The 288358-nt window shown below is 41.3% G+C and overlaps 7 protein-coding genes and 1 long non-coding RNA gene across 10 annotated transcripts in view; 6 read left to right on the top strand and 2 right to left on the bottom strand.

The window, feature by feature from the left end:
- The window catches only part of LOC111221594, a 153626-nt gene extending 71105 nt beyond the window's left edge, over nt 1–82521 (top strand). The window contains exon 3 of the long non-coding RNA XR_002665097.1: nt 82478–82521. This is a non-coding gene — a long non-coding RNA (uncharacterized LOC111221594). The remainder of the gene's footprint in view (nt 1–82477) is intronic.
- An 11426-nt stretch (nt 82522–93947) lies between these two features.
- chst8 (carbohydrate sulfotransferase 8) lies at nt 93948–99754 on the top strand. Its single transcript, XM_022745041.1, has 2 exons — nt 93948–93974; nt 95450–99754. Exon 2 carries the CDS (start codon nt 95543–95545, stop codon nt 96599–96601), a length of 1059 nt encoding a protein of 352 aa, XP_022600762.1. The 5' UTR covers nt 93948–93974; nt 95450–95542; the 3' UTR covers nt 96602–99754.
- A 15837-nt stretch (nt 99755–115591) lies between these two features.
- Nucleotides 115592–140721, top strand: kctd15 (potassium channel tetramerization domain containing 15). Of its 2 annotated transcripts, XM_022742405.1 has the most exons (5): nt 115592–115664; nt 118521–118696; nt 125440–125584; nt 130387–130692; nt 140162–140721. In XM_022742405.1, the coding sequence occupies exons 1-5, from the start codon at nt 115656–115658 to the stop codon at nt 140318–140320; spliced, it is 795 nt and encodes a 264-aa protein (XP_022598126.1). In that variant the 5' UTR covers nt 115592–115655; the 3' UTR covers nt 140321–140721. The 2 variants fall into 2 exon arrangements, with proteins under 2 accessions (XP_022598126.1, XP_022598119.1); XM_022742398.1 differs by lacking the exon at nt 115592–115664 and having other exon boundaries at nt 118494–118696.
- Nucleotides 140722–146418: 5697 nt separating this feature from the next.
- LOC111219206 (transcription initiation factor TFIID subunit 4-like) lies at nt 146419–228043 on the bottom strand. The gene is made up of 17 exons (XM_022741822.1): nt 226678–228043; nt 224257–224496; nt 215310–215459; nt 214034–214047; nt 213755–213916; nt 212973–213095; nt 212390–212479; nt 211211–211420; nt 207173–207248; nt 205929–206043; nt 198941–199110; nt 192320–192450; nt 188369–188494; nt 183670–183726; nt 168512–168634; nt 150279–150285; nt 146419–146710 (listed from the first exon to the last, which is right to left on the bottom strand). Exons 1-17 carry the CDS (start codon nt 228041–228043, stop codon nt 146565–146567), a joined length of 3306 nt encoding a protein of 1101 aa, XP_022597543.1. The 3' UTR covers nt 146419–146564.
- Nucleotides 228044–228688: 645 nt separating this feature from the next.
- lsm14a (LSM14A, mRNA processing body assembly factor) lies at nt 228689–237313 on the top strand. 2 transcript variants are annotated; one of them, XM_022744765.1, is made up of 10 exons: nt 228689–229005; nt 229668–229831; nt 230832–230982; nt 232319–232513; nt 232862–232942; nt 233404–233580; nt 233978–234134; nt 234372–234398; nt 234912–235152; nt 235276–237313. In XM_022744765.1, the coding sequence occupies exons 1-10, from the start codon at nt 228882–228884 to the stop codon at nt 235294–235296; spliced, it is 1338 nt and encodes a 445-aa protein (XP_022600486.1). In that variant the 5' UTR covers nt 228689–228881; the 3' UTR covers nt 235297–237313. The 2 variants fall into 2 exon arrangements, with proteins under 2 accessions (XP_022600486.1, XP_022600485.1); XM_022744764.1 differs by having other exon boundaries at nt 235273–237313.
- Nucleotides 237314–238323: 1010 nt separating this feature from the next.
- On the top strand, nt 238324–239537 carry ss18l2 (SS18 like 2). Its single transcript, XM_022746311.1, has 4 exons — nt 238324–238479; nt 238809–238885; nt 239062–239146; nt 239260–239537. Exons 1-4 carry the CDS (start codon nt 238411–238413, stop codon nt 239317–239319), a joined length of 291 nt encoding a protein of 96 aa, XP_022602032.1. The 5' UTR covers nt 238324–238410; the 3' UTR covers nt 239320–239537.
- A 156-nt stretch (nt 239538–239693) lies between these two features.
- kiaa0355 (KIAA0355 ortholog) lies at nt 239694–262586 on the bottom strand. The gene is made up of 13 exons (XM_022746298.1): nt 261615–262586; nt 252868–253080; nt 252013–252153; nt 251668–251763; nt 251204–251365; nt 250789–250947; nt 248550–248647; nt 246319–246444; nt 245017–246116; nt 243548–243713; nt 242745–242882; nt 242520–242595; nt 239694–241734 (listed from the first exon to the last, which is right to left on the bottom strand). The coding sequence occupies exons 1-13, from the start codon at nt 262116–262118 to the stop codon at nt 241393–241395; spliced, it is 3321 nt and encodes a 1106-aa protein (XP_022602019.1). The 5' UTR covers nt 262119–262586; the 3' UTR covers nt 239694–241392.
- A 14606-nt stretch (nt 262587–277192) lies between these two features.
- Nucleotides 277193–284717, top strand: gpi (glucose-6-phosphate isomerase). Its single transcript, XM_022746288.1, has 18 exons — nt 277193–277420; nt 277717–277807; nt 278073–278141; nt 278433–278552; nt 278708–278791; nt 278956–279102; nt 279239–279310; nt 279388–279432; nt 279527–279580; nt 280237–280297; nt 280885–280928; nt 281051–281203; nt 281439–281568; nt 281758–281834; nt 282808–282936; nt 283274–283349; nt 283677–283743; nt 284285–284717. Exons 1-18 carry the CDS (start codon nt 277302–277304, stop codon nt 284406–284408), a joined length of 1662 nt encoding a protein of 553 aa, XP_022602009.1. The 5' UTR covers nt 277193–277301; the 3' UTR covers nt 284409–284717.
- The last annotated feature ends 3641 nt before the right edge of the window (nt 284718–288358 follow it).

Here is a 288358-nt window from a genome sequence, read left to right as displayed (position 1 = left end):
ACAACATTTGTTACTAATACGGTTATAGTTTTATATCTGGTTTGGACAAATATAATGCAATACAATGCATTATCAGTCTGAAGGAATGATGTGACCTGACGTTTTGCAGATTCTTCTCATGTGAAATGAAATATTGAAATGGAAGATAATTCATGGTTTCATCGGTATCTCCACCTGTTTCCTTCAGCACAAAGCGGTCAAACTTAGTGGAAAGCAGGAAGCACATTTGTAGTAAGCCTTTGGAAAAAAACCAAGCCCCCACCCCCGACACCCCCCCCACCCCCACCCCCCAGCTCCACCCCACCCCTGTAATTCCTGATGTGGCAGATTAAAAAAAGTTTTGAATAATGCATAAACGCAAACCTCTTTCAGGGATCGGTAGCCTCTCTGCTGACCAGTGATAAATCACGGCCCGCGTTATCAGTCCTGCTGAAGTTAAGAGGACGATAAGTAAGGTGCCACTGAGACAATGATAAATACTCATCCTTTCTTTGGGAGATGGAGGGGATTTTTGGATCCACTTTGGGTCTGTCTTGACATTTGTGTTATTGATTCCCATTCTTTTTGTGCCACATGGGCTTAGGTTTCTAATTGGATCCTTTCTTTGCCTGATTTGCGCCTGATGGCTGCTTCAAACTACACTTGTCATCAGTGAAGTTTTTATCTTGTGCTGGAATAGACTGCATTTTAATTTAGTTTATTCCAAAGGATCCTGTTTCTTTCTTTAAAGGTTCTTTAATTTGTGTCTAATCTTTGTTGAGGAAGCAGACTCTGGCTTACAAACACAGCACAAGACAACTTGAACTTGAAGGAATTAAGTGTATTGTGTCAAAGGCATATAAATAGCAGCTGTTTGGAGGTTTTCCCAGCAGAGGAAAATCAAAGGACTGCTTGTGCTTCCTTTAAAATAATGTTTTTCCTTTGAAATCCTCCAGAAAACTATTGTAAGTTGTGCACCATTTTATATTATTACAGTTTGTTTGTACACATTATAGAAATAAATACACTCAACACCACTAAATCTTCATCTTCTTCTGGTTCATGTGTCTCCTAAAAACAGTATCTCAACATGACGTAGAGTCGTAGTTAACCCCATCACTGTCCAAATCGGACCCAGAGGCTATAGTGGGGATAGTAGCATCTATTTGGCACAGAAGCATCTAATATAGTGACATATCACTTCCAGCCAGTTTGTTCCATTTATTTGATTCCTCACTCTGGAAAGAACCTATTGTGTTTGAGGCCTGGAGTTATAGCAGCCATTTGTTTGCTGGAGAGCGGCTTTATCGAAGAGCAGCTACAGTAGAATATGTTTTCTGAATACGACAGGCTGCTTCAATCCTCTCCTCCACTCCATTGGAGGTTTGACTTGATTAATATTGTCATGGCCAGTATTAATGAAAGTCTATTTTTAAACCCCAGACAAAAGCAGAGCTTTCGCTTGTGCAAAAATAAATTGAAAGCTTCAGCTTTGTGGGATCAAATAAGACAATTCCTCAGCACATGCTTGGCTGTTTTTGTCTGTCTATTTTTAAATGCTGCAGGCGTGAGATAGTATATTCTGCCTGCGTGTCACTGTATTAATCTGATTCTCAGTTGTATATGCTGTGCATATGTACCGATACAGGCCATCTGTCAGCATTATCTGTTAATGCCGATACATATACATGTTGCAATATTTCTTGGACAAGTGTCATTAAAATTTCTGTACATTTACTGTATATTTCTTGGCACATAGTTTTTATAGTCATGCTGTCTGCTGTGATACTGCAGTGTGCAGTGTGTCTTCTGAGTCTTCACAAGACAGAAATACATTTATTAATTACCATCCTGCTGTCTCTGCTGACTGTCCAACAGTTGAAAAAGTAGTCATCATTATGTGTGATCCCTGAACAGTAAAACCGTGTGTGTGTGTGTGCGTGTGTGTGTGTGTGTGTGTGTGTGTGTGTGAGTGACTGTGGTTGTATATGCTGTGCCAGCCCAACGCATTTAAAAAAAAAAAAAAATTCTACAATAGAAATTTCAGAAATTTGAGGAAAAAGTGCTTTTTTCTCACAGTCAGGGAACGACAGACATTGTCAGATGAGATCTACAGTTTGAGAGTATAACCGACATTTGTTGCACAGTGTGAACTCTCTTTGCCCAGGGCAAAATTTTGAACATATGTGTGCTTTTGCACTGCACTACCAAAGATCACACAAAATACAATACAAAACCATTGACCACGTAGCTGAAGCACCACAGCTGTTTGCTAGTATAGTAGGAATAGTAATGACAGTTTATAAAAGCGGATATACAGAGTTGTGTATTAAGTAATACTAACAGTTTTAAGCTATGCATTATGTTGCACTTCGCTTAAATAGCTTACAGAGATGTAATGCAACCTATAATTACAGCTACATGAAAATAGCAGAAATGTAAAAAACAGAATTCCATTTGGAAACATTAACTTTTAACATTTACAAACATATTTGAGGGTGAAGTTTTACAGTGTGAATGAAACTGGGCACATTATTCAACGTGACATGACATAAACAGACCGTTTATCAGTTCCCTTAACCAGAGTCATCAGTGTTACCCATCATTACGGTGTCTGTCACTCAATTTTACACATCATCATATTCATCACTGTCATGGGTTGTCACCATGTCCTTGGTATCTTGGTATCTGAGTCTGACAGGCGATGCATTTTATAATGCAAGTTGGCCTTTTACTTTTACACTATGAAGTGCTGAAATTTAAGACAGTGTGTAGAATCAGTATCTTTATACATCACAGACAGTATAGCAGTGGAAATCAGAAAGTGGCTGAGAGCAACAGGAAAACATGAATGATTATGTATTACATTAGTGGGAATATTGTGACTGTAACAGGAATTATGTATCCCTGTGTGTGTTAGCAAATCAGTTAGAATCCAGGGCTTTAGCCTTAAAGGAACAGTCTGACATTTTGGGAAACTCACTAACTACAATGAGTTATATTAAAAGTTTGAGACCACTCTCATGTGTTGTATGTCTGTAAAATATAAGCTAAGGCTAGACTAAAGCCAGCTGCCAGTTAGCTTAGCTTTGCACTGGAAACTGGAAATTGGGGGAAAGAGTTAAAAGGTAACAATGGTAACAAAATCCACCTACCAACACTTCTAAAGCTCACTTATTAACCAGTCATATCTCATATGTTTAATTCATATGAAAAGCCAAGGTGTAGAAACAACAGTTATGAGTTTTATGGGAGGTTACATGCCAGAGTACTTCTTGTCTCCCAGCCAAGCACTTGCAAATTGTTGTTTTTACACTTCGGTTTTCATATGGATCAAACAAATAAGATATAACACATTAAGTTGGTGAGTTTTAACGGAGCTGGAAGGCAAACGTTGTTTCCTCTGGACAGAGCCAGGAAAGCTGTTTACCCATGTTTCCAATCTGTGTGCTAAACCTAGCTAACCGAGGCTGTGGACCGATAAGAGAGATGTATCAATCGTCCCAAACTATCCACCAGAAAGCCAATAAGCATATTTCCTAAAATGTCCAACTATCCCTTTAAGAGGCTCCCTAAGTATGATTTAACACAGTTTGATATTTGTCTGAGTGCATGTTTCAGATACTTTCAAACCAACAAATCCAGCAACATGGTGTTAATTAATTAGTGTATGATTTATGTATTCATGTTAAAACGCTACAAACATTTAAATATATTAAAATTTTCATTTGAAAAAGCATCATATTGGGGCTCCCAGTTCACTATTATGCATTGAACTGTGAGAGTGTGTGTGCATATTTTTAGTCTATATAGCTGTGTCTACACCAGTCAACACAGGCCTTCCTCTGGCTTGTGATGTCAGCATGCATGGTTTGCTGTGCAGCCGCCCATTCATGTGTGCTCTTATATGCCCTGTTTACCGACAGTGCTTAGTCAAAATAACCGCTCCATTATCACAGTGCACTTTCTTATCCATCAGCTAGGAAAAGTGTTTCATAGTCATTATACACTGGCAGTTAACAGGCTGAAACACTTCAAGGTATCTACATGTCAAATGGGAAACCATTTACACACAGAAGGAACTGAAATGTGAAAAGTGAAATATTGTATACAACTTATTATCACAGTGCTTGGAAGTATAAGCTGTCATAAGCTTGTTCATTGTTGGCTGGACTGAGGTCTGCACCACAATTAACACAAACGCAGGACTTTGACATGAGAGACCGCTGTTCCTTTCCCATGTGAGACCGATCATTCTTTTATCCATGGCCATTCCACAACCTTGACTTCTTGTTACCATGACGATGAAGGTCCAGTATGCCTGCATGGACATATTCGTTTCTATGGGTCACCTCCAAGGGTAGGGACAAACTCCCCATATGGTCGTTGAGGCTGAAGGACTCGTTGCCTTTTTCATTTTGAACACGTGACGGGGTTAATTCGACAGAACATCTGTGCTGTGACGTGCTGACTTGCTATCACCTGCTCCTCAACCTGCTGTTCAGCCTGTTTCTACAAAGGTGCTCATGCCAACATTACTGTGCCACACATCCCATGTCTTCTAACAGTTCCCGCCAGTGTTAGAGTTTAAACAACTATGTGTTGGTGAAATCACTTAATCATCACATTATCTTTGGGAGGCCGAGCGGATCCTTGCTTTGTGATCATCGTCTCCTCTGCTCACATCCCTGCCTGTTATTGTACTTTGACAGACAGCTGAGTCTTCAGCCATCCGTAATCTCTTAGGATACACCTTCTCAATGAATATCAGTCACCTATGGTGTATAGTATATAAACTGGGTGAAGCGAGGGGAAATAGCTATTTTAAAAATCACATTTGGTTAATGAGCCCTGCGTTTCCACAGCGGCATCGGGGAGCACAGCGGAATAAATGAATATCTACGTACTTGAAGTGCTCCTGTTCCGTGGGAAAGTTCCCTGTTTTCGGCCCATGGCACCTCCTGTTATGGAGGTCTTAGGGGGGGCACGAAGAGGCCAAGAGATAGAGAGACATTATGAGGAGTCTTCCTCAGCAGAAGGGTGGGTCAGCAGTTTAGATTAGCATTTTAATGAGACGAGTGGTGGGAAAGCACAGCAGGATGACCTATCAGGTGACACCCGAAGTATGTAAATGATTAATTACAGTATCTAGAATGCAATGGGATCATCCGCTTGTTAAGTGAATGAGGTGCCTGTCAGAAAGCAATTCCAGTATTGATACTATCGTCCTGTATCACAGCTTTCCTCCAGTCATCCACCAAATGGAATGTGATGATAATTAAGGGTGAATTAATGAGATTTCTCAAGGTAATATTTAAGAACATTGTCAAATGAAAGCTGCTATTAAAGAACGCTATAAAGCCATAGGCGCCTGTTAGGCTCAAAGAAGACAGATTTTCATTGTTTTATCACTTTATAATGAAATCCTCATTATATGTAACTTGGCAACATCTTCTAATCAGAGGTTTGTTTTGCAAAAAAAAAAACACATTGCCAACGCTGTGAAGTTATGCACAAATTAATCAGACATTGATCAAGAGCAAGCTGAAATACACATTACATACTCTCAAAATAGTCTCTCAGCATCTCATGTTCTTCCTCCTTCTCCAAAAGCGTAAAGCAAACATGACATGACAGCAGTCTTCAAACTTGTGGGCCATGAGCATGAAGAATATTACCCAGTGTGTGCTTTTAATACACCATTTAATTATATCAATTTAGAAATTAGTGCCACCTCTCAAGTAACCCTTTCCTGTGTGGATTGAGATTTGCATAAGCATTTGACTGAACAGTACATTTCACTTGTGGCACTCACAAATCATATGAAATGACTTACTGTCTGAAACAGGTGAATACAGGATTAAAAAAAAAAAAACTTATATAACACATAACCACATTATGTGGTTGTGCCTCAGTGGAATAAAAAGTGTAACATGACTCTGTTGGCAAGGCAATAAAAAGTAATTTGTGAGAAAGAGTAGGCATGTATGTTATGAAATTGGCCCACCACTGCTTGTATTCAGCATTTACTGTGGCATTGCAGTGTTAAAAGTCAGTGTGTGACCTGCATTAAGGAACATTAAACTAGAACTGACGTTTAACCCTTCTCCCTCAAAACCTTTTAAAAGAGACTGTTTGTAATATTTAATGTCAGCCATGACTGGTGTTAAGTTTGTGAAAGCTGCACTTCGAGTTTGAAGTGTCAGCAGGTCTGACTCACAGAGCCACGGTAAGCCATTCTAATTGACATTGAGGGAATGGATGGCTCCTTATCCAATATGTGATTTTAGGTCCGTCCCTGGAGATGATCTATGGCACAATGAGACACAATGTGAGTGATTTTGTAATAGCGTGTCAGTGTGTCCCTTCAACTAGACATAACTGCATCAGTGGTGCAGAGGTCTGGAAAACATATCTTATCGGTATCGCGCCAGGTCTGCTCACCAGGTGTACCCCTGATAGAGTGTGTCCCCAGTGGAGAGGTTCACAGTGGGGGTAGAAACAGGGAGTTCTCACACAAGCTCTGACTGAAAGGTGTTTAGTGTAGGAAAGAGAGTGGGACAGGAACATTCAGGCCAGACAGGAGGAGCATCACTGATGTAACCAAGCAGCAAGGTCATTTTGATGAAGTCTACTCCATGCGGTGAAATATGAACCTTTAAAATGTCACATACAGTAGGCACAAGGATATCTTCATTCACCTCTTACGTACGGTCAAAAATCCATTTCTAAACTCATTTACAGCCCAAACATCTATAAATCTTACTTTTCTCCAGTAGCAAACAAAATCACATCCTCAACAGCAATACAGGTAAAACAACCCTCTGCACTGGTTAACCCCTGTTGTCACTCCATTTTGGGCTTGCAGTAATTGCAATTTGAAGTTTGAACAAAAACAACTACATACCTGTTTATTTCCCAAGATGCTAAATTACAAGACAATCTCAGTTTGAGATCATGTTTTTGTTTCTACAGCCAATTACGTCTCCCTGCGTGCTCAAACCGCTCGTATACATTTCAAGGCCAGTGTAGCAAAACCTTGAACAAAGCTCAGGCTGGTAGTGTATACATGTAATTACCACCCAGGGACTGTGCTTAGTGGTTCATGGCATCCAAAACACCCTGTGCTTTCTTAATTACTCTAATTATACTGCTGATTTTTTTTTTTTTTTTTTGCCGCTTTACTTCTGATTACTTCCTGAGAAAAAAGACAGTAGGAAACTAATACACACACAAGATTTAACCAAAGTACTGAAAACAAAACATATGCAGCTCTCATGTAACTTTGTAAGATTTGAACCATGCACCTGTTGTGTACTGATGCTTTGTGAGGCTTGCTTGTTTTTTTGAGGCTTGAATCCAGATGGAAATTCATATATGGTGCCTTTATGAAACATAAGCGGCATGTTGATTGACGGGTTGATTGTATGTTTAAGCCAGAAACAGCTGGTTTGTAAAGTTAATTGTATATCAAGTTACAAAACCAGTGCTTTTTATTCTGTATAATCTTTTCTCTTTGACTGGTTAATGCAACAACAAATCCGCGTTTGCCCGTCAGAACAGGTACCGCAAAAGGTGAAGTGTTCCAGGTGTAACCATTGATGTGCTCAGGGTTAGTCTGATTTTATTTTCCTCAAATGACAGAAAGTTCTGAATTTCCTTCACTGTAAACCCAAGCAGTGAGTTAAGTCGTTATCTCCACTTTTATTGCCAGAAGCGCTGCATTGTCAGATGTACGAGTCTTAACATCAGCATTCTCTTCATGATGCACGCCAGCACATGAATAATGGATGAGAAAATTAATATTCCAAGTCACCATGTGTTTTATTTCTATAACATACAACAAACCACGTTTCATTTATTCTATGATCGCCCCCCTCACAGTGCCTGATACATTCTCATTCTGCACCCCACTGCAGAGGTAGATGTGGAGGTAATTCATGACAATATTGACGCCAATCTTGAATGCATCTCACCACCAACAACTGCTAATGTAAAACTTCTATTTCTATAATGGATCGTGTGGTGTGCAGATATCCATGCAGTATTGACCTTGAGCTGAATAAAGTGAAGACAATACCAACTCCAGGGGCCCTGCCCTGTAGTTGACCCCCTGCTCTGACTTCATTGGCAGCGGAAGTGATCAATAAAGTATTGCAAAAAAAAAAAAAAAAAAAAAAATTAAATATCTCTCACCTTTAAATAATGATTTCGACATTCCTCCAATAACAGAAATGTCATTTTGTAAAGAATATAGATGACAGAGCATCTGTCTCCTTGCATTTTCACATGATAATAAACTCATAGCTTGAGATAACAGGACATCTGGCAAAGTGGGGAATTATTTTGTGCATCACTGTAACAAGAGAGCACATTGCACACTAGGGAAACAAGACTGGTGGGTGCCAAATCTTCTAATTAATTCAGAGATTCCCATCATGCCATGAAAGTGCTCTGCAGATTAGCAGATTGGACCACAAACAACAAAAACTGTGTTTTTTTAATGAAAGCGCGCACCGTGGTCATATTTCACTTAACGCTGATGTCAACAGATGTTATGTTATGGGCTTGTGCTGGCTCTTTTATTTCCTCTGGCTTTGTTTCCTGTTTAGCGCTCTGAGCTACACAAATCCCCAGATAAGTAGCAATGGAAGCTGCTTCATTTCTCAGCAGAGATTTATTTACCAAGTCATTTGGAAAATTAAGTAAAAGAAAAAAAGACAGTTTTTGTTTGTTATGAAGCTGAAGACTTTCTATGGAGAGAGGATTTCTGCGCCGCAGATAATGGTTTCCTCCTTGGAGACAACACACAGCATAATGCCAAACCCAGCTCAGTAAATGGAAGGTTTCATACACTGAAGTGTTATCCCTCTGTAATAGCAACAGAACCACTCTACCAGCCAGTAATGAATGAAAAAGATAATAATGTAACCAACTACATTATTCAAATGATCCCTCAGCAGTCTGAGCTGTGTGTAATCATGCTCTCTATTTGACAGTCTGTGAAACTGCAGCCCTTCATTCACAAGGCACAAAAAATCCAGAAGTACATGACATGATTATGCATGCTTCTCATGTCATTGGGAGAGGACAAGGCCATGCTCTCTCCATGGCTCATAAAAAAGACATTTTTTCGCCTGAAAATCCTCATTCAGAATGTGAATCAGTTCATTCACCAACAGTTCATGCAATAACACGAGAGAACAATGTGAGGAACTATTTTCAGAGCATGTGGTTAGAGCAACTAATGGCAGAAAGTGGAGTGTGTATGCACATACAAAGATTATGAGAGCCACTGAACAGATAACAGGTCACCCCAGGAAAGTACATGAAATTTTTCAGCCTCTGTAAGTAAAACAGTTATACTGTATATATTTTTTTATAAGAATTCTTTGTGCATCAAAAACCATTTGATGAGACTGCACCAGTGGCCCAGTTAGATATATATGGCTTGTCGTACTGTTTGTACTATGTGTTTTATACAGCTAGTATGTTAAAGCAGATAAACAGCCAGCGAGCGTCTTGCTCCTTTATTGACAATCTTCGTGCATGACAGGTGAAAATTCATGAGTGAAACCGTAATGAACAGAAAAGACTTAAAATGTCTCTTAACTAGTATAGTACATAGCGTTGTACAATTACTGTATGATTACAACACAGCCGGTCAAGTGCTAACACGAGCCATCAGCAGAATTACAAGTAAATGATATGCTAACACTGTCATACATTAGCATGTAATGTTTTTGTAAATTACCATCACTGCAACACCAGAATGATTTACTGTAGGCTATTCTCACTGTGCCAATTTGCACTTCAACAAGCTAACACTGTGCATAGAAAGTACATCCAACTCAATTATACATGTTAACTAAAGTATTACACAACCAAAACTTACAGCCATTGTTCTTCACCATGCATGCATCTGTGCTTCACTCTACTTGTTTACTACTGAGGGGCCCCAATCCCACAATGGGCAGCATGTTTCTTGCAATGTTTTCAAAATAAAAGTCTATCCTGAGTTCAGTGCAAATCAATGTAATACTGTGCAACTATTTTGATGATATATTTCAGCATGAATTATAGTAAATTACAACAAATAATGTGCATTAACCTTTTGCTGACTTAAAAAAAGATCACAAAACACTTGTTGATTGTACTTGTTAATTTTTAATCAGGTGGTATGACTGACACAACTCTGCTTTCAGCAAGGTCACGATCTCATAGCTGCTCCACAGGCCATCTCTCCACTAGTGTAGCTGTTGAAATATACAGTACATCAGTGTGAAGGGCATATAAGACACAGATTCCTGATAACACTCTTTGCAATATATCAGCTGAAGTGCCCCAATTAAAATTATCCTACCTGTGGCTGTGAGGCCTGCATGTTGCTGAGACCATGGCTCTGGCACAGGTGAGTGGGCTGCTTAGTGGCAAGACAGATGACACAGCAGAAGCCAGTCTGCATCTCCCAGGCTGACTGCATTATCCAGTCTGCCCACCCACTTGCAGGGAAGAGTGAAAGAACCAGCAGGGCAGATGGGACCAGAATCTGACTCATTTTAATAGGCCTTGGAGTTGCCAGTTGGCGTTTAGCCTGGGAAGTGAGGCAGAAAATAACACCTTCTAAATAATGAAATAAGCCTTCATTTAATGAAAGATTCAGGCTCCATGTCCTTTTAGTAAATCCAAAGGCCTTGGATGAGGATTATGTTACTATGGCAGAGGTTTCCCACATGCTAGTGAGTGATGTTGTGTACTATGAATATTACTCAATCTCTCATCTCTCTCTGCCTTTGTCTTTCCTTTTAGTCATAGGTCTCTGACTCTCTTCTCCCAGCAGGATCAGATTGTTTCAATTAGTTGCGGAAAAGAAAGATAATATTTGTTGCTGACACGTTACAAGGGAGCTAACAATGGAGAAGTGACAATTTTGTAAGACACAACATAACAGGACCTAACGTATGTAACAGATGGGATGTGTAATAGCAGATTAAACATACTGCAGCCAGGAAATATAGAGTCAAAGCCAAAGATGTGCGTGCATCTGGAGATGACTGGTAAATAAGATTTATACTGCGAGCACTGTGGGGGCTGAAAACCCATCAAACCATAACTTATCATGTTCTTCTAATTAGCCTTTTCTACTGTGCGTACCAGTGTCCTCACCAGCAGTCAAAAATAAAACCTCATTAATATTCTGCCATTACTTGAACTACTTGCATAATTTTTCATAAGCATAATGTGACTTAACAACAAAAGACATCAATTCACAGCAGTACTGCCTGCAAGAGTCCTTGTTATTGCTAATAAACAGTCCCCTAAATAACGTTTCACAAGCATAATGTGATGTAACAATCAAAGACACTGCACCACAGCCGCAGAACCTCTATGTTTCCACGTTAGACGGTTGCAAACTCTGTCTCATTTTAAAGTACCACCTCAGGCAGAGGTAACTGCTTATAGCTACTCAAGAGTATAACCTTAGATAAAGTAGAGGCCGCACTTTCAGCTTATCAAGAGTCAGGTAGCACCCTTTTGTCTGTCTTCACTTGATTCTACTCACGGCATCTGTCATTTGTGTGGGAGTTCCCCTAGTACCCAAGTACCCAGTGTCCCAGGGTGCCTGTCTTTATATATACTCCATTGATTTACACTATTGCATAACTGCTCCTGCATCATATACTCTCCCTGAGATGTTTCAAAAGGAATTACATAGAATTAAGAAGATTAGTTTTTGTTTCAAGGGGCTTTTAAGGTCCCCAGAATCAGTGCCATACAACAGTCAACCAAGTGTTATGTTATGTTTGATTGCACATAATCAGATCAAAAATCAATGGTGCGTTACTGCAGGCCTTTGCCTTTTGGAAAAGGGGAGACTCTGTAGGAGGCACAGAGTGGCTGTCAGAGCAATGTTGGAGGGCATGCCACATACTTCCTCTGTCGACAGGTTAGGTGATTGGTCTCACAGCAGAGGACTGGAAGACAGCAGCAAGGCAAACAAAAGTAGACAGCTGTTGGCTAGTCTGTCAAGGGAGCCAAACTACTTTTCAAGGCAGAGGGTTCTCTGAGATTACATCTCTGAGCCTCAAGTTGTCACATGATGCAATACGGACAGCGCTGTCTCCAACTGTCTCTAGCTGGTATTACTGCCAGCTCTGGGCTCTCAGCAACTGACCTTGTAGCTGTCTTTCAAATGTGTAGAAGGTGGCGACAAGGCAGTGGCATGCCGTCAGGACAAGCAAGGCAGGCAGTGCTTGACCAGTTAAAGCTAAAAATAGACACCAATTAGAGCGACACCAGTGTTCTGGTGGATCTGATATCGCCTGTTTGCATTCATCTTAACTTACTGACCTCCTGTGGTCACAGTAGGCTATTTTCTCTGTAAGCTAGGTTGACTACCAGTCGATGTTAATGACAGAAATTATTCATTCAGTCATTTTAATGGGTGTGGCCATGTCCTGATGAAAAAGGCTGGGGCTACCACGCAGAGGGGGGCAGCAGCATTAGTGGATGTTTGCGTGTGCGTGTCAAGCTGCTCTTGACTCAGTTTCCACTGTTCTAAGATCAGTTATGATATTGCACACATTATTATACACATGCGCAGATGCATGTGGAAACTGCACTTACGTAAAAGTCCTTTCTTCCTAAGTGTTAGGGTTAAGAGGTAGCATTAGCAAGTAAACGTTCAAATTACACTATGATTTATCATTTGGTACAAGTTGTCTTACAGCTCACCTTGGTCAACATGTGTGTTGATGAGAGGTTAGGGTGTATTGTGGAGCAGCTTTTAGTAACTCAAGCAAGGAAAGCTTTCACAGACATTTACTCAGTTTACATATTTACAGCTAACCATGCAACATAGTACCTAAGCCTTTTAATTCTGTTCTGCTTTGTATTTCTCATACTGATATATTTTCCTTTCTGTTTCTCAAGGTGGGTTCTCTGTAAAAAAAAAAATCTGCAGAAAGTCTGAAAAGATTTAGAAGGTATACTGAGGCAGGATTCTGAATTGTCATTATGTCCTTGTCAGGTAATGGTAAATATTTTGAAGATTATCATAGAAGTGTTTTTTTCTTATATATTTTCCCTCTATACTGCACATTTAATATGTTTACTGTCAGTTCTTCAGCCAGGAAGGAGAGCAGAAAGGTGAAGCTATCCAGGCAGAGTGCAGCAAGAGAGACTTTCATCACAAGAAAGACAGGCAGCACAAAATCATGAGACAAGACAGACCCTGAATTTAAGAGAGATTTGCTGATACTACTGTCATGAAAAGGTTTTGATCTGGTCAATTTTTGTCGTCGGTGTGGTGAACAGCTGAATCACACATTGAGATGGTGGTTTTTGGGTGGGGGTGGGGGGTAGATTGTTCTTCAGATCTGTCTACCTGCAAAAGTCACTGCACATCACTGTGACAAGGTAATTAGATTCTTTAACACCTGTTCCTTTGAGCTCCATTTGTTTCATCCCATGCTCCTTCCACTGGCTTTATTGTATTTGTTTTATATACACTACCGGTCAAATGTTTAGAAGAGCATTGCATAGTGTAATGTCTCAGTGATTTTGAAATGAATTCAATGCATTAAATCCTAAATTTAATCTAAAATTTTGACTTATCAGCAGCCGACACACACACACACACACACACACACATTATTTCTACAATGTAAGTCAAATATTGTTCAGACATTTGGTCCCAACACTGCTGCAGAATTTCCCAAAAATTTCCGCAGGTTGCTTTGCTTTCACCTTCTGTCCTGTTCATCCCAGACCAGCTCCATCTGGTTTAGGTCTGGAGATTGTGCTAGTCTGCCATTGTGTGAAGCCAGCGTCTGGTTCTTCTCTTCTAATATTTATCTTGATGTAGGATGAAGTTCTGACCAACCAGCCTGCCTTAACTTTGTTACTTGCCTTTTTCCTGCCATTCTGATAGGAATATACAGTAAATACTTCCTGCAGTACAGTATTGCCCTAATAATATCACATTGATAGCGCCGTTTGTTCCAACACAGCCGTTGTACAGACTGAAGGGTTGTAAGTAATCAACAGAAAAGAGTTGAGGCAGCTGAAAGAATGATTTGCACTAACTTTCAAGGCTTCATTTACTTTGATTGCTGCAGGAAAGCTGCAGTTTACTGCTTACATTTGTACCATTGCAGGTTAAATTTCATTAAAAATATCAACAGACTAAGCTCATACTGATTGTGATGATAACTTTTTGTATATACAGTCTTTGGTATGGACTAAAGGGACATTTTTCTGCTGAGCATTGGACTTTATTTTTGGACTCCTTGGACTGAGCAAAGGATTCATTATGGTAATCTGGTAAATGAACTGTGGGGAACTCAATTTGCATGACATCTAGATAAAGAACAGTTTCTGTGTTGTAATGCAGTTGAAGTCATTGTGCGTTTGCTGCTTGTTAGATGATTCTTTTCATGGTTGATGAACCTGATTAGTATTTCTGTGGTCCTGTCTTTGCATCTGATTACCTTAAAACTGGTCAAACCTCATTCTGACTGGCATCCTGACAAAAACTGTGCTGTGACAAAAACCACTGCAAATTAAGATTTAATGTAGTTTTCTATTAACAGCCACATTAATGATTGATTGGATATTAAACACCTATAAAAAGCAAATGCAAGGTTTTCTATGATGAAAACTGTTACAGTATGACTGTAAAAGGCAATGACTGAATGATTGCCTTTTTTTATGGATTGGTCAAATCTGCATTCACCACATGCAGATCCAAACACACGCCTTGCATCATTCTCATTCTCCTCCAGATATTTATTTAATATTATCAAAGGTCCCTCTTTGAATGAATATTCCATGAAATTTCCCCAATGTCTCATACATTGCTACCAAAAAAATTAGTTTGTAGCACACAGCTGAAATGAGGATTTACAAACAAAGCAGGAGAATTATTATCTGAAATAAGAGGCTCTCTGACAAGATCCCGTCCTCAGTAGAGGTCAGATGTCTTGGGTCTGAGGCGCTTCCTGCTGATTGGATTATTCTGCTATTCAAGCAGAAGTGCTGCTTGGCACACAAATGTAAAGTGAGAAAATTCAATGTGTAAGGCCAGATGAGATGTTAATAGAAAAGAGGAATTGCCCTCGGAAGAAATTCAAAGGGGAGGCAACACATATAATATATTTTAAAACTGAGGCCAAGGCTGATGTGTAATGCCATCTCAGATCTGCTGCCGCAAGAGAAGGATGAGACTCAGAGTGAGATAATCACACAGCACAATCAGCTTCTATGTCTGCAATCATAACAGTAATCATCCCTTCCTATCCAAACAATTCCAATGTTGGCATGCTCGTTGCTAGCCAGCTGGACTGCACCAGCCACTAACCACATCTCTGGAAAGCCTCTGCCTGTGCAGCAGCCATCACCTCCTTCCCCTTTGTCTCTACACAACCACACAAACTTGATCCTAACACAACAATTCAAACCAACCAAAACTCATCATACCGCGCAAACCTGTGGTAAAGTCTCCTTCTCCCCCGCTCAGCGCGGCCATCTTTAATTAGCCGATGTTAGCGGAGCCATATTCATTGCAAGAAAAGCTGTTCCTCTCACTAAATTAGCCTGTCAATCACAGCACATTCCCAAGACTCTCCCATTTCCCTCTGCTGCTGATTAATGGCATGAAGTGAGTTTATCAATGTGCCATATGTGGAACGCAATTCATTACCCTCATCTCCAGGATTCAGCAAAAAGCATGTCCTGCCTCGCTATTTGCGACTGTCCGCAGGCAGAGAAGATATAGCATACACACAGTAATGGTGCTTGTTAGTATGCTAATGTAAATATCAGTTTTGCACACAACTACAATTTTCCTGAGCAACACGTGACGAGACAAGCAAGTATCCCCTCCAGGTTGACATGCATCATGGGAGTGGCATTCCAGGAGGGGTGGCCATTAATCAAGTCATCCACAACTAACAAGACAAACTTATTTTCCTTTGTCGATTAGCAAATATGAGCCTGGGGATTCACAGCTGGTTACATATGCAGTAACCCTGAGGTGAATTCACACAAAACTGGTTTGAATACACTGATCAGGCTGCACTTATTTGCTAATCCGTTGATTATTTCACAGGCGAAGAGACTTTCCCACTGATGATTTATGACACAGCCCAGTACTACTGGCTGAATGCATTTAGCTTTAAATCGTTGCAATAAAGCAGATTCTCACTAGGTAAGCTGTCAAGGTTGAGCCTCCATTTTAAAATACATTTTTTACAAATTGGAAAACATGCATTTCCAAATTGTGTCAGTTTATGATCGACTCACCCAAACATTCTAATTAAGCTAAAATACTCCATTAATTTAGTGAGGAAATACTTTCCTCAATCACTTAACTCAGCACTGCACAAATGATTCATAGCTTTGGATTTGCAGATTGATAACTTAGGAGGAGCAACACTTTTTTCATGTTAACTCCAGCTGTCAGAGTGCTGTTTGAATTTCATTCTCCTCCATTCATTTCATTTTATGACATGGAAGTTTGATGAATCTGGCGAACCATGCACTGCTCTCTGCACAAAGGGTAGTGACACCGGAGTGCCCTTGCATCGTATCATCCAGTGTTGCTATAAGCGACGTCACTTTATCTGGTGAACCAAGGTTTCAGTGACTCTTGGAGATAGGCTCTAAATAGCTTGTGCTGCTTTTTATCCTTGTGTCTCTGACTTTATCTTGGCAGCTGTATGATGTCGTCTGAGGGAAAGCTCGCCAGTGAGCACGAACTGAGAAACACTCCATGGTAAAGAGCTTCAACAAGCCCCAAGGAGAATCCAGTATTAGAGAGGGGGAGTCAAGTGGTGGCCCAAGGGTGCTGGAAAATTTCAGACCATTTGTGGCACATATTCTTAGCATTAGCTGGTATGGCTGCAGGAGAGAACTCAACACTGGATTTTGTAAATGACATTATGTGTCCTTTACAGTACATACATAAATAGTATACAGTCTAGTCACTCTATAGTCTGATTATGCAAATTGCAGCTGCAGTTGGGTATTAGCGCAGATGCTGATGTTCCTTACGCTATAGGTCACCTATGGCTGCTAAATGGTGGCAGAGCACTTCCAACTTCACAGTGAGAATTATTGCAGCTGATGTGAGTTATAGCAGCTATTTTAGTTCCTTTAAAAAGATATTGAGACTTCAGGAATAGGTTTACAGGGATGACTGACTGGTGTCTCAGGTTGTCACTCAGTCATAGTGGTTGCATCTTGCTCATCTCTCCCTCAACCACATCCAGACTCTCTGCCGTTTGCCCAAATTTGGATTTTCTCATTCTAAAAGCTGCCAAGACAGCACGGAGGAATAATTATGAGCCAGGCTACAAATATTACAAAAACTACAGAATCACCAAAGGCCACAATTTGTCTGCAACAGTCCTGCTTTTTGACTATTCGCCCTGTACGGAATAAAAGATAAGTGTTCCACATTGTAATAAACAGATGCTTTATGAATAAAAATTGTGTGATTTTTTTGTCCATGAATCATTAATTCCTAATATGCTGTGCAAACATCAGCCCGTAGTCCTTTCTGCTCTAAATTTCTCCTCTGCCAGCCTGTCAGCAGTGAGGGAGTTTCCATGGTTACAGGGACTCTCTTATGGTCACATGTGCGCCTGCACCTGTGTAGAATTGTCTGGGCTTGTGAAATTGAGGTGTGAGTACAAACTGCTTTTTGTAAACGGTCGCATTTTTGGAAATAGGCTTCAGATGTGCACTCGTGTAATGCAAGGTCAGGATGGGTCTGAAACAGCCTCATCTTTATCATTTGTGTCATGCTGACCTATGGCTGTGGTCCAGGGCCTCACTCATTCACATCCTCCACAGGGCTTTCATTCCACAGCTCACGTCGCCTTGGTTTGATTTGAACCAAATGACTGACAGACATGATTAAAATATGGTTAGGACATGTAGTCTGGAAACTGCTGGAATTGATATAACGATGCATGTTTTATGCATTATGCATCATGCAGACGTTGAATAACGTTGGATAATGTGGTGTAGGCTAAATTTTTACATTTGCAAAGGGTCTGGTGTTTGTAGTGAAATGAGAGAGGGACTCTGTGTCATGGGTTTCCATGATGGACAATTTATGTTTGAGTCATTCCTGTTTTATTTTGTAGTTTCCTTGTGTGTCTCTTGATGTTTTACCTCCTTGTTGATTGTCTGCCCCGCCCTAATGTGTTTCACCTGTAATGGGTGAGGTTTGGACCCAAAAGCAGCACCGACTAGGACCGATGATTGGTAATGACTTTTATTATTAGATGCAGGTAAATAAACACAGTTCAATTCAAAAGGGGAATGGCAGTCTTTGAGGGGCTTGGGGAAAATCCGAGGGCCCAGAATAAAGCTGTGGATGAGGCAGCCGTACCTGGCAGAGGGTAGGTCGGAACCAGGCAGAGGACCGAAAAACCAGCAGGTGAGTAACCCAGGAACACTCACGATGGTCGAGATGAGGACTCTGTCCCAGCGATGATCAATGGGGAAACGAGGAGAACTCACACGCTGCAGCAGCGGAGGTGGAGGACTCAGAGCAGCCCCGAGAACAGGCAGACGAAGACCAGGAAGAGGCAAGGCAGAATCGTGGTCAAAAACAGAAGGGCTGAAGTAATTACCAGGGCAGAGACGAGGCGGGTAGGTCGGGAGCAGGCAGGGTCGGAACCGGGAGATCAGATGAAAAGTAAACGCTGGAAAGTCTTTCATGGGAACAAAGAACAATCTGGCAGTGAGTGTGAAGGAGAGTGGAGCTTTTAACCAGGCTTGATTGCTGAAGAGCTGCAGCTGAGTGAACAGGTGAATGAAGTGACTGACGAGGTGGGTGTGGCTGGCAGATGGGGTGAGCAAGGGAGTGGTGAGTGGAAAACAACTGAAGGCAGGTATGTATGGAGGACAAACCATGACATCACCTGTGTTCTATCACCCTTGCCTCCCTTGTGTCTATATAGTCTCTGTCCTCCCCTTTGTCCGTGTAAGTTCCCCTGTGTCACCTAGTGCTTTGGCGTCCTATTGTGTTTCCTTTGTTGTATCCTGTATCCTTCACTTTTGATTTTGAGTTTTCACCTAGTTTCTAAGGTCTTTTGTTAATTAAACAGTTTTGCACTCACCCCCATGTGTTGGCTGCATTTGGGTCCAGCCCTATGTTAAACTGTGACACTGTTTCACAGCATGCGGTTTTTGCAACACTCATAAGCTTGATTTTCTTTTTTTTGTCTAACATTTCATCAATTACAGGACACATACTGGGAAAATAGCTCATTATTTAAGGGGAAAAAAAAGTTAAATGTAAAAACATAAAATTGATGTGTTTGTTGCTAGGCATCATAAACTGGAGTCACAGACTGACAGGGAATGTTTTGAATGCCAAAGACAGAAAACACATGATTATACTGTGATTCATTTTCTGTTATAGTCACTAAATGGAATTAACAGATATGTTGACCTTGTGTTTAATATCAGTTTCAGTCTAGCAAATCTACACAATTTCCTGCATTGGTATTAATTTGGTGAGCTGAATTGTGATATCACAGATGTTAGGAAAATGTACATAAATTATGTTGTATTTACACATACATATTCTTTTAGGATTGAAAAACCACTTTTTTTTTTTTTTTTATAATCATGAACCAGGAGAATTCATACAAGCACAATTGCAGCCAAATACACAACATCAAGGAGTCATGCCACCCCATACATAAGCCGTATCAGTGAATCCGATATATTTCCTTCAGTGAGAGATACAAGTGGAAGAACCATGTGGGAAATCTCATCAAATTATAGTTTCATCTACAGACTAATAGCAGTGTATGTTCAGATATTGGTTCTATTACCATCTTGGAATTGGAGATTGTGATCTCTTGTGAATTCAGTGTCAGCAGCTATTACTTCTTATTTAATTTGCATGTCAAATGACTCAGGAGCCGCCCCCCACCCCGTTTCTCTTTATTTACCAGTCTATTACTGTAACAGCTATTGAGTGGATTGACACCCATCTACGCTCTGTCTCACTATGATGCAGCGATGTCTGATGAAACACTCTCACTATACAATAATTAGAAGCCTTTTGTTGCTGTACAGTGACGCACAAAAATGATTGAATTTCATGTCATTCACGCCATAACAGGAGGGGAAGATGTTATCTGTGGATGGGAGACTGAAGGCAGCCATCGCTTTCTTTAGATGTTTTGTGTATACGTGTACTATGTCTGTGCTTGTGGCTATACATTTGAGTTCATGTTTTTGTTCTCGATGAGATGTTTGATGAGTTATGTCTGTAGGTGTGTGTCATTATTGACAGGCTATCTGTGTTTTCTGTTAAAGTTGCAAACTGATTCACTGCTGCTTTTAGGACGATGAAACGAGGGCCCTGAAGGAAGCAGTGTGAGAACATGATGGTGATAAATTCATTATCAAACGGGGTTTAGCGCTGGGCGGAATAAACATGAAGCACATTATCTCATGATGAAGATGCTGGGTCGACTGTCCGTGAATACTGAAAGCTTTTTTCTCAACAGAGGTTTTTGAGCACTGGCCGGTGATTAAGTTGTAAATCGAGAGGAAGCAGCATGGGTGTAAATGCGGGGAGGATAATAGCCTGTTGTTTCAGGGGTCAGAGAAAACTAATTATAGAAACTCCACTTCTATATTACTACTCACTCCTTTTCAATTCCACTCAAGAGTAAAAAAAAAAAAAAAAAAAAATTGTTAACTTCCAAAATGTTGGGCAGGGTGCCATCTGGAGAGAAATTGTATGGGGAGAAGTGTCAAGTATAATACATCGCAGCATGTTGTGGGTGTGAGAGGAGCGTGGGGGGAAAGGGAGTAGATTCATCAAACTCCAAATGATGAGCCTTTCTCTTCACAGCAAAATGGCAGAACAGTTTTGTAATGCGCCTTGCTCCCGCTGCCCTTGGGACACGCAAAGGTTTTTCATATCTGCTGTCAGTGGAGTCCAAAAGAAGCTGCACTCACTACGTTGAGGTACAGAATGTATGTAAACCATAATTTTGCACTATTATTTTAAAGCCGCCACAGAAAATGATCTGCCAGTCCGTTTGCCTCGCTAACAGACCTTGAAGTCATTATCCAGCTTCAGTATTAAAAAGTCCTCTGGGTGGGGACACTATGTTACAGAGATAGCCCCCATGCCACAGAGCTTATATATGGCTTTTATCAACTAAGAGATACACATGAATGGTGCCTGCAGAGCCAACAAGCTGCAAAAGGTTTTACAGCCACTGCTTGGAGCCCCATTAAAATAACACTCTGAACTCTGCTATAATTCACACTCCTGGAACATCTCCACGTTGACCCATTGCTGCTTTGATTGGACATTTCTGTCAAAAGGTCTGCCGTCACCATGGGGGAGGTTTATGAGGCACAGCCAGAAGCTGTGTTTATTTTATGACAGGCATCTCAAATAAAAAGAAGAAAACACAAGCAATATCATTAATTCCACCACATGGCCATGAAACGCCGTCTTGTTTATCGGCTGTGGTCATTTTTTTCCTGGCATGTTTTTTGAATCGCCTTTATTGTGGAGAATTGCTTTTTCAATGCATCTCAATTAATTCAGGCAAACTTCCTCATGCTCTGCTGGACCTTATTGCACCTCTGGCCACTCGCTATACACGTCCACCGCAGCAGCATCTGTGCCATATGCTGTGCTGGAAAAATAAAGCTGTTGAGCGCATTATTGGAGCCAGTGCAGTCTTGTGTCTGTGTGCGCTGAACTGACTCATCGGTCAATGCTCTGTCATTATGCCTCAGCATCGATGTCACCAAGATAAATTACTGTACATTTATTATTATCTGAAAAAGAGAGAAATTATAATTACACTGACTCTAGTTGTAAACTGTGTGTATTTTGAATAGTTGAATTATACAGTATGTGTTACTGCCAACTCATGAAGTCTTTATATGCTGTTTTTTAATCTGTATATTTCATTATTTCCCCACCCTGCCTCCTGTGATGTGCAGCCTGCCAGCAGTCTGTAAGCTATACTACCTTGCTGGACCAAAACTGAAAGCACGAGGCAAATTATATGACTACCGCTCACAAGAGTGGCAATGTTTTCCTTTATTCTTTCGCTTGTAGTTACTCTTTTTTTTCTGTTTTCCCTGCTACAAAAGCTGTCAAAACGTCTTTCATGGTGCTTTATTAATGAGTACATTCATGCAGTGTCTCCCGAGAGAAAATCAGATAATATTCTGCATGAGCAACGTTGGAGATTAACTCCTGCAGCAAATCTGCATAATTCCACATCACCTGTGTTATATAGGCTACGTATGTTTTATGCTTGCAATAGGCCTTCATACTGATTGTCTGAATAGGTGCGCTTTCAAGACAACAAATGTGCAGTTGTGACAGTGTCCGCTAGGTAAAGTAGCAGTTTAATCAAGATGTATGTAAAATGCAGTGACGTACAGCATCAGTCAACCTGTTCAGCAGCAGCACAGAGGTGACGGCGTCTTATTTGCTTGCACCAACAAAGACTTGATTCAGTGCCAGAGTAGATCTCAAGGTTTCTCTCAGTGTCACGTCTGTTACAACACAACTATTGGCTTCCTTTTTAAACTGATCACCAGCCTGATCCTTATCTGGGGAAGGCTTCGGACCATACAATTCAAAATAAATAAACTATTCTGAGTAATCTGATTACTCTGATAATTAAAGTAATCTTCCAGTAACTGCAATGGATTGTGGTTAGCGTGATTTGCAGCGTTCTTATTATGAACCCATTTGATATTTAGTTATTGTCGAGCCCCGTCTGTTACAGGCACCTAATCTATAATCACACAAGTTTTTTATGTAGCACAGTGGAAAAAGAAGACATTAGAAGCCTGGCAGTTGTATTAAAGTCCATTAGGAAGATTTATTGTTCTCTATAAGAACGCTTATTTGAACCAAACATCCATTTCACATTTCCAATGAGTCATGCTCGATTAAATTCAATGTGTTGAAGATGGAAGAGAGTATTATTAAGCTGAGCGGGGTATGTGAATTAATTAAAGTCCCACTTTTTAATTCAATATAAATGTCAAGCTCTGTGTGTGGCAGGATATTGAAATCAATCAGGCTTTAATATAACGGGATCCTCTGCCTGTGACAGGGATCAACACTTGTGCATCACATGTTGGCTGCTCGTGCATGGGAGTGGGAGGAGGTCTGAAGGCTCAGACCGTCTGTCCTCTGATCTAGAGCCGCGTTTCCATGTGTTTGACACCAGAGCAGAAGCGTGGCATTGAAAGATTGGCTCCCAATCGTTCTTAAGAACAGTGAATCACCACTGGAAAACTGGATTTGTTGTGGCTACTTAACACTCTGTTGTCATTGTTGATAGGAATATATTTGCTTTAGCATTCTGCCACATCTAACAGAAATTCAGATATTCATTGGACAGCTAATCCTGGGTTTTATATCCCTTTGTGGCACCTTTATGGGATCTATCACACACAGAGGGGTTCACTGGGGTTTCTCGTTTTTCGTGAACATAACTTTGAATTACAGTCTCCTCGTGTTGCCGACCAGCAGGTGCAGTTTATTTCAGTGCAGATGAAGAAAAAAATCGCAGTGCAGCAACAAATGTGAGTGAGTACAGTATATCACCCAACAAACCACATGAAATTGCATCCATCTGCTGAAGCTGAATCCAAACATCAAGCCTGTCATGATGTTAGCAATGTCAGCATTGAGAAATGTGGCTGCCTGCAATGACCCAGAGAGGAGAAAAAAAAAAAATCATGTCTTTCTAATGGTAATGGAAATGAACAGAGATTGGCAGATCTAACACTAAGCTCAGTATCTGGTCCTGGTGTCTCAACAGGCAGCCTCAGTAGGTAGGAGTAAGAGAGAGATGCAGAGATTTGATTTTGTTCATTCATTTTCATTAGAGCGCTTATTACAATCACATTGTTGTCTGAGCGGTTAACGGTGACAGTATGACTGTAATGTGTACATGGTGATAACTAACTACTCTGTCTTTCATTCCTCTCTGCCTCTGGCCAAATCATTATCAGTTGGACCAGTTGCAAAGTTGCAGGTACTAATCATAAACCAATTTATATTTTAATGAGCATGACATTAGATGGAAGAGTTGAATAGGTCATGTTCAGTGATGCTAAGCAGAGGCAGGAAGGGAAGTTTTGAGTCCCATTAAAGGAGGTAGGAAACTAGCTGACTATGATTTGTGGTAATTGGCAAGGTGTTCCGCTTGAGCGCACATACACAGCCCGTTCAGTCACACTGTGTGGCTTCGATTCAAAAAGCTGCAAAAAGCATAATTATGTTTATTACTTTTCCTCACACAAAGTGAGCGCAATCGATCCCTACTGGGTGGCTTTAGTTTCTCACAAGATATGACACTCTGTAATATAACACCTAATTATTTTTGCTGACTGATCTCGAGCCCGGCAACATTCACATAATGAGCTGCACCTCCGCCCTCCTCAGCTGAAATGTTGTGTATCTTTGCAGTTACAGTAGAGTGGTAAAAAAAAAAAAACAAACAAACAAAAAAAAAGAACCTGATAGCCTATGTAAAAGTTGTGATTCACTGACCAAAAAGGTGCAGCTACTGGAAACAATAGCACCAAAAGCTACAGTATGACCAGCTAAACTTGACACTTGGGCCATGTTGACATATCTGCCTAAGACTGAGAGGACATGGTGTCTCACAGCACCAGTAATAAAGAACCAATAGTGTTATGAAACTATTGTCTACCACTTCTCCAGAAGTTATAGAAAAAGCTCCTGCGCTCCCACACAGGTGTTTTAAATCATTTATCTGATTAGACCTGTTGTCAAGACGACACACTGCACTTGACTGGCATATAAGTCTGATAATTCATACTAAAAGACACAAAATCTTTAAGCTCAATCAGCAGTGGATGAAGTATTGAAATCTTTTACATAAGTCATTTTAGAGTAAGTTTTACTACTATCAAAAGTTAAAGCGCTCCTCAAGGACAGAATAGTTGCTGTCAGATAGTTAGATTATACTTATTGTATGATTACTAAAACTGAATATTGTGTATTCAACATCTTAGTAATTGGGTGAGGTGGTGATAATTGTAACTATTAGTTATGAACTGAACAGATAATGGCCATGATATTGACCTAATTAAGCAGATCTGAAGTGACCTATCCACATTAAATACAGTTTCTGTGTCTTTTTTTTTGTTATAGGATATACAATAATGTAGTATTATTTATCCCAATGAGGTTAGATCATTGCATCCCTATTTTTTCTATTGTTGGGTGGTTTAGTAACGGTGTTTCATATTTTGTAAGATGCTCATATGTTGTAGTATGTACCATCAAATGGAAATAAAGTTCCGCAAAGGTGCACTTAAGGACAGCACATGAGGAAATGTACTTAGTTAGTTAATTGATACCTGCATAAATATCAAACAACAAGAGAAAGTAAACAAAATAACATAGCAATTATTAGTTAATTACTGCCTGGAGTTTGATGGACTTAATTATATATAATTTGTCATTTCATTCAAACATTTTACAGGACAAGCACAGCAGCCAGGTTTCAGAGCCCTGGTGAAACTGTCACTGCACAGAGGGACATTTAAATGGAACAGAGGCGTCATTAATGCAATCAGTTACATGATTTTCCTTCTACAACAAGTCAAAACGTCTGCTGTGAGAAAGATCTGTTCAACCTGAGCAGAGGTCTGATCAGCCAGAGCAGCTGAAAACACCTGTGTTAAACATCAGGTTGTAGCTTCCCTCACCAGCGGGTGCAACTAGAGTTTTAGGCCTTTCAGCCTGTGGGACCCGCAGTGAGTCCAGCACTGACACAACAAAACAAACCGGAATCTCCAGCTGTACATTAGATGAGCCAGGTGTGTGTTTGTTTGTGTGTGTGTGTGTGTGTGTGTGTGTGTTTGTGTCAAGTTCATCACATCTTAAAGTTCATTACATGAACCCACTTCCTCCCTCAGCCAATTTTACCTTTCACACACGAAGCTGAGAGTGGCAGACTAATTGTGTTGAGCATAAACTGCAACTGAGTCGGCCCCAGTACAGTCTATGGTTGGCCCTAATTAATTAACGCTGCGCTGCCTCCAGTACCTGTGAGAAATATCAGAATAGGTTCAAATTACTTAGTAAAGGTAGTGAGAATTAGTGCGCGTGTGTGTGTGTGTGTGTGTGTGTGTGTGTGTGTGTGTGTGTGCGTGTGTGTGTGCGTGTGTGTGTGTGTGTGTGTGTGTGTGTGTGTGTTTGTGTGTGTGTGTGTGTGTGTGTGTGTGTCAACAATGTAAACAATGGGAAACAGCGACGCATTTTCTGAGACGAGCTATTAATAGTCAGAAAGTGTGTAAACTTTATAAAAATGATGGTAAATGAAAAAGGACATGCTCAAACACAACAATGCCCAGTTTTTCTCTTTCTAACACAGAATAGTCATGATGAATGCACTTTTTACATTATAAAAAATTATATATTCCACAGACGGACTCTGTTTTTATTTACTCCTGCACTTCAGAGGAAAGTGTCAGTGCTACAAACAGGCACTATAGCTCACTGGCAGAATTGCAGCTATCTTGAACAACGCTTGACGCAGCACTGTTAATGATCCTCACCAAAAAAAGTAAGAGTGTCGATTTTTTGCAGAGTAGTTGTGTCTGCAGGATCAATGGCAGCTTCAGCCTTCATGCATTTACATTGTTGAACCCAGGCATTACATTACTAGTCTTGCTTGCTTGTTAAAATGAAACACACAAAACCTCAAGCATGTGGATTTTTGCATTTAAGTAATTATAGAGTATGATGCTTCTATTAAACCTGAATACATTATTATAGGCTATTATGCTAATAGTCTACAGGTGGGAATTTCTCTACTGTAGCATTTGTAGTTTGATGATCACTTTTATTCCATATGCCTGGCAGTAGCATTACTGCAGACTCCTCTGCCGCACAGGTTTTCTTTCCAATTTAGTCCCCCACCCTGTGATCGACAGCTTATCTGACACCATCTGAATTGTCAGTCCCACCTCTGCCGCTCCCAGTTCGCAGAAAACATTAATAAGTATTTGCAAATAGTATTTGAGCCAGCTCCAATCTGTTTATATAAGACAGGAAATCCATTACTACAATGCATATATCTATGATATTAAATATTTAAGACAAACCCAATTAATTGAGGGTAATTATAAAAGATAGATGGTCTGCTTTGCTTCATTACCAATTAAAAAGAAAATTATATTTACCAGCAGATCGCTGCCATACCATGATTTACAGTGGGAAGTTTTGTCAGTTAAGGTCACTATGCTTGGAGAACTTCTGAGAAAATTTAATAAAGTACATTCTTTGCAGGAGGAAACCAAATTAAATATTTTTTCTATAACATTTGGTGTTAGTGTTATGTTATGGTTTGTTTTTGACCATTTCTTAGTTTTGTGTGGCCACACAACCAGAACCAAAGTTTTTAACCTTAGAGACACGAACCACATGCAGAGAAATAATAGTGACAGACTAGTTTGTAATGACTCTGACATTTGACATCGGAATAACAGTGTTGATACTTGACGGTTATAAATACATACAACAGGTTATTAAAGGCAACTCTAATGAGAAGCAGCAGCCAAGGTTATTTTAATAGCATATGACAACGTTTTTGCCTGAAAACATTCTTAGTATAGTTTTATACCCTTCAGCTTTGCTTCTTTTTGCTGAAAGCCTTGACTGCGTGTCCTTTCCAAAACATTAAGTGATAGCTCTGTTTCAAAGAGACTAATAGAAGAAATTGATTATAGAAACATCCATTGTCATCTGCATAGTGTTTCAGGGAAAGATAGCTTATGTGTGTGGAAGAGGTTTAAGTGCAGCCACCACCAGTGATTTTCATAATTTAAACAGGCCGGGCCATATTAAATTTAGATTAATTGTCGAGGTGAAAACTTAATTCAATAAAATATAATTTCCCTAATGTTTTATTTAACACCACTGTATAATTAATTAAATCACCAGCAATTTATTATAAAGCAGCAACACAGGCTGCTGAGACTAAATAGGATAATGACATGAAAGCTGTGCTAAAACAATGTCATATGATCATTTCTTTCTTACTGAACCAGCAGTCAGTCCACTCTATGTTTTCATCATTCTGCACGGATGAGAATTGACATTTGGATAAATTTAATTGACCTCTCAACCATTTGTATTTTTTCTCTCACCTCATCTGATAATTTCAGCGCTCCCTCACTGTTCCCACATTGATTTTGGTCTGTGTTGCCTTGGGCAAGGCCTCGTAGCCAAGTTGTGTAGTCATGCTGGAGGATGCTGGGGGCCAAGGGCCAAGGGCAGTCCTCGCTGAGGACCTGGGGCTGATGGCTGTGGGCAAGAACAGAGAGGCGCAGGCCAATAGAAGTCCACATTTGGTGTGTTGCATTAATTAGCAAGAAGAGGAGGCTGAGCAATTGCTTTTAGGGAAGAAAAAGAGTCTGTAGGGATTGTCTTCAGATTGTCATGAACGGGCCTCAGAGATTACTCTGTTTCATGGTGAGTGAGGTTAAGTTGCTCTTCGGCTTCTGCTGTGTCCAGCTGCCTGTCACTGAGAGAACTGTGCATATTGTATGTCCTGTGTACAGTGTTTTTAATGCATTTTCCTTGTTTCTCTGAAAGTTGTCTTTCTCAAGTCACATAAGCATGCATTTGCACACACACACACACACAGAGAGAGAGAGAGAGAGAGAGAGAGAGAGAGAGAGAAACATTCCCATCTATGCACAAACACAACACGCACAGACACATAAACATACAAGTGTAGGCAGAATAATGCAGTACAGCATATAGTGATGCAGCACTGAACAGCACTGTCTGTTGTGTTATTGGTATTACTGTATGTATCTTTGCAAAATGAAGGCATAAGATTTCCCAGCATTCCTTATGTCTATATAAAACAATCAACCTCATGAGTCAAAGTCAGAATGTGAACCACATGAGCAAAATCAATTATTAAAATACTTCATGAATATTAAGATTTAGTGAATACACAATGTAAATGTGTATCTATAATGAAAATACCCTACAATCTGCTAATGAGCATGTGTGGCTATTTAATACACATTTACTTCCTAAGCTTAGCACAATGACTAGAAACAGGGGGAAACAGCCAGACTGGCTCTGTCCAAAGGTAACTGCCTGCCAGCACCACTAAAGCTCACTAATTAACAGGAGAGGTGCTGCTAAGTGGACTTTGATATCTGTTTCCTTGTTTTACAGTCTTTGTGCAAAAATAAGCTAAAACCCTCTGCTGGCTCCAGCCACTGATAAGAGGATGATAGCATGTGTATCTCCCCCCATATGAATAAAGTAAATATAAAGCCATTGCTGTTATCAATAACTCTAATTGTTTACCCGGTCGGTATATGTAATGCAAAACTTGTGACTAACTTTGTTTCCTCTTTGTTCCCTTCTCTCTTCCTCCGCTGCCATTCACTCATCTGTTTATGCTGACACCTGACAGGTAAGCACAATCCCTATTCCTACTATTACCTTCAACTGAACACACCAGTAATGAAGTCAGAAATAGGGTATAGCTTTACAAGCATTAAAAGGCTCATGTTACATCCAACACCTAATTAGACCAGCAGTTGAACTCATCTTTTGAAATTTTCCCACGCAGCCGCACAGGCATTACTTGAAAGCAGTGCAGAACTAAATTGGCCAAGAGTACATACAGTATAAGTCCTTATTGTTTCTTCCTAGAGTTAAGTAACGCAAGTATTAGTGACACTCTCCCTTGCAGTATGATTCGGGTGCCTGTAGGCAGTTGTCAGTGGCAGACTTGAAACCGGCAATGAGCTGAATATTGATTTCAAAAGAAATATAAAGCAGATTTTGGAGTTCCACAAGGTTGCTTGTTCACAGAGAAAGCGCATAATAGATATGCAAAGTACATCCCTATGCACAGTGCAGCATGGCAGAAAACATTTCAGCAGAGCTTGCATACTTGCATTTGTTTGAAGATATCAAGGCTATTGTTTTCCCCCTAGAGGAATTTGGCTTGCTGGAGGAGCATATTTTTGTGAATTGTTTTCTATTTTGAGGCGGTTGAACGAGACGTGTAATGAATCTGTTTATGAGCAGCTACATAAAAGTAACTTTAGAAAATGGATATTGTTGATAGGAATTTAAAGACTGTTTAGAAACTGTCGGCTGAAGGCTCTTGATGTAAAGTAAATCATTCACTCTCGTGGAATCAAACCAAAGCAGCATGTGACAAACTGCTTTGCAGGGTTTCATCTTTGGGAATAGGGGCAGTGATCAGGTCGTTCCTTTAATTATGACACTATGAAGGTCAGTAGTTTTTTTTTTTTCTCTATTGACTGTATTGATCTGGATTTGCAGAGAGTAATCAGATCCACTTTGCGTACCAACAAGTCTGCAGCAGTCTACTACCTGGAATCACTTATGTTATCAGTCCTTTTCAAGCTAAGCATAACTGACTGAAATCTTTCCGAAAGCCAAATATTGACTGCCTAAACCACACCCTCAGAGGGTAGTTTGAACTGAGACCTTTTGACGGCTGCTTCAAGGTCCCTGGACTCAGCTGTGAAAATACTGTTTGCTCTGTATTGACTCACATCCCGTGTATGAAAACCATATTTCTTTTCTTACACCACAATTCACAGCAAAGGTTTTAAATGATTGGTGACATATGTGAGAATGTTATGATTTACCAGTAAACAGCGTTGTGATATAGGCTAACCACTTTGGGTAGGCATCTATAGAAGAACCTGGCTTGGATATTGGAGTAAAGGGGGAGCTGGGTAAGAGTGAGTATGTCACTGGGGTGTTGAGTTGCGCTCCTCCTATCACAGATGTTTCATTAATTTAGACACACAATGCCTCCAGAGGCCTCAAAGCTAAATTCTGGATTCGCACAACCAACCTCTACAACTAATCAGCAGTACTCTGCACTACACTAGCATTGGATTGTACATGGTGTAGCTCCCATCGTTACACCCAATAATCTTCCTTTACCAGCAAGACTTGTCAACAGTAGACTGAGACAGCTGATTCTTCCAGATACAGATGATTTGCTCAATGTGTCAGAAAACGCAACTATATTGACATTTAAATGCTAAGAGGAGAGCGCACGTAGCTACGGTGCTGCACCCAAAACATGTCATCCTAAACTGAAATAACAAATTTCTTTCCAAACAAAACAAAAACAAACAAACAAAAACATTATGTGCGGAGGAAAATGTATAAAAGTGATTTGTCATGCACAGAGCAGCTACAACAGTAATTCAGTAGGTGGTGGCGTAGTTTGGACACCGTCATGCTGTGGAGAATGACAGCCAGCAGAAACAGTCCCCAGTTTTTTTTTTTGTTAGTTTTTTTTTTTTTGCTGCTTTACTTCAGATCAGAAGATTATCAGGAACTCAGCAGGGACAGGTCCTCCTCCGATCTGTGTCCAGCCACAGTAACGTTCTTTTGAATTCCCTCCCAACCCGTTGCTGCTCGCCCCCACCCACAGCTTGTTTATTGCATTCATAGCACCGTCTTTGATTTTCGCCGGGCAGCAGCATGACACATCAGCTGCCAGTGTATTGTCGAGATGTGTATTGTCACATGAGAGGCGTCCGGCTTGTTTGTTGCCGCTGATCTGCTGAGACAGGCGGGCGGTGTGGTCCGCCTGTTTGGCTCCCATCTCACACTCCCAACTAGAGCGGTCCTCCCACATAAATTGAACCCCATATTCCATGAGCTTGTCGCTACAAACTGCAGCCACGCTGCCTCACAGTCAGTGGAGATTTATTAGGGTCAGGCTCCCACAGCTCAAAGCCACACCGCCAGATCTGAATATAATCCTGCTCTTACCCACCCCACCTCATTGATGAACCAAGCTCATACAATGATTCAGTCATGCTGGTATGTGTGTGTGTGTGTATGTGTGTGTGTGTGTGTGTGTGTGTGTGTGTGTGTGTGTGTTTTGCTGCATATGCATAAACACGCACGCATGCACACACACACCCTGCATTTGTGGGCATGAATGGAGCAGAGTACAGACCGCTGATATGGAACTGAAATGAAGTACAGTGGCTCTTTGTGTTGATGGATCGATGGCTGGTGACAGACTAGTGTCTTCATAAGGTTTTTAATGAAAGCCAATCTTTGGAATTGATTTATGTGCAGTAAGGAGGAGTCCTGATGGATGGATTTGATGAGGACAGACAATAAGATATAGCATTAAACTTTAATGTGCTACAGTATCATTTTTGTACTTAGAGGCTTATTTTTTTTGTCATTGTTGGGGAATTGGGGAAGCAGGTGTATTTTCAATTTATAGCAGTTTGCACAGGGCATAAAAGGAGCAAGGTTCAGAGCCAATGATGTAACTATCCACGGTGAACAGTAAGTCATAGTTTTTATACTTTTATTTCGCTTATTGACATTTTTCCAAAACTGCATGTTTTATTATAAAATGAATATTATTTCTACCCACTATTTATTTAATTTGGTTAGGTTCTTCCCAAAAATGACAAAGTAAGATCCTAATCTAACCAATGAGCTTGCTCCCTGTCATTTGTGATAACCTGCGTCATTTACGTCAGTTTTTTTCTCAAACTTTTAGCAAGAAGCGAGTGTTCTCTGTACCACGTGGATGATTCACTTAGCAACATAATGTTTAGCAAGTCCAAACAAAAGAAGAGGATGGATAAAAGAGATCCGCAGGACTTTACTGCTGAACTGATGACATAAAATAAGTTTTTACTCACTATGCTTCAATTTCATTGAATGCTAGTATTGTTGACGTTCAGCCGAAAGCTAGCATTAGCTGGATTGGCTACACTCTCAATAGAGAATAGCAGAGGCAGGAGTTTGGACCTGAGCAGTGCTGTTAATGACTCTGCTGAGCGCCAGGCCCGGGGGGGGTGAACTCATAATGGGTGAGTAGGTGTCTCTCTTTTATGGATGGATTTAAATCGACAGCAGTGTAGTTGTTACCTCTCACATGTTGGAAAATGCGCAGTTACTGTGATCTGTGTATGTGTGTGTGGATAACACATCTATATGCAAGTGATTGTGTGATCAGATGCCGTCATCCATTCATTCATACTGGGTACATATACTGGATACATATACCTATAATAAGTTGACTTGCTTTTTCTTGATGGCTGTTCATTCTATGCGTACTGAAACACTGTAAGTTAGCTTTGTTTTGAATTGTTAGTGTTGGCTGGTTAAAGCTATTTCAGATTTTTGATAGTTGCTGTGGTGGTTTGAGTCCAGGCTGTTAGAGTACAGTTGATAAATGTGACACCAAGCCTGCTGTCCAATGTGCTGATTAAAGGCTGATCCACTGATGGAAAAAAAGGTGAAAATAACCACTGTCCAGTTTTGCTCATGCATCTTTGACAGCTGATTACATTCAGCACTCAGTGACCAACAAATTGAGTTTTCTGTGGTTTCTTCACAATAAAAGCCACCCAATGTTTCATCAGCTGAACACATATATTGTGAAGCATAAGGATATTAAAGTTATGCATGCCTCATTTCCTGTGAATTCTCCTGCTTATAAATGCAATCTTGGAATGACAGACTCTGACACTACCAATAAAAACTACTATGTAGAAAGATTATTACTGAATGGAAATATATCAGATGGTTTGCTGTTCTTGTAAAACATTATTTGTCTTTTAATATTTTTGCGCTGGAAATAATAATTATTATTAATTATTTGGTAAAAAAAAAAGAAAAAAAGAAGCCAGATATGCCTAAATTTTTGCTCACTGGCTGATGTGTTCACCAGTCTGCTTGCAGTTGCAATACCTCAATGACCCCATCAGCATGGAGCTAAATCTAAGGCCTGACTGTGACCTTATAAAACAATTCAAGTCTGGGATAAATTGCTTCAGGCTACCAGGCTTTTCAAACTGTATTTAAAGTTTTTGGATCTCAGGCCTCCAGTCGTTCCTTGAGGAGGGGTGACGGCACTGGCTGAGGCAGTGGCTCTATAAAGCCATGTTCCATGTGTAAGGCCATTGGATTAGAAGCTACGAGTCTGGCTTGGCCTCCGATCTGTTCATCGTTTTGTCAGTTGCACAGAGAAGGCCCCCTTTGCTTTGCTCTCTGTATCTCTCATTGTTGCCAAATGCAGTGCAGTATTTACTGACAAATGCATGAGCCACTGCACATACGAAAGCCAAGTGATCATTGACTGAGTGATTTGCTAAACTTTACTACTTATGTCTTTATGCTACTCAAAAAAGTTGTGATGCCAACAGCAGGAATGACACTGATTTGTTTTCCATTATTTATCTGGCCCTCTGGCAGACCCTTCCACAAATCTCAGAAATTCAGGCGTTTCTCCATCCTCGTAATTATTTGTTTATAGCCTTGTGGCATTGATTATTTCTCCTGCTCTGCCTCAGCGCTGTCCTCCTACAGTGATCAAATAGCTAGAGGATAGACAACCACACAGGCCTTACTCACCAGCCCACTGGCCCATCGTGATTATCCACAAACCCGGGTAAGGCAGCACAAAGCAGCCTGATTACCACCTGACCGTGGGCTGCTTCCACACAATATGGATGGCTCTGATGGAACCGTCAGCTTTGAAGTCACTGAAAATCCCACGCTGTACCATCCTACCCAATGCTTATTTTCTTTTTTTTTTTTTAAACATCCTCCCTCCATCAAATATTTGTATTCTTGGATATAGCTCGTTAAATGAGGTTTCCAGACCTTTAGTCTCATTAAAAAGAAAAGTCAAGCTACTTTCTATTAGGGAATGTTATCTTGTTTCAGCCAGATGCTTAAAAGTGACTTAATACTTGAGCTCATTAAAAAGAAAAAAAAATTCAATTAATTAGCCATTTTTCCCGTCAGCTTCAGTTACACTGATAATAGTATTAGTTTTCTAGAATGAGGGTTCTGGGCTTTGATTTGCGCCTTTAGCAGGCTGCTGCACTGTGTTAGAAGTCCAGAAAGACTCACTCTGTGGAAACGACTGAGACCTTTAAGACTTGCAGTATCTGACACTTTCTGTTCAGACTTACACCTGACTCTAACGGTCACTGTATCACATCAAAGGCTGATAACTCTGAGGAGACAAATCCTGTATTTCAGGACAACTGTACCAGAGCAGCAGCAGAGGTCAGACATCTTTTTGTCAGTGTTTTTTGATTTTTGAAAGACATACCTATGTCTGCTGGTTGCCGCCTGAGCAACACAATACTTGATTTGTCTGTAGAGCTGCTAAAATGTTCCCATATATTGGTTACATTGGTAAGATTTATGTTTGCTAATATATCATGCATTATGTACATAAATCCTAGACTGTCTTCAAACAATCAATGCAATAACTTGTGCAAGCAAGGATTTTGAATAACTCTGAAATTCAGCACAATGCAGTCTATTGGCTGTATTACATTATCTGACAAGATTGTCAGTAAGCTGCTGGATGAAACAGGTTGGAGTGGGTTTCTTGGTGGCAGCTGTTTTGATGTTAAGATAGCATGATCCACGTAGGATTCAGAACACACCGTCCTTGTTTTCATCCATTTAAATGGTCATTGCCTTATTCATGACTGCATGTGGTGCTGAGCTAGCAGGCAGACAGTAGCACACAGTGGTCAACAGAAAACACAAGCTGTGGATGTTGGCTTCTTTATCTTTGTCAGAAACTGTTAGTAAAATTTGAGAAGCTAAGATTTTTTCATATATATATTCCAAAAGACCACACGTCCTTTTTTTAAGACAACCACCTGAACATTTTGAATCAATACTTCACCACAGATACCTTCAAATCATGAGGTGGCACATGGCGTGCATTTTCATTCAGACATTCAGTCTTGTCAGGATATCTATCTGATATTTTCAAGCCATAGATATCTGGTGTTGGTTTGATCTTTTAGATTTCTGGTGATAAAAAAGGATGTTATAATCTTTTGACAGCTGTTTGAATCCAATTCTAGCAGACTGTAAGACACAGGACGGAAAATATGCTTTAAAGGTTGATTTTGATCAAAAGTTGCAATATGTCACTGAGCCTTTACTAGTGAAGCTTTTGCATTAGAAGAGTGTAAAACGCTTCTAACACATGTTTTTTTCATACGTTTTTCAACTTTTATTGTCCTTTGCAAGATATATGGGGACTTGAAATTAATTGTCTGCTGTTTTATAAAAGGGAAACACCATGAGAGAAAGTGATGTCATGTGCATAAGCTGGTCTTGACTGCTTGTTGTTTTGTTAACCCAAAACAAAATGATGTGCCAAATGTTATATTTCATACCATACTATCACTTTAAAGTCCCATTTCACAAAGGCAGTGACAGTAAACAAACCTTTTTAAAGCACAGCTGTAGCTAACATCATTTCACAGAGCTTGTCTAAAGCTTTTGCAGGCTGTAGGGAGAAGTTCTAAGACTAGAATTGGCCCATCACAGCGCCTGGCAGGGCAAGGTCACCTCCTCTCTGCCCTGTATCGAATGCCAGTTGACAAGAGAAAAACATGCCTTCCATTCTCAGACACTTAAAAGAGTAACCATTCCAGGATTTAGTAGGCTGCAGCTCCTTACTGATGACGCAACACTGAGTAAATACTTTTGCACCCTCGAAAACTTTGTCACTGGAACATTGCTTTAGCCTGCTTGTGTAAGGCTTGGTATACACTCCATCTTTATACACTTGAAGGATTGGACTGGCCATTGGGCATAAAATGACAAATCCCAGTGGGTCACCGCATCAGTGGGCCATCAGGAAAATCCATAACACCCTCTCTGTGTACCTGTCATTCAGGGTGCGCATGAGAGCATTCTGCATGGATGTTGTTTGTGTCCAATAAAGGAGAATCCAAACTAATCTTTATTGTTTGCTTAAATAAATTCAAATTAATTAAATGTGAAACCTTAAACTTCCCTTTATGGAAATGTTGCTGTACAGTTAAGTCTAAAATCTGAGATCCTGCTGTCTTATCCTAATATGCTCCATAATACATCTGTGGATGGATTGTATTTGTATGGGAGACAGCGACAGTGACATTTCCAGGTGGCTTCACTGATGGAGGAAAGACAGCGAAGCAAAAGGATTTAAAAACGTATGAGAATCAGTCCAATTCATATTCAAAGGAAAGCTTTAAATGGCCTAAAAAGGGACACAGATTTTACCTATAAATTCTTCAGTTTTAGTTTTTCTTTTATGCATTTTCAGGACAGTGGTGGTTCATCTATATATTGAGTTATTCTTCCATTGTTTCTCACTGTGCTGACTTTACCGTGTTAGCTTCAGTAAGCTATTTCTGAACCACCCAAGTGCCCAGAGAGCTGTAATGGGCGACTTTTTGCAACATTAACTATTTATTTGAATTCTGTGCTGCACCTTCGAAATCGCCCCCATGCCATCCATTATCCTCGAGGAGGAACAATGCATGGATGTGAACACAAATTCCAGGAGAGGATGAATTTGAGTCCATTTTTCTAACCTGGCAATTCATTTGTCATCCTCACAGCCTGAGGAGCGGCTGCTACCTCCCTGGTCTCTGATTAAACAGGAGAGAATTAATAACAGGTGTCTGAGGAAGGGAAGGCTCTGCCTATTGGAAAAAAAAGCTTCCTTGGGAAGAAAGGCCAAGCACAAAGCCACAATCTGCAATTAGAGCACAAGAGCAGCAGGTACACTGAGCACTGAGAGTGCATCTACTGTGTCACATCAACCCCACCCAATAAGTTGTAGAGAAGCTTGTTGAGAACAAGATGAAATTTCTCTAAACTTATTAAGCAGTTGCTATTAATGAATGTAATTCTTGATGCCGTCACAGTCATAGACCTCTCACTGTCATTTGCCACAAAGGAAAGACACTGCGCAGGTTAGATGTCTTACACAATAAATCAACTTTAAATGATTTATGCCTGTACATAACGTGCCCTTTAAATGCATCGGAGAAGGAAAAAAAAAATAGAACACTCAAGGTGCTCGCTGGAAGCCAAGGTAACGAATTCAGGAGAATCTTTGATTACCTCTAATGTGGTTACAGGTAATGGTGACCTGTCTCTAAGGAGCCAAGCCAGAGCTAAATTATATTTCAAATCCATTAAACCTTACCTCAGATCCATGATTTGCTTCCAGCAAGCAGCTACCCAGGGCAGCAGGTAATTGAATTTCAAACCTGAAGCCAGGAAGCAGATAGGCCCCAGAGCTAAGTCCTCTGCATGAGGTGGAATACTGTTATGCATAAAGCCATGATTTATTTGTGCCTATCAAATCTTGTAATGGGCTGCTCTCTGCCATGGAGATGAATAAGCCCATTTGTTGAAACAACACTTCTGTGGAAAAAATTAGATCACTATGACCAACAGACATACCCAGTTATTAAATTTACACGTTTAGCCTGAGTCCAGCTGCAGAGGAAACTTTAAGGAGATGGAGGGACATGCTTAATTACATAAAAACCTGAACGAGGCACTGTTATGCTACGCTTTGATAGATCTGATTCATTTGCACTCTGCCACGCAGGTGAGGATCATTAGGCCCTGAGGCTGCTCACTTTATACATTTTTGAGTGTAGATTGAAGCTGCTCCATCCCATCAGTACACATTACTTTTTAAAACAGCCTGAGATCAAGTTATCGGATCAGGTAATGGATCAAAAACAGAGGTAACAAAAAAACATCAAATAAAAATTTAAAATCCTGTTCAGCTGGTGTTCAAACAGAAACCCTCGGTCAGAAGAAGGGTTTAATTCAGCCGGGTGACAGCCAGACTGAGCCATAACCTTGATGTCTAATTGCTTACAGTGGGCTGAACTCTAAGGGAGAGTCTGGGTTGTTAATGGGAGGATCATGCACTTAGGGAAAAGTATTGGCTCCGCTTTCTCCTTGCTGTCATCCCTGCTATTTCGAGACATCCCTCACTTCGGAGCCAAGACAGACGACACCAAACTCAATAGTGAATCAATCATAAGACCAATTTACCAATTAGGCTCATTGTACTCTATAAATAAACACATCACAGCCCTCCTGTGCTCTGCCTCATGCGATACCATCTCAAAATGCAGTCCAGTAATCAGGGCACACAGGCAAACATGTCGCATCGATCTGGGACCTTTGTTATACTGTTGTCATGATTGTCATGATACAAACAGACTAAGTATACCTTACTCTTACCTCTGCTTCACATAGCATGCATGCATCATACATACAGTATTTGGACTTGGTTTTTATTACTTACTATTACATGCATAATCTGTGGCTAATGAATGTTTAACACCCTCCTGTACAAAGAATTATCCAAGCATACACCGTCATTAATAATGCAAGGAGTCCCCGGGGTTTCCTGTTAGTTTCATCTTAGCAAATTACAACATCATACAAAAATATTCTGCTCTAAATGGAGCAGTATATGTCCACTACAGTGAGCGCGGAAGTTCACTCAGGTGACATCTAAAACGTTTGGAAACACCAGAGTTAAGATTTCAAGACGTACTGTATAATTTATAGTGGAAAGAGAGGCTTTGTAATGATACAATAGCTCTTGGCATCATCACCTCCCCTGGCAGGCCGTCTCCTGCTCTCAGCCTCAATGTTGGAGCTGCCACTGCTGCTACTGCTGCTGTTGCTGCTGTGGCTGCTGCTGCTGTGGCTGGTGCACAGCCTGCCAGAGCTCCAGCATGCTCTACCCACCTGTCACCATGCAGCGAAAAACATTTCTTTCACACCGAAGATACATGTCACTAGCTCTCACAGAGAACCACAAGCATTTAGAAAAACTGTCAAATCACTGAGTTTTTTTTTTTTTTTTGGGGGAGGGAGAAATATCTACAGCTTTTTTTCTGATATGTGTATCTGTCTTTCAAGACATGAGAATACACAGGCAGCGAATGTCAGAGCCGGGAACATTTCATTTAGCAAGTACAGTAACATATAGAGGGATTGTCCTGGTGGCATATAGGAACATGACACATTGAGAAAAAAAAACATTAGCTGAAGTACAAGGTATGGGGATGACAGCAGCAAGTGTCGAATAAAAAAGACAGTGCAGGACTTTACGCTGTATATATTTTGCAGAGTATATGTACATTTAACTCTGAATGGACAGAACACATATCATCAGCACCTATTCTGGAGAAGAAACTGCTTTAGAAGTTAACAGTCAGGCTATAGGCAAGACTATCAAGTAAACCCTGTACACCACAGTACACATTGCACCACAGAGTAGAAGTGCTCTGAGAGTCACTGAGTCTTTCAACACCAGTGTTGCTTCAGTGGACGACCTCCCAGAAACTGAGTGCATTCCCAGAATAGAAAAAGAACTGGTTATTGACTCCACAGTACGCCCAAGTGGGCTTTATGATTTAGTGCAGTGAGCCGTCAACTCTCAGAGCAATGTGCAGCAAACAAAAAACATTTTATCAATATTCCATCAGGCAGGAGCCCTCTCCCTGTTAATATAGTGCCCAGACGCATCTTAGCACCCCAGAAGATCGTGCATTCAGGCGGCAGCTGCCTGCAGCTCATGGGGCAGTGCTGAATTAAATGGAACGCCACTGGCCATGTCACTATGTTGACAAGCATTTTTTTTTTTTTTTGTGATATGTTGATGCACTGTGCATTTTCTTTTATCTCAGAAGAGTCACATCACTGGCAGTTAGCTGCTTGATATCAAAGAACCTCATAGATGCGTGAAATATGCAGAGCATGTGATTAGTGCAAACATGATCACTTTCAAACCACTAGATTGTACATCCATTTAAATTAATAAATAATCAAAGTTTTATTATTCAATATGTCAATGAATTCTAAGGAAACAGATTTAAAAGACACTGTCCTCCTGTAAAAAAAAACAAAAAAAAACAAGCCCATAGGTTTGTGCAGCTGGGTATTATGACCCATAGTTACGTTTTGATGTTAGACGACATCTAGTGACCGTAGTAATTACGTCAGGAACAAAGGGAAAAGTGCGGTGACGTAGTATATTGAGCGAGAAACTCTGTGTTGTAAATGAGTTGGGGTGGATGGTTGGGTCAACAAAACACAGTCTGTGACACCAGAGATTGGTGTTCCTATATGAAATTTTATATTGTAACCTTGACAACAAAGAGTGTCTAACGTTGAGTAAAGTACTTATTTTAACCCAAATCACAATCTTTTCAAATAGTAACTAACCAAGTAGTTTTTGTGTCTAAACCTAAACAAGCCATGACCGTTATTATAGTGACTACAGTCAGGCACACTGCAGTCTGCATGTTTATTATTGTAACTATGACAACCAAGGTCCAGTATGCCTGCTGCTATGCCCGTCACATCAGAGCGGTTGAAAAAAAAAACCAACCTGCTGTATATGGTGGTTTAAAAGCTTGTCTTTGGCTTTTTGAGTTGTCACTTTGCTAAATCAGTCTGTCATACAGTCTGTGCCAAAAAAATAGCTACTTTCACCAGGCAGGTAAAGCTTTAAACCACAAACCCATAAAACATTTATGTCTCTCCAAAAACCCCTAAAATATGAATTAGAGAAGAGTCCCTTCAATGCAGCTTCTCTTCCCCTCTCACGATTACCTGTAATGATCCTGAGGCCGCACCAACATGTTTGATTACTGTCCTGTATTGTATTTACATGTGTTCATAGTGTCAGAACATCAGAGTCAGGACGGCGGTCTCTGTGCTGCGCAGAGAAGAATCAATCTCTATGCTCTGTGATGTGATTACTTTTGATTAGACACATTAGAAACATTGCAATATTGTTGTACTTTTTTTTTTTACAAACTGTTTTATCTGATAAGTGCCCTCTCTCCTTTTCAAGAGCTTGTTGAACTCCTTGGTGAACTCATTAGAAGCTTGCTGAACTCCATATTTAACACAGAGCATAATCTGAGGGCCATTATGAGAGTCAGGGTAGTTAGGGAAAGCACTGTACTGGTGTAAGAAGTCCTCTGAAAAACTGTTCACTCGTAGGGAGAATCTAGCTGATTAGTTTTAAAAAAAGAAAGTTAAGGCATTACTGGAATGACTGAGGTTATCATTTGTGAATCCATCCATGCCTCTTTTCACATTGTGCTGATGAGAATTTAGGAGACTGTCATGCTTAAGAGCGCCTTTTCCCAGATGTGTTTCTGTTTTCACTGGCACGGCTTCAGATTCATTCAATCTACATTATTCATATCAGCTATTTAGCTCTCATCCAAAATGACATGAAATGACTGCATCAGTTGAGTGAGTTTAGATTTCTATTATATTTTTCTAGCGTTACAAGCCCCTAATAGTTGAGAGTGCAGCGGTGAAAAAGACAATGTTCTGGCAGAACATGGAATGAAATGTTCTGCTTCTGGTAGAGGTCATGAGTGTAAAGATGGAGGAGGAACGGAGAGAAAATGAGGATGTGAAGCGTTTCAGGTTCAGGGACACAGATTTTCCGACTGAATTGGGAATTTTGGTCATTAACTTATTTTGGAAAGCAAGTAAGAACACATTTTGACAATAATGAGCAGGAGTTAACTAAAAAATTTGTAATAAAATGTGAACGAATTGATACAGAATCTTTGCAGTTTACAATTAACATACAGGAGACATTATGAAACACTGTTATGTTTTTCTATAAACTAAACCTATTCATGACCATAGAGCTGAATTAGCAGCTCTCTGACACACTCAGTAAAAACTAAGAGCTTCACAAAGTCATGATTTATTGCAGGGCTATTGTATTGCATTGATTTATATTGCACAGGTGTTACGTTGAGTGTGTCCACCCCCCTCTATAGCCTAAAGTTACTCTTTCTTTGTGCCAGTGGACTGAAATGAGAAAATGTGATATGACCGCCACACCTTCCCATTGCTCCAGCAGGTTTGAAGCGCACTGCAAATTACATGGCTACTCTGTCACAGCTTGATGATTCAATTTATTGCACAGATAGTCCCTAAAAAATAAAGCACAGCCCCAGCAAATGATATTGGTTATTGATGACTGATTTTACAGACACTGTAATTCACCATAATACAGTGCTTTTTACTGTAAGGTGCGGGTATATGAGGAGGCGCATCAATATTAAAGAATAATGTGAATTATTTGGTTTTTATGCTTTAGATTTTTCCCTTTTCCATATTTCTCAGGACAAATTGTAGTGTAGAGCCCAGAGGGAGGGGGGGGGGTTCTGGGGCAAAATCTGTGAGGCAGCACAGACTGTGTAGTGCCGCTTGTGTTGTGGATTATGATATTAATCATATGGCAGCTGGCCATTAAACATGGTGTGGTAATCCAAACAGCCCTCTGTGATAAGTAGATGGTGCCGCACATGATTGCGGCCCTGAAGAGAGGCGAGTTGAGCTGCTGAACCGGAGCCCAGCCCAGCCGCCTCTACCAGCAGAGGAGAGGGCCACAGGCTGCAGTGAGAAGAGCACTCTCCACAGCCATCAGAGAAATAGATGACTCTCTACTCGGAGTGGAAATCAGTGGATCGGTGCCTTATGATCACAGCAATTCACCACTAAAGACTTTGAACAGGAGATTTTTTATGATTAATGCATGAATAGCAATCATTTTTGGAAAAATTCTAATGGATTTCATGACACTTGACAGGGTTTTTAATAAAATGTAGTTATGTTTAAAAATTGCAAGGCACTTCAAAATAATCATAACATTTAACCAGACCAAGAGTTCTGTGCAGAGACCAACTGGGAAGTCGGTTAACATCCTTCAGTCTTATGAATGACACCTGCAGTTTCAGATAGGTTGTGTACCACACGCTCTATAAATCAAATGCTCATAGACATTTGGGAGGAGATTGTTCGGTTTTGGATATAAGATTGGAAATGGTTTGCTGAGATTGGACTGTTGTGAGCAAGTGTGGACATAAATCAGCCTGAAAAGCCCCCATACAGTAAGCTAAAATAGTTCAATCAGGACAGACATATGAGAGGAACAAAAGCGAATGAGAAAAAAAATTGTAAGTTGTAAAATTACATTTATTGTGAACAGGAGGAATAGACTTTGGTTCAGCAGGAGGTAGATCACCATGGGGCGCAGTCCTGTGAGTTAGGTGTTTCGAATGTGAAGGAAACTTCACCCAGAGCCTAGATACTGGTGGTGGTGATGAGGAATGGAGCACAAGGTTGGGAGTGTCTTCATGAGAGGGAAACTTCTGATCGCAGAGTTTGATTAGAGATGGTCAAGCATCCAGAGTTGAGGTGGTGATGGGGTGGAGGTGGGTCACGAAATGACGGCAGAGAGAGAGAACACTGTTAAAGTATGACAGTTTATTAGTGATTGACTGAAGGCGATCGTGTCAGATTGGGATTGCATGAAGACAAGAATGAGCTGGTGGGGCTTAAAGAGAGCGGGACACTGTGCTTGTTACTCAGGAAGCAATTAATCAGTGGTCCTGACTGCACTTTCACTAAGCTTAATTTCCATAGGCAGTAATGTATTTGCATGAAAATTAAAGCTGAGGTTTGACATTTGACGTCCAGGCTCATAGCAGCAGTTCTTTGTTTGTAAGCAATGAACAATATTGCGTATTTGATTCTTTTATTGAATTAATGTTATGGCAAAACTCACAGAAAGACTTACTGAAGAGTTGCCCTTAAAACAGAGTGTTTTAAGGGCAACTCTGAGTGTAGACGCACAGATATTTTTATTTTCAGTGTCAGGTGAAACTGAGGTTATATAAGCCATATCCCACCGGTCAGGACACTTCATTGAAAGCCAGCTGTGAGCTGAGGTTGAATGTGGACATTTTGCACAGCAAACACATCATAATTCTCCCCTGGCAAAATCAAATCACCCACCAAGTGCGAATAGGTGACCCCAGCAGAGTGCAGAGGAAAGCAATGGGATGTTCAAAACTTGCCGACACGACAGATTATATGGTCCTTCAGTCTTGGCACATTGGCAAATGAGGGATTTGATGGGGAGCACTAGAGCAGTGGCTTGAGTGGCAGAATGCTCCTAAAGCCCCAGCTAGTTCTAATGAGGCAGCTTGATGTAGCAACCAGGTCCACTGGGCGCAGGAAGGACCAGATGTCGCTCGTACACTCACTCATTCCTTCCAGCACAGTCTGCATTCACCGTTCAGCCCATCTGCTGCTACCAAGCACAGTCAATATTTAGCCACTGGGAAAAGGACAGACACGCTCTGCACCTGGATCATTATAGTGCCTCTGGTAAATTGGAGATATTTTTTTTTCTCTAAGCCTAACTAAGAAAAAGTAAACAACTCCTTTTCAGCCCACACTCTCTAACCCCTTGGACTTGACCTCCTGATGTTTCAGATACTTCTACTCAGTTCCCTTAGCAGTGTATACTAATGAGGAAAAAAATTTGACACATCTCAGTGCGAGATCGTATCCAGGAACAGTTGAATAAGCCTCACAGCTCATGTTGCATGACTCAGCAGTGAATCACGGGTTGTCAAGGTGCCACTGAGCAAAGCTGACATGCAATATGCCAATTCTCGCCCCAAAAGATGAGACATTAACAAATTACTGAAGAGGAGGAAAATAAGAATTAATTTCCTTGTGAGAAAACGGTTGCATTTCTTTCTCAGTTTGTCTCTTGCACGCTGTGTGTGTGTGACAAGTGTCTGTTGCATCATTTAACTCAAGGTATTGTGATCTGCAACTGTGTTACCAAGGTGAAAGGTGATAAGTAGCTGAAGTTTAGTTAGAGGTGAAAATTTTCAATCCAAAAGTAATGTGGATCCAGAGTCGGCCCAAGAGCGCAGATTACAAATCATTTTTTGCGCAAAATCACATAATATAATGACTCATAAGGAACCTGTACCTATGAATCATACAGTTCAAATGCCGGGAGTAAAATCCTCCATCCTCCATATGCACTTATCTTTTTTCCAACTGGTGCTGCAGCCTATCCCAGCATGCCTTGGTAACCACTGAAGATTTAGTTACCTTACATTACATTAAGAGCAACAGCAGGAACCGAACATCAGAAGGCCCAGCTGTGGCAAATTCATAATTGATCTCTGCCGAAAGAAACACTTGTATTGCATGTATTGAGCTGTAGACATCTCCTGGGCAATCCAGGGCAACTGTGTGCTCATTCTCTGAGGAGTGAGCACAGTGTTGAACATGATGAAATAAGAGTAAAATTACTGTACACTATTACCCCAGTTACACAGTTCAAAGATTAAGACACAGAGCAGACATTTATACAAGCTTATACTCTCCACTTGTCTCTGGAAAAACCTGGCAAAAAAATCATGGCAAAAATCTTCATCACCTCCACGTGTGGGAGTTTGCACTTGTGCAAGTTTGTGCATGGGTGCCATGCATCTACAACCTGCAGGAGCAAATGTCTTTAGGGAGAGAAAGCCTATAAAAAGCAAGGAGGGACTAATATCTCATCTTAGTTCTTCTCCCAGTGTGGAGTGTGCCACGTGGAGCCGCTCCTGTGGGTTGGATTTATATTCGGATTCATAGAGAGGCATGCTTTGTTGCTGCATCCCCGGTCTGCTTACATGAAGAACTTGAAAGGATGTTTTCTTGTCAGCTCTCTGCCGTGGCTTCCAGGCAGAAAGAGGGGTATTGTTTCACCACTTATTCTTAAGTTATGAACTGGGTCTTGGCATTACCCTGTGTGGCTCAGATGAACTGAGGCGCTCTAACTGGAGTTCATTTGCATTATGTCAAGCTGTTACTGTGCAGTATGTGCTTTTATGAAAATGAAGATTTATCAGTAGTCATTGCCTCAAACTTTCCTTTACACTATAACAGATATGTGCTAAAATATTTAACACCCCTCTGTGTTTTTTCTTCTTCTAGTCATCAGTTAAAAGAAAAAGAAAAATCTCTTCCCACTCTTGAAATGATAAAAGTGCAACAAAGGATTATCTGGTATTACTTCACAGACTCAAGGAAAGTCGAAAACAATGATGGACTGCAACTAAAGTAGCAGTCAACGGCTTTTGAAAGGATCTAGTACAACTGTAGGTTGCCCTTCACAGTAATTATAAACATGTTAGAAAACCAACAACTCCTCCAACCTGAACAACAATGTAGGTTTTTTTTTTTTTTTTCAACCCTCTGATAAAATTCTCCTGAAGTAGAGCCCCTGCAATGGCACGTGTACTGGACCTTGGTTGTCACGGTTACAGTAATAAACACACAAACTCTTTCAACAGTGACGTACCTACTTTTGTTGAATTGGTTACTATAACAGTCATAGCTTGGTTAGTTTTAGGCACTAAAACTACTTGGTTAGGTTTGGGAAAAGATGTGTGATTTGGGTTAAAATAATTGCTTCCTCAGGATTAGACGATCTTTGTTGTCATGGTTACAATAATAACTTTCAAAATGGGAAATCGGACACCACTCCCCCGTGTTATATTGCCATTTTGTTGACCCATCCCTCCACCCCATCCTCCTCCTGACGCTGACTTTATCACTCCGTACTACGTCACTTCCCTTTGCTCCTGTCGTAATTACTACGGCCACTAGATGTCGCCTGATAACAAAACGTAACTGCGGGTCACAATAACCTGCTGCAAAAACGACCTATGGGCTCATTTTTTACAAGAGGACAGTCTCATATCATTGTAATTTATAGGAGAAAGGGCTCATATACTTGCAAGCCCACCCCTGAAAACAAACAGCACCAACACAAATACTACAAGTACATACAGTACATACAGTTTAGGGTAAAACAATAAAAGAACCTTTTTTTTCATTGGAAGTACATTACACATGAACATTATTATATATTGTATAATACACCACCATTCAGCACCACCATTACCACTGCCACAGGCCACGTGTCTTCATGTCTGCTTATGGCTTGCAGTCTGTAACTCTAAATGTACTGTGAACACAGGGCGCGTCATGTGTTTGTGTGTTGTCACATCAGGACACGTTACCCATGAGCTCATTGCCATGTCTTCATGTCATCAGATACACATCTAATGGGGCTTTTATGAGGGCAATGTGCCTTTAGGGCCTAACTGCCCTTTTCAGTTTACGCCACTGTAATTACGTTAATATCAGACATATCAGACATAAAATGCAGGGATAGCCCGTTGGTGGTCACTGAAGAATCAGGGCACAGCTTCTCTGGTTTAACTTATCTGTCACAATAGCACAGAAGAGGCAAAAAAAACAACAGTGTGCCCATGAGATAGTTGGTTTTTTTCCCTTACTATTTTGTTCTGAGGGAGAAGGAAAGCCAGAAGGGACTAACAGTCGAAAAATACTAAGGAGAAAAGACTTTAGCAGGATTAATTCCAAGGTCACCAAGAAGTCTTCGTGACTTCATTTCTGAGCAGTAAAATGAAATGGTTTTGTGGAGTTTGTAGGAAAATGACCTCATCACAAAATTGCCTCTTTTCACAAAACTGCTTTGCTGACCATTGAGAAGTATTTCGGCGTGCCTACGGCTATTATTATTCTTTACTAGCGCCTCCTGCTCAGTAGTTTGAGGGTAAATCGAGGCCCATGAGTGGAGTTCTGGGTTGTCTATCTGCTCTGTCAGTTGTGGTGCCCTTCAATCGGCAGCATACAAAATGAGTCCCCGTCCCCTTGTAAACACAGGATGATAAAGGCAAGAAACCCTCATAATCTCCTCTGATTCCCATGCCTCACTGCTCCGCACATCATACACATCTTGGAGTGTTCATTTCCATTTGGATTGGAGCCCCAGTTCAGGGATTTCTTCTGTCATTTCAGCCAAATGCCTTCAGCGAAGGCAGATGCAGCGTCTGTTTTCATTTGAATAAACACCTTCTGCACGGTGCACTGTGTTTACTGTTGGAAACTTTTAGGTGTAATTGGTCTAATACAATGTTTCTGAAAGTGCATTAAATGAAACTGAGATAATATCTAAACCGACAGCTTCATCATGTTTTTTTTTATTTTTCCCATCACGTGAGTGTGATTTTAGTACAAAGGATGTTGTGAGTGCAGGAAAACACTGAAACAGCTCTGAAAGTCAAGCATCTCACACTTGTAGTTGCTGAAGTACCGGGTTCAGTTTACAGCCGTAAGGAGAAGCAAAGAGTCAAGCAGTTTTTTCCCTTGACTCCCATAAGTTGTTGTGTTTGTACTAAGTGATATCATGAGATGGCGTATAAATAGCGTGCCACTTTTGAGGACATTTTGCATCTCATGTATATGCATTATAAGCTTTTTGCATGTTATTTAACACTGTTTTAGTTATAGGGTTAGGTCACATAAAGTGACTTAAGAAACTAACATGTTATTCAAATGCAACTTGGTGATACCAGGCTGGTTTGTGCAGAAAAAAACTGAAAAGTCTGAGGTGTACTGAGTAAAAACCCATTTTTATTTTTGATCTTTTGTGACATAATCAGTCATTTCCTTTGCTCAAACATATTCAGATACCTTCCATAGTGTAAATGCAAAGAGCATCGGCACTGATCTATTTTTTCCCACAAGGTGAACCATGAACCATCAGGGAGCATTCCTGTTTCACTTGCTTTTTTCATCAGCAGCCACTCTGTCTTGCATCTTCATCTCCTGCCTCTTAACCTAAACAGCCTCTGAGCAATTCTTCCTTTAAACGGCTTGTGACCTTTGGGTGATGCTGGTGCTGAGCCGCCATCAGAGCTAATAATATCTCATTAGAATACAATAGCCAAGTAAATTCCAGCTTCTAAAGCGGTGCCAGGAGGATTTACCCAATATGCACAGAGACTGCCAAAAGAGTTCTCTATTCGTATTTCAAAAAAAAAGAAAAAAGCCCCTGTTCAGCATATATAACATGGTAGCATACTCTTAACTGTAGCATCATTTACCAGTTTATGGTTTACGCATTGTTGGCTTTTCTTTTTATCATTATTATTTCTAAAGCTGACTTCATCAGAGCTCAGAAGAAAAAGAACATATGGTGTGTGTGTGTGTGTGTGTGTGTGTGTGTGTTGGTACTTTTCAGGTAAATACTTTGAGGATTTATGTGCCTTCAGAGACAAAGTTTAAATCAAAGTTTCTTGGTTGTTTTGACTGCTAGCTGTTGGCAGGTGGCTCTGGCCGGCATCCACTTATTCTTGAAAGCAGCGGCCAAGCCGCCTCCCACCAACTGACGTTGACACCTCGGTCTGCACTGTGTGCAGTGGGAGCTGCATGAATTCAGTAAAGGGGATAAAAGAAACCTGCAAAGAGAGGATGGGGAGAAAAAAAGAGATGGTTTTGAAGCAGATGGTCCCTTACAGTGTGCATGCATCTGTAGCTTGTGGAGAGGTAAAAACAAACAGCACAGTAAGAAGAAGGGGGAAGACAAGATCTCCTCAGGAGCAATGTTACACAAACACGGTTGTTGCTGATGGTGGTTTTTCAGCTCACATGGCTTTTTACACCCACAAATTATTTCATAGAAAACTTCAAACTCTTGTTTCTTGTTGTTTAGACATTTTGTGTTTCCTGGCAAATAGTCTGATATAAAGGTAAGTGCTGTAGTATAAACTGACTTATAGTCTTTTTTTTTTTAGTTTTTAAATCTTGCACACATAAGAGTGCCCCATGAAAACTCAACATCAGCAGGCAGCAGGCAGCAGCTGCAGCGATAGCAATGAAAAGAACAAAATGCTTACTCCCCTACACTGAAAGGAAACAACTCAGGGTTCTGGGACATGAAATTCTCACGGGAAAGTTTGGCAGTGTCATTTGTGACACGGAGAGAATGAATGAAAGAAACATGACAAAAAAGCTCATCTCAGTGCTTGATAGCAAAAAGAGCTTTCCTCTCAACCTGGAGAGACACCCTAAGAAGATTGCATCAATCATATTTCTTTCTGTTCTCAGATTACTTCGATATATGCAGCACAGCAAATCCTCTTTCTCAAAGGACACAAAGGACCACTGAGTGTTCTGTGCTTTTCACCAGCTCAGCACTTTATACCTATGTGGAGAATTATGATTCTGTGTGATATCATCAAGGTTAGGTTGTTGGTACCTTACACCCTGCCCTTTGATTGGATGTTTTAAATTTTGTCACGCCTGGCCTTCGGCCTGCTATCAGCTCACCCTTGAGAGTGCCACTCCAGAGGAGATCTCCCCCGGCAGTGAGAGGCAAGTGCCAGTGGGCAGCCTGGGGAGACTATGCTTTTAGTGCAGAATAAATCAATCTGAAAGAGAGGGTTTAAATCAGGAAAGATGACACCGTTGTCCCATTTTGCCTGGCTCCATCCATGTGGCATTAGTTTAAGGTCAACTTCATTTCTGTGCACAGAAACAGACATTGTCCCGGCAGAGGTGTTTTTATTCCCTGTAATTTCTAAAGATCGATAGAAGCAGTCAGTGACCCACAAAGCTCGGAGGTTGACTGGGGGGTCTATTTATAGCAGCCAGTGTGTTTGCTCTGTACTGACATGCAGTACCGCTGAGCCTTCAGTCGTATCACAAGTTCAGGCTTGTTAGAGAAACAGGTGCTGAAGTTAAGGACTCGCTGATAAGATGGCGGCGCGAGGTTTGGCATTAGTGGTGTTGATGGTGGTGGCAGGAGTGTAAAACTTGACTGGTGAAGTGAGGAAATGAGGTCAGCGCTGCTTCCGCTACCAACGCTTCCACGAGTTTGTTTATGAGTCACAGCTGTGAGTTAATGCAAAGTGAATAGGGGTTTCACAGGGTGCACTGCAAAATCCCAAACTGTAATATTAAACTCACATGGTGCGGAAGAGCAAGTAATCAATTACAAGCAAAATAAATTGGATGGCAGGAAAGGATGGGATGGACAGCTGATGACATATTTATCAAGGCACAATCACCACCGAGAAATTCTCCAGCTCTGCTCGTACTGAGTGACAGATGGAGAGCGCTGCCTCTTTAACAGCTTCCCTGGGAGACGGGTTTTAAGGAAATGGGACCATGCAGTACATTTTAGCTATTTGGGGAGGAGACTTGTGTTTCAAAGCTGGAAGGCATGTAATAAAGAATTCATCTTTTACCTGAAATAATAAAACGGAGGAGGTTAAATTATGCATCTAATCCCAATGCATGCATTTCTAACTAAGTCGGAATTGAAAATTGCAAAATAAAGCTGATGAATCCAAGACAATGAGCTCCTTCACTGAGAGTGCACGCCTTATGCCATGTTAATTAGCACAGAGGCCACACACACACACACACATGCACACACACACACACACACACACACACACACACACACACACACACACACAGACTAATTCAGGTGATAAAACGTTGGAAGTCAAATTTTTAACTTGTAGCCTGGTCTACTGTTTTACGCTAGGATATTAGTTTCCTCACTGACCAAACAATGCAGCTCCTCAGGCTATTCTCCCTGCAATATCCACAGAGAGGACAGCCACTGTGAGACATGTTTGTTTTTCTGGCCCACAGTGCATGCTCCAAATGAATCATACAAATGTTTATTTAAAGAGATTAATTCCTCTTACAGTGTATTATTCATCAGGTTTTTGAGGGCATCCTGGCTTATAATATAGCTTGTCATTTTCTCCATCTGACTGAAGCACGGCTAAATTGTCCTGAATAATTCAGGGTGCTGGTAAATAAAACAGCAGACGGGGCTGGCGTTTGCCTGGATGGAACAGACTGAAAGGACTCTTCGGTCTCCAGGTGAGGAGTCTGCTCCTCTTTCAGAAACAGAGAGAAATGCACATTATTTAAGCTTGGGAACACCGGGCCTTCGTCCAACACAGGAAGCTACAGTAGGAGACGGAGGAGGGTGGGAGGAGCAGAGAACGAGCAGTTGGCAGCCCATAGTTGAGCCTGGAGTGAGAAACAAACAGTACCAGTGAACAGAAGGCAGGACCTCAGAGGAGAGGAAGGCTCGGAGGGCTGGACAACGCAGCATTAGAGCAAATAAAACCTGTGGCGGTGTGCTGAGGACCTGAGGTGCAGTTTAGAAAAATGTCTTATGACATTATCTGAAATTTCATTTTGTTATTATTTAAAAATCTACAGATTCTATTTTTAACCACTGATACCTGTTCAGGGGCTGAGGAGCATGCACTTGGCAGTGGAGAGACAATCCCCCCTAGATAGTGTAAAGTTACCCATTATTCACTTTTATAGCTTTGGCAAATTTGCAATCACCAGTCCATCTGACGTGAATGTGTCTATCATAAAAAGTATTAAAATTATTATCATCATAATTATAGTAACTATATTTAGAGAGATACAGAAAACCAAATCAGCACTACAGGAATTCGAAGTCATGTTCTCCATGCTGTGAGGTCTGAGTCTTAAGGGCTACATTATATAGTACAATGAAGTTTGGGCTTTAAAGGTCCCATATTTTACACCTTTTATTTGAAGTTTTGATATCCATAAGAAAACATATTTGTGGTTTTAAGAACCAAAAACCATCTCAGTGTAGTTTTATATCTCCTCTCTCAGGCTTCTCTCAGGGGATCTAGCAACAACAGGTCAGTGAGTTATTCAGAAGAGAGGAGGCTCTGAGCCTCCCTTTTGATTGGCTGACGGTTTTCTGAAATATAGCAGATTTCAGGTAAACACTCACAGAAACCAAATCCTGCAAGGTTGGATGGTGGGCTGGGCTTGGGCCATGGCTGAGAGCGGTGGCTGCTTTATTGTGACATCACAAATTTTTGTTTAAAAACTGCGAATATGGGCTGTGTGCATTTCTCTGTTGACTGAGATCTTTGATACTTTTACAGTTATAATTAATGTTAGAACCTAGACCTAATCAAAAAAAGACATTGAAGTCTCACTTAACACAATATGGGACCTTTAATACAGTACAGTAGTAATGTGGTATACCTTCCTCTCAGTCTGTATTCCAACATTTATTCCAGATCATTGATGTGTTTGTCCATTTGTAATGTAAGTGCTCAAACCCTTCCCCTAAAAACTGACTAACAAGTCTCACACTGTGGTGCTTTCTCAGTGTAAAAAGATGTCGGACAAGACATTAAAATGAGGAAGCACATGCGCAGAAAAAATCGAGCACACCCTAAGGGAGGCTCAGTGAAGTGTCTGGTGTGTTTAGGCTACTTTCTATGCCGGCTCTAAATAAATTTTTAATCAACCTGAAAATTTCTGTCCCAGCATTTACTCCCCAGTTTGAATGTGTTGCTAGAATTTCTTGAGTTAAATTTGAAATGATCTAAGATCAAAGTAATTTAAACTGGCATAGAATCGAAAGAGAGAATTTGTATTAATCTATTCTACCATCACAGTTTGGATAAATTTAGTTCAGATGAGGTTTATTTGGATTCTTAGCTAAAGTTTCCCTTAATTTAACCACTGGTTTAGATGAGGTCAGTACTAGAGATGAAAAAGTTATTCAGTGTGTTGACCAAAATAATACATTACTGCTTATGGTCACACTGTGGTGATGAAACCTGATGTTCCCGGTCTGCCGTGCAGGTTTATTTTTCCTTTTTCTCAGATGATGACTACAATAAATGTACTCTCTACACTAGCTGGACCATACCATCTGTAGAAAGTATCCTGGGAAAACATGGATTATATAATGGAAATGGCCAATAGTAACAAGGCATATATATAACTTTAGTTAAGTGGGCAGAGACATGATAAAAGAGCTGGTAATCAAAACTAATGAAGGCTCACTGAGCCATCAGAGTTTATTTCCTATGAACGGCATAATAAGATAATGGACAAAAGGTGCATTTCACTGGGAAGTGCTTCTTTGAAAACCATATGTTACACAATAAGTGTAACAAAAGTAATAATATATGCTGAATATATGTAGTGTTGTGATCTTATTCAAGGGTTCCTATTAATATGGTAGGTAAGGTTTTCATAGGTAAGGTTATTGATTCAACAAGGCAAGGAATGCCAAACATTATTACAACAATACATACATTCGTACTGCATAAATAGGCAAACCCGCAGGTGATTTCCAATAATCATTATAATATAAAATAAGCAATTCTTGGTCCCACATCTCCATACAAGGGACAAACAACGGCAACACAGAGCAAAATAAGATTAATCTGAAATATGCAGAGAAAAGTAACTACAGTACAAATGTTTTTCTCAGTCCTCCAAATGACCACTTTCATTCTGAATTTTCTCGGATATGTTAATATTATAAAGCTATTATTATGTGCACTGAGCTAAAAAACTTGCTGTACTATGAAAGGGGTTGCCACTGCAGATCCTGCTGAGAATCAGTCAGAAAGTAGGTTATATCAAGACACAGGGTATCTCAGGTTTAAAAAAAGAAGATGTAATTCACAGCTAAGGAAATTTGGGCAAACTGTTTTTAATGAAACCCTAAAGAGCAGGTGGGAAACAGCTGTGCAGGGAGGTTAAGGGTTAGTGGAGGTAATGAGCAGAGGTCTTGAACCCACTGAGGACACCTAGAGGGCAGGTAAGTACGAAAATGAATGCAGGTTTATGATATGATGGTATGATAATAATCTATAAAACTATGGTAAAAGAAATCTCTAAAGAAATGCTCATTGAAGTAACTTTATTGCATCTTCTTTTAGTAGTTATGGAGACTCATTTCTAGAAAATGTTGGAAAAGAATCTAATGAAATGTTAATATCCATGCTTACCTATAGGTCCCTGCTTTACTAAAGCATGAGCATGGCTGCAGGTAGCATACAAGGAAGGTCACACACCTAAAGTTATTCTACCTGCGTTTTTCGAAATGGTAGAGTGTGGAAATGAATTTAGAGACTTGTGAAGAAAGTTGAAAACCTTACAGGTGAAATAGTTTTCAATCTGGAGTTGACAGATCAAACCAGAGATAAAACAGCAGTGAATATTGGACTTGTATTCAACAAGTGACCACAAGGAATGATGGGATACCTGCTGTACAATATGTTAGGCTGTCTTGCTTTGTATAGAAGTTCGGGGCTGCCGATATTAATATAAAATAAGAATATTTTAATGGCATTAAAATTTCCATGGCTATTTCCTAATTCAAACTGAAATTAAGTATATGTTTTGATGCACATTATTACTGTCAAAAATCGTCCTTTTTAGACCCTTCCATAATTTTAATGATGGTGAATTTGAAATGGATAAAAAATTTTTCCAGTTGGCAGACAATGTACAAACTTAATGTGAAAATCAAAACGCAAACTAGGCCTTCGCATTGGAATTATTTCATGGTTTTAGTTCACAACAAATGGAAATGGTAACTTGCATTTTAGGTGAGAACAGATGAGGGCTCACATTTTGCCCCATTTCCACTTTTCCAAATAACAATACAGTTACCATCAATCTTCCCAGGTTAAAACAAAACAGACAAGAATTGCTTAAGTTTGGTTATTGTTAATTGATTCAGTCTTGAGTTAAAATATGACCTTTCTTTGTTCTAACTTACCAATAATCACCATGTTTTCCCCAGAGTTAAAGGAGGTGGCGACCAAACACTTCCTGTTTCTTAAAGGCAGTTGATAACCAGCGTTTTTGGAGCTTTACAGCCACCTTTTGCTTTGGAGTGTGGACCACAGATTAAATCTTAACCATTAATCCCGTTTGCTTATAATAAAATTAAAGAACATTTTACTGCATTTCCACTTGATAAGTTCTATATCTATGGTTTTAATATTGAGACCATGAAATGAGTTTTTCTTTCGGCTGCCGTCTTTCCTGCCCCGTGTTTATTACTATTTATATGAATAACTATCTATAATTACGTGCTCTGCTGACTCCTCTACCTTGCAATTATTACATAGACCAGTTGGATGCCTTCCAATAATCTTTAGTGGGCTGTTTAAGTTAGTGTGATTGCGTTGTTTTCTGTTAATTATTATTTTCCTCTTTCTTGGCGCTGCATATATTTATAAAATGCTGAGTTGACTTTGTTGTGGAAGTTGTAAAGAAACCTCTCCTCTGTCTCAGTGTTCTACTGCTCTTGCCACTTTCCAATTGAATTCCCACAAATTATACTTTTGAGCTCTGATTTACATAATGGAACTTCAAGATTTATTGCATCTCTTTGCAGCCGTTGTTTCCCTTCACACCATCATGAGCAGGGACCCACAGAAACAGAATAGACATACCTTGCTGTGCAAGTCTGGAACACACCTGCAGCATCGCAGCAGCAGGAATTAAAGGATCTCAAACTCTTCAGGACGGAAACAGAGTCGGAGTATATTAAAACATGTTTGGGTTTATTTCTCTCTACCATGGGTCCTGCCAGTGTTTCCACTGAGTATTTTCCAAGATGATTTGATGTTTGCTTTAACCTTACTGCAACAAAAAGAGCAGCACCTGTAGACTGTTGCTCTGCGCCCTTAGAACCATCTGTACACAATTTTAGAAACTGGCATTAGTGCTCTCTAACATGAGAAAATGCTGTTGTGAAGTCAGCCTTTCTGTTCTCAGCCCTGTTGACTAATAATAATATCAGTCCGTTGTGTTAGAAGCACCTATGGCTCACACTCTTGAATAACCACTTATGCATGTCTTCCTTCAGTGCATCTGAAACGTTCCTCCTTCCTTCTCCCAGCACTACTGTAACAGCACTTTAGTAGTGGTGTTCTCCGTGCCCTTTGATATTAGCCCTGTAATTAGTCATTAGTTGCTTCCCCCTGACATCTAGTGGCATTTCTCTTGCAGGGCTGGCATCTCTCTTCTCCACAACACCGTCTCTGAGCTTGTTCTTGAAATTTATTGAGCTTCTCCAACAAAATTTCTGACGCTGAGCCATAAACCAATCTACTGTAATCAAGTACAGACCATAAACTGTGCTGTGTTTATTTTTTCTGAGTAAAGTTGGCACCCGATCCCACTCCGCTTAAACACCTCCAAAACATTTACAGTATGCTCTTGCTGTTGCCAGCAATAATGTTATAGGTTGTACCGGCTACAGGGGCATTTGTCTTTGCTTTAATATTTTAGGTCACTTACTATTTGTTTGTTTAGTAATGGTTTTCTTGGCATATGGTGAGGAATGTTTCAGGCTTGTTTGTGCTAATGACGGCAGGTAGCACTGTCACTTGCCTGTGTTACATGTCAGTGGCTGAGAGACCCCTGAGTGAAATATGGTTCTGCCTGAGCAGATAGACTGAGGGAGTTGTCCTTTGTCTGTCAAGGAGGAAGGATGTGTGTATAGCTGTGTCCACGTGATGTTGCCTTCAGTTAATTTGATGAGTTGCATTTTTCCTCAGTTAGGCAAAGTTTGCAATTTAATTCTTTGCCTTTCCTTAAATTTTGTTACAAATGGTTGCATTGTGGACATAAATCACAACTTTTAGTTTTTGAAAATGTCTCTGAGTCTACCACTTCCTGGTTACTCTGGTCAGGAGTTGTTTGAAACTTAAGGTCTAGTAGCTAGGTCACAGCTTGTGCTTTTTTTTGTCTTTGTGCAATTGCTTATCACTTACAGTGCCACTAATGGAGCATATATATACGTATATGAAGCAGCATACATACTGCAATTACAGCAAAGAGATAAGGTGATCTAATTACACTTAGCCAGGATGATCAATGTTTAAGAGATAAGCAGTAGAAATCTGATGGAAGGAGGAAATGAAAGTTTCTGATTGAACACGGTTCATTTCTTGGAAGAAATAAATTTATGGACAAAATTCACCTGAAGTCCACTGAGAATTAACCTAGGCTAGAAGCAGCAGCAAAACAGCTGCGATAGCATGCGGATATTCATTAAAAGGTAAAATAACCTAACATTGTCAAGTGCTGTTGACGTGGATGTGGCGCTATCATTACTTCCATTTTCTCGTCTATCTACCTCTCCCGTTGTAATCTGAGGGAATGAGTAAATTCCAGGATTAATGTCAACTGTCAACCCGACTAAAATGTCCTCTAGATGTTCACTAAAAGAAATGCCACCACCTGATCCGACATTTTAGCTTCTCCTCTCAAGCCAAACCCAGACAGTGAGCAATATTTCACTGAGCACAGCCAGAGTTTGAAATGCTACAGGATACACTGAGGAGATCCTGCCTGTTGCATCACTGCAGAGCTGAGTGATGGGCTCTGTGTGTGAGACCCGAGCCTTCTCCACTAACCACTAACTGATAGACCAGAATGACACCATATATATGTCTGTGTGTGTGTGTGTGTGTGTGTGTGTGTGTGTGTGTGTGTGTGTGTGTGTGTGTGTGTGTGTATATATATATATATATATATATATATATATATATATGTCCTCAAGCAGTCAAACCAAAATTATGTGAGGAAGAATCACATAATTTTGAAGAATCCTGGTCCTCATTTCTACCTGCAAATACCCTCTCCTGCAATCTTGAGTGAGCATAAGCTCAAAGCAGCTCTTATTTCATTAGCAGCTGGGGTCTGTGAGCATCCCCACTATAATACGGGCTTTGCAGTCCCCCAGGAGAATCCCGAGTGGCTGTGCCAAAAGTCAGGAAATGAATCGCCATTTCTCACTCCAATCCCTATACACCACCTTCACATGAGAGACGAGAGGCTGCAGCTCTTGTCTTCATGTGGGAAAGTACATGCACACGCCACTGCCTGGACCGTTCTTCACTGTGAATACACAGCAGCTACTGGATTAGGGTTTGTTAGCATCCTCCACAGACACCACCCCGCCAAGCCATCCAGAGCCTCCAGAGGCAGTCACTCACCATTACCCCGCCTAATCACTGAACATGCTGCTGTCTCCCATTAATGGACTGACAGGGTTGGGCGGCAACTGGAATGTGAGCTGAGTGGCACACGGCCTGCTTGACTGAGCACCTTATTGGCTCGTCAGTGCGGAGAGCTGTTTAGTGTTCTGTTTTGTGATCTGATGAGATATCCTGCCCGGTTGTTACCGTGTGAGGAAAAAGGGGCTGAGATGAGCACTGAAACACACTGGCCATTTCTAGTCTGGCAGTGGATGATGATATCTCTCTATTCATCATCAGAGCATTTCTATAGTGTAACGTGCACACACCCAAAGTAACAGTGAAAGGATATTGAAATGTACAGTGTTCAGTGCAAACTCTGGCTTTGCTAAAACAGCGGCAGTGACAAATTTTACACAGTTGTGTTTGGAAACTGGTGATGTCAGCTGTTTCATTATCCCACACAAATGTCCAGAGCTTTGGGGTTAATTAAGTTCCTAAAACTATTATTTTGTAAACAAGATAAAAGTAGTCAGCATATTTCTCCCTGCAGTGCATCTATACCACACAGGCTCATACACTAAGAATGGGCAACAATGGAGATCATGTAGAGGACTGATTGATAGCCTCCTTGGAATCACTTATACTGTATGAATGTCATGCATTGCCCATATGTCCCAGTATGGTGTAGAAGAACAATAAAATGAAAATGGTTCACCACAGAATTTCATTTCTTCAAGATCAGAGTGAAAAAAAAAATTGCTCATCTGACATATGGGTTTCTTGTTTGAATGCACCTCAGCAAAATGCTCGCCAGAATAAAACAGAATGTTATGAAGTAAAATATAGATGTATTATATACTACTACCACAGTTCACCGACGCTGCCGATACGTGACACTCATAAAGTCAGCTAATCAATCTGTTGATTTAGTTCATATCGTGTGTGTGGTTATTAAGACTGTGCATGTATTGAACACAGGACTATTCGCAGTCAGCCCTACTTTCATTTCTGGCATTGATATGTTTTAGCTGGTCCCTGCCTGTCAATAATTGAAACGTACTCTCCAAAAAATCTTTCCCAAACATCACTTAATAAGGCACCCTGGGGCAATGTGCTGTGTGTTGGAGGAAAAGGAGAGTGGCAAGATGTTTTCTGTCTCCCCACCCTGCTCACAAATCCATAGTAAAAGTGAAGAACTGACTGTAGTACCTATTTTGCTACTGACCTAGAAATGAATGCTCTAAGTGGACTCATACATTTCCTCATAGAATGGCTTCCATGGTAATAATCAGGACCTTTTTTAAAGCTTTGAAGTTTGCATGTGAAAACACCACAAAAACCCTTATGAAGGGATGCAGGTAATTCTCAATGTTGGTAAAATCTGAAAACAGACTATTCACTTTTTCAAGTATCCCTCTTATATTCTGTTCTCCTGGGTTTCTCTTTTATTGCAAGAATATCAACAAAACTGCTGCCAGGTGTTGTGTGGTCTTCAGGTTTTTATATGCCCCTAATTCTGAAAAATACAAAGTGCTGCAGAGCAGTTCTCACAAAGCAACAGCAAAAATAAAAGAAACACAGGCACTGGTTGTGTTGACTTTGTTACTGCCCCATTTGTGGTGTGATCCGTCAGTGTTTATGTGTGTATATGTCTGTGTGCTTGAAATTGAACATCACCTCACACACACACACACACACACCCTGGGGGTTGGGCCATGGATCATCTTTGACCAGCAGAAGGTGAAAGCAGTGAGGGAGAACAAGAACAGGTGAAACCTGTGAAACCTGCCTTTGCAGCTGTGAGTGCACAGACGCTGCTCTGATCCAACAATTCAACCAAAATCTAAATGTGTTCATCCCCAACTCCAACTCCAACACACACACACACACACACACACACACACACACACACTCTCAATCTCAATCTAGCACTCTCTTATCGCAAAAAAAAGACACATTAACATCTTCACATTATAAAGCATAGACTGAGCCTGCACAGTCGTGCTCCAGGCTCAACGTTCAAATAACACTTAGTTAAAACAGTTTTATTGCAAACTGGTGGTATGTAAATACGCCTGATGTAAATATACTTGGGTAGGAATTAAAATCCCATTAAGTCAAATGGGTTGTTGACCTTCCCTCTGTTAGGGAAAATTATGCAAGCGTTGAACTCTTAAAACTATTATGCAAAACTGCTTCTTCCCCATGTAATTTTCAGCAGAGATTTAACTGCAAATATGACTCATTACCCACCCTTGTGGATGAGTCAAAAAAAAAAAAAAACAACAGAAATATCGTCCTATCACGGCCATGCAATTATTATTCAGGAGTGTCACTTAATGCACTACATCTACATTTGCTGTCAGTGAATGTAAGTTACAGGGAGCAGTTTCAGACAAAGAGATAAAAATGAATCCTGCTGAGGATATTAAATTATAAGGATATTAAAACAGCTCTTCAGGGGGATATGAGACACTGTCTATGGACCAGAGGATTTTATTAACAATAAAATATTGCTTTGGATATTCTTAATAAAGACAGCATGATCTTTTCAGGCTGCTTTCTTTCATTTTGAGAATAATTTATTGGTTTTTCGCACGCTGCAGCTCAATGAAGTGACATTTTGAAATTGAGCTTGTCTTCTATATCCAGCTATCCAATTTACACACAAAGAATAGCTGTGTTCTCAACTTGAGAAAACTCAGTAATATCAATCCCTGAGTACAGTGTGTTTCTTTTCATTAGAGTGCATTTACACGTGATGTTACAATCTTCAAAACCTTTTCAGTAAAGGTCACCATAAATAACTTGATCATTGTCAAATGTCCAAAATCATGCTTCTAATTCAGTTCACTCATTGTGTACTCTACTCTCATCTTAAACCCTTTACAAAGGTGTAAAACATTATGCCTCCTAATAACATTGCAGTGAAGACACTATCAGCAGTTATGTAACTGTGGAACAACCAGCACAGATGTTAATAATCTTCTCTGGGCAACAAGTGTGAAAAACTAACTAGTTTAAGTTTGGGGATATTGCAGGTTTTGTGCTGGATCAGTTTTTATTCACTCCTGATACTGACCCGTGTTTTGTAACTAGCAAATACAAAATATATACCAAATAAAAAGCTTTTAAAACCTTTATAAAACATCTCTTTAAGACCTGAAACTGTCACTGGTGTGTCGCCATAACTGCACTTAAAATCTACAATATAGATGCATATGAAATGGGCCAACCTCTTTAAATTGTCAACAAAACCTGAGAAGCGTGTTGTATGATGCTGCAAATTAAATAAATATATAAATAAAAGTTTTTTTTAATCTCCTGCACATATACATGGATCATTGACACTGACTATTCCCTGTTTTATACATGAACTTGCTTGGATCTTTAAAGTCTTTTATGCTGCACTCACATGAAGCAATAGTACAGAATGCAGATGTTTAAAATTTCCAGATCACTGTCAGTGTTAATAATAATGACTCCAATTTGCACAATGAAGGAATAGTTATCTGTGTCTATGTCTGGGTTTTACTCCAAACCTTACAATCCCATTTGAGCTCATGTGTAGCCTGAGGTCCTCAGTCAGGGGTCTCTTGTCTCTTCCAAAGTCACGGCTGAAGACTAAGCCTCTGCTGTCACGCCCCCGGGACTCTCATAGCACCTGTCTGAGAAAACCAGACTTACTTAATCACTTCATTAGAACACACACTAACATGTTTACCTTTTGCTTTTGTTCTTATCTCCCTGAGTTGTTTGTCTCGACTTAGCGAGTGTTACAGTTATCTGCACTTTTTTTTTTCCCCCCGTCAAGTACGTGTGTGTTGTAGATGTAAATCAGCTTCAGTGGGTTATTGTTGCACCTGGCAGGGAGCGTAAAGAACATCACATGGATCTGATAACTGAGTGTAGACGAACCGTGGATATCAGCCGGTTTTTCTCACACGTGTAGTTGCAAAGGTAGTGTTAATTGTCATAGAGGGACATTTCAAGCACCATGGTTGGTTTATGGTAGATGCTTTGAGTTTATAAAAAACAAAAAGATAAAAAAAAAGGTCACATTATATATCAAGCAAGTGTTATCTCTGAGTTGCCTCGGCTACCACAAAATGCAGCTGTTCCCTCAATAAATATCAAAAAGAGTGAGACCACAGCAGCATCAGGAGGCGAGGCAAACACTTTTCAGATGTCTTTTCCACTACAGTAGCTCCTCCTGAAACCATAAGTGCTACAAGATGACAGCAGCCTGTAGTCGGTGCTCGTCTCACCCAGACTTTCTTTTTCTAGTGTCACACGAAGCATTTCTAATTGCTGAACAGAAGCAACAGTTCCCAGCGCAGATTCCAGTTGTTTTCTATTCAACAGCACAGTGTTGTATTGTTAGTATTCACATGTTTTACATAGTTATTCCTGCTCTCACATACGTAAAACATGTCAGCACGTCTTCCATCACTGCTGTTTGTGTGATATCTTTATGTGTGTGACCTATAAAAACAACTGCATCTTGTAACCCTTTAAGGTTTCCCTCCAACTTTGTTTTGTTTCCCTCTATAAACTCTTGTTGATGTCCCAATATCAGCTTTAGGAAGTCACACACAAGCAGGATCAATTTCAGTTCATTTCATTTGTCTGTGGGCAGGCCTTAATGTTACCACAACAAAGAGTGCAATAGAAAGTGTTTGCAGTTTGGATTTAATGACAGATATAAAGGAAAGTGTTTTCTGTTCATCACTTTGACTTCATAAGGTTTGATTCTGGTGTGTATTTGTTGTAGAGGTGCATTTTATCGCTTTGTATAGAGCGCCACAATGTTACTCAATGATAAGTATGAGCTGCCTTCGCTCTCAAAACAAGATGTTGGAAACATTCCTTTGAGATCCTGCTTCGTGTTGACATGACTGCATCACATCATTTTTGAAGACTGGTCAGTCAGTCTCCAGTTCTACCATATGAAGGTGTTCTGTCGGATTCAGATGCGGTGACTGGGGAGGCCACTGAAGTTCACTGAACTCACTGTCATGTTCATGAAAACACTTTGCTTTGTGACATGGTGCATTAACCTGCTGGATGTGGTCATTAGAAGATGGTTAATTGATGCACATGGTGAGCAACAATACTCAGGCTGTGGCATTCATTCTGTGGCATTTTGATTGGTATTAAGGGAACTAAAGTGTGGCAAGACCTCACCATTACACCACCACACCACCACCAGCCTGACCCTATACCTATGAGACTGCTGTGCACCAACAAGTCACATTTTTGCCCCCATTCTGATGTTTGATATGAACATTAACTGAAGCTTCTGACCTCTGTCTGTGTGATTTCATGCATCACATTGGCTGATTGGATGATTGCATCAATAAGCAGGTACAGGTGTTCATAATAACGTACTAAACCAGGCTTTAAAAAAGAGTGTTGTTATCTTGTTTGGAAACTCCTCCTGCTCCCTCTTAAGTGTGTGTGTGTGTGTGTGTGTGTGTGTGTGTGTGTGTGTGTGTGTGTGTGTGTGTGTGTGTGTGTGTGTGTGTGTGTGTGTGTGTGTGTGTGTGTGTCTGTGTGAGTGATGGGGGTGGGGGTAAACTGACCTTTGTCTGATGGATTGTTTTCCCCTAAATGAAGACATAAGGGGGTGGAGGGGGTGATGGGAAGAAGGTCTGTGTGTATGTGTGTGGCTCTGAATGTTTGTGTCTCTGTGTGTGTGTGTGTGTGTGTGTGTGTGTGTGTGTGTGACCTGTAGAAAAGAGGAAGGGGGTTCTTGCAGTACCTAGATATGAGCCTCTGCTCTGCCATGTAATTATGTACTCCTCTTTCACCTCCCTCCACTCGCCCCTTCTTCAATACCGCATCTCCTCACATCTTTTTTCTCAGCTCTCATTCTGCAGCAGCTCCCAGCTGAGCCGCAGGTGGTGGCAATCTCTGTGTGTCCCGCTGCTCTGACTGTATACACACAGAGCTGTGGGCTGGAGGGCTGCTGCCCAATAAAACAGGCTTTGCCTCTTAGACAGCACAGCCACACTCATGTGCACCCCCCTGCAGGGACGGCACTGACACACCAACAACAGCACATACAGTACTGTATGATCAAAGATTAACGCTCACACATCTGTAGATATGAGCTCCTGTATATTATTAGATTTGTTTTCATTCCTTTAACCTCCATCCTCTTCACCACGAAGCTTAAAGCTGCACAAGACGAGCTTTTGATGCACAAACTGACTGGCGCTGCACAAACCAAGAGTCCCATCCACATACACATTCATTCAACCAGTTTACCAAAATGAAATTCTGCTGACACTGAGGTAACTGGGATAAACCACAAATTCTTGTGAGTGATCGGGTATTCAAAGACCAAACAATAACCACGTCAAACTATTTTCTCTATTTTCATTTAATATAAATCGAATCATAAATCTAATCACACAATAATGGATTATTCAAAATCAAAATGTATTTTTAGAGTTTTAATTGACATATGACATTGAGGTTGAACAATATGCAAAAATACTGCGATTGCAATATGAATCATGATTTCAGTTGGAATTGTTGTTTTACATTTCACTTTCACTGGAAAAAAATATATAAAAATGATGATGATGTGATTTTTGTTTGGTCTTTGACCCAACAAACGTGTACATTTATGTCTGGAGAACATGATTTATAGACCGGCGCATATCTGTAGGACCACAATGCTTAATTTATGGTATGTTGTGATACATTTTACGTTTATCAAAGAAATTGCAGCCTTTGCGATTTGAATGTTGCACTACGCCATATTGCAATTTTGATAATATTATGATTAATTGTTAAGCCTTATTCCAGGGCCTGCAGACTGCAGATTTTCACTCATACCAGATGCAGTTTTGGTTTTACTGCATGCACTGCTATTTCTACCCTGAACGTAGCAAGACGCATTTTGTTATGAGGATCAATTCTTCTATTCTTCTATTCTTGTGGGACCTTGCAGTCATCAACTCTTTGTTCTTTCTCATGCTGCCTCTAACACACGCAGCTCCCCCTGGAATTAACTCTCTCTTTATGGGGGGCTGGGTTCGTTGTATATGACGGTGGCCTTTCGTTTTGCTAATGTAGGTGATTTTCTCCCCATGAAAGCACTGTAATCCATCTCCTGCTTGCAGGGGTGTGGCAATTTATTGTGCACACTAGGCGTTAACACACCACAGCTAAGAGCAGATGCAGTTGTTTAACAGATAACATGCCGGAATAAGATGGAGCATTCAGATTAGCCGTGGTGTCAAATAAATTGCATGCTATTGGAGTAACCCCGGAGTTCTAAAACAGTATCCTCTATATCAGATCTGCCGTAGGTTTTGGCATGACAGAGACTAAATGAAGCGTAGCTTTGCATGGGTTGCTTCCACACGGGACCTTCAGCGCGCCTCCTGTTTGACATTAGAGGCTGCACATACAAGCACGTATGCAAACACATTCCTCCCAGAGACGCATGCAAACCCACATGCTTCTCTCTCAGTTTTCTCTCTCTGTCTCTAATCAAATGCTTTCCTCTTTTTGCAGTCTAGTGCTAATATTTGGTCTCAGCAGTTCCATTGAAAACCTACATGTTGCAAAGAGGATCAGTGGAATTCATTTCTGAAAGAGCCAGATTCTCTTTGGTGGATCTTTTAACTTTATGGCCTTTCATCAGGGTTTGACAGGCGTAACCCGGAGAGCGAGAGCATATAACTTTATACTTTTTTTCTGTGAAATTCAATTCCACTCTAATATCCTGGTATTAATGTCTAATTTTCTGCACCATGACCATGTTCACTAGAAAATTCCATTTTTTCCTCCGAATGAAAACATTCAGAACTTCAATTATCTAAGGGGTAATTACAAATGCATGCCTGTAGCTGCATTAATGTTGTAATAATATGCTTAATGTGTAAAAAAAGAAAAGAAAAAAAGTGCCTTGAAAATGAGATATCACCAACAGTGTTGCTTCACTCTCTGCTGCAGCTGCTCTGGATTCTTTCTATTGCAGCGATGTTTGTGAGGAGCAACAGAACAGTTTCAAAACACCTGCTGCTTCATCCGCATTCACACTCTGTCAGGTCAGCAGCTTAAATCAAACAGTCAAGAGAGCATTTTATTTTCTTGACGTATGAGAACTATTGATTGAGCGGCGCTGGTCCAAGTCCTGACTTTCTGCTTTAATCACTTAATCACATTTCCTCAATCAGCCAGGTTCACGTAGGCCGCGCCGGCGGGTCAGGGGACGGACACAGGAATGCATTTGCAAAAGCCAACGCATACAGAGCGTCAGCGAATGAGCCTTGACAATCAATGGCGCAATAATTGAAGGAGCCATTTACTCCTAAATATTGTGGTAAAAGGTGCCATCATCTAAACAACCACCGGCCCACTCTCGCCCCACCGCCAACCTCTTTGCCTTTCAGTCCCATTTGGCCATTAGAGCTCTCTCTGTGTGGTGGTGAGGCGATGTCTGCCGCTTTTCTTTATTGATGGGGATGTTTATGAATATTTGAAGGCCCTTTCAACTCGGCATGGGAGGAAATAGGGAAACAGCGGCCTTTGTGGGTGGCATTTATCCTGCTACAGCACAATATGCTCCTCTTCTTAAAAGCCCTTTAGAGTGTGAGAGAGCAGCGGTGTGAATCCTCCTCTGTGGCAAAATGTCAGTATCACCCAAAGGCCCAAGCCACACCCAATTCAATGGTGTAATTCACATCACACCTCTTTGCTTTCTCTCTCCCCCCTTTTTTTTTTATTCTTTCTCTCCCTTCCATCTATTTAATATGAATGATTTTTCCTAGAAATCAGACAAAGTAACCACAGTGGGAGGACGTGAATCCAGATTTATTACTCTGCTGATTCATCTTGCAGCAGATGGCCTCCTTTTTCTTTTTTTCTTTTTTTTTTTTGTGAGCATTCACGTGCGTTTGTGTGCATATTAAACAGCGTCCGTCCAAGAGCTGTGAAGGGAGACGAACAGAGAGATGGAAGAAAAGATGACCACAGATAGTGAGAGGCACCCACACAGTAGGGGGGTGGGAGGTGGGGGTGGGAGGGGGGTGTTGCTGCCAGGTCAGAATGATTTGCCCTTCCACTATTTCTCCTCTCACCAGTTGCTTTGGAGTCCATCCAGCTCCAGCCGCCTCCGGTGAAAACAGAGCTGACCTTTTCCAGCACTCGGGTCTGCAGGATATGGACTCTGAAAGGGTTGTGATCCTCGCCTTGGCATCGCTCTCGCTGATTTTATTGCTTTCTCTTGTTGTCGAGCGATTCAATCACGATGGTACACAGACAGTGTTATTTGGAATTTGTGTCCTCGCATATTTTTCTGATCCAGACATGCATGTTAGCATTTCGCCAAAGGGATGGGATCACAGGGGGGAAGCCTCCTCTATCCTCTACTGGAGGACTCCACGTCAACAGGGAAACATCCTAAAAAGCTGCAGCCTGCCCTGCCATCACCCTCTCACAAACTCACCCATGTCACTCCCTCCTACACGGCTCCTTCTGGCTGCTTCTCAGCGCTCTGGCACACAAAGCGGCAATACTGGTGATGTAAGACTTGAATCTTATTTTATTGCTGCAATCGCTGTAAGTTGCTCAAAACTAAAACTATAGCCCATCAACTAAATGACGGTAATGAGAATGTAACGCTGGAGACATCAGGATGGTTTCTGCAGCATCACACTGCCGTCTCCTAAAAAGATATAGCGATTCATTTTGTTCAAAACCACCAATATCAAAAGCTGTCCATCAACTTGGCTGACAGCTTGCCAATGTTAATATTATCCCCTTATCTGTCTCACATTTCATCAGACAAAGCAAAGAGAAAAGGAAAAAAAAAAAAAAACAGCTGATAGTGTGTTCAGTGTCTTTTGATCATGACACAGTCTGTCCCACTCTGCTCCCCCAGGGATACAAACCCATCTTTTTTTGACTTGATATGAGGCCAAAAGTTAGATAGATACCAACTTTTTCTTTTGGAAATTAGGAAGACACACAGAATACGCCTATTGAAATATCCTAACGTAGGCAAAAGAGAACCAGGACAAATAACAGCATGAAACAAATCATTAGGCCTGAGGTGAAGAGGAGGGGAGAAGTCAGAGCTCAAACATTCGCAATTACGAAAACGATCCTATTTCTCCCCTGCTTATCTTAGCTCCTCTCACTTTGGCGGCTGAGCAGAGCAACTTTTATGTGGCTTCCATTTTTTCATATTATGACTTTATCCCTGGGTAGTGGAAAAAAGACTGTCTCTCAGGAGCCAATCTCTCCTCTAATGCTGAATTTTAGGAGCGAAGGAAATTGGAACTAACGTGAAAAGCTGACAAATAACGAGAGCGTCTCCCCACAGTGCTGTTTATCACACGCTGAAACATCTGAATTGAGCTCCAGTGTATATGCCGCTGTAATGAATGATGCCTCCCAAGTTTCATTTGCAATTAAGGTTAATTAGCAGATGTACAGTCGCCTTTTATCCTTGCTGGCTGTGGATTATTGGGCCTCTGTATGACAGAAGGACGCCCCACGGACGAGCGCTCAGCACAAGCTGAAGGTGAGCTAATGGCAATACCAGTAATTAGCTTACATTTGGTCTCTAGATTGTTCAGTGAGGCCAAATGGCTCACGTCATTCAGCGCTGCGGAATGACTCCAGCTTGTTAAGGTGACACTGAATCTTTCCCCCTGCTGTAGCTATTGCTGTGGGTGTGCCTTTACCACTGACACACTGTCACATACTCCAGGAGTGTGAGGATGAGGACACAAGTGTTTTATGCTCCTATTACAGCACAGCCGCTGCAGCTTCCTCTCAAATTCCAGCATATTCTCAGAGCCATTACCTGCAACTTGTACATAGCTCACGTAAAACACAAGTTCAGGGACATATCTGATGGAAAGTGATGGCCTTATTTTTTTTTTTTTTCAACAAAACCACACACTTTTGTTTTTATTCAATAATACAATTCTGCCAAACCAGTTTATTCCAGTTTTAACCCACGTACTTGTTTATGTTACTTATAAATCATCTCTATTGTGTGAAAATGTGATGTGATGTAGATGATTCATCACAAACTACTCACTGTTCGCAATTTGTTGTAATGCAGTCTTGTATTCTCTGAGTTATGTGTTATAGTTGCATTAATGCGTTGTTTGCTGTTTACACAATTTTACAATTCAAATTGTGTGCATGCTCAATGTTTCCTTCAGCACTGTGTAATATCCTTATTATTTATTTCTGAGGCATCCAGTAAACTGTTCACAATTTTAGACACCTGTCTGGTAGCCTCATTAAGACATCTCTAGTCCCAATAAATGTAGTTGAGAGTAAAAGAGGACTTTGAATTGGAATGATTGTACTAAAGTAAGCTGACGCACGCTTGTTCTCATCTTTCTTTTCTGTGCCTGATAACTTGTGGCACGGACAGTGTTTTTTTTTTTTTTTAATGCAAACTGGATGATTAAGCGAGTGTCCTCATCCATTTATGGCTAATTGTGGAAGTGGAAATGAGGCTCATTCACGTGCGCCCAATTTCTCAGTGAGTGAGATTTATGAAGCGGAACCATGCGGCTTTATAATTTTAACGAAAAGAACGCGTATGCATAATTTTTTTAACATATGCATGTTTTTTTTTGCATACACATAGTTTTACTCATGAATCTACACAGAGTTTTATGAATCTGGCCCCAGCTGTTTATTTGTAATCCCTTCCACATGTATTTTAAAAGCATTAATACAAATTTAATGTTAAATCATTCATGTGGATGTAATACTGATGCTTTTATATGGCCTGTGAATTAATAAATACATTTTCTAGCTTACACAAGTCAAGCAGATGACTATCTCAACTACATCTATAACTCAATTATATCCCATAACCATGAAAGTTAAGCTCAACTCCGCTTAGATCCTGATTATAGGCCACTTTTTACCACTTTGATGAAGCACACTTTTGCTTTTGCTCCCACTTGGTTTAACTGTGTTTCATGCCTTCCTGGTAAATGTTTTCATTCAAAATGTTTGATATGGTCCACATGTACACCAGAGAGGCACCTTAAGCACAGGCTGTGGCAATCGATATTCAAACGAAGCAGCTCGTGTTACATCAAAGTGCCATAACCTTCAAAATGATGGAAACACTCAATAGAAGGCACTCGTTCCATGCTGGCAGGCGGCGCAATTACTGCACCGCGCTGTGGGGGATGAAGGGTGCAACGTAGCACAGATAACACTTAAAACTTCCTGTTTCCTCAGACACTGCTGGTGCAGAATTTTATTGCAGCGAAACATAATCCAAGACACTTTCCATCTTATCTGGATTGGGTAGAGAAGGGTTGTGAAAGGTTCACTGGCGAGAAAACCTCAATGGTGTGAATTTGGGAACTGGGGGTTTGTTTGGATAACGCCTTTCAAAAACACGGCAGCTTCTGCTTTACATAAGACAGAAAAGGCATTAAGCCAGGAACAGAAAAGAAGGAACTTTCCCTATCTCAAACTGCTGTTAAGGTGCTTTTGAGCAAGACAAATAGAAGCACGGAGTGTTCCAGCAGAGCAGCTTATTGGCCAAGATTATGAAAAATATGAAGGTGGTGCACACAAGGCTCAGCCATTTCTTTCCCTGGAAAATAATGGTTAAACAGTATTAACCGTTCTTTCTTTTATTTGTTTGTTTGTTTGTTTTTGTTTTGTCTCCTTCTTGGGAAATATCTGGCTCTTTACCCCCAGGGGTCCTAAAGGGGAATAACTTATTTTCACTATATTTCCATCCATAAGTAGCACAGAAAGTATGACTGTTCTGGTCATAGGTTTCAAAACATTTCTGTAATAGAACATTTCAAAGCAAAAATCTTATCATATAGAGAAATCAGTTGGGGGTCTGGGATCAGATTTGTCCCAGTTTGGGAGTCCTTGAAGTGAAAAAGTTCAAGAACCACTGGTTATGGTTGTGTAAAAGTGGGTTTATTATAGCTTCTTAATAGAAAACACTGCCTGCTCCTGCTTGTAATGATGTTGATGGAAGCAGTGAGAGGGAACCTAAACAGTAAGGTAGTTGGCTGTAAATCCAAAGCAATAAGCTGATAGATGCTAAAACGCTCGGTAAAGCTAAAGGGAACATTGCAGAACTGGGTGATAGTTCTCTGTGGATTCATCAGTGCAGTTGAGCCTTTTCACTTTACACATGCTAATTTTACCTTTTGTTAATAAAAAATAAAAAATAAAAAATGATTTGTGCAGCTTCAAGGTTTAAAAAGGGATACTAGCCCACCTTTGGCTTTGTCTGGCCCTCACTTAGGACACTCCCACATTCAACAGCTGATTGAATTACTCGCCCGTTTTCTGTGGAAGTAAAGATTAATGACAGGTATTAACTCTATAGCCATGTCATACTTCAGCTATTTAAGTTCCTTTTAATATAAAAATTGGCCATGAGGAATAAAATTATCACATCAGCTCATAATCTCACCTGTTCATTGCCGCTGTCTGACAGTCATTATTGTGTCCTGGCTGCCATTGTTCTTCATGTGGAAACTGTGATTGTGACTGTGGACTGTGCCACTGTTCTACTTTTATAAACTCCCTCCTTCTCCTTCTGGTATTAATGTAGCGCAATATTATTTTGGTGGAATCATTAAGCGTGTCATTTATTCATTACCTGGCCAATCCCTGGCAGGCTGAACCTCCAAGCCATCAGGCGTGCCCACGAGCTGAGGCTGTAATAAGGTTTTAAGTGTCTGTCATTAATAATGCCGCGCCGACACGACGCAAGGCTGTTCTATCCTGGTATGTGGTTTGTGGGCCGCCATCATTAGGCAGGATGGCTGGCAAGGCGCTTGACTTCCTCTTTTCTCTTCTTGGTGAGCAATCTGCTGTTTCCTTTTAGCTTTCAGCTGCTGCGAGTCCCTGGCAAGTCTGTCAATCACCTGACTGACAGCTCATCTTCCTGGTAGCTGATGTCATCCCCACGCTGTTGTTCACTTACGGCCACGATATACAGCTCGCTATTAGAGTGATGCACAGGACAGATTAATGGCTTCTAGTGTGACAAGATTCTTCCCTGATGCAGAGGCATGAAGCTCTATCTGATGTTGGGGCCCTGATGGGACACAACAGTTCCAGTGCAGTTTATCTCACAGACAGTGAAGCTTAATGATATGAAAAATGAAAGACGTACCAAAACAATCCAAAGCCTGACTTTATCTTCGCAGTCCTAAATTTTATAACTTCAAATCTTTGGATATGAAGTGATTCTTTATAGCAGTCACACATTTTGCACATAAATCAGTCTGTAAAATTTCAGAGAATTTCCAGAAAATCAGAGCAGAAAATGTGATGGAAAAGAAAATGTGCATGTTTTTTCCATCTATTGATTTCAGAAAAGTTATTGTCTCCTCATTAGACCACCCAGACCTGACATTTTCAGCCCTTCTGTGAGGAGAAAGATAAATACCTCAAGTTAATCCTAAATTTATAGGCCGTAGCATACCCATTAAACACTCGAGATTTTCAACATTTTTCTATTGGGCTTAATAGCTATTAGAGTAGAACTGAGCAGTCTGTCTCATGCAATAATTTTACTTGCAAAAATACATCCAAATGTCCCTGCAAAGCTGAGAGGGGTGTTATGGGTAACTATAGGTTGCATAGGAGCAGACCTGCACACCTGCATGTCAATCAGTTGGTTGAATCTCCTGTTGTGATGTGAGTTTGAAATGTAATACTAAAACTGCACTGGACATAATGAAATCCGTGCAAGAATAACAAAAATAACAGAAAACAACATTACAAATGTCTTCAAATGACACATGTTCATTTATGTACACAGATTTTAGTGGGTTGTGTTCATTAACAACCGCTTCCATTAGGCTTATTTTAGTGTAACTTCAGTACATCTGTGATTCTTGGAAGTTTTACTAATGTTAGGAATATAATTTGTTATTCGCTGAGACCATTATGTACTAGAATATAAGTGGGGGAAAAAAGCCTTTTCAATATTAATTATAGAGCCTAATTTGAGTTTTCCTTCATACGATGATGTAAATTCCAAAATTATAACCATTTCTCCTAAAATTATAACTGTTTACAACGAATATGTTTTTTATGTTTTGTTTTGTTTTGTTTTGTTTTGTTTAAAAAAACAGCAATAACACATAATCGCTGCCTGGAGCAAACACGAATTTTTTATTCATGGAAGTGCAACATTATTGTACTGCATGATGACGGTGGGAAGTGGTTCAAAGTTGATGGTGCAGGACTATAACAACGCAGGTTAGGGTTTGTGCTCTGTGTGTGGTTAGTTTCAAAAAATACTTTGGTTAGATATTCAAGTAAACATCTCTAGTATCATGCTTCAAAAAAGCTTTTTTATATTATAAGACCATGATTTGAAGATTAGAAGTACCGTATGTAAACAGAGTTTCTAGGACAGAGATGTGGTACTGTTAGATAATTGGATCAAACATTTGATGTGCTCTTTAAATGTAAAACATAATAGCATCAATTACTTAAATGTATTTTAAAAAAAAACAAATTTAATTGAAATCCCCATCTTCCCATGTCCCATCTCTGCCCACTTCTTCTCTCTCTGGTTTACTTCATTGTCATATTTGGGTCACATATTGTTCTGTTGCACAGCTCATATTCTATTTCTGTTTGTTGTGTTTGTTTGCTTTTTTTCTGTCTTTCTCCCCTTTTTTATTATCTCTGTTTCTCTCAGTCTGCCCCTTGGTGTCATTTTTATCACTGCCTCTCTCTCTCTCTCTCTCTCTCTCTCTCTCTCTCTCATCTCTCCACTCTGCTCTCCATATCTTTCTGTCTCTCAGTCCCCCCGCACCGCACCCCCGCACCCCCGCACCCGCCTGTACAGCCCACCAGGGTTTCTGTCCTGGCTGTCGACGTTACACAAACTGAGGAACTGGTATATTTGTTATAAGTCCATTGTCAGCCACTGAGCAAGGCACTGAGTTCAAAGTGAGCCCCATTCAATAACACAGAGCTCCCATAGAGCTGGCGCTTTGGCAACGCTCCGCCGGCCAAACTCCCGCTTGGCCGGAGCCCTCATCAGTCGAACCTGCTTTTCATGCAACATCAGAGCTGTCAGTCGATCGACCCGCTGAGGGTAGAAACCGGCCAAGTTCTGCAGCACACAGTCTCATAGCACAACACACTACAAAACAAGACAAAAAGACTCAGCTATAAAGGCAAGCAGCCACAGCAGGGGGAAGGAATAGCTTCTTTCACTTTTCCATTGTAGGCATTTCACTGACGCTGTGAGTGCAATGATAAAATAAGCTTAAAGTTTTAGGTCAGCAACATCAAACAGCAAGCAGCACAATAACAGTGTTGGAGAAACTGTATAGTTTTAACCTAAGATGACTGGCCATGGAGCTGAAGTGTACACTTTCTGCAACACACAGTAACACAAAGTGAAACTCAGCTGCCCGTCAGGAACGCACTCCTCCACTGTTCACCAGCAAATAAGCTTCTCTAAAGCTGCTGAGAAGTGAAGGCAAACTTCATCCTCTAAACCACCCAATGTTAGGTATCATCAGTCTGTAACGTTTCATACATCAGGAAAGTTATAATATGATAAGTGTTTGTCTTTAGTAGTAAATACTTCCACCTCACCTCAGCCTGCCTCTAACAGGGACTATTTCTACAGATTCCTGTCAACTTCACTGGACACTGGACATTATGAGTAAGACAGTAATAGCAACTGCAGGACAGTGAGTTTTCCTTGTACTATTGTGCTGTGAAGTTGCAGCTCTTTATTCTCCCTCTTTGATTCTGAGGGACATAAACTAAATTGTGTCAGACAAAATAACAGGGCTGAAGTTTTTCTGTCTTTTTTTTGTACCGACTCACTTTATAGTACAATGAATAGCCAATTTTGTAGAAGCACACACCACTTTCAATAAATCAGCCTCCCACTCTCAGTCTGACACCAGCTCTCCTGGCTGCCGTCACCCCTCGTGGCCTTATTCATTCTGTACATTAACACTGCGCACCGTTAGTGATTGCAAAAGGAAGCATTATGTCTCCATTTTCATTCAAGTGTAGACAATCTGGACTCAGCAACAGCAGCAATACTGGACTTACTGTTTGTCTCAGTGAGTGCTGGAAACATAAACCAGTACTGTATATTAAAGTTCGCCTCACACATTGAGCCTGCTGCAGAATTAGTTGACTGTTAGGTCGCTACTTTTGCCTCTTGAACTAAATAATAGTTTAACCTTTTGTCACTTTCATTTCAAGATTTCTCTGTAAAAGAAACGATTTAACTGCACCCGATCTAAGTTGTGTATTTATATATTATAAGCAAATACTGTAACTGCTACTGCTGCTGCAATCACAAGTGTTGGACCATGTAAATTATAGGAAACTGAGTGATGAACAGCTGTTTCTGTATCAGTTTTAACACTCCGACTCTGACTCAGCTGTGCTCTTCTTTAATACTAAAGTTTACATTCCAGCACTTTCTAATCTTGCTCTAATCAATTGCATTTTCTCAGACACTGACAACATTGAGGTTGTTGTCGCAGTTGGCTACTCCAACTCCCTCTTCCTCTACACCTCCTACATAGAAATCTTAATTAGACTACACTAAAAGCAAATGAATCAGGCTTGGAGGACAACGTTTGAGAGGAATTGCTGTTGTGTTACAGCTAATGCAAACTGAGAGCAGTTCGACCCACTTCTCTCTGTCCTCCACTTGAAACAGTTAATAAAGAAGGGCTGCAGTCTTCTGCCATTTAGATTATTTTCTGCTTCTTTTTCATCTTTTCTTTATCTGAGATTTTAATTCAGCTTCAACGTAATCTCACCAAATGAACAAAGCGACATCAGAGGAGATGTTTTTGTGAATGGCATTTTAATTTTCTCTTTCTTTGAATTCCCTACATTGACCACAAACTCCCATCTTGCGTCACTCTCATTCACCTTGGAAAGCAGGACTGTTCGTTTTGAGAGACACACAATGATGTTTGCTGTTGATTCAGTATGTACCAGAGGACGACGGCCATGTAAGAACCGCAGGGGATGTGAAGTGCAGGCCTGTCAGCGTACATGGGTGTGTTTGGCTCTGGTATTTAAAAAATACATCATCACTTGCTACTTACTAATAGAGAAAGTAATTGCATTGCTTTGTTAATTACTCTACAGCAAAAGTAATAAGTGGCATCACTTTATTTTATTTTTTTAACTCAGCATAGCTTCATCAAGGTACCTTCCGACGCCTTAAAAGCCACCGTACCCACGCATTGCATCGTCTGTATTTCAAAGCTGCACAAATCAGTGAATAGGTTTTATGGCCCTCAACTTTACACTTTCAGTTTAGTGTCACAGCTCTCAAGAGCGTACTTTCCAGCTGCAGCAGGCTGCTGTTTTCAGCCAAGAAGCTCTTACAAACCCATCATATGCTGCCTGCCCAGAACCAAACAGCAGACATAGTTAGAGACTATAGCTAGTGAACATAGTGGGGGCATCTAACAGCTAAACAGCCAGATCAGAGAGAAGATGTGCTAAAATTATGCTAATGCTAATGTTGCGCCGTATCTGCTGGATGCCTAAATAAGCAACGCACCCTCCTGTATGAATAACAGCTTACCAGTGGCTACTTAGCAAACTACGAAGACACAGCATGCAAATGAGACAACTTTGTCGTTGCCCGGAGGAATATATTTTCCTATTTCAAATCCTGCTTGTTAGTGAAAAAATTCCATCACATCATCAGCGGTGTTGGAAGGGTTGAGGCTGTGTGTTACAGATGGCAGGAGAGGACTTTCCCCTCAGGTGGACACAGCTGACAGAAGGCCTGAAACAATTCACTGCTGGCATGAAACTCTCTCACTTCATTTCATTCGTGGTCTTTCTGCCTTTCTCTCTCTCTCTCTTTCTCTGTCTCTCTCTCCCCCTCACTCTTCGTTACCATCACTCTGTCTTTGTCACTTTTTCTATTACCTTTCAGCCTTACTCTCTCTGCCTCTTTTCCTTATTCCTCTCTTGTTGTTTGAGCATTTTTTTTCTTTCTTTCTTTCCATCACATCTTTTCTTTCTCAGTATACCGGTTTCTACTTCCCTCTTGCTTTGTCTGCTTGCTGTCTTTCTCTCATCTGATTTTAACTCCTCTTTTTTTCTCTCTGACAAGATATATGTTTGCCCTCGCACCCTCATTCACACATTCACCTGCACACACACACGCACATGCACTGATGCACACATCTCCTTCTCTCTTTCTGTCCATCTTATCTGGATCTCTACCAGCCCGGCAGTTCTGGGCCGTTGCCTGCCCTCCTCAGGGAACACGGCTGAGCAGAGAGAAAAGAGGAGCAACGCCTAAGGCCCAGCCTTCTTAGCCTTATCATATACACACACACACACACTGTCATACTCACACCCCCAGAAGTCTGAGGAGTTGTACATGAGCAGCAGGTCCTTGCAACATGACAAAATTACATTTCTCAAAGGTACATGTCCTGATGAAGCCTAGTTTATATTGCAATTATTTTTGGCTGAACCACAGCAGCAGGGCAGACGCAAATGTCTGTGACTGACTGACTGACTGACTGACTGACTGACTGACTGATAGAGTTGAGTGGGTGATGGAGTTACACCACTGCCCATGCTGAAATGTAATATATGACATTTGTATCCCTATATGAATAATGATGTCCCCATATATGTCACCTATAAAGGGATGTATTGTTATCACATATATATACAGCACATACTACGACGGGTGGAGACCAGGATTAAAGAAGTGCGGGAGTGGGAACAGGGTGGAGGGGAGAACATTCTACATTAGGACTAATTACAATGTTGTAAGATGATTAAAACCAGATGGATGCAGTAATGCAACATAATGGTTGCCAACAAAACCCCAAAGAAGCAGAAGAAGTAGTGTTGCTAACTTAACACTTTTGTAACAAGATTTTCAGACCTTTCAGACCCTTTGACTGACTTCTTTTTTTTTAAAGCACCTAGTGACAAATCTAGCAGTTTTTTTGGACAAATTTATCTACATTCTGTTGAAGACAGTCGCCCTGCGAGCGTGAGGTCAGGTTTTCCCCCTGCAGAAATTTGCCTGTATTAAAATACTGTATCTGTGAACACAGAGAGTAGGAGAGAACAGATGCAGATAGGCTGAAACCAGCTGACACAAGGCAGAATGCAAAGACAACGTGGCCCAGCCATATACTAGGTCATGACCTAGTCTTATTTCTACTAGTAGAACTTCTGACTGTACGGAACTGGAACAACTGCAGAAAATTCAAGGTGTATGCAGTAAGACATTGTTAAAAGAAGGCAGTGATGTTTCTGTTCCAGTAGGTGCTGAGAGATATAATATCTAAAAGATGGCATTTTTATTGAGAGAAGTGCCGCTTGGCAGATCACTTGCAGACAAATTCAGAGAGGCCTTGGCCTCCATTAACTAACAAGCAAGGTGTCAGGAAAATGTTTGACATTCTCTACCTGCAAATGAAGGGAGACTATGAGGATTTGTAAATTCATGCATCTTGTTGTGTCACAGTTTGACACTGGGGGATGTTTTCCTTGTTTCACTGCCTTTCTTTGAAAAACAGTTGTAAACAAAAACAAAAGCTCGTCTCAAGGTGTGTTCAGAAACAAACTTGACTGCTGGACTGCAAACAGCTAATAAACCTACAGTACAGATTAACAGAGGAGCTCCAGGTCTGTCTGTCATTTCCCTCCAGTCTCTCTCCTTTTCCCTCTCGTCTGTCAGATGTTGGACCTTTGAATGAAAATGTAGAAGTTAATAAAAAAATAAATGGGAAGTGATATTGGATACAACGATCAGGAAAAGCACAGGTGTACCTAATAACATTACTGATGGCTCCATTTTGTTTCTCAGTAAGCAACCATCATCAATGTCACTGATTACAACTCTGCTCCTGTGACTATGACATGTCAAAATGTCTGCCATGATTAATTTTCTGAATAATTTCCAAGGATTTTTTGTTGTATGAACTTTACTATTTGGTACTAATCCAAGGGAAATGATGACATGGAGTTTAAGGGGAATGCTTCCAATTACTTAATTGCTTACATAACCAAGGAGTGAGCTGAACATCCAAAAACGTGCAATTTGTTCACAGAAAACATACAGTTCAATGTTCATACTTAAGCAAACAAAGTTTCCAATAATAATTTAATAGTAGGAGTATTTGCTTAGTTAATTAAGTAATTAATTACATATTTTCCCAACAAATAGTACCAAATTATGTGGATTCTTAGGAAAATAGACCCATAAAACCCATACAATACTGGAATTATGAAGCCATAACATTTTGGGTTAAAAATGGACTAGGAAATAATATTTTTTCTTAATCGAAATGCAGAGTAACTAAATATAGATTTGCAATTAATCAGTTACTTAAAACCAGGTATGAAAACCTGCACACACACAGGGCCATCCTCTCCAAGCTCAGCAAGTGATCTATCTTCTCTATCTGTTTGAATGGTCTTAAAGGAGGCTTTGTTGCTGCTTATCAAACCCACAGTGCTTAACAAGCCATTACCGCAGCTATCAACAATCAACAAACCTGCCCACTACCAGGAGCCTGCAGGGCAAACTCTAACCTCAAGTGTGTACACAAAGACTGTGATGCGAAAGGCACACAAACATACCAACGCTCACGTGCATACACAACATTCACTTGCACCTGATCATAAAGCGCACACGCATACACACACAAACACAAACGCACCTACTCACACATGCCAGCAGCAGCAGTGGGCGGTCCCCGGCGAGGCAGAAACACGCTAATGGATAATGACAGGGTTTGACAGCAGGAGAGTGAGCTGAGTCACTCTGGGCGCGCAGGCAATGAATAAAAGAACGGGAGTGCTGTCTGAATATCCCTCACTGACTGGATTTCCTTTGATACCATACTATTCCTGCCAGTCTCCCTTGGTAATCCTGCTCATTACACTGCGCTGTCCCTCTATTCTGAGACTGGCAGCAGCAGTCATCCTCACTAGCTAGCCAGCACCCGCCGAAAGAGGATGTAACCGCCACTTGTATTGTCTCGTCTGTGTCTTGATGGTTACTGGTGCATTCAGCTTTTCACTGTGGACCTCTCTCACCATCACTGGCTGACTCACAAACACAAGCTATCATAAATTAATACGTCTCAGCATCACTTCAACATGGCAGCCTATGTTCTCCAAATTGTGTGAGAGCACCAGTGCTGCTGAAATTAATGTGACATTTGTTGAAGGATGAGGTTTTTTTCTTTTTCCCCCTCTCTCTCTCTCTCTCTCTCTCATCTCTGCAGACATACAGGCTCTTGCTGTTTTGCTCATGTGTCATGTGCTAATAGGAAGATTCACTCTTTTCACATTGGAAACTGTGAAACGATACTGTTCAGTGAAAGGAACCAATTAAAAAGTTCTTTGAAACCTGCCAGTCATATCATCTTAATGCTTTTTGATTTTGGTTGTGGTGCCGTTTGACAGGCGCACTTTCCGACAAAAAAAAGATTACTCGCTGTTTCACTTTTTGCATCAGCTGATAACAGGGAGATTGGCTTTCGGGAAAACTCATCACTCTGTGAAAGCTGCCAGTCACATCCTCCTACTTTCTGTGGATGCATCTGCCCCACTGAGTTAGGTCCAATTTAAAACATCACAAACACCACAGTTTGGCCAAAATCATCATTTGTATTGCTGCTGCCTGTTCTCCCGACACAAATAGCTCTGACAAAAGGTCAGATGTCTATTTCGTCTGATTAACCCACCACTGCTTTAGCTAGACAACTTGTGAAATCTATTCCAGGAATCTCTGACTTGCATTTTTTTTTTTTTTTTACCCCCCCTCACCCCCCCCACTCACACCCACCCACCCCCCCATTCCAGTCGGATGTGTTAAATGTTGAGCTCTCCGTCAGTGTCACATTGACAAGTAAATGCTATTCCAATTATTCTGCATCCTCTCTGCTCGCTGTCAAATTACCAGCCCTGGGAGTGGAGCACGGCTCTCACTGCACCTCTCTGGCATTTTCCCTGACAGGGAGAAGAAAGGAGCCTGAGATAGCAGAGCGAGGGAGGGCTCGGGGCTCAATGAGCATTTTAAATGCTGAAGCCAGGTAATCAGACAGGCTCAGGCTGAGACCAGGAGAGAACTGTTGGGGATCGAAGACATTTCGCCACGGATGCTTTTCAGCTGATTTCCCAAGCAAGCGTGTCGTTTATGAATACCTGACCAGGTGCTTCACGTGTAATAAAAACGAGAAGCAAACTGAATAAGATAAAAAAAATAAAAAAAAATGCTTGCAAACTGTCTCATGCTTCTTTAGTGGTTTATTCCGCAATGTTTGGATCCCTGGACTCACAAAGCAAATCTTTACAGTGCAAAACATCCAGAATCATTTAGTGATCAATAGTGGCAGATTTCTGTGAAGCTTCTTCAACATAAAACCATACAATACAAAGGTCGAGAGAAACGGCATAAAAAAGTGTGAAATGTGTGAAATTGCAGAATTTAGCTGGAGACACATTTTCAATCAGTATCAGCCCCGGCATTGTTGCTGCTTTTTATTCAGCTGTTGGCTGATTCTTTTTTTTTTTGGGGGGGAGGGGGTTGTTTTCTCCATAACAGGCAGAGCAGGGGGCTGGCAGGCAGCAGTATGTAAGCTGCAGCAAAAACAAGCTGTGTTTTTTAAATGACACCTCAGCTCTGGGGACCTTGGGGCAACAGCCACCTGACGTGTGTAAGAGTTATTTCAGGCATAAGGGAGTGTCAGTCAGTGCGACAGCCCTTTGCAGTATGCACACACACACAAACACACACACACACACACCTCTCATTAGCACAGAGCTGCAGAGAGGTTGAGTAAGTGCTGCTCTGTTCAGATGTTCACACACACTTCAGTGCCTGTCAGTGCCGAACCACACAGAGAACTGTGGGACAAGAGGCTTCTGTAAAAGTGTCTAAGAAGGAAACTTTTAGCGTCATTATTTCCATCGTTATCACTGTGCCGTGCCGAAGATAGGGAGGAACCTGCCACAGTCACAGGAGATGTAATGGTACTAAATTTTGTAGGCATATTGTTGTGTTTATTGTTGGAGGCTATTTTTTATTGTTTTGCTGGTTATCATGAACATAAGCTGGGGAGCAACACTGAGGGCACAGATGAGAGCAAGAGGAAATTATAGGTTGGAGAGTGGAGGCCAAAGGTGATGCGCCGCAGTGGAGGGGAGAGGAAAGATAAGACACTTGGGGAGGATGGAGTAAAGCACCAGCATCTGCAGGGGGGGTGGTAATGGAGGGAATGTAGAGGAAAACAGAGGCGAGAGCAGAAAGCAGGAGAGTGCTCCAGGCTAATCAGGAGTCACTATGAAGGCCCGGGATGGTCCTGTGTGTGGGGTGGTTGGAGCTGAGAGGTGAGCTAGCAGGCGGGCTAAGAATGTATGCTTTCAAGACCACTGACGAAGAAATAAGTTGCTTGAAGGCGTGATCCCAGGTGCAGGACAGTCCTGTTCCTCCCAACTCGTAATTTGCTGATGACAGCTAACCAATCTGAGCTATTTACACTTCAGTGTCGATGAGGCTTAAGCTAGTTTTTAATCATCTATTTCTCTGAAATGGATTAGCTTTTCTAGGGAGCATTATATGGTATTTCTATTAGCATTATGTGTAAATCCAGGGGACTGTTCATACAGGATTAAAGCACCTTGTGATTTGAGTCAAATTACTGCTTAATGACCAGATTTACAAGGTTACGACCTAACCTGTATCCTGTATGTTGACCCTCACTAAACAAGCACAGCTACTAGAAAACCACTGAAAAATAATCCCCTGAAATGAATTAATAAACCACAGGAGAGACAACCTGCTACAGCTGCCAAAAATATAACACATTACATGTTAACCTCAACCCAGAATTGCTTTGCTTTTAACAAAACATGAAAAAAAGAAATGAAATAAAATAAACGAAAAAAGGGCATTTGCTTTTTATGAAATTTTTTGAAATATTAAAATTGTATTATATGACAAGTCCTAATAAAACTAATCTAGTTCAATTATGAGCAAAGCACCTAATATTGGCAGGGACTGTCTCCAAATCTTTCTCCTATCGTTAGTAGTTTTGGTCGTATATCTTTATGTTTTAAATGTATTCTTGATGCAAAATTCTTACTTTTCAGAAATCAAAAATTTCTTCAAAATTTGTTTTATATTGGCCTTTTGTGACTGTGTCCAAACACAATAATAATCTTTATTCTCATTTTAAAAAATGTAATGAAATATAGGCAGAATTTCATTGGTTATATTTGGTTCCAGAGTCATTTTAATCTTCTCTCTTCATGTCCATGTGATGGACTGATCATGCCGAAGCTGCTGATCTACCAGTGCGTCATGGCGGTCCCCGAACTATTCACTTAGCATTCAGCCGCAGTCCCTGTGCTTTACTCACATGTCTGGACTCATCAGTCCCTGCTGTAATCAGTCGTGCTCTGACAGGAAAACAAGGGGTGTGTAAGAGAACGTGAAGCTAACTCAAATGAGAGGACAGGGTAAACAGTGACAGGGCCAATTCCAGTTCCCAATCTCACTGCAAATAGAGGTGAACAGGGGTGCACAGAGGCTTAACGAAGACATAGCAGCATCTGATCACAGCACCTCAGCACGCTGCCAGTGCACCACCAGGTCATGATAAAAGGATTTGGCATTGACTTTAATCTAGAAGAAATGAAAAATTGTAGAAAAAAAAGACTTAAAAGAGGTCATCAAACAATTCATTTAATCCCCCCCCCCCAAAAAAAACCAGCACACAAATCCTTAAATGACAAAGAAAAAAGAAAATAAGAAGAAAAAAAAAAGCACAGCACCGGAGGAGTGCAATTATATTTTGAATTCCTTTATTTATTTGAAGGGTACAATCAAAACCAGCATACCTTCTCCAATGGAAGCCATCAGGTCGCTCTCAAATCTAAGAAAAAATATAGTGGATAATGAAAACTGGAGCACTGCTATAACAATACACAGAGAAGGACACAATTCTCCTTCCTCTCTCAGCCAATTCCAGACCACAATGCCTTTTCAGTTGCTTTTAGCAAATAATATCATCTCCTCCTCATTTTTTTGACATAATACTGATAAGATGTTTGTGTTTGCATCTAAAATATATGATATTGATTGATTAAATTAGGTGGATTTTAATTTTCATCTGTTTGGCCTCAGTTAAATTTAGCCCTTACTTCAGCACCAGGAGCTGTCCATGATCCAGTCGTGTCCTCACCCTTCTTTAACTGTGTCCCAATCAGCTGAATAAGCAAGTTCTCACACCTTTTTGAGTTTTCATTCACTGTGTGTTTATTCATTTGGAATGTAACATGTATTGGGGATAAGGGGAATAAAGCTTCTGCTGAAGCAGGCCCTCCTGTGTATAATTGTCCTGTATTAGCAGGAGTCTGAAGAGGCAGTGGAGTGAGCAGTCACGGCACAATCAGCTCGATAGCGCCATGTCACAATTTTAGCGACTTGTTTTCCGTTTGAGAAATGGTTCCATATAACATGACTGGCTGGATGACTGTGTGGTACAGCAGGAAGATTTGTGGCTGTGCAGATGTTTTCTGATGACAGGATTTTTTTGTTGTTGTTGTTGTTGACGTTGATGGTCTGCTGGTTGTAAATGAGGTCATTGTCTAAGGTGATGCTAAGATATTGATGGTGGGAAAAATGGGTTTGCGGTGTGTGAAGATTGACAAGCATTTCCTTTGTTTCCGCGACCTCGAGGTGAGAAAAGGAAGGAAAGGAAGGAGAGCCCAGTATTGATTTTTTGACAGGCCACAACAAAGTTAATGAGGACTACAAGAATGTCTGTGTCATCTGCATATTTGCAGACAAAAGGTTGTGCTGTTCCCTAAACACACGGTTTACATCATAGAGGAACAGACTGAGAACACGGTCCTGTACTGTATGGATCCAGCTGACAAGTGGGAGAGGGGATTTGGTTCTGGTGCGGTTTCCTCATTCATTAGGTGCAGTAGAGTTTAATGCAGACCAGTCCCTTAATGTTTGTGTAAGAGGAGTCTCAAAGTTTTTTAAAACTTGAAAACAATTTATTCTGAAGTCCAATCCAGTTTGCTCTTTTGTTTTCAGACATGTTGTTGTATGGGAAAACAAGATACAAGAGTGAGAAACAAGAGTGTCTCTTTACTTTAATAGCATGGATGTATTGATTATTAGATAGTAAATTCATACTTTTTCATTGGGATTTAAATGGACAGTGTATCTTTATAGTTATAACTAAGCAAGAAGTTTTGACTTCCAGTATAAGAGGAAATGTGAGGAAGAATTTGGTTTATTATCCCACATGTTTCGAGATAAGAGTCTGCATCCTTGTCCACACAGCCATCTGTAAAGTTTATCGGTGCCGCAATTCTCATCACAGTGTGTTTGTTGTCTCTTCCCCTTTGAATAGTTGAACTCAGTGCTCGGGCTGCAACTACATCAGAGCAGATCACTCCTCTCATGTCATCATCACCTCTGTTGAATCCTCTTCTTTTTCCAGCTGCGCCTGCGCAAGCTCCGGGAGCGCACACAGCAGCTCCGCCTGCAGATTTGGACTGTGTGAACTCACAAAATTTCAGACTTCTAACGAGAAACCTTAACGAAAACTCCACTTACTGTGTGGCCTTTTGGTATCCCATTAACTATCCCGTGGGATTGGTTCACAGATGCAGTACTGCAGTGTGTGCTCTGCACCTAGGTCAAGAGCGCTGCAGCATCTAAATAAGATATGTGTCAATTAAAGCCTCCTGCACCTCATCACAGCCGGGATAATTCACTTAACCCCAGGCTCACAGCTGACAGGTAGCATTTGTTTACACATCCCTCCTCATGCAAGTTGCCAGGCCCCATCCTCTAAGTGGTATTAAAACAAGCCGCCTCCCATCACACCCCCACATACAGCTCTCTGACGCTCTGTTTCCATGGAAATCTGCCCTAGGAAGTCTTTGCATTTCGTAACCTTGAAAACACCCCAAGCAGGATCGACTCCGAGAATAAATTGTTGTCAAAATGAATTGTCATAACAGTAATCAGTGCCACATTTGATACCCCCTTTCAGCAGCTTCTTATCTGTGTAGTTCATTAGTTCCTCTCCTGCTGCGTTCACTGCCCAGTGTAACCAGCATGAGAAAAGAATTTGCAGATTTGAGGACTTTATTGCTCTGCAGAGACAGTTTCTCTTTTTTCTCATTAAAAGCATTTTTTGGCATTTTTGCTCTATATGAGGGATTTTATACCTAAAGCACAGTACAGTATGTCCATTTAGAGGATAAAAGTCAAATTGCCTCAATTTTGTCATTTAATTAAACTGTGATTCAGAGAGTCCTGTTTTTAAAAATCATCAGACGGTTCATTAAAAGTCATTAAAAGCTCTATAAGGAGGCTTCAGTGCTTTTAGATATATACCAATTTAAGATATAGCATATTTAACCCATTCATAAACTCATACGTAGGAGTGATTTGTAATGATGATCTAAGTGATAGTGCATGAGCGGAGCAGCTGCACTGCCTCGGAGCAGGAAAGCAAAGTGCTCTGAAAATAGTGCAAAGGTGTCAATGCAGCGCCACAGCCTCACATCATAAATAGTCTTTCACCGAGCTCAGTTTTTATCTCACTGAATGTTGATGTAGTCTTTGTATGCTTAGCCTGTGCTCTGCCAAAGACAATTATGAGCCAAAGCATGTGTTATTTATGGTGCATGGAAGGCTCACTGATTTAATGTGGCGGGGAATTGGAGGAAGTGTCCTCTTTTTCATTTTTTCTTTTCATTTGAATTTCACCTAATGAGGGAGTACACACTTGACGATTTACGTGTTTTCCCAACACTTAACCTTCATGTGGGGTCAAAGGTGGATATGTAGCCCATACATGGTGCTGCGAACATCATGTAATTTATAGATTTCACTAATAACTCCATCCTGGAGTGCGCCCTCTGAGGGGCAGTAAAAAGGAATTGTGCTGAGGAGGTCGAGGGAATGTCATGATTGGGTTTAGGAGGGGAGCTTGAGAGGCAGGTTAATACACACCGCTGGTTCATAAGCCACTGTTTACAAAATTACATTGTTTTTATCATTACCACCCAGAATATTGCATTTTTTATTCAAAGCCACAAGGTGGATACAGCTCTGATCTACGACATTGACAGGAATCAAATGGGACAAAAAAAATACTCCTCAGCTATAAATCTAAATCCTGTAATGACCCTGTGTTCAAAACAAACAACACACAGTGTAGACGAATAAGGTGTAATTAGGACACAGAGCCAGGAACACAAATGTCAGATGAGTACAGAAGCTGTCACCACACAAAATGCAGCAATAATGAAACAGCTTTGTCGTCTTGCCTGAGAAGAAGACACTTCAGCTCTGATTCTTTATAACCTTTTCTCAGAGGCATTTCGTCTGATGCTAGCTGATTGCTCCACTTTGCTCCATCAGTGTGTAGTCCAGTAACACGATGAGTACAGTGGGAATCCCACTGACTGAAGCGCACTTGAAAAACGGACTAAAACGATTCAATTGCCAGATATCTCAGCACCTGTAGAAGTCGTGTTTCAGTCATTAACAACCCAACTCCCCTGCAGATATATGGTGATCACTCTGTGTTGGATAAGAAAAAAGAAAATACAGTAGCTTACACAAAATAACATCTCTGCTACAGCTGCACGTACATCTTGATGTAGATACGATCAGAGAGAGAAGATAAAGATGTAGCTGACGGACTACATATGACTGTGTCAGCCACACTGGACAGTGGACACCACTTCCTCCGCTGGCACTCAGTGTTTGCATTGGTGGAGGTGGACGAAGTATTAAGAGCATGTAAAAGTAAGTAATACCACAATGCAACAAAAAAATGATCACTCCATTATAAGTCAAAGTCCTGCTGCTACTCAAAAAAAAGTTTGTGTATTATAAAATATATATAGCTTTTATATGAAATCACCCAACTCTGCAGGTCCCCTCAGGTACGAGGTGGAAGCAACTCTATATACATTTGGGTAGTTTGACGTTTTGCAGTGCTGATCACATGTGATGTATATAAAATGTTAATCTGCAAAGTAAAGATTGTAACTGTCAGATAAGCCCCCAGACTTTTGAATGCCCTGCCCAAGGAGATCGGGCGAGTCGTTGCCCCAAAACACCACTTTTAATTCTTGATTTCAGTGCTTTAATCTTTGGTTTCTACTTTTGTTTTTTACTTATTTTCTTTCTGTCTGCTTTATTGATTTCGTTGTTTTAGCGTGTATTTATCATTCTCCCTGTTATACTTGCATTGCTAATTGACTCTTCGTCTCTCTTACTCTCTTTTATTGCTTTGTTTTGTTTTTATGTTACTCTGGTTTGAAAAGTGCTGTATGAATAAAGTTATTATTATTATTATTATATAAAACAAAAACAGAAAGTACTTAAATAAAGTGCAAGTCCCTCAAAACTGCACTTAAGTGACCATGAACTGCAACGTTTGAGTCTGAGAGACAGTTGTTCCGTCGCTCTCGACCTTGCTGCTTGTCATCGTTCTACCATCTGTAATAAAGGTATAAAAAAGCAAAAACATATACTAAGCACTTAGCTGCTTTCCACCACTGGGCATTGGAAGTAAGTCACGAGGTGCAGAATTGTCCAATATGGACACAGTGTTTCATATTTAAAAGCTCAGATTAGTATGTGAAACTTTAATTAATCATTCTTAGAATACAATTAGTCCGTTGCATTAATCCCCTCTAATAATAAATCTTACCAATTGATTGAGTCTGGTTTGGCTTCATGGTTCCTTCTTCAGAAACAGTGGGATGAAGCTGTTTCTCGGTGTCCTGCTTGTTTGTGTCATTTACAGCACACTAATTGGTTGGATTAAAGATGTGTTAGTGATTCATTCTCAGCCAAACCTGTGCTTTGAATTATGAACACCTATAAGACAGTCTTAAACCGTCAAAGCCTTCTGTCATGAGCCGGTCCTCAGATGATAATGCGCACAAAGTTTGGTCTTTAGAGATCCTTCGCACGCACGCCTTAAATTCCCAAATCACTTATTACTTACCTATCAACTCCTCTTCAGCTGCTCTCTCTGGCCCAGTCCTGGAGGAATTCAGGACCAACAGAAACACTGTTTTATCTCTTACCCCAACAAGTTAAAACATCAATGAACCAGAGCTTAAAGCCTAATACCTCTGTTCTCCAGCGTTTCTCCTCTGATAAAGCACACCAACATGCCAGAGCCCTGTATTCCCACACAGAGTCAAGTGGAGGAGGAGTGTGTGAGTGCAGAGTCAGAGACGTTATGAGTCCTATAAGGACTTTTGTGGAGTGTAGGTGTGGGTGGTATGTTGGGTAGCGAGAGGGTAGTGCAGCTGGTAGGGGTCACGGTGGCTCAGTGTGCTGAATGACTAATGAAAGGTTTACGGTGGCGCAGCATGACTGCCTAGTCTGAGTAGTGGGCTGGAGGAGGACATGCCTTGTCTGGCTTCTAGCACCCTCCTGGTCTGTCTCTGGTTAAAACTGAGCATTTAACAAGTTCTCCCAGAGCAAGGGGGCCACAATCCTTCACTTAACAAGCTCATTATTTCACATTGTTTTTGTCCTTTGCTCCTCCTCGGCGGTGGTGGCAGAGAAAAGGATGTTTGATGTGCGTCTCTGTTAGAGAGTTGTACAGGGGTCTTTGAGAGGAAGGGATGATAATGGATCCACTAATGATGTGGCCCGTGCTTATGTGGATCCTTGCAGCAATGTTGGGTCATCTGCATGAATATTCAGAGGCTTTGTCTGTGAGAGAATCGTGGATGCTCAAGGTTACTTCAGAGGGCAACAAAGGACAAGGCTCAAGTGTTTATTCTGCTTTTTTAAATCAGATTCAATCATCGGCAAAATTACAGCTAAAACACCCGGGAGCTGAAGCAAAAACTTATCTGAGGCCTTCTTTTCATCTGTGCTGTCAACAGTGGAGTTTATATTTGTATGAGTTTACTTGAAGCTTTTAGAGCTTCAAAACCAGAACTACCTGCATTTGACATTTAATGTCAAGTAATAAAAACAACTTCAGATTTATTGGGAGACTGTTTCCTTCCCATTGCAGAATTCCCTATTGATACGTTTATCCTGAATCCCATTAGTGCTGAAGAGAATCCTTTTTTTTTTTTTTTTTGAATGCTACAGTAACAACTAATCGTTATACAGTATAAACCTTTAATGCCTCTCAACCAACTTCCAAATTACACATCGGCAGAAACAGTTACAGGGATTATTTACATCCATTACATTTAAATAATTTTTTTAACCTAGGTTTCTACTGTAGCTACAACATCTGTATGTTGAATTTCTCGGATGAATTTCCTGCATCTCACAGGATGAAATCTCAGTCTTAACAATTTATCAGTGTTTCACTGCACAGCAGCAAAAATCAATAGCATAGTTATACTGAATGGAATTGACTGAGTGTGAAATTGCAATCAAATAGCAACTATTACCCTCAACTAAGTAGATACTACAGAGATAAATGATGTTTACAAATCCCACTGAAATTCAGTTTACATTGTTATATTACTTGTTTCAGTTATACTCTATCATGGAAAAATGTTCCTTTCATGAAATGTAATTTTGGCTCTCTGCTTGAGAGAATATTGCATTTTCACAGCCAGAATTCAAATCCTGTTTGTACCAGATATTTAAGACTAGATTTATCAAATCAAATCAAATCAAGACATGTCAGAGTCATTTTCAAAACAACTTTAATAAGACACCTTTGTCACTGAGTGCTGAACAGGACAAGTGGGTGTGCTGTATGCGTGGTTCAAAGCCTTGGGCTTGAATCTAATTTCGTCGTTCTGCTTTTCATTTTTTTCTTGTTTCTCAAAACCTTTCGCCTTGCAGAACAAAGGATAAATATAAAGGTCAAATATTCATGAACACAAATACATGTGTTGGTTCATACACTTTTTGTCAGTGGTTCAGCCGAGCAGCACAATACAGGGTTTAAAATCACAGAATTGGAAGTTGTGACAGTATTGACATCAACAGCTGTGACAAACTTGTAACAACAGACCAGACAGAAGACCTATTAGAAGGAACCAATTAAACCTTTTGGAGATTTCAATTACCACCTTGATGGGGTTTTCAAGATCAATAGCCGAGCGTGTATCTTGACAAGATGGTCAGCGCTACGAGGGGCTCGCACTGCTCCATCAGTGTGGAGCAGGTGACACCGAAAGGCCATTGCTATTGTTAGGTCTGGATGTGTTTCCCTGGCAATGGCATCTGTGCACGTTGTGATAAATATTCATGCGTTTCATATGCGCCATTGTAAACTGATAACAAAGATGCACATCCAACATGAGCTATCATTAGGGTTAGGAGATCAAATAGCACAGCAGCACCCAAACAAGATTAGAAAATGTCACACGCCACCTCCTTAGCCCACTCCTCTTCTTTTTACTCCTCCTCCTCCTCTTCCTCCAGTGTCTCGTTCAGAAGAATGAAGACAAGATTCAACACACAGAGCCAGACATCAACACAGAGCTCTCCAGCGCATACTAATCTAAAACAACATAGTGTCTGGGCAACACATTTTATTCCCTCCCCACCGAGCCGTGTTAAGTGTGAGATAGGGCTCTACAGATCTCATCACTTAGGGAAGGTTGTGGCCTGTATCTTCAGCCCCCCCACCCGCGCAGGTTCCTATCACTTCCACCCTCAAATTGGAAGTGACAGGCCACTCAGGCAGAGGTGTCCTCGCCCCCCCCGCCCCTCACCATCAGCAGCCATGTAGCCCCTCTCAGAGCTGTCAGCCTGATTACATATCAGCTGGATTGGGGGGGACCTGAGGAAAGGAGATGTCCAGCTGGAGACAGACCACTAAACATGTCGTCTGTCCTGCTGCCGCACATCTGCCAATACACATACCACCTGTCTCCGAGGCTGCCACAAATCCAGTCATGTCTCTATCACTCTCCTGCTGTCTTCTAGAAATTCAACAAACTGCACCTTCCTCTTTGTCTGTCTTCCCTCTGCGGTGCATGCTACATCTTTGTCAAACTTTCACTGCTTGTCTTTGCTGGCTCTCTTTTTTTTTTTTCTTTCTTTCTTTCTTTCTTTCTCTCTGCTCTCCTCTCTCTCTCTCTCTCAAATTAAAACAAATAACTTGTTTTCCTCCCCTCCCCTTCTGGTCCCTTTCTTTCTTCCCCTATTTCATCCTCAATGCACAACTCATTTACCAACTTTTCATGCTTGTGGCAGCTCATTACACAGATAGAGCTACCAGTCTTCCCTCTGTGGACTAGCAGAGCAGTGGTGGTTTGCCGGGGATCAAACGTAGACGTGCTAAGCGATAGGAAGCATTAAATTATTGGAGCCCCTGATGCATCCAGAGGCACCTAACTCTCTTCCACAAGGACAAAAATACATGTTGTTTACTTACAGTAAGTGCTGATTTTCTTGTCTTCTTTCCTCTTCTCTCTCCCCAGGCGTGAAGCTTGGAAGCACTCCACGGCAGTCCAGAGAGGTACGTGTTTACTCCATTTCTCCCAAAACACAGATACACAGTTTGCTCCCACCTGTTATCTATTGCAAGAAAAAAAAAAAAAAGTGATTCTCGGCCTTGTACCTCTCAGCGTGTCTGATAGCATCTGTGTAGAGAGGCTGACCTCACACTGTGCATTCAGCCAGTCAGACTTTACTGAGTAAACTGTCTCAGTTGAAGCAGGCCTAGGTTCCCCAGGGTGTGATCACACCTACAGTTGTTTTATATTTCTTTTGTTATGTTTTGTCTTATCATTGTTTTTTTCATATACCAGATGATTTTTTTTTTTTGTTAAAATCCATTATTCAAATAAATTGGCCTGTATTTACGAGCAAAAGTCATATGGATAACTTTTCTTACAGTAATAAGCCCATTAACTGGATAACATTAGCAGCTAACTATGATTATCTATCCCTTTGTACACACACAACTTTGTATTTTGAGGTCAGTTCCTGTATTTTCTGACAGTTATTTGCACTAAAACAAGTTTGAATAGAACTGTTCTCATGTCCCTGAGCAAAAAATGAAAGCTATGAGGTTTGAATAAACAATTACAGGGGTTTAAAATGGGTCCTAAATTACCATGCATCATTACAAAGGCATGCATGGGGGATTTGAATTGACACCAAGACAACCTATAAACTAGGTTTCTATGTCAGACACGGCAGCGCTCACACTACAGCTCACCCCCCCACCCCCCCACCCCCTGGCTGACCCTTGCTTGCTCTCATCTCTGCCGTGATCATCGGCACTGATGAGAGTCTTACATCAGCACAAACCCTGAAGAACGTGATGTCTGGTGTATAGGTTGCTGTCCCGTGCTCGCCTTGCTCATTAAACAGACAGGGAGGAACCATTCCCTCCTTTTTTTTTTTCCCCCCTGCAGATGTCCCTGCAGATGAAAGAATATTTGGCCATTTAAGTCAGGAGGGGGATGAGCCGAGATTCATGACAGTATCATCACCTTGTCTGTTGTAAAATTAAAATTATACATCCAGTCCATTGGCTTTATGGTGCCATTACAGCATTTAATTGAAATAAAATGTCAGAATGCATGATAGCCGTGGGCATCATTTGATGGTAATCAGGCAGTAGATGATCCTAATTTAGATTCCCCATTAAGTGTTTATAAGACATTTATTTGATATTACAGCTCAGTTTATTGATAGGTCATGGGTGGCATTGGGCAGTTTCTGACATTTGCATGTAACAAAGTTAGACTTTTGTTTAAGGTGTAGTGAAACAGCACCATCAAGTGGCCAATTTGAGTACTGACGACAACATGTGGGGTGACTGGGGCTGTCTCTGACAATAAAACTGACTCACCACCTTATTAGATAAAAGGTATAACATGTTCTTGCACATATGTCCACATGATCAGATGGAAATGTAGTTTGTTTGGTCTAAACACATGTCTGCTGCTGTCTAATACAACCTGTGTTGTCATTGTTTTATAGACTCTCTCTACTCAGGACAGAGAGAGAGGCAAATCTGACAATTACGTGGACCACCAGGTAGCAGAGGGCATCTTGTCCAGCCCGATCCCTCCAATGCAGTTCCCACACTTTGAGAAGAGTAGACAGACAGCCACCCCTGGGTCTCGGGAGCAGGACATAGGCTCCCTTCATGTCTCCAAAAGACACCGCAAACTGCTGAAAACAAGTCCCCCGATCAGTCACACCAACAATAATGTTTCCTCATCCTCTTCTCCCGCTTCATCCTCTGTTTCCTTGTCCTCCTCCTCCGCCTCAGGCTCTTTCTCCCCTGAGAGCTGGAAAAAGCTTTCTGATATCCTGGAAGCCCGCCGGCAACTGATGAAGGAGATGTGTGCTAAGTACAAAAGCAGCATCTCCAGGACCATCACACGTCATCACGTGAAACACCTCTTTGTGGAGGACAAGTACAAGTTGTTGTACTGCCAGGTGCCCAAGGCGGGTTGTTCCAACTGGAAGAGGACCCTGATGGTGCTGGCGGGCCAGGCCTCCAACACTCAGAGCATTAAACATGACACAGTCCACTACGGCCACCATCTCAAGAAGCTTGACAGTTTTGACCGACAGGGAATCATGCACCGATTGGAAACCTACACCAAAGTCATGTTTGTCCGAGAACCCTTGGAGAGGATGGTGTCGGCTTACAGGGACAAGTTTGAGAATCCAAACAACTACTACCACTCACTGTTTGGGAAACCCATCATCTCCAAGTACAGGGTGAATCCGTCCTGGACAGCCCTGAAGACAGGCAGTGGGGTCACATTCAAGGAGTTTGTCCAGTACCTTCTTGATGTCCACCGGCCCGTAGGAATGGACATCCACTGGGAGCAGGCGAACCAGCTCTGTAACCCTTGTCTCATAGACTACGACTTCATAGGCAAGTTTGAGAACATGGAAGAAGAGTCCAACTTTCTCCTGCGATGGACTGGGGCACCGCCCAACCTCACGCTGCCTAGTTTTAAAGATAGGAACCCAACTGACAAGAGGACCTCTATGCAGCTCACACAAAAATACTTCTCACAGGTCAGTACGCTGGAGAGACAGCGAGTCTATGACTTCTACTACATGGACTATCTGATGTTTAACTACTCCAAGCCTTTTAAAGATTTATATTGACTGACTCCTTTCAAGACTCTTGAACCACAGTTACATTCCACTACGTCTACATCTCTACCATGATAGTAATCTTAACATAAAGGAGCTCACTCACCTGCTCACGTGGATCTTTGCAGAGATCAGAGAGACCAAACTTCCTCTGACTTTTGCAAAAGCTTTTTATGAATTCATTTCTACCAGATAATCTTCATTTTTAGACAACTATGAGATGAAAAGGTTCATGTGATGTCACATTAAATACTCTAAATTGTCCTGAAAAGGTATTTATTCATTACTAGCACATGGTGAGGTAGAATTTTAAAGATATAACTGTTATGTTTCTAATAAAAATATAAAGTTTATCGTTGTTCAACAGGCTTTAAATTATGCTTAACTGTGAGTCAAATAACATTTGCAAATGTGTTAAATGGTTTTAATGGTTTAATTCAACATAGGTTCCAATCACACTCCTAATTCAGATGTAATTTCAGTATATAGTATGTTATGTGAGCCCTTACCATGTAGCCTCCCACAACATACCACAACATGTGGTATGGATACTCTAATATAGGTTCTTCAGTTGATTGACCCCAAATGAGGATCACCACCCCTAGTCAGCCTCAACCTCCCTGCTGCATTTTTTAAAACTTTTTGTCCTTTTTTTCTTTATTTGAAATATTTGCATTTACTATTTGACTTACAGCAAGTTAGGCATCAGTATACCTCTATGTATTAAAGCATACTAATACAGATATTTCATGTAAATCAATTTACTAAACATAAAGTGTAACAAAACGAAACAATATAAATAGTATAAATCTTGAAAATGTGTCAAGTGCTGCCCACTTGGAAGCTGTGTGCACTTATTGTAGCATTTTTGTAATTCTAACTCTGTTGGTTAGGTTTGTGCTTTAGTCTAACACATACACTGCTGTAGGTTCCCCCATCACTAGAGGTATTTACTTGAATCGTTAAATACAGAACATCCAGGTGTTCGCAGGGTACAAAGTTGTTGCTGCCAGTATCTCTTAATGCCTGTTAATGTTGCACACTTACTAATCATTCGGTTCCTGTTGTGAGGATTGGCAACCAAATTGCAAAAAAAAAAGAAAAAACAGGCAAAAAAACCCACAATATAAAAGCTATTGGACATTTCATCAGGGATGAGAGAAGGAAGAGAGTGTGCTCAAATGTCTCCATGTATCATACCAAACACCCCCTGAACAGCTATCACTTACAGATCTCACACTGTCAGTAACTCCATACCCTCTGTATGTATCACATCTCTTCTACTCCACTATATAGGCTTTTTTTCTGACACTACTGTGTACAATTGTATAATGGGCATTCAGATGACTATATATTTTTCTATGTATTTCTAAAATATATATATTCAGTGCTTCTTAGTGAAGGTATGTTTAATTTCCTTTTTGATGTCATTGATTGTTCTTTCAATAATACCAGTGTAGAGTGTCGTGTAACTGAAGAGTTTCTTTCCAAAACAAAGTATCCACCAGCTAAAAACCCAGAGTCTCAAGAAACTTAAGTGAGTGACAAAATTAGCACTACCATTTAAAGTGCAGAAGATAACTAAGTCAGACTGATGAATAGAAACCACTGGGTGCTTTGATGGTAGTGAATGATTTTTTTTTTTCAAATCAAAATGGATATATAACATTTTGGAAAATAGCTCTTTAATTACTTATCCCTGTTCGTTTGGTCTCTCAATAGGATAGTAGACCCTGTACAGATGAGCTGCATTCCACCTAGTTACTCATCCTGGCTAATGACATCTTTACCCATAGCTACTCCACTATGTGCGTCTGTGTGTGTGTGTGTGTGTATGTGCGATACTGAATAAGCTGTTTAGATGTTTTACAATCTTTCTTTCCACATCTTCTGGAAACACAGACAATGCTAAAACATACACTTTGCAGGTATAGTATCCTGTTTGTAATGTTGGTAGACTTGTGTATTCCCAACACGCTACCCAGCTTTTTTCTTTAGTACTACCCGATGCAGGTCAAACCGCAGAACAGTGTGCACTGGAAAATGCACCGAGACGTGACTGGCAATTCTTAGATACTGAGCATTGAAACTCAAACACTGAACACTGTTAAATTAGGCATCTATTACAACCCTTAATGAGATTAAACTTGTCTAAGATCCCATTAAATATGATTTAATAAGAGGTAAAAAGAAACACAACCATTCAGCAGATTAATTACAGTATGTACTGTAAATCTTCAAGACCTCAGCCAAGGTTTCTCCAAATGAGAGTTGAATTTAAATCTTCTTGGGTCACAGTTTAAGCTTTATGCACAGGGAGTGCAATGAAGGAGTGATTAAATATGATGATTATGATGCCAAAATAACAAACAGAAATATCCTGAATCCACAAAATACTAGGTAAGATCTACACAAGATTAAAACATCTAGCTACAATCAAAGTGGGTAACAGTATATTTTTTATAAGAACATGATGCAAAGATGAACTTGATCGATTGTGATGCTGGTGGTCTCCTATAAAGTAGCAGTCCCTATTCAGCTATACACTTTGCAGCTCACTGAAAATGTGTTTTATGTAACAAAATATTTCATATTATTTAAATCTATACACACTATACTCAACTTTTGAAGACTTTTAAGAATTTTGGTGGTATTACCCTTTCACAGTGATGGTAATTGTATGAACTTTTGTCAGTATAGTGTGTTGGCTTTTGCAATTCCAAAATCTAATCTTTGTTTAGGTTGTGGTCAGATTCTTTGTAGGTATAGCAAATATCTGCCCAGAACAGCTATTGCATTTTAATGAGTACGACTCTTGCAAATTCTCTGTCAGTCCCTGCACCCCCAGCTAATAAAGCTTTCTTGGAATGTGGGTGTATGGACAGATTTATCAAAAGCATAATTACAGTAACAAGTGAATGTATAACTGTTAAACGTTGGTGCAAAAGTGTATAAAACATGATCTTAAGCCCTTTGCCTTATTTTACACTGCCAATCAAATGGTGTATTTCAGGAAGACATTCTTCAGGTGGTTATTATTTCTGGCTGGTGAGTGTCTACTAATAAATTGTCTTTAGCATTTTCAACTTGTGTGCATTGTTTTTTTGTTTTTTGTTTTTCTTGCACTTGTGTCGTTTGTTTGTCTCAAGTCCGCTGTGGTTTCTGAACTTTGGAGAGAAGACTAATGAGCTCCAGGAGAATCAGCAGTGGAGTGGAGTCATTGTTTGTCAGTATACTGTAAGTGTATTTGTGCTTTTTTTTTTATTATTCATCATGCTTTTGAATTCACTAAAAGCACAATACTAAGCGTCTACAACGCTGGGCTGTATTTAGGAACAGAAGTGCTTTGAGCTAAAGGCTAATGTCAGGTATGATGTCACTATATGTGTTCAGCTTGTTAGCATGCTAACACAAAGTACAGCAGAGACTCATGGGAATACACTGGGCCTCATGCATGTACTCATAATCTATAATTTCTCCTTCTGTCTCTTTGTTTTCTCTGTAAGGTTTGCTCATACAAATGTCCCAGATCAGATTCACCAAACTCTGGATCTCACTAGACAAATTTGTGAAACATCACTTGTTTCAGCTGAATGCATTTCACCTGTTTTCATAGATGAAAACGACAAACACCAGGTGAATGGCAGCGGCCACGATGGAGCTGAAATGTGACGCAGCCAGCTCCTCTGTACATCAAGTGTAAGTCAAACATGTTAAAAGAAAAGTAAAGAGAAAAAGGGATCACCAAAGATTCATCCTCTGGAGACCATTAATGTACAAAGGACTTGTGGGTGCTGAGATGTTTGAGTCAGGACCACAGTGGTGGACCAACTGACTGACATTACCATCCATAGAGCTGTAAGCATGGCTTAACACAAGAAGACTGATCCTGATCAACTAATGCACAACATGTGAGGAGACTATTGCAACACAGTTCCTACACCTGTCCAGATTGTTTAACTAGCATTTGGTTTGATTAAGAGCTTATTACTAAGCACAGACCTGATATACATACATACAGTCTGCTTCTGTTAGCTGCTGAGTAGTTTCAGAGGATTTAATGTTATAAAGGTTATACACATATAAAGGTACACAGTGCAGGTTTATTTACAGAAAGAGATAACTCTAAAATGTCACAAAAAAAAACGTAAAACATAAAAATCAGAGATGAAATGATGGGTCAGTGGCAGTGAACCACATACTGTTCATTTAGTCTCAGCCACTGGTGAATGAGTGTTTGTATCAATAGATAGATACAAACACAAGATAAATAGATGATGAGCACAGTTTCTAATGTTGGCAAGTCCAGTATTCAGAGTTTGTTCCCTGCCTAGAAAGAAGTCTGGTGTCTATTCTGCTCTCAAAGAAAGAAAATCCTCTATCTTATGGTCTTACACTGTCGTTTGTCACCAGTCTTTTGTGTTCTGTGTTTGCCAGGAGGGCTTTTTAGAAACATTTTTGTTGCACCAGGTTCTTTCAGTCTGTTTCACCGACTTCTACTTCATGTAGTAGCTTCCATCATTTCCCAGTATAGCTTTTGAGAATAACGTCTTTCATCCAGTTATTGGTAACATGAGGGAGGAGAGAGAAACAACAATCGTAACACAGTTTTCAATTTTTTTCAGTTTTGTTTATGTCAAGTCATACAGCCACAACAAACGTAAGTGTTGGCCATTGCTCAACACAAATCTAGCAGCTGTGCAACGATGCAGTCGACTGAGGGTACTGTTGTTACTGCCTGCTCAGTGAAGGATTCTGCAGCGTATGATCACTTACAGCTCTAAAAAGACAGTTTAAGGTTCTTGGGCGGAATTTCCTTTTACTTTATTAGTTTACTTTGACTGGGCAGAGATCAATTCAAATTTAACTTTTACAAAAAGAAAATGTCACTAACCACACATTTGCAGCTACATTCCAAAATTCCACCTGTTCTACCTGGTAGAAAGACTCCAGTTACACGCTCACAACAATAAGAGTTGATATTTGCAGTAGAGAAATCTCTGTTCAATGTCAGTATCACATATAGAGACAAGAGAGTGCCAGGTATTTCTTTCAATCTCATTTGATTCAGGTTGGTTTGCCAGATGTTCGACTTTCAACCAAAACAATTAGCTTAAATTGGCTGAGGAGTACACAGAGCTGCAGACTGAATGGTTGATTTTCACTAGGATCAGCAGTACAAGCAACATTACAGGGAGTTATCGAATAGTAAAACCTGAAGTAAAGCTTAATGGAGTTTATTTACTTGGATTATCTGTTAAATACATTAAACTACAACACAAGCAATATCAGTTCGACCAGCTGGGATCTCCATGAAGAGAACCATGTCTGCATAACAATGAACAATTTTACATGCTTTTAAGGCTGTAAATTAAGCTGAAGTAGTTAAATAAAAATATGTCATTCATATCAGTTCATGCATCATCTAATTTCATTATGACATATTGGCCTGGCCTACAGGAAAGAACAGATTATGTTTAATCTATTTAATATTGTGTTAGTCATAATACAGAATGATTTATTGCTTGTGTTTGTTGAATAATACAGAAGATAAGGAAATAATCGCATATTAAACCACAATCGCAATTAGATTATTTTCCCAAATCATTCAGCCCTACTACACTGCATCTCCTTTAAGCAGCTTTTTGTAAATTTTGCTTTTGCTACATAGACAACTCTAGAAGAATTGTTAAGTTCAGCATCAAACCTCATTCTTTTACTCACCAGGAGCTGTCTCCAGCCGTGGAAAGCAACCCTGTTGTTTTGTTTCTATTGTTTTCCTTCTACTGAGGTTAGCATGATAACCAGCTAGAATACCAGAATACTGAGTCACTGTAGTGTCCAGCTCTCTGCAAGACAGGTAAGTAAACTGCTGTTAATGCTAACGCTGACGAAGTAGCAATAGCAAAACTTACAAATAGCTTCTCTAGGAAACATGTTAAACAAGTATTAACCTCAGAGGTATTTGATAAACATTTTAGAACCAATGAAGCACAAGTCACTAAGCAGAGCTACTCATCAGATTCAACACTTAGCAGTTGCAGTATCTTTAAGCACTACAGATATTACTTCAGAAAATACATGTAACCCTGGTATGTGTAAACACAAGAACAGCAAGAGCACTGTAAAATAAATGATATTTATGTTAATAAATGACCATTTCACCTTTCACTGCTTTAACCATTGCTTCTACACTTTTTCACTTTTACACCAAAAACAACAGAACACAAATTTACAGTCAGATTATAATTAGTGAAGGTAAGTATCTTCACATCACTTCACAGTTCCACATATTTGGAAATAACTAAATAACGCACAGTTTCATGTCTAGAAGTAAAACTTTTCATCTTGAGATCTAAGTGCTTTTCAATTTGGTGTTTTTGTTCTCCCATCATATAAAGTCATGTAGTGCCTGTTCAGAGTGAAAGGATTAGCTTCTGATTTCCATTCTGTGATTAGATCAGAGCAGGTACCGTATGGTGCCTGAATATATACAGTAATTTGCATGATTGTCACACACTCTACCTAGAATCAAAAAGGGGGAAAATCTGTCACAGCAGCATTTTTGTCATACGAGCATTTTGCCTTCCAAAATGACATTGTTTTAACAAAAACAAATAGCAGCCTTACTCCTTTCTTTTGTAGTTCTGCCCGTGCGTGCGTCTGTGTATGTGTGTGTGTGTGTGTGTGTGTGTGTGTGTGTGTGTGTGTGTGCGTGTGCGTGTACGTGAACGGATTATGTGTATGCTTGTGTGGCAGATGAATATTGCAGCACAAATTGATCACTCTGTAGAGTTAGATATTTGATTAAACGCTCAAGGCTGATTTCCGCAACAGCTCTTGTATAAGTCATGAGAGCACTTTGGGGGAAGTTAAAACTGTGGAGAAAACAAAAGCCATCCATTTACCTCATTAGTGTGCGTGGAAAATCTTGACATGCTTTGAAGAGAACGTGCTTGTGTAGCTAAATCAGCTTAAGGGCTCAAAGCAGACATACAAGGGAGGCAACCAAACATCCTCCCAAAGTGATAAACAACCTCGCCTTGGTTGGGAGGACTGTAAAAAGAGACTTTGCTCCATTTTCAAGTATTATTATTATAAGTTCCTCAGTTAATCTTCATGTTTGCCTTCAAGCTAGCATTAACATGGCTGATGACAGGTTTCTGCTGATGCTCTGACGACAGAGCTCTGTCACACAAACATTCAAAGGCGCACACACACGCGCACGCACGTGTAGTACGACGACTCTCACGCTTAGCTGCTTACACACACTTACAAGGTGTACAATGGCAACAACTGCATCAGTGCCTTTGCAAATTATCCCCATTTATTAGCAGAACAACACCAATCCGAGGGGTTGACTCCTCAGTTCAATGGACCGACACTTGAGAGGCAGAAAATATTTCCTCAAACGTCAAATACAAAACTTCTCTGATTCCCATGCATGCCAGGTTAATTCTCCCCCTTTCACATGAAATCCTTGTTTGTTTTGGCAATGCATCGCAGCACGCTGCAGACACGTCTTCTCAGTGATATAAACCTCATTAAAATGATTTGCCCGAGCTCTGTTATTAATCAAGCAAAGCAAAATGACAAGTGGGAAATAATTTTTTACGGAGGAAATCTCAAAACTCGAGTCCTGTTGAGGACATGTGCTTGCTGAACATCTCATTTGGTTAACTAGCCTGGCTATTTTATCAACACGTTGCTCGTTCTGGAAACAAGCACTTGTGTATCATTTGGCAGGATGGAGCCAGTGATAATATCATGAGACTGGCTTCAGAGGAATAAAATCACAATCTGTCATTATTTCAGATTTCCCCCTGTGCTCCAGCAGGACATTTCAATGTCAATGAATCACTTGCATTTACACATTGTTTGTATTTAACAGGACACATTGGGGTTCACATGGTTTTTATTGTTTTATTCTCTTTAACTCAACCCAGGGGAGAATGTAGCAGCTTGACTATTCTCTCTCCTAGATATCGAGTCTCATCTCAGATCGGTGTCTCTGAGGCAAACCTCCAACACAAAATGCAGTTATGTTATTACTGTATACTGAAAGAGCTGGGAAGCCCTGCTGTGTATTACCTCTTGCATCCAGAGACGTATTGTACATAACCACTTGATGGCAGTACTGCATCTGAAATATTACAAGCCCCAACACTGCTTTTGCTTTTGATGCCCCCTGAGTACTTTCATGCACATGGAGGTATGTGTAGTGTAGTAATGTGCACTTTGGTACCCAATTTGCAGCCACCACCTGTCATGCTTCTGTTTTGAGACTAAAACGCCCATGAAAGCCGCTGCAAGTCTTCTAATTAAGCTATACTCTGGCATTGACATGAATTATGCAGCAGCTTTAATGAACTCAAATCAATAAACACAGGATCTATAATGAAGCCAGTCACACAAGCTGCTGTGGGAACAGTGGTTCTTTAACCTTGGGGTTATATCGCTACCAGGGCTGACACAATGGCTGAAACATTTGGGTTGATAAAATAATTCTCTCTTCGCTCTGCTTTGTCATATGTTTATACCATCATAACCACCCCCACCTCCCCACCCCACCCCACCCCCACCTCCCACCACCCCCCTTCAGCTCTAATGACAGCATACTGTGGATGTATTTTTAATGTAAAAACACATCAAGGGTTGGGGCGAACATCTGGGTGCGGATGCTGATGGACAGGAGGAGGAAGGAGGTGCGTCGAGATGAGAGTTTTAAGAGCAGATGAGGAAATGCAAAGATATACCAAGCATTTTTCAATTTTTAATTATTCAAAGAAATGAAAAGAAACACCACACGAGTTTTCTCTCACCTTGATCAAAAATAATCTGTAACTTACAAAAACAATAATGTCATATTTTCACACAGGAGACAAGTTAACAAAGTGGATATCTACATGGAACAGCCACTGTGTTGGAGCAGTGATATTTCAGTGGCTCACAGACCTAATAATAATAATTATCATCATACAGATTTGCCATTTCCTTTGTTGGCATGAGAGCAGGTTTTTTGAGCTTTTTACAATTGATTTGTGTTGCATCGTTGGTTGTTTGTTCCTGACAATGCCTTCCAACTGTGAGCACAGCCTTCCAATGTTGAAAATGATGGTGCCAACTTTCTTGGCTGAGCAAAAAAGTCAGATGACATCACACGGTGGTTTGCAATTCAGTATGTTTCGTATGTCAAAGCGCGATGATCCGACTTGTTTGTATCAGAATAGCAAATGATCAGCATGAATAATAATAATTTCCCTCCCAAAAGCTTTAACAGCCAAAATATGAAAATTCTCCCTCATGGTCCAAAAAAAAGTAGTTGTTACTGGCTGCGTGTGAGAATTGAAGTTGCCAAGCTCACTGCGAGGAATCTACCCACAATGTCTTTATTTGGCAACAGTGTCTGGAAATTAGTGGAGAAAATGATGCATGGGAGGATTCCATTAATATTTTGGCGACTTATACTTGCATTTATCTTTCTATCATCCAGCACAAACTGAACAAACATATCCGCATACGTAGATCCAAAACTAAAATGCACCTTCATGTCTGAAAGCCCCGCTGGTGAACAGACCTCCAACCACTGCCTGCTTCAACAAGAACAGAGCTGTGCAGCTACAGTCTGCTCCAACTGCTCCCAAACATGCGATGTAGCTTCTGAGACAGAAACAACAAACATGTAGGAGGAAAACACTTTGTGCTCTCCATAAACCAGCTGGGATCCCCTGCTAGTTCAAAACTGCTTGGCTTCTTTATCAATAAAGGTGCATCTCACATCAGAGTATGCGTCAACCTCTCGTTTTTAAAAGGAGTTTTATTCACTTTGGAGTAACTCTCAGAGCTTCGACAATATTGAAAGTCTTTTCACATTCTCCTCTTATTTCCTCGTGGCTGGCAGCTCTCAACAAACACCCAGAAAAAAAAAAGAAAAAAAAAAGGCAGCCACTGTTTCTCTCTCCTGCTCTCTTTCAAGGAGAGAGGTGAGTCTTCAATGAATCACCCCCTGCTCCCGCCGTGTTCTGAACTGTGTCTTCCCTTCGTCAAGCAGCGTGAGTGATGGAAGTGACAGAGGAGACACCTGCCCTGAACCGCCGCTGACAGAGAGGGAAGAGAAAAGAGGGAGAGGAGTGGAGGGAGAGAGGCGCACTGCCTGATGGGAGAAACACACAACGAGGCAACAAACTTGCAGAGACTATCACTTATAGTGACAGGCCAGGAGGTGCTGTGCTATTAGCAGGCCGTAGGGTAGGCCCTGAGCACGGCCCGCCCTACCTAGGATGGATGGGCCTCTCTCTCGGGACTAAATTAATACTGGGAGTCTAGTGAATTGCTTTTGGAACAATGTCCTCCTAAGGAGCTAATCAGACAGGAGTTATCTAGGAGTGCCTGTAGGCTGGCTGGCGTGGCTGAAGCACTGCGGCTGCCTGGCAGAAGGCAGGTGCACCACGCCGACTCACAGCAGTTCATTCCCGGGAAGGACAGAGTAGTGCTGTTATTCATTAGACTGTGGTGGTGGTGGTGGTGGTGATGATGAATCCCAAGACTCAGACTTTCCAAAGAAAGACTTTATGTAAAAATAGTTATAGCAAAGAAACATGATCAGACAGTTTAGTTTTTAACTGAGCAAAATAAATGTTGAATTTTCAATAATTGTTTGAAATTATATAAAAAACCTTCTTAAACCTTTCTCTATTGATTTTTAGCCACTTGGGGGCAGCAGATGAGTCAGATCAGGAAACACAGTTTTAACATATCCTCACCTTGAAAAGTTGATTTGGTCGATGTGTTGGTCATTTTTTTCACATCCTGCAGACTCAGAGCAGTATTAGCATTCATTTGATCATGTGAATGTCGGCCATGTTTCCGGCCAATGCTCGCTCTGCTTTTATCTCTGTTTTTCTCTCCCCTAACTCCTCAGGGAAATATCTGGCTCTGTAGCTACTATATGCTACAGCGTGTTCACCAGCTAGTTTCTAACTTGGTCTGTTTGGCATGTTGTGCTGTGCAGGTAATGAACTGTGGGTTTATCAGAGCTTTTTGCTGAAAACAGTCTGATGTGGTGTTAATGAGAGTGGCGAGAAAAAGTTCAAACCAAAAGAATAAGCTGAGACACTCTGTACTGCAGAGTCAGATAGTAATTGTCTGTACGTTTGTCAGTACAAGTGACAACGTGCACATTATACATTGTTATTTCACTGTCTATATAAAGATATTAATGAGTGCATCTCCAGCTATTGAATCATTTATTATTTTTAACTGAAGAAAACAAAGTGACATGTAGCATGTTTGGAATAAATGCTTTCATGTATTGAATCTACTGAGGTTTTCACATCACTGAAGAGTAAAATAAATCCTCATTCGAACAGAAGCAAAGAAACAAGACGAGAGGAAACTGACTTTTGAATCTTGAATTTATACTTCCAGACAAACCAAAGAAGATCCAAACTGTCTCGTGGCTGACAGTGCTCTGCTAGTCGTCTGCACAGTTGCTTCACAGAAATGAAGTAGTACTCCATACAAGAGGTACGGTACAAACTGACAGGATGAGGTCAGAGCTGAAACAGAGGGGGGAAGCAACACTGAGACCACACGCACAACTCAACCATAATGATGTGTGAGAGAATAAACTCTCTGCTTGCATGCACAATGGAAACCCGGTGTTACTTATGGCCACTTAACATGTTGGTGAAAGAAAGCGATGTTGTGGGGCCCCGGCTTCTCAGCCTGAGAGAGAGCGGTGCCTCTGGCAAGCCCCCGCCCCGGCTCTGTCTCACCCTCTGGAGCTCGGCAAACACATTCAGAATGTGATTCACTGCACAAAACAGATATATCACGGGTTAACAGGCCTGTAACACCATATCCCACAAAAAGCACCACGTTGGCGCTGGTTGTTGATGCAGATAAATGTCACTTAGGGGATGTGATGCAACATTATATCTAATACTAGTACATTACACTAGCATTTAGTATTTAGCCGGTGGTGGAAGAAGTATTCACACTCTATTATGGGTAAAGTCCTTGCATTCAAGCAAAAATAAAAGGTGAAAATGTACCTACGTTCTTGTTCTGCAGTCTGTCACAGATACATTACTATTTATTGCATGCTTAAAGTGTTGATACTGTTGCATTGATGCTTAAGTAACATCTTACTGTTGTGGTCAACAGTTAAGTAGTTGAACCCAGTCATGAGATCATTCATGGTTTAGGAAAGAAGAAAAAACTATGTTCTGCTACACAGATTGATATTCATTTCTCTCTCTCTCCTTGGGCCTCAAACATTTATTTGGATGAAACCATCTGAGAACTGTGAAGGGGAAATGTCTGACACTTCATAGACATCTAAAGGGTCTCCAACACTGCACTGTTTTTTTTGCAAGGGGGCAGCAGCCCAAAAGGTTGGAAATCATTGGTATAATATTATCATGTTATATCCATTTGTTTAAGTCTTTATCAGAAAAGTAACAAGTAGCTGTAGCTGAGTGTAGTGGAGTAAAAAGTAAAATATTTCCCTCTGAGATGTGCTGGAAATACTCAGGTAAAGAACAAGTATGTCAGTAATAAGCACTGTATTTGAGTAAATGTATTTTTGCACCACGTTGTTCAGCTGATTTTTATCCATCAGACAGAGTAGGTTGAAATTTATCAACAATAACAGTCCACATTCCACAACTAAGTAGAAATGAAAGCTCACAAGTGCAATTACAGTATGCACAGCAATTTTTAAGCTCTTGTTTTTGCACAATAAAAACTACAAAATTGCTTGAAAAAACTCCATGATGTCTCCATAAGGTATGATTTTAGAGATGACTCCACCACCCACTGTGCTGTTTACTGTAAAAGAAGTAAAACTCAAAGGACATGACGACACGCAAAAACTGCCTTGTTCTTTGTGTGGCTGTGACAAAAAACAAAAAAAGGACACCACCGTTCAGTGTATGAAAACTGGATTTTCACCAACTAAAGTTGGTGGGATTGCATGTTGTGACCATAAAATGTCATCAGCCAGCAGCCTCAGTCCCTATCAGGCAGTCTGCTGCACAGAGCACTCTCCTCTAGCCTTGGGTGCTGGCCACACTAGCTGGCACCCTCCCCTCCTTCCCTCCCCCCACCCCTCTGCCTCTCTTTCTTTCTCTCTTCCCTTTCTCTGTCTCTCTCTTTCTCTCTTTTACCAGGCTGCAATGACCCACCCTTTCCCTCCCACCCCAACCCCACCCCTCCCCTCCCCTCCCTGTCGCCCTGAGGCACTTCGCTTCCATAGTGTCAGTGCGGAGGCCTCAGTGTTGACAAAGCAGCAGGCCTTCAGAAGACACATCAAACCCTGTCCCTCCTCTGTGCTGTTAGGGAGCTCAGTGCACAACAAAAGGACAGGGACTCCAGTTTGAGTCTCGGGCCATAACTAGTCTCAACAACATGGCTACAGACAGAAAAAGGCCCTGGAGGATGCTGTATGTACCACAAGCTCAAACCGTTCAAGACGAGATCCGTGTTTTCTGACTGTTGTGATGACAGTGTTGTGATGGATGATTGTAAATATAAAGCATAAGTCAAGGCTGCGGGTTGATGCCATCATGACACATGCACTCTAATGAGGACTGTGGGTGCTCTGCAGTGCCAGGGACTTCCCCCAAGGCATATTGAGTGTGTGTGTGTGTGGGGGGGGGGGAATGGTATGTGATGCATACCAGATGTGATTGGAGACATCACACTGTTCACATTGTTACTGCTAACCAAACAGTAGCGGCAACAAAAGCAAAAGATCATTTTTCCTCTGTTCACACATTCACAGCATGACGCTGGATGTGTGTAAGACTGGTTGGAGCTAGAAGCACAATAACACATTTCAGAGAAAAATTTCAGAGACTATAGCAAATAAGAAACAAAAATGAGTTTGGTGATGGATATGACCAAGGACTCTAAATAAAGTCATGGTATCAGCTCTTGAAACAGATGAAAACAGAGAAAACCTCACCCCTGTAGAAACAAACAGAAATCTGTCAAACTGCTGATCGTTGTCCTCCAGACATGATGAGGGAGGCCTCCGTGCTCTGGAGTCCTTCTTCACAGGTATCAGGCACTTACACCTCTCATATATTCTGTGATTAGAGCCTCACACCACATGATGGCAGCAAAAGAGATTCATAAACCAAATCTCAAAGCCCGGTCCAGATTTTGATGCTCTGTTCCAGAAAAGTGATGAAATGATGAGGTTTATAAGGTGACTCTGAACCTGAAGATTCTCTCTAGTTTGAGCTTTGAGAAATCCATTTCAGTTCAAACCCGGCCTTCAGCACTTCAATCAATGGTTACACTGTCGCTCAGTTACTCTTTAATTAAACCTTCTCACTCTTCCTACAGAATATCTCTGAGATCCCCCAAAGGATTGACGGGATGCAGGTAGTGAGACGGGTAAAGGGATAACAATGAAGCAAATACATTTCTGTCACACCGAACTGTGTTTATTTTTTCAGATTTTATTTTTGATTCGAGTGCTCACACCCACACTAGAGGAAGCATTTAGATCATTTAAGTAAATGTAGTAACACCAACATAGAAAATCCTCCATTAAAAGTTAAAGTCGTACATTTCAAATGTTACTCAAGCTAAAGTACAAACAGTGAGTATCATCAGAGAAATGTAAACGTACTGGATGTAACTAGATTCTTATCATTATTCCACTGATGCATATGTAGCATGTTGGAGGTGGAGCAAATTTTAAATGGACTGCACTTGAATAGCACTTCTCTAGTTTTATCGACCATTCAGTCGACACTCGATGACAATTTGGGGTTCAGTATCTTGCCCAAGGACACTTCAACATCCACACTGGAGGAGCAGGGAATCGAACCACCGACCTTACCCGCTCTGCCCCCTGAGCCACAGCTGCCCCATTTAACTACCTTATACACTGTTAGGCAATTTAATCTGTAACAAGCATATTTCATAAAAAATATGTCTGTAAAAAAATGTTTTTATTAAGTTAGTAACTGAAGATGTTAAATAAATGTAGTTGAATAAAAAAACAATATTTCCCACTGAATTTTCCTGGTGCATCAAATTTGTATTCAAGTTACTTAAGTAAATGTGCAGAGTTACTTTCCACTGCTGAACACCAGTATACAAACTGGTCTACTGCTTTTACTGCTGTGTCAGGGCCACTCAGCCTTTTCCCAGCAGGTAAATATTTACTAAATGTCTCAGCCAATCACGTAAGAACCTGAGCACAGCTTGACAGCATCGTGGTCATTGCAGTTTTACCTGTAAAAGTGGAATTGACTCATAACAGCAGCTCTCAGAAGTACACAGAAAGTACACACTCTCTTTGTGCTCAGCTTTTTCGGAAACTTAATTGCTGGCATTAAGCACTTGAGGGAATTCTTCACTGTGCTTGTTAGGTGTTTGTGTGCAACACAACCCCACACGTTCTATTAATAAACTGACACCCTCTTACCCTCTCTCTCTCTCGCTCTCTCTCTCGCTCTCTCTCTCTCTCTCTCTCTCTCCCTCCCTCTCTCTGAGATAATGAACAATAAGTGTCGCTGCTACACCTCAGACACACACCAACATCAAGCAGAATGTCAAATGGCTGGAAGAGGGGAACGATTGACAACAACCGGGCTCCACAAGGCATGCAGATTACTAAAAGCAAGTTCTGAATGTTCTTTTCAAACTTTCTCCACATGCCAGAGGGGAAAGTAGGAGTGTTGATCTGATGTGAAACGCTTGAAAGAGATTCTTGCAAATGCTGGCGTTTAGAAGGCTGGATGTGACTGTATTGCACCTACTGTTTTCACCTCAGTGCATAAGTACAGTGTGTTGGTGACCCGAGCGCGTGAAAAAATAGATACCCACTGGCCAGATGCCCCTGAGGCTTTAATGGAAATTCTTTGAAAAAAAAGAAAACAAGGAAATGATTATGAAAAAGAAAATCAATAGGTTTCACAGAGAGAGCGGAATAAAACAGTATTTAATGATACCGCAGCAAATTGACCCATTTTCAACCACTAAAAGACCTTGTGAGAACTGGTAAAAATACATGTTTTTAGATCATTTGAACTCAACCCATAAACAGTATTCTAACATATCTACTGTATGAGTCTACAGAGGGTATACATCCATGTACAGTGATCCTTCAGTAAGATGTTTCAGCACAATGTTGCTGCTAACCAGCAGATGGTACTATGTTCCAACTTCCTGTGATCCAGCAATACTACGTACACACACAGAAAGAGCCGAACATATTGATTCTTCAGTGTGGGACCTTGACCTGGTTACACAATGTGGCTTTCTCAAAAAAATATAAACACACACACACACACTAATATGTAGTTTAGCAAATCACTGTTTTTAAGTCGAATTAAGTGTTAAATAGTTTTAATAACTGATGAATGTGGCAAAATCATATTGCAATGTTTGTTTTATCTCATGACATGTCAAAGCAAATGTGGTGAGAGGATATGTCTGATGGTTTTTAGTAGAGGATAGCACGTATTATCTTCAGAGGCAGTGATTGCTGTGACAAAGCAGGGTGAAGAGAAAGGCACAATATGGTCCTCCTCTGTGCCACTTTAGGCAACCCCACTAATAGCTCCTGCTTTTGAACCTAGGGGCAAAGTTATTATTCTTATAGGGTCATGCATTAATTCATGCACTTCATTAACATATGATGTCTGAAGGAGACTTTGAAATTTTGATTGATTTTCACTTGTTCCTTTTTTTATGTGCGCACTTTCTTACTGCGGCTTAAACGTCTTAACTCAGAATTAAACAAAAATCGGTTGTAAATTTGACTTCCACACTTTTAGAAAGGCAAACATTTGAAACTGTGGGGGAAATGTGTTGGAACAATCCTTTAATGAAAAACTAGAACAGAGCTGTTATCTGTGTCTGCGCGTGCATCAGGGAGACCAAACATCAATAATCTCATTACTTGGGTCAAATATTACAATCAGATCTTAAAACAGAAATCTGTTTTTGTTGTTGTTCTAGTTTTTTTTATTTATCTTTTTTATCATGGGGATATTTTTGGAGATTGTTACAGAAATAGCTGCCTCTGTCAGTCCTTTCACCTGCTGAGCTGCTGGTCAGGAGGGCAGATGTTTGGATCTGTTGTGAAATCTCAAAGCTGCATGCAAATCCTCAAGATGACCTACTTCTTCCCCTCCACATAGACACTCCGCTAAAATCCATAAATTAAGGAAATTAACTGATGGGGCCCGGGGCCACTTTGTAAGCTATTTAAATCTTTAAATTTACAACATCCCTGCATACTTCATGTAATTGAACTAACTCCGGGCTTGTTTCCTTTAATGAGAAAAAAAACCCAGTTTCCCCTCCAGTTTGTACCTCTGGAAACAACAAATCTGTGCCAGAGGGGAAGATGGCAGCGCTGTGAGGCGCGCTGAGGTCTGTCTAATTACTGAGACTTCTTTCTCACACTGCTACCAGTCCTGCTGTCAGATCACCTGCACAGCTATTATATTTCCTGTTTAAATGCTTTTTAATTGTATACTAATTTAAAGCATAAAAAGAGCAATATAGCCCACTGTAAGTCCAAAGCAAATATTAAAGGACCGTCATAGGGACGCTTTAAAGTTCCATAAGATCCGTGAGACTTCATATGTTTTCGTGGTGGTGCTAAACAAAAGACAAGTTTCCCAGATAGTGACTGTATTCATGTATTTCCTGTGGACCAATAATAAGTTCCTACACTGGTTGGCGCCAAATATCAAGAAACGAATATTACGCCTCTCTCCGGATGCTGGTACAGAGTAATTACTGGGCTCAATGTTGCATCAATTATTCACAGTTATTTACCCGCAAATAAACAAACATGCAAATAAATAAATAATCGTCTCCTGGGTGAGAGCACCTGCTTGACTCTATCTTTCCCCCCTTCTCCCTCTCTCTCTCTCTCTCTCTCTCTCTGTCGATGCAAAAGTGGCGCAACACTTTAGCGCCTCATCACTTGCGTTGGTGTCTCTCTGTGTTGAAGAATAACAATAATCAGCCACAATCTTATTTTCCAAAAGTCTGGAGGCTGCCCGCTTTCATTGGAGAGTGAGGAGGAGGAGGAGGAGGAGGAGGAGGAGGAGGAGGTGGTGGGTGGGGGGGTTCGGGGGGGGGGGGGGGGGGTTGTTCTGGGCAGATATCTCCATCTAAGCCCTGCGCTATAATTGAAATGGCGCATTTGGCTGCAGGCAGGTTGTGAGGGCGCTTTCTGCAGCAGCATGCATGCATGTCCATAGACGTCATTTGATTTTAATGGCCTGCAGGAAATTTGGCGTTACAACTCCAGACATTAAGGCAAGAAAGAGAGGGAGAGGAAGAGAGAGCAGGGACACGGGGGAAAATCACCGCATGAAACATATTGGTTCAAGGATATCTCTTCATTTTCAACATATTTTTTTACTGAGACTTTATCAACAAGTTACTGCGCCTTTATTAGAGGCGATGTTGCCTGAGTGAAGGACTATGGCAGCCCGCCTGGCTTTAAACTTTAAATTTAGGCTGGAGATGGAGATGGAAATGTATGCCTGCTAGCTGGAACTGCCTGGGGAACTATTACATCAGACGAAATGACAATGATTAAAATCTGCTTTTTGCTGCTCTAAATCTATTGAGCGACTGACAGTTGCCTCTTAGGTTTCCTTCACCCTCTAAATCACAACTTCACACCGTTAAGGGGAACGGTCTACTTTTTTGCCGGAAAAAATTAGATAAGTTATTATATCTGTGCAGTCATAATTTCGGGAATAGGGGGTATCACGTTTTCTTCCTTGAGAAAATTGCCTGGGCGAGAGAGTGGAGTTGAGCTAATTGTAGCCTAATCCGTGGCCCAGAGGCGCTTGGGCAGCCCGGAGCAAGAATTTTCTTTTTTAGCTCTGCTCTGTTATTTAGAGACGGATTATTGGCTTTCTTCTTCTCATAACAAACCACAGGGGCAGTTTCATTTAGGCAAAAAGGCAGACAAGAAGCTGAAATACGAAGCAGGATTCCAACAAGAGCGCACATTTTTACGCGTATCCAAATAAGAGCAGAGAAGGGGAAGGAGATCATCTCATCTATGTTCAAGGTAAGGACGCTTCCTGTGCGCTTTGGTACAAAGAAGCTTGGTGAGGACAGGTCGAGCCAGCCTTGCAATAGAGCCTTTAAAGCCACAGAGTCTCTTTGCAAGCAGTCCATCCCGACCGCAACCTAGTGTTTTTCAAAAAAAAAAAAAAAAAAAAAAAAAACAGTTTTGTGTGTGGGATACAGAGCAAAGACTTGGCTGTTCCGTGCGGCAGTATATAGGTTCGTGCTGGAGCTGGATGGTGGTGTAGTTGTGTCGAGGGCATTTGGAGAAAATATTTGATATTTTGGGGGGTTTACGTGAGCAGCAGCTGGGACTGACCACCGGCACCGGATTTCTTCTGGACTCCCTACAATGTTTGAAACGGTAGGGTGAATTTTCAATATTACCGAATGCAATGTTTTACGCACAGTAAGGGATAGTCTTTACAGTTTTCGAAGAGATTAGTCGAACTGGTGCTGGAGAGTAACGTGAAGTCCCCCCTCCTCTCTTTTCTCACAGACTGGACACTTAACACGTGTGCTTTTTATCAAACGGGTTATGAATTACACGTGTCGGGATTATGCTTTTAATTGTACAGCAGGAACAAGACGCCATATTGAGCTTTTGGGCGAATTAAAGGCAGAGCACACTGGCTTGCAGTGTTCCTGTGGAGTGGGATGTTGTATCGCATTGTTTTCCTATCTAAATGTTTCCCCTTGTGTATGGTTATTTATTTGAATTGTGGGCGATCGCAGTGATCTGATGTTAATGTCACGAGTGTGAAATCGGCGTCAGTGTCTGATCAGGGTCAGTGGAGGGGAGCAGCGACAGCACCGCAGCTCTGAGGAGAAAGTTGATGCCTTTACAGCTGCTGGGATTTTGTGGAGGAATTTATCATACATGGTGTGTGTGTGTGTGTGTGTGTGTGTGTGTGTGTGTGTGTGTGTGTGTGTGTGTGTGTGTGTGTGTGTGTGTGTGTGTGTGTGTGTGATGAAGAGAGAGAGGGATCAAGAGAGACAGAATGTTGAAATGATTAAAAATTGTGATTGATGAAGATTATGAGGATTTATGGAGCTATTTTTTTCCACTTGGTCCTTTTTTTGTAGGTCCATATATACTGTGATTTAATTGGTTAATTGACTGATTGGTTGAGAGAGAAAGAGAGAGAGAGAGAGAGAGAGAGAGAGAGAGAGAGAGAGAGAGAGAGAGAGAGAGAGAGAGAGAGAGAGAGAGAGAGAGAGAGAGAGAGAGAGAGAGAGAGAGAGAGAGAAAGAGAGAGAGAGCAGTGGTGGGACAGCCCGGTGTGTAGCCTTCTCCAAACTTCTTAAGTCTTTCCAAGTTTTTTCCTTCTTTTCCTGGGATTTGAAATGTAATCCCGTCCTCCTGTAATCGTATTAAACGAACATGATACTGCTGTGAGGCGGACACCACCCTGGAAAAAACAAAGCTCCAGTCTCTCTCCGTGGCCCGCGGCTGCTTCTCTCATGAGCCGCAGGGATGATCTGGACTTTCACAAACGGCCTTCAGTTTCCCAGCCATGACAGTAAACCAGTTCATATGTGCAACAGCAAAACCGATCGATTGTGCTGATTTACTGGAGGCTAAAATTGTCTTATGGCAATCGGTTTAAAGCCAGTTCTGCAGCTGCGCTGTGAAGCTCAACGTATAAGTTTTTGCCTTAACTGCGTCAGGGAAGGTTTGTGATCCAACCACAGCCCGAGGAGTAACAGATGAGTCAGGATAAACTGTGACCTTTAGTCAGTGATCATTGGGAAAATTCAAAAAGTAGTTTCATAGCATCATAAATTTATTACCTTCCTTCAAAACAGCTCCTCATGTGACCTCACCCACTCTGCCATGATTTACTCCTTCTAAGATTTGCACCGTGTCACATTATAAAGTGGCCAAACTGAGGTTGGGTGGTTCACCTGCAGCTGTTGGCAAACAAATTACGCACGAGTGATCTGGAGACAAACGCGTCCTCCGCTTTGTCCAGAAGCATCGCGGGATCAAATGGCGGCGTATCGAAGTGAATTCAAAATATTTTCTCTCCACATTTGATCAGCTAATCAGAATCAGCTCCGCGCTGACCCCGGACTGCACCAGCGTGCTCCCAACAAACTGCCGCCAGTCACCTCCACAGACTGCAGCCTATCGCTCTGTAGACTCAGGCATTTATTGTTTTTGTACGACGATTTCAAACATTAATCTTCTGATACTGAGCCGCAGCTCACACGGAGTATGATGACACTTCATTGTTTGGCCTGTGAATGTCTGTGTGTAGTTATAAAGTTATTCCCCATGTGCCGCAGCTTAGATCACAAGCGTCTGTAGTTACATGTCATGCGATCATCTTAATCTTTTGTGTGTTGAATGTATGTATGTGTTACAAGGAAAAGTTGCCCCCCCCCTCTTACCCCCCTCCCTCCCCGCCGTGTGTTCCTTGCTCTCGGATTAGTGGTTGGTGTGTCTGGGCGCATCTCGTCTAACACATAAGGCGACCTTTAATTAGAATATTGCAGCAGCAGTTTGTTTTATTCCCCTGGAGGCTGACACCTAGCAGTCCCCCCCCCACTCCTCTCTCTCTCTCTCTCTCTCTCCTTCTATCTGTCTATCTCGCTCTATCTCTCTCTTCACCCTGGTTTTCTAATAAGCATCCTCCTATCCTCGCCTCCGGTGCTGCACGAAAAGATGCAAACATACTTAATTAGAGCGGTGGCAATAATTTCCAGGCTAAATATGCGACCAGACAGACATGGAAGTGATCTGATACCATTCAGAGAGGATACTATCTGCTTCCCTGTGTAGGATCACTGTGTTGGTTTTTTTTTTTTTTTTACCTTTATTCCCATGGCTTTTCTGTACACTTGTTTTCAGGAGGGAAGAAGCATGTCACGGCTGTCTCTGACCCGGTCCCCGGTCTCTCCTCTGGCCGCTCAGGGGATCCCTCTGCCGGCTCAGCTGACCAAGGCAAACGCCCCGGTGCACATCGATGTCGGGGGACACATGTACACCAGCAGCCTGGCGACCCTCACCAAGTACCCAGACTCCAGGTAAGACGCGCTCCTGCTGCTCCTCACATGCTGGAGTAAGTTTATTAGTTCATTTCCTTTATTTTATAAATCGGACGGAGGGAGATTTTTGCAGGATGTGCATCTTGTTGCTTTTGTTTTAAATGTGAGACATTCTTGAATTTTTATATCTGAAAATGGAAAAGCTTTCCTACTTAAATCAAAGTAGGTTTAAATGAGTTTGAACCAGTTTGAATCTATTTAACATCTTAATACTGCATTTCTGTCATAAAACCAATTATTACACCATTTGACTGGTGTTTGTCTTAATTAGGTCTAATTGGATTTATGCTGTTAACAAGTCATTTAGCTGACTGGCATTAAGACAACTTTTATAGTGACATCTGCCCTCAAAAGCTGCCACTTTAATCTTATCAGGCCATGTGGGAGCATTTCTCTTGCCTCCATTATTCCTGTCCTCTCTTGGCTTTAAAATGATGCATTTGATTGTTTTTCTTTGTTTTACCTGTGATTATTTTTAATTGCCTAATAAAATACCTCCAAGCCTTTTTTTTTTAATCTCCTTTCACATGGTAAAATTCAGCTGCTGCCAAAAACTAAGCCTACAGTACCTTTCACGTTTTACTGCTAATTTTAAATGGTACTGTTTGTGTGAATTTACACACCAAAAACACACACATTGCTGCGTGTACTTCATTCGCTTTCACAGCCCTTCTTTTTTATTTTTTTATTTTTTTTATTTTTCCTGGCTCAGTAAGATGAGAATGCTGTTAGGAATCCTTGGAGGAAAAACAGTGACGTGCATGTCCGGATCCCTGTCATCAAAGCTGATGTGGGGCAGATTCAGATCAGATTAAAATCTCACTCTTTGGCCTGTTCCATATTGATTTTCTTGACTATTTTAGAACCAGCATTAACCATCATCAGATCCGCTTTATAGTCATTGTTTGTGCTCGGAGACAGAGGTTATTTCAAGATATAAGACACACTTGTACGATAACAAAAGTTTCAAACTGTATATTCCCATTCTGTTCTATGTAATAATTATTATAATTTTTCAAATAGCCCAGAACAGGGTTGTCATTGCAGTCAAACTTTCCAACTAAAAGAGTGACTTTCTGTTCACTGAATGTCTGTGTGTGGACAGTGTCAGAAAGAGCTGGTGCGATCTCACACATTGCGAGAGTTAGATTAGGGCTTTTGTTTTTGATGCACTTCCTTTGTAAGATTCAGTCATGATGATTCAGATTGTGTAAGAGCTGTTGATAATCCACCCTCCCACTTTATTCACGTTTTTAGCTCCATCCACAGACAAGGTGACACAGAAGAGATAGCCCTATAGCTCCGAAAATCAAACGCACTACTGCTGAAATATTTCTGTTCTCTACTGAGGTATGATTTTTTTTTTTTTTTTTTTTAAACTAAAACTACGGGACGTTTCAGGCCCCCTGCTTTTTTCCTATAATGCAGCGTGTCATTCATTACATTACACAGGCTTCGGTTCTGCGTCAGCTGACAGAGTCCCATGTGGGCCAAGGTAAACATACACCAGGTTGTTAGAAAATCTGCCAAATTGGCTACAGGAAACAATCCACATAATCCCTTGGTAATAAAGTCTTGATATTCATAGAGTCCGCTGACAGGAAATCCCTGACAACTCTCCTTTTTATTCCTGACTGTAATGTGTCATGTGAAAAATACAGCTCATCCCAGACGAGGCTTTCAGATTGTTTTTGTTTGTAACGATGCTTTTTGTTGCTCACAGTTTCAGTGTCGTATCGGGTTTAACTAGTGGCCATGAGGCAAGAGTTAGTTTCTATCAAATGTGCTGATAATATTTAGATCTGGTCATCACTTGTTAGGAGACATTCACTTGCTTTAAATCAGTTTTCAACACAGATGGTCGATAGATTTCTGTTTAGTTTTCATTCTGTATTTTTTCGTGCTGCTATAGTGTTTCTTTATTTTCATGCTCTGATACAGCTTCACACTTTACAAAGAAGTTACTCACAGGGGGACATACACAGGGCACCATGTAAATGGAGCACAGAGTCATGTCAGAGCACCCAAACAGTGTTTTCACGGAGAGAGTAAAGACCGGATACCAGTGTGAGTGTTGGTTGGAGTGCTTTCCTCTCTTTCTCTCGCTCTCTCTTTCACACATGCTCTCCGTTGCTCTCTCTCTCTCTCTCTCTCTCTCTCTCTCTTTCTCTCCGAATCTCGTTCTGTTTCTTTCTCACTCTGGATCACAGACACACACATACACACATGCATACACTCACTGTTTCACTCTCTCCCAGCCTCCTCAGTGTACAGTTGGCCTCAGGGCTCCACTTTCCACTGGAGCCAGTGGAAGGAGGGGCCCTTTTGTGTGAATTAGGATAATGGCTGACAGCAAAAAGCAAAACAGTTACACTGGCAGAGCCGTATACACCGCGTTTCGGCCACGTCCGGTCGAGCAGGGCACGCTGGCAAAAGTGCAAAGTGACGTCTAAAAGAGCAGGGTTAAAGAGTTTAAAGTTGATGATTACTTTTAATAGATTGGCCCCTAAATAATGCAGCGTGCCAAGAGAAAGTTAGTCTAGTAACTAATGTGTGGTTATTCATCTTCTTCTGTGCGGGCCATATTAAGGGACATGGGTCATGAAACATTGATGCACACTCTGTGTAGTTCTCAAAGAGGACAGTCTCAGCAGTCACTTGAACAGAAGCTGAGGAAATTAGGGGAAATGTTCCAGAGACAAGGAAACTATTTTGAAAGGACCACTGGACATTTTTCTCTTTGAACACGAGTCCTCTGTGTCCAGAGACGATAAATCTGTACTGGCTTTGTGCTCTTTTACTGGTCCTCTGTGCGTACTAGTTTACTTTTCTGTAAGCTGAAATCACTACAATTAATGTGGCAAAGAATATCTTGTTTCCCAAGTTTCAGAAAACACTGTTCTTCCTTTTATTTTTATCTCCTGTCATTGTTAAGCCTCTTAGCTATTCTAAGCGCGCCCTCAAGTGACTTCTTGCTTTTTAAAAAAAAAAAAAAAAAAAGATTTTAAAGAGGCTGAATGGCACCAACACATGTTCATGATCTAAAATAAAATCAGCTGTTTGATAAGGCATTTCATTTTAACCACATAACATGAAATAATTATGAGAATGAATTAAAACTGTTTAGTTATGTAGCTCCAAAATAACATGAAATGTTTTCATGCGCTGCAGATAAACACAGTGGCTGTTAGCAACACATGTTGTGAGCATAAGAGTGGAGATGTTTGGTTCACATCATGGACCTGTGTAGGCAAATACTGGGCAACAGCGCCCTAGCTCTTCCTAGAGAACCATGTAAGAACACCTCTGCTGCTCATTTAGTTTTGAAATGGGGAAATGTGCGCAGGTATTACAAGTTAAACTGGAGCGTGATTTAAACAGTCATGGTCATACGTTCTCTACAAGTCATAATATTAATCAGAATTAAAACTCAATTCCGTGTTTCTGGAAATTTTTGTCACACGCCCTTTGGGGGAGTTGTTTCAGTTTACTGAGTATTTTACAGTCACTTTGAGCAGGACTTTGGTTTTGAACTCCCCCATTGTGGGCAGCCTTTGGTGTCAGGCTGGACACACACAACCAAGATCCTTGGGCGTGTGTTTGTTTCACTGTGCAGGAAGCTGCTGAATGTCTTGCGTCCATTAGGCGTCCATTAGTGTTACAGTTTCCAGATAGCATCTGTTCTAGTAGAATCAGTGATACCTGCGCTGAGTCCTCCTCCCACCTCCTGCAGACACGTCTCTAACAGCTCTCAGCTGCTGGCCGGTTGTAGCTGCTGCAGCGAGGATCCTGCCAGATATTGCCCACCTACTGCCCCGCTACCTGCCCTCACTTGGCACAGCTGGGGTGAGAGATCTGAGCTGTTCCTGCCCCTGATAACCTCCTACACCCACCACCTCCCTGCTTCGCCCTGACTCTTTCTCTTTTTCTCTTCAGCATTTTTTTCTCCCACTCTTTCCATTTCTCTTGTATTCTGATTCTTTCTTTCTGTCTCTTTCATTTTCCCTCTTTACTTCTGTTTTCTGCATATTTTTTTTTCTTCTTCTGATTTCTCTGTCTAATTTCCCATATCTTTGTCTTTCCTTCTCTTCTTTCTCTCTGCCGGTCCCCTTGTCTTTTGGCCTGTCTGTTTGTGTATCTTCGCTCTTAATTTCTCTGTTTCCCCACCCATTTCTCTCTCCCTACCTGTTAAAAACACCCCCCCCACCCCCCCACCCCACCCCCACTTCCAATTCAGGGATTTAACAGAAAGGGAAAAAATGAGCAGACCAACAGAGAAAGAGAGCGAGAGAGTGAAGGGAGTAGAGGAGAGGGAAAGAAAAAGAAAAACAGGCAGCATTTTAATTGCTTTTTAAAAAAGTGGAGATGAAAAACAGAGTTAGCCTGGAGGGGTATGGTGAAATTCTAGCTGGAAGAATTGCAAGACCATATGAGAAAGGAACACCTCAGGCAAAACAGGGAGATGAGTATTGGTTTTTTATAAAGCATTTTGCATCGATTTCCAGAGAGAAAGCGAGTAAGGCAGAAGGATGGAGACAGAGCGAGAGAGAGAGAGAGAGAGAGAAAGAAAAGAGAGAGTGAAAGAGAGAAAGGATAGCAGGAGGGGAGAGAGGGAGGGAGAACCATCTTTGCTCTGCTTCTTCACACAGTCAAGTCAAAGAAAAAGAAACAGGGTGAATTTGATTTGATAGCTTCAGTGTGTTGTGCCGACACATCGGGGTCAGGAGATACCTGATACAACCATTAAACACAAACTCACACACTTTCACCAAGTAGACAATTGTAATTGTAAATTCAGCAAAACGAGTCTGTGAGTGAAGCCAGCCCTGCTGTTTGTTCATTGACATTCCCACCGCGCCTCCCTTCTAGTGTCTTGTAATAGAATTTGACAATGCCCGTGCTGAGACAGTGCTGGGTGTGTGTGCGTGTGTGTGTCGGTCGGCGTGTTTGCAAATAGGTTTTACAATTTTCTTTGTCATACGACTTTGTCAGCCGACCTAGAAGCTGTTACTGTGATTAAAGAGTTGATTACATCAAAATGATGATAATAACAGCAACGCAGCGCCCTGCCAAGAGCTGTTTCTGAGAAAGACGATGGAAATGTGCAGTGAAACCGTTAAGGAGGTTATGTGCAACAGATTTCTTGTGTAAATCACTAGTACGGCATATTTACACTGCACAGGCATTCCAGGTTTCTCTGCTGAGGGAGACGTGAGCTTTGTTTCAAAATGAATCACAAAATGAAGCAAATTGTTGCGCTTTGTGCTTTGGGAGAAAAAAAAAAGTTTTTCAAAATAAAAGCACTTGCAACCTGCATCCTCAATATTTTAGGGGAAAGATTATTTTTAATTATTGAAGAGGGATATTTAGCATTCGTAAAAGAACAAACAGATAGAGTGGAAGTGCCGAGACAGGATTATTAGACCAGCGAGAGAGGGACCTGCAGGTAAGCGTCAGGAAAACCACACAAAGACGAGGGGAAATGAATATCTGTCCAAGGGTATCTCCAGGCACGGCGCCAACATGGTGTGATGAAAGTTTAAAGATAAGAGCAATTTCCACTCTTTGCCTTGATGAGCCCCTGTAGCCAACTTCAACTAAGCCCTTAATCTTGCAGCACACCAGTGGGAAGGGGTTAACCATGGGATGCTAGGCAGCAACAAGTGTCTTATTATTACACCAAAGTCTTGTCAATATTTGGTGAAATCTTAAACGCATACATCTAATTACTGTTAAAGTTAATGAATGTGTTTCCTAATAGGGAACACATTATTGATGTAATTTTGAATAATGTTTTAATTATCTCAGTTATTCAAAACTCAGTCAGTTCTTCAGTCTTTGCTTTGCCTTTAACTTTGAGCCAAATAACTCCGTGTTCAGGAATCTTAGACAGTTAATATGACTTTATTTCAGCCTCAGCAATACAGTTAATATAGAGGTACCAAAGGGAAAATTTAGCGTATTCTTTTCCTAAAATAGACCCCTATAGACAAATACAGATTTTTAAAGGTCAACATTTCATTTTTGATAAAAATTGTCTAATTTCACCAAAATATGTATCTGGGATTAGGATTATACTATACAGTACATAGCAAATCTGAAATTTAAATATAGTTTTAAGTGGACAGTGGAATTCTGGCTACAGAATTATGCAATCAATACGAATAAAACATAGAGCAGCTGATAGACATCATCACAAACTCTGCATTAAATACACTCGGCATGCCATACAGTTGAGGTGCAGCTGTCCAAGTTCTTCATATAATCATCACAAAGTTAAATTGTAAAAGTGAAATATCTTTCTCCAGATGTCTTCTTAACATTAGTATGTGGCCCTCCACCACTTCCTACCTCTGTTTCATTTCCACCCCACTGACAGATGGAATAATAGAGCTGTAATGCTACATTCATGCCATTAATTTCTGTAAGTACAAGCAGCAAGCGTGTGTGTTGTTGTAATCTTCCTGCAGAAGGGACACTTCAAACAAGTCTGGAATGGAGGAACTGTGCCTTAAGCCCCTTGTTTCAACCTGGGATGCTAATGCATTTCAAGCTTAGTGCTAATAAAATTGAAAAATAAATGGAGGGTAATTGTTTCATGCATTTGAAAGGAGCTGGCTCATTCCACTATGTGTGTGTGTTGTGTGTCTGTTTGTGTGTGCGGCTGCCTGCGTGCGTGCGTGCGTGCGCATCTGTGTGTGTGTGTGTATTTCAATTTTCAGAATCAGTCGTCTGTTCAATGGCACCGAGCCCATCGTGTTGGACAGCTTGAAGCAGCACTACTTCATAGATCGGGACGGCGAGATATTCCGCTACATTCTCAGTTTCCTCAGGACCAGCAAATTGCTCCTTCCAGATGACTTCAAGGTATATATCCGCACCACAACATACTGTATCGTGTGTACTTGTCTGCACCATCAGCTCTGTTTGGACAACACTGCAACATAAAAAGCTTGAGTATGTAAAGCCATCTGCCCAGACATGCAGTAGTATTGTATGGAAGAGTAAATGTGAATATGTTTACCTGCTCTCTCAGGGGTCTCATGTTTTCAAAATAGACCCAATACCACAACAGAGCCGCCACCTCTGTTTTCACAACGCCTAACGTAGACTCACCTTCTTCCCATTCAACACATAATTACCTGGAGCATACATTTAAGTAGTGATTAGGGAGCTCTGGTGGGGGGAAAAAACAGAAACACAGACTCAGTTGGAGTTTACAGTGGTGTAGAGGTAAAATGCTAACTGGCTAGCTGGAGCATGGCCCAATAATGTGTGTGCCGAAGCCCTGAGCTGTTGTTTTTCACTCAGAGTGGTTTCTATAGAGGTGAGCGCAGGTGAAATAGCCTGTACGCCCCTCTGCTCTGACCAACTCCCATACAGACAGGAAGTCCCACTGAATCTGCTTTGGCCCGTATTACACCACTGACACTGCACACTCGTAGCTCCTGTTTTACCATCCGCATCAAAGAACTCTATTGTAAGTGAATGCATATACAGTATGTCATGTCTGTTATGAATGTATATTAAACTATCCAAAGCACATGTTAATGGCAAACAAAACAAAGCTTGGTACCAGTTAATCCATACAAGGTTTTTTTTTTAGATTATTAGTTTTGTATTTTTGAATTGAGCTGTGCAGGTTGATTGTCTATCTCCCAGCTTAATACAATAAAACAGAGTTCATATTTCTATGCCAGTAGCTGTTAAAGCTGATAAGTATAGGCTAAAGTTGATATAGGGAACATCTTAGCAAACAGTTGCTTATTTAGATTTCCAGCAGACAGGGGGCAACATTAGAAATTATTTGAAGTTGTGCCTCTGGAAATCTGCAAAATGTAAAACCAGTATATCCAAAATATCCATAAAAATTTTCTACTATGCTCACCAGCTAGTCGCTAATTGCCTGCTGTTTGGTTATAGCCAGATAGCATTTGACTGGTGTATCACAGCTTTTTCTATAATTTTTTTTTTTTTGAAAACAGCTTCCTGCATGAGAATGATGTAGACAAGAATGGTGAGAGTGAACCACAGCAGTAAAGTTGAGGGCTGTAAAACCAAAACAATGAGCTGAAAGATGGTAAAATGTCCTGTAGAGCTGCAGGGAAATGCAGATTTGTGTGATAGTTGTTTGTAGCTTAAACGCTACGAGCGACTCCTTCCACGCTATACATGGTGATTTGAGCTGTTGTTAATATAAAAATGCAGCTTTAAACCAAACTGATGGCATTACTAGCAAGTTAGTCTCACCTCACAAGTATCCCCACAACCATATGTGGATTTGTGTGAATTTTTATGTATTCTGCCCACAGCTGCTTCCTGTTCAAGGTTTTATTCAGTGTTGCCTAGGTGTATTCTACTATTCAGTTCTACTCCACCTTAACTTGCATGACCTTTCCACTGGGCTGGCACTTGTTCATCAGTCTCTACAAGAGCCAAACCTCAAACAACAGAACATGACATGAAAGCCCTGCATATTTTGGCAAATGACGGCCTGACTCACAACTGATTAGTTTTCCCCTTCTTATTCATGCTTTTTTTTCCCTCCCTCTCTGTGAAATCTTGACAGTCCAATCAGGAGAATGCATTGGACTTCATTGTTTCAACTCATCACGATCCCCTCGCATAAGCCTGTGTGGATCTGCATACCTTTCAATTTGCGTGAAGCCCAGGAAAAAAAAATGCAAATAGTGCGAGGCGGAATTGAGCATGTCCTTATCTGAACACAATCAGGCTTGCCGTCGCCCGAGGGCTGGGTCTGTTCTGCTGCTGGCAGCCACGGCGCTGTGTGTTTTGCTAAATCAATGTGAAAGTCTGAGCAGAATAGGAAAAGAAATTTTTCAGCCTACATCAGTGGAACAAAATATTCACTATTAATATCCTTCCTCATCTCATTATTCAGACTACAATTAATCACAAGAGTGTAAGCAATGCTCAGTCATATTGAGGGCATGGTTATAAACCGTTAAGAGTTAGTGGTTACTGCATCAGTTTATTCAGGTTCGTGTATTGCACTTTAAATCAATAAGGCTTTCTTTTTTTCGGTATCAAATGCTAAAACTCATAGGAAAGAACTAATGTTTTTATTTTTTGTGGGTGCTGGGCCCTAGATGAGCAATGGCTGGGGTTTTTTTCATCAGTGGGATGTTTAACCCACACCCTGTGAACCTCTCCCTGTGTGGGTTCGGTCATTTTTAGTCCAAAACATACGGTAGGTCTTTATCAGTCCTCCGACTCCCTCATAGTGACAGTTTCCATCATTTTCTTCTTCTTCTCGCTCTCTGCCTCCCTCTCTGTCTCTCCCTCCCTCTGTCCTTTTCTGAGATGTTGCCTTGCCGGTGGGCGATCAGGTCGGATCATTATTTTGAAGCTCAAACGGGCTGTCTGGACACAGGATTGGGGGATGAATTGTCTCGTAGAGCTGGCAGCAGTAGCAGCAGCTCCAGCAGCCAGGACGGAGCTGTTGGCCCTGTCTCCCTCTCATCCTCACCTCAGCGCTTAGGATTACTCTGTTGTTTTCTGCACTGCTCAGGATGACTAAAGTGCCTCGCAGACAGACCCCTGTTAAAAACATATCCATCCATGGCTTCAGACCTGTGAAGGATGAGGAGCTACACTTTGATACAGAGAGCTGCCTGAAGGGGAGTGTCTCAGTATGAGTTTTGTCAGCTGCAGCAAGAAGGCCAGGAGAGAAAAAGACAGGGAGAAAGGGAGAGAAAAAGGGAAAAAAAGGACCCACTCCCCCCCTCCCCCCTACTTTCGCATTCTGAAATCTTAAATATTAGACCATCAGCTTAAGATGTGTTGCGTCAACGCTCCCGTCCAGATGGAGTTGTATTTGGGTGTTGTTCACACGTCTCAGATGAAGGCACAGTTTAGATGAAGGGGTAAACCAGTGAGGGAGGCTTTTCAAGGCTAAAGATTCTGACAGAGGCAGCAGGGTTAATGAATATGCTGTTTGCTGCCATGCTCTGTTTCTATACCCAGCAGTGGTCCGGAAAAGGGAAGGGGAAAAACTCTTTTTAGATCAGGGCTCCCTGGCGGCCCCGGCACCCAACACACACAGCCACCAATGATGCAGACTATATGAAACATATGTTGTTTCCGCAGAACAAAAACACACATTGTGTCACTTTTCAAGGGCGTTAAGACTTTGCAGTGCGCCAAGATGAGCACCCTCTTTCTGTGTCTATTAAATATGTAACCAAATGTGCAATCGGTTGTTTGCTGTGGTTTCACAACGTCCATATATTGAAATGAACTATAGCCAGAAGCTAAGTAACAGGAACATCATGTAAGAATAAACTTCCAATGGCAGTGATGGCAGCTCTTCAACTACGATTGAATTAAGCTGTCATTCGTTGTCACTGCAAAACACTAATCAGAACACAGATTTATTAATTGCTAATTGTTTAGCAGAAAGATTTCCAGCATTTAGGTGTAACCTAATTAAATCTTGTTCTAATAGGAGCTTAACGTCGGGCCACAATCCTCATTAACATAAAACTCCCTCTATGTGAAGAATACATTAAAATCCTCCTCGGCTGATGATTGTCCTCATGTTCACTTTGCACATATCTTTTCCTCACCTCCCGTCTGCCTCCAATAGTGAACCTCCGCCTCCCCGTATTTTCTATGGTAGCGGTGAATGATGGTGCCATCTGGTCTTATGGGAAATTAGAGGCAAGAGCACAGGGGCAAATGGCCCCCAGCAAGCCCTGCCCAGGAGGGAGAGGCGAGCAATCTGCTGCAGACTGTCTACACACAGGAATGTACCATCCCACTTCACTGGAGCCCTACTGATGGCCTTTCTGGAGTCGGCTCACTAAAACATGCTAAAGGCTAGCACAGCTCTGCCAAGAGCGACTGTGGAGGAGAGCTGCAGCATGGCTGTGCTTTGTTTATTGAGAGTGTTGTCCTGCTGGTCAGAGGCCATCACCAATCTTAGTTTGTTGTTCGTCTTTCCAGAAGATGCACTCCATAGAAACAAGTTAGATATTTTGTAGCTATTAAATATCTTTAACTTCACAAGGACAAACAAAGGTCATTTTTACATTTACATTTTGGGTATTTGTCTGTTTCTTATCTAGATCCGCTAAGCATGAGTGTAGCAGTATAAAGTTAAACTCCTGCACTGCTGACATTGTGAGAAGCAAGGTAACAAGTGTGTGATTCAAAGACATGATGCCTTGACCTTTGCAAACCTTAGTAAAATTATCTTGTAAGAGACAATGAGGACAAAGGACACTGGTGGTTTCTGACACACACACAAACATGAATGTTAAGGTATTCAGAGATATAGTAGGACACCTCTCCATCACTGTTCCTCCATTCATGCCTGTGCTGCACAGTTGATGTTTCACTAAGGGTCAAAGAGCAGATGCAGCCAGAACAACTCTCCTGGAGTAATTAGAGGTTAAGTGTCTTGCTCAAGGACACCTTGTTATTAGTCGCTGTGGGGAAGCCATCAGGATAACCTGTGAATATACCTTCTATTGTCATCTTAATGTTGCACAACTCTATGTATGTACAGGTTTTTGTCCTGATGACCTTGGTGATGAGATGTAATGTACTGAAACTCACAGTGTGTTAATCACACATATAGCCAAGAGGACCGTACATACAGGCAAACTCACTGCTCTCATCTCCATGTTCATCCTGCGGTATAGGACTTCCACTTGCTGTACGAGGAGGCGCGCTATTACCAGCTGACGCCCATGATCAAAGAGCTGGAGCGCTGGAAGCAGGAGCGCGAGCAACGACGGATGGCGCAGCCCTGCGACTGCCTGGTGGTTCGTGTCACACCCGACCTGGGCGAAAGGATCGCCCTGAGCGGGGAGAAGGTCCTCATCGAGGAGATCTTCCCTGAGACTGGAGACGTTATGTGTAACTCAGTCAACGCCGGCTGGAACCAGGACCCAACGCACGTCATCCGTTTCCCCCTCAATGGCTACTGCAGGCTCAACTCCGTCCAGGTAACACACCATGATGCATTTCCTGTTTCTGTAGTGGTGAAAGGTTGGAAACACTTTGCTTGATGCATGGCCTATAAGGGATTTTGGAGACTACATTCATGTTATCAGACCATCATGAATATTTTATATTCACTGGAAAACATTGCTTTAAGACAAATTAGTAAAACTTATAGTACAACAACAACAACAACAACAAAATCCCCACTTCCATCTTCATGTGGCTCCTTTAATACATTCTAGACGTTTTCTACAGAACACAGCTCTGCTACACAAATCTAGTTGTAGCACATTTTTAGAAGATGGACCACTGAAGCAGCACAGCACAGTTTTTTCACAGTGTTTCACACAAGCTTTATTGTAATGTCCTGTCCGCACCAGGATATGCACGTACTACACCACCACTGTGAGTGTAGCTTCCTTGATGTGGGTATATTACGTATTGACACTAGGTGCAATGTGCAGCCTTGAGTAACAAATGACAGATAATAAAATATATCCTTTTACTTCAGAGAATCTCCAGATAGAATAATAGAAGGACAATAAAAGTCATGTCTGTTGTATTCAACAGAAATTATTTTGTTACGTTTGTAAAATGTGATAAAGAAAAAACATGTTTAGATTCAAGAAAAACATTATGAGTTACTATTTAAAAATATTAGTGATCGAAAAATGAAAATAGTGAATTGATATTGAATACCAGATACTTTCTTCCTCTAGGAATATTAGAGAAATGATATACGGTTCTTCAAATAACTCCATGATAAAGTACAAGACAGTATTACTCCACAATAAAAATGTGATGTTTACAACCTTGAAAACTTATTTGCCCCTAACACACAATGAACTGGCAAAGATAAAACTTTTTATCAAATGTAGCTTCTGTATTTGGTGTTAATAAAATCTCTTTTTTAAATGAAATGATGCTATAATATAACTCAGACAGCGGAGAGTCAGCTGTTAAATCTGCAGGTTACAAATGGTGAGCAAAATTTAATTTTCAGTGCAGTCCCAGGGTATTCCTTCACAAAAAAACAACAATTCATAAGGACTTTCATGCTTAGTTATTATTTCTTATGTAAAAGGAACTACAACGTCATACAGTTTAGAAATATAATACTGTAAACAGGCCACTTTAAAGATTGTTTTTATTCATTTTGGACCCACTATGTCCTGGAATTTGGCCACATTGTGATACAGCAGACTGTGTTTTCAAACTGTAGACATTACTTTTGGCTAACTTAACTTTGCAAACTAAAATACATATAAAATTGATGCTTAATGCGGCGCTACTATTCAGTGTGTCTATGCCGTGTCAGTATATCTGTGGAGATATTTGTTCTTTCTGTTGTTTGAAGGTAGAAATGGATAGTTGTGCTGGAGGCAGAGCTGAGGCAGAGCTGTCCTGTGTGTTGAGATTACTGAGACGAGATTAAGAACAAGAACATCTCAAGTCCCAAAATCGGACTATTCTGACTATTTAATTTGACTATTTGAGGATGCAGCATGATAAATGGCAATGCATGTGTACATTCAAGACAAGTAACATACAACCATAAATAAATGCATATTGTAGGAACAATGTAACCACACACATAACATCCAGTGAAGCTAAACTGGTGAATACATATAGTGTAGAGGATACAGGGCTGAGTCTTCCTGGGGCAAGTATTCAGTAACTTTAAGGTGTTAAAAATGTTGTCAAAACACATTATGTGATGCATGCATTTGTAATATGCCACACAAAGCCCTTCAAGTAAACTGTTACATCATATAGACTGTTATTTTATCTTGATGTCTGTAGCCAGTGTTTTTTTAAGGATAAAATCTTTCCTCCATCAAGAAGTGAAGATAATTGTTTTAAAAGCATACGTCTGCTTATGATTTTGCAGTGAGGCCCTTGTGTGCATTTTTGTCTAGACGCTGTATTTTTGCATCTGTTTAACTTTGATTTGGCAGCGTAGGTGTTTTATGGGATCAGACCCATCTATGAGGTTATCCACAGGACACAGAGAAACTTGTAAACCTTGTAAACGCTCTGCATGCTGTCACAGTGGAGACATTTTTTTTTTTTTTTTTACCTTTATTTTTCTAGCAAAGGATTCTGCTGAGCAAGGAAACCATTTTTCACCTCCACCCTTCAACACTTTCATACACACTCAAACACCTGTCTGGCATTTGTACTGTACAAACGTGGCCACCGTGCTGCTCCACTGATGTAACCAAGAGTTAGCTTGCCTAGCATAGCATCTGCTGAGGGAGACGAGGCATCGCTTGTTCACTCTCTCAGTTCAGATATTCTGTGCCAGTCTGTGGGTTTTAGTTTGAGGTCACTAGCCAGGATTGAGGCTGGTAGACACAGATTTTCTTCACTGCCTGGAATTCTACCTAAAAACTTCATTCTGCTTTAAGGCAGTTTGCATGATTTGTGGTCCTTTACACTGCTTTTTCCACAGTAAAGTTAATAGCTTGTTGTCACTAACTGAGATAATAGCTACTCTGATGGAGCTACAGTTAGTTTGTCAAGAGATTACCAGAGGTAATGGCAGGTGTACAGACTGTGCGTAGTTTTTCATTCTGTCTAGAAATGGACTTACACAGCTTCCAAGTAGCTCGTGTGGCTGTAGCATGATGGGAAATCTGAGTTTGGCCCGATATAATCTCAAATACCTTTGCATTGTAGCATATTATACCATTTTCAAACAGGTGACTGAGATTAACAACAGCCTTGCAGTGAGATGTTAAAAACAACTTCAGAAAACTAGTTTTGCAGTGGTGTTATCCAGAGAGGTCTGTGAGGAGGGAGAACAGGAGGGGGGGCATAACAGCCTCACACCACAGGCTCAATATAACACACTTGAATGCCCACAGCCACGAACAGGCCAACACATACAGGAGCCTTCCTCCCCTCCAGCACCCAGAGAGAGCCTCTCTCAGGCAGGCTACTGTGCTCTGACACCTCCACCTCCCTCCTGCCAGTGTGAGAGACCACCTCCAGGGAGGAGAGCCTAGCGAGTGGGACAAAGCATGTGTGGATTGCGGCCATGTTTTTCCTGCGAAAAAATGAAGAAGAGGAATGGAAAGGGGGGGAAAATGATATGCATAATTTACGCTTTACTCCTTTTTAAGACACAGCTCCTTTTTTAAAAAGACTCCAATATAACACCGCTCAAGGCGATTGAAATACACGTATTGCATTTTTTAATACCATACTTACAATTTCTCAAACAGCCTAAACCAGTTTATACTTCTTTTATAGATTTTTAAATGACTTGCAATATAATTAATTGGCCGCATCAACTAACACAACATTTTCCCACTCTGTTTACCAGTGAGACTGGTTATGGGATCTGAGCGCATCTGACTAACATGGTCTGAAAGTAGCTTTTATTGTTAAGGTTTTTATTAGGCTGCTCCTCTGAAGGCGAGCTGAGCTGAAATCCTCTATTCAGACAAACTGCTGACAGAAAGAGGAGCTGGAGCTTCAAGGTTTCCTGTGAGCGCTGCTCCCTTTTTGTCTCACGGTATGGCCTCTCTCGGTTAAGGTGGTGTTAGTTGTGAGGTCAGGCCCCCTGTTTGTCTCATGCTGGCCTCTTAAAGACGCATTAATACACAAAATTCTGTTTAAAAAAAGCAACAAACACACACACACACACACACACACACACACACACACGCACTGTAGCGGGACCCGGCTCATTGAGTCGATGTGGATGAGGACACAAGGAGCAGATGGAGGTGTTTTTTGGTGTAAGGGGAGATTTTTCTAAACAACTTACTCATTCTGTCCTCTGTCATTGTTGCATGAAGGTATGAGAAGGTTAGGAAAATAATCCTCGTCTTACCCGCCAGACAATGAGCCTCTGATCTGATTTCAGTCTTGGACCCCAACCCAGGGGAACACACACACAACCACACCCTGCCCACAGAGAAAGGAGGTGGGGGTTGTACGGGGCAGATACATTGCTGTCTGGAACAGAGCGTTTATGACTGTACTGGCAGGCTCCGAGAAGAAAGAGATGGATATGTGACAACTTTTAAATATACACTGTTTTCGATTTATGACATGTCACTGGCATAGAGAATTCATTTTAGTTTCAACTGTTGCTGTCTGGCCCGAGGCTGGAAACCACTAGACCTTGTGATACTTTGGTCACAATGAGATAACATGACATTTTTCAATACTTTAGACTAAGCACAGCATCCTGGCTTTTTCAGTTTATTCAGTTTTTATTCACTTCAAGATAAAGTAACACCCCTGAGGTCAATAAAAGTCACTCAATTACTCGGTGATATTCAGAGCATTTCGAGCATTTGTCCTTTTTAGGATTTGTTCAAGAGTATCAATTTTTGATATGTTATTCTATCATCTTCTATTTGCAGTTAGAAATGTAACAATACTAACTTTATGTGTCAGTGTACAGAAAGAATATCTTGGAAGGAATCAGTATTACATTGTGTACTACAAATTTAGCCCTCTTTAGTCCTCACATCTTGTGTATTCAAATGTGAGAGACTGAGAATAAACAACTCCACCTTGGCGAGTGATTCTCCATGTAGTCATGAATGGAATTTAGGGAATAATGCAAACCACCTGCGCTGTGATGTAGATCCAGTGCGGAGAAACAGAGAGCAGCAAAGGCACTTAACGGAGGGAAAACATTTAGCCAAAGAGCCACAGAGGTGTACACACACGCGCGTCCCAGAGCTGGAGCCGGGCCGGCTGCCCCATACATCACCATGATGAAGCACTCAGATCAGACCAGAGCCAATCTGTCCTTCATCAATGTGACAGCGGAGGTAGAGGTAGAGAGGGGCCCCCTGTCCCCCTACTGCCCAGGCGGGGAACGCAACATGTCGCAACACTCTTACATGTCACACTGCCACTCCATCAATCGTGCGCCGGGTGGAAAGAGAAAGCACAGCTCATCAGAGCAGACAAGGCCACACAAACACCTCAGCGGTGCTCCTCAGCTGCCCGAGTGGCAGAACAAGACGTTAACACTGCTGCGGTTAGGGGTCCCTGTGCTCCCCTGTGTGGCTCTGTGGGAAGAGCACAACGTCAGGTGCTAACAGGCAACGGATTAACATGCACTATGGAGAGGATAGAGACTTGACTGACAGCTTCAGAGCAGATTGTTCAAAAATGATTTCATATTTTTCTAGGATGCAGCCTAGGTGGGTTTTGCAGATGGTTTGTTACCCTGGCAACAGCCAATGGGATTGTGGATACACAGGAATAAAACGATTTTATCAGAAAGAATCGTCTTTATTCAAAATGGAATATAATGAAAAAAATACCTCTATTTACATCATACAATTATGAATACACTGAAAGATATAACAGCCTTCATTCGTGTTATATATTTGCAGTAAAGTCATGTAAAATAGGTTTTGCTGGGTGAATGTAACCATCAGTAGTGGACTTCAGTGTACTTAAAATATCAAAAGAAAAAGTACCCATGATGGCAAATGACCCTGTAAGTGTTATTACATATTATGTAATTGGATTATTAGTGCTGATTGAGGTATTTTATTCTATAAAACTGCATCATATTTTATAGACTGAACATTTGATTTGTATATAGAATATGAATCTGTAAATCAAAGTAAATATATTGTAATAAAAAGTACCCTCAGAAATGGAGTGGAGCTGAAGTATAAAGTGGCGAAAATGGAAAAGTATGTCAAGTACAGTGCTTAAATAAATGTACTCAGTTACGTCACACCTCTGGTTCCAAAGCAGAAACCACAGACCACAGATGAAGAAGAAAATGTTACTTAATGAGTCTGGTGGTGTGAGAGCCTCCATCCTCACATGCTCAGGTCTGTTCGGTTTAGTCTGAACTACTTGCAGTCCCTCTGAGGACTGAGCTCACCCTACACACTTCTGTTCTCCCATCTAGGTCAGTGGGTATTTACACTGCCAGGGTTAGGGGTTGCATTCCCACTGAGATCACTTGAACTAAAATACTTGTGCCACTCAAAGAAACTTTAAAATCAAAGTGCCCATGTGAGATCGTTTGCTCCGTCTCGCAAGTTCAACAAACGCAGCAACTTGAGAAAGTGCTGCAAATGCTACAAGAATACATTACACTGTCAAATTGTTTTTGTCGCTGGTGATTCCTAAAAAAAAGCTGGCAGATGGCTGGGAGAATTAGAAAGAGTTGGAGCTTCCATTCTGTTTTATGCCAGATGCTTGAGATAAGCAGAGGATACGATGCAGATACTGCAGTTAGAGCTCCCTGTCACATATGAAAGACTGTGCATAGTTAAACAAAAGCGACCCCCTGAGTGTAGCGCCCATCACATGCTACAGTGTCACACGTGTCAATCAACTCTGAGCCCTGTGCCATGAGGAGCAAGTATCTTCCAGCGCCTCCTGAGAGGTGCCGCGACTGAGCGTGTGTGTGTGTGTGTGTGTGTGTGTGTGTGTGTGTGTGCACTCCTGTCGCCATCAATATTACATTGTGCTCTGGTTTCCAGCACTGAGACTCAACCACTTTGATTCCTGCCTCGCCATCTTCGCTGCATTGAAAATATACAGTGCTGGGAGGTTAGAGGAGTTAGGCTGATATATCGTCTCCTCATCCCCATGGCGACCCCGGATTGAGTGGCAGCTCAACTCAGAGAGATGGTTTCTATGTTGAATGGTACTTGTGTGTTTGGGAGGCAGATCCCTGTGCAGCCACGTCGACCCTGGAACAGTGAGAATGGTTTATTATGTTTCAAATGTTTGGGGATCAGTGGGGATAAAGAGGGTGAGGAGAAGCTTTTATTCAGCTTTCTGCTTCAATCACACAGGAGGGAAAAGACAAGGAGAAGTGCTGATGTTCAGGGAAGAAAAGGAAACTTTAGTAAAGTTTTATGAAGTGATAAAGAGTTGTCCTATCTTCTGTGTTTTTGTATTCTGATTTCATATTTGAAAAGCAATAATAGCAGTGACATCTACTGAACATGTTGCAGCAATACTGGACTCTGAGTGGTTTGTCTTTAAGTTCAAAGTAGTGTACATGAAAGGAAAAAAACAAAGACAGCTAACTAGCAATAATTCCATTTCACGGAAATCATTATGTTTGGAATTAGACTTCAACCAATCTGACTGCTCACATGTAACTCACTGTTAGAATATTTTGTTATGGTTTCGCTCAACTGAGGCAGGAAAGTAAGCAGAGAAATCTGCAGAAGTACAACATAAGCTGGGATCTGAAAGCCTGCGGTCACAAGTATGTAGTGCTGAACTGAGCCACCAGGACATGTTTTAGCTTTTTAAGAGGGTGCATTACTTTCTGTTGTCAGCTGGGATTGATTTCAGGACATTGTCCTGTGGACATTGAAACCTTTTGCTTGGATGTATCTTAATTATTCAGTGTATTGTTTATTCCCCCGTGGCACTAATTCACTGTGTCAAACTGAATGTGAAGTTTTTCTATGGCTCCTCATAGTCATTACAGTATCCCTGAGTCAGTTACAACTATCTATAATAATATCCTTAAGTCTTTTGTGTTGCCATGCATTAATGATAAAAGTGTTTTCTGACTATCTTTATTGATCAGGCCATTCTCCTCTGTGACCAAATTCATTGCCGAACATGACAGAGTCCCACATGCGTTAAGAGATGATGGGGAAAAATGCAATGTGATGCAATGATCAAAGAGGGCTATGTAATATCATTTCCATAATCGTTAGGCTCCTCCGTCGTCTGCCATGGATTTGGGTATGTTTGATGCTTGGGCAGGTCTCTTAATTAGCCATCTTCACCATCAGCTGCCTGCCGCCCCTTCTGTCTCACAAATTACAGAGCGTCAGGTCTGCTCAACAAGTTTGCATGTGGATGTGTGTGTTATAATTTGCATTTAGAAGATAATATTTTTGCACACATATCATGAGTCTCTCTCTGTGTTTATTTGTATGATTTATCTGCTCTTCTGTGTTGTGTTAATCCCCAGTCAGGGGAGGCTGCGGCCCTTCGACCTGGAGGCCTAAATGCCCCACTTTAGCCCTCCGATGGGGCTCTCACTCCTGTAATTAGAGAGGTCATCCTTTGCCATGAGTGTATGTGTCAGTATGTGTGTGTGTATGGGCGTCTGAAGAAACCAATCTATTTTGCGTGAACTGTGGCTCTGTATCTGGCAGGAGGGGTTACCCCTCGGCAAGACCTTTCATTTCCATGCACTGCACACTCCATTAAAAGGACGGGGGAATAAGTAAATACACAGCACTGCTCGAACTGGGATTTAGATATACCCCCTCCAAAAAAAACAACATCCCACGAGGATTACGGCAGACGAGGAGAGAAAAGTGATGTTGGAGTTCACGTGTTTGTGTCTGAGAGTATCTACATTTGAACTGGTGTGTGTGTGTGTGTGTGTGTGTGTGTGTGTGTGTGTGTGTGTGCGCGCGCGCGTGCATGCATGTATCAATGCCCAGACACACGGGCTAACATGCATCGCCGTCTCCTGTTCTCTCCCTACAGCTCCAGCACTTTGTCCTCACACAGATCACCCAGAACTCCCTATCCTCATTCGCCGCACGTCGCTCTCTCTCCTTCGCTCACGGACCTCACTTCTCCTCTCACCCCAGCCTCATTACTCAAATTAGGAGCTCCAGTAATCACCACGCTGAGCTCCACTCAGCCCCTTAACACACCTCACTCACACTGCGCTCTCCTCATCCCTTTGAGCTCATGCCCTCGGTTCAGTAGCCAATCCAGTGCAAGCAGCATGAATATTGCAGAGGTGGTGTGATGTCGGAGTGCCCTCTGGTTTTATTCCATCGCTACGTGTGATTGGAGGAGGGGGAGGGTTAATGACACACGGTGCATATTATGACTGATGAAGACCTTAGGTTGATGTCAGGTGAACGGATGGATGGATATCAAAAAGTGATACCTATCCGCAACTTATCTATATTTTTTGCTGATGATCATTTAAATTTCACTGCAGACCTTCAAAATTCTGGTATTATCAATAAACTTTCTAATCAGTCGTCATTTTTATGAAGGAAACAACTGACTGTGGTCTGATTTTATCTAGAAAAGAACGCTACGCTAAATATGAAGCTGCCGCCAGCAGCCAGTTAACTAGTTGAAGAATAGAAACACAGGAAAACAGCAATTTAGTTTCTGTGCCAAGGTAACAAAATCCACCTACCAGCACCTCTAAAGCTCACTAATTACATGTTGTTTCTTGTTTGTTTAATCAGTAAAAAACCTGACGAGTAAAACTACAAATCGCCCTTTTACAGGGGGCTAGCATAACATAAGCTAGTTAGTAAGTTAGTTGGCTGCTTGCAATAGCTTCATATTTAGCACACAGGATTGGTGTAAGCGTATTTCCCAAACTGTCAAACTTTTCCTGTATGAAACCTAGAGCCTCTATCTTTATGGGTAAAAAGTCTCAGTTAGATTTAACTCTTTAACTCATGGCTCTCCTGTTATTAATGTCCCTCTCCTCCTCTGTCCTCTCTGCAGGTTCTAGAGCGTCTTTTCCAGAAAGGTTTCAGCGTGGCGGCGTCATGCGGAGGCGGTGTGGACTCGTCCCAGTTCAGTGAGTACGTGTTGTGTCGCGAGGACCGGCGGAGTCTGTCCATCAACACACCCATCAGGATAAAACAGGAACCCCTGGACTAGAGGATTCTGGGAGAGGGACTGCCAACACCCCACCTCACCCCACCTACCCACCCAATACTCCTTCCATCTTCTCACAGCACCGCACCCTGCCTACCCCTGCCCCCGTTCCTGCCCTAACAGGACCACAACCACCCCCAGCATACCTAAGTATTAGCAGAGGCTTGTTAACCTCACCAGCCCTGCAGAACTCTAAGGGGAATGTAGAACCAAACAAAGGGAAAAAAAAGCATCAGCAACAAAAGTTTTTGATTACGTTAAATAACGCCCAAAGAATCTGGGACTGTGATGAAAACAGCAACGACTACAAATGGACTCAACAGCAGCTCACGTAAACCATTTTAGCACCATGACTGGTTGATTTTTCCCTCATCTTCTTATAAAAAAGGCGTCCTGTCCCTTTTGGAGGGACACAACCCTGCCATCCTCTTTGAACCCCAATCCACTGCGCCCCTCAACAGACACACACACACACACACACACACACACAACACCGCCCTTCCTCTCCCCTTTCAGCAGTGTGTCATCCACCTCTGTGTCTCTATGAGGTCCATGTATTGTCTGATTGGTGACAAATCTGGCCTGCTGTGGGACAAGAAAAGCTTTGGCAGACAGGACGTTTTTAAGGATGACAGGAAGAAGACATAATCTGGTTTTACGAACCCTTCAAAAAGCCCAAGCCCCCCGAGACCCCGCGACCTTCCAAACCCATCCCACCCCACTCCCACAGGCCTGGCTACAGACGACGCCAGAGCTTTGCTCAAAACAGCATCGTTTGCCAAACTGATTGTTTATTACAATTTTTCATTGTTGTTTCTAAAGTATGTTCTTCTTGCTCCTTTTGCTGTTCTTATCATGACATGGTGTAAACAATTATTATTAATAGGATTATTTTTAATGTCTCTTTTTTCCTTTCTCCAATATGAAGGATGTATGAACATTGTATTCATTAGGCTTTGAGAGCTTGTGAGGGAGCATTTCTTGGCAGTAGCTGCAAAAAACTCAGATGTCTCCGGGCTATGTGGCTAAAGCGATCTGGCTGGCAATGCATTCAGAGCCGGAAAAAGTCCCATTGTTCAAATGGGAATGGAAGAGAACCTGGATGTTTCGACATTGTTTATAGTCAAATGTGCAGCACACATAAAAAAAAAGTGCTCTGGAATTTGTGCTTATTAGCTGTAAAACATATCTCGGGTCTCTGATCGGATTCTGTCTCACACGAGCACAAACGTTTGTTCGTATTCAGCCGAAACTGAAAGAAAGTTTGTAAATTTAAAATACAGGTTGAAGTTGCACAAGCTCTAAGTGTATTGCAGTTCTGTTGGGTTAGAATGTTGAAGACTTGAGGACGTGGAAAGCCGACGTTTACCAGTATGTCTCGTGATCAGCAAGAGATGTACTCTAAATGCTTAATGTTTCTTTGCACTTAAACGTTTCCTACAGAGCTGCCCTACCCTGCTCCCTTAAAACACGTTTGATCCCAGTGACCGGTGCCAAGTCGAGCTGTTAATCTTCTCATGCTTTAGCAGACTAGGACACTAAAATGTTTCAAAACAGGCAAAACTTCCAACAGAACAAATACTGCAGGTACCAAAGTAGACAAGGTGCCTATTTTATTGATTGTACAAACATAAAGACGCCATCTCTTTTTACAGTTTATAGCTAAAGAACACAATGCATTATTCAAAAGTGTGAAGAGTACCAACATTTGTTCCTTTAGGCCTCCAGTCTTGACAGTTTTGTTGAGAATAGCTCACAGTACCATCAGACCAAGTTTGAGTGGCAAAGTCTCTGTTTCAATATTGTCACTTCTAAGCCAAGATTATTTCTGTGGTTCTTCTCATATATGTATGGCAGAACCCAAACTGAACTGTACTCCTAGAATCTGCGTGTTATTCACAAAGAGGCGAGTGGGCGGCATTTACTCTATCCTGCTCTCATTCTTTTGGTCTTATTCTCAACATTTCTGGATCAAAGACAGAAACAAGAAAGGCCAAGTTTTCATGCTTTATATTTGTGTGTAACTTACAGATGCTGTTTCTTCCATTCCAAAAGACTGAGAAAAAGAAAAAAAGAGAAGCTCATTCTGATCTTTGTGGGCCCTGGCAGTTGTTTGAGTTAAACTGGGGTTGTTTTTATAAACTAGTTGTTCATTAAAAATGGGCGGCACTTCTTCTGACCACACTGTCCTAATATCTACTCTCTCCGGATGGCCGCTGATTAAACGAGGCCAATGAGTGGATAAAGATGAGCTCAGATTAAGTATAGCCCCCAGTCCTGTGCAGTCCTCCCTGGGGGTCTCTCTCACAATCAAGCCCATCTTTGTTCTGACCTGCCAGTGGCCTGCGCCTTCGCATACAGTCGCCTCAAAGGGAATGGTCAACCAGGCCTTTCATGTGCCGAGGCATGTTGGGCTTTTCACAGTGCTCCTCGCCCCCCTCTGCCTCCCCGAAGGCTCCCAGCTCAGTGGTGCCAGTAGAAACTTGGGTTGAACCCCCTGCTGGTGTGTCATCCCCATGCCCTGGTTTTTGAGAACGCCCTCCTACGCTGTGGCTCGCTGGACCACACCGCAACAAACCAAACAAACTGATGAGTCAAATCTGAGCACACTCAGAACATACTGTACAGCCAGGCTGCTTGACTCTGCTGCTGAGCCCAAGATCTTTCATCCAGTTGATATGAGGTGTGGAAACTCATCTGGGTTAGTTCTTGAGGAAACAGGCGTAAAAACGATCCATGCCATATTAAAACCTCACATCTGCAAGAATTACTTCTTTTTTTTTTTCAGGGAGGAGGGAACGAAGGCATATTTTCTTACTGATGTGGCATTTTGAAATCACAGAGTGGGCTTTTAGCTTCCAAGAGCTAAGGACTCATGCATATGTGAATAAAAACACGAGTGACCATTCAAACTTATACATAAAGTGAGAAAAAAGGAACAAAGACTGCAGGTATGGGTTTCTCTGTTTGCAATAACCAAACCAGGGATGCCCCCTCTCTACTCAGCGTATAAATAGCAGGCAACCTACAGAGCAAGTCAAACTTGACAGGACTGGAAACTTCCTAGACATGTTCACACATGCCGCCCTTTTCAGATGGTACTGGTCAGTGTTCAGCCAGTTCACATGGCATTCACTCCCACCTCTGAGGCAGGTCAGTTGTACAGTTATTGTAAACTGAATTATCAGGACTCTGGGTTTTACGAGACCCTCGTGTTTTTAAGAGACCTCTTAGTCCTCTTCACAAAAAGAATGAAAAGAATTCAAAGCATAACACTGTGTACATATGGATTAAAACATTTCAAAGGGTATAATAAGGTGCAAATGTATATTATTTAAAGTGTTTAAAACAATTAGACTGTGGTATTAAAGGGCATGTGTTCATTTACAGTGTCTCCATTTGACTTTTCTTGCATATTTGCGATAATAAAAGGATGTACTGTATATCTGACGTGTGTCTCATTGCGCTCATGTTGTTTCATTAGCTTTAAACGGGGAGGATAAGGCGTAAGAAGCACATTATTCTATCTGTAAAAGTGTTTATCACAGATGATGCCAGCTTCGAAAAATATCTACTGTCTAATGGGTCTGCTCTACTCGAGCATGTGTGGGGAAGGTGGTCTTCAGGGCTGAATCCAGATCAGCAGTTTAAAGCTCCAGAGGAACAGAGGAATAGGCCGAGATCTTGAAAAAACCAATATGCTCCCAAACCCCAATATTTTGCACTGAGTTAAACGGTTTGGTCTTTTCAAAAATGCTTCTGCTTAATTAGCAGCAGAAACCTAGGGGGACTTTTCATAGTTGAGCAGCAGCGCTTGACTCAGTTTGTACTTAGCATGTGCAATGTTAGAAATGGAAATGAAGCAGGCTGAATTAGTAGTTGACTTTGGTAAAACTGTCTGCAAAACATAACAGCTTATTTTTTTTCTTTTGAAGAGTAAGGAATGAACAGGGGGAAACATATTGCTTAGTTATTAAGTCATTTTAGACGAAGATTTGCATTTTTTAAAAATTCCCACCTACAGACATTTTACAGAGCGTGCTGTTAGAGTAAAAGAAAAGAAGGAATGGACAAAGTCAGATTCTGCTCAGTTTAGTAAACAGCTCATTTATTCCTTTACAAAATAGGTACAAATACATAAGTATTGTTTTTTCACACAAACAGGAAATTTTCAAGATATGTACAAGAGTTTACCAAAAATAACGTGGTTCTAATAAACACATAGTTTTGTAAACAATATTTACAAATCATCCTTACAATGAAATGTTATTTCTTCCATCTGTTTACATCAGTAATATTGTCCTAATATTTTGGCTAAAAAGCTGTAGTAGTAGTAGAAATGTCCTCCTGTGAAACCACCAGAAACCATAGAAATCATTATTAAAATCATTTCAGATCACCACAATAGATATTGTTGTGCTTGTTTTTAAAACATGGTGTTTTGGAGATAAAATTTATGAAAATGTGTTAAGGATAAAAGCCAATCCCCTAAAACAAAACAAAAACAAGAAATATATTAATTGTTAGAAATAAGTGTCTTTTAACAGAAATTGGCAATACTGCTTTTTACTTAAAAGAGTAATTTCTTTGCTATAATACAGTGACAGCTTTCAGTTGTCAGGTAAAATAGATATTAAAAAAAAGTGCTGTCAAAATGTACAATGCACAACAATTGTTTCAAATGTCACCCATATTTAAATAAATTTCAATATGACAAGAAAAGCTGCATAGAGGCCAAGATATTTAGTTAAATAGAAAAAACATAAACAAAAACATAATGGACATACTACAATAAGGATTGTAAAAAAAAAAAAATAAAAAAAAGGCGACAATGCAAGACGACATGTAAAAGCAGGCGTTTTGTTCCGTTCCTCTCTTCAATCAGTAACACAAAGAGAGAAACAACTGGGAAAAATATAAATCACTTTTAGACTGGAATCATACAACTGCATCCTTCCAGTTACAAATTACTTTACAGCTGTGATGTTTCATTTCGCATCAAAATACAAACAAGTATAAGGGCTGTGCACTAAAATTCTTCATGAACTACGTTTGTCATTCATTCATTATCATTATTAAAAGAAGAGGGGCCTAAAAGGGGGGTCTGGGGGTGGGGGGTGGCTCCCTCAAGAATAGGTTAAATCTAATTTTTTTCAAACATCATCAATGTGCAGACAGAACAGTCAGAGGGAAAGATAAAGGAATGTCTGCTTTGATCCGAGGTCCCACTCTCCACAATCACCACCACACCTACAACATCAACCTCTCTGAAGCAAAAACTTACCTTTCTCACACAGATATGTTGAAGCAGTGGGCGTGATGGGACACAACTTACAAACAACTAGTTATAAAGACAATGTTCACATTATATGTGGACAAAAAAAAAACTACTGACTCACCCAGACCAATCAGAAACTGGTGTCATAGTGCGGACTATGGTTTTTGTTTAATGACCTCTGCATCAGGGTCAGGGGGACTGTGTCTTATAACAAATACACTACAGGTGAACTGAATAAACCATCTAAGTTTGACTCATTCAAAGCACATGGTTTTACATAACATCAGGTTTCATAATATTGACACATGGGTTATTCCATTTCTTACAAAGCTTACATGTGTTAAAATTATACATGCTGTAAAATAATTCAAAAAGAACTATTTACACATAAGGAAAATTGATCATGATGCTGTTATTTGGAATCTCAATGTTTCAACATGATGTCTCATTACAGAAATCTGGAAAGGCTCATTTATTAAGTTCAGCTAAACTACATTCATTGAACTATGTTCAACAAAGAGCTTGTGGAGGATATTGTAGGCTGTGTCGAGGTGTGAACATAATTCTCTTTGCCTTATTTTGAGGTGCATCATTGAAGCTACTGCCAGTGATGTCAAATAAAAAGCTACCCAACATACGTGGAACTAGTTCTGGGTCTAGTCCTGTGACAAAAAAAAAAACCTTGTTCCTCTAACAAATCCAACTCCAACACAAAGAATTTGATATGGCCTTTAAACTGAATGATCTAACTACGCACCGTGAGGATAAACAGAGAGACACGGAACAACAGTTTTATTTTTGTATGTTTTTTTTTTCCCTCTCTCTCTTTCTCCTTCTTCTTATTAAAAGCTACATCAGACATCACTACAGTACATATGGAGACACAGAGCTGAAACATTAGACCTGATCTGAAGGCACGTGGCTGGGAGGAGGAGGAAGAGGTTGAGGTGGACGCTGAGCGGAGCAGAGCTACTTGAGCAGGGCACGGTAAAGGAGGAGGGAGTGGGCGGTCTCTCTCTCCTGCTCCATGTAGAAAATTAAGTCCCTGAGGTTGACGCGAGTGATGCGTTGCCGCGTGTACTGGCGCGATGAGGTGGACGGGACGGAGGAGCTGGCTGGGGAACCCGCCGTGCTGCCTGAAACCTGGAGACAGAGGAAAAGGGTCAGAAGGTGAGATGGAAGGATTTATACAGGATACCTCAACACTATCCACAGTTTTCAAGACTTAATGTAAAAAAAAAAAAAAAATTCCTACATTTTGACATCTGCGATCCTGTTTTGTCTTTCATCACCACAACAAGCATTCAGTCTATTGCTAGGTGATCGCTAATTGAAGGGGGTGATGGATATAATTACCTCTATAGCTTTCATTTTCATTTCCACAAATATCACAAAAATTAAAAGATTTATCGTCATGGCTACGGGGACATGGCAACACTTTTAGCAGTGCTAGCAGCATGGCTCTGCTGTCAGCCTGCCAACAGATCCAGCTCTTTGGTCCAGAATGAAATACCTCAACAACTATGACATTTTGAACAGAAGACATTTCCCAGACGATGAATCCGAATAACATGACTTTTCCTCTGATGGGACCATGAGCTTGGCATGTTTGTTTTGGAGTGAAATGCCTGGACAACGATTGGATGGCTTGCCATGAAATTTGGCTCACACATTCATATTCCCCATAGACTGAATTGTAATTGTAAGTTTGTTGATCCTGTAACTTTTCATTTAGTTTCACCCCCATTTGTCCTTTGGTTTATCACCAAATATCTGCAAAACCAATCACATTTCCATCAGCCCCTAGTTCTTTGTGTAAAGTGCTAATTGTCCCATGTTAGCATGTAAACGGGCTGCACTAAGATGGTGAACATAGTAAATATTGAACCTGCTCAGCATCAGCTTGTTAGTATGACGACATTTGGCTAAAGGTAGCGCCTAAGTACAGCCCCACAGGGCCTCTGGCATGACTGTAGACCCTTTGTCTTGTTTCAGTCCAAAGGAGATGATGAAAGTGACTTTCCATACTCTTACTCATACCCAGTTTTTAAATGGCAAGGCTGTTTGATATTAATCAACAGTGGCTATAAGTACTACTAAAGTGGCCTACAATATGCTAAATCCTAACCCTGCCCCTGTCCTCAGGCCCCTGCTGGACTCTAAATACATGAATGCGTGCGTGTGTTTTTATGTGAACTAAAAAATAAAGTAATTGTGCTCTTTATCAGGGACATTAAATGGCTACTATTATGTTTAGGTCTCCATAACTATGTGTGTTTTGCACTTTTTTTCTCCTCACTTTGTCTTGTGTCTTGAGTCTCGGTGGCACGGTCAAAGGGGTAGTTTCCATGGTGAAACACAAAAGTGTTTGGAGTAAGCACTGTGTTTCCCATTCACTAAATGAAGTAATCATTGTTGAATGGCAAACACATTGACAGTATCAATAGTAAGGAATGCTGCGGCCTCCAAGCAAGTGTACACCTCCAGTTAAAAAAAATAATCCCTCTTGAAGAGAATGAATGAGATCAAAAAGACGCACTAATAACGTCCAGATCTTCAGGTGCAGCCGAGTGTTGTGGGACTTTATTCTTAAACAGGCTGAACACAAGACTGAGAAAAACATCGGAAACATGCTCCTACAGCGAGGGAAACCATCATTTCTCTTTACATCGCCCGAAATATGAACGGATTTTCCCTCTAAATAAACAACGCTGCTGACATAGATCTGAGCTGACGTCCCACTCTGAAATGGAGCCCTTGTTGTTTGTATTTGATCCAGGAAAAATGAGAACGATAAAAAAGGGAGTGTATACAGAGGCTGATACAAATCAAGAGATGCATTTACATTTGTAAATGAGAAACACTGGGAAACAAATCCAGCAAGTGCCCACTTGAACCCAGGCAGAGAGAAATAAGACAGAAATTCCAGTCAGGAACACCCTCTCACAATTACATTGATTGCGCCACTCTGTAAACACACAGTACAGACAGGCCCTAATTGCAAACATATGATGGGTATGAATTTACAAGAACCAAACCAAAGTCCCTCCAGCACCCGCCCCCCCCTCATACGCTTGTCTTTGTGTACACTGTGTGACGATGCCTTGTCTCAAATTTCCCTCTGTACACTCTCTGACCCCGGGACACTGGATGAGGAGTGAGGACAGCCAGGCCACTGTTCCCACCAACTCACCTCAACCACATCTACCATCTCTGGTCAGTAGTACTGACATGCCGGGAGGGAGTTGAGTTGAAGCAGTGAGTACAGCCAGCTCATCGTCACCCCCGGGGCAAACCAGACCCTCACTTTGGGGATTGACCTCGGCCTAATCAGGTCAATCATGGCTGACCACATGTGAAAGATGGGCCTGCCTACTGCCATGCCAATTACTGCCACTCACAAGTGAGGCCGGCGACAGGGCCACAGATTTTACCAATCAAAGCCATCCATCCACCTGGACGGATGGGCAGAGGTCGCCACAGGCAGTCGGTGCTGGGGTGGTGCCGTGGCCACAGCGGGTGACGGTGGGGAGGACGGAGACAGCACTAATGGCAAGACACTGCCGCCCAGGTAGTGTGCCACGAATGCCTCATTCCTTTCAGGGACAGGGCAGCCCTAAGTGATCCAAATACAGGCAGAAAGGTCAGCGCTCATCCAGTTCACTCAGCGCAGCCTCTCCTCTTCCCTCTGTCTTTATATGCCCTCCACGTAAATATTTGCAACAACGCAAACACCAGTATGTTGTTGTTGGTATCTATGGAGACCGATCCTTCTCGTCAGTACACGCAGGAAATCATGTTGTGGAGGAGGGAGCGGGGAGGGGAGGGGTAAACACCAACGCTAACCAAAGCAGATGGTTGAGTGTCAGTTAAAAAGGAAAGCAAGACATCAACGACCACGCTTTCCCTGTCGCCAGCAATTACACAGTAATTGTGTCTAAAATTCATTGAAAAACAAAATGGCAGGCTTTGTAAGGTCACGGTGGATGAAAAGAAAAAAGTGATAAGAACAGAAAAAGAAGGAGAGCAGAGGCACAAAGAGAGAGAGAGAGAGAGAGAGAGAGAGAGAGAGAGAGAGAGAGGGGGAGAGCAAAACTGAAAGTCTCAAAATCAGCTTTGCCAAGAAAGATCCATGAGGCAAAAAACAGCATCTGTCATTTTATCTGTGATGGGCGCTTGGAGGCATTATGTCATATGACATATCCATCGTACAGAACGCGCAGGGATACTTCGATACATCTCTTCAGACATTTGACTTGTTTGGAGCAGGGGACAGAGAAAAACAGAGAGAGAGAGGGAGCAGGGGATAGAGGAGGAGAGGAGAGGAGAGATGAAGCTCATCTATAGTCAGGCCTCTTTGCTGACTCTGGTCTTCAGCCACATTCTATTGACATACACGACAAAGCGCCAATGGGCAAGGCACATTATTTTACACTATTCCGCTCCCAGTGGCGTCCAACAAACACGTGCCTGCATGCGAGAGCACAAAGAGTGAGGCTGAGTATGTTTTGTGTAACAGGCAATTAGTGTAAAACTGTTTATAGAAAACAACACAATAGAATAAAAGACAGAATAAAAAACTTGAAACCTGTGACAAATTTCACCCACTCTCAGAGTCTGATGTGGCAATCAGGCAAATAAATTACTGAAATTTCAATAATCCCTTGTGTGCATAAACTTCACATAACATCTGTAAATGCTCCAACCATGTGTCACGAGTATTGCAGTCATAATATAAGCAACTTTAATACGGTTACTTATAAATCATGGAAGCTGCCAATATTTAGAGAGGTCATCCACAACAAATATTAAAATAAAGAATAAGGCTAGCATTATCCTTTATTTTTTTTTTACTGTTTACAAATCCCATAAAAACCCCAAAACCACCAAACCCACTCACTCTCACTGAAGATGTAAATCTATAGAACCCAGAGCAAATATATAGTTTAATATATATAGAGAGTAAAAGTACATTTTAGTTGGGGACTATTTTCAAGAGCAGATTAATACACATTTGCTGTTCTAATGAGTGTTTACAACAGCAAAATAATATGTAGGATTGACTCAAATACCTACAGTAACCAACTGATGCCCCTGAATCCATGAAGGCTTGTTCCCGAACACAAGTGTATAGAAATGTTGCTGAGCATCATCAAACACATTCAGAACAACTCTCCGAATACTCATTATTTTAACCTTTATGTGCTGTTATGTGTTATTGGTATGGCTAGGCCAGTATGGTCGGATACCTATCATCATCATCATCATCATCATCATCATCATCATCATCATCATCATCATCATCATCCGTGATGCTCAGACGTACAGAGAAAAAACAGAAAGACAAAGTCAGCAGGTCACACTTTCATGTTCTCAGCCCTCTGATGACCAGCAACATTCACTTCAACCTTGAGAGGACAAAAATTAATTCCTATTTTTGCTAAATTTACTTTTGATTAATAATGTATGTACCTCTCTCTCCCTCTTCTTCACTTGAGCTTTTGACTCCCTGTCTCCAATTGTGCAGCAGCAGCAGTGATGCTTGTAGGTGTCTTGAGGAATTTACATTCAGTCCTTTATTGTTTGAGAAAGCAGAAGGGGGTTGGGGCAGGAGCGGTGCTGGGGTTCTTGCTGATCTGTGGCTTTGAACCCTGAATGGCACCTGTGCCTTGATGCCGGAGCCAATATTGGATTTGGCCCAGGTCACAGCTTAGGGCGTTGGGTTAATGGCCCACTTTGCCAGGCACACAGAGCTGCTCGGCCCTGCACAGGGCCAACCTGCTGTCTCAGCACTCCACTCCTCACAAGCAGAAGTTGCAGACAGGGGCTGCATGGTGGGAGAACACACACACACACACACACACACACACACACACACACACACACACACACACACACAAACACACACACACACGTGTACTGTATGTACCAGTATGTGACGACACAGCTGCTCACATACTGTGTCAACTAAAACTGCAACATGGGGAAAAACATTGCTCAGCATTCATGTTGAGGGATAAAGACTAGCCCCATGTTGGTTGAGAAATAGATAAGCTGTTCATGATGCAACATTACTCTATTGTTGTTATTACTTTGATGCTGAAAAATCCGTTTAAAGTCTGATGTCTGTGCTTCAGGCAAGGAGGACATATATAGCACAACAGAGACAGACTGTTGACAAGCTAAACAAAGAAGTGAAGCAAAAGCTGAACCAGGTGGTGTTTTATGAAGTTAAAGCCAGGGTGGAAATTAACAGCAGCCACTAGTCAAATACTGATGAATTTTGTGTATAATGCTGGCCAGGTAGCAAGCATTGATTGTGTTTGCTAAGTGCAACTGGCTGGTAAAGTCTTTAAAGCAGCTTGCAGGTGGTCAGGTTTTCCTGATGGGGCTCCTCTGCCTGACTGACTGACAAACATGCTGCATGACTGAAGGACTCACTGATGTGCTGACTGACGGACTAACTAAAAAAAACTGGCTGTTTGGCTGACTGGCTGAGGGCCTGACTGACTCACTGACTGGCTGACTAATTTACTGACTGAGGGACTGACTGACTGACTGACTGACTGACTGCCTGGTTGACTGACTAGGTGCCAGGAAGCAAAGCTTTCCCACATGTTCTCCTCCACGCCGCATTTCAATCGGGGAACGCTGCCTCGTCCCTTCACAGTGTTTACAGTGTGGAGCCCAGCCGTGGGAGTGCAGCCCCGCTTCATCTCCACACTCGGCCTGAAACGCCTCTCCTACGGCCGCCATTAATCAGCAACAGAGACTTTCTCTCTCCCTCTCTTGCCTCTCCTTTTTCTTGCTCCTCTACGCCCACAGACATGCTGGATGAGGCCATTTTGAAAGAGTTAACAGATGTCGGCTGATTTGCCCGGGGCTTTCTGACATTGCCCGAGTGATGTATTTGATGTGGAGTTTATTCAGCTCTAATAAACGTATAAAGAATTAGAATAATAATTCACAGATGTACATACCCAGATTATATGCCGGAGCCTGTCTTTGAAGCAGACAAGGCAGCCAAGATTAACAGAACCAGGGGAAAGGATGAAAAGGGTTTTGGTTCAGTCCACCGATAATCATAGAGGTCAGGATGGACTAATACCGCAGCTTTATGTTCATGCACCAACACAGACGGCCTTTGTTCTGATCACAGGTTCCTTTTCTGTGGTAAAGCCTAAACAAGAAGCTGCCATTGTCACTGTACTTATTAAAAATGGAGCACAGTGAAACACATTTGCCATATCTGTTTTTTCTTGTGCTTTTTTTTTAATTTGTCATTTTGTGAACAGCAGGGAGAGAAACTGAAAGAATAAAGGGGAAAATAGAAAAGGATGAGAGTGAGGTCTAGCATTCTGATCATGGCAGAAAAAAATGAGGGAATTACTTTCAAAACAAACAACTTCCATTTGCTTCACAACTAAAGAACAACAAATCTCAAAAATGGCCAGTTGCAGAGCATCTTAATACCCACATAAACCATAAAAACAGCTACACAGCTCCATGGCAATGCATAGCAACCGTGCAGAATTTCAGTCAAGGAGAAAGAAGGCAAAAAAACACCTTATTACTTCTAACTCCTGCAAGCCATTTTGGTCTCCAAAGGTTTTAGAGTGCCGCAGGCCATGTGTCTGCAGTGTTTCGGGAAATGACTTGCCTTCGCACGAACACTGCTATGTTCTGCAGCACTGCTGCCCCCAGCATCCCCGCTCAATTTCTGTTTAACCCCTTCCTGCCTTCCCTCACACTGACTCACTGCAACAGAGAGCTCACACCCAGCACAATACTGTCACATTGTTCAGCCTCCTACAAACCAAGGCAAATCAGACCAGCTTTTTCACGAGCTAACACATTAACTCCACGTCTAATTTGGCTACTTAAGCATGTGATGGCTCTTAACAAACATGGTGCAGGAAAGGCGTAGGGTTATATGGGGCAGAGAAAGATGGGGTAAAATGCCCCCTTCACCATTCCACTTGATCTACTACAATATGCGACACAGTTTGCACACTTGAGTGTGTATCAACGGTGGATTAAATCTGCAAACTCGTTGACACAACACATAATTAAAACATCTTGCTCGAGGTCAGGAATTTTCTAATTAGTAGTGTACTGACAAAGCTGCAATTCCATCGCCCTGAGTTTCAAAGTCCACAGGTTACCGCTAAGATGAAAGCTGACCCTGGAGCACTATTCTGCAGGGCTGCTCATACAATTCCTCAGAAGACAGTCACAGGGTCACCAAGCTAAACAGTGTGCTGCACCCGGAACCTCGCTTCCAAACAAAGAACTTCAAACTTTCCTGCCTGGAAACACAATCTTGCTTTTTCACCCCCCAACCCCCCTCACCCCCCTTCTTTCTTTTCAACCTAAGAGAAACAAAAGATTGTGTGAAGGCAAGCAGAGGAAGAAACCATAACATTGTTTTTAATCTATTTAATTAAAATGCTCTGAGCCTGGCTAGCTGAACAACTTGTTAAATACTGCAAAGGCTTTATTAGCTGTGTCTTTGTAGCTTAAGTTGGAAACACCATTTAGGATTGTGGGTAATAACATTTTGTTCACATATTGGTTATTATTGGCTATTAAATGAATAAAAAGGCCTATTGTCTACAATCAGAATAGTACAACAGCAGTGCAGCAGCTAATAGCACAACAATCCAGATGACAATTTTGTTGTTGTTGAGATTTATAAATCAGCTTTATTTATCTGAAGATCAGGATCCCATCAATGATCCACCGAGCGATGCGCTCAGTGTCCTTCCTCTTTGCTGTTTTCTACAGAGAGAGCGGCAGTAACTGAGAAACTGCTAACAGCCTGCCTGATAACCTGGACAATTAGCACGGGCCAAGTATCTTTGGCTACATAAAGTATCAGAAGTAGAACTTTTCAACATTAAATATTCAAGGCGTTTCATATATAAAATGAACCCAATTAGAGTTAAAATAGGAGAAGTGTAATAAGTCTCAAGTCAGAATGCTTGTCTTCAGAACTACTCACTAATGAGCCCTTGTTGGTTTTGCACACTTTACTTTCAATGGTGTGGCACTGTCATTTCTGCTGGTTTTTAATTTTTAATTCAAGTTGAATGAGAGGGTGGTGACTGAGTTAATAATCAAGGCACTGGGGTGTTTTGCAGCCGATGGATAGCTAGGAGAAGTTGCCAAATGAGGCTTGTGGTCCGCCCTTTGATGTCTTTGTGAAACGTTCCAAATAGGAACAACCAGTTAACAAAAGCCTATCAGTTCACGCTGGTATCGAACATAAATGACCACACTAAGGGTAACGTATACTGCAAATGGCCTAATTAGGGGAACGGAGTAGGCTAGCAAAATAGCGCGGCACTGAATAACACAGAACCCAACACAGAGACCAAACGGCAGCAGGATAGATCCCGCTGCTCCGCAGACATGTGCTGTATGCTGAACTGTCAGTCTTCACATAAATCCTCATATGAGCAGTCACACATTTCACGTAGAAAAAGAGGAGCACACCAAGGGGGCCACAGTAGATATGCAGATGGAGGAGATAAGAAAGCACATTTACTGCGGCGGTTCACACTATGAATTGGTCCTTGATCTCAAATTGACATAAATGGGGCCATTTTTGACATCATTTAGCCATCACAGGCTCAGTTCCAGCGCCACTGTCACTGGTCCCCATGCACCTGACGTGACGCCTGCTAAGAATGAGAAGCAGGAAAATGGCTGTCTGAAGAGCAGGTCTGATTAAAATCCAGGCTCTTCTGGGGAAAGTGTAGAATTTTATATAGATGGCCCAGAAAGACGAACCAAAACTTCGCTTTTCTTTTTTCTTTAAAGACAGCTTCTGTGAACATTTGTGACCCCCAGTGTCATTTTTTTTTTTCAGCAAGCTGCCAGGGTGAGAGGCTGACAGAGTTTTTACAGTTAGTCATAAATAAATATTTCCTTTACCATTAATACCATTTACCATTTATGATGTCAATTCAACTTTAACATAAATACGCTACTTATACTAACACTACTATCGGTTCTTCTGCAAAACATAGAGAAGTGTAGCGATTCCACAACATGGTACATTTGGCACAACAAGTTCAGAATTAAAACTGCATAATATGCTGTCAATTAGGAATCTGGGGGTGGGTTGGGGGTAAAAATGGCAAGCAGCATTGCAAAATTTGGACTCAGTTACAGAGTTGTTCATTATAGTTTTGCTGGCACTTTCCTGGAGGCCTCATTCCTCCCATCAGATTCCTCTTCCACAGGCCCAGAAGGCTTCCTTCCTACCTGCACAGCATTTTGGCAACCTGCTTTATTATACCACGTACAACAGCATCATTTTCCAGGCAGCTGTGTGTGTATGTGTGCGTGTGTGTATAACGCTTATCTACATATTGACTTGGTTTAAACCCACACCCTTGTCTGCCATAATAATTACACATTTTGTAAAAGGAAGTACTCAATTCTTCCTGAACCTGAGGCGGGCAGCTGCAGGAGTTGCCCACCGGCGCCCCGCAAACACACCTCCGGCGCTGCCTGGTATCCAAACAGCTTCAGCAGACACCCACAGCCATTGCCTTCCATGGTGTAATGGTGGCTTTCTATTAAACTCCAACTGAACAGAAACCGCCATCGCAAGCACGGTTATATGTGTTTCTGTGGATTGCAAGGACAAAGCAGTTGGGAGAGGTCGCACAGGTAATAAAGACAGCAAGGGCCTGTTTTATAGTTGTCAACAACTCAGACCACACACGCACACATTACTGCACGCATCTCAGCACATACACATACACACACACAGCAATGCAGCGGTGTGTAGTGACACAGAGCAGCCGAGAAGGTAAGTTTTCATTTGGTGGCTCTCTGGACCTTGTTGTATGTGCATATAAAAATCGCTGCATGCAAAAGGCCATGCGACCGCGTCTATTGCTCAGAACTGACTTGTAATCAGAACATTGATGCGGGTGTTAGAGGCCATATCTAGCTATTCACAACTCTCCCAAAGTTCTATCAGTGGAGGGCGTTCATTAGTCCAACAAATACATAATTTATGCAATCTAAAAAATACATGTGATCATGAATCAAAATGGGAATGAGAGACACAGAAACATTGAGGTTCTCTGGTGATGCCAATTCTTTTTTTCGGGAAAAGCGAATAGAGGTCAAGTGCTGGGCAGCTGCTCTGCCAAACACGGCCAAATGCAACATCATTGTTCTGCTGTTTAGAGGCAGAACCAGACCTCATAACGCAGTACTTAATACTAGCTGGGATCTGTGGTTATTACAATTATTTTTCTCTCAGAAAACACAGACTTATCATTATTCAGTGGTTTAGTGCACTCAATAACAGCTACATTACATAGAATAAATCTGCACATACACGGCGTCATATTAATGGATTTTAGTATGTAAGACAGATTGGATTCATTCAGGCAATTTGGGAGACAGTAATAAACTGGATGTTGACTGACAGCACTGGGAGGACACAACAATTTTCAGCAACACATATAAAAACAGCAGTGGAGCCAGTAGCCTTTATCCTCTCCCCGTTCAGGACTGATAACATTCATGTGCATGGTGATGTCTGAATTCTGCTGAGATTATTTGTCAAAAACGCCTGAATTTCACAGTTAATTGGCCTCCCTAATTAGCACAGGATGTCTAATTCCCATTGCAGTCAGTGTGCTAAATGGTAAAGCTTTAGCAAGCGGATGCCATTCCTTTTGGTTTGAGCAGAGAGACTCCCCGTGCAAGCCGAGCTACACTGTACATTACGCACTCAATGATCGATTCTAAATCTTAATTAGGGAAACGACAAACAAGCAAGGACACTTAATGAACTGTGTACCTTGTCAAACAGCTGGCTGATTATATTTATTGAGATATATGTTAAATTTAATGATTTGGGCAATTAACTGTGGACCCCTCTGTAATCTCTGAGGGACATAAAGGGGCCAGGGAGGCGAGCACCAGGGCCACAAACCTAATGGAAAGCAGCTGACAAATATTTGTCATCCCCAGAGTGCTGAAACAGGCGTCAGGAGCTCAGAAGACCTTGTGTTCAGAAATAAAGATGTCACAGAAGACATGTTTCAGGCACTCTCTGCTTTGCTGGGACCTCATCCCATTTAATGATCTGAGATGTTCAGCAAAAACAATACAGAAACATAACAAAAGATATCTGAAAGTGGGCACAGTCTTTATCATCAGTGCCTTTTTTTCATGGCCATCCATTTCTAACTTTTTTTCTAAATTGGTCAAATGGAAAGCAGTGAAAAGCGAGGAAAAAAAAATTAAGCTGAGCCGAAAAGTGCGACTTGGATTTAATATTTTATAATTGCCAAGGGACATTCTAAGATCAATGAATTTTTGCCCGGGACGCACATCAGAAAGAGATGTACTTCAGTCTTTTTAGGGAACATTGGTCTATTTAATTCCAGTGTCTGATGCATGTGAAATATGCCTTCCATGGCCTCCTTCTTCTTCCCCAGGCACTGCTGCAGGCAGACATTACCACTTTTAATGGGCCGCCATGAGAAGAGGCAAGTCAGCCAATAACCCATCCTCACTAATGGATCGCCTTGTTTGTTCTCTTTCACCATTTTCTGAAGCTAATTTTAGATGTTCTGTTTTTCCGTTTAAAGACAAAATAGAGGACACTGTATCACAACAATATTTTAGCAGAAAACATTGAAATAAATGGTCTTTAGATGGAACAACGAATAAGGACTGCATCGTTTGAGCATCTCTGCTGAGTGAAGTAGCTGGTGGTTGGTCCAGGTTATGAGGGGTAGCTCAGTAGTAACTAGAAGCCAAAGCACAGCCCAGTGGGAGACTGAGAGAAAAAGGGACTTCTGGGGCCTGTAGTAAAAAGCTTAGAGAGGGCAATAATGGGGGTAGTTGACGGCAGTAGTTTTAGGGGTGGGAATGATCAACTCACTGATGTATTCACTGGTAAATTAATCTGAATTTACATTTAACAGTGTCACTAGAAAGTAAAAACTTGCCATGGCTCATCAAAACAAATTGAGATTTCTGCTTTACAATAACGCTGTCATCTGTTGCTGGCTTATCTGAGTGGTTGTATATTTTTTGATTAACGCAATAAATATTTTTCATAGATGATCCTTCAATACATTTTTGAAATATTCACATTTATCGAATGGGTGACCTTTGCACTGCAGTCTTTTTTGTGTAGTTTTGCATCACTCAAACATCACTTTGTTCAGCCTTTTATCATTGTATAGTATCATTGAAATATGAAGGGATCACTTCCAATGACATTCCCACACACATTATAAAAGACATCAAGCAGAGACAACTAACACAAAAGCGTGTGTGTGTGGGTTACATAAAAAAAAAAATCCTCTTTTCTTAAAAATGCAAACTCCTCGAGATCAGCTATGATGCACTAAACGTAAAGATGGTGCTCAATTATTTAGTGTTGAGTTTTAAGCAGAGAAGTGCTGCTTACAGGATGCATGATACACACCTCCACCAAGAAAAGTCCTGAATCAGATTCTGCAAAACTGAAACTACGCTCTATGTTGGCATTTCTGCCATCTAGTTGTAGTATTTTGCCTACTCTATACATATTACCACCTCTCATCCACCCTCCTTGGCATTCCTCTGCCCCCCCGCTAGCACCTAATGAAAGATCTTCTCCAGCTTTTTCCTCCTTTCTTTCCCCAGGCTCAAACCTTGACAGCTGACAATGGAGCTGACATAAAACTTCAAGTCAAAGCAAAACAAACTTAAACACATAGCGACAAGAAAATGCACTGCTCCCTGAAAGCAGCCAGGGTTAAATCTAACAGCATCGCAGGAGGTCCTATAAATAACAACAGTAAGTCACACAAAGACACAGGAGTTTCTTAAGTGAGCCATAACAGAAAGAACTCTCCGGGCTCTCCAGGGCTCCACCATGTAAGTTTCAGAGGCTCCGTGTTGACAACTTCATTAGTAGCGCCCGCGCTCTAAAACTCTCAAGTTGTTCGACAACATTATCACATGTTAAGAATAAGAATTTGGAGGCCCAGAGTTTCCATCTCCTCCAGGATAGAGGAAGCACAAGCAGGCACCGAATGGAAAAGCAGCGATCGAGGCGTTTTCTCTGACGATCCCTATGAGTGGTGAAGGCGTAGGATGAGGAGAGTGGGTTTGCACAGTGCGGTACAGCACAGCATGGGGCCCAGGATGTTAGGCTGTCCCCATGTCCCTGGCCAGCAGGCTAGCTAGAGAGCCAGCCATTATCGACCCGCCTCCATAGCAGTGAGGCGGAGGAGGGTTGGAGGGGGGGGACGAGCGGCAGCAAATTTCATTCTTCAGAAATTTAATTATATCAAGATTAACAAGGGAGGTAATTAATTTCTTTAAGATCGGTATCTTTTAAGTGCCTGGGGCTCAACTTTGTTGTCAAAACTGTATATTTAACCATTATTTCAGGGCAAAGTTTTAAAGGCAGAAATGAGGGGGATCACTACTTTGCCATGAATATGGATATATAGAAGCTTCTTATCTAAATAAGGAGATTACAGTGTTAATACTAATGTGTACATGTATGTACATATATAAATGTAAGGTTTATTTAGGACTTGTTCAAAAATGGTCTGCACCAACTGCATTTAAAATAAATTATTTTTCTGTTGAAAATAATTCAATAATTTTAAGGATTTTTTTTTTAAGCTTCAGCTGAACTCTTGTATTCCTGTGACTCGACCTGTCCCAGACGGGCTTACAAGTCTTAGTCAGAGTCCAAGGTTGAAACCATAGACCACTATGTAGACCACAAGGCCATCCTGGACTTCAGACTGTCCAAGGCATTAAACCCGCCCTTCAACAGCACAAACACAAACACGATCATTTTCAGGAGGGAGATCTGACAGGGAAGAAGAAGGCACAACGCTCTCATAAATGTGAATGTGAATTTCCATCAAATTTTCAGTAAGATCAGGATGCTTCAATTATAAGACAGAGCCAAAGTGGTCCCAATCCTATTCCTGGAAGTTAGGTTTATAAGATAGAGCCCAGATCCCATTTAGATATCTACATGAAAAGGCATGAAATTCTTATCAGTGTTTTAATATGAAAATGGTTCTAACCAGTTGTTTAGGCTTGAGTGTAAGTGTGAACTGTTTTGTTTCTTGAGGGCAACTTGAGATTTATCTTAGTGATGCAGACTGATTCTCTCGTATAGATGGAGCATCAACAGGTAAATACAATTTATCAATGTTCACTGAGTGTGCATAATGCATAACCAGCACACAATTCAAAACTGTATGATATAACCTTACAGACTCAGTGAGATACATATTTTCTTTCATGTAGCTGTAAGATGTAGGATTCCTCTCTCCATCACTAAAAATGTTTGATAGCTGTCTCGTCTCTTTATGTGTGACTTACTAGAAACATAAGCCCGAATGACCTGGGTGGTGGAACATGGACTGCCTGTGTGTGTGTGTGTGTGTGTGTATGTGTGTGTGTGTGTGTGTGTGTGTGTGTGTATATGTGTGTGTGTGTGTGTGTGTGTGTGTGTGTGTGTGTGTGTGTGTATGTGTGTGTGTGTGTGTGTGTGTGTGTGTGTGTGTGTGTGTGTGTGTGTGTGTGTGTATGTGTGGAAGCCCTTTCAGAAACTTATAGAGAAGAATGAAGGGATTAAAGCCAGTGATGCTGAGTAATCATATATTTCATATGCCATATAGTTGGATCTCCTCTGCTTCCTTATTCTACACATATTTCAGTTTATGTGCAGAGTCAAGAGCTGCCTGTTTGGACAGAGACAGTAGAGCCAACAGGCCATTCAGAAATTCTCTTAAATTCAAAAATACTGAACCACTTGCCCACGTCTTGGGTCTGCTCCATGAAGATTTGCATGTAAATGGTAAAACAATTTGGAAACAATTCATGAAAAGCCATAATATGTCTTAAGACACTGTAACGTACACAAAACATATTTCATTACATATCAGGCTTGTGTTTTTTAAGCTGCCCAGTATATTTATCAGAAAAATTTACTTTTTAGCCACGCTAGCAGCATCACTCTGTGGATGACGATGTCAGTCTGTTAGTCAGCCCATCACTTCGGTCCAGACTGAAATATCTTGACACATATTGGCATTTACTAATTACTTTGGGGATCTTCCGATTTTCCCTCTAGCGCTCCCATGAGGTTGACATTTTTGGTTTCTAGTAAAATATCTTGAAAACTGGTAGATTGATTTCGACAGAATTTTGGATTTTGGTGTGCACATATTTACGCACACACACACACACACACACACACACACACACACACACACACACACACACACACGCACACTGCTGCTAGCATAGCTATGACTTTTGTTTACACGAGCGTTTACTATTCATGTCGACATTTGATTGGAAGTTTCTGTTATTTGCAGTTATAGCTTTGATTTGCTTCTTCATTGAACTGTTACTTGCCACATACTTTATGTATACTTTTGCCACAACCTTATTCAACTCTTATTATAATCATGTGCTCCAGAGTTCATCTTTCCAGGTCCTGCCAAAATGATCCATATGCCCTGCGGGCTTATATCATTTTAACCGATTAACGTTTGTAACAACGTGTGTGACACAGTGTGTTATAGCTGTCGCAATGTACAAAGTACACACTGTGACTTCCTTTCAGTATGTGACTGTAATGTAATGTTCGGTTGAAATTTCTTCAATTTCAGGTATTTTAGGTAATAAGTGGTTCTTTCATATTTTGTACAAGGTATTTCAGTACAGAACTAAATGGAGGTGGATAAATGCATTAATGTATTCCACATGACTGAAGAAAAAAATAAATGTATTTAACTTTTCATGCTAATGCTATAGCTCCATTTTAAATGCTTTAACCCATAGCCCATAGTGCAATAACCACTGGTGGTTAACACTGTGCTCTGCATTGTGCAGGAGAAGGGAAAGTTGGCAAAGTGCACTGTGTTAAAGCTCTAAGAACGCATGGCATCTGGCCAAAGAGCCCCTGTAACCAAGACTCTACTCTGTCTCCTTTGTGTCCTCGCTGGAAATACACAGTTGCCTTGAAATGTAAAGTCAAACTAATATTACAGTATTCTTGACATTATGAAACCAACAGCAGCCTCTCTGTGCCCTCTGTAATCATATTTTTGTAGTATATAGAGAAGGGGAACCCACACAGGAATCCTTATGCTTCATTACAGTCTGATATAAGTCAAGCTAAAGTCATTTCAGTTCACTTCAGATTCCACGCTGTGTTACTTTAGCGGTGAAACAAACTTATAAATGCAACAGTTAATCAGAGGTTAATGTCAGTGCACCCAGTGGATTTAACTGAAGCCTCTATATGGTTTAAGAAAAAGTGGAGCTCCACATGTTTAAGGAAACTAAAAAAACCAAAGGTTGAGTGAGGTGTCTTTTCCACTAACAGTACCCACTGTGTGTGTGGTTTGGACATGGAGAGGAGTAAGAGGGAAGCAGGAGATAGAGAGATGTTATAGTAATAAACACAGGAGGAGGTTGTATTGAGTATTGTGTACTCGCACATTACTTCCACTGAACCAGCAACCAGGCATGACTTTTCAACCACATACTCTTCCCAACAGACTCTGAGTAGAGACGGGTAAAAGATGGAGACAAGGAGGGGAGGAGGAGGAGGAAGAGGAGGGGGGCGGCTTCCTCCACGCTGTCCCCTCTACTAGCATTCAGTTGGCCATCTCCTTCTTAACCAAACAGCCTGGTTGGTCCTAGTCCTCTGAGTCCTTACGCCCCCCCTCTGGCTCCGGAACCCTCGTGGTCTGCGAGTTTCCTGTTTGTCTGGTTGAAGACCTGGCCGTTTTACTCCCAGGCGGCGCATTGGGAGGGACGCAGGAAGAGGAGGAGAAGGAGAAGGAGAAGGAGAAAAGCACAAGAGAGAAGGACAGAGGGGAGGTTGGCGGGGAGAAGGCAAAGGGAGAGACACTGAACACTCCCGAGTTGGGATTGATTTACTTCATTAACCGAGATTACAAGTTTAACTTACAAACCAGAGGTCAAAATTTCTCATTAACAAGGGGACCGTGGAGAACCTCAGGGCTTGGAGACCACTCTTATTACTGACTACACATTTCAATCTGTCTTTGATGTTCCATGTCTGCCTTTCTACCCCCTCTTTCCCCCTCCTATTTTTTGGCAGCGAGGTTGATTTTAATTGTAGCTATAGAACAGAGCATAGTTTGCCTGTAAGCCAGCCTCCACATCTGTAGTGAGTGCAGCTTTAGTGATATTGGGTGCAGTCCATAGCTTGGGGCTAATTTTAATGGCCCCCCCCCCTCCCTCCTTCATTGGAGACTCAGATTGTTTTCCACGTGATTCCTGTTAATTTAGCTGGAGGAAAGGGCATCAGTTTTCCTTGTGCTTTTCCCCCTCTCTCCCCATGCCTCTCACTCTATTGCCTCACTCCTTCTTTCTGATCTACAGCCTCAAAGAAAGAAGGTGAAATGAATTCAAATGGAAAAATAGACTGTGCTCACTATTAAATCGCTCGCCTACCTTTGTCCCTTGTATTGCGCCTGGTCGAGGCAGATAGGAGAAAGGCAGTGTGGCTGTACAAACCAGGGCAATTTAGCTGCTATTGTCGTTTTGACGTCAACAAACAAAGCGCTTCCTTTGATGTGATAAATGGCCCAAGTGCCTGGATGATAACTCTGTGCTCATAAATGTGTCAAGGATGTTTCAAAAGCTCTGAGCATGTTTAACACTGCAGGACATTGTGCGTCGAGGCAATTTTTACATCGCAGAACCTTCAATGCGAAACCTTAGATGTACTGAAGTGTCTCTATCTGTCTTTCATAAGCTACTGTAGCAACACAATTTAGTCAAGATGCACCAAATGTGAAGAGAGGGAGATCATAACACACAAAAATCAATGGGGGGGGGGGGATGAAACAGTGAACAGTAACAGTCAAATCATGTTAAAAGTGTGAAAGGACTGAATGCAGAGGGTGTGATGGAACAGTCATTGTGAATAAAGCTCTGTTTGACAAACTGTATCCCATCCCTGACACACTGAGCTAAAACCCCTCTTTATCTCTTCTACATACCATAAACAAATAGTGATGTGGCAGGAGACAAGCAGAGGACTGGAGATTTTACACAGTCTACCTATAGCTAAAGTGTTCCCTCTTGTAACTGTTGAGCTGCAGTTGCAGCAGTGCTATACAGATGCTAACAGTTGAGCTGCAAAATACGTCCAAAGAAATCCAGAAAAACTAGCCTCCGTGTGCATTTCCTGTAGAAGTGTATGTGATTTTGGTTCCCAAGATTTCCTTTTTCAATAGCTCAACACTTTTTAATCAAGCAATAAAGCATTAGTGTCCACATCTTCAAGCTAATATCGTTGAGGGCAAAGGTCATTTGTGCCTTCATCATATTTCCATCCACCTTCAGCTGCCCTTTGTCCCAGCTCCTCATCCCTCCACCTTCTTCAAGGTAGCTCACCCTTGACTTTTGTGCTGCACTTCAAACGCATATGTGTGCTGATTGGAGGGTTAGGGCTGTAGGATGGGGACTACTGAGCTGGAGGGGGGTTTTTTCGGTGTGTGTGTGCGCCTGTGCAGTGACCCACCGCTGGGGCCACAGCAGGCCTTCTTCCAGAGAGCCAGCCAGCAGCCCCAGCCATTGGCTCCTTGGAACTAATCCACCCTGCGGAGCCCTGTAAGGCCCCCTTTGTTCCCTCCTGCAGACTAGATCAGGCTGGAGACAGACACTCCAGTCTTGACTGGCTATCAGTTTCACAGCCCGTGGCGATCCACATCCAGGCACAGGCCCAAGCCCGGCCAAGCCACCATCAAATTAAAGGTGGGTGAATAGGAAGTGGTGGGTGGGGGCTGGGGGGGGTTTGGGTTCGGGGGAATGGAGCAAAATTGTGTCACCTGAATTCCGTCACAGTCCGAACATGGTTGAAAGGTGTTCTGACGAGGTAAAGAACAAGCAGGAGAGAAGGAATATTGAAGAGGAGGATTTCAATGGGAGTTCTGCCTCTCGGTGAACAGAGCAGGATCTCAACAAGGCCATTATCTGGCTCCTAATTTGAGCTCTGGCACAGCACTGAAGGGCTGCCTTTGTCTGGGATTAATGCGGAAAGCTCAGGATGCGATGTCAGAGGGAAATAATCAGCATGGGCCCTTCATAACGTTGGCTGCTTGTGCTCCTGGCCAGGGCCCCCGGCTCATTTCTGTGGAGATGAAATCTATGACAAGCCCCTCAGTGAAGCTAAGAGCAGGCAACAGTCCAGTAACACCCACAGGCCTCCAGGCATCCTGTGACCCCCTTAGAAAAGTCACATTCACTTTGCTCTGGAGAAGGGAAAGAGAACGCCGCCGGCGCTTCCAGCCCATGTGAAATGAAGAAATGTGAGGAGGTGAAAACGAAGTGAAAATAAGTTAAGATTCCTCCTCCGCCCCCTCTGCAATCACTCCAGGAGGGGGGGGGGGGGGTACACTATGACTTCACTTCTTTATGCCCCTCTAATTAAACATGAACAGGACATTAAAAAAGGGGAAAAAAATAGAAAAAAAGACAACAACTCAAGCATAATGTATATTCATGTTTATGTTGTATAACTGCATTTGGGAAAGCAGTTTGAGAAAGCTTTTTTGAATGCAGCAGAAGGTCGCAGGCTAATACCCATCAGGGTAAAACATTCTGAAAGAGGTTGGCACTGCACTCAAGGACCAGAAGTAATGCTTTTATTTTGTTATTTATGCTTTTTTTACCGGGTGCATTACTATGCTCCTCTGCAGCATATTGCTGCTAAGCGAAGGATGTGAAGATGCAACTCGATAAGTAGGTTATTAAAATGACCAATTGACATTCAAAATTCAGGCTTATTTTAGATTCATCATATTTACAGATGAATATGTGGAATTCAAATGTTTCCCCCGCCTTAAGGAAAATGTGACTTGGTACAGCAACTGTGCATGACTTCATGTATGACCCTGTGCTGGAGAAATATGATACTCAAGTTAGTGCTCATGGAACCTCAAACAGGAGACATCTCTTATAATAACACAGTTCAGCTTAATTAAGAGCAGACTGGGCAAGTCACATGGGAGTATGTCACCATGCTCCCTGTAACACACACAGATATTTCCTGCCATCTTTGTCACGTTTGCTGACTTTGATTGTGGAGAGTGGCTTATTAGACACATTCCTAAACTTGACTAATGCTAAACTGGTTAAGCATGAGGAGGATGTGTGGTATCAAGAACACAATGGCTCTAAAACAAAAGCCTCAGGGAAAACAGAGGCCAACAAAGGACATTATTCCACAAAACAAACCCACTCCCTGGTGCCTCCAGAAAGGTATTGGCTCATGACTCTAATCGGAGATTTCAGATTTGTTCATCTTCATCCACTTTGTAGATGAATAAACATGAGAACATCGCTGCACACTGTGTCGCCAACCCAATAATGCATTACCAATAATGCATTTCACAGCTCCCTCACCAAACAACCTCTGTTGTACAGACAAACTGAAACTGAGTTCTCAGTCAATCAGGGACCTAAGGCAACTGGGGCGAAATATAAATATGAGCATATAAATATGAAATAAAATGAAGCCAAGGCATCTGGTTCATCTCATCTGAATTATCATTAATTTCTATAATTTCACACAGTAAAATATTTTAATGCAGGATGATGGTAACCCATTAACCAGTCCATGCACATCACCCACAGTGAAGTAAAACTTGCAAAACTCTTGCAGCAGGTCATTTAATCTTTCCCACTATTTTCACTATTTTTTGGATATGCTGATGTCTAATATTGTATATTTGAGTGCTACTACTACTGTGAAACCATGTCTAGCCTTTAGCTTCTCTTATTAATGATTTCCTATTCTTGATTTGTGGTTTTGTGTTTGTAAATGTTGTTCTCAAATGTGCTTAAAACCTTGAACTTGGACCCTATTAGAATCTTAATTAAACAATGGTCAAACACTCATTTATCCATTGACCATTGTTATTGTGATCTGATTACAACAGAAAATAGGAAAGGGTTTTTGAAGAGGGATTTTTGTGATTCAATTTTTATTAAGATTCAAACAAAAGTATTGGAGTGGTTTGCTGAGCCACATGAAAAATAAAGGAGTGGTATCTCATACACTGACTCTCACATTCTGTTCACCTCAGTAAACTTTACAGTGTGTAGAGAGTGTTAGAGAGGTTACTGTCATACTCTCTCAGGGACTTTTATTTTTATTTCCAAACTCCAAAACTAGTGTCAAACTGCAATGTCACGGCCAGCTGTGGGTTATTGATCAACTGTCCTGAGAGCAAAGTCGGTCACTGCATGTATGTTAACAATGTCAGAAAACTCTTGCAACTATAAAGTATCAAGTTTTTGGCTACTGTACACCTTGGCCTACAGACACATGACAAGTGTGGAGCACTCTGTGGATCAGGAAAATGTCCCACATTAAAACAAAGTGAGTGAGTATTCAGTGAGTCATTTCTTGCATACCATCTACCAACCCTCCGTGTTTGAACTTACCACAGTCAGGGATGACAGAGCAAGAAAAATTACCACTGAAAGCTGCCTACACAAAAAATATAATGCAAGGAATTTATTTGAATTATTTACAGTACAGTACAGTATTCTTTGTAGGAAGCTTAGGTAGTTGTCATTATGTTATGCCAATATTTCATTTCATCATCACAAATGAATCCTGCTCTGCTTGTCCTTGAAACTATCATGAATGGTAAAACATATTCCCTATTAAAGTATAACTGAAATAAATAGACAGTTCCCACTTTTGAAGTTTCTTCCTTTTCTTTTAGAAAGATTTATATCAGTTACTGGGGAAGCTGCTGTTGTCAAGAGTAGACATCAAGTCAGCACCAGCAACTAGTCAGGGACAAAAAAATTAGATAATAGAGCCATTAAGTGAGTCTGCTTCTTACCTCGGTCCCTGATGGGGTGGCCCCTGGTGAATCCACCTTGCGTTTTTTGCGGGGTCCAATGGCAGCTAGTGCTGTAAGGTTGGCATCTCGCTGCCGCATCTGCGCCAGTTCCTGTTGTTGCATCTGGTGACGACACAGGAACACAAAGATTAGAAAATATCCCTCTGCTCTATACGTGGTGTTGTGCTGCCCCGGTATCACATGTATCTGAAGTAGAAAGTATTTCATGTGCAAGGTATCAATATAGTGACTGCCAACCTAACATTTAATGTCTGCTGAAATAAAAGTGAATTTTACACAAATATTTGTATGTGTTATATGTAAAAATGTGTGATACTGTATGTCCTACAGGTGTCGGCTTTGAGGATTACAGTGGATTTGTCTCCATAAAACAAATTCATAACCAACACCCACACCCAAAATAACCATCTATGATACAGAACAGCTTTAAATGAACTTTTCTACTCTGTAGCACCGATGATCTCAAACTTCAAAACATCGCTTTCTCTCTCTCTGAATATCTTAACCAAATTAAGAAGCACCATGACAGTTATTTTCAGTCTCACAAGTGAACCAGGAAACACAAGATTTGAATTTCAGATCACACAGTTTCAATTTGAGGAGCATTTGTAACCAAAACTGTCCCACTTTAAAGCTCTGCAAGACCGGGTGAGAATGAGTGAACAATGAGACGAGAGTGGGACCAAATGTACAAATTAAAATATAGGAGAAATGTATCCCTCTGTATCCCTATTTCAATCCATCCATGTATTGTATAAGCTCTCCTGAGCCGAACAAAATGGAAGCCTGTTGTCAGCCATTAACAGAGCTTCTGTCAAAGATTGTGTATGTGTGCCTGTGTATGTGTGTATGCGTGTGTAGTCACAAGGTCCCATTGTGATTTTTGCACTTTGTGATATATATGGGGGAGGTTGTGGGGAGGCACTGCCCAAGGTAATGTCATGTCTGGCCGCAGGGCTGAGGGGGGACCCAGCGTTGCTTGGAGCTGCCCTTTCTATTGGGTGGATGTGTGAGGGCCTGGGGCCATGGCACAGAGGGTGTCTACACTCCCTCCAACATGCAAACACAGTACACACACACACACACAGACACACACACACCCACACACACACACACGCGCACACACACACACATACGTGCCTATCAATCTTGGCCACAGCACAGGGAATGCCTACCCACCAGCTTGCCTGCATGCCTGCCCGCTGGGGGAGAGAGGCCTGGGTTGAAGCGAACAGGGACAATCAATGTGCGCTTTCATGTCTTTCATGTTCTTTTATGTTATCTCTCAGCATGTGTTCGCTGGGCGCTGGTGTTTGTGTGCAGCACATATGTATGGGTTCTGATCAGGGGAAAATTTCCCGTTACTTTCAGATGGCGCACTGTAAAAGGTTGCTTTGGTGTACAAAGTCTGATCTAAAATGTGCATGCACTTGGCTCTGATTTTTTGCTAAAACCCCGCTGGCAAGGCATGCCCTTTAGGGTGTTGCCACTTCACATTTAGCACGGCGGAACTGTTGAAAGATCCAAACACGCTGACAACACAAAGTAGGGGAAATAATAGTAGTGAGTACCAACCAGCTGAATATCTAAACTGCATTCACTCTGCCTTTTTTTTTTAAATGGATAGTGGTGAAAATAGAGATACTGCAGTTAAAACGAATACTAACTAATAGCAGGTGAATTCAGGGAGTGTTGAGTTGGGAGTCAGGCTCTTAACACTGTGCAAATGCAGTCAGACACTGGGGATCATGACTGGATGCGGCAAACAGGGTGGAGATGATTATTGCCGCTGTCCACATGGCAAATGTAGCATTAATGTTATCAATGCTAACCTTATTAGGCCTTGCCACAAACAACACACAAATCTCTCCAGGCCTGAGAGAGCAATAGAGAGAGGGAGAGGGAAAGAGAGAACGAGAGAGGTCCGCTATCTCACTGATGGCACCAGGATGATCTCTGCCTGGCAGTTGGCACCAGGCATGGGCTCCCAGCGCCCACAGCAACTGCCTGCATTTTCAGATTTATGACTGTATGATAAATGAAGACTTCATTTTACCATCTGCAACCCTCCAGTCTGCGTTTCCTGTCAGTAAAGAGGCCGCCATGACACTGGGAGACTGATTTCTGATTTCAATCTGGTGCCACGATGCCGAGTCTACCGTCCTTCCTTTGATGACTGCCAGCTGATACAAGCCAGAGTTGGGCCAGGCTTTGATAGATTTGTTTTTCTATTAGAAGTTTTTTTTTTTTTTTTTTTTACAACTACCATTTACTTCAAACATTCACATCGAGTACATTCATCTAGACACACACAGGTGTTCAAATGCTATGGAGCAGTAGCAGCAGTATGAAGGAATGTGGATACATGCTGCCTTCAAACCATTTCAGTCCTTAGATTACTGTTAACATGAGCTGCTGGTACCATTCTCTGTATATATTTCACTCTGTACATACACACACAAACACACATACACAAACACACACACACACACACATATATATATATATATATATATATATTGTGTTAAGCAACTCTCGTGTTAGGAAAGCCATCAATCTCTTTTAGTGAATTTCTACGTGTTATGGAACTGGTCATGATTGTACAGATTGGTATTGTTGCAACATTGAATGATTTTGCCAGACACCTCTTTGAGATATTTAGATTTCATTGAAACAGATATGGAAATCAAAACTGTGACCTACAAGTACAAGTACAAGACTCTCTGTCTACTTTACGGACTACCCTGTCACCAACCATCTCCAAAAACTGCAAAGGTCACTACAGAGATTAATTCCAGAGTGGGAGAACAACCAGCTGGCAGGATGCATACATTTGCCAGATCCGATCAATGGTACCACATAAATATCTGCTGCTCCAAAGTCACATAAATACCAGTGCTTCCAGTCTGCCTGTATGCCCTTTTGAAGCAGCGAACTGGGATTTGTCAAGTCAAATTATTAGCAAAGGTCAGGAGATGTAGAACATTTTCAAGATACCCACAGAATCAATCTACAGCTTTGTTACAAAAAGGTTTTAATCTAGATGCAAAAAGCACAATGTGATTATGTTATGGCTGGCGTGGTGAAATGGGACGTGTATGGAAATACAAATATGAACGTCTCCGGGGAAACACTTGTCGCACTTGCACAAAGCTCTCCAACAGATGTTGAGTGCCCTGCTAAGTGCATATCAGTTAACTCCATGATGACATCACCCAATGTTTTAGGACAGTAAAAAATGCATTACCCGGCACCCACCCCAAAAATACAGCATCTTCTTTCTGGCAATGGATCTGAATGACACATGGTTGATATGCTTGAAATATCCATCAGGATGCCAAATTACATGTATTCATCAGACTACTGGTGTCATGGACTTATGTCCTGGAAGAGTCCTACAAAATCCATATTTAAATCAGACTAAACCTTCTAGTTTGAGCGTAGTGGATGTCAGTGTTTATCAGCAGTGGTTTTCAAGTTTAACACACAGCGGCTGAATCAGTACAGCTGGTGCTAACAAACTAAAAGGTGGCTTTGAGTAAATTCACAGTTAAATAATGTCACATTACTAATGTCTGTTGTTGTCTTATGGACTCATCTCCTTTGTTTTTGATCACTACATTCAAATATAATATACATTCATTTCTCAGAAAGAGGTTTCCCCTAATTCACAATTTATTAATGTATTAACAATGATTTAGGTAGTTCAGATGAACTCTGTTGCTTTAATTTTATAACAGCCCACCTCACATTAAATTTACTGTAAGAAAAAGTCAGTGGTCTGCACATGTTTTATTGTCTTCATGCACATAATTACGAACAAATTGTGCTAGTGAAAATAATCAGATCCATTTGGCTGTCTCACCATTGTTTTTTGTCGTCACCTGTTTCCCACATCTTGAATTATTTACGTCTAACTTCAAGCTCTGTGCCCTTAATAGATCGGTAAAAATGTCTGTCAAGACCTAAATAAGAAATAACAGTCCTTGTTCTCAGCACAGAATAAAGAGCAGTATGTTCTCTCATGATGCAAAAATGTCCAAAATCCGGCAAGAACCTCAGAGCGATGTTATATGCTTGGAGTGAAGAGGAGGATGAGCTGCAGGAGCCATGATGGCCAACCTGCCATTCTCCATCTCTGCTGTTTTTAACAAAAGCTTTTCTCTCCCTCCTCCCTCTCTCCCTCCCTCCTCCTGGCCTGAGGGGCTGCTCCTGGCCCCCCAGACGCTTACAGACAGATGTCCTTGGTAGAGCAGAACACGCTCTGCTTGACGTCACAAGCAGCTAGGGGGCTGTGAAGGAAGCTAAAGGGCTCTGTGCCCTGCAAAGACCACAGTATAAAAGCCAGACCATGGGTTTTTGAGTTGGCCTGTCTCTTACCCTCCCCCTAGCCAGCTTTGGTCCAACAAGACACAGCAGGGAGCTTCTCAGTATATAGACATGACATATGCCACCTTGGTGAAGGCTTTCATTTCCCCATACATTTTAAATAAGGGTTGGTAGCTCCAGTGGAAATCAAATCCCTTGTCATGGCTCTAACCTTTGTACTGCTAATCTATAGGCTGAGCTAAATTCATATGCATACATAATGATAGGAAACCTAGCTATGGTCAAACGCTGAGGGGAGCCTTCTCAAGAGACTGCTGCACTGAACGTTGCACTTTCTGCATTTTATAAAACCTACACTTAAGAATACTAGCTAACTCCGCTGGTGTGGACAATATTTACATTAGCACAGTGTTAAATTAGCACAAGTAATATTAGTATTCAGGCTTGAAGGATGTCACTCACTGTATAAACTACACTACTGTACAACCAGAAACTTCAAAGCATCTCTCTGCTGTCAGGTACATTAGGAGCAGGACAGACAGGTCTGGTATCACAGGACATTGATATGCTACCAGCTCCGCATAAGGCAGCATCAATGACAGACTGTGAAGTAGATAACTGATAGTGTAATTACAACAATGCCAGTTCGGGTCCGACCAGGACATTTATTTCATGTTGTTTCCCCACATTTGCTGTCACTTTCTTTCTCTCTGTCAGCTATCAAACAAAGGAAAAATTCCCCCAAAGACAGTAGCAGTGGATTTTAGGCCATGGACAAAAAGCATGATGTACAAAAAAGGCAGTTCTGATAATGCCACACAGGTTGTCATGTTGACATGTTGGCCTGTTGGTCCACACGGTCATATATTTTGGGCTGCATGCAAACTGTTAGCATACATGTGGGCAATTTTTGGGCAAAATTTTTTTTTGATGATTTCAAACATTTATTCAGATAATCAATTGATTAAGCTAAAGCCAGAAAATTCAGAGGAATATTTAACACTTTATTAGGTTTTAGTCATGCTAAAAGCAATGTTGGCCTGTTGGCTAGTCCACCACTTAATAACTTAATACAGACATTCATGGTACCAATGGGATAAATCCTTATGACTTTGCTGATCCTCTGACTTTTCTTCTAGCACCACCATCAGTTCATCCAACACTTTGGTTTAGGACCAAATACCTGCAAAACTAATTACAATATCAGTTTTGTGCTAATTAATTAAGGTTAGCGTGCTAACATTAATAATGTTAGCATGTTAATATGCTAACATTAACTAAGGCTTAAACTACGATGTTGACCATGACAAACAATATACCTGGTTATCATCATCATGTTACCATGCCGACATTAGCTGCGTGCAGCCTCACAGAGCTTGTAGCATGCCTGTGGACTCGTGTTTTCATATTAATTGTACTTCATTCACTATTTGATGACTTAGAACTAGACACAAAAGAAGCAAATATGCATAAAAAATAACAATGATTAACCTCAACAAAATGTCTTAGTTTGAGTGTAACTTAAGATCAAATGTCTGTGTAGAAATGTTTGATGAATGATGCCCAGTGGCCCACGTTCCTTTGTGTAAGTTTCCTACTACTAAACATGAGTGTGTGTTGACATTTTACGTGCTTTATGCATGTCTGTTACCCATGGACCTCATTCACCTGACACCCACATGGCCGGCATTATGAGAACATCTGTGAGCTGCATCTTGAGGCCTTTCTTCATGTGAAGTGCCTGGCAGTTAGTTCGCTGCAGGGTGAAGAGCCATTTGCACTAACCAATCAGGTTTCACTTCTCCATCTGCACTCAGATGCTACAAAGAGATGAGTTCAGCCTCAACCTGCTAATGCAGGCAAGTCTTTGTGTTAAGACTGGATAGAGACATGTATGACTTCATCAGTAGAACACAGTAATTACATATGGCAGTGTCCCTCAAGCTCATATATTGAATATTGAATTAATGTATAAAAATATATGGGCAGTGTGTGCATGATGTTAAGTGCTGTACTGAGAGCTGTCATGTCTATAAAGGGCAGTTAGTTGCACTGTATTGTCTATTGTATTAATATATGGTATATAGTTGTTTCAAGCCATATGTACCAGTATTGACAATTTTCCTAATGTAAATCAATTTGTGTTTGCACTATTGCACTGATACCACCCATCTTCAATAACAGATAATAAATCAATCGATATTTAAAAAGTGTATAAAAGAGACAAAAATGCTCTGAAATTCTGTTTCATCACCTTTTTCAACACATAAATCTCCAAAAAATATTTCAGTAAGTCTGTTTGTGATTGTATTATTTTACCTACGGAGATTAATTCAAAATACATGCACGAGCTAATAGTCTTGGCTCAGAGTACTCCATTTCCTCTGAAGCTGTGTATGTCAGAAGTGTTTCCAGGGCCAAGGACCAATTATTCAGAGCCCTCAGCCGTCCCTGGAGCTAAGGTCATTATATGAGTGTCACTATCATGACCCTATGGTTCCTCTTCATCTGCAACTTATTTGCAAGAATTAAACCGTGCATGGGGAGACTGTGTAAAATATGTGGATAAATTGAATGCGTCTAAAAGACTCTACGCCTCTCCTTCAGAGTGAGTATCATTTTTATAAATAATAACATTTGCGCTTCACATTTTGGCAGGGAACAGTGTTTAATGAAGGAGCCAGAAATCAGTGTTAAGCAGATTCTGACGGTGTCACACCGGAGCGACAGGGGGAGAGTGGTGATCATTAAAAATACTGCTTATCTAAGGGAAAATTTCCTACTTTAAATGTTCTCTCGCTTTGTCTCATTCTATGCTGCCGTGCTTCGTCTAGCAGTCTTCTCTCTCTCTGTTTCTCTCTTTTTTTTAACATTTAGATTCGCCGCTCGTCACCTTCTATTGATCACACCTAATTTGCATCCAGGAAAAGATGAGAACTCAGATATTCACACTCCGAGAGAGGACGATCTCAATGATTTATTCATTTCCAAATCAAAAAAAAAAAGGAGTGAAAGGAAGGTAGATGAGAAGGGGAATCTTCATAGGCAGCAGGCGACTAGCAGGCTCTGAGGCTGGGCTCCTCTTCCCCACACCGCCCCCAGGCACATGGTGTGCAAGTCCTCCTAATTAACAAGGTGAATCATGCTGCCGCTCTCTAATTAGCCAACATGACAATCTAATGGAAACATGCAGGCCGAGCTGGCACACTTAGCATCACCTCACAAAGACCCTCACTACTGTCCTTCCCATATGAATTCCACAAAAATGACACCTCAGATTTTAGATGAAAAAAATGGGGTAGAGTGGTTCAGGGAAGTGTGTTTTTGGGAGAGGTCAGAAGGGAGAAGTTGGCTGGTGAGGGTGAGATTTTTTTTCTTCTTCTCTGTTATCCTCCGTGTGCATGGTGTTTGTTGCCTAATTGAAACATGTCCTGCCTCCTGCCTCCCTCTCACTTATATCCCAGGCACAGGAGGCTGGCACCTCGCCACCAGCATAGCTCAGCATGCCCAATTCCCCTGTCGCTCGAGTCCCAAGGAGTGCTCCAGCTCACAAAGAGAAAAGTGAACCTACAGGCTTGTACAGCGAGGAGAACGAGTCGCTATCTCCCTCTGAGGCAAAAAAATCTCCTTTTTTTTGTTGTTTTCCTTCTCATTACAGCACTTTGTAATATTCGAAAACACACAGGAACACCAAAGGTACTTTTAAAGCCCGCTTCTTCTTTTTTTTTCTTGTAATATGTCTTGAGGTGAAGAAAAAAACTGAAGTTGAGACTACCGACAACAAAGCAACAAATAAAAATAGGGTTACAGTGTACTGTTTAGTAGCCTGCACATCTTGAGGACCTACAAAACAGACCTTTCTTAAGTGATAATTAAATTCACATCAACATCTTGTATCATTTTCTGAAACATTAAAATCTAATTGAAATTATATTGAATAAAAGGACACCTGCTAAACTAAAGCAAAACCTAATTTGTAAAAAAAAAAAGAAAAAAAAAAAAAGGGAAACAGTGAAGTACATGAGCATAACGTTCTTCTAATCACACTCGTGCTTGTTGACCATAAATGCTGCTGCTCTACATCTATAAGGTATTGTGTATCAGTGAGGCCAGAAGACAAGAATATAACAACTATGAAGTGGGACACACAAAACAGCAGGAATTCTCTTTGAAAGTCAGCACAGAAAAGGGAGAGAACGTGGAGGAGGGTCGCAGGCTTTTGCCCCGGGGCCAGCCTAATGGGGGAGAGCGCCTCTTTGAGCAGAGTAGTTTGTGGAGGGCCAGAGGATGAAAGCCTATGAACTTGCAGATATAACTGGCCTAATAAAAACTAAGGGTCTGCTACATTGTCCTCTGACACACAAGAGCCTCTCCTCTCTGGAGAAGTGTGAGGCTCTGGCTGTCGGGGCTGAAAGTGTGGGTGGATTCCAGTCTCTCAGTGACCTGGTCACTTGTGGAGGATGCCTAGCCAATCAAGAAACACGTATGTGTGCATTAAGGCCTGGTGCATACTGGCTGAGCAAAGGGATTGTGATTTAAATAACATGTACATTAATGTGAACAATTCTGTATTATGTGAGCAGCGTGGCTTAATATGCTTAATTTGATCAGGGTTGTGCATATGTCACATGAATATTAGTCTAATTTGATTCATAGGATTTAACATACAGTATATGTCCGTACAGCAAGGAAGGACGTATAACTGCAGGCTTTTAATTGGAGCCATGAAAGGTTCAAAGTTGAGCTTGTGCAGAATTAATTCGGTGGAGGTTCAAGACATTTCAAGCAATGCTGCTGCATCAAAATGGGCAAAAAAAAAAAATCTCAATGCCTGAAGAAGAAAAATATTTGAGGAAAATTATTCTAACAAAAACCTCTGAGAATCCCATTGGACAGCTCTCGGTTACACACAAGTCTTCTGGAATCACTCTGAGCAAGAAGTGGAGTGTTGCTGCAAGGGAATGGTAATGTGGAGGAATGGGAAAAGAATAGAGAGGAGAGGAGAGGAGCAGAGAGGAGAGGAGAGCATGGACTCCCTCACACATCATCTAAAGGTCTGGCAGTGATTGGGCTATCAGTTGGAGACAGACTGTGTTAACTATTTTTTAACCTTTATTTATCCAGGGAAGCTTGACTACGCTCCTCGCTGCTTTCTAGCAACATGGTGTTACACTCACTCACGCCACGGACTCGTCCTGTTGACTCAGGCTGAGAGAATGTGAATCAAATACTGAAAATGTGCATGTTCAGTTTTAGCACTTGGTCACTTGCTGTGGTGTTACTTTCCCTCTCCGCTCACCTGCAGTGCTGTCTCATCTCAACCAAAAGTGATCTCATGTTTTTATGTCTCTTGATTGTTTTATATTGGTTTTCAAAAAATGCATTTACCATAAATCATTTCTGAATAATTTATAGTTTTCAAGACATTACATTGGGGGGACTGGGGCCTCAAACATCTTGGCATTAAAGCGAGGTTAATGTCATACTGTTACGAAGAAACCTAAAAGAGGCCCCCTGGTGGCTCAGGGGTTAAGACACTGACCATGAACCACAGCCTCTCTGGTTCATGTCTAGGTGTCATTCTTTATCTCTCTCTCTCTCTCTCTCTCTCTCTCTCAACTTCACATTTCCTGTAGATTAGAATACCTCACTTAAAACTGTGGGTGATGTCACATCAATTTAATTTTAATCTCAATCAGTAATTTCAAAATACTTGCTGTAGTAAAGATAAATGAAAAATATTTAACATGTAAAATAAAGGCACCTTCCACTTTTGGCCAAAAAATATTCATAACACCAATAATCAGGAAGCTACTGAGAAAACTCACCATAAATCTCACCACTATTTCCAATTAGTAGTTGCTCTGGAGAGTTCAGTCATACAGTATCACATGATCTTCAAAGCGGACCTTGTGGTTTGATTGTTTTCTCTACTGCTGTTTACAAGCTCAAGAATGAACTTCAAATCTCCGTTTGAAAGTTGTTTTCATATGAATTTGTGTAAATTATATATTCTATAAATAAATGTGGTTCTAAATTCATTCATAATATATATATATTTTTTTTAAGTCAGAGGGGGGAGAGGTAGAAAATAACACAACCAGTGACACTGCCCATCACAACAGTGAGCGAAGTGTCAGCTCTGATGTTACTTTAGCTTAACTAAGGTGGTGAATATATCAGATTCATATTGTCCTCACTGTACTTGTCCTTGTTCACCTGTAGCTGTGCATCTGTAGAATCATCTGCTTCCCAAAGTGGGTTTTTTAATGTTTGTGACGTCAAACTGATTTGTCCAATTAGCACCACAGTGGGACTTGGGAGCGCACAGTGCTTAAGCAATAGTATATGATTAACCAGCCCACATGAACTGTGCCATACGGTGGAAATATTAGTGGTATTGGCACGACATGGTTTGCTTCTGCAGCTGAACAGACCCTAACAGGAGCTTTTGGCCAGATTTTGGCCAGCTGTAGTAACCAATTTGTCTTTCCCCTCTTCTCTCACCCCTCTTCTCCTGCCCTCTCTCCACTCCTCTTCCTCCAGTTCACTCGTTTCCTGCGTCCACTTGTGCCTGCAGACGCAGCTGCGATGATGAATCTGTGGCTGCAGTGTGTCTGTGTGTCTGACATTGTGATGTATCTCCACTGGCCTTAACTCCCTCTCTATCTCTCTCTCCCTCTCCTCTTCCTCCTCCCCCCTCAAGTCTCCTTTTCTCTCCATCTCTTTGTCTCTGTCTCTCTGTCTCATTCCCTCTGTCTCTCTCTCTCTCATTCTCTCACTCTCAATGATTAGGCATTGCCTGGCCTCCTGCCTCAGTGATGGAACAGACAGAACACACAGACCCACCACTAACAACAACAACAAACAGGAACTGAGCTCCGCGATTTGCCCATTGATTTTCACTGGGGGCATTTCTGAAATAGCCCATCTGACCTTTCGGCCAAATGGTAGTGAATGGAGGAAACAGAGGCACTAGACTGCTCTGCCTCTCTCACGTGAAACCTCTGCCAGCGACCATCTGACCAGTAGGTTGCTGGTGCAAATAGAAATACACAATTAGAGGCCTGGCAAAATAAATGTACAAGGCTAAACGACCTGCTGGAGACACCTAGAGCCTACAATGTTCATTATACCCCAAAATACTGAGTAAAACAGTGCACTGATGATTTTGGTATTCCTGGTAACATTGTAGGTCAGATCTAGAGAAAAGGCAGTGGAATCATTAAATATGATTTTAAAAAGATTGTTTCGCCTCGGTAGCACAAACTCAGCTCTGTAAACTTAATGGCCATGTGTTTGCTAGATTGTGAGATATTTTGTGACCAAAGCTAACATCTCGGCCTGAGGGTGGAACAAGCAGAAAGCTCATGGATTGTCCAAAACGAAAAGGGTTCATCCAGTAGGGAGCGTGAATGTGTTCAATAAACGGCACAGCAATCTGCTTTCTCATGTTTCAAGTGGAAGTTTTGGCCTGATGGTGGCACTAGAGCAGGCGATTCAGTGAGGTGTGCCTCTCTGGGGGGGGGGGTTAGGATGAAAGGAACCGGTGCATGACAGTGTTCAAAACTTAATTGATTATTGTGGGCTGGTCACTGATTTGGCCTGGTTATTAACAGGGTCAGCAGTTGGAGCAGTGTCTATGGCACACAGCTCATGGGGGATGTTATGGTAACACTTACCACTTCACCGCTGCAGTTTGCATTAAAAGCTGTACTCCTTGTCGAAGTTATGATTCAATCATATCTGATGATTAATGGGAGTTACTTTTTCCAAAGATACCATATCTGTGATGTCTGATGCAAATGAACATCTACAAATCTGCTCAGAAATCACAGGAAAAGAAAGTTCCTTATAACTCCAGAACTTGCCTGAGAATCATCACAGTTTTAAATTTTTGTTTGGTATCAAAGTAATCCAGTGATATTCACATCCATGTAGTGCTAATAGCTTATTTGGCATATTTTACAGCATTTAGTGTCACTGCACTATATATAACACTGGATCCCAGTGTTATATTGACTCTGGGTTCCACCACCCACTCATTTTAGATTATGAGGTAAAAATCTATTCAACCAAACTTGATCTTATATATATATTTTTCCAACCTGTCCTTATTGTCACCATGTTCATGTTTATGGACTGTGAAAAGGTAAGAACTAATAATACTGTTATGCTATCAGGCTAAAGGAGAGCCTCTAAGCAATGCTAGTGATTTAGCCATTCAGGCACCTGCGATGTAGCCTGTGTGGAACTACAGGGTGTGAGCGATATCACCGTCACAGAGCAAAACACTTTCACCGACTAAAACCTGGGTATGATGAAGGATTGTGGCTACACATAGGAAGTTTGATTCCTCCTCTGTTGCTCCTCTGAGGTTTCTCCCCTCTTTTGTGTAGTTTTTCTAAATCCAGTGGTTTAAAGATGAAGGTGTTGCATCTTGTGCAGACTGTAAAGCCCTTTGAGGCAGAGGCTTTATTTTGGGTTATGTAAATGAAATTGCTTTGACTTGACATTCAACCTGAGCTTGACGGTTCATACCATTTATTTGCTGCTTATCTGTTAATTCCTGATCATCGGCCTTCGCACTAGACTCCGGTCTGCAGCGGCATTTTCACAACACACTGCACCTGCCTTTTTAAAAACAAATCATGCACCAGCCCAATTTACACGCCGACACTTAGCTCAAGTATATAACACGCTGTAATTCCTTCTCTCCAAAATGGTGATTGTTTGGTGGTGGTGGTTGTTTTGTGTGTGTGTGTGTGCATATGTATGTATATGTGTGTGTGTGTGTGTGTGTGTGTGTGTGTGTGTGTGTGTGTGTGTGTGTGTGTGTGTGTGTGTGTGTGTGTGTGTGTGTGTGTGTCTGTGTGTGCATGATCAGGGACAGGGGCTTAAAGAGAGGCTGGCTCCTCTGCCCGTCGCCTGGAAGAGTAGCTCGGGCTCATTATCCTGATGAAATTTGCGCAGATGTGTGAGCTGCCGACAGACTCTGCAGTGACACAAACAGCCAGCTCTGTCCCCTTGAGCCAGTCAGGTGATGAAAACTGGAGAGGCACGGGGGCTGAGAAACGACGGCCATTAAGCAAAAAAGAAAGAGGTGAGGGAGGGTGGAAGCGGGGTGTTGTGTGTGTGTGTGGGGGGGGGGGGCAGTTAAGGGGCTGGGAGTCTTCCTTATCTCTATCTAGTGGGAGAAAGCATTACATAAAGTAACAACTTCCAAACCACCTTCTTAAAATTCCAGATGAAAATGAAAATGTGCATACGTGCAACACTGCGTCTCCTCACGAGGCGCTAATCTGGCCGTATCCAGATGACGAGCGGTCTGCCACTTAACAGGGAGGAGATCCACTTTGATCACATGGCCCCTGGGGCAAACCTATCGCGCTGCCTATTACGCTGCTTCATTTGCATATGTGGGGCTTATGGGTAGGCTGCGATCTAGTGTGAATGTTTTAAACTGCGGCAGGGCTCACTGTTGCTAGAAAGAAATGTCCAGGAGAGACGCAGGGGAAAAGACAGAACGCTGCCAGTAGCCAGAGGTAAGAGAGAGTCCACTCGTCACTTGAGGGGTCACGAGTTCAACACCACAGACTGTTGAAGAAAATCCTGCCCACAAAACAATTCTCAGTTGCCCTTGAGCAAGGCATTTACAGTGTACACCTAAATATAGAGGTCCACATTAAAAGACAGTGGTTGCACTGGGAAGCTGTCAGGCGGAAAACTGAAGAACTGTGTGAGTATAAATTACGGTGTTGGTGAGAAAAGTGCATACGTGCTCAGTAAACTTTACCTGCATGAATAAATTTAATAAGAGAGCAAGTGACTCCTTAAGTTGTACATCAGCAACAACAACAACAACAACAGGTGAATGGTGCCTGTTTTATCCTCCTGCCTATACAGACAACTCTATGGAAGCTCCACGCAATCCTCTTGATCCTTGTTGCGAGCCAAGGACTAAAAGCACCCAGTGAAGTTATTCTGGAGTAAACAAAGAAAAAAAAAAACACAAATGCAATCTTCCGCTGTGACAGAACTATTTTGTTTGCGTAAACAACATTAACCAACCACTGAAAGAAGAGTGGTCTACTTTCTGAAATCCACCGGGAATTTTATTATATACAAAGACCCGCTCTTGAAATAAGGAAGATGTAGCACCGCACAACCAAAAGAAGTCAGTTGAAACATTCCCCAGTTTGCAACGCAGCGTGTTGTGCCTTGGCCTATTACTTGGAAAAAGGAAATAACTCTTTTTATGCCTTTGTACTTAGCATTAGTAAAAGTTAATGTGGAGCATGGACTGGTACGTCTGAAACCCTTATTCACCATACAGTTTTATAAGTGAACATCATGTATTTCTGCAGGTGGACTCATTTACATAGAGAAATAAACAGAAAATATATTTTTTATCTCTTTTAAACCACAAGGAGGTTGAGAGATCATACTTTTGTGTTACAACAAAATTAAAACAAATGTGAATCTAAGATAAGACACCAATGAGCCGAAAGTGACTGAGATGAGAAGGAATGATACAACAGTTAGTCAAAATTCAAACTGGTGTGAGATGAAGAGGCTGAAATTGACGGAGAAAAAAAAAAAAAAGAAAAGAAGAGGGTGGAGGAAATGCAGAGTCTCTTTCGTTCACAGAAAATAATTTTCCACACACGGGCATCAATCGGTGCGAATAATTCCTCAAACTTTTTTAAGTCCGACTTTAAATGGCATTACATATGTAGTGAGGCATGAAAAATTAATACGCTGGAGTCGGGGAAATGTCAAGGGTAATGATCTCCGCAGCAGCTTACCTCCTTAGCTTTCTGTTTCAGTCGAGCTTGCTCTGGGTCCTCTTGCCTGGAGCGACTCTGTGGAGTAAAGGGGAGGGGGAAACACAGGTTAACAGCTGGTTTAAGGAGCCCACCCCACCACCACCACCTACCCACCCCCCACTCTACTCATCTGTTGCTGCTGCAGCAAAAATAGTGCAAAATGGGAACAGGATACAGAGGTGTCAAGGACATCGTATTTGAATTCAGAGAAGTGCAATGGAGCGCCCCCCGGGGGGCAGTGGCCTTTAAACCCGCTCCAAATCCAGCCCTAAATAAGCCGCTGGAGGGGGATTCTAATCAAAAGAGGTTATTAAAAATTCTGCACGAGCCAGCACACACGCACACACACACAGTCACACACACACACACACACACACACACACACACACACACACACACACAGACACTCACAGGGCAAAGGATGTTGGTGAGTATCAGTGGCAGTGGCTTAGTGTGTGTGTGTGTGTCACTGTGAGCCAGTGTAGCTATCCAATGCTGTGCGTGTCTGTGTGTGTGCATGTCCCCGGCGTAACAACACAGCACTTCTATTTTAATCAGCAGCCAAGATCTGGGTGGATGTACTTGTCCCTGGGAATCCTTCACCACACGGCCAAATGTACATGTACGGCTGACCACTGCAGGCAATACGGGCAGATTATGTTTCTGCACACTAACTGGATGCAGTTAGTTATTTTGTGAGTTTGGACATAATCTGTGTAGTTATATTTTGGCTGGATTAGTCAAAATTAGGTCAGGTCCATGAAAACCTTCCTAATATTTTTGTGCAAACAAATAATCATGGTTCTCTTCTAAATCGCCATTCAAAAGGTGAAACAATTGTGAATGGATTATGCAATAAAATGTCTATTGAATATATTTTACAGTACAGTCTGTTCATGATATAGTTATAAATCTATTTTAGTTTCATAAATAATTTTTTACTTCTAATACCACATCAGTCAGATCAGGTGCTGCGCCTCCCTCCAAAGCTGGACACCCCACTCCCACCTCAACCCCATACGTCCCTGTCTCTCCTTCCTCTCTTCATCTTCTCCATCTTAAGCACCAAGAGCTGCTCTTCCTAGCCTTCCTGCTAATTGGCTTTAAATATATCAGGCGGTTCACGTACTGGTCGGTATCTCAACTACGACTAATGTGTTTGCCCTCCGGTCGGCCGGAGCATCCCTCAAGACTTGAGTCATATTTTAAATGGACGGCATAGAGGAGGGGAGGGATTGTTGTGAAGGGGAGGAGGAGGAGAGGAGACGGGGGTGGAGAGGATTATTTTTTGTGGGTTTCTTATTCAAGAGGTCAAATTAGCTGGCGCTCGAGCGGCAGAGAGGCAGGCAGGGAGGTGGGTGGCGGCAGGACGGAGGAGTGGGAGGGGTTGGTACAGATGGACTGTTTACAAAGGGCAGCGGTGCCACTGGCATGCTTTACATCTCCTCTGTCAGCTGCCCTGGTTTTCCCACTTACAGAGGGGAGAAGAGGAGAAGAGGACTGGGTGGGACATGCTGACAAGCTTTGTTGGGTTTGGGAGTTATTTTGTGATGACGAGCTGTAATTTTTTTATTTTTTTTTTCTACCTCGACCAGTTGTGTCTACTTTTACTTTGCTTTTCTTACATATCCCAGAATGACTTATGAAAACCACCAGAGGGTTGTACTTGTTTCATTTAGCTGTGGGTTGTATGTGGAAAGAGTAAAGTCAACTTGAATATTCTGTCAATATATTCTCCTGCATATTGAGTCCAGTGGGTGAGACCTGTTATTCCTCTTGCAGTAATCACACGCACATCTATAAATATGGTTATTCTCATTTGCTTTATAATGAAAAATACAATAAAATTAATATGAACGAAATGAATAACCATGAAAGAGCCAATGTCAAGCCTTACTTTACTCCTGTTTTTACACGAGAGCAGGGGAGTCATATATCGAGAAAAAACGAGAAAAGCCATTTATGCAATATGTCTCCTGGCTGCATAACATTACAGCGTTCTGAGGCTTATAATGTATTCAGTGATGGATTCCTCCCTGTATGGTCGTTGAACATTGGTCAAAAATGGAGGGTGCAAATAAAAAGGTCAATTTTTTTGCCTTTTTGGAGCTGTTTTTAAAGAATGAATGCCAAAATATGACGTTTAGGGTTTGGACAGTTGGCAGTTGGAGTAAGAGAAACAGAAAAAGTGTGACTGAACAACAAAAAAATTGACCAATGATGCATCCAAGGTTACATCATTAGTAAGTGCTCGTTTAAATCAGCCTGTGATACTGAGAGGGATTAGAGCCATAAACAGATGAACATACATGTGTCCGTACAATAATGAACAACGAATCAGCATGCAGTGTTGTAGAAACATTACTAGCTTGTTGTCCGGCAGTGTGTTGTTGTAGTAAATTTAGCGATCAACAGGCAAAAATTGGCTTTCCAAACTTCTCCTTGAACTGAAACGCCACGACAATAAGAGCCAAAAAGCCACAGACACGGCTCTGAGGTGAAGTCAAACTATCCTCATGCAGGCCAAATAGCCCCGGGGTCAGCTCTTCCTACACAAACTTGGCGATATTTGCAAAAGTTCTCCGCTAATCCTGTTAATGAGGAGAGCTCTTCACAGTTTAAAAGTTACACTGTTCAAACATGTAGAAGTAAAAACTGACAGAGAGGATCTAAAAGCTGAACTATCCCTTTTTTTTACAACACACTTTACGGTGTCGTTTCCTGCTGAGGCAATGTCTTTTTTTTTTTTTTTTCACAACCAGCAGTGAGGCTATCTGGTCTCTCCTAACAGAAAAAACAGACAGGTCATGAGGTCTGGTGGCCAGTGTTCATCAACTAGAGGATTTTCTAATATCCTGCATGGCAGGACTGGAGCGTAATAATGCAATTAAGACGCTGAGGTGTGCTGCAATGAGAATCTTTACTGTGGGACATTGGCTCCATTCAAAATTAATTAAATTAACCTAGCTTTCTGCTAATGTTGCACCGTGGGGCATTTTCATTTACAAAAGATTCTCTCTCTCTCTCTTTTTTTTTTTTTTTTGGTCTGTGGTGATCTTTCCAAATTTGAAGACCTCTTTTCACTGATAAACAAATGTCTCTACACGCACACAGGACCGAGTTAGAGTAGTGGACAGGTAACAATGCAAGGACCGTATTTGAAATAAGTAGTTTTAATACCATCTTAGAATGTTTGTGCAGGTATTCACTTTCTATATGGTTTATTTTATTGTGTCAAGTTATTATGAGCTTTGTGCACCAATGATCAATCTATAAATGTATAGTATTTTGCAAAGAACAGAGGGTCAGTGTATAAGCTACACCCTCTACACTGGAGATTATTACTATCATATCATTTCATGTGATTTACACTTGAGTTTCAGCTGAAAGTGTAAATAACAATCTACCACAAAAAGCTCATGAAATGGAGCCAGGAGAAAGAAATCACCATGAATTTTGAGGACTGTAGATTAATATTAGATATGGACCTTACTCTATTACAGACGTTTTAAATAATTCTCTGACTTGGCGGTGGATGTTAGCAGCTGGTAACTGTTGAAATGATGACCGACAATTACATTTCTCTCATTTCCTAACTAATTACAAGTCCATAAAATAACTTTCACCATCACTCAGGATGCAGTGAAAAAGCACTGCTTGTAGTTACGACTGTGTTTGAAGTGACGGAGCTCATCAGCATGTAGTGCGCGGCCCTCTTCCCCCACATCCACGCAACTTCAGCAAAACTGCATGTGTTGATTAAGTGATGATTTCTTTTTGTATTCTGACTGCCACCTTAATCTGTGCCATCGGCAATTTTAAATGTATTTTTGCAACAGCTTTGGTGCTAAAGAGTTATTGCTGTAGTAATATTTGAGTTGTACATTCAGCAGTGCAGCAGGTATTATGAGCATTTTTCCTTGGCCTTTCTATTCATAAAGTTTAAACTAAGCAGCTATCTCTGCTCATAATGACTAATGCAGTTTGTTCTAAACAAATCTCTGTTACTGCAGCTGGAAAAATGCAATTTTCCTGGTAAGAGTCTACTTAATACCAGATGTTTAGAGCAATATTATGTAAAAGCTGTATATACTGGTAGATAGATAGATAGATAGATAGATAGATAGATAGATAGATAGATAGATAGATAGATAGATAGAGAAATCACATGCTGGCTTTTCTGACACTCTGACAAATCTGTGCTCTTTTTAAAACGGATGCTCTGTTTCACCTGAGCTGTCAAGGCTTGTGAAAGAGGGATGTTTTGTAGGTTGTACGTGGCGCTGTGTGTGTGTGTGTGTGTGTGTGTGTGTGTGGCAGGTGCATGAGGGTTGCGTAGTGTGCGGGGTCCCCCACCCGCCCTCCTCCTCCTCCTCCTCCTCCTCCTCCTCCTCGTTGTGTCCGGGGAGGAAGAGCCAGGACAGAGGAGCCCTGGGGCCAGGAGCCTGGGAGGACACAGGGAGGTCACTTCATCCACTGGTGTCACACTCTAATTCATCTGTCAGGGCCTGCGCAGGAGCAACATGCACACACATATACACACACCAATACACAAGCACACACTGTTGCATTGGGACATAACAACTCTCTCTCTCTCTCTCTCTCTCTCTCTCACACACAAACACACAAACACACACACACACACACATAGCAGGATGGCGAGGTGACAATAACTTACTTTAGCGGCTTTCAACAGGATCTCTCTCTCCTGCTCGTCCTTCCTCTGCTTCTCGATTCTCTCCAGCTGCTCGAAGAAGCGGAGCTGAGAGCGAACGTCTGCAGACTGCTCGTAGCATTCATCGTCCTGACAGGCAGATAGAGAGAACATCACTGCAACGGTAACAGCTGGGAAAAAAAAAATCAGAGTCCCATTCGGTGACCGCTTCCGACGCTTCGGCCACAAATATTAGAACTTTAAGAAAGCCATCAGTCCATCTACACACAGTGAACGATCTCAACAGTAAAAGAAAAATTTCATCACCTATTGTAAACAAACTGCTACTGGTGATCTAGATGATCTGTTTGACCAAAGGAGGATAAGAACAGAGCATGGTAGTTAGATATTTGTCGAACATCAATGGCAGAAAATTGAGAAAGTCATAGAATTAAGAAATCTACTTTGACAGGATAAAACATGTCTCCACCAATCACCGAATAATTCAATAATTAGAGTCCACCCCTAAAACAGTAGTTATTGCTACACGTTAAGGGGCTCTCACAATAGCAGTGAATAGTAGATGAATAATCAGTTCTGATACGACTGTTGTTCCACAGTCAAGTCCACAACTAGTGATTATTTCAATTATCGATTAATCCGTGAATTTTATTTGATTAATCGATCCATCTTTAACTCTATTATGTGTCAGAAAATTGCCAATTGCCAATCACAGCTTGTCATTTTGCCAAAATGATTGGGCTCTGTTTCAAATCCTTTCAAATCCCTTACACAGCCAACAGCCTTTACCCCAGAGATATTAAATTTGTCATGACACAAAACATAGAAAATCATCTCCATCTTCACATTAGAAAAACTGTAGAGTTTTTTAGCCAATGTCCTTGAAAAATGACTTAGATGATTCATCGATTGTAGAATTGCGGCAGATCAATTTTTTGTTGATTGGCTAACAGATGAATCATTTCAGCACTGGTCCACATTGAATGTAAGTCCTGTGTTGGAAACATGGTCATGCCAAACAGAGCAGCCACTGAGCTAAGAGGAGACGCAACACAAGACAGAGAGGAGAGAAAGCCGGACAGATGGAGAGCAAACTGCCAAAAAAGTTTTATGAGACTTGTGTGATAGTAATTAAGTGTGCTTCATGGGAAGATGCATGAAGTGGTCTTCATTATAATTTTACTTGCAGTTTGCAATTTTTAATGACTTTAATATAGTAAAAGTTTAAATACATTTTTCTGATTCTAAATCAATAAAACATGTCAAGAGTAGGTTGAACTGATTGTGCGCACTGGTTGAAATTACGGCGATACTATCCTCTAACGCAGAGCTGTTACTTTGGGCTGGCGAAACAACACATTGTTTAAATCAGTCACACAAAAGCGCAGTGGACGGCCGCCATTAAAATCTATGGTTACTATCATGGATTACAATAAATAAGTCAGGCATGCCCTGCCGATAAACCTTAAAATATTGTCATGGTTAAACAAAGAATCCAAACTTTCGGATACAGTTGAAGTGGAGCAGCAGCAGACAGAACACGTCAACAGACGACAACACACAAACTTTTTCTATTTACAGACGACGCTTCTCTTTGCATTGGAGCATCACCTCCCACTTGGGAAAAAGGAAAGGCAAGTGTAACAACAACTTTTGTAGGTCATCAAAAGTTAATAGGATAATTGCTTATTTCACATGTTTGTGTGCGTACGTCTGTACATCTCCTGTGCAGATCTGTTCTCCTCTTGCACTTGGTTTCTATATCACTCTCTCTTCCATCTGTGTGTGTGTCAGGTCTGTGTGCGTGTGTGTGTGTGTGTGTTTCCATGAGTGGATGAACAGAGCTGGGTGGCACAGAGCACAAAGACACATCAGAGGAGGCTCATCGCCAGCACCCCTCCAACCCCCCTCTTTCTCTCTCTCTCTCATCCAGTCTCCCTCCTCTTTGTTGCAGCGCTGAGCCTGCACTCTTGCCGTAGCTCCTGCCGCCGCTGCCGAAGCCCGGTTGCTCTTTAAGGCCGCTTCGTCTTTTGGTCTTTTCTCTTTTTTTTTTCTTTTTTTCGCTGATGTCAACAGAGTGACTTCACAGAGCTTCATGCCTCTCTCACACACACCTCATTTACAAAACCACAAAAAAGGAAAAGAACGAACAGAAAGAAGAAGAAGCACAAAACAAGATGGGGACAACTGTAGCCATGCTCTTCCTCCCTGCTCCTCATCCTCCCGCCTTGGCGTCAGGAAAAAACACATTTTCAAAGTTTCCCCCCAGTTCTCCCAACAATGTCAAGATTTAGGCTTGTAGTTGAGATGGGTTTACGCTTTAATGTACACCAATTAAATGCGGTTATATAGTTACATTCAAGAGCGACGAGAGATAAAGCGACCAATAATGAGAAAAGTGTGCAGGTGTACACAGACGCAAAGTTTTGACTGACTGACTGAAAAAGTCTGAGCTCACCTGTTTATCAACTTCAGGGTAAAGACAATTTCTCATATTAACTTTTATGTGTTTATGTTATTTGTAAACGCACATTTTTTGCTTGTGAGTTTATGTGTGGGAGAGAAAGCGCGTTTCATGCCGCTGTGTGTCTGTGTGTGTGGATGTGGGGAGCAATTCATGTGTGTCCATAATTGAGTTTATGTGTTTATGTGTGTGTGTGCTTCAGTGTCCCCGATGAAGTTTCTTTCCCATCTCGTCTGATTTAATATCCCCTCAGAGTCTTTAATCCAATGTTTATTGTATATTTTGTTACATAAATATCTGTCCATGTATGTAAACAGCTGCCCGGGTTCAAGCCACACATTTAACATAATAACAGATTCATAACTAAACTTTGACATCATCTAGTTTGCTTCATCCCAAAGTACAGGGCACATATAATGTGATTCTGTTACTGTTACTTATTGATACTGATATTTATCAATTTCTTTCAACAGTACTTCATAGTAATGTGCCATCTCTCCTGCCCTTTTTATGAATAATTCATGTTTACAAAAATAAGCATGTTGGCTTTCTCTGGGATGATTCTCCAGGATTTTGAAGTAGGAACACACATTTTGTGTGTGTTTTAACTGATGTCAATAGTGTTTCTTTATAAAAAAAAGTTAATAATTATAGATTTGTTTGATATGATCCAATCAATTCAAGTTATTTTGCATGCAACCCACACGGCCTGTCCCACAGTATCCCGCCACTGCAGATTTCACTCCCCATTCTTTTCAGTGAGAAACAGAGCAAGAGGTTTCCACTGCTGCTCACAAACTGACCCTGTCTTGTTTGCTCCGCACCAAATTCAACCGGAGCGAAATTTGACCTGCAAAATTGCGCGCTCTCTGATGCCCACCCAGTTTGAGAGGGAGGTGGTGATTGACCCCTCATTATGGAAATACTGATAGTTTATGTTGTCGATTACATTACTACATAGCAAAATAGTAGAAGGAGTAGAGAAGTGGATGCTGATTAGCAGCAGTGAGTTCAAGGGGAAAGACCTGGTCAGACCAGCATTTCAATTCTTTCCAGTTCCAGTGGAATTGCCACAGTTAGTGGATTCACTTGCAGAGGCGAAGTAAATCCATGTGAATTTTTTTGCATCTAGTTCAACTTGGGTGAACAAAAAATTGCACCATTGACCTGCCATTACCTTCTGCTGGAGTACAAGGCGCGGCCTGTTTGCTTACACAATGAGAATTTTGAATTCATACAGATGGCTGCAGATCTAATATTTAATGTTTTATCAGGCTTGATCAAAAAAGAGAGTGATAGCCCTGGTGTGTGAGTGTCAGCTTTATGTTAGTTAACAGGTTAACATAAAGCTCAGTGAGTTACAATAAAAAACTGATTGGAAATAGATTGGGTTTAAGATAATCAATAAGAATAAATTACAAAAAAGGCATAGATTGACTTTTACACTGGTGTTTTGTGTGTAGGGGCATGTGTGTGTGAATTCTTCCTACCTTACAGGAGTCCAGTCGGTGCTGTGCGATAGTCGAAACCTTTTCTACCACAGTGCGAAGTCGTGACTGTGTGGCGTGTGAGATGAATGTTACAGCCTCCATGGGGACCTCTGTGACTCCAAACTTCTTAGCTGTGAAGGACGGACACACACACACACACACACACACACACACACACACACACACACACACACAAAACACACACACACACACACACACATACAGGCCAAGATGACACTTTTGCAATCAGTGAATCATAAGCATCAATTCGATACCTCTTTCTCACACAACAGATAGAATCAGTTATTTTCCTTCTCATTATCAAGCACAGATTTTTCATTCACCTCCCTGATTCAGTCGTCATTAAAACACTGTTCTTCTTACTTTATCATCTAGGACTTTTATAACACAACCTCAGTCCTCACTTTTGTTGTACTAAAGGGATAAAGAGGTTGGAAGTGACTGTTTTATCATCACTTCTCTTGCTTTCACAGTTTGCCTTTTTGAGAAAAACAACAGCTAAGCAGGTAGATGGTAATTGTTTCTGAGAGCAACACACACACACACCCAAACAACTTGTAAAAACACACCAAAAGAAGCCCACAACCTCTATTCAGTACCTCCACTCTTACACATTCACACACATTCAACTGTCTGGATTAGTGTTAGCAATTAACTCGCAGAAATAGGACTCATCACACAGGAAGTTAATTTGTTTCACAGTCTTAGTGCAAATTCCAAAGTGGCTTTACTAGCTAAGCTCCTTCAAGTGTGTAAACGACATTGACCATCTCTTTTCGTAGGAGAAGGATAATTTAGTTTCCTTGGAGCAAAACTCATCTGAAGTCATAACAAAAGAGAGGCGGACAGACTTTGGTAGGGTTACTATCTGTTTCCAACTTCCTTTTAAATTATTCCATTAACATAATTTTCTCTCTGGCACCCTTTTAAGTAAACCACACCAATTATTTAAATCAGCGGAACAATACATATACTCCTCACCAGCTCGAGCTTTGAAATAGATGGAGGAAGCCCTGTTAGCCTTATAATTACGGTGGCAATACAAGTGGCAATGTCACAAGGTCAGGGAAAAACACTAATAGGCCTCTGCTTCCTTAAAAAATAAGATCTTTCAGGGACATTAATATTTCAGAGAAAGTTTAAGAGAATTAGCCAGAGAGAGACACATTTCTGTGAGCAAAAACACATTCCTCCGCTTGTAATGATACAAATCATTAACATTCACCTAGAAAAAAAGGCCCATAACACAGCTAAAAACAGACTAATGAACTGGACAGCTTTAATATTTAGTGGAATTCATACTGGAAAGAAACAAAAGATAACAGGAATGACACGAATCAAAGGCTGTGACATCTTCACTTTTTGCATTTTTTTTAACATTCCCATCAGCCTCAGCTGAACGTTGTTACAAGGGAATGTTAACATGTTAATATGCTAAGATAGTGAACATGGTTAACATTTTACCTGCTTAACATCAGCATGTAGCGTTGTCATTGTGAACATGTCTGCATGCTGATGGTCACATATATGGTGTGGTGTGCTCACGTTTCAACTAATGTGCCCAAAACATTTCCAGTTCCTACCAATGGTTAATTTCATGACCTGTGCAAAACTAATTTATCATACATGCCTATATGCATGCTAGAGCTTTGAACAAATACTCTAAATTCTATTATATAATCGAGATATAAAAGAAGACATTCAATTGTGAATATGAATATTCGAGGCTGTGTGCCTCACGAGTTCTCGTGCGGGCCTGGACTCACACAACGTCACTTTCACAGATTGAAAATTAAATATAGGTCAAGCTGCCATAATGATGGCTGAGTTCACAACCAAACTTGGAAACAGAGAGTGAGTTGCACTCTGAGCAATCTACTCGGTAGACTGCAAAATTGTGGAACCTCACACACAAGCTATATAAGCTACAGTTAGCCTAGCCTACCATTCCAGCACTAGCAACCTGAGGGCACGGCTCGAAAATATGCAAACAAATGAGCATCTACACAATACTTAGTCTCTCGTTGTATCAGTCTCCCTTCTTATGGACATTACACTCAAAAATAAGATGAACAGTTTACAGCGATGTGTTTTTTAGAGGGATTAATCGAACGTCATTTTTGGTAAATTTTGACAGAGCCGCATGCCAACTGCACGAGTGAAGTGAAAAGCAAAATGGCAGCTTGTTTTAAGGGGAGACATGGTGCTTGGGCATCTGTTACTAACCACAAGTCAAGTCAGTCAATCACATCAAATTTTGGGTGAGGCACCACCGTTATGCAGATGTGTAAAGTATGAACGCCTTAAGATTCAATCTGCTTTTAATTTTCCTTTCCCTTCACCACCTTCGTTTACATGTTTCTATGGTGAGAATGAAGTAAGAATTATGAAGACAATGAATTGTAGGAGATATTTTCAACAAGTAAATCATCGATTGTCACAATATGTAATTTGTGTATTTGGTCACTAATTCTGCTTCGCCCTAAACTCGTCTAGAGATCACACAAAAACTGTCGAATGTTTGATACCACAATAGATTTTTATGCAGTAGCTGCCTGCCCATCATTTCCAACACAATCCCATGGAGAGGCAAAATCTGCATTGAGGCCTGGTAACTTGAATATTTATTTAGTATAGAAATGACTGGTATCCATAGCAACAAGGGTTCCCCTGAAAAGTAGCTGGCAGTGAACATGGAAAAGGTCCTGAACGAGCCATCTATGCTTGTTTATATCTATTATACCTTTCACTGTGTGATTCTTAGAGTAGCTTTAATTTGCTGCTTTTGACATAACTTTCATTGTCTGCTTTACGCTCTGCCCACAAACACAGAATAACACAGGACCCTCAGATACCTGAGCTCCACTTAGGGCTGCTACTTTTGCTCACCTGGATTGAGAAATTCACCTTTTTCTGAGAGACAACCACGATCTCAGAGTTACATGTGCTTCATCCCTCCAGACCACAGTAAACTCAGCTGAAATCTTCTCAACTGCACATCAGGAGTCAAGGTCTAATAAAGCCACAAGGACCACACCATTTTCAAATAGCTGAGATGCCACAGCCCCAAGTCATATCCTTGTTCCAGTCATGATGCCAAGAATAAAACACAGCTCTGTCTCCGAGCAAACAAAAACGGACAAATGGCTCACAAAAGCAACTCCTGAACCCCGTACTAACAAAGCAAAGGTGCTGAACATGGTCATAAGCTTTTTCCAGATTTACAACTCATGCAGACCAATGTAGACTTAGCAAATGCTAATGACCTCTTGGTTTCTCCCGAACCAGAGGTTTCATAACCAGGCGGTGTCTCGTTTCAAGCACCCTGATCTCCACCCATCTTGTGGAAATATATTTTTGAATCTCCACCTATTCCCGTGGATCCTTTTGAGACTGTTTTACTGCACCATTTCACACAAAATCCACAAATGCAGGGAGCATGTGACTTGTAGAATGTCACGTGACTAGTGTCTCGTAAAACACAACCCACAAATAAATGCAGATGATCTGTATCCGTATCTGTACTTCTAATTTACAACTCGAATATCATCTTTTGTAAGTCAACTTGGAATTTTAATGGAAAATGAAGTTATGTATTAACATCAACAAGAAAGCACTTGGTGCTCCAGCATTTTTGAATTTTGTCTCAAAAGGATCCACACAAATAGGTTGAGATTCACAAATATATTTCAGTGGAAAACCTGAGTCATAGATACAGATATAGATTTACAAATACAAATCATTCCGCATGTATTTGCGTTTTACAAGTTACGTAACTTGACAATTGCTTAATAATAGTTTTGAGACTGTAGGAGGAGGATCATTATGTATAATCTTATGCATTAAACGTACGTCTGAATATAGAATTAAGCTGCCAAAGTTCAACATTTTATATTTAACGGAAAGTATATCACAATGGTGGTACTGCTGTGACTTCCTGTCCAGGACTTTAAGGGCTTGTCTGTGAAGCGTCCTAACAGGTTTTAGGACAGCCTTGCTTGCCTGTGACCAACAGATTATCAATAATGGAAATAAGAAAAGATCCTTGCATTCAAGTATGTCTTAGTATCTTGCTTCATATATCTGATTTGGCTTGGCTTGTCAACAGGAAGTGCATTCAAAACAGATAAAAAAAAATTAACAGAGCAAATAAAAAAAGAAAAAAAGATGCTACTGATATGACAGGAAAACAGAAAAAACTGAATATAATTTGTTTAGAGACAGTAAGACAGTAAATGTACAATTAATTAAGTTAAATGTACTCCACTATTACTGAATCCGAGAAGCCAAGAGTTCAAGTCTTGCAACTTGAAGACTGACATGTTTGTGTTGACCACTGTTTTCCCCAGCAGCAGCTCATGCGAGTTTCATGGTAAAGCTGACATGATGCGAATACAGCATGAGGCACTAGCTTTGTTTTGAAAGTGAATCATGTACAGAAGGTTAGAGACCACTTTCCCATTTGGACCCCACTGTGCATCTACCAGGAAATCATGCTCCAGAAGACACACGAAATCCAAAAGAGAATAAACCAGTTTTCGTGTCAATGCTATTATTTCCTTTGAGCCATTAAATTGTGCTATCAAGATACATTTGAGAAAGATTTGGAGGTAATATTCCACGCATGGAAGCTTGTTTTAATATTTTTCAAAGTCTTAGAATTTGACTATTTGTCTTTTACTGTCTGCTTGTGTCTGTGTAGGTGATCAGCCCAAGTGCATGTATACACGACATGTGCATGTGTGTATGTATGTGTGTGTGTGTGTATGTGTGTGTGTGTGTGTGTGTTTGTGTGTGTGTGTGTGTGTGTGTGTGTGTGTGTGTGTGTGTGTGTGTGTGTGTGTGTGTGTGAAGTCAGAACTTAAAGGTACCAGTGGACTATCATTACTTTGAGGAGTTTTTCTAGAGAGCTCCAGCTGTGCCTGTGTTCTGGTTCCTGAGATGGGGGGGTGGAGTGCTGTTTCGCAACCTCCCATCACCACCACCAAATCCCCCATCCCCACCCACCACCAACCTCAAGGACAAGCCCAAAGAATTATGAGGGGAAGGAGAGAGAGGTTTGGGAGAGGAGGGCGGCACAAGTGTTTGTTTGGAGGGGATAAATAAGAGAGGAGAGGAAACGAGACGCAGAGAGATGTAAAGACGAAAACACAGAAGAAGATAGAAAGAGGCAGCCAGCATCCTCTCCTGATATCAGCATTCATAAAGAGAGGGAGGAAAATAAAGTGGGGTAAAAAATGGGCAATCAGGACATTTCCACTGATTTAAAAATAAAGACGGTGACAAAGATAAGGAAAAAGTGAACTATTATTTCTCCTATGATTCACAGGATCAGCCCTAGAATCTTTTTTGTGGGGCAAAAATAGGTCAGTGATGGTCACAGTGAAGATGTTGTGGGGTGTTCAGCAGTAAACGAGAAGGCAGAGCAGAGTGGAACTTGGTGCCTGTACAGTAAAGAGGAGCAGCCGAGGCTTTCTGATTGAGTGGAGCTGGCAGGCCGGGGGAGCCTCCCTCGGACTGCTGTCAGCTGGGAGCGTGGAGAGGCCAATCACTGACACAACAGAGCTGCATAAGTGCCACTTCCCCAGCAGGGGGCGCCCTAGCTTCCTGCCCTGTATCACGCTGCGTGCCCCCCCTGAGGAAAGATTTATATTTTTAAACAACCCCTCTGCCCCGAGGTGACGGGATAACAACCACGCCAAGAGTCCACGTAACGGAACATGACCCGCAGGTCCCCGTGCAACACTAAAGATACTTTAATTGAGATGAAACAAGATGAGGGCGCTAGACTCCCCGTCACGTGGAATTACGCTGTGTGTTTTTTGATCTAGATGCTAGGCACAGGTTTATTTTGAGTAATAACGCTCATTATTCGTTTTCACAGGTTTCACTGTGCAGCGAGAGCCTAAAGTATATTTCAAGCAATAAAGCTGAGTGCCGGTAGCAAAAAGAGGTAATGAAGACACTATCACTCGCATGTGATACTGCAAATAAGAACCAAGACGTCTCCGCCTGTATCGATTAGCACATGCAATACCGTGTGTGCTATCACAGTGTCAAGATCCACTAAAAAGAAATCTCGCTGCCAAGTCTCATTCCTCTAAACTCTGTTCCTTTAGTCCAGAGGACAATCTGACAGCCAGCCTTCAAAAGACAAACCCATAAAGTATTTATGTGTGTGCCTGGGGTCCAGTGAGTTCAGACAGCCACTGAAGAATTCATTAAAGGAGGTGAAAGAATTGTTAAGTGTATCAAATTTAAACCGAGGCCAAACAAGAAAAGGCTCAGCCTGAACCACTGACGGAGAGAAAATCAAAACTGTCTTTAGTGATGACACTCTAAACACAGAAACAACATGTTCCTAACGCAAAAGACAACAGATAGTGATTTCATCACCACCACAGCCTGGAAACTCAGCTTTGGATTGTGTTTTTAGAGTGGTAGGGTGGGGGTACATTGGTATAACATTAAGATTCTTCCTGCTGCTATAATAACCTCTTTTTTTCTCTGAGAGGCCGGAATTCATCAAAATATCCAAAAGGTAAATGTTGAAGAATTTCTGTGTTACATCACATATTGGGCAATGCACATATATCTTACCTGTTTCCAGAATTCGTCGGTGTAGCAGCCCTGGGTGGAGAAAGGCCTCGTCTTTGCATGAGCGGATTTGCGTTCCCACTAGCTCCGAGTTGGTGGCGAGTATTCTGGCGCTCTCCTCGTTCAGGTTCACGCCGGCCATGGAGGCCACGTCATTGATGTCATCATCATCCCTAAAACATAGACAGAATATCAGCAAAATACATACAATAGAAAATATGTCCTCCTACATAGGCCCAAGTGTATTAAGTTGGGTTTGTTGGCGTTTAGGACCCAATGATGTTTGCACAAATGTACACAAATCTTTTGCAAACCTCCAAACAGAAACATATGTATTTTATCGTGGCACGTTCAATGCCACTTCTCTGGTCAGGATTATAGATTTCGAGACATTAAACAGACTCTAATGAATGGTACAAGCTACTTTTTTTTATTTGCACCAGTTCAGGGTGAACTAAAGGTAAAGTTACTAAATTCGGATAGCGCAGGGGAAAAGGGGCCCCACTCGGGAAGTTGTCTATAGGGATTGTGTCCTTGTCGCAGCATTAGTGACTCCTACTGGTTGGTGTGTCTACACTGTCTACATCCCGTCTGTTAGCAGGAACAAAGTCTGCAGTGCAGGGGGAAATGGTCAAATGGTCATTTATCCAGTAAAGAAAAAGAATTCAGTTCAGGCATGGAGTAAAAGCTTTGTAAACCCTCACTCCATATCAGTATTCATGCCCTATTATTATCAACATATATCCCTTGCCTTGTTTTTATTCATGAATATTTTCTCGGATGAAGTTATGCATAGGTTTTGTTACACAGGGCTATGCTTCGGTCATAATGGCACAGTATTCCCATTCCAGGGTCTATTTGTGTCAACACTCGCAGAGGCAGGGAGATGAAGAGCGTTTGGTTGGAGTTTAGCTCGATAAAGATGCTCCTGAGGATTGGCACCAAGCTGTGATGAATCTAGCTAATGTCAGCAAACTCTATTTGCTCACCGCTTTGCCACACTTGGCAATGTATTTTCTTGATGTGCTGGTCATTTCTCACAGCTATAATGTTGACTTCACTTTGTTTACATATTAGCAGAGACATAGAGGAGGCAAACATGCAGAAATTGTGATTGGGTCATTGCCTTTGACAGTCAATAAGCTCCACACATCCTTTAAAGGCAGCGACTCTCTTTGTTGAGTTGTCACAAAGACAAATTCCTTCACAATCATTGTACTTGGCAAGTCATGACTCTGATTCTGGCCTGAATTAGCAGAGCGGTGACGTGTTGTGCTTACAGGACTGGCCCAGAGCAAGCAGCGGATTTTCTGAGTGGCTTTGACGGAGGGAACAAAGAACCGCAGAACACACACAGAGTGGCCTCTCGCCACTCACTGGCTCACCTCCACAGTCATTTACGTTCATGCCACCGTCGTCGGTTGCGACAGTGCCTGTGCATGTGTCGCTGTGTTTTTGTGTGTGTGTGCGCAGTGAGAGCCCCTGAGTTCTTTCAAGTGCATGTGCGCGGGCACACACCGTCAGCCAACTCCACCCCGCCGAGGCCCTCCTGCTCCTTGGTGCGGCCACAGAGAGCCGATATGAAACTTGACACCACGGCAGGAGGTTGACAAAGACAATTAGAGCAGCTCCCTGAATCTCACACACCTCTACCTTCTCTCCTCTTTTCCTCCTCTCCTCTAGCACTCAGTCTAATTATGACTTCACAGAGAGAATCTACACAACAACACAAGCATGGATACATTGGATTATACCCTGTGCCGCACCTCAGGCTGTGCACCTTTCTTCATCACGTCCTCATGGATAACTTGACCTGTCCTAAAAAGAAACATGCCTGAGGCCGTGTTCACTCAGGTAAAAAATGCTGCTACTTCCACAGCTTCAAACTATCTATGTGCCTGATGTACATGAAGGAAAAGTAATTGCTTATACAAGATCCCCCAAAACTAAAGCAAGTAATCACCAGCCAGTCAGGTAGATAACCCTATCATCTGTGTAATACTGTATTAACACTAAACTGTGTCATTTTTGTGAAGCCAGTGCAATAGCACATGGTTTTGCCTAACTGAAGTACAATACAGAGTGACTGTATTCCTTTTAAAATATGTTAATCTCCCCAGATTTGACGAGATAAATGAAAATGTTTCACAGTAAATTTCTATTGAACAAAACATCTGTCTCTTTTTGGCCAGATCTCTACTCTCACTTGTGTACCATGAGAAGCTGACCAAAGCAGGTTATCTTAGATTACATGAAGAGAAAAGGTCTGTCTAAATCAGAGATATTCTTATGCTGAAAATAAGGTTATATGACTTTTATATGAAAAGTCATATTACATGAATAGCATACCATTTATACACATTTAAATGTTTCAATTATAATTCATTCGTTCTCTCAAACAGGACCTAGTTGGTATGATTGTTCAAACGAAGCTAGCATAGCCCCGTGACTAGTATTACCGCCTCTGCCAACCAGTCAAGTTGTATTAAATGTATTTTGTCATATTTAGCTTTAGTTATGGCCAAAAATGTGTTTCGTGAGGTCGAAGTGACCTTGACCTTTGACCTTTGACCACCGAAATCTAATCAGTTCCAAGTGAACATTTTTACAAAATCTGAAGAAATTTGTTTAAAGTGCTGCTGAGATATCGTGTTCATGAGAATGGGATGAACACGTACAGAAAGATGGATGGATGTGAAGGAGGACAGATGGATAGACTACATGGTGCCTCCGCCCATCACTGTTGCTGGCATGGAGGAATAAAAAAAGTTAATGTATATTTTATAATATGGTTTTCCCATGTGTTCTCTGGTCAAAATGACATATCAACATTAAAGTTGTTATATCAAAAAATAGGCTTAGCTCACATGAAGACAGAGAATTAGTCCTCCTTTGACATTGCACTGGCACAGCTACAGCTGCAAAACAGCTCGATCCCTGAGACGATGAAGTGTTGCTTCAGTCAGAATTTACAGAACAAATATATGTAAGTGGTGCTGACGAACTATAAACTACGCTGAATCTGTTGGGTAACATCCTAAAAATGTCTGCAGTAATACAGAGCAGAGATATTTAAACAGTGGCTGCTACGACTGCATGGGGCCCTAAACCATCAACCAGTATCCAAGAACACTGGTAATATTATGAGTAATAATGTTTCTTCTTCTTGGAAGGTCTGATTTCTTGGGCTATTTGGGATCGCCTGGGCTCAAATCAAATGAGAATGCCAAAGACAGGTCTGACATTAAAAGGAGGGAATGAGATATGAAATGCAAAATATTCTTGACTATACCTCTGCACTAATAAAGCAGAGATGTAATTAGCTTCCACAGAAGCAAAAGAGCAGGCTCTCAGTTATGGTTTGGGTTGGCCCGGGGACACGCAGCCGGCGGTCACATGAATACATATGCATGTCGTTTCCATATCAAGCTTGTGTTTCAGCGAGGGCACGCCATAGGTGGTGGGAGGACTGCATTTGCCGTTTAGAGATTGTGTGTGAGCGAGTGAGTATGTGGATAGATAGAGGTGTATCCAGATCTCCAGCGCCCCCTGCCTCCAACACCACCCTCACACCCGCCCCCACCACCACACCCCACCCCTGTGGATAAAGGTCTCTGTGCCCAGGCAGGGGGCCCTGATTGATCCCTGTGACTAACACCCAGGCCGTGCAGGCTTGTAGTGCCCACACTGAGAGACATGGACCACTGAAGAAGCGTTTTCCACAGAGCAGCCTGGGGTTCGCTGGGCAGCTGATGGGATATGTGCTCATGACCCAAATGGATCACAGCACTGGGGGCAGTTGGGGCACAAGAAGGGCTAAATAATGCTAGATGTTTAATAAGTTACTGTTATAAATTCAGTGGGCCCCCCAACACTCAAGCTGTAATTATTCACAAAAATAAAATATAAAAACTGGCAATAGGTGTAATGTAGCTGCTGTTCAGATGAAGGCATATGCCACAATGCCTTGTTTTGATGTAACCATAACTATATTAACATTCCAGGCTTTCCTATTTTCTGTTAGGGCGATTTTGGAGCTCCATCATTTTCTTTGTGGATTCTTGGAGCATCTTTATTGTGGTGCAGCCCCAAATCTGAACATAATCTAATCTTGTGGCTGCCATGTTTCCAAGTCTCTGCATCAACAATTTTTGGGAGGTCACTTCTAAGACCTAATTGAGTCAAATTTATTTGTAAAGTCTTTTTTTTTTTTCTTTTTTTTTTTTTTTTTTTTTTTAGCAAAACAGGCACATCACATAGCAATTTACAAAGCAACAAAGGATGTAACCACAAGGACAAAACTCTCTTTGGTGGTAAATGATGGAAAAGGGCTGGTGGACTTTTATATTCACTGGCAACAGTGATTGGGGAACAGAAACTTTTGTTCCTTATTTTGCATTGGTGTATCTGTGTGTGTATTTTCCATGTGAATAAGCAAATGTTGGTGTGCTTATGTGCACAGATGTGTGTCCACCATGTAGGACAGGGTTGGATTTTGAAGGGCTGAGGCTGAGCTCGGAGGTTGGCAGAGGGCTGAGGGCCTCGGCTGCCTCGCCTGTGATTACAGCGGATGTTGAGTGTTTACAGAGAAATGAGGAGGGGTGTGCATGTGTGTGTGTGTGTGTGGGGGGGGGGTGCACAGAGACAGCTGCTTTCACTCTGTACTGTAAACTACACACACACACACACACACACACAAACACACACATGCACAAACACACACACACACACATGCACATACTGACACAAGCACTTACACAGACGGCTGTAGCTGTACTGGAAACCCCACAAGCCCTGCAGTGTATATATGTGTGTTTGTGCTACAGCTGGCCCGCTGGGACCAGTGGCTCAGAGTGACAGCCATACACACATCAGTCCCCAACTACAGCTGAACACGGTGCAGGCTGGGTGGGTGAGAGGCTGGTGGATGCTGACTGACCAGGCTGGCCAGCGGATTATTTTTTGTTTGATTCTTCTAACGGTTTTCATTTTCTGATATTTTCTCCCTTTGTATCTCAAACTTTGTACGTGCTTCTCAACATTTCGTCTATAAGACTTAACCCTATATTGCCCTCTTACTTTTACACTTTTTTTGATGGTTGTGCTCTTTTCTAAACCATTTGTTGATTTGTACGCTTTAATATTACGTCTAAAACACTTTCATGTATAAATCTGACGTCACTTGACTTTAGTATGCTAATGAGACGTCGTAAGTGTTGAAGTGAGTGTTGAACTTATAGGGAACTTTTAACAACTTGTAAAGCTATAACTTCTATTTTTTCCATTGTGATTTACAGGAAACTCAAACGCCACCTTTGTTCACAGGTCAAGTCATTATGTTCATGGTGCAGGTTTCAGGACATGGTGTCAAGACACCATGTCATCCAACAGATCACTTGTAACACTGGACTCTGCTTCAACATGTTTATATCCTCAGGAAAGAAAAAACGACAGCAAACAATAAACAGTGTAGGGAACTATGAAACTGAGCCAACCAACTGAGCTCCAGCTGAAACCTTAACAAGTAAAGAGATTAATTCACACTGTTTGCAGTGTATATTACAAATAAAATAATAGAAGCAATTCATTTGTATAACAGTAATGTTTAGCACTGACTAAAGAGGCATGAAAAACAAAACCAAACAAATGAGAAAGGAAGAGAATCTCAATGGAGGTCCATCTCTCATTAAACATTAAAATCAATATCAGGTTCAGCAGCCTCTTATTTGACTTAGATTAAAACTGTAAGTCGTGAAAGTTCAGCAAGTGCTAGTTGCTGGAGGAAAACTGACGACCTGCATGCAGAGACGAACACATGTTTGAAGGTTGTTGTTTAACAGGCAGGTAAACTCTCACTTGACCTGGTTCAAAGGGAAGATATGCGACAGAATATCAGTGACACGCTTCTTCCGTGACAGTGGTGCTGTGTTTTATCGGGGTTATACTGAAACCAGTGCGTTGTGTGTGGAGGGCCAGTGTGTGATCACCGCAGGGGGGAAAAGGTTGTCAGTAACAAGCGAGCCTGACAGCTTAATTACCAACGCAGCTAAAGATTTATTGGTTTATCAATCAGAGCCGCGGGCGCTGCCTTTCCCCTCAGGAGACGGGAGCCATTACCATGAACCCGTTGGCCCATGTGACCCAGACTCTTCTTGCCCCAGCCCCAGTCACACCGGGGCAATCCTAAACCCCTGCTCCTGTCAATACATGTATACACACACATTTGGCACACACACATAAACACACACAAATAATGTCAGACTCTTAGCATATACACATATGTTCATGTGCACCCGAGCAGGGACACAAGCACAAACACAGAGGAACAGGGACATACATGGAAACATATACATACACACTAGCATGTACATGCTGCGCACACACACGCAGACAAACACAAATACACAAACGCTCACACAAAACATGGATCACAAAGGCCAGCATGTGGGCGATGAACCTTTTATGTTTTGAGACAAAAGCCCAGCTGAAGCAGAGACAAGACCAGAGAGAGAGAGAGAGAGAGAGAGAGAGAGAGAGAGAGAGAGAGAGAGAGGGAGAGAGAGAGAGAGCAAAGCTGCGGGCTAAATACCGTATGTTTGACTTAACCAAAAGGTATTTTCAGAACCGCATCCAGAAATTCCAACCATCTGGACACAATTACCTTATTTCTAAATTAAGATTTAGCTCATTTCTAATCCTGTCGATGAGTTGTGACACTGACACAAGGAGGGCGATCGTGAGGGTGATGTATTGGCTGGCAGTGTGTTGCTATGTGGTGGGCGCGGGGAGAAAGGACCACCGATCAACCAGCCGGGCAGGCAGGCAGGCAGCCAGGTGGCCAGGCAGGCAGCTGGGATAAACACTCACAGCCTTAGCTGAGAGTGTAGCCTGTAGTCATGCCGGGGCTTCTTAGTGAAATGCTGCCCCCATGTGATGGCTGCTGGGAACAACAGTTGCTCTACAGTCGCTCTCCTGGTGAGAGGAGTTGTACCTGAAAGAGCCTCCTCCGGGGTCGTTGAGCTTGTTTTTCTGATTCCCCGAGACCTGAACAGCCAGGCCCACGGGACATTTCCCCGCTTGGATCACGGCTCCCTTCCCCATTGTGCCTGTTAAGGAAGGAGAAAGAACAAAAAAGAAAACACTAAAGAAAACGGGAAGGAGTAATGTTATCATTGAAGTGTCCCTTTCTATCAGTGTCAAATATCCTCCTGTCTAACGACTACCTTCAACTGTCTCTGTCTTCCTCGCAGGGGTGGATGGAGGGGGAGTGGGGGAGCGCTACTGTCGCTCTCCCCAGGTTGGTGCGGAGAGCGTCGCTCTGTCAATATCACTGCGCTTCACCGGCTCTCCTTACACTCCTAAACCGCATCCTGCTCCGAGACACGTTTTCCAGAGAGGCACAAGGACTGCCAGAGTGAATTTAAACTTGATTTTAACAGGCATGTTCCTAGCCAAGAGGCACAGAAAAGTATTTTTAGAACTATCCCCGCATTCCAATTTATGGGCATAAAACAACCTACAGATCCTTCACTGCAGGCAATCTTGGGGAAGGGGGCAGATCAAATTTGTATGCACCTCCGATCATACGCACACACACATACACACACACACACACACACACTCACACGCAAGCAAAAACAGGTACAAACACATACACACATTGCACACACACTCACACACCACCTGAGAGCACACAGCTCTCTTAGGGGAGCGTTACGCCCGGTTGGTGTTGGGGCGATATTTGTGGGCTTCTGTGGGAAGAGTGTTTGTGAATCAGTGTGAGTAAGCAGCAGCGCAAATGTTTGAGAAGGCTTTATAACCAGACAGGAAAAAACACCTGTTCTCTCTGAGGCTCCTGCCTGTTTACACATCTTACAGCCTACTAAGAGGACATTCAGAGCTACACTAATGGTTATCTTCTGTTCAAATCTTTTTCGCTGGCTCTTGATTTAACCAGAAGGTCAGGATGAGTTTGAACATTTTGAAATATCTGTCTGAGAGTGCCGCATCACTGAAAGATGTAAGAAAAAAATTGGAGGCCAGAAACAGAAGAAAAACCTTGACTCAGAGGACTGAAACTTTCCATAAATTCTTTGTTTAGTCTTTTGTCTTCAACTGAATTTACTTCAGTCTTGCACAATATTAAAATATCCTTTGTCTGAGAGACATACGTGTGATTGAATTCAGGAGATTTGACCAAAAGTGGCTGCTGGAGAAGGCCTGCAGATGTCCTACCTTGCGCTCTGACAGACTGTGTGATCACCACAGGCATCCGCACCTGGCCGCCGACAGCGCCCGCTGTCTTGATACCCTGAGGAAGCAAAAAACATAAACAGAGATTATGTACCTTACTGTAGCATTTCAAAGAATGAAACAATTTGAAAGTGACAGGGCAGACTAAAAAGTATGAAACTGCATGCCTGCTAAACCACTGCTCCATTTTTTTGCACCATCCCCAAGAGAAATTGTTCAAGGAAAAACCAACTTTCGCTCCCCCTTTCAGACATAGTTAGTGTGTAAGAAACGATCCGGAGACACGCTGGCCAAGAGACACTTAAGTGTGACAGTGTACTGATTATTATTGTACTGTAACACATTAGAAATAGGATAGATAGCAGGATAGATGCAGATAAATACAGGGATGATGAATTCTACAATGGTGATCTCTACACACTGTACTGAGAAGGTGGAGATCAATTTAATGCACGTGGAGGATGGATTTCTGTCACTGTATGTGACCTACATTTGCGTGCATTTCCAGATAAGACAAAGGCAATACGACTGCAGTGAAAAAGTAGTTTAGATGAAGAAAAAGTAGTAGAAGAAGAAGAAGGAGCAGAGGGGGGGTGAAGGGGCTGTGCTGGGCTATTAGAGTCACTTCCTTCCTTGGTAGCAGCCACGGGCCAAGCCTCAGGCTCAGCCATCCATTCCTACCAGTTTGCTTCTTGCTGCATATTTTTCAGCCTTGTTTTCCATTCCCTGACACATGCTATATTACTGTTCAAGCTACTGAAAAAAGACAGAGGCCATTTTTCCCAGAGATCCACTGCAGGGGCCTGTGAGAATGAGAGGGAAAAGGGAAAAAAATACATTCAGCACAGGCAGAGATAGCTAGCACCTCTGGCCAGCCGGCGACACAGTTAAAGAGAGGGGAAAAAACTCAGGTAGAAAGTTTGGGAATCAGGAGGTAAAAGGGAAGACACTAAAACTCAACCCACTAGTTGTATTTCACTTCATTATATTTCCTGCTTTTAAACGTCAATCATAAGAGTGAAATTACATGTAAGAAGTTATCCTTGCGTGAACTGTGAACAAACAACTAATGTTTGAATGACCGCAGACATTTGTCACGTACTAGCGATGTTGTTAATGCTGGTATTCCTCAAAAAGGAATTTAATGAAACTCTCACAGTGTCTGCTTTGTGTCGATATTGTTGTATTAACTTGAAGAACAGGGTTGAAAATATAGTGTTACAACATACACACAACTCCAAATGTCCAATGAAGCCATACATTTGTACATTTATGCGCGCTGTTGCAGTGAAGAATGCACTGCTACGTAGTGGTGTGGCCTACTTACGACACTCCATTCATTCACTGTTTTATCAGTTCAACCCATGTAGTATTTACCTGGAAGTTTGAGGTCCAGCAAGTTTCATTACAGTTAGTGGTGTCATTTTTTCAAAATAAAAATTTTTGAATTTTTGAAACGTTTTGAATTGCCACAGATCCCCTGATGCCACCAATTACATTTTAAATAGAGAAATCACAATGCCGAATTGCATTTCTTTGTGAGGCAAGTGTAATTATAGAAGAAACCTTGAATAATAAAACTCTACATCTATATCTTTCCATACTACTGTGGAAAGAGCAGATTTTTTACCCTAATTCAACTTGCTGTCTGGTTTCAGACTGTTGATGTGCCAGGGGCGATCATTTACTAATGTTTTGTGTGATAGCTTATGTTGGTGTTGTATTCGTGTGTGTGTGTGTGTGTGTGTGTGTGTGTGTGTGTGAGAGAGAGAGAGAGAGAGAGAGCGAGAGAAGGAGAGAGAGAGAGATGGAGAGGGAGAGTGAGAGAGACCAGAGGCATGTTCTGGACATAGACTGCGGCCGCCACATTGCTTTAAAATTGACCCGGGGCTGACCTAGTTACCTCGCTTCACCCTTCAACGGTTAACAGATAGAGGGAGGGAGGGAGAGAGTGAGGGAGGGAGTGAGATGAGAGCGATGCGGGGGTAGATACAGTGAGAGAAACTGTTGGGAAAAGATGGGGAGAGGGCATAGGGGGGGAAAGAGATAAAAAAGAGAGAAAGCAAGGGAAAGAAAAAGATAGAGAAGAGAGAAGAAGAGAGGGAAGGAAAAGGGAAAGTGAGATACTGAGAGAAAGACTGAGAGAGAAAATGTAAAAAAAAAAAAAAAAAAAAAAAAAAAAAAGAGATAACCCTCTAGCTCACCTACGCCTCTGCCTGGACTCAACCAATCTGACTCTGACCTATCCATAGACACCTGTGCACTGTGTGATCACGTGATTTTCAGTGTGTGTACATGTGCACACACACTAAGGCTAATGTTGCACAGCTGTGAGTTGAGTGAGATGGTTGGTGTCCAGTGCTGGAGCCTGCAGGTTACCTGGCCTTACCTCAGCTGTATCTCCACACTGTTGCTATATTACAACCTATGGGTTACACAATACAACGCTGCGTATCAAGAATTTGTAGGACAGATGACATGGTATTAAAAGCCGCAGGGGTATTGAGTAGAGTGTTTTTCAACCAGAGGATAGGGGTTTAAAGTATAAAATGTGTAAAATGTGTAAAACTTTTATGTGATTATAGCATTTTTCTATGACGATTCTAAGGGCATTTTCTTTTGTTGTTGCTTGTAGAAAAACACTGACAACTGGTGCAGTCAACGTGATGCTTTTAGCTCATTTATCTCATGTGTCCCTAGGGTCAAATCTGTGGCACAGGATGGGGCAGGGGACACCAACGTATATTTTTCTCTGTCATAATGTCCTCTAGGAGTCACCCTGATTAGAAACTTTCAAATCAGAAGCATTGGAGCACAAACCAAGTAACCAACTAGATTTCCATACACATTTTTTTTTGTTTTATTGTTTTTTTGTACGTTTGTTTTGTTTTAGAAAACTATGATATGTCGTATTAGAAAAGCTGAATAATTGATGCACATTTTTCTAAATTAACATTATCATAGCTAATCTGTGGGCACTGTAATCGTAATGTAATTCTAATGATCATACTTAATGGCTGTACAGTGCAGTATAGAAGTATAATAAAGTAAACGTATAGACTACAGACAGCTGTCAGACTATGGGCAGGAGTAAATAATAATAATTATCATCAAAGTGCCTTTGAGCCAAGTGCTTGACCACTGTCTGCTCTGATCAGCTCCACTGATCAGAGACCAGCAGTACAGTTTGGACTGACCATCTCCAAGGTTTATAATATGTATGTGTGTCTGTGTCTCATTAACGTCCTTACCTAGAAACATTTTGTTTCCCTAAGTCAGAGAACGTTTCTGTGTGGAGATTCTTCTTGTGTCTGCATGGAGATCTGTCCAGGTTGTGTTCTTCATAATATTGTTTAGATAACTGCACATAATTTTAAACCCTAAGCCTCTGCTAAAACCTTTTTTTTTTTTTTTTGGTAAACTGAGTGTGGTTCCTCAGTGAGTCTGTGAGCTGGGTGTGACTCTAACTCACTGATGGCTATGTGACTCCCAGCCATGGCACTGTGACACTCTCCAGCCTGATAATTCAGCCTTGTGTAAGATCCATCAACACACACACACACACACACACACACACACACACACACACACACACACACACACCACCAACCCCCGCAGGTCTGCATCCATCACATTCTCGCACTTCTCCACTGAATGCAGGAATATTGTGGGTAAATATTTGTCACATCTATTACCTGACCAGTATAGCTTAACTCTCTCCATCCTTACCTTACATACACATTTCTGTGCACGTGCAAATGAGACACATCTGTACATTTACATTTTTAATAACTGCTCTTGTTCTGGACTATAATATATTTTATTTACTGTATTTTACTGCAACGATCCAGTTTCCACATGCGCATACGCTGTATCTATTTAATGTAACAATAATGTTAGGGATCCAACAGTTGAAGCTTATTCTACTAAATATAAAGTTAAATATAAACTGTAAATGTAAACAGTGTGGTAACTATGTCTGCACTGGAGTCTGTTCCAGCTGGTCCGCTCCATACATACCATAGCAGCTGCATGTCCGAGCGTCCCGGCGGGCAGCGCACTGGCACCCGTGGTGGTGCTGACGCTGTTAGGGTGGCGTATGCGGACAGCTGGACCGGCCACAATGGCGGGAGGGACGCCGCAGGGTGCTGGTTTGACTCCCTGCTGCGGGGGCTGGGTCAGGGACTGCTGACTATTCAGCAAAGACAGCCTTAGGGCCGGGAGGCTCTTCTGTTGACAGGCAGAGGGAGGCCAGAGTTTATAGTCATAGAGCAAAACAGACATGCATGAGAAAATACCACACACAGCTGCAAAAGCAAATACTGCTGTGGTCACTGGCTAATTTAGTATAATGTTATCACGCAAGCTTGGCTACAGTTGGCTAAAGAAACACCTGCAGAGACATGCGACAATACCTGTTTGTACATTATCTACACAACGATTGATGTGGTTTTATATGTTGTAAAAAAAACGTATACTTTTCCCATGAAACTGTTTCATTTGATTTGAGGATAATTAACCTGCAGTGTGTGTAATACTGCATATTCCATACATTTAAAAAAAAAAAAAGAGTTTCTGATAACCCACTGTCACAGCCGACCTGAGGAGCTGATGTTGCTCCACACAGACTATTTCAGGCAGATTTTTGACGTAAGCGACCTAACATTGCATGACAACATGTGTTTGTGGCCGGGTTGGGCAGTCGGGCGCCTTGATGTGACACTCATCACGGTTTGCTGAAGAAACCTGCTGGCTACTGACAGGGACGGCTAGGGGGGCCACTGTCACACACAGTCAGAAGTCAGGCCAGAGGGGTGTGTGCGTGTGTGTCTGTGTGTCTGTGTATGTGTGTGTGTGTGTATCATTCTACTGTCAGGCCTCGCCATCACTGGCCCTGGTGCCTGGGTAAGGACTACTTTAGGGCGTCGGGAAAATACTTGAGAGGGGCAGCTTAAGGAGCCAAGCAAGGGGATGATTTCAGGAGGCAAGTCAGGGAGCAGTTCAGGAAACAATTTCGGTCATGTAAATAGACAATCCGGCCCCTGTTAAGAGGACTACTGTACGAGGCAGGTGTTTAGCTGTCAGCGTAAGCGATCCAGTCCAGGGAACCATTGCCTTAGTCAGCGAGAGGCAGTCTCACGTTTGATGTTGCTGGCTTAGAAAGAAGGTTAAAAAGAAGATTTCAAGCGAGACGCCCACCTTGAGAAAGGGCACCAGGTAAGGCTGCGGAGACGACTTGAGCTCAGTCTGCAGCCGGCTGGTGAACTCCTCCGGTTCAATCTTGGCATCCTGTTAGGTGAAGGGTGAAGTATAAGAGCCGTTTCACAACAGAGATCAGACCGTAAAGTTAAGTGCCCCATGGTGAGTTGAACACAGAAAGATGAAACCCCATCACCGGAGCCGCTGATCAGCTACTCAACCCCCAGCGTGGCACCACTCACCAATAATAAGTCTGTATGAGATGAAAATTCGTGATAGAGAAAGGAGGGTTTTGGAAAGAGTTGCATGCTGCCATCTAGAGGCTTGAAATATTTAGTACAACACATTAAAATGACAAATTTGACTTACTTGTGCACACATTTCAAAGAGCAAAAGGCTAAGAATAAGAAGAAACACTGTCATTCAGATGTAAAGGAGTGCTTGTCAAGACTGGCAGATTTTCTGAATGTCAAACAGCAAAGTAAAAGTGTCCACAAACTTAAATACACAAGCACAATCCTATGACGTCTACTGTACATGAACAGTGTTTGTTTGTTTGTTGGCTGGTTTTTGTGAAGCTCACCAGCAGGTCCTGAACCAGAGCCTTGACGTTCTTGGAAGTCTCAGGGGATGGAGAATTGTGAGACGCCAGCTTGATGAGTGTGGCCAGGAAATTCTTACACTTCTTCACGTTCTCTTGCATTTCCTGTCAAGATGACCACAAAAAAAAAAAAAACAATATTTAAAAGAAGGATTTTATTTTTCTATTAGTCAAGGATAAGTGTCAATGCAGGCATCAGAAGGGCTTGTATTTGTGCTGCGTTTCCTTAATTAATACACAGATCCAACAGAATGAATTCATTTGGACTGATAAAGGAGCTGACAAGCATCAGTCATAAATCAGTACATAGTGCACACTTAGCATGTTGCCATGTCATCTTTGTAGCCAAATGAGACGTGGCACCTGTCCACTCAAACTGCCAGTGGCAACAAACTGTGGCCCCTCTGAGATCTCTCCGGCCTGGATATTTGGAGATGCGAGTGTCTGTGTGTGTGCTCTGTATCTGTGTGGATTATACAATACGTATGTGAGCCTGTATCTATAGCTGTATCTGTATGTCCCTGAACATGTATATAGACATGTACATGATGGGTCTGTGCCTTTATGTCAGCGTCTGTATGTCCTTGGGTCGGTATGCACTTGTGTGAATGTATGAGTGTGAATGTGTGTGGGCATGTGTGAGACTCTTTGTCCGTGGCCAGCTGTGTGAGGCAGTGAGGCTGTGGGTCCTGGGCTGAGCTTGTGACACAGCCAGCCTGCTGGCAGCTGTGACAGTAGAGGAGGGCGGGGGAGAGAGAACGGACCTGGGACACGACAGAGGCTCCGGGGGCCGCTGCGATGCCAGTCTGCGGAGGCTGCGGAGGCTGCACTGGCTGCGAGGCAGCCTGGGCTGGGGCCTGAGGGGCCATAACCACGGGGGTCTGCTGCGGAGCCGTCACAGCCACTGCCGGCGCCACGGGGCCCTTCTGGAAGAGCAAGGAAGAGACAGAGAGATAAACAGGACGTGACGCCTCGCTCGCAGCAAGGCCACAGAGAACAGGAGGCAGGCGCCACAGCGCTCCTGTCACATCTGGTGTCCTGACTTCGGTGGACATCGCTTAACAGACAAGGAGGAGGAAGGGGAGGTGGTGACAAGCTAGAGGCTGGGAAAGACAGGGGAAATCAAAGCTTTTCTTAATAATCACCTACCTGACAAGGGAAACCTCCATCTTCCGATCAAGATTTATTACCTGTGATTCCAAACATTAGCCACCTATCATCTACTTTATCATAATCATATGTGAAGGAAAGAATGACTAGAAAATATCTCACATCCAGAGCACAAATTTTGCTCAACAGATGAGGTGCCAACAGCAGTCTCTCACTCTTAAGCCCTCATCACCTCTTTCCAATCTCCCAGGGCCTGTTCACACTTGGCAATAAAATACATCTTATGTGATGCAATCATAAGTGGACAGTTCTAAATACAGGTGTGAATGCACCCAAAATGCATGGAGGATACATTAGGGTCCGATCACTCAAGCCACATATGGATGGGGGCAAGGTAACATGTACGTCCACATATGTGATGAAGTCTGAGCACAGACAGTATGGTGTAGCGTGTGTTTTCTGTTTAGCAAAGATCACAGTTTTTCCACTGATTAATTCAAATACAAGCAGGGAAATTAAATCTGAGATGCAGCTCAACTGGGTCTTGATGCAATCTGGATACACACTATCTGGATAGGAAACGCTGGATCTGATCAGAGCCTCCAGGGTTTTAGTTCCTTAGAAATTGGAGAGTTCAACTTGAAATATTATCTCCAGCAGTGCCAGAGTACAGTACATGATGTTATGATGTGTAGCTAAGGCAGTTATACCTGGCAGCTATATCTATTTTTTTTTTTTCAGTTAGTGGGAATCAGGGTTATTATTCCAATTTTTCACAGCAAAGCATTGATTTTTGAAAATAAATGTTTTTACTGTAATAGTTACTTAATGTTCATATTGTGTATTTAAAAGCAGAATGATTACATCCCACAGCAACTTAATAAATGCTCAGGATAATTAAAAACCTAAGAAATAATGAATTATGATTTCATCTTCAAGTGCAAGGATGTGAAATTCATGAGTTTTAAGTCAGAAAAGCTTTGCATTCACATTCAATTTCAATCCTGTTTTTTCAATTGAAACAGCCATAAAAACTGAGGGTGTAGAAAGCGGGTGTCAATCATTTGAGTGCAACCCAGATTCTCTCAACCTCTCGCCTAACCTCTTAACTACAACAAAGCCGTGACACTATTTCTTGACATGAAATTTCTCCAATGGCGTCGAAGGCAGAAGACTGAAAAATAAGCAAGTAAAGGAGAGTCATCTCACTGGGCGGAGCGCAGGACAGCAGGAGGAGGAGGAAGAAGAGGAAGAGGAGGAGGTCTGGAGGGCAGAGCTGGAAGGAGTGGGAGAGGGAGATGGTACCATCTTGGCCGGGGTCAAAGGACACTGCCTGGTGGTCTGAGAGGTCACAGGAGACTGCAGGACAGAAAGAGAGCAACACAGAGAGAGGGGGAGAGGAGGGACAGGAAAACAGAGAGCATAAAAGCATCAAAGAAAGTTGGTGAGGGAGGGAGCACGGGGGAGATAAATGATGACAAGGCACCTCAAAAAACATAAAGAATGAAAAACAGCGAAGGTGAGACGATGTCAGTTTCTGAGGTGAAAGAGGAAGATGATGGAGGGCAGAGAAAAGACTGGGAGAGTGTGAGTGAGAGGGCAACAGAGGAAGACAAGAGGAGTAGCATGCCTTGCAGAGAGATGAGGAAAGGTCATGACAGCAGGAAGGAAGAAACCAAGTGGCAGCATGTTGTTGGTGGTGAAGACTGAAACAGATGGGAGGGCGGTTGGTCAGGTAGCAGTGGGTCACGGTGGCTTTGTGCTGTCTGATAGGAGGCATCAAAGTACCAGTGTGTTCACATACTGACACTGCCATTTATGATTTTACTAATGGGAAAACCCTGTCACTTGTTTTCCTGTATAAAGGTGTAAAAAGTGATGAACTGGAAAAACAAAATTCCCTGTAAATTATTAGATTTTTGGCATGTAAGCTTGATATGGACAGAAAATGTTAATTCACTGTCTCCTGAGGGCTTCTGCAACACATTCATGGCTGTAGGTTTTGACATTCTCTTACTTTCATTGCCTTTAATCAAGTTATTCAAGGCCTTGGTGTTTACAAGTGTTAACCATGAAATACAGACAAAGGATGATTGGTTTGTAGTGATTGAATAAAGTTGATGTTTCTTGGAATACTATTTTTCGAGTGCGAAATTAGCTCACCTAAATGGCATTTGTTTAAATGAACACCACAGATGCCATAATAATTGCTATGACTGATGCAACTATTAAATAAATTAGCATAAGAAGCAATCTGCAAAGACCCAATTCCATCTAGAAGTATGGCTGTGTATCTATTCCTGATGTTGTCTAGGATGAGAAACCTGACTTGTAAGTAAGGCCCATCGATTACAGCAAGTAAACAGGATCAACACTATGTATTGCAGATAATGTTTATACATTACAACTAAGATGATAAACTCCCTAAATGACCCTTGTACTCACCACAAATTTGCATTACTGTCTCCATCAGGTCTGGCCACCACTGCAACATTATGCTCCCGAAATATTTACATTTTATCCAGGAGAATCACCTACAGTGCTGGCCAACAAATAAATGATGACTACTTATAAGGGTAGAAATGAATGAAGCTCTGAACTGGTGAATGAATAAATACTTAGGACTAATGACAGGTTTGAATCTGTGATTAGGAACAGTTTACTACAGTATTTACAGGTCAAGCAAGGTTTGATGACAACAGTGACAACAAACTCACATAACAACACACTAAAACAGATGACAGACACCACTGCAACATTATGCTCCAGTAACATTTTCCTGGAAATAAAACATCACACTGAGTATAAAACAGATCATGTAGGACATGTAGGAGAGAGATCAGGCTGATTAAATCACTCTACACATACAGTGAAACTGTTGGCAAGTATTTGGACAGATTCTTTTCAGTGGTGTTTTGCTGGCACTTCACTCCACATTAACTGGGAGGTTTAAATGCTGACCTTCATCTTTAATTTGAAGATGTAATATTTGAATTGTATAAGATTTTTAGCCCTTTTTGTTAGACTTGGTTATTGTTTGAATTAATCGGTTCTGATTCTGTTTATTGATTATGATTCTTATCGATTCCCTATTTCAATTCCAAAATGGTTAGTTTAGAAAACAGAAACACCTTTTTTCTTTTAAGTATTAATCAAACATTCACAAAATAAACTGTACTTACTATTTACTAGTATTTACTAGAATAAACACGTATGATCCACAAACATGCATTATAAAAAAAATAGATAAAGATCAAGCTAGAGTGGTTAATTAAACTAACTGCTAGTTGTTTTATCTTAGTGTTCTGGGACTGGTTTCACAAAGATCGACTTTGACTGTGGCTTAAATATATCAAATAGTCAGACTTAAGACAGACGTTGCACAAAGCAGTTTTGTTCTTGAATATCTTAAGTCGGACTGTGTTACAATGAATTCTGGGCAAATTAAGACTTTTTTCAATATTAAAAAAAATGGCCGACTGAGGAACCACATCCAATCATACAGCTCCGTTTATCCCGACAGAAAAAGTTAGTCTTTTGGAAAAATTCAACAGTGACAAGGACGTTTTACTTGAAGAATGTGACACTAAAAATTCAAATCTGATTTGGAAAAGAAAATGCCTGTGGTCTCTAAAAACGCTTTCCATTTTTATTACTCTCTCCATAGCAATGTTAGCAAACCACAAATTATGAGCAATGTTTTCCTGTGTTTTGTTGGGTTCTACTGGTCAGTGCAGGGTGTCATTGATTGTTACCATGGTAACATTGGTCTTAGACCTGAGTTAGCCTGGGGGTAAGGTGTCTAATGTTTCTGGCTTAAAATGAGTCTGTCTTTATCTTTGTGAAACTGTCTTACTTGCATTAGACAAATCTATGAACAAAATTAAAACTGGCCTACACTACACACCAGTCTGAAATATCTTTGTGAAACTGGCCCCTGGTGACAAATGTGCATATTTGTTTGCCCTGTATTTTATTTATCAATGACATCACACACTACCCCAACACTAACACCTCCTCAAGAGGTATTTTACCAGTCAAAACAAGCAAATGTTAAAGGGATTATTCTCTTGCATCAAGAAAAATAATGTTGGCCACGAATCTCACAGTTAAATTGTAATCAGAAGTAAATCCACTCCAGCAAGAGAAACATTAGAGTGAATGGAGTTAATTGTATCAAGTAAATTTTAAACTGGGGATCTCAAGGGCGCACCTGCACTGCTCTCCCTCACCTGACGCTGTGTATGGCAGCTTGTATATGAACAAATGGATATTCTTCGCATTGATGCATGACATAGACAGGTCACAGCAGACAGCTATGTGTGTCATTGTGCACACTTGTGCAGATGATGGGTGAGACACATAAGTGTGTAAAACTAATGATAAACATCATGGACTGAAACAAAAAAACGTCCACGTCCATACAGGTAGATGCTGAAATTTGTCATCATATTAAAGACAAGAGAGCAAATGGGTGGGAAAGGCAGCGAGTGCCAACTGCCACAAAGCCACACTGATGCCCTGTGGCTCATCACACTCACACACACACACACACACACACACACACACACACACACACACACTACACACACACACACACACACACACACACACACACACACACACACACACAGACACACACTTCCTGGCTGCTCTCTTGTCTATTGGCCAAGACAACCCAAGAGGGCCTCTGCCCGACCTCTGGCATACGGCCTTCCATTCACAGACAGGCCAAAGCACCTCACTCACATAAACACACACACACACACACACACACATATTCAAGCACATTGTAAACTGCACTTGTCTTGCACACAAATGAAAACACACAAACAGACACACAACCCTGCCAAGGACAGGAGGATGCAGGCAGCAAGAAGAAATAGGATAAGAAAGAGGAGGAGGGAGCTCCCCCTCCTCTAAAAGTTTTGTAGAATCCAAAAGAATGTTGTACTAAGGAGTTGGAGGAAGTGGGTGTATGAGGGATGAGGGGAGAGGGGGTAATGGGGAGGTGGGGGGGTTGGTAAGAGCCACAGGGTGCATCCCACCGCCAGCTATGCCTCTCTCTTGTTCACTCTTTCTCCCTCTCACACACACGCAGACAGACACACACAAACACACTCAAGAACCAAAGCCTTGTTAGCTTTTTAAAATAATCAGGCAGTTGGATGATGAATGATTTAACAGGTATGGAAGGAAGGAAGCTCAGGATGCCTTCCGTTTCTTCCCTCAGGGTCATGGGAAGAGTGACAGGCCGACAGAGGGGTTGAGCTCTGGGAATAAACACCATTCCCTTTCATTTCCTTGCTACTGCTTTTCCTGTCGAGATGGCAACGCCGCGGCCCGCTAATTTGTCATCAGCGTGACTGTGAGAGGCGATGACAATCTGCAAGTCTCTTTTGAGAGGGGTTCATATCAGGATGGATACAGGTTGGCTGGCTATGAGCACAGAGGCAGGAGGGGGAGTTGTTGTGTACCTGATGGGGACTTCGGTCTGTGAAGCTGGTGGGCTTCTGTGGAGTCTGGAGGATGAGTAGACTATGGATTGTCTGAGACTGACTGTGGCTAACATTTACGCCAGTTTTTATACTATGGATTGTCCTTTAATAATAAAAACCCAATGGAAGTTTAATCTCATCTTTGAAAAGCAGTATTACACATTGTAATATGGCTGCTGTATGATGTGTGTACCAAACAGTAGCAAGGTAAACCTACACTAATCCACAACCCCCTGCTATACATTACGGCATGTGGATATATTATGTAGGCTAGATTTTATTGGACATGTATCCTCAGATTTGACTACTACTACTAGCATATTATTTTAATCCTCAAAGTCCAGGCAGCTGTTCTTCTCTTTTCACACTCATACAGTTTAATACTGATAACAGTTATATAAAATGGGATGAGCTTACTTACTGTAGCCCTGAGTACAACATGTCAGAAGAACAGCAAACAGTTAAATTCTCATGTGAAAAGAAGAACTCGAAATACAGAGAAAAGTCTGGCCCAATTGAAAAAGACAATGAAATGCTGCCCTCTAGTGTCAGTCTTTTGTCTTTGCAGTTAGTAATATGAAGAACAGTGCCAAAAATATTTAGATATTTAGCTGGTCCCTTCATTACAACCTTGAGACAAGAACAAAGATTTGTGCTGTAAGAAATTAACCTTTGAGATAATATTGAGCACCTAGCCTTGAATGAATCTGTTCCAAGCTCCAACTGTTTTTTCTCTTCCATAATCTGACCAGATGACTATAATGAAGTGTAATTTACAAGCCACTCGTAGTGTAATACTTAATAGAAAATCTTGTGTCTTCCTTTCATAATTCCTGAGCAGGAGCTTCAATAAACTGTCAAAGCTGTCCTGAGTTGTCTGCAAAGAAAATTTAATCACGTGAAGTACAAAATGGATGTGTTTTCCATATAGGAACAGCACACTTTGTGCCAGACAGATTACTGTAGATGATGACAGGGCATTATTTAAAGACGTCCTCCTCAAATTCATTATAGCAGCATCAACAAATGCTGAGATTTCCTCCCAGATCACTGTTGGCATTTTAAAACTCAACAAATGTCAAAGTTGTAATTTCAAAATATTGTGAGATGGGATGTGAGGGCGAATTGTGTGCTTTTTCTATATCTGACTTTTTTATTATTTGGCAGCAATTTTAATAATTGATTATTTATTTTCCATAATTTAAAAACAAACAAACAAAAACTTCACTATTACAATTACCATTACTATTACTAGTTCCACAAACCTGAATTTTCCTTTTCTGGTTTTCTGTGATTGTGAGCTCAACTGTCTGAATGAACAATAATTGTATTTGGCTTTTGGACTGTTGCTCAGGTGAAACAGTTTGAATCAGTTTTATTCTTTTCTGACTTTTTAAAGGCCAAACAATTAATCAAGTAAGTTAAATCATTAGTAGTGGCCCTACCTGACTTTATTTCAACTGTCCCATTGCTGTGAACTAAACAACAACAACACTGAATCCCAATTTGCAATATAGCAAACAGGGTTAAATGCAAACTGTTTTTAACACTTGCTTTACATTTCTGATGTAAAGCTGTATTTCGAAGAACTTAAATATATTATATCAGATCTGTTTTGACTCCCTTGTTGACAAATTAATTTTTATACATTTTTTTAATAGATTTTTTTGTCATCCAACCACTCCAAAACCATGTTCAAAGGCACTTTTATACAGAAGTGCACAGACACGTTCTAAATGTTGTGCTTACAGATATTGTATTTCATATTGTAATCATAATATGCATCCAAAATATATATGATTTTTCAATACTGTCGTATGCATGCCGATTATAAAAATGCCAAGGTGAAGAATTCAACCCTTCAGATATGTCTGCACTGTATATTCTGAGATCAAGAAGGGAAACACTAGTCGAGCGAGGTTAAGAAATATTTAGCTGTGCACACCTGGCAGGTTTATTTTTGCTCTTATGTCACTGTACTGTCTGCACCATTTCTGTTGTCGTACTTGAGTTACAGAGAAACTGTGGGGAGGCATCCGTCTGGTACTCTCATTATTAAAAGCAATTAAGGTGTGGAACAACCAGCACAAGCTCAAGTTTTTACATGAAGGATGTATCCACAGGTGATAATAAGCAAATTCCAATTAATGATTCAGTAGCTCATTAAATGTTGATGAGCGCACCCCATGGAGTCATTAAAAAGCCTTGAGACATTAATTCACCTATTAATCTCAGTTTAATCTATACATAAAATAATCAAGAATATTCATTCTTTATAATTACACAGTTTAATATACTAATCACAACCAAATTATGGTCTAAAACTAAGCTATTCATTTAATGAGGTGGTGCTCACCCAACATCAACTGTACAAATCCACAGATAGTTACATCGGAGTTTCTCCAATTTAATCAGTCAGACTGGATTTCACAAATGTCACCGGTTGTGACATTAATATTGACAGAAATTCTGAGGAGATTGGAAGGGCTATTTGTAAGTTTTCTCTGCCGCCGAGTCACCACCTCCTTGCCAGGAGCGGATGATGATGACTGTCACTTGACAAGAGCTTCAGCCATCGGTGTATTTATAATACAAGAGGTTACATTACGACCTCTGAGAGGCGCTACTTATTCAGGTCAGATTGGAAACTACAGTGAGTCACTATGGGAAAGTAACGAGAAAAAGGGCGGGGCTAGCTGGTTAGCATGCTAACTTCAGTAGAAGAAGTGAAAGAGACAAAAGTTAACATTGGTGTTGCTTTCCACCTCTGGAGACAGCTCTTGGTGAGTAAAGGAATGAAGTTTGCTTGTAATGAACTTGCAATGTTTCTTTAAGACTGTTAATGCTAATGCAGGCTATGTAGCAATTGCAAAATTTATAAATAGCTCCTTTAAATGTTGCACATTCTAAGTCATAGTAACCTCTGAGACTGATTCCCTCTGGAAAGCCAAAACTAAAAATGACAAGAACTGGGAACTTCTGTATCCTTACAACAGATACTGAGATACCTGAAACTGTACATGAAATTAGGCAGGAACATATGCTTGTCTGAGGACTTTAATGTATTAATTCTACTGTATTAATCCCTGTGCAGAAAACCACCTTCTGCATTGAGCTCAAACTGGCCAGCCATTGCCTTGGCAAAGAGCCATGCCAGGAGTATCCTTAAGATGATGCATTTGCTTTTTCTTTTTATATCTCTTGGAAATCAAACAGCTACATTATACCTCATTCCAGCACAAGGGGCTGTCCATAGTCCTATCTGTGTGTCTTCTTTCTGTTGCCCTGGATACTGACTCCTCCTCAACTTAAATATGGTATCCCACAAGAGTCTGTTTCCTGTCTGTTACTGTTTTTCATATGTGCTTCCTCTAAACCACGTTATTTAGCAACATAATGTCACCTTTTGCTGTTACGCTGATGATACACAGATTTACATGTATGTCCCACTCAAAACTTTTCACCAAAAATGTATAGCTCCATTTTTGCCTTCCCTGTCTGACATTCATTGTTGGATTTATCAAAACTTTCTTGCAGCAACAGCTGGATAATATGCAGATTCTTTTACTTGGTCCTTTCACAAACAATTATTCCTGGACTGACCCACTGGCTTAAAATGGTAGTTATTGGTACAGTTACAGATGTTCATAGGTTAGAGATGTACAAGTTTTCTTACAAGCAAAGCTCCCATCACAGCAACATATGGAGACGTTTATCCATCCTAAATATTTAGGAGCAGTGGGCAGTCACAACACAGTTCCCAGGGACCAACTCCAGTTTTGAGGCCAGTGTCTTTTTTAAGGCAAATGCGGGAAAAACATGCAAACTCCACACAGAACAGACCAGGATTATTGTTGGGATATAGGCACTGTGTTTAGTTACTGTGTACCTAAATCATATATAAAAATGTGTTTGACTCTGTATATAAGAACAGAGCATGTACTGGTCAGGAGGGATACAAAGATTCTGGGATATGGCAACCCAAAAACAATCGGTTCAGGGTTTTCTAGTGGCTAAACAATGGAAGTTGGCGTATGTATTAGTGGTTCAAAAATGCTGTTACATCTAACCCTGCCTTGAACAACAGGATCTGAGCTGACCTGTATGTTTTGAGAAATTGTATTTGCTACATAAAACCAGTATGTTCTCTGCTCTGGTTAAACCAGCTTTGGAAAAATCAACAATGTTTTTACACACTTGGTCTATTTTTGCCAGACGGGTTCATGTCGCTGAAGTTTGCATTGCATATAAAATGCATGTAATTTTTCAGTATTGATGTGAAATTAATATTAAATCATACATTTGATGTTTTTATTGCAATAAAAACAGTCAATCGTGGTTACATAGTGTTTAGCCATTTTTGTTTCTCATATTATACATGCACTTAACAGCAATGGAAAAGCATGGGCAATAGACTTATATAGAATTAATAAATAATCTCTATTTCTGAGTTTTCCCCACAGGCCAATTAGCGACACAGGTCTGATTCACAAATGCTGCAGTGTTGCAATGTCTCTGCAAACAGGCAGCAAAAGAAATTACAGTTGATTTTCGCCTCTACTAATACGAGATTTCTTATTGTAAAAAAAATTAGAAACAGAAAAATAAGATAACCCTACATCTGGTTCACAAAACATACAGAGAACACTTTTGTGTGCGCTCTGACATAAAAATCACCATCTCTGCACAGGAATGTTTCACGGGTAAAACAAATTGCAGGTAGTAGCAGAGTCTCACCTGTGGAGTTGTTACTCTGAAGGATGTTCCTGTGGTGGGGGTAGCAGGTCGTGGAGAGATGTTGTTCTGGGCCTGGGCCTGAGCTTGAGCCTGAGCTTGAGCCAAAGCCTGCTGAGGAACCATCACCAGCTGGCCCAACTCTGTACGCACCAACACCATTCCTGATGAACAACAGGGAATATTCATTAGTGGAAACACTTTAACATGGATAATACATAACTGGATGGTATTAAAACCAGCAACCAGCCATTTACAAATACATTTTTGATGTGGATAGCAGGGTACTCTGCACATAGTATCGTCACATGTATCATCCTAAGGGAACTTTGCATTCTAAATTTCAAACTGACAGGTGAAGCTGGGATTGAAACACCAAACAGAAACTATTGATAAGATTATGCTCAGTGCACTGGAATTGGATGGTGACTGATTTTAGCCACAGAAAATGCTTACTTCTGCCTGGCTGCAAACTGTCTGTTATAATCGTATAACAAGACACCTCAAGCAGTCCCAGCAACACATCATTAACAGCTTTAAATCAGTGCATTAAAGAATAATTAACTGTATTTAACCACAGCAACAGGACTTTGCTTTGTGCCACATTTTACCATGAGTGAAACAGACAGAATCATGACTTAATGTTACTAGAAACAAAATTCTGACCTTTCTTAGACTGTTGTAGGTGGTCATAGTAAAGGTGTGAGAATACACTCTTAGGCCTCCTAATATACAATATAACATACTTTTTCTAATCTGTTATTTACATTTATCAGAAATCGGGAAAATGTCTTATTTCATTGCACTAAAACACTGCTTACATGTGTGATTTCACAAAGTTAACATCCAAAGAAAAGATCAAGACCTTGCTCGATATCAGATTAATGCACAAATGACAGTCTGAGGTGTAAGAATATGACTGAAGATGTGATCAGGAGCTAATTACACAGAGTCTTTAATCTTTCTAAAAGACATGGATTACAGTCATTATAATACCACGTTTGTGAAGTAGCCCTTGTCAGATTGAGACAAAATGTTTTATTACACATTTGTTTATCTGTGCAGAATTTACATAAAGTGAAGAAGACATGAGGTCATTCAAAAGGTTAATAGCACATTCATTCTCTTGACTATCTGACTGAACCATTATTCCTGAGGTGAGATGACTCAGAATATCATTCACGACCAAACAGCAGCACACAGACCATTTTGACCACTGTCCACAGTTATTACCTGATGTTTGTACTACATAAAAGAATATAAGCTTCATGGAAGTTGCTAAGTGCCAAATATGTAGGCAAAATTTGGGCAAATGTTGCAGCTGTTGGCTGTTAATTGCATGATAAATTCCCACACTGAGAAAAAAATTGAAAAAAATATAGCACTGGTGCTTTATTTCGGCAACAATAAATGTTTAAAAAGTAAGTTCAATTGGCAACTACAGAAGGGTTTTGATACACTTCATAGTCTTGGAACAATGTAGATTGGTAACTCTCAGTGAATCAGGAGTAAAGTGATGTGCCCGTTTAAAAAAAATCTACACACCTTTACAACTGCCATCTTGTACAACCTCTTGATGCTGGCACTGTATGCTCGTCTTAGAAATATATTTTACCATCTTTATGCACTATGAGTGAACATTTCAGGTTGTTAATGTATTTGTACTGATGTAAAAACACATTGCTGTACATGTTTTGTGCCTGCCAATGGAAAACATTTTGTTAATTAGTCTTTGAAATGCTTTCAGGAAGAACACAAATGTTTGAAACTTTGATGACGGGCATAAGAATATCTACCATTCACCATTTCTGTATGATTTCATTGGAAACAGCCCTGTCTTGTATAAGTTAAACCATTTGCTTTGACCTTAAAGTGACAGCATGGTCCCACTGTTTTTCTTGTGAGCAAAAAACAAAAACAAAAACAGAAGCCTGATTTCTTATGGAGATTTAAGTCAAACAGTTAAACATCAGCTAATTCCTAGTAATGTTCAGCTAAACTGAATTTGACACCATTTCACTGCAAAGTTCATGCAAGTTTTGTCTATTTTTTTATTATTATTTTTTACAGTTGTGGTTTCCTGTGGTGTTATAGGCTGTCAAGCATGCTTGGTGTAAATTTCATACTTTGTGCAGCTAAGTTGGCACATCATAGCACTAACAACTGCTGCACATCCAGACAAACATTGGAAGAAACCGGGATGTCACACATTCAAACCCATCATACTGAAGACAGTCAAACTCTACATCATACTGACAACCAATCTTGAGCCTCAGGTAAGGTTATTATAACACAGGTGTAAACAGCACCTTGACCTACACTCCTCCCCCGCCTGCCAACCTTACCCGGTGGGATGGTAAACCCAGGGGGAAGCTGAATGGTCGTCTGCTGCTGAGGTGGTCTGACAATCAGCTGAGGGGCTACGATCCTTTGAGGTGCTGTAAGTCCAGGACGGGGTTGAGACTGTGCGGAGGTGGCCACAGCAGGTGTGGGAGAGGGAGCTGTGGGTCTGACCATGCTAATAGTGGTAGTCACTGATGTAGTCTGACCAATACCACATACAGAACTAGTTGCCACCCCTGTGACACAGGCAGCGATTGAGGCAGAGCTCAGAGGCTGGGTTATTGTAGTAGTTGTTGTAGCTGCTGCTGTAGTTGTTGTTGTTGTGACAACAGAAGATGCAGAAGAAACAGTGTTTATTACAGAGTTGACACTACCAGACTGGCTTGACATTACAATTTTGGACTGACAATCGTCTGTTTTGGAAGCCCCAGTGTCTGTGACCGTTTTGCTGTGGTTCTCCTGTGAAGCTGAAGAGGTGATGGGTCCTATGCGAGCGCCCTGCTGGACCAAGGCCGAAACACTGGTCCCGTTGCCGTTCTGGGCTATACTGGCTACAATGTGACTCGGGAGTCTATGCAAAGCAATGGTGGGAGTCCCCCGGTCGAGAGCAATAGCCGACTGACCTACAGGCAAGCTGGCGTTAGATAAGGTGAAAGTCGAAGTGTTAATAGAGGATGTCACCGGCCGAGTAGAGTTTGGTGTAGTTTCACTAGGATCCACAGAGCTAGCGTTTTCGACCACCGCTGTGTTGCTGTTCCTCCTCGTCGTTACAGCTGCGCCGTTTAAACTCTTTATCCGAGCCGAAGCGGTCCTCCGTGGCTGGCTTATGCGTTTTCTCGCCGGGTTAGCTTCTGTCGACGTCTCACCTGTGCCCGGAGAAACCTTAGAGCCGCGGCTGGATGTGGTGCTGATGCTGGCTGGAGGAGATGCCAAAGTTGACACACCAGATGCAGTCAGTGTTGTGATGGATGCTCCATGTGATTGCGAACCGCTGCTAGTGGCGTTCACACAGGCAGCCGAAGTGGTGGAAGGCTCGCCAAAAGACGGGGTACAACCCAGAGAAGGAGATGTGACAGCTTTATCCGGACTAACGTCTTTAGAGTTGATCTCCTGGCGCATCTCGGGTTTATTACGCCGTCCTTGTTGTTGTTGTTCTAGTGTTGTGGTGCCCACTGGAGCTGGTAGCGTTTTTCCTAAGTGATGGTTAGCGGGGGCCACTGAGCCAGCGCCTCCGTTTTCGTCTGTTTTACCTGCTGGGTTGCTTTGGCCAGCAAGCTGTGACTCCAATGAGCCCACTAGGTCGCTCACAGCCTTTTCATCCACCTCTGAAAAGAGCATATCTTCCAGGGGGTCGGAGGCGCCCGCCATCTCTGATCACCGATAGCCGTCTTATATTTTTTTTTACAGTGCGCCTGCGTGTTACTAGGCATTGTGGGAATGACTCTGACGTCATTAGATGAGAGGAGGGGTGGAGGGGGACATGGACATATATGTCTATTTGGGGGTGGGGGGTCTTGTTGTATTTTCATGTTTTTCTTCATATGTAATTTAAGTATAAAGTATAATGAATACTGTAGAGTAAATACCATACGGTTAAACAAACTATGATATGCCGCACTCGGGACATACTTTAGTTTCATGGCTTTACCATTTAAAACAATGCAGTTCGATGTGTAAGACAAGTTACGCGGTATATAAATTTTTTCTACATCTAAAAAGGTATTCTCTAGGGGCAGTGTTGGGAGATGCGAGCCCTTGTAATATCGCGATGTGATAGAATGGCTGAATCTCAAATCTCGACTAAGCATTCCTTGGTTAATTAGCTAATTTTCGTCCCTGAAAAACAGTAATAAAAGTTTACGAAACTGCATGTGCAGTCTACATTTCGCTAAGTTCACCATGTTTTTACCAACTCACTCCTTTTCGTTTATGAGAACAGGTAGCAGTGAGCGGAAGAGGAGGCAACTTTATAAGAATGAGCCACAGCCTTTCTCCCAACATCCTTAGCGGCGGGCGAAGGAAAATGAAAACGGCCATGTCGTGGTAGAAGCCAGTTCAGAAGCGAGAGAGTCTGAGCCACGGTGAAACTTGCAAACCATCTGATGTGGACTTGAAACTAAAGCTCTGAAAATAACACATCTGATCGCTCGTTTGACAGAAAGCAGATTTAGTGGACGTAAGTTCGTTGTTAAAACCAGAGGACAACATGAGCGGAGGAGGGACACCGTACATTGGCAGCAAAATTAGCCTCATCTCAAAGGCCGAGATTCGCTATGAAGGAATTTTATACACTATTGACACTGAAAACTCGACAGTAGCTCTTGCTAAAGGTACGTTAACGAACCACACGTGGACTGCAGTACTCATGAAGGGGGGTAACACAACTTGCAAAAGTGTTTAGCGATGGAAAACTGAAATTCATTTCAGCGTAGTTAGCTACGTCAGCTAGCTTTTTAGCCAACTAATAGCTAAGTGGTGCTGTAGTTAACACTCTGTGCCCTTTGTTTACGTTGTGCTTGGGCTAACATTAAATATTTACCCCTGGCTGCTGAGGACTGAGTGGCATATAATAGAAAATTAATGCCTTGTTACTATAAAACATCTCTTATTAGAGTTTTAACTATAGGTTATTAACAAAGGTACATTTAAGTGAGTATTTTGAACGTTTGTTTAGTGAACTAGCAAGGTATTACTCCGCAGGATTGGGCTGTTTATGTTGTACAGGAAAAGAAGGTCCTTCAGAAGTCACAAGGGGGAATTTGTCTCGGTAATTACATTGTAATTTAGGATGCTCTTATAACATTTGGCCAGGATTAACGTATGAAGATTAACCTTCTAGGCTAACCCTGTCTTATTTACTCGTCTTTTTTTTCTTTTGTACAGTATAATACATCAAAACAACAATATTTTCAAATCACAGATCTACTAAGCTTCAACATAAACACTAATAGTGTGAAGTAATTTAAACCATCCTGTGAATTTTCCCAAACAGTTCGCTCTTTCGGCACTGAAGATCGGCCCACTGACAGGCCTATTCCACCTCGGGATGAAGTGTTTGAGTACATCATCTTCCGAGGAAGTGATATAAAAGACCTAACAGTTTGTGAGCCACCCAAAGCCACTAGCAGCCTGCCTCAGGACCCTGCCATTGTTCAAGTAAGTTCATTTTCCTTAGTATATCACAATAATGTTGTAGTTTGTCAGACATTCTGTATATTTTCTATTAAAGTAATCAGAAATCTTTACTGAACACGTTTTAATCTTAGGTCATGCCTGGCTGCAGCCATGCTGTTATTTCTAAGAAGAAATTTTGACATGTCACAGAAGGAAAAGTACAGGTGTAAATGATTGAATAAATGATGGCTCATTTAGCTGCTTCCATTTCAGGGTCCTGGTGTTGTCAAAGCTGGCTCAGTGTCACACTGTCATGGTTTACTGGGACCCTTAAGCAGAACAGAGCCATCCTTAACGATATTAGTTACACCTGTGCTTTACCTATACTAACTAAGTCAAAATGTCTGCTGTGATGAAGACCTTTTCCAATTGGTTGGAAATTTCTTTTAAAGTAAATATAAAATTTACTTTGCACTAATAACACTCTTAACAAACAACATAGTGTCACAACTGAGTGTAAATTCTGCTGGTGTAACAAAAATATATACTTGGATAGACACTGGGCACTTTAACACTTTCCCATGCAGAATAGTTGACTTTTTGCTGAGGTCAAAGGACCATAATATCATCAAAAACATAACTTCTCCCCCTCCATTGGTCATATGTGTTGAATTAAGTGCCTTCCTTTTTCTGCTCCTACTTAGGTGAATATCATTTTTGTTTTCATGGCAGCAAGAATTCAGAAACTGAAGTACATGTCAGTGATGCTAAATACACTACACGACACATACACTAAATACACTAGCTTTTTCATGTAATAGGTGAATATCGGTAGAGATCGTGTACAGATTTTGTAATTTTGCAATTGCGCATTCATGTTGTGGATGCTGATTTCCTAAGTGGTCTGCAAAAGAATGGATATAACCACACACACACACACACACACACACAGACACCAACCAAGTGAATTTGTGTGAAAGTGCTGTTTTTGACAATCAGTGTTGTCATGGCTTTTCAGTTGACTTTGTATTTGTTTCTGTAGTCATCAATTGGATCCAGCAATGCTGCAGCAGCATCATCATTCCAGTCTGCTGGGTCCTATGCTCCATTCAGCAGGGCCCCTGTCCCACCTTACAGCCAGTTTGGTGTTACACCCCTTGCAGCTCAGCAGTTTGGATCAGCTGGAGCAGGAGGTAAGAAGTAGTTCTTGTTCAAAAGTTTCTTCTCAGTGCATCGATTTATATTTATATTTATATTTATTTATAGCACCATTAAGAAGAGCTGTGAACATGGTTCCATGTCCCACACAATAATATGGTGTTACATGAGACAAAAATAAACGGGGATGATTACCCGTGTCACGTGAAAAGTGTGGCACAAGTGGATTTTTATGCTGAATACATGAAAAACTGGCTGAATGGAAGATGGGAAATCATTTAAAACTCCTTAATAAGCATAGTATATTTATACATAATGAGAAATAAAGTTAACGAATCAGATAAACTAAAACATGCAAAACCACTGTTGTGGTGAACTCTGTAAGGTTCATGTGTCTGCAGGACACTGGCCAATTAAACTGCAATTAAATGACAAGAGTGCAAAGTGGCAGGGACATTAAATAATGTGCCATATTTGGGACTATATTTTCATTTACATTCATTTTATAGTGGACAATATGGCTGTAATAAAAACAAACAAGCTGTATTTAAAATGAACACCAGTTGTGTATTAAAGATGCTATCCCAAGTTAATGTTTTATGTTTCAGTTGATACACAAATATTATTTTTGAAACATTGTGATAATTATTTTGTCAGTATTGCTTAGCACTGCATTCAAAGCACTGTTTGACAACTACTAGATGTTTGACTGTTTGACAACCACTTGATCTTTTTTACAGTCACCAACATGATCCATCTAAATCTATTCCAATTACTGCACAATCAATCAAACATTCTTCAAACAAGCCTTGTAAGCAAGTTGTGTTTCTGAAGCATATTGTGAGCAGCCCCTGATCCCTGCTTATTTGAATAGAGCACAGCTGCATATTTCCTTTGGAGTTTCCTGCTGCGCACATGAACCCCATTATGTGTTGAACAGCGAATTGTGAAGACAATTATACATCAGATTCTAATAAACTGTTGTAGCTTGGGTATATGAAAGTGCTCAAAGCTGGAGACATAACAGCACATGCCAGGGATTTTCTCATTAAACATATAAATTGAATTTCTGCCTTTGTTGTAAAACTATTAGGTTGCTTTGCAAGTACTCAGAGCTGCCACTGGCCTCATTAGATATTAGATGTCAGTGTTGTAACCCTGACCAGGAAGGTTCTTCCATTATACTGGCAGTTGACATTATTTCCAGGTATTTTGCCACATTGACATTATATTGTATGTGATGTTGTGTCACTCAGCATCAGGTATATCACTTAACTCTCATTGTCTCTCTCTGCTGCTTTAAGACAAACTACACTGTCTCTGCTTTAAGAAAGTCATATAGTTTGAATCTAACTCTGTTGTTTTCTGCAGGACGCACGAGTCCTAAGCTGGACTCTTTGAAAAAAAGTCCCACGCTGGAGCAGGCAGCACAGGCCCCACCATCAGCTGCCACAGCTCCACCTGCACCTGTTGGACAGAGGAGTCAGACGGGGGCAGCAGTTCCCAGACCGACCAGTACCACCACTGGCAGCCAGAAGCCCCCAGATCTCCTTGAGCAGAGAAAAGGTAAAGATACCTTGCAAGCTTGTTATGGTAGATTTGTGGTAGATTTTCATACCGTTAAAAGTCCAGAGCACTGGTGTTGATGACCGGAGGTGTGAAGATGCTATCAAAAAAACAGGTTGACTTTTGTGAGTATACAAGAGGTTCATGAGCACAAAATTCTCTGCAGTACCAAAAACAACAGTTCACCTCCTAAGTTTAGATTCTACACCCATTTACCAAACACAGAGAATCCTGAACCTGCACCATGTCTGAAGCTCATGCTTGTGTTGCCTAATGCGTCTGTGTTAGATCATTACCAATTTACCTCGAGCGAAACTTATGCTAATGTCTACTTTGTTCTCTCTTCAGTTCCTGAGGTTCAGAAAGTGTCACAGCCAGATAATGAACAAGGTGCTGTTGAAAACCGGGATCCCAACAAGCGTCAAGCTGGTAAGTAATTTCCACCTTCAATTAATAATACCTAAAACAAACCTAATTCCATCCACTGAAATGTTCATTTATTTTAGCAGCTATTAAATCTTTATGGTCTATTAATATGTAATAAGAAATTTTACTGTCATGGAATCAGTTGTTTTCGCAGAGACAACGTAATGGACAAAATTTCTATTACGATTTCATGTCTTTTTTTTATGTGTCATACTTAATGGTTTTTTACCCCTTTTTTTAGTATTTCCTTTTCATATTGTCACCTTTGGTATCTACAGTACAGTCATAATGAGTTTGGGCAGTGATGTGTTTTTCACTTCTCTGATTGTGTACACCAACATGTTGACTTTGAAATAAAACAACAACAATGAGGTTAAAGTAAAGCTTAACACAATACTGTCCAAATATTTATTGACTGCACAGTACGTGTTGCTGGATTTCAGTTTTTCTCTGTTATTTCTCAGCTGGTGCTCAGGCCATCCGCCGCGGCCGTGGAAGAGGAAACCGCAGCAGAGGCAAAATGAATATGCGCAGGGATGGCACCATGAAGTTTGAAGAAGACTTTGATTTTGAGACTGCCAACGCCCAGTTTCACAAAGATGAGATTGACAAAGAGCTGCAGAATAAGCTTAAACTGAAAGGTACTGCTTCAACATGCTTGAATCCAAAAGGTTAAAAAAAAAAAAAAGCACTGCATTTATTTTTCACCAGTACAGAAATGTTTTCATCAGATCCATTGGCCTTACAGTCTGACAGAGACGGCATGTATGAATATAACAGGTGCAATTATTGTTATTTTCAAAGGGCAATACCGTTTTAGTTTTGTTTATCCTGCCACCATTTCTGCAAGTGAAGGCTCAAGAAGGAAAACCATGGTAGAAATAAAATGTTTGCATGATAGTGAATCTGTCCTGAGATAGACCCAAACATACTGAGTTTTTGGCATCTTCAGTGTCACAATGTTATTGCGCAGCCTGATGGTCAATTTATTAAGTTTGTGGCGTTCGGTGTTTTACAAATGTACTTCCAACATAACAGATGACAAGACTGAAAAGGCGCTGAATGGAGAGGAAACTGTTGTCTCAGAACATCCGGCCAATGAGGGGACCACCGAGGAGGAGGAGGCTGTGATAAACACATGCTACTATGACAAGTCCAAATCCTTCTTTGATAACCTGTCCTGTGATGATTTGAGGTATCTTTTTTTTTTTTTTTTTTTTTATGAACCTGAATCCCCTTTGACAGGGAGCATTGTGTTCAGACTGATAGTGTCACTGCGTTTGCAGTGTTAAAGTTACTGCGTTATGTGTCAGTCTGAATGGTATCTGCAAGAACTACTCTCCAGACTCTACATCATTTACCCTTTGTTTAATCATGTGAATTGTACTCACTGAATGCACTGAAAGACTTTTGTTTTTTTATCTCTTTTAAGTAAAGCGGGTGAAAGAGGATTTTCAAGGTAAGTCATATATTTTCTTAGCTCTGTTTGGGGAGGCACCTCAGGTTAAAGGGGCACGTTGGCATGGAGAGTGAGCACACTAATACAAACACTAACTGCTTTTGGATGTTGACTTAATCATGGCAATCATTTTTCAGTGTTTTTGTTTATTTGGTTACAGATTTAAACCTAACATCTTATGACCCAGATGATTGCACATGTTTAGATTGTTAACTATAAAACCACACAGCGTACATGTAACATACTATGTAATAAAAAGACACTGAGCATCATCTGTTGTTTGAATGGGAGAGACAAAGGATGTTAAACTAATTTGCACAGTGTGCTGCCAGTTTCTGTGCATTGTTAAAGCAGCAACATAGACTGATTTCTTTGTGCAGTGTTGTACATTGCTGATTCATAACTAAGCCAAAACTACCGTAGCCTGTGGCGCCTCCTTTCTGTCTAATTTTTTTGTTGAGGTATGTTTGTTACCTGAAACGATGGATCCTGATTGGTCTTTGCATGTGTCAGGGATCGAAGGCCAACCTGGGCAGAGGAGAGACGAATGAACGCAGAGACGTTCGGCATTCCCCTGAGGCACAATCGAGGAAGAGGGGGTTTCCGTGGCCGAGGCTTCATGGGGCCCCGTGGAGGCCGTGGAAGACCGGTTAGCAGAGGTTCCTTTGGGCCACCACGGGGTCCTCCACCTGGTTTCAGAGGCGGATTCAGAGGTGGCAGAGGCAGCCGGGATTTCTCTGATTTTGAATACAGGGTAAATATATCACTTTCATGAGCTTTGAACAGTATATAGTATTATTGAAGTGCAATAGAAATGGTAGATGTCTGATGGCTGTTCTAACCTTTAGGCTTTTTGTTTGTCTGTTTTATCCAGAAGGATAACAAGGTGGCTGCATAGTACAGCAGCGATGGATCCACAAAGAATTATAGCCCCTCCTCATGAAATTATTCCAGCTCAAGAAATTTTCTTTGGTCTCTACATTTGACAGAAAGAATGAAGACATCCTCTCAGTCACCAGCAGCAGGGTTGACTGTTTGACATCAGGGTGTGAGAGTACAGAAGTTTAGTTTGATAAACAGTCACCAGACGGACAAGATGATGTGTAAATACCTTGCTTTGGAGTAACTCTGTATTTTTGCATCAATCAAGTTCATTTCTTACAGAAGTCGTATTTGATATTGAAAGCTGTATGCAGAAATCCCAGTGATACTGTGAGCGGATCACGGTTCATGTGATCAATAGCTTTATTTTTTACTTTATTTCAGTTTTTGATATAATATTTGTTGGCACCAAACTTCCTTTCATTGCCTGTTGCACCGTATTTCTCTCTGCTCAGACTTAGATTGGTTGCCATGTGTTCAGTATTTTTACCCAGTTTTTTTTTTTCCTTTTTGACATCCATTCATTCTCAAAGAAGTCGTGAGGTCAAAGCCAGCTGAAAAACAGAATCTAAACTGAATATCGTAATGAATGAATGTATATCTAGCTCATCTTCCACTTAGTGCCCTCCAGCAAATCATTGCTCGACAGACTCACTTTAGTTTTTAGAAATGTGTTTCAGTAGTTACAATCATTAGCTCATACTTTGACCCCTTAAACCTCCCACATCAGCTGAATTGTGTTTCTGCTTTAGGTTTGTAGCTGGACTTCTGCAGGCCTGGTGTAATGATGGCAGCCTAATGCATTCAACCAATAGGAGCCAGTCATTTGATTGACAGAGGGTGGTTTACAGCATTAGCTTTAGAAGTATTTGTTAACTGTAGATTTTTTTTTAGCGGGTCTGTTATATAGTTGACTAAAGAAAGAGCATTCCCATGATTTGTGTCAGTGAAAGAGAATCATCCATTGCTATTGACGCCTTTTTAGAAGTTGTTAGGAAAGGAAAGCCTTGAGTTTATTATTCAAAACCTGCAGTTAGATTGACTTTGAACAAGTTAGATTTGGATAAGAAATGCTCCGCTATTTTGCCAAAAAGAATATGTGAGAGATTGGTACAGCTAAAAATAATTGTCAGCCTATAGGTACATGTTTTCTTCATTTAGTACCTCTTAAATCTACCTTTCTATGTCCAAAACATACTGAGCCATCTGTTAAAGCATGTTCCTTTTGTTTTCAGCATCCTTTGATTTGTCTTGCAGTTGTGTCATCAACATTGTTTTTGTCTCTAGAGTCAACCGCTTTTCACTGCAAAACTCAGTACACTTGCAGTGTTGTGAGGATTGTTTACTGAAATTGGGAAATCTTGTAAATGGATTGAATGATGTCTCAAAGTGTATGTTCAATACAGACGGCAGCATTTCTGATAGATATCAGCCCTCTGGCTTGTTTGTAGCTCCTCTTGGTGCATTATTGTCAATGTGATTGTTCTCTGGAGTGAATTTTATGTGTTGTTTTTTTTTTTTTTTTTTTTACTGACGTGTGAACAAAGGGACAAGAACTGGATGTGGTGCCAGTGTGTTGGGGGGAGGTGGGACATTTTTTCTTTTTGGCTCTGATTTGTTAGTACTTTAGGGAGTGCCTTCAGAGTGGTCAGTTTTTTTACAGCTCTCCCTTTAACTTAAAGATTACCTTTTGACAAAAGTATTGATAGCACTACAGGGTGAAAGTAGATCCTTCTCTAAAGCTGTGGTTGTTTTAAAACAAAGCAGCCCAGTTGAATATGTGCTGTTTAACTGGATATTGCACAGACTGCTGATCACTGCATGATAGCCGTAGGAACCATCACTTTATATGGGCTTTCGCAATAACCAGCGAGATTGGATTTGAGACAAAAAGTATTACTGAGCAATTCAAAACTGACATGTTTTCATATGTTTGTTACTCCTTCCAGTCACTGGAATTGTAAACCAGGAATTGTTTTCTTGAGAATATCAGCAAAATTGAGTTTTTACGTCAAATAAAGAATTGTACAATATCACTGTTTGTATTCTTTTTAATACACATGTACCCGAAGAGTTTCCTTTAAACTATACCCACTGTTTTTGTATTTGTCAGAAAAGTTACAGAAATTGCCTGGTTCATATGTAAATTGTACTTAAGTTGGCAGGAAGACATTGCTTCTTTAAATATAAGAATAGACATGCATCCTACAGTTATTCCAAAAACATAAACTATAAAGTAGTAGTGTCACTTTCCCCAGAGTAAAATATGATTGCAGTTTTAACGTGTGCTTGGCGTATTTTATGTACAATATAAACAGAATCAATCACAGTGCATAGAAACATCTGACATTTTTTAATAAACATGAATCAGAGATTCAGTTCAGATACAATACAAGTAACCTATTGTATATCAGTAATCATTTATTTTTCCAAATACTTGATAGTTGTGTGGCACATGTACTTAAGTCCTACATCATATCAAGACTTGAAGCATACATGTAACTCCAATCAGTTTTCAGTGGTGATGCAACATCTACAATATAGTGCTTAGATACAGAGGTGTGGAGAGCCAGTGTTGACACTTGTGGAGGGTGCAACTGATCCTGAGTCAACTTTTACATTCTTGGCCTGAGGGTGGCACAAGTGAACATTTTGTGGAGTGTTAAAAATGGACAAGGTTATTTTTTGGGGTGACATAATGTGCCACTGGGTAATTAAAAGTCACATTTTTTGGCCTTTGTGTGGTGGGCTGAAATTAATGAAAGGTTAGAGAGGTCATCCAAAGCACTGGGATTCATCCTCTGTGGATGATGGACAGAGTAAAGACTGGAGGTAAAATTAAATAGTCCACATTACGAATATATACACTCTTTGAGTTAAAGAAAAGAAAGTCGTGGTTATCCAAAAATAATAGGCACCAGTGATTAATTAAAATTAATGCAGAGTTCATAAACTACGCTAAAACCAAAAGCAGTATTTTTGACTTTGAGAGTGACGGACCACCACTCTCCAGACGGTGGCGATAACGCAACAAGAACGAAACAGTTGTCCATCAAATACACTCGGAGAATAAGGGAGAGGACGCCGTTGAGAAACGTAAACAAATGGTAAACTAACTGTGACTACAAAAATGTCGATTGTCTTTGTGCCAAAGAAACTACGAGGAAAGGCGAAAGTCAACCAAGAGACGATACAGAGGGTAAGACACCAGGAAAGGGTATTTAACGAAGCAGCTAACGACATGTTAGCTCATATTCCCGTACTATAACAATGGTGTTAGCGTTAGCGTTTAGCCACTAGCTACTTCACTAGTTCATACATTCGTCCAGTCTGTGTTTACACTCACATTGACTTACACACGCTTACACAATTATTCGTTTTGTATTGTACTTCGTAAAAATGTTTCATGTTGCACATAGTGCTTTTATTGTTTCCTTTCCATCCATAATCACACCGTTACTGTGTTATCCAAGTAGACTACGTTAGCTACCGTATAACGTCATTCCTCTTTTGTCTCTTCTGTCCCAGTTGCTGGATGAAAACGACCAGTTAGTGAGATGCATCACTGAGTACATGCAGAAAGGTCGAGCAGTGGAGTGTGTACAGTAAGTCAAAACTACCCTCAATACCCTGTAGTTCATTTAACTGTTAATTTGCTACGCTATATGACTTGCAAGTGGTTAGCACAGTAATGATGCAAAACGCCCACACTTTTGTGAGTTGTGTTGTGGACAAATGTACGTCTATTTTTTCACCTGCCGTTTTTCTTCTTTCCCAACAGATATCAACAGATCTTGCACCGCAATATCGTCTATTTGGCAACCATAGCTGATGCCAGCCCTGACAACGTGCCCCTCTCCTCAAATGTAAATACAAACCACACGATGCTCGAGATTCCACTGCATTAATGATTCAAGTCGTAGTGTTCCCTTGACTAGTGACCTATTCCTAATACTATGATTTTCTTTCCTGTTTTCAGTCTACATCTAATGGAACTTTAGCCTCCACACCAACTGTGAATGGGCATGGACGCACATGATGATGGCAGCTTTTATCAGTGGTGCAGTTGTGTTGTACAAAATTATTTAATATAATAAGGAAATTTATGTGAAGCCTAATCTATTGTTTTCAGTCAGGTCACTTCTTTCAGGTTCACTGGTGTTTCAGTTCAGTAATGCTATATTGGATGTATATTATGTGAACAAATCTTTGAATTCAAACTATATTTTCTATCCTCTCAAATGAACATTAAAACATTTTTCCATTTTTTGGAAGAAGTAGTTGTTGAAATCATTCTGTGCGGAGACCACACAAAAACCCACTGACATGAAATGTTTCTTGCTGGAGCTTAGGACATTATTACATTTAAATGAGTCACTTTTCATCAGAAAAACAGCAAGAAAAAATGGCATTTTAAATTGCTAGTCATTTTTATTTGTTTTTTGCATTGCTGGTACACTTGGAAAGATTCAGTTGCCAGCTCAAGAGAACAATAAGCAACATAAGCCAAGCAGTCCCCCTTCATATCTTCTATCAGGGCAACATGTTTTTATTATTTTTTATCTTTTGTAGAAGCCACTAGTAAATCATTTGACACAGCTGAGAAGCTAACAGTTACAGTCCAAGGTCTGTAATGATGTCTTTAAAAAAGGCTGCAACAGTTAGGGAGATAACACAGACAAAAAGCAACAAACCCTATATCTTGATTGTGCAAAGCACATTAACTATAAAAAGATATATATTTATATGTATATACAGCAAACAATTTTCTGTAAACATGTTAAGTATGTTAGTTTTCTGAAAACATGGTGTCATTTCATAAATACAGGCAACATTGGCATCCGCAAACATCACAAAAAGATAACATTCTGGGCTTTTAAATACAGCCCATTGCCATAGAAACCGAAGAAACAAGGGCTCGAAAACACCCTCATCACATTGTTTTAGTGTTTAGCATGGCATATTTGGTAACTTTTATAGATAGATGGTGTAGTTCAACTCTGTAGGAAAAAAATGTGCTTTTTCACATATTGGGAGGTGGAAAATAATGTTTCATGTAATATGGCTACAAGAATACTAACATACAGTCATGGTATAACATGTAAGAAAATACAAAAATAAGATTAATACTGTCAATAATTGTACAAGAAAAATATTGTATTATTAAACAGAAGAAAAGTTAGGTTTATGGGAGTTAGTGTCAATCTGGAGCAAACAACCGCCAATTAGAGAGGAGGAAATGAATGCGCCTCTGGGTGTGAAGATATTCCCTAATGATCTCATCCAGTAGGGCGTGTAACTTCACTGTACATCAATTATCTCAGACCTCCTGCCTCTTCAGCACCATTCATCTTCTCAACAACGCTTTGGTTGGAAATTATATTCTGCAAGTGCTATCAATACCAACATGGCACATAGTTACTGCTATAATTCTTAACTCTTGTCAGTTGTTGAAAAAGTAGTGTATTTCTCTCAAATTACACCTCTGCAGTGACTTACTATATTTATGCTGAGCCTGCTCAAAGCCTCTTAATAAAAAGAACTAAATATTTATATTTCAACTTCAGTATTTTACAAGCTATGAAACAGTAGATGGTAGCTGTATTCTGAGTCATCTTGCGTGAGATTTGGCAGTTACAGCTATGTAGACACAGTATATTTATTATGGGCAAAATGAGAGCATTTCAAGCCCCTGCCCCCCTTGTAATCCCCCTCCTTTACACACACACATTTAGCTGCAGAAGCAAGTGGGTGACGGCCGTGCACGTCTCCAGCTCTTGTCTGAGGAGACGTCAGCTCAACAGACAGAGAAACGACCACTAGACTAACTGCTGCCAGCATGACACATGCACCTTTCGTAGTTAAAACATGGCAGTTGAAAAAACTTCAAAATACGTCTCTTTTTCAAATGGGGATGTTTGACATGGAAAAATATAGATACAAAAATGTAGAGCCAGTGTGTATACTTAATTTTGCCTCTGAGGCTTTGAAATCTTCCAATTCAGTGGGTGTGGACTGTAAAGGCTGCAGCTCGGCCCACTCAGTGGCTCATCTAACAGAGCTACAGGTCCTCTGTGGCACTTCACCGTGGACTCATTTGACATTAGATTGGTCAGTACTGGTGAAGGTAGGAGGGCCTGTGCTCATGTTTGAGGGGGAAGGATTTAAAGCCCTTGGTCATGGGTTTGTGTTGCTGCTGTTGCTGTTGCTGTTGCTGCTGCTGCTGCTGTTGCTGCTGCTGGGTGAAGGGAAAACCAGAGGAGATGCCGGTGGAGGGGGAGCAGTCGCTGGCAGTGGACCACACGGGAGACTGCAGCATCTGCATGGAGTCACTCCACTGGGAGGAAGCGGGGATGTTCATCTGGTACAAGGAAGAGCTGGGATTGGGCATGGTGTTGGTGTGGGTGGAGTGCTGCCACGGTGCTTTGGGAGGCCAGGTTTTAGTTTTGCTGTCCTGTGGAGTGTAGCAGACAGTGATCAGTTTATGTCAGCATGTAATCAAAAGTCATGCTTAAGAAATTACAACTGGTATTGCAACATGTATAACTAATTCTGATGTTTCATTGATGGAAAGAAAGCTGATAGGAAATCCACATTTGTTGTGTTTCTCAGGTGCCTCCACTTTCCAATTGTTATATTTAAAAAGTAAAAATACCGGTTTCAGGGCCCAAGGTGACTCAAATGCTCACATCGCTTCTTTTGCCCAACCACCAGTTCAAAACTCAAAGATATTCACAATTCACCATCACTGACAAGTGAGAAAAGCAGAAATAATCACATATGAAGATATGAAATTAGTGTAGTTTTCTTTAGACCGCTCTACTGGTGTGTGAGTGTGTACTTTTTCCCCAAACAAATCACAAAATAATTACATTTTGTATCACTTTGTCGAGCCAAGAAACAATTTCTTGACTCATATGGCACCTTTCCATGAGACCCAGGCTTGATGTAACTAATAATATTAAGTGTGAGCCAACTTGATTAGATTGTTTAGAGAGAAAACAACACCACAACTGAAAGCTTGAGACACTACAGATTTAGTCAAAGATCTTCAGCAACTTCTCAGATATCTCAGAAGTCTAATTTAAAAAAAAATTCAAAATACAATAAATAATAAAAATGTGAACAAATATTTTTTCCTCAAAAGAAGTTATTAAAAGTGGTTGAAAAATACTCTAAATGTTTAATCAAATGTGGGGTGACGTGGGAGAAGGAAAAACGGGAGAGTTCATACTTTACCTGGTTATCATCGCTGATGTGATGGAGTGGTGGTGAGGGCAGGGTGCATACCTCCGGCTCACCACAGCTGTGTTTTCTGAGGAGACATTAACAGTGAACCTCATCAGTGTTCACAAAAAGCATAAAGACTATTTGATCACAGCTGAGCTCCAAAAGGCATTTTCATTAAGATAACAAGTAAACTGACAAGACAAATCAACAACAGTGGATGAGTTTGAGACTCACCTCCTTTGTTTAACTGCCGCTACAAGGTCTGGCCCAGAAAACATGGAGAACAGACTATCGCCATTGGCGGAAGACGTCTCGTCGCTGGAGCTGGCTGAGTCCCCCTGATTGGCCGACCAGCTGCTGTTCACGGCCTCACTGAGGACACAACCAGAGGAGGTGTTAGCATTCTTTTATATTATACTGTCAACAATGTGCTATTAAAAGACATGACTGGACACAAGTTACTCAATGACATCTAAACACTTTAATGGCATACAGTTTAAGAAAATTATCTCATGGCGAACACTGTATGAAAGTGGATAAATATTGAAATTCTTTTCATAAACTACACATGGTTTAGAAGTGAGCTGTCACTGCAGTGATGGCTGCCATTTACTTCTGTGTACTTTCCTGAATTAGTCTCTAAGCATGATGTTGTCTCACACTTATGGGGAGAATTAAGTGACAACAGTCATGATAAAGGTGTTAAATTCATCACATATCGATGATGGCTGCTATATTAATAATTCAATCCTAACGTCACACAACACTACTGTGCACTATGATGAAACTAAGCTTTAAATAACCCTCCCACAGTTCAGCACTATACTGCTGCCAAAACTACATGATAAAACATTAGGGGTCTCGTGTCTGTGAATGTATCTTGTTTTTCATATTTATCCAATATATATATATATATATATATATACACACACACATTAATGATTGATTGATTTTTTTTTATTTTTTTATTTAAACTGAACATTTTTTGTGTATGCAGTGAATCAGAGGTAAAGGAGATGTCATGTATGGATACCTACCCCTCACTGTAATACTCAGGGTGGGACCAGGTCCTGTGCTGCTCATCAGGCATTGGCCAGTTGCTGCGTGTGTTGCTAGGGCGACGGATATGCTGCACCTGCCGTTTCTGCTGCATGGCCTGACTGACGCCGGCAACGTAACGTGCAAACTCTGGGTCAGAGCCAACTGTGCATGGAAAAGGAGGATAAACACGACTATGAGTTTCTGACACCCTCAGCTTTTCTCTTTGGCTCTCTGGAGCTCAATCTGTTCAGCCAGACTGTCTACCATAGCAGAAAAATCACAATAGCTGTAAGTCAACTCTGCACAATAGGCCGCGACTGCAATCAAAAGAGTCTGCTGCACTGTAAAAATAGAAACTGACACAGTTAACCTGTTCAGCATAAACCGTTAACTTACAGTCGCAGCCACATGCAGGGGGAAAATGCTCATACTATCTGACCTGTATTCATTATGTTACTCAGATCAGGGCCGACAGTGTCTGGAATCTGCTTGAACAATTACAAGATAGTATATAAACAGTAATAAATATAAGATTATTTTGGCTGTATGCTATTCTGCATTGTCAATAAAGATCTGCATTTCAATAAATAACTTTTTTACTTGTCAGCTGCTTACCCACTGCAAGCATCTTTATGGTTTCAAATGTGAACACTTGAGTTAACTCAGGACACCCACAACTCTGTTCTGTACATTAGTCCCCTGGTATACTGAACATCTAACTAATAACTGCACTGTAAGTCATAAAAACATTGGAAAGCGACTTCTCTGAGGGGTTTTTACAATGAAACAATAGTGCCAGCAAAGCTCCAGGCTAGCCTCCTCCCCCACTGCTGACATAATGCTCCATATCTGACTGAGGAGCATGCGAGGTCGAGAACAACTCTCCTTTTTAGGCTCTCTCTTCATGACAAAAGAGGTGGACATTCAATGATTTTTTAAAAATGCTGCTTGAAACCTTTACATCTTTCATTTTGGGAAGTACAAGTGCCAATACAGAGGATGATTACAGAGGATTCAGCTACTGAACAACGACACTGCCTAATTTAGGATTAGTTGGATCTCAAACTAAATCTGATTCTTCAGACAGAGGAGCAAAATATAATGGGATTTAATTTGCTCATTGAGCCACAATCAACCACAATTCAGTCATTATCCACTGATGTCTGATGTCAAAGTTTGTAGGCTGGCCTAACACACAGTGAATTAGCTCCTATAGTTTCAAATCAGCTGTCTTGCAAGCTACTGGATTTAACATGTTACAGCACGAGTGATCATGTTACAGTTCCAAAAAAGAAAAAAGACTATGTCCATGCATAGACCTACAAAAGTTTTTGGTTTTCACCTTAATTTTGTATTTTATTAGTGCTTCTCTTATAATGAACCTGTTGAAAACATGTCACTCTCAGTTTGATATGGATGATCCACCAAATTTCTCAGGAACATGTAATAGGAAGGTGGATCTCACCTGCTGGGTCGAACGGCAGCGTGTCTCCCAGGACTCCAAACACTCCCTCGCTCTGGTCCCTGTTGGGCCAAGTGTTGTTGCGGGGCCCCTGTGGTTTCTGACCGAGCATCTCAGACATGACACTGTCCATGTAAGTGCTGACCAGGCCCAGACTGTATAAATCCGAGCTCAGGTCTGGCAGTCCAGGGGATCCCCACTGCCCGATGGGTCCCAGAGGTGACAGCCCTGCTGGGGGGCCTTGTGGTGGAGGTTGCTGCCCGGATGTGCCAAGCCACTTGCTTGCCACTCTCTGCTGTGGCAGGACCTGTGGCGGGGTCTGCTGAGGAGGAAGCTGAGGAGGAGGGGGCTGCTGCTGACTGATGGGCTGCAGGAGGTGCTGGTAGTACTGCAGGGTCTGCGGGGAGGGCTGCTGTGGTGGAGGAGGGGGCTGCTGCTGCTGGGGCTGTTGTTGCTGCGGAGGAGGTGGCTGTGGTTGTGGCTGAGGTTGCTGCTGCTTCTGCACTGTTGGAGGCTGGGGCTGGGACAGGGTCTGAGCTGGGGCCTGTAGGGCACTATGAGAGATAGATTGGGATGTTGGCGGAGGTCCACTAGGAGGCTTCAGCTCAGCGGGGTTTGCAGATGCCACAGAGTTTCTCCTCTTGACCAGGGGCGAGGCCTGCTGGGATTTACCCATGTTGAATCCTGAGAGAAAGTCGATGACATCCTGCATCTCTTGGTCAGTCGGCAGGTTCATCCCCTGGTCCTCGGACACTGAGCCGTTGGCCAGCTGGCCTTGCTGTGTAGAGTCAGGGGTGCAGGACAGGCTTCCCATCTGCAGGATACTCTGTAGCCTCCCGTCACTGTGGCCCAGGCTCTTGGCCTTGTCCTCAGAGCTACTGGTTGTTAGCATGCTGCGAGACGGGGTGCTAGGAATGGAGTAACTGCCCCCACTATTAGAGCTGGATGAGACCTTCTTGGTGAACTTGGAAGTCAGCTTGGATATTGTTTTGGGCAATCCGCTGGAGGTCTTGGAGCTGGTGCCTGGAGGCAGGTCTGCCTGGACGCCATAGTCCGGGCTCTCCCGCTGCAGCTGTATCTGAATAGTGGGTAAGGCCTGCTCTCTGTTGAACGGAGGAGAAGGAGAGAGACAAGTAGTTAACCATTATTAACTGACAGGTAGACACAGGATAAAAAGAGGCATTGACTAAGTTTTAACTAAACAAACAAGGTAAGTGTGACACCCTATATCTCAACAGACAGCATATACATCACATGTGCAGAAAGCTAACTAAGAAAAGTAAAAGCTTTTTTTATGTCACTCACTTTCTCTCCTTCCACCTGTTGATGTCAAACACAGCTGTGTAGAGCATGTCTACTAGACCGAGCGTCTTCTCTGGGTCCAAGCTCCGCTGGAGCAAGGACATGGTGGCTGGGTCCTCCTTAAGACACCTGAACATGTTCACACACACACAAACACCCACAACAGGACAGGACATGAAGTACAATTCCAACACAATGGCATACACACAAGCCCAGGTGTATTTACTGAACAGATGAATACCTGACATGTGATATTCATAAACAAGAAACGACGAAGCAAAACATCCATGTCACGGTACTTTCTCAGCTCAGACTGGTTTCCTTACCTTAATGCTGATTCAAACGTTGCACAGAATTGTCTACTGACAAAGGACAACTAGAATTAAGTTTTTGAAAGAATGTGTTTTCCTTTTCCTCAAATTACACTTTAAATTACACAAGAGTCCAGGTCCAAACCAAAACATCATCTGTTGATGTTTATTCTCCTGTTACAGCTGTAAGACAGTCCAGAGGCCTGTACTACGAAGCAGGATTTGAGGTTATCGGGGTAACCTCAGGTTTAACTCTGGGTTTTCAGTCCTACGACAGTGGTTCACTTATTATCGGGGTAAATCACCGTGGTAACTGATGCAGAACTCCTAACCTGCTGCGGCGCAGGCTAACTTTAGAGGATCAGATCACAACCTGTCATCAGCCCAACTACTGACCAATCAGATCACTGGAAAAACTGAGTCATCATTCCTGCAGGATCCTGACAGGGACAAGCGTTTAGCGTTTACGATAAAGTGATCAATAACGATGATCAGTAGACATTTATATAAATCAGTGGAATCGTTTTGCTGCTCCAGACCAGCATGTGTCCACTCTCTGTTTTATAACGTCAGTTATCAGACTAAATAAACATATAACTATTATAGCTTCATTTTAATTGAAGGATCTGAATTCAATTCAATTGAAGGAAGATTCTTTAATCCGACAGGATTCCTGACAGTGATGAAGCTTTTACTCTCTTCTTCATCTCTGTGGCTCAGAATAACATGAGCAGACTCTGTGACTATAACTGGAAATATAAAGTAAACCTCTGATATCTTTTAGTAGAAGAAATTATCCACACACTGTTGAATATTTCCATGATTATAAATTTGATTTATAATCTTTAAACATTTCAGTCAGTCTGACTCATCAAACATCAACTACTATCAATGTTTTCTGTTTTTTCTGCATCACATGTTCATAACAGTTTGTTGACTGAAGACTGAGTAAGAAACACAGTGATAAATCATGCACTTATTTACAATATATCCTTAATCTGACTTTAATACTAATTATATTTTGATATGTTTTTTTTTTTAATTCCAGTGATGTGATCATATTGTTTACATCTCACCTTGTTGAATGTCACTTGTGGACGTGGTTATAACCGAACTTACTGGCAGGTATCAGCGTGTGTTCTCATATCATATTAAAAACTTCATTCATGGTTCTGACGATGTTGCTTATAATGAACAACTCCGCCTCTTTCACATGAACACGCTCGTAGCCGAACAGGTAAACCCAGGGTTAACTGAGCCAGTTGATAACCTGCTTCGTAGTACAGGTTATCAGGATGGCCAATGTTAAAAGTTATCCTGGGTATGCTGAACTTGCTTCGAAGTACAGGCCTCAGAGCTCTGACTGTGAAATACCGCACAGAGGAAATAGCATGATGCCCCACATCACAGTAACACAGTTTAATAATACACTGCTTAAGTATGGCTAATGCAAATGTGTTAACACTACATTAAGAGGGCACAGCTATCAGTGTCAATTAAATCCAGTATATTAACCAGACTCTCCAGCCCTCCTCAGTGTGTTGTAAACATAAGACCTTTACAGTTTCATGCCCTGCTTTAGGGAAATCTTCAGTGTACACCAAAACTATGCCTCAACAACATGATGTAATTTCATCCCCTAATGTCTACTCTCCCTTTGTTCCCATCTCTGACTGTGTGCATTAGATTTACATATATCAATTTTCTGTTCTCTCGTTACACAAACATTCTGTTGTGTACATAAAACCACATGATCATCCAATATTGGTGCATGTACCTGTGTTTGGATAATAATCCAGTTCTTGTTCATATCTTCAAATTGTCTCATTAACGTTGACAAAGATGATATTTTTAACTCTGTCTGCCACTCGCTGGATGAACACATGTATAAAAAGTTTCAAAGTCAAAGTTTCTCATACTCACCATGTAGAAGGAACTTGGACCACCACCTTGGAGCCCTCCAGAGTGATCTGGGGAGCATAGGCCTCCTTGTTCTCAATCTGAGCTGTGTCAACAACCACCTGTTGGGACACAGAAACACACCTGTATCACCATCTCCTGACAGAAAAGCTTTCTTCACAGCCATTTGTTTCTGTATTATGCAAGAAATCCACAGAAGTTTACAGCATACTGTATGTTAACTTATTTAGGGTACACATACATACGTCCTTTATCCTTTACTGTATGTAAACCAGTCACGTTTAGCCCCTTTACGAGCCATGGTAACATGATAAAAAACCTTAGCACAAGCTTTTCACTGGTGTCCGGCATTAATTTCCCACCAACCGAGTGTGAGACGGTTCAAGGTGAGGAAACTGAACGCATTCAATCAGCCAGTGACAACAAACAGGCTAGCCTTCCTGCCTGCTGCGAATCAAATATATTTGCAAGTTCTTTGAAAGTGGCCTTGGCTCCTCGAGGCCCACACAGCTAGGTCACAAAGAGGGAGGGAAGGTGGGAGGAGTCTACTTCCTGTATTACAGGAAGTGCCCTATTGTTATTTAAAAAGCAGGTGTATCCTCAGAAACCCCGGGCTACCCATGTGAGAGAACCACGCATACACACAAACAGTCCATCAGCCATGTTGAAACACATACGACAAGGTCAATGGGGGTAGGAGGGAGGAGGAACAGCAGCAAAATAGACGAAGACGACTTCTTCACTTGACTCCAAACGTCATGACTAGAAAGGAAAAAGGGAGTTTCCAGGGAAAGAACAGATATGTTGATTCCTTCTGTAAAAGGGAGTAGAAAGACTGTGCGTGGGTGTGTAAGGTGCATGACCATGAGTGTACGTCTATGTATATGCAAGTGTGGGGAAGAAACTATGTGTGTGACAATGTGTGTCTATTTGCACGGTGTGATCTATTTTGGGTTGAGTGGCAATAGCTCTGATAAGGGACTAATGCAAAGCGCTCATCCATCATCCAGGGGTTGTTTTACAGTTAACACAGGGCCAGCACGGCTGGATGGGAATACTACCTCTGGTTTGACACACAAAACAGGGCAGGCACAGAGGAAATAAACACTGAAGCATAAACACATTGGTGTTACTCTGAGGAGAGACCTGCTGCTGACCCTCCCTCCCTGTGACTGACTCTTCTTTGCGTTTGCAGACCCGCCCAGATGAGCCCATCCTTTACCCAGATGCAGCAGGAATGTTTCTTCCCTTTTGTGTCTCTCCAGTGTTTGTTTACACCTCTCGGCTGCCTCAAAGCAAGCAGACAGATCTCCTCATCTCAATTACAAATGTGACACACAATGAGATACAAGTTGCCAAACCCGCAGAAACACAAAGGGAGAGGATTCAGTAACTTCAGCAGAAGTGTCAGTGAAGTTCAACAGGCCTGTTCACGTCGGCACGCCTCCTCTTGTCCACTGCTCTGCAGTATCAACTACACTGTGGTAATGGACGTTAACATCCAGCAGAAAACAGTCTACACAAATGTTTATGTAAGTTCATCTAGCACAAACACAAAAGTATTCCTATAGTAGACTGTTACAAGAAACAGTCTGAGATTTCCCCAGCTTAAATAAACTAAATTTCAAGTGTTTCTGGTGACAGTTTTTCCAAGGATCTTCTGTTCTTTTAAAGTCATGAAGTCTTTAAGTCAAAGGGAAGAAAATCCAGAAAATAATCTGTAGTAAAGAAAACCATTTCTGCTTCCTAGTTTACTCAAATAAAAAATTAAACAGTACCCACAAATTCAGCTCTGTCATGCCTAGGCAACGTCATCTGACAATTGCAAATCATAATATTGTTTGCTTAAAATGGATGCAACATACAGTAGCAGTTGTGGCTTATGCTATGCTGATAGGCTTATGCTATGCTCACTTTAAGTTGTTCTGGTTCTATTAGTTATATGCTCAAAAAGTAAAGTGTAATTTGTAATTCCGCAATATGAAAACCTATTCATATCCAATCAGGATACTGTTAATATGGTGCGCTCTGTTGAATCTAATTTACATTTTATGAGGACATACTAAAAATTAGGAAACATTTCAACTCATCTGGAGAATGTCCCAAATCACAAGATCCCAGTTTGATCCACAGTGTCAACTGCAGTGTGTTCATCTCTGACAAAATCAGGAGTGATCAGGCAATACTAGCTTTTAAGGACATACATACTGTAGCAACCCTGGTCTTTAACATCTCTACTCACCAGACCAGCCTGGGCGAACAACAGCTGGACAGCTGTCTTGCAGGCTCCTCTCCAGCTGGATGGGCAGACATGGTTGAGGACCTCTGTGACGGGAGAGTCATCCCTGGGGGTCACTCCATTCTGGCCCATCACCTCCTTAATGAGCTGCAGCATCGTGTGCTGAGGAGAAAAAACACAGTGGCCCATCAACACAACAGTCTGTCATCAGTGTCTGCTGATGTTACACTACAGACGACACTAAAACATGCAACTGGACTCTTCACTAGCCCACACATCTGTTGAGGTTATCACACAGTACATACCATTTCTAAAAGCTTTTTTCTTAAACTAGTGACCCAGAGAAAGTTGATGACACAATAATGAATAATGATGGTATAAGAAATATGAAGCTGGTCAGTGGGGTCAGGAACTGTACCGTTTTCAATTTGAGGTTTTCAGCCGCTGACTCATTGAAGGACACTCCTTTGAGGAAATGCGAGCCGATCTGCACGGGGATGGTGGGAAGCTCACACTGGATGGGCTGGGAGGTGGTCTGCATCCTCCCTGCCTGCTGGGCCTCTGCCTCACTGCAGCAGCCCTACACACACACACACACACACACACACACACACACACACACACACACACACACACACACACACACACACACAAGCATGTAAACATATACACAACAGCACAAAACACAAAAAACATGGAGACACACAGCAATGAAAGAATAACTGTCTTTTAACATGACAAACAAACAGGATTTCAAGCCAAAATTAAAAAAGGATGACCAATAAAAGTTAAATCAATTAATCTTAGATTGTATTGTCCAATTACATGACTATAGATTACTACATAACTCACTACTTATCATTCTATGAATCGTGAACTCACCTGTAAGGCTGCCTCTACAGCTTTGGGGTTCAGATGAAAGCCAGCCTTCAGTGCATACTCACTATGGCCCAGGCTCTCTAGTGCTGCTTTATAGGCCTGGAGATAAGGAGAAAACATGACCTGCTATCAGTCCAACATTGCTTTCATTACCAAGAACAATGGCTTTTAATGTTATGCCTCTCCTCGTACTACGAGTTCATGAGTAACACCATCTAGTTCCATTGTCTTATTCAATTAAAATTTCCATACTTTTACTTAAAGGTGATATTTCCCAAAAAAAAATTGCAGCCAATGGAGTAACAGTGAGTGTATTTCCCTTCCCTCGTCTTTAGGGTGATACTGTACCTGTAAAGCATTGTCAATCTTCATGTTGAGTTCCTTCAGCTGATGCTCAGGGATGGTGGTGTTGTTGGAGCAGAAGAGCTGCTGAACCTGGATGCCTGCCAGGCAGCCGTCCCGGCCCCTCTCTCTCAGCCTCGCCGTGGCCTGAGGGCACAGCAGCACACAACAGAGTACTGGGTCAGAATGACAGCTGGACCATCTACACTATTACAGCACAATCTCACTATACTACAAAATTAGATGACCAGAATAAAAAAAAAAAAAGTGATATATAAGGGCGTACAGGACAAAAGTCAAATAAAGCATCTTTTAATACTGTAAAAAAAATCTCAGGAAATAATGAAAGTTTTGACAAAATAGATGCTAAGCACTGGGAAATACAATTTTTTAGATAAAAAAAAAAAAACATGTGTAGCTTCAGAGTCCTGGCTGCCTCCCTCTGTCTAAACAACCCCCCAGCACATTCTACCAGGCCCAGTCCCCTCCAGGGCGAACTAACATCCTGCATGCCAGGGCTTAACAGATCAATCAACCCACTATTCTGCTCTCTGCCTCACTGTACACAACAAAGCTTAAAATGGGCCAGAGGGACTGATCAGCCTGGGGATTAGTTAGGTCCTCTTACAAAATGGCCTCCCCTACAAGGGTTTGTGGTTTAGAGAGGTGCAGAATATAGCTATGCAGGTTTACAGACAAACTGCCCAAAAATAGAGGAAATAGGAAATTGAGGCTGGAAATCATAAACGGCTGGCATTTCTCAGGAATGTGTAACAAGTCAGCTTTTCACCTCACACAGACAGACCCCATATTTCCAAGGCCCAGACCAGAAGAGTCCTGGGGCGCCCTATGACTGCATACCTCAGCTGCACCTTTCCATGAGCGGGAGGCTTCCTCCAGCTCTGTGAGGGGCCCGAGGTCGGAGCTCTGGGAGCGGGCGTTTGCGCAGCGCTCCTGGGCCTGTGCAAGGGCCTCCGCCAGACAGGACTGAGCCACAGGTTGGACCTTCTGCAAAGCCTGCGATAGAAACTGGAAGTGGACCTGCATCACTGTGAGGAAGCACCGACCCAGTACCTGGAGAGACACAACACACATGACTGTTACAACATACGTCATTCTGAGCAACATCCATCATTAACATGCTAGAATACGTCAGTCAGAATATTTGAGATACCAAACAATATGGACACCTTCAGGCAAGGACACTAACATGTATGTCCACATACCTCAGTGACTAGTTAACAATGACTAACCAACCTCTTGTGCTACTTTAGCAATAAAATTATGTTTTCTAATAGAACAGGATGTCAAAATAATGACTGGCTGCTTCACAAATGAGTTATCCTTAGCTCTGATATTTAATACATTTCTAGAACTGTTCAACCAAAAAGATCCAGGAAGTAAGAAACTAAAACAAAAGTAGAAAACACAAACATCAAAACTACCTTGAGCTTGTTGTTTACTTTTCCACACCTTAAGAACAGTGAGCATTAATAGAGAAAGTGCAGCTGTTGTGGCATCTACCTAGTTCAGTAAATCTGTTGAAATACACTGGAAACAGTAGGACTTTTTCATTCACAATCAAAAATGATTCATTGCAAGGTACACAGGTTAGGAAGTTCAAGCAGGATGTCTGCCTTGACACATTCATCACATCTGCTTTTATACACAATCCACCAAATCAAATGAACTATACAAGAAGACTGCCTCCTAGATGCTTGAGATGAGATTAAAACCAATAATTAAAAACAAATTTAAAAAAGAAGAACAGGACTACCATCCTTCAATGTGATAGATGACGATGTCAGAATCTGCTTTAACCAACAGACCAAAACAAACAACCAAAATATAATCATCTCCACTTTAGACAGCATTTGTCCAGACTGTTTCCCTAATGTTTTCCACAGTAAATACCATCATAGGAATGTCACTTTTGAAGTACACACAGCATCTTTCAAAATAAAACAAAATGCCTGGGCAGATTTCTAACTAAACATGCATGCATACATCTGCATTTGTGGTAAAATGTGTGGTGTAATCATATATCATACATGTGAGAACAATGAGTTCAATATGTGTTTGTATTTGCAAATTAAAAGAAAGACGGATAATGTATTGGCTGTGTGTGTCTGTGTCTAGCTATACTAAAAGAATATATACACACACACACATATGTGTGTATGTGTGTGTATGTGTGTGTGTGTATATATATATATATATATATACACACACACACACACACGTATATATTTCAGCTTGAAATGCAGCGTTCCACATCTACTGAGTGTGTGTGTTTGTTTGGTGAGAGAATAGTCCAGGCTTAGACGCTGCTTGTTGTCCAGTTAGCAAAATAAGAGAAACAGGACACCACAGGGTCCACCATGGTCACAGGGTTTTCTTTTTCAGGTACCTGCTGAAAATATCTCAAGGGGGAGGCCAAGTTGTAAAGACAGAAATATGCTGCTGCTTTTTGATGGCAGACAAGAACAACAGCGCACAGCTCCTTTCATTCTTCATCATCACACATCATGGAGACCAAAACTGCACTGTGGAAACGACCGAAGCCATGAAACCTCCAACTGGTGAAAGTTTCACTGGTTTCATAACAACCACAAAAAAAGGACGTGACAAATCCAACATCCTCTTTGGAAAGTTTGAGCCACAACTTTGGAATTTTGATGTCATTGTGAGTGGTTGTTGAACAGTTATTTATACAGGATATCAGGTATAACAAAGCAAACTAACTGATGCTGGATCATTACAGTGGCATAGTGGTTAGGACACATAATGTATACTGTAAACATCCCCAGTTTGATTCTGGCTGGGGACATTTGTTGCATGTCATCCCTTCTCTCTCACCTCATTTCCTGTCACCTCTCTAATGCCCACCATCAAAGAAAAGGCAAAATGTCCAAAACACAGGCCGAAAATTCCCTATTAATATCACAAATAAACAGATTGCTGTGTGTGGTCTGGTTTACTTACTGTATGTGTTGCCATTTCCTTTTGTTAAATGGTAATTGTATAAGCACCAAAATGCGATCTGATCTGCGAAGTGATCCCAATATTGGAAAAAAAAGAAAGAGGGAATACCACTAAACATCAGAACTGTTTTTTTGCCTCGAACTGGTGCATTATTGTCCTATATTGGGAAAACTGCTGTGTGTTACTGCTCACAACATTTCTATACTCTTGTTTCTTGTGTTATTATGCTGTCTCAGTATATCTGTTATCTTAAGTAAAGGAGGTGTGTGTGTAAACTTTTAACAGGGAGAAAAAGTGCCTTGTCCTGAGAGGCAAAAACATGACTATAATGACTGTACATCTCAAATGTGATTATACTAATAAACATGTTTGCTGAGTCACTGTGCTCAGCGGATAAATAAAAGCTATATTGAAGAAGTGAACTCAAGGCAGAACTATGAGGTTGTTTCTCTCTTCCTGAAGACAGCCAGACAGAGAGTCTATCCCATCACTCAAAAGGTCACAGGATTGATACCAAGTGTCTTTGTCCTCGTCTACATGACAACATACAAAAACCTGCTTTGCTCCTGTGCTATGGGTGTCTCTGTATCTGACTTTAAGAGACTTGAAGAGATATTTGAGGAGGTCAAAACATCATGTGATTTATTTATTTCATCAGTTCCTTATGATGCCACAAAATTGAGATGTTTTGTGTGTGGTGTGGAAAGAAACAAGACCAAGAGTCTACAGGCACACTTGCAGCTCTGTGAGGCTGTACTTATGTAGGCACTGTGGTGCTTTGAGCTGAGTGCTTAGTTTAGCATGTTAGCGCGCTAAAATTCGTTAATTAGCATTAAACACAAAGCATAGCTGAGACTGATGGGAGTACAATTAGTTTTTCCAGGTATTTTGTCATGAATTTGTACAACTGATCCCCTGGGGACCATAAATGCCTCTGCCACATGTTACGGCAATCCATCCAATAGTTGTCAAGATATGTAAATAAAATGAAAAATGTCATATCCTGTTGGTGGCCCAAGAGGAAAAGTCAGGGGATCAAAGTCAGCAGCAGCAACACTGTGTGGGATCTGTGAATTTCTACATAAAATTTGGTGCCAATCCATAAAATAGATGTTGAGATATTCCACAGATCAAATGAAAAGTATGACCTGCTGGTGCTGCTAGATTAAAAGTCAGATGATCAAAACACTTATTAGAATTTATGCTCCTGGTTCCTTGAATGTTCATAGCAAATTCCATGGAAATCTATTAAATAGTAGTTAAGATATTTCACTCTGAACTTCATGATGGAACCAGGAAAAAGAGGATCATCAAGTCAGTAGGATTTATCCTTTGGATTCCTAAATCAAGAATAGAAAGATTCTTAGCTGGCTACAAAAAGCGTTTTCAAGCTGTTGTATCTGCCGAAGACAGCAGTATAGGTTTAGCAGATTTACCAAACTTTTGTGCAACAATTATTTTTTTCTATTTTCAAAGTTCATGGAATAAAAAAGTAATCCTGTATTAACATTTAAAGAAAGGCTTGTTTTTAAGTGCATTTGCTGCAGGAGTTTTATTTACTGCTTTTTACTTTAAACAAAATATATGATTTGCCCAGCAGTGCCAGACGTTTGCAACCAACTATTCACTGCCTGTTCCTCGGCCTACTCTGAGCTTACCCTGAGACATTTGATAAACACAGGCACAGATCCAGTGTGCACAAGATGAAAAATTCCTGCTCCTGCTGTTGATGTTGAGCAACTAATCACAACTCAATCAGTCAAAAGGATTTAGTGTCTAAAACAGACAAATGATAGATAACAGTAGACACATATAGCCTGATAATGAAGGTCGGATATAATATATATATATATATATATATAAATAATAATAAATAATAATATGTAAATAATTCAAATTGACATCATCATATGAAATGCATCCTAATGAAGATAACCAAACAGCATGAAGATAAGCTGACAATGAGATCAAATACTAATCCAAGTGTTACAAATTCATCTACAATAAACAAGTGAGGAAAAAAATGAAGACATGGCTACAGCACGAGATAATGGATAACACATGTGATTGGCTGTGCAGTATCCCACACAGTGATGGAAAATATGAGAAATAAGAGTGCAGCAGAGCCAAGCCGACGGAGGGCCCCTCTCAGGCCCAAACAAGGAGAATCATGAATCAATCAACATTTATATTTCCATTTTCTGAGAACACCTGCAGTATCAGTGCACCGAATCTAAGGGAGTAATGTTTCAGAGATCTAGACCTCTTCTAGGGAAAGGGAGTGTGAGAAAGGGAAAAAAACAGCCTACTTTGCTTGGTTAGCGTCAATCTTCGTCTTTTTTTGGCTCCTTAACTCTTAGTTTTCGCTTCTTTTTCTGGATTTTCCCTTTTTACAGTCATTCTAGTGAAACAGTAAAGTCCTTTCCTGACCCCTGAATTTCAGACTGATCACTCATATATGCTGGTTTTATGACGGTTTCACTGTAGCACACTGAAATTCATTCTATTTATGAGCTCACCAGCTCTCTGTTTTGTTAAAATAGGGCTAATCTTTAAACAACATACTGATCCGACCAAAACAGATATTCAAGCTGCCTTCTTGTAAACAAACAATTGTTTGAGGTCCAATAATCGCACCTAAAAACCCTTATCAAACAGTTGCCACTGCCGATTTTTAGTATTTTAATTCTTGCATTGTTTACATCAAGGTTTGCTAGCTTGCAGTCTTGTGTGAAAGAATGTGTATCACATTGTCATCATGTTTGTGGGTGATATACAATAAAACATAGACCAATTCTTTAAAAAATCAAAAAAATTAAAAAACTACTACTACTGCTAACAGTGGTCAAAAACTACACAGCGTACTTTTAAACATGAGTACCTATTTTGGTCTTAACTGAAAACAGGAATGTACCCATGTTATTACACCAACCTGTGAGTAGCAGTTTTATTTCATAACAAACCAACTGTCATCTTTATACTCGTACTTAACATGTACTCAAACTAATGTTGCTTCATTTTTGTACTTTTGGTATGAACAGCTTTGTTCTCATTTCTGACGATGATCCTGGCTGCCATAGAAATTTTCATTTTGTTGTAAGCAGCAGAAAGGCAGAAACCTCCAAAGTTTAAATCCAGCTCATTAACTATGCTGCATGTTGTCTATGTCCATTATCTTAACCCATTTCAAAATATTAGCCTCTTCTCATAAACATTTTTCACATTTTTCCTCTCTAATTTTGTGTCTTTCCACAGTACACAAGTCAAAACAGCCCATGAAATTGTGTGATTAGATAAACTCCTCATATGATACGGCCACAGTTCCCCAAGAAACCAGAAACTGTGTTTAAAAAAAAAAAAAAAAAGATGCCAAGAGTGTTCTTAACAGCTGAAGACCAAGGGGTTGTTTTTCCAGTTTGCACTGGGGGTTTGCTGGGCAGGCTTACTCAGTTGGTCTGACGAAAGCAGCCGTGAAGGTCTCTCTGGTTGTGGGGACCTTTCTGTCTGCCTCTGGTCTTCACTCCGTCGTTTAAACTTACAAGCTCGGCAAACAGCCTCTAAACAAACCGTGACATTTTCATGCATATTTGGCAATGGAATCACTCTGAGCAGCCAAGGAGCTGGGCGCTGATTTGGAAAAAAGAAGTGGTTTGTTTTGCAGCCTGCACTGACCTGAACTTTTAGGGGCTCTTGGTAAAAAAAAAAAAAACAAAAACAAAAAAAACAGAGTGAGCCACGAGAAGGAGAGAGAGACGTGAGCAAGGGAAAAAAGGGGGAAAAGCTTCACATACCACAACTCCCCAAACTCAGAAATGCATTTAGTGCTTTTTGAAGACCTCATAATACATCCAGCTGCCAAACAGCATTCCTCGACTCATGCAGACAAAGGAAAATCCCTTTTACAGTCACAAATACATCACATCGTAAGAGACAGGCTGAATTAGCAGCAATTATCACGAGCTGGGTCTAAACAAGTTTAAGCTGTGTGTGCACAGAGCTTTCTTCTACCAAAATTAAACATGGTAGATAGCAGCTCAGATATTTAATCAAAAGCAGAGTTCCACTTCACTGAACGCCAAACCTCGGCCATAGATGAGTCATCGCAAAAGCATACAGGCTGTTGCACATTAAATTAACTACAGGTGCACGTGAACAACATTTTGATCACTTAATCTCCATCAGCTTTGACCAATACATTTCAGTTTTTATTGTTGCTGCACTTCCTCTGTCCAGCACTTTATCTGTAGAATTTTGGATGCACACATCTCTAAACTGAATACCCTAACAAAAATGTTCATACTTCCAAATAACACTATTATTAGACAAAACAGCCACACAGTCCACATCAGTCCTACAACTGTAAAAAAAAAAAAAAAAAAAAAAACCTACTCTTACCATTTGTTGTGACCTTATTATTCTTAGTGTGCTCTTTAAACCCAGTATTTTTGTTAGCATGTAACTGGTACTCTACTATCATAATATTATAGTGTGTACATGCAGTGTTTTCTCAGAGGCTATTGTAAAGTATTAGTGTGTTTCCTTCTCTACTTTAACAAATGTACCCTTTATGCCCGGGGCCAGACAGCAAATGTGAGTGCCAAGCCATGCGGTCTAAACTTTCACAGACTTGGTCTTCCTCTAATATTCATCTGTGCATATCCAAGACCACAGAGAGTCAGATTTACCGACTGCGGTGCAAAAGTGTTTCCTGTTTTGGGCTCAGCCACATCCACTGAGGTCCTGTAGTCCCTCCAGTGTCTTGGCTGCAGCTATGTACTCACTCCCTGTTACATACAAAGCTATTACTTAAACATTGATGACCCCCATTATTTTTGCTGTATGGTGCAGGGTTGTCCATATAACAAGGCCAACTGTGGCACAGTGCTACAGTTCTGTTGAGGGTGCCAGGGACTCAGATATGATATGTGTTTATATTAATGGCTTCATAAAGCTCCACTCAGAAACAGATGTAGCAATGAGGAATTTGAAAAGGTGAGGTGAAATGATGGTTCTTATTTTAAGCCAGAGGAGCAGATGCTATTCAGCCAATATTTACATGTAAATTGTAATAATACCTTTGTTTATCAGTTTCCTGTGGTTGTACACTATCGATGGAGGGATGAATGTTTGTGGAACTGTTGTGAATTTTGTTTGTTGTTTGTCTTCACATCTTTCACTGCGCACCTCCATATTTAACAAATACAAAGTATTTTTTTCATATCTTTTTTTTTTTTCTTTTCAAATGTTATAACTGAATTAAAATTCCAGTAACTACTGAACTCAACTTCTCCTAATCTGTGGGATGGTGGTGGAGAGCTTCACTGGGAGCTCCACAGAATCACAACTATACATTAAATGAAGGATGAATAAGCCCATGTCTTAATCGTTAGGAAATATGGGGTTCATGTTGGTGGCTGCTTGGGTGTGGGCACAGCTGAAAATAGCTGAAAAGCTACATGATGCTGATGGCACCACATGAGACTATATATTAGGGCAGCACAATTACAGCAAAACTGACAATTGGAATCACTCTGATAAATATCATCAGTGAGATTTTCCAGCATACTTATCACTTCATGATTGTTACTTCTCAAAGCACAAGCACCTTTTAAGTCTCTTCATTTTTGAATCCTTGTCCAGATCTTATTGTGGGTTTTAAAGTGGGTCTGACATAGACTAGATCTAGTAAAAAAAAAAAGAGTGAACAGGGGTCTCCATAACAACTATGGCATCAGTATATTGTGCATGTTATTATTGGGAGTGATTCTAGTTCTCTCAACTCTCCTCAATAATGTTCTTGTTCTTTTCTTTCCCCCTTTCCTCCTCAGCTCTGTTGAGCAAATATATTTATACAAGATGTGACACAGTGCAGATTCCAGACCCTTCTTGTGTGAACAGTGACAACCACAGGTTAACCAGGCTGGAATTAATGTTCAGACACAGGCGTGTGTATATCCCTCTGTGACTTTTAAGGAAAACTAGAACCATCTTGATCAGGTGTGACAAAAGACAAATAGACAAAAACAACAGTATAAAGGGGAGTGAGGCACACAAGGAATTTGAGACAGAGGGAGAAAATGATTCCCACCTCACAGCAGAGCCTTTAAATTAGTGCATCAAATCCTCCTATTTAAATATCACTTGAAAAACACCTCTGCTCCAATGTTTCACATTTCACACATCAGCAAATTCAGTGCTATAGAAAGATAGTGTGGTATTCCGAATGACAAAAGATGACTTTTCTTCTCACATCCCCAGCGTTTTTCACACCTCACTCTAAGATCCTGACACCAGCTTAAAACTTGGTGTGAGGATCCTATTTGAGCCAGGAAGCTCTGATTCATGGAGCTAGCCTTCAGACAGAGAGCAGCTAAGCATCTTAGCACCACTGGTAGAAGACGCATCATGGGTAAATGAATATGATGAAGTACGTGGTGCTTTAGCGCCTCAGGTTGTGAGCTTAACTAATTCCTTCCAGGAGAGCAAACAGTAGACTTGAATGTCAAAAATTTTTTTGTTTAGTGACAAACATGAGACAGTTATTTTAATTAAGTCAACACAATGTGACATTCTGTATAAACTAGCTCCACAAGTGTTAATAGTGAGATGGTGTGAGCACCTACCTCGACATCCTGCAGGCTGAAGTCATTCTGGTCTTTGAAGTTTGCAGCCCCAGCGCTCAGCTCCATCAGCATCTTGGCGATCTCAGGCTTTATTGCTGCAGTCAGCCTGCTGGCCGCCTCCATGACGTGTTCCTGCACGTCCTTCAGTTGCATAGCTGCTTTGGAATAATGAGAGTTCCTGAACACACTGCTGAACAGGTCTGTGAGGAAGGCGCTGGCCCGGCAGAACACGTTGAGGGCATCCAAATATTTAGAGATGCCTTGCTGGATGTCGGCAACCGCAGTGGTGGTGGCAGAAGGAGGTGGGTGGCAGCTGCCAGGCATGCCCACCCCGGTGCCCATGGGTGAAGAGGCCGAGCAAGAGGAGGCCAGGGAGGCGCTCAGGGTCCGGCTCAGCTCAGGCATCTGGTACTGCTGGTGCTGTTGCACTTTCTGCTTGGACCCGCCGAGCAAAAAGCGACGCTTGTAGTCCATTTTACTTTCCTGCGCACTACAACAATACATAAGTGGTGCAACAGCACCGGAAGCTCCTGTTTTTAGTTTATTTTTCCCCACAAAGGGCTCCTGTCCTCTTTACAAAAACACCAAACCCAACAATCCTGAAGCCCAGTTATGTGAAAAGACAGCCTACGGATTCCACCTGCCAGAGGCTCATGTCAGTGTGCCTGGTGAGAGGCTGCACAGAAGAGGGTGAGGTCGGAGGGCGATCACAAACACTGGCAGGCTGAGTGAAATGTTTACATGCAGCCCTGCTGCAGATACGTCAGGCCCAGCTTAAAAAACAGCACAGACACACCTCCAGATTCTCTGTTTCCAGCTTCAAAAAAATTGATCATAATAGGATACGAAAAGTCAAAAACACTACAGTACTACAGAGTACTACAGCCAAGTTTTAAAGCACATTAACTTTCCTTCAGAATGGGGGGAAATCCTTCTTCATACAGTATATAGAGTAAATACACATATGTATGTACATATATAAACCTACACCAGCCTGCACTAATAAAAATAGAAAATCGTTTTAAAAGCTGAAAGCAAATATGAAAAATGAATCCAAGGAAAATGAAACACTGGTCAACAGCACAGAGGGAAAACAATAGTAATAAAAAAAAAAGAAAAAAAAAAAGAAAAATGGAAAAAAAACAAGTGAGTAAATGCTGGAGTCAGAGGATGTGGCTTCGACTTTGCTTGTGCACTGGCTGGTGGAGGAGCAGTGGGAGGCGAAGGGCAGACAGATCCAGTCCGTCTCAAATCCTCTTCACAAAGCAGGACTATGCAGGCAGTGAGCGAGTGGCCAGCTGATAGCTCCGTCTGCCTGTCTGAAGTCTCCAGCAGCTTCCTGGTCTTTCTGCTGTCTGCTGGCTGAGGTAGATATTACTCACTGCGGAAACGAGTATGCTTCCAGATCTCGCTGTTTTCCGCAGATGCAGATTAGAGCGACAAAAGCACAAAAGTATCTGTAAGGCCTCTAGGTCATTTCCTAAGGGAGGAAAGGGCAGAGACACAAAAATGAGGGTTAACATCATGTCAAAGAGGAAGGATGAGCTTCATTTCAACTGAAACTCTGCTACTTCACTTGATTTGCAACAATTTCAAACAGTTTTTGAGAAATATTAATAATGTATCAATTACGGTTTTGAAACAAAGTTTTATGGAAGAGCCTGAATGCTACATAGAGTGACAGGAACACAAATATAAATTGTCAAATAATACACCTTTGAAAACAGCAAGTCAAGCAACAATTAATATTGCTACCTCAATTGCTGGATACACTGAACTTGTGTGTTTCAGCTTTATATTACTTCTGCTTTCAGTCTCAAATTTCACAATACAATAATCTGATAATGTGCATTATGAATCCAGTGATAGCTTCAGTCTTATGTCTGAGAAGTGAGATGCAGTTTTGCTATTTCTATACAAATTATTTCACCACTTGTGAACACGAGGCCTGAACATTTCGGAGTTCAAGTCAAGACATTTAAGAGGAGTGTCATCAAACTCTGCGTGGAGCTGCTGCAGATTCTTACTGTACCATTCACCAGAAATGGCATTTAGCTTCCCCTTCATGCAGTGCCAATAGTGTGCCACATTACAAATATTCAACTACTGAAATTTCATTTTGATATCATAAATCTAATAATGAGAATGATGATAACAATTACAGTTGCACAGTTGCAAATCATTAAGTCACATCATTAAGTATGAAAAGTGGATGAAAAGGTCAATAGATAAAATATCACTAGTCGCAAAAATGACCTTAAAACACTAAGCACTGTACAACAACTGACAAGACAAGACTGTGTTGCAGCAGAGCACTGCCTTCTACTTCAAAGATATTGCACCTCAACCTCATTATTCTGGAGGTACCATTTTTAAAGGTTATGTACAAGTTACAAATATGTTTTCAGAAGTGTTAAAAACATCCCCTTTGATTCTACTCAACTTGTTTTGCAGGTGTAGTCTGTTTTATCTCTGAGTTTCATTCAAATGATGAAACTGTTCTTGTGTTTATCACCACTTGCACATTCTGCATTTCACACTTTCACTAGTCACTATGTATTACATGGTTGTCTTTGTACTGTTTTCACCCAGAAAGAAAAAGTTGTTCAACAGCATTTAAGATAACATTTGTAAATTATCTGTAGAAAAAATAGAAACTCCTTAGTAGCTGATATGTAATATAGACTTTCATCCTGCTTCATTCCATATGAGGTTATTTTACTTGTTACCACCAACACAATTTGTAACATCCATAATGTGTCAACTGTTGTAGTGACAGATTTAAAAAAAAAAAAAAAAAAAAAAGTGTTATTTTTCAGCTCTGATTGGAAGAGGATGATTTCAGCCACATTACTCTAAACTTGGTGGTAATATTATATTACAGTTTGGTAAAGAGCTGCGGTTTAAAGTTGTACATTTCTAGACGATTACTAACACCATACCTCACAGAGAGCGTCTCTGAAAAGACTCTTTGGCAGTGTCTGGTTTAGCAGAACACAGCTGCAGAGAGAAATTCCTGCAAGAAGCCATTGTTGGAAGACACTGCAGAGTCTGTTGAGCTAAACACAGTAGGAGTCACAATACTCTCATTCAATACCCAAGCATTATGTGATTTGTCCTTCTCCCCTTGGCCTTTTCACTTGATTATGAATATAATATTTTATATTGTCATCATCTTAGGGAATTTGGACTCACGCATCCAAATAAAATTAACAATAATCAAACTCAAAGACAGCCAAAGGTCAGCTTGTGACAGTCTGCAGATTTTAGAAAGACATGTGTAAGACACAGGTAGTGACATTCCTGACGGGGAAAAAATACAATACTAAACCCAACCTGCAAATGGCTAAAATGCAACATGCCACAAAAACATCTGTGGCAATAAAGCTGACAGGATCTTGAAATAAAAACTAAATCGTACTTTGGAAAATTTAAAAACAGGTCTGTAGTAACTTTTATTTATCAGAGGTCAAAGCATTTTTTGGAGGGAAACTGAATGTAATATTCTGATGTTGTGTTATACTGTGGGCTAGTAGGTGTAACCTTCAAAGAAAACAGTCCATCACTAAACCTGTTCATCTGCTATGTACAGTGCAAGGAGGCACTGAAGTTGATGTAGACACACACTGCTGATGATATTGCCCTCAATGAGACACCAAACATCAACATGACAGACTAATCTGTTAGATACACAGCTCCCTACACAGCAGGGCTATCATTCTGTGGAACATTCAGACTATGTTATCTCATAGCACCATGCTGAAAGCTTCTGTGTTGTGGGATGAGTCAGGAAAAGCAACCTGTGGAAAAAAAAAAAAACACTGGACCCAACTAGATAACACCATCCAGTCTGCTGTCATTGTACGCTAAGCAGCTGCGCCGTTGCCTTACACGCGTAGCTTCCATTACGCACACCCAGCAACATTCTCCTGACCTTCAAACCTCACTTCCTTTCACAAACAGAGGGGTACGCCTGGAAAAAAAAGAAGAAAAAAAATCAGCCCATCCTCATCTGTCCCGGGTCATTAAGTGGAGAGACAGAGCCGAGGGAAAGCAGTGACCTCCTCATCAAGGGACAACAGAGAGGTGGTTCCCATTTTTTAACCCTTACATTAGAGGAATGTTGTTATTGAAAAAAGTCGCACTGAAGGGTAAAGAGTCATGCATGCACACTTACATTCAGGCTACTGGGAACTTATCTTGCTCATAGGATCTACAACAAATGTTCTGGTAGTGCTGCTTAATTTCTTCCACCTCAAGCTTTCCTATACTTCTTTGCCGAAGTATAAAATTCAGAGTTTCCACAATCAGTTAGTTTCATTCAGTCATGGCAGGTAGCTCTGATTCATCCTCTTGTGTTTTCCTATGAAAGCAATTACCCACGGACTGCTGTACTGTAAATTCCTCAACAGAATATCACGCCACAGATCTACATCTGGTCATTCACCATCACTTCTCAGCCTTTTGGCTGCATTCAGGCATTAAAATAAAGCACATTGCCAGCTCCTCAAGGATTAAGTTTAAGTATTTAGTTAAGTATTTGCCAGGTGAACAGCAAACTGTCTACTTGTTACTCAGTGTGTTTGAGAGCAGCTAACTAGTGCAACAGTGCAGTTCTCTAAATCCCAGAGATTATAGCCACAGTGAGAACCTGCCAGGTGGCCCACAATGCCTGCAAGATGACACAGTTAATAGCTTCTGCGAGGTAAACAGGAAACCTGAGCTTGGCTAGCCTGGGGTTATCCACTGTAGCGCTCACACTTTCACACTGTTGGGCTAAATAACAGGGAGGAGTACAGAAATACAGTGTGTGCACCAAAGTGTTTGGAGAAGGCTAAACAGGTCAGTGAGACCACAGCAGGAAACAACAGCAACCAACTTTGATTCAATTTGCTCAACAATCGTTTTGTTTGTTGTGGTAGCTCAGAAAATCAACTTGGGATGTCCATATCATTACCAGCAGCGACAGCATGGCTGGTATTGTTTCCACCACGTGAGTCGTGTGTGTGTCATCATGGCAAAATGTGGTCCTGGAGACGCTTCCTGTAGTGGGAACAACCACAGAGGCGGTTTTGAGAACTTTGGCAGGTGTGTCTATCTGTCTGTCTGTCTGTGGAGAGATTGTGTCACCATGATAGTGTCACAACTACTTTACTCATGTAATAATGTAGTAATAATGCAGTAATGACTGCTGTGTACTCATGGGTCTACATGTTGACAGGCGTCACGGCTGATGTGATTCTATCACAGGATGGGCTCTAGTTTTGATTTTTTTCTATATCTAATTAGTAATTTATTTAATTGTATATTTTAGTATTTCTTAAAAACACTAATGTAACAGAGGATCTGCTCACAGCTGGAGATAATTCAAACTAATTGTGTGGACAGTGTGGACAGCTTTAGAAAGGTGGTTTGGAAAACCAAAAAGTTGAAAATTTATTCTATGTGAAAACATGCATGCATTTTGTTCAGTTTAATAAACAGTGATGAGAAAACAAGCTAAATCACTTTGATTTCTTTATATATTAACTGTAAAATGTCATACCATGAAGCCTTGCAAACAGGATACACTGTTTGGTATAAGTATGTATGAGTGTGTACTGAGACATGGCATGTAGCTTTGACTAGTTCAGTTGCTTTTGATTTTTCTGAGAGTGAAAACCTCATACTGGTTTGGTGTAGTGTATGGTTCCACTCTCTTCAGAGAGAATAACAAAAGTAGGAACTGATTAAATGCAGTGAGTCACAGTCCATTCAGCCTGAACAACAAAGCCAGATTTTTTTTTAGAGAAAATTGTGGGCTACTTTCTTTGTTACATGGTTGTTTCAGGCAGATATAATTCATCTATGTAACGTTATTAGAGAGTGTTAGTGGTCTACATTTCCTTCCTGGCTATAAAACTCCATAAGCAGAGGTTATCCCAAGAGAAACAGACATGGTATCAATATTAATGAGGCCTGTCGGCTTCTCGGGGTAGCTCTACTGGCTGCCAGCCTTCTGTTGCAGGGCACACTGTATTAGAGATTGCACCCAAACAAACACATGTGATAGGAGAGTGCCTCCGGATACACTGGAGATGTGCCAGCCCACTTTAATGTCCTTCCTCCAGCAGGGGCAGCTTAGGGCTAATGTTAGCTCTACTTCCCCACTCACCGTTACAAGTCAGCTACTCAGCTTCAACAGGAAGGGGGTTTAGGTTTCCTGGAGCAAGCTCCCTGTCGCCAGTAACAAAAATGTCAAACCAGGTGTGCCACTGGGTATGTGTATGTAGTAACACTCACACAATACCAAGTGTGATTTATGTGTCTGTGCAAACCTCAAGGCCAACAACTGCAGCTATCACCAGACAACTAGGAGTTTTTTTTTTTTTTTTTTTTTTTTTAGTAGTAGTAGCCTTCTAGTAACAAGCTGGTGAGATTTCACAATGTGATATTTTTTTGTTTTGGAGTAACATCAACATTAAATCTAATTATCCTTTTTTTTCCTGGGAACCGAAGTAAAATACATATACCTTCTCTTCAACAAACTGCTTTGCATTCTTACTGTGATACATATTTACACCTGGAATCAGGCTCACTACATCTGCACCGTTAACTGGCCACTGAGCATCTGCACTCAAGCAAACTAGTACCATAGCTCCAAGACACCTCCACACCATTGTGGAACCAATTACCTTTTATTTTATTCACTATCCCCAGCCAACCAGCCAGCCCTCCGGTCACAGCCCCATTTCTGTAACCTTAAAGATACTGCCAATCTTGATGCCAATAGCAGTTACTTTCGTATCAGCCGCCATATTTGTGTGGCTGTCACATCACAGCTAGGTAGCTTAATAGCTGTGGATGGGGCAGCTGTTACCCATGCTGACAGCTCCTTATCCATCTGCCACTGTGAGGCAAACACAGGCCCTCTGACGCTCCAGCCACAGGCCCGACATTAGCTCTCTCATGAAGTCTATTTCAGCCTCCATGGGCAAAACAGCTGCCCGACGGTCCACACCGCACTGTTTTTAGACACTCCAAAAGGTTCAGCTCAAAGAAAAAAAATCTTCTCCCCAACATCTGTTGCCAATGAAGCAAAGGAATGCATTTCCCCAGAACCCTCTTAATGTGGGTTCAAACGAGCACAAAAAAGCAGGTCAGGAAAACCAGTCATACGCTGCAAAACATCTCCTCAAAATATCATGTCATTGAACAAAGTATATATATCATATATATTTTACTAATTGAGTTTTGGAAAGCAAGATTCCGAATTTGGTAGAAGCTTCACTGAAGACATACCATGAAGCAGCTACAGTGAAGACCAACCATCAGCAGACAGGTCGAGGAGGTCAGTCCAAATGACAGGACAAGTGCCGTGAGCAACTGTGTGACAGGAGCTGAGCCAGGCTCCTCTTGCCCACAGAACACAAGGAGAGTATTGTGGCAGGCCCTGGTCTCCTCATACCACCACTCAGAAAAAAACTCTCACACATGCAGCTGCATGACTTTGTGAGAGGGAGAGAAAAAAATAAAGACCGTGGCTGCGATTTAATATTAACCTCAAGAATAGATTTTCTGTCATCAATACAGTATTTCTCCTGGAATTATTTTGTAGGCAGCTGCAGGTTTTGGTGGTCTAAGTGTAATGTTTGGTTTTGTTCCTACAACTAATCCCGTTTTGGTCCCATTTTTTCTTCTGAGGGTTTGGAACTAAAAATACATTTACTTTGATACTCAGTTATCATAAAGTCATCATATACACTTTTCTGTGAAATCGTAGCTAATTCTGCAAGATTGTTTTTTTTTTTTGGCAGATTCTGCACTTTCTAAAGCAGTAGTGAAACTTTTTTTTGCTGCTGAAGCAAATCACTGTTGAGTAAATTCGGACAAAACCTAATACTCCTATCAGTAGAGAGGCTGATACAGTTGGCCAACAGGCTGGATCATATTAGGCTAACCTGTACTGTCATAATAGACATTGTAAGTAGCTTATGGCTCCAATAAAAATAGCAGACAGGCCACTCTAACAAAGGACATACTTGAGGGCCCCACAGGTCTACCTCACATATGCAAACACATTTCAACATGTGTCTTTGCCTTAATCAAATAACAAATTCCAACACCCTAAGAAAGAAAAAAATGTGAATTTACTAATTAATTCAAGAATCAAGATGACAATGAATTCTTAAATGGACACACAAATTAATAAAATAAGTCCCATCTGATTTAATCTGATCAGAGCCTTTGCACAAAGCATACATGTCTTCCAGTATTCAGCTGTAAGCAAACAGAATTAGCTCCGATTTCCTCTCCAGAATAGCAGTGAACAACAGTGAGTGTGTTTAGTGTGCCCAACCAGTGTGTTTCAACAAGTGAGAGCAGTGATGAAAGGCAGTGACGTCAGTTCCATTCATGAAAGGTTGGTGGCAACCTGTGGGGATGAAAATGCTTCACTTAGCCTATATTGAGCAGGCTATATACTGAGGTTGCAGGTTGTGCTGCATGCCAGCCACCAGGGTGCTGTATTTTTAGCCAGGACAAAAAGTAAGAATTTATTCTTCCACTTTAGGCACAATAGGGCAGGATATGGAGGTGCCATAAAAGTCAGAAATTCAGGCTTGGTCACACAATCAGCAGAACTATTTCTGTGTGATCTACACCAAAAAGTGTAATAACTTCTGGTAAGTGTGAGTCACAGAAACCAACAACCTTCTGCACAGAAAAGAAAGAAAAGTCCCCTTTACCAGTGACGGCTTTAAGAGAGTAAGTATAAAATACACTGACCACCTGGACGTAGCAGGGTGGTGAATTAAGGAACCATACTTTTAAAGAATGGACCCTGATACAAGCCACTGCTGAAGTGCCCTTGAACAACATATCAAATCTCTATTAGCTCCACTATTTGCTCTTTGGTGGCTGACCCTGACTTCTGACCTGCTCGTGGAAAAGCACAAGAAAAATATTTCTTGCAGGGATTAATAAAGATAAGTATCACATTACACGAGAGTTTCACATTAGCCTCGATTCTTGTTTTATTTGATCATCTCTAGTGCACACGCAGTCATGCATCTCACTGGGAACATTTGACTGAGGGGCAAATAGCTGACCACAAATGAAGACTAAACTGGTTTCCCAGGAGACAAGGGTGAGATTTCCCATGCCACAAGCCCTCTCCCCCTTAGGTGTAAACCCACTAGCTGCTTCCCCCTGGATGAGGACTGGCATCTTATTCACTTCTGCCTAGAAAACAGCCAACATTTAATCGAGGTGTACAAAATAAGCTCTACTAACCAAGCAGCAGACGAAAGAGCAGTGGACTAGATGTAGAGCTGAAACATCTCCTGTTAGAGAAAGCGCAGACCCCCACCTCCTGCCACACACCAGTGCAAATAGTGGTGTTAGCTTTGTGCATCCAAATGAAAATCCTGTCACACAATACAAACTCAAAACACACAACGCTGCATCTCTCTGAGGTATGGGCCACCAAACACTTCTATTATCTAACACCATCCTCCACTGGTGGACAGCATAGCTTAAATATATCGAGAGCAATATATTATTTTTAACAGACAGTTTCTGCATCTTATTTATGCACACACACACACACACACACACACACACATATATATATATATATATATATATATATATATAGCATTAATATATATATATATATTATTATATATATAGATAATATATATTGGTGTGTGTGTGTGTGTGTGTGTGTATCCCCCCGTGCTGAATTCATTCAATATGCTTCGTCCTGTCCTCTTCCCATTTTAATCAATAGTTATTGCTGATACATTTACTGGATTATATCAGCCCATACCTTTTGTGGGGTATCACCATCAATATTAAGTACATTGAAAAATAGCTACACAACATAGACTTTACAGCCTCTAGGTCGGTTACATTAAAGTATCAAGTGTTTATGATATGATAACATGCACACTGACTCCTGTTTAATGCCAATGAGACAAATTTGCTTACAAACAGACCACTTGATTGAAGTTAGTTTATTCAGTTATTACCAAGCTTTTTTGAGCCCTGTCATGAAGTGTATGTGGCTGTAAAGTGCACAAAAGCAAGAACACTAATGTAATAATAACCCAGACAATGGTAACTAAGACTATCCCTGTAGGGAAGTGGTTGTGTGAGCTGTAGACTTAAGGTAACATTTAGATTCCTTCCTGTAACACCTGTTGTTCCTATGACATAATCTTGAGGAAGGTGGTTTTGTCAAAAGTTCAGAGTTAAGACGGCTAATAGTCACAGACCCACAGTTTCAAAAAGAACAAAACAAAACAAAACAAAAAAAAAAAACTCAATTTATCTGCCTGGCCCAGTTTAAGAGTAGAAAGTAAAAATCAATATACAAAATGTTAGAATTCCCAGGTACTAATAATACCATGGTCTGGGTTAGCTCATCCCTTCCCCCAGGAGTGACTACTGTGTAACACTCATCTGAATAATCTAAAACTGTGCAGCAAGATAAACACTAGAAAGCTCCTTTGTTGAAGGAAATATCGCTCAGGTCTGTGGAGACAGTGCCAGCACAGAACAGGCCTGTAATCCACCCGAGGCAAGCGCAAACAGTAATCTTGTGACTGTAGGTCAACTTCTTCACACATGCATCCGGATTCAATGTTAGACTAAGGAAAAGTGTCGCTCCTGGTCCTATCATGTGTTGACAAACACTGAAGACAAAAAGAAAGAAAGAAAAACAACTGGAGCCCTATAACTAGTCCAACAACTGTGATGACCATTCAGGCACAGGGGTGAATAAGCTAGAGAAGAGAATGAGTTTAAACAGAGGCAGGAATTTTGCCGAGCACTGCACGTATTTCCATAGTGACACAGCTGTGGCAGATGTCAACACATAGGTTAAGGGGTGTTTCAATGAAAGCTGCAAAACTCAACAACAGAAAGCCAATGACCTTAACATGAATGCCTATTTATATGTCTGAAATCCCACTTTATTCTGATTTGAATATCAGACAACACTGTGCTGGCCCACCATTCAACATCATCAACATACAAACTATCTTAAAACTGACATCAGAAACAACTTTCTATATCATTGCAAGTTTAAAAAGTCTTTGTCTGTCATATTTCTCAACACTTAACAACACTTTGCTTTAAAAGGCAACAAAAATGAATCCATCTCATCCATCATAGTACAATTAACTTAACTATTAAGGTCAATTAGGCCACTAACAACATCTGATTTCCCTATTCTGTGTATAACAAGCATTTTTCTCAGTGAAATATGGATGATATAATGACAATGGAAGCTGTTTTTCAGATTCCACCTGTGAGCAGATCAGCTGTTTATGACAAACCTTGCAGCCCTAGATATTTTTTCCAGTGCACAGGCAGCCTCAATCTCTGAAAGTGACCGTGATCAATCTCCTTGTTCTATATGATCAAATTCTGTGGACAACTAAAAGGTCGCTTCTGCATCTAATTTCTACACGCCGGCGACCAAAACAGGAAACGCATTCCATGTGATGTCAAAAGACAGATCCCTGGCTAGACTACACCCCTCGAGAGAAGTAGGGCAACGTTATTTATTAATGCAATTCCAGATTTCGCTTTTCTGTACTGTAGTGACTATATAAAGCCACGTTACCCACATCACTGTGGTGTTTGTAACTTACTGCTGTTGTGTTCGCAGTGTGCGGTTCTTCACAACCAATCTATAAAAATGGATGAAAGAAAACAGTTCCTAGATAATCTGGTGCATGAGCCAAGCATTCAGTTATCATACCTGCACTATTTTTCTGTGTAGCACACATGGGGTGGTAATATTACAACACCTCATCTGCTGGCTATACGTTATCAAAGACAGCACGGCTACTCTCGTGGCTATGAATGCAACAGCGAAACGTTGTTAGCTACTTTATATTGCAACTTCAACGAGCCAGAAAATTAACTATTGGGATAATTTTGTACTCGCTAAGGGTATTATTTTAAAATCCGATCACTATTTAGCAGGAAGGTGTAACAAAATCCCCGCAAGCGCAGTTCGCCGGTTTCATCGAAACTCTCTGGGATGACATGGCCCAAGTCATGGGAACATTATGTCGCAGCTATTAATACGGCCTTTTAATGCCCTAAATGCAGTGTCGCCGGAAAGGCTTCCGCGGTGTCAGTGCATCAATACGCCAAACGCCAAAGCGCTAAAAGCGAGAAACACGAAAACGCCACCGCGTACACAGACGGTAGGTACCCGGTGTCCCGACTTTGACACTCGCCCACCGACCACACAGAACCAGACACTCGCTTGTTAGCTAGCAAGCTATTGCACTTTCCCTGAAGCCTACCAATACTGTCAGTCTAACCACAGCCACGAGTTACACTGCCACATGAGCTGTGAACCACGTCTTTATCGTCTGTTTGTCTAACGTTAACCTACACTCCATTTTTTGTGCGGTAGCGATTACCGACTGCAGCGCATAACTTAAAACCAAGAACGCCCAGGTCCGTTATCGGACATGCAGACAGCCCAGGTCGCTGCTAACGCTACAGCTCATTAACTTATTCCTCTGTCTTACGCCACCGCGGCTGTCCGTTATCAAGACATAGATCAAATCTGAAGCGTCGCTCACAGATACAAGCCAGTGACAGTGGAAACAGAAATAACCGATACCGCCAATTGCACCCTCTTCGCTAGCCTAGACGGATGCGCTTCATCACCGGACATCAAATTGGGTCTATATACTAAAATATGAGCGTATAGTTAAACAAAAATGTCACATGCATTTGCAACCCTCTCTGAAAATATTTGTCCAATTGTTTATTGTGGTCTGGAGTCTCAATTATGAAGGGAAAATGGCAATAACCATGTCAGAGTTAGGTACGTCCGATAATGGACGCATCAGCGTTTCATCGGTTCTAAGCTGGCTAGCTACATAGCTGAGAGAGCTAACGTTAGCTACCGAGCTAGCTCTCTGCGACACGATTGTAAGCGCTGGCAGAGAGCGCAAGCTACTATAAGCGGCCCAGTGGTTCACCAATACAGGCCAACAACAGTCAGTGCCACCGTAACCAGGAGGAAACCGAAGAGCTTCAGTAAAACAAAAGAAATTCGTTAGTACACGTTAAGGTAATCATCGCATCGCTCACCAGCTTTAGGCATCCACCCTCTTGACAGCGAATCCCCTGTCTGTGTGACCACCGTCAAGACTACATCAATTAAGTCAAAGACTTCCGGTACACCTTTCACAGTAAAACTCTTACGGACACACATCTTGTAGAAAGAGTGTTTTTAGTAAAACCTAGTCTAAAATCAATGTGTTCACTGGGGTTTTAAATCTGATCTTAAAAAACGACTCCGTTTTGTCTTATATAAACAATAAACAATTAATAATTTAATAGGCCTACATACAATAAAGGACAACCAGTGATTTTTTTAACATCGTGAATTGTTTTAGGTTTAATTGGGCAAAATTCAGGTGGAATCTTACTGTGAATTATCTGTGTACTTTAAAGCAGAAACATTTCGTATCCATAGGGAATAAGAGTGCTCAAACAAAACTATTACAACACATAGGTATGATCATGTTTGCTGTACATCTTTTAATCCTTATAACAAATAGGCTACTGGTTTTCATATTTGAGCCATTCACCTAACATGATAGCAAATGAAAGATAAATAACTACATAAGAATCTATTTATTTATGTTTTAATTAAAGTGTTTAGTGTCATGAAGGTAGGCTATTTTATATCACAGAGGAGCAAAACTGACAAAAAATACAAACACTCTGAGAGGAAAAAAAATGGGTAACCAATCAGTCCTATGAGTCATTGGATGTTCATATTATGTACATTGCAATATGCTGTTCAAATCATCAGACAATATGAGTTTGCTTGTCCTGCAGGTGATGTGGAACTATAAATTAATTCTACCATTGCACTCACTGTAAATATATTAGCTGCCCACATTAGTAGTATTTATATAATTTTTAATTCTTTCATTCATATAATCTCATTGTGATTTCCATCTCTATTCAAACCTTCAGATTTCCCACTCTGACTATGCCTAAAGGGAGTTAACTTGTCCAAGCTACAGGCTTAGGTTTTCTCGCCCTCTGTTGTGTGATAAAGGATATTACATCCTGTACTCTACACTTTATAAAATGGCCACTTGGGGGCATTGAGGTACACAAATAGATGGACAGCAGCATCACTGCCTTTGTCCTTTAATATTGAAAAAGTTTACTAGCTATGGTCTACACAAAGATTTTAAAAGAAACAGATTACACTTCCATTTAGTCATAGTAATGGTTGAGTGACACTGATCTGTAATGTTTTTGAAAGGGTTTCAACTTTTGTGTTTAATTATGAAAGACAGCCAGAGAAAGTTACAATTGACCTGGATCTTAGGCAACTTGATTTTATCAGTCCACACTTTTCATAAAATTGGATGTGCATGAAATATACAGTATGCCTTACTGTATGCTTTTCCTGTCTTCACTGTCCAGATTCTTGTCTGGAGTTCAATTGTCTAAATAATGTTAATATCTAATGCAAATAGTTCCTCGTCTTTTTTGTCTGTTTGGCCAGATCATTGTGACAAAACACTAATGAACTGATAATAACTGGTACAAAAAATGTATTGTATAAATATGCTGCTACGCTTTTTCAAGAATAAGATGAAACTTATGTTCTCAGCAAAAGACAAAAGTTAATGGCTTAGACTTAGTGGGTAAATGAGAGACAAAGAAATGGATCAAAGTTTTGAATGGTATTTTTATTAGGCTACAACTGAACAGTAGAATGAGGATTCACTGTTACTGTTAAAGTCACAAATACATCAAAGAAAACACATAAATCATAACCTGAATTGTTCAATAAAGTTATATACAACATAGGAACAAAGGTTTTGGTTCATACAAACACATTAAAAAAGAACAAATTAACACATAAAAAATATCTCCACTCTTTACATAAAGAATAAAAGAAGGCAGGAATAAAGATGTAAATAAATTAATAACTTTAAATTTATGTAATAACTGACCAGCTAAATGCCTTTTTTGGCATCATTGAACTCAGCCGACAGTGTATAGATGAGAGGATGTAATATTACTTATCAAACATTAGAGGATGTGAAAAGCTCAGTCTTTAGTTTGCACAACTTAAAATTTTTCATTCATAGGAAAGTAAATCTACACAGTAAAAAAGGTGTTTGACAAAAAACTTAAACCACATATGTTATTTGAATGGAAAACTACTTATAGTATCTTACCTTGTTAATTAAGGTCTGCCTTAAATCATATCATTTCATACATATAATACAATATTTTCAACTCTGATACACTGTTATCTGAGATGTAAATGTGCAGCCACTGTATTTCAGAGGGATTTACAATTAGTGCAAATGACCTGCAGTCCAGGACACTGTCAATACTGTCTGCTGATTTGAGCAGTGTATTGAACTACATGTCAGTGTGTATTGCTGTACTCCTGCAGGTGTTACATGCACTGTTAAATGCACTGTAACCCTGCAGGGTAACCCTGCAGGGTTACAGTGCGGAGGTGTGTGACAAGCACAAGCCCTGAGTATAGTGTGTCTCTTGTAGGAGGGGCGACTGCGGATCTGGACTGGATGCCCTTCAAAAAGCTCTCGCTCTGACCTGCTCAGTCCCACTCAGCCAGGCTAGTTGAGCACAGCGGAGCACAGCAAGCACCCTCTAGACAACATGGGACTCACACAGGACCCCAACTTCCAAAAGCTGCAGGACTGGTACACAGCCCATGCCCTGAACCTCAACATGAGACACATGTTTGAGGCTGACAAGGAGAGATTCAACAAGCTCAGGTATGCATCCCATTAAAATATTTTGATTGTATAAAAATTCCGTATGCACAGCATCACTAAACAGGATGTAGATATCATGTATGTAAATGTATTATTAGTATTAGTCTATTGGCAGACAAGTTCACATGAAAATGCTCTGATGCATTCAAACCATACATCTTCTTACACAATGGTCAAAACTAGATGTCAAACCACCACTCTACCACAGACTCACACTGTCTGTTTGATGATTGTATTGATATTCAGCCAGGAAATCTTCAGTTCCCATCACCAATGTTACTTTTGTGTTTGGGCAGCCTCACACTGAAAACCGGGGATGGAGACATTCTGCTGGATTTCTCCAAGAATCTCATCACAGAGGACGTAATGAAGATGCTGGTGGATCTGGTAAATTCATGTTTATCTTAATGATTCATGGTTTTGCAAGTGCCACTGTAGCTTGCTTTGATCAGGAAGTCCCATTTGTCTGACTTGTGACTACATCTCAAGTCTAATTTGTTTCTGTGTACATAAAATCTATTAGTTTGAAGGATGGATCGGCAATTTGGATGACAGTTGCATTTCTTGACATATGTTAATGCATAACACACATGCATACGTTTTGGGTATTAATCTGAGGCTGTGAAGAACTAATATTTATTGTCTTCTCCAGGCCAAGTCAAGAGGCATTGAAGCTGCCAGAGAGAAGATGTTCAAAGGAGACAAGATCAACTTCACTGAGGTGCTCATAAATGCCACAAAGGCCACATGTCTGCTGTAACTTTACTAATGGAAGCGTTTACCTCTCTACATTTATCCTGGTGGGATAAAAGAAAAACACTACCAACACTGCATTTACACCACAGGGCATAAAAACTACACATGACCTTGTTTTTTGTTTGTTTATAGATGTACATTGAATACAGTAAATGCAACAGCTGAATAATCACAGAATAAGCTGCCAAGAGTAAAGGATCAATGCTATATTCCTGAGTGTAACTGTCTCTGTGTGTGTTGTTATGTGCACTTGAAGGGCCGTGCTGTGCTCCATGTGGCTCTGAGGAACCGCTCCAACACCCCCATCATGGTTGATGGCAAGGATGTGATGCCAGAAGTCAACAAGGTTCTGGAGAAGATGAAGGGCTTCTGTCACGTGAGTCTAATGCGTCGCCAACTTTGTTGCACTGCAGGTTCCACATCTAACAGTGTGAAGTTTAGCAGTCATGGTGATGGCAGTTTGAAATGTGTAGATGCAGTCCAGTTCACAGTTACATTAACAGTGATGATGATCGTGTTTATCTGTTGCAGAGAGTTCGCAGCGGTGAGTGGAAGGGCTACACAGGAAAGGCCATCACGGATGTTGTTAATGTCGGCATCGGTGGATCTGACCTTGTGAGTGCAATTCATAGAAAGATGTATTTTTCACATACAGCAGGCTACGTATTCCAACACCATAACGAGCCATCACATGACTATTACACAGCTTTTACTGCTGCACACTTTCAGGTTTAGGGTCACAGTCTTACCAGAACTTGAACTTTGAACTTGAATTGCAGGGCCCCCTGATGGTGACTGAGGCCCTGAAGCCTTACTCAAAGGGTGGACCACATGTGTGGTTTGTGTCCAATATCGATGGAACGCACATCGCCAAAACCCTGGCACACCTCAATGCTGAGACGACCCTCTTCATCATCGCATCCAAGGTAGCGGGTTTACACAAAGCAAAAGCTTTAGAAATTTTCCTGTTTTACACATAAATCTCTGTCATCTCAGTTCAGTTCTATTGATATTAGTCATTGGTTATCTATGTATTGTGTTTACCTGAATGTGTTTTTACAGACATTCACCACCCAAGAGACCATCACCAACGCTGAGTCTGCCAAAGCATGGTTTATTGAACATGCCAAAGATGTGAGTATGCAGTGGAATAGTGGAATTCATTTCTATTTTTCATGTTCTCTAAACGTATTCTTTGTGTGTTTCAACAGAAAGCCGCTGTTGCCAAGCATTTTGTGGCCCTGTCAACAAATGGAGTAAGTCACAACACACTATCAGAGGATAAACCTTCCATCTGAGTCCAGACATGTGATCCTGACTTTCCTGCTTCTCTCTGTCCCTCTCCCTTAGCCCAAAGTGAAGGATTTCGGCATTGACACAGAGAACATGTTTGAGTTCTGGGATGTGAGTGCTCTTTAAGCCTTGAAGCAGACCGTGTGCAGCAGGTCTTGTCATCATACCTAGACTGTGATGGGGCCGTACGCAGCAGCTATAAATAAACTAGACTTTTGACCTGTGAAGTAGGTGGGACGGACAGTCTGGCCAGCAGCTGCTGGGAAATCAGAAGCCTGTCTCTTCAGACTTAGTTATTATTGGTAGCGACCTTCTCTCTTGCAGAGGTTACTGTAAAGGCTGGGTTGCATCAAAGGTCAGGGAGCTGCATTTAGTTACATTGTTGGTATTTAAAAGGTAATAGCTACTATATGGTCTTTATGTCATAGAGAAAATGGCTGCTGGTGTTTTAACTCATTAGATGTACAGAATTTACAGTATTTACTGTCCCTGAAAAAGAGAAAAAAAAATTTGAACAAGACAGGACTTATGCAAAAGATAAAAAACTAAATGAAGTGCTGAGTCAACTGTGTTTGATCATTTGACTGCTTATTAAAGATAGAGGTATTTTTCTTCAAATAGTAACACAAAAAAATTGTCGCTTACAGTTAAGTACCTTAATGTTACTGCTGCAGTTCCCATCACCTTTAGATCATGTTTCTCTTTCATTAAAAACTTTGTATGAGGAATGGATATATTTTCAGTATTTTGTTTATTTTCTCTTTTAGTGGGTTGGAGGTCGTTTCTCCCTGTGGTCTGCGATTGGAATGGCCATTGCCCTGCACATTGGTATGTTCAGTGAAGACACACATTTTAGGATGTTTTTACAACAATGCAAAACACTGACTTTGTCAGTCATTTTCTGAGAAAAGACTGTGGCAGACAGCAATGCATTCATCATACTTCTAATATCAAAGATGCTATAATGACTTAACAAGAGTCTACAAACATACCAGTGGCTGTGTGAGGTGCTCAATGCTAATATCAGCACACTAACATGCAGATATAATGTTTACCATGTCCACGATCTTAGCATGTTAGCGTGCTATCACGCTAATGATGGTGCTGGATGAAAAGTCAGGGGAAGTTAGAGTTAGAATTAGAATCCATCATCTGGGGAACATAAATGTCTGTGCAAAGTTTTGTGGCAACTCATCCGATAGTTGTTTCAGTTTGGACTAAAGTTGTGGACTAACTATCATGCTGCTAGCATGGATTAAAAACTACACATAGTGGCATTGGTAAACATACAGGAATTTCTCTTGTTGGTATTAGTGGAGAGACACACTAAAATCAGAAGTATTATTCCAATCAATTTAAGTGATAATCAGTACTCAATCAGTTAACTTTTCTGTCTCATTTCTTCTGATCATCAGGCTACGACAACTATGAGAAGCTTCTTTCAGGAGCTCACTGGATGGTAAGTAAACTTCAGCTTCACTTCCCCACCATTCTAATGTAGAGAAAACATTCATCTGAGCCCTGCTGATGAAAACATACAGAATACATGAAAGTAAATTAGCATCCCTCCCTCCCCTGCAGGACAACCACTTCCGCACCGCTCCTCTGGATAAGAACGCTCCCGTCCTGCTGGCTCTGCTGGGCATCTGGTACATCAACTTCTTCCACGCTGAGACCCACGCCATGCTGCCCTATGACCAGTACATGCACCGCTTCACTGCCTACTTCCAACAGGTCTGCCCTGACACTGCCACAGGCATCACACGTCTATGTGAGAGCCTCCAAGAAAAGACAGTAGTAGCAGTGGTAGTAGTAAGACAGAAGTACTATTTAATGATGTGATTTAGATGATTCTGAATTAGGTTGTTCTAGTTTGTTAGGCAACATCGTTCACACTGGCAAAGGAGGGAATGACTTGTTTTCATGTCATCACAGATTTGATAAGATGATAAATCTGTTTGTTAACTAGGGTGACATGGAGTCCAATGGAAAGTACATCACTAACCATGGAGCACGTGTCAACTACCACACCGGACCGATAGTCTGGGGAGAGCCAGGAACCAACGGACAGCATGCATTCTACCAGCTCATCCACCAAGGTATCATCACCAGAGATCAATTGATCAATATCAAGTCATATAGGTGATTCAGTCGGTCAGATAGTCTTGATTTTACCAACCAACTATTCTAGTATCCTTATCCTGTCTTTACTAGTGGTTAGCCTTGTGCTATGAGTCTGCAGGTTACTTAAATGTGTAATTTATGCAGTCTAACTGTGTTCGACTCAGGAACTCGCATGGTGCCTTCTGACTTCCTGATCCCAGCTCAGACCCAGCATCCCATCAGAGACAACCTGCACCACAAGGTATCACTGGTGTTATCAGAGATGTCTATCTAAAGCTGTTTAGATACAGACAGTCATATAATCTTGTGCAGTGGTTCTCAAAGTGGGGTCCAGGGACCCTAGGGTCCTTGAGGGGATTCCTGGGGTGTCGCCAGGAAAAAGGGGAATCCTTTATTTTAACTATAATTCCATTCATAAGTAACACAATGACAAAATGCATGACTATTTTGGTCATGGGTTTCAAACACTTTATCTAATTAAGCATCTAAAAGTAAAAATCTTTTCAGACGTAGAACCCTGGGTCAAGATCTTATCAAATGGGGGTCTGTGGTTGATGTGAAAAAGTTTGAGAACCACTGGTCTAAGGTATATAAATGCATATATAATTATGTCTCTTATCTTCTTCTCTTATCTTCTTTTAAAAGGTATACCTACTGAAATGTCTGACTTTTATTAGATAAACACCTGCAGGAGAAGGTTTCCATTATGCAAATAATGATTTTTCTTTCCTTGTCTAATTAGATATTGGAAAAACCCTAGATGATGAAAACACTTTATTATGAATTTAAAAAATAAAATTTACATGTCCTAATTTATCTAAAAATGTCCTGTGACCTCAAATGAACTTTGAGCCCAAAATTGAGAGTGATCTGAGCTACTTCTGCAGTGGTGTGCAGTCAGTACGTGTGTATTTGGGATCATACATAAAGGTCACAGGTTCTTCCACCACAAGAGCCAGCTGGAGTGAAAGACACTGAGTCTCTATGTGCTCTAGGAGGGCCGATCTGACTTCCTTAGTGCTCTAACCTTTTAAATAATTTAAAAAATGTTTTTGCGTAACGCACATAATAGCCAATGGAATCCGGAAGGCAATATGTCAAGACACTGTAATGTGACAGTACAACATAGAGACTAGTGCCGTGCAAGAATGACATCTGTAAAACATACAATGCAGTGTATTGTATCTGAAGCTGTGTGTTTGATGTGGCTGTAGATCCTGCTGGCTAACTTCCTGGCTCAGACAGAAGCTCTGATGAAGGGTAAGACCACAGAGGAGGCCAGGAAGGAGCTGGAGGCCAGCGGCCTGAGTGGAGAAACTCTGGACAAAATCCTGCCTCACAAAGTAAGTCGAATCAAGAGAAAATAACTTCCATGACTCACTTATAGAGAGTGAACAAATTGTGCTTTGCAGCTTTCATAATAATGATAACAAACTTAAACGTGAACTTGAGGGGAGGTAGTCCTCTCATGTTACTCGTAGAAAACAAATCATGCTCGGCATGAGGAAGTGCAGCCAGCAGACCACACTAACTGCTAAGGGTGGAGAAAGCAAGCATAGGAAGTGGTGCCCTCCAGTGACCATGAATAAACACAGCAATCCCAACTGCAATAAAAGCATTTGTCATGATGGCATGCACAAAGAGAACTGTATATGAGATATCTCTCCTTGTTTAACACAGGTATTCCAAGGAAACAGACCAACCAACTCAATCATCTTCAAAAAGCTGACACCATACACACTTGGAGCACTTATAGGTGAGAACAAACAATGTTCTTCATGACTCACAGCTGCTGATATTGAGATTAAGGCTATAGATTATTGTTATTGTTAGTGGTTGTAAAAGTAGTGACAGTAATGATCCCTCGTTGGGAATTTCCCAAAACAGCCCAGGTTCAGTCTGGATGCTGCACACTGTTGCATATTAAAAATGTGTTTGTGCTTTGGACAGTAGATAAGAGAATACGTAATGTATGTGGTGTGCAGCTCCATTGTGTTATCTCATACAAAACAAACATCCACTTTAGCCTCTGTGTAGTAATATTTTTGCTGTAATAATGATTCTGTTCTGTCTTGTGTCATAGCGATGTATGAGCACAAGATCTTCATCCAGGGTGTAATGTGGGAGATCAACAGTTTTGACCAGTGGGGGTGAGTCAGTTTTTACTACATCTTCTGGTTCTGTTGAGCAGAATCGTGCAGCCATAAAAAGACATTTGAATATTTCACTCAGTATACACATCACAAAGCTTCAATGAAGAGCTGGAAGTGATGAAGAATATGTGTGTGATACCGTCAGAAAATGTGGAATGTGATGGTTTAAAGCTGCTTATGGGGAAATAAAAGGGGAAACTGGATTCTGAGGGGATAATGAGTGTGACTTTGTGTCAAGGAGTTGGTGAAAAGGAGCATTACTGTTTCAGGATACATGACGATTGCTGAAGAATTGTATGCCCACTATTTTTTTTATTCTACTTTGGTACAATCCTGCACTTCAGCTTGGAAGTCATCTCTAAAATGAGCCTTTTGAGATAAAGAAATGTTACCTACGACCAACAAAGTGGTTGAAAAACTGGTTGAAAATGTCTGTTTTTGTTGAAACTCTTTCATACATTCCTCAAGCATCCACAACACTGAACCCATGCTCTCTCTTCTGCTTGTGCCTGCCTCTCCTTCCTCTCTGCATTATCAGAGTCGAACTGGGCAAACAACTGGCAAAGAAGATTGAGCCTGAGCTCAAGGACACCGCAGAGGTCCACTCCCACGACTCCTCCACCAACGGACTCATCAACTTCCTCAAGAAGAACTTTGCCTGAGCCGAGTCACCCCAACAACTTCCACTTTTACTCCACATCATTATCCATCTCATCAGCTCATGAGCTGCATGAGCAGGAGACTCGCAGAGGCAGCTGGTCACTCCCACGCAACTGAGCTGAAGCACCCTGTATGTTTGTACTCTCATCATGAATATTTTGACTGTCTACAGTGCCGTCTTTTCTATGTTTGTTACAGTAGTTTACCACCGTGAGGGAAAAAGCTTTTTGTATTAGAGTGTCATGTAAGGCCGAGAGATATACGTCTCTCCACTGAAATGTAGCTTGTGGAATAAATACTTTAACACAGTTCCCCAGTGAAAGGACCACACTGTGTCTAATGTGAAAAACAGTCACATACATGTACACAAACACTGCAGCGGCCCATTGTCCTGCTATATACAAATGTGTGTCTTAAGAGCTGCTAAAGCATTAATTTAAAGTTTAGGTGACACATCACTAGATGGCATCAGAGTGCCAGATTTATTTGTTGGGTGCATATCAGCCACCCAGTAATCTGCCATTTATTCAGTGGAACAAAGGGTCAAAGGTCAGTCCATCTACACTGTTCCTCCCCACAAATCCCTAGACTCCACAACATCCATTTAGAGAGAAAAACAAACATCTGGACTGAACAACATCTGGACTACACGCCATTGCTCACTGGCACTATAGTTAAACATCATTAAACTTCATTTGCTGAATGTTTAAGCGCTGTGTGCCAAACTTAGCCTGTGAATTTCTCCTATGAACATAAACTCACAAACAGTGATGGTATGAGAAACAACAGATTGCAGAATACACCATCTGATGCCATTAGCAACGATGCACTAAACAAGGCCGTCCTAAAATATATTCACCATCTTTTACTCTCCTCATACTCACTGCTGGGTACAATTTCAGAGTGTGTATAAGAACAAACAGAAAGTTGAAAAAAAAAAAAAAATCCTAGACCCCAGACACTGCTGGGTTTTCAGTGCTGTTGCCAGGCAACAATACTTTACTTCAAATTTAACTTGTTCTTTTTTATCTCTAGCTTGGAAACAAGATACAGAAGAAAGTGAGTTTGACTGAGGATAGAAACCCTCTTCAATGTCAGCTTCAGGATGTCAGGAGTTATTAGTAAAACCTTCCCAAATATTAATAATAAATAAACAAATTAAAGATTTTTCTCCATAGATTTTTCATAATATAATTCCTGTGAACTTGCTGCATTTTTGCAAATTTGATTACATTTCTGAATGAAGCTCAGTTCTAGACAACTGTCAGCTGAGTCACAGATTCACACCTACACCTATGATATTAACTAGAACCAACTTCTGAGTCAAGACTCTGCTCCACTATCTAAACCAGACGCATGAGGTTGAAATAAACAAGTAGAAAGTCAGCATGAGGAAATAAGTGATTAGGACCTCGCCTGGTTCAGTGGAGAGCAGAATCAAATAGCAGCATGAAAAAGCCTCTGTGTGCGTTCCTGAGATGTTTGTTGAACAATGGCATTGCATACCCTCACATTCCACTTCATGCTTTATTGGTTGGGCCTGTCAGTCACTTTTTTTTTTTTTTTTTTTTTGCCCCTCCGCCCTGTTAAAGAGCTGCCCCCCTGGCTCGATCAGGGTCCCAACCTGCCCCAACGCGGTTGTCGCCATGACGACGTCACCCCCCCCCCTGCCACTTTCAGACTGTGCTGTCCCAAGTTCATGGCAGTGTCAGACGCAGGGTTGGAGCAGGGTTTTGGATTCCTCCGGACTGACGAACTACACCTCGTTGTTTTATTTAAAAAAAAACATCTCCTGAGGAGCATGTTTTCCTCCTCAGCATGTTCTCCACACATTTGCATTCATCATGAGCCACAGTGCTGGAAGCAGTTTGAGGGTCAGCATCCTTTGCATGTAAACAAGCTCGGAACTCGGCCTCTGAGGAGAAGAGCAGCCTGCAGGTCTGCAGTCAGTTTTAATTCTCGCTTGAACTTCACTGGAATGCTTTTAATGTGCATGAATTCAACCATCCTCCCCTCCCAGGATCCTTCAGGGAACTTATTCTCTTGGGCTAAACATTAGCCCCGCAAGCACATGACATGCAACACACTCACAACACATTTTCACAATATAAAACCCAGTAGATGGGCGCTCTCAAGTTCCCCGTCTGTAGTCTGAGCCTGCCATTGACAGCAGCGACACAGAAACCCTGCAGGCTGTTGAAAAAAAAAATAGCCACTAAGTCAAGCCCAGCTTCATTTTTCCCACGACTGCTGGAGTTATATAAAGATTAACTTGAGTACGTGGGCAGAGCTCGTCACATTGCAGCATAGGAAGCTAGTAGCACTCCCATGAGGCTGCAGGGGGCTCCAGCTGACCCCTTGCTGCTCAGGCTCCATGTCGACCTTAAGTTTCTACAGATCCCCATTAGCTGCATCCATTCTCAAACACATGGTTGTTTAGGTCCATATGAAACTCCTGGTCCATTAAAATACAGGAACTTAGATCTTACATTGTAGCTCCCATGTTCATGTGCATTCATGTGACCATCTGGTGAAGAGAAAATGAAGGCCCTCGCTCGTCTAAGAAACAACTTTCCAAAAACTTTTGGATGCTTCATAATCTGACTCATTTTTCTGACATGCCCCTCACGTCACAGGACGGTCAGAGGTTTCTTTTAGCGGTTCATCTTTACCAAAGTACCAGACTGTGGGCTTGTTTGTCCTCCTGGGATAGCGCTAGGTCAGTTCTGTGTGGGTTTCTGAACACTGAGCACCCACTGTAAGATTTTTTTTGTCTTCACTGCTTCTCCTGATTCCACAGAAGAGCAGATATACTGACCGACATCTGACTCTTATTTAGAACCACAATGCTAGCGATAAAAAAAACAAAAACAAAAACAAAAACAAAAAAAGCACCCCCACGCTGATTTCAGCCTGTGTTGGTCTGCTGCTGATACAATATATCACAATGTTCACAGTGACAGTGACAGTTGCTATCTCACATTGTTCAGATCAAGGCTGTTTCTTATTGTGACGACTTATTTGGTGCCGAGCAGAAATGGTTGTGTGTGTGTGTGTGTGTGTGTGTGTGTGTGTGTGTGTGTGTGTGTCTGTTTGTGCGTCACCGGCAGTGGACAAAGAACACACAGATTTTTTTAACCTTCACAGTTTTATGGAAATGACTCAGTTCAGCATTAAAATAGTTTTTGGGTTTTTGGGTTGGTTTTTTTTTTGGTTTTTTTTTTGCAATGAGCAGTAGAATACTTAATTTCATCTCCTGAACAAGTGAATCACTCGCCTCTTCACTTTTTTGTCAGAAAAGTTGATGATTGGTGTAGTGAACCGCACTTGCAGCAGGGTAAACCTACAGCTGCAAGCGAACCACACACTGCTACACTTCATGAAGGGGAGTTCTTAAGAAATTTTTTATGTTGAAGGCGTACTGTGGTGATTCAGTATTGCACTTCTGTAAAGTTGTGAGGCTCACAAGAAACTCAAAGCAGCAGAGGCGGAGACATCTGGACATTTAGACTTCTTATAACTGCCACTGAGACGTCTGCCGTCACCCCCAACACAATGAAGGTAAAATGAGTTTTGTTTCTGGGCGTGCTCTCAAAGAGTGTTTACAGGTGTGTTGCACTACAGATGTGAAAAATAAAAAAAAAGTTGTATAAAGCGTTTTATAGCTTCAGAGGGAGCTACGCAAAATCTGATAAACTGCCTCAAGTGATGTCACATGAGTCAGTGTTGGATGAGGACTGAAAACTATGGAATGAAAATTAAATCAAATCTGGGGCTGTGGAGTCAGGCATTACAGAAGAATGAGTGGAATAAAAAGGACAGTATCTCTTAACTGTCCATCATGAGTCTGATGATGCCACTGAATCGGTGCAGTTCTCTTTTATGGCACTGAACATGAACCACAAACATCCCTGGTTCCCCTCATTTCCAGTCATATCTCCATTATCAGCCG

The sequence above is a fragment of the Seriola dumerili genome, unplaced genomic scaffold (genome assembly GCF_002260705.1).
Source record: "Seriola dumerili isolate Sdu_G_001 unplaced genomic scaffold, Sdu_1.0 BDQW01000003.1, whole genome shotgun sequence".
Classification (NCBI taxonomy): domain Eukaryota; kingdom Metazoa; phylum Chordata; class Actinopteri; order Carangiformes; family Carangidae; genus Seriola; species Seriola dumerili.
The sequence above is the reverse complement of the archived record's forward strand: the minus strand, read 5'-3'. Positions and strand labels throughout refer to the sequence as shown.

Coding starts and splice junctions, on each gene's coding strand:
- chst8 (XM_022745041.1), top strand. CDS start 95,543: ATGCAGTTCCCACACTTTGAGAAGAGTAGACAGACAGCCACCCCTGGG.
- gpi (XM_022746288.1), top strand. CDS start 277,302: ATGGGACTCACACAGGACCCCAACTTCCAAAAGCTGCAGGACTGGTAC. Junction 278,142..278,432: donor ACAAGATCAACTTCACTGAG/GTGCTCATAAAT, acceptor GTGCACTTGAAG/GGCCGTGCTGTGCTCCATGT. Junction 281,569..281,757: donor CTACCAGCTCATCCACCAAG/GTATCATCACCA, acceptor TGTTCGACTCAG/GAACTCGCATGGTGCCTTCT.
- LOC111219206 (XM_022741822.1), bottom strand. CDS start 228,043: ATGGCGGGCGCCTCCGACCCCCTGGAAGATATGCTCTTTTCAGAGGTG. Junction 207,249..211,210: donor TCGGACATGCAGCTGCTATG/GTATGTATGGAG, acceptor TTGCTTCCTCAG/GGTATCAAGACAGCGGGCGC. Junction 206,044..207,172: donor ACAGTCTGTCAGAGCGCAAG/GTAGGACATCTG, acceptor CTTCCTTAACAG/GCACAATGGGGAAGGGAGCC.
- kctd15 (XM_022742398.1), top strand. CDS start 118,494: ATGGCTTTTCTGTACACTTGTTTTCAGGAGGGAAGAAGCATGTCACGG. Junction 118,697..125,439: donor ACCAAGTACCCAGACTCCAG/GTAAGACGCGCT, acceptor TTCAATTTTCAG/AATCAGTCGTCTGTTCAATG. Junction 130,693..140,161: donor GCAGGCTCAACTCCGTCCAG/GTAACACACCAT, acceptor TCCTCTCTGCAG/GTTCTAGAGCGTCTTTTCCA.
- kiaa0355 (XM_022746298.1), bottom strand. CDS start 262,118: ATGTATTGTTGTAGTGCGCAGGAAAGTAAAATGGACTACAAGCGTCGC. Junction 251,764..252,012: donor AGATTGACAATGCTTTACAG/GTACAGTATCAC, acceptor CCTTATCTCCAG/GCCTATAAAGCAGCACTAGA. Junction 243,714..245,016: donor GCTGCCGTTCGACCCAGCAG/GTGAGATCCACC, acceptor TTCCATGCACAG/TTGGCTCTGACCCAGAGTTT.
- lsm14a (XM_022744764.1), top strand. CDS start 228,882: ATGAGCGGAGGAGGGACACCGTACATTGGCAGCAAAATTAGCCTCATC. Junction 229,832..230,831: donor AGGACCCTGCCATTGTTCAA/GTAAGTTCATTT, acceptor TTGTTTCTGTAG/TCATCAATTGGATCCAGCAA. Junction 234,399..234,911: donor GGTGAAAGAGGATTTTCAAG/GTAAGTCATATA, acceptor TGCATGTGTCAG/GGATCGAAGGCCAACCTGGG.
- ss18l2 (XM_022746311.1), top strand. CDS start 238,411: ATGTCGATTGTCTTTGTGCCAAAGAAACTACGAGGAAAGGCGAAAGTC. Junction 238,480..238,808: donor ACCAAGAGACGATACAGAGG/GTAAGACACCAG, acceptor CTTCTGTCCCAG/TTGCTGGATGAAAACGACCA. Junction 238,886..239,061: donor CGAGCAGTGGAGTGTGTACA/GTAAGTCAAAAC, acceptor CTTTCCCAACAG/ATATCAACAGATCTTGCACC.